Consider the following 288,358-nt stretch of genomic DNA (forward strand, 5'->3'; position numbering starts at 1 on the left):
TTAACAAAGGAAAGAATGGAGCTGCTATTTTGACAAGTGGAGAAATTGAGCCAAATCGTGGTAAATTTCGCGAGTGCGTAAATCGCGATTGCGGAAAAATATATATAGGGAGTAGGAAGTCGGTTCTAGGTTCGTTGGAAAGCCTAGAATCACAGCTTTAAAATGAAAGTTCCTAGCCCAAACGGTTCAAGAGATACGGACGATTTAATAAAGGTAGATTTTCGGATTTAAAGTAAAACTCAAAATGACAGGTGACAGTTTGCAGCTTTAGAATGACAGATCACAGCTCGCAGCTTTAGAATGACAGATGACAGGATTACTAGGAGGCAGTTCTACTTAGGTTAAAATAGTTTGGATTAGATTATTTTAACTAAGAGATTGGTTCTGCACAGTTCTGCTAGGTACTCACAATATAAATTTGAAATAGACCTCGTCACGGATCTGGTCAACACCTCCAGCGGCGGTTCTCTCTGCTCGGCAGGTCAATCAGGCACCAGTTCTGCTTACAGCGATCCGGATCTCTGGTTCTGCTCACAGCGGTCTGGGTCAGCTCTGCTCTGATGGTCTAGCCTCTCTGGATACAGCTGCCTCTGGTTCTGGATACTGCTCTGCTTTCCGGTCCGGATCAAGTGGATTCTGGATGTAACACTGCTTTCTGGGTACTGGCAAAGGTTCTTGGCAAAGAATTCAGACAGCTCGCCCGGCTGTGGAATAGTTTGCAAATGATTTTAAGGATGCTGAGGCCTGCTGAGAAGAGTTCTCAGTTTGTGGGTTTAGGCCCTTGCTTTAAGTTCTGAAGTAAAGTTCTGGTCTTTGGAGATTGATGGATGTGAAGTCTGGAGTCTCCTGGCAGAGCGTCCCGCAGAAAATGGAATTGAATCCCTACCTGTCCCAGCAGTCTCTTTTTATGTGTTTTGGAAGTGGGTGTGTGCGTGGCATAACTGAGCCTGCCCCTCTCTACTTGTCATTGGCCCAATTCTCCCCTCTCCCATGATTGGGGGAAGGAAATGGATTGTCGTCATGATGAGGTCTGTTTATGGGTCCGAGGATCCTCCCCTGGTCAATTTGCCCACAAATCTATATTTGATTCAAATACATATTTCCCAGATACACAATTTGTTGAAATTACATGTACACATTATATATTCCTTATGGTCCATGCTTGTCCGCCTCTGATCTTCCTGGGGGCTTGCATTAAAAAATGACAACATTTTGCGCTTTTTGACTGGTTTACCAATATCGGACATTTACCAGAAATTACACACATGTGCGCAAGGAGTATGGACATTAATTGATGAAGTGTCAGATTTTTAACATGCAGACATTTGGAATAAGACCCTATTTTCCGCTAGCAACCCCCCAGAATACACAACAGGGTCCTAACACCTCTTAAAACGTGCACAGAAAAATCACCAGAATAATGATATTATTTATATAATTCTGACAAGTCTGTACTATGAATTATCCATATTTTTTAAAATTATGCTCTGGCCCAGATGGGTGTGGTTTAGGTTCCAAAGCACATGGGGGAAGCTTCTGTCTGCCCCTGCCTCCAGCTCGGGTGGCTCCCAGAGGCACTTCTCCTCCCACTTCTCCCAAGAGGAAGCCACTTTACGGCCCCCCCAATATAACATTTGCCTGAGTCCAGGACAAGGCTGTGTTCATCCTCCTGCGGTGCCCCTCCCCTGATCTAATCAGAGAGGTGTCAACTCCTTTTGGTGGGGAAGCAGGATGCAGCTAGGCCGGGGAAGGGTGGCTGAGCAGGTTTCTCCTGTCGGGGGTAGTTGTCAGGCAGAATTCAGCTAAATGTCACTTTAGTTCCCAGTTTAAATCCAACTTACAATTTTTAAGTATACATTAAATAATTACTTCCTTCAAGTCATTTCAGAATATAGTTTTACATTGTATCCACCTCTTAGCAAGTCTTTCCTTGGTCTGGTTTGGGTTCCTCTGTTCAGATTTACACAAAAGTCTGGTGGTTTTAAAACGCCGGCTTTCTGATAGTGGTGAGTACCGGTATTGCAACCATTTTTGGGATTAAGAAAATGAATTCCCCGCAGTTCGGAGTTGCTTTTTGGCAATCAGCATTGCCATTCCCAATGGTTTCAGGCTACTGTGTGTGTAGCCCAATGGTGGTTTTAGGCAGTGCCCCCCTGTGCTCACAACATAGGCAAAAATGGGTGGCAGCCTATTCTTCATGTTTTCCCTGTGCACTCTCTGGGGAGTTCTGGCCATCATGATGTTTTCCATGCCAGTACTGCACAGTTTTATGGTAGGGCTTGGATGCATGGGTAAAAACATCCCACAGTTGGTAACTGTAGTCCTATGCACACACCATCAAAAGTAATGCCTCCAAGTGGGGCGAATATCATTCTTATTACATTTAATCATGCAGATTCATTAGGCACATACATATCCAAGTCAAGCTCCCCTACGTCTGACTTAAAGATTAAATCCCCCTACATCGAACTCGACGGCCAAAGAGGTCCTCTGGAATTTGAGAATGAACCTTGTGTTCAGGAATCTGAAACTGGCAATTTTGTAGCTGGGGGTTTGGACCCTTTCCCCCAGTTAGTCGACAGCAGTATGGATGATAATCACTCATTCCCTGTAATTACACGCATATTAAACCTGCTTCGTAAGGGACATGAGTGAACACACTGGGAGCAAAGGGTAATGAAGTTGACATTGGACGAGATTGTCGGTAAATGGAATAAGTTAGGGGGTCTACTATTCACCTGTGATGCAATTTCAGTACTTGCATCAGGTACTAAAAAGGATGGTGGCAGGGTTGAAAAATCTACTCAAACCACAGGTGTCCCACTTCTTCCTAATAACAATCTTAAGTCACACTTAGATGTACTATCTATAACCAATCCAAATAGGGATGTGCGCATTGGGACACTGGAGGAAATTCGATCCCAAGCAGTTGCCTTTAACCTGGAAAGAATTGAAAGGCTTACAAAGGCTGTAAAGGGACTGACTGAAGCCCAAAGGCCCCAACTCAAACAAACAAATGAGGGCCAGTTTTGCACGTCTTATAAGTCTGATGATATTGAAGGACCTAACAGTCCATCAGCACTGACGGATCTAATTGATCTAGACTCCAGAGTCAGGAATTGATGGTCCAACGGCTCTAAATGAAATTGAGGATCGGGATGCTGAACCTGATGAAACTCCCATGCTCGTGCTTACACGTAAAGAAAAAAATGCTTGGGCCCCAAGAGCACAAAAACGAAGAGCACCTCAAAAGAATACTGAGATAAGTTTTGGAAAAAAACATAAAAATCAATCTAGTGAAGATGTACTTAGAATCTTCAACAATTAGACGATGAGTCTAAATCTCTACTGGAGAGAAGGAAAGATGAACGAGGGCCGCGGAACAACAAAGGCTCCTCAAATATTACAACAAAAAACAAGGGCAACAATATATTCATTAATACCAAAACAACCGGAATATCCAAAAATAAACCCACAGAAGAAGCCAGTACTGTCGCCTTTGGGGTTGAGTTGGATAAAGATCTGGGTGCTGAATTGGTCGTAGACCAGTCAGGGCCTAAACTAGCTGCAAATACCCTAACTGAAGAAATGCATCACAAAGGCACAAAAGATAACAAAGGGTTAGGCAGTAAAGAAACGTACCAGCTATTTGCTAAAATTACACAAAATCACTTAGCCTCCCCAAACTCTTTACTGAAGGCCCTGGTAAAAAGAAAAAATCAGTTTTCTACCAAACAAAAGGAAACCCAATCTTTATTGGAAGGCCTACTGAAACAGACTGGGCTGTGCCAGGATCTTTCAGGTAATAACTCTGGAAATCAGCCTCAAAGTAGAGGTATACATACAATAGCTGAACGTATACAACTGTTAGAAGGGCCACAAAAGGACCAGCAAATAGGCCCAAACACATTTTTTGAGGTATTTCAAGAGCAGACAGGGACACGCACTTGTTATCTGTGAAACGTCGGGAGGAACTTAGTCAAGAACAAGATGCAAGACTTCATTTAAGTCAAAATGATAAATACGGGCGGGGGCTCAGACCAATACTAAATTCATCATAGACCACTCGTCACTGGAATCTATTATCAGACATACTATAGAACAAACATTAAGTCAACATTATATTGCTAAAGAGGTGCTAGCAACAGACCCAACAACCTCAAAAATCGAGGACTGCTCCAAAAAAATGTGGATACGGAGCTTGCACAGTCTGCTAGTACTGCTAATCGAAACATTCCGTTGCCTGGAACGATGGAGTCTCAAAAACTGGGGAAGGCGGTGGAAACCCCAAAATATATTAAAAATGTTTCACAAGAAGAGCGACCGGATCAGATAGTCTTCGGTGATCCCATGGGGAAACCGATTCATTAACCAATTCACAAAGACTTAAATAACATTCAGTGGCGAAAGCCAATCTCTCCGGACAGTCCAAGTATCTTTTTGTATTATCTGTTTGATTATGGGGGACCACCATCTCTATATAGAGGTTGGGTTTCATCACTATTTAATGAGATACTCAATTTGAGACTCTTGACTTCTGCTGATATAAAGATAGTAGACTTTATACACCCTGAACGTTAGGATTTTGTTCATATAGTTTTCCATTCCCGTACGGTTCATGATCTGGTTCTTAAAGACATTTCTGAGTTCAATAGACTAGGTTATGATGTTAAAGATTGTAACCTTACTGTAAAATCATACAACCAGGGAACTGTAATGTCTGAAAGCCAAAAAGTTGATTGGAATGTGCAAGGTGTAATGAATAGTCAGTCGAATCCCCCAAAACAAGATGATGTACAATCTTGGACATGGCTAGCTTGATCATTAAGTGAATCAATTGCCCAGCTGAAATTTTCTAAAGCCAGATCTTTAAAGACAAAAATGGCATATTGTTAGTTTCCTGGAATTCCAGGGGTCTCTCACATTTATCTTCTTTGAAGGAGTTGTATGTTAAACTAACAAAAAATAACATCATATGCATTCAGGAATCTTGGATGATAAAAGAATATCAGCTTGATGGTTATGATTCAAAATTTCAACTTGCAAAAAAAGTAAAGCGAGGCCACCCTTCTCGTGGCCTTATTATTGCTGTAAAGTCTGGAGAAGGGTTTAAAATTCTTGAATCTGTCTCCCTGGTAATTGGTGTGTTAGAATAAAAAAAATCGGGCAGGTAAATGCTTACATCTTAGTTGTAAATATTTACTGGAAACCGTTGTACGACCTATTGTGCACCACCAAAAAGATGAACACTCGTTCTTAGATATGATCACGAAATATAAAGGTCTTCACTTCATGGTAACCAGGGACCTCAATGCTGAGATTTCTATAGGAAACAACTTGAATAGTAAGATGGAATCTGACTTGGGTATCCTTACAATTTCAAAGCGCGAGGGGAAATGTAACATTGTATGGGGACCAAATTGCTCCACAAGGAAATGTCTTCAGGGGCATATTTGGTATACATTCTTCACGAATTGCGGCCTTTCTCCTATTGTAAAGCAGGAATTAGACCCTTAAACTTGGTTTAATGGGACAAAACGATAAACTATTGACCATATATTTATGTCCAGTAAATTATTGGAAGCATGTAACTCTTTGAAGTTGATTGAAACGAACCTCAGTGATCACAGACTATTAGAAGTGGTAATAGATATAAGGGGTGAAATCCTCTCTAGAGATTTTATCCATGGCAATTTGAATGTGAATGTCAATAAAAACAGAATAACATGGCATGAAGGAAACGTGGGAAAGTTGAATGCCGTATTCGTTGCCGATAGTCACAATCTGCAGCTGGAAGAGAGAAGCTCTATATTTACTTGTGGGCAATTCTTAGGTTATGTTGGAAAAATGATTTTGAGATCAATCAAAGTAAAGAGGGAGGGAAATCCCAGATCTAAGCATACTCATGTATTTGCCCCTTTAGTCAACGCTCATAAAAGTCATGTAACAAAGGAGAGAAGACTGAGAAATAGTTCCTCGGAGTGGGTGGAGAAATCATTAAGAATTTCCAAGTTAAAGCAGAAGTTGAAGAACTGGACTAGGTCCCATCGGATTGCTATGGTACAAGCAGATAACAAGGCTATGTTTTCTGCACTTAAGGATGGATCAGCACACCAATTTTGGAGGCTGATAAATGATATAGAGTCACCCAAATTGACGACTCAAACTAACTGCGTTTCAGAGGAAGTATGGGTGGGCCATTTTGGGAACTTATATGCACCCAAATATTCTCCTCCAGAAGCAATTCTTGGTTTATATACGCAGCCATGGAAATGCCTTTTCTCAGTTGCAAAGATAGTGAATCAAATCCAAAAATCGAATCCATCTCGAGCCTCAGGCCCAAATGGCTTAGCCAATGTCATTCTAAAGGCAAACCCAGAGATGTGGGCAAAGGCTCAGTTTCTGTTGTTCTCTGACATCATTGTAAATAAACATACCCGTAGTTCCTGGAGAATTTCATACATAATCCTAGTATATAAAAAAGGGGAGAGGAGTGACAAAAAATTATCGACCAATTGCGATAATGGATGCTGAGTCGAAGATTTTTGCGGGTATGGTTTTAAAGCATATGCATGATTAGTCGGAACAAAATACTAGATTTTCATATAAGCAATTTGGATTCAGAAAGTCTATGGTTACAGAAATAGGTGGTCTGCTGTTCTCTTTACTCCAAGAAAAGGCATGGAAAAAAGAGGCCTCTTCCATTTATGTGGCGCAATAGATTTGACGCAAGCATTTGACCGTGTAGACCAGGTCCTTTATTGTCAAAACTATTACTACTAGGGATGCCCCGTGATATCTTGTCAATTGTAATCCATCTACATGAAGGTTCTATGGTCCAAGTACGTTTGAACAATGAGGGTAAACTTTCAATTCCAATTAGAACTACGAATGGCCTACGCCAAGGGTGTATTTTTGGCCCCACCTTTTTTAATTTATACGTATCTGATGCAGGGAAATGTTTAGCTATTGCCTCTTTTATTACACCAAAAATTGAAGGGGCGAAACTCTACTAGTGCGCTTACGCAGACAACTTCTTATTGATAGATAACACACCAATAGGTCTGCAGCGACTAATAAATGTCTTTAAAAAATGTGTCGATTTAAATGGTCTTAGTATAAACGAGAAAAAGTCCACTGTTCTACGTTTAGGTAATCGGAAAAATTTGCCATTGTTTGGTTGGTATCTAAATAATTAAAACTGTCCAGCAGGAATTCATTTAAGTATCTGGGTTATCCTATCTTTACAACATTCAAAAATGTGCCTAACTGAATTGTTTGGAAGAACGTACGGGCCACATGATTACACTAATGAGAAGGGTCAATACAAAGTTTTGCAGATACTCAATGCAGCCGTCGATTCGGTTTTAGTGTGTCCGAGTGTCTGGTGTGGCCGTACAGACTGCTGAACTGTGCAAAATCCCAATTGCAGATTGAACTTGGTGAAAGAGGAGCCGGCGGAACTGCGAGGAGCCAGCTGCTACTTTTGTTACTTTCGCCAAACTACAAGGAGTCCGTCTGCACTTTCGCCGACACCACCGGAGAACACTCCTCCTCCCTACGCCCACCTGTTTTCATGAACCAGAAGCAAAGCGGAGCGTAGGGGAGTGTGTCTGAGTGTCTGGTGTCAGGCGGAGTGCGGATTGCCAGTCACTGCTGCGCTAACTGAGAACCCTGAGCCAAGAAGGTAAGAACAAACTGGAAATCAAACGTCAACTAGATCCTCAAATGTCGTATCAAAGGAATGGACTTCACCTGGACACAGGGGAGGAGGGAATAGAGGTAATAGATGGAAGTCCAGATATAACTTGCTCTACACCCTTGTGGGCAGCGGAGGCAGAGATACAGACGACTGTCCTGGAAACACAGGCCAATCAAAAAACGTGCCCCTTCAACATCCAAGTAAAAATAGGAGCAGGTACGTCACAATACATAGACAATTTACCAGAGGACCAGAATAATGGAACACCAATAACAACTACAGAGACTACAACGGACGATACAGCAATGGCGACAAACATTCCACAGTCAGGTGATCAGGAAACACCAATGCAGGCAACGCAAACGCCCGCTCAAAAAACAACTGTGGAATTGAAACGTAACCTGGCGAGTCTTCCGGATCCAACATCAAACAATTCTCAAACAAATGAATACCCGGGAAGGACAAAGGACCAAAGGTCGGACAGCAACGACAGCCCAGCCACAGAAATAAATACCGGAGACCAATCGAAGTCCACAATAAACAAGGAGGCTCAGAAACCGTCTTTCCTGAAAAGGAAAAACCTGAATAACATAGAAGAGGAAGAAGGGTTACAGTGGGGAGTATTAAAAACACAAGTACACGAAAGGGAAAACTCGGAGTTACTTGCAAGCCCCCCGGTCAGATACACAGTTAAAAGGACTAAATCCGTGAATAATGAAATAGAAGATACCGGGAGGAAGGTTACATGGAAACCCTTTACGACAGGACCAACGATGAAAAACCCAGACATTGTGCTGCCCACCACCCTAAAAACAACCCTAAAAACTGCACACAGTGGAAACCTATGGTCTGCATCAAATGCGCAGCTAACACCAACCTTTACATTTGATAACCGAAGACCGGCCAACCCAACTGGAACAAAAAGAACAACCAGAGTTAAAATACCTGACGCAGTACTGCTGGAGACGTCAATAGACATAGACAACACAATCAGAGGGAAGTTTACAACAACCTCACAACTTGATAAGCGGAGTGGGTCGACTTGTAACAGCGTTAAAAAAGACCAGACGACGCAGACAACAGAGAATAGGAATGGAACCATCATAACCTCAAACCAGCCCTTAGATTTAGTGGAAAATGAGTATATATCGAAATCAGGTTGCTCAGAGGAAGATAACTTCCTACTGGTAACGACACTGTCTGGAATTTTAGCCCCCTTTATGAAGTTGTATGAGGACATTGCGGTTACCCCAAGAGATCACTCCACAATACTCGCAATGGTTCATTCAAAAACAATATTCGTGGAAGGATTCATCTCAGCAATCCAAAACAACCCGGATAACAGTACAGCAAACGTTACTCAACTCCTGCATGATATAATAGAACCAATTTTGAAAGAGAGAAAATTAGGAAGAACGAATCAAAGAGGAAAGGAGTCCACAAGTAAAGAACACAATACGTCAAACACACTACCAGTTGCAATTGAAGTAGAAAATCTAAATGATGCAAAAGCAAAAGAGATAGAACGAAATGGTGGAGGGACCCCAGTAGTGATGGGAAAAACACATGATAACAATGAAATACAGAGTCAAACTTCAACGAGCAATTTGGTAGCCCCAAGCGAAGATACGGATGGGGAAAAACAGTGGGACGACAGAACCGCGGCTACAACAGAAGCAACCAGCAAGGGAGCAGTGAGAGAAGAAAAACAAATACAATCTAAAACCTTGAGTCAGAGTACAGAAAATGCCAAGCAACCAGAGAACCTGGAAAGACCGACAAACAGATCCGCCTGCAACTGCCAAATAAATTTGCTACGGACACAGGTGGTGTCTAATAATACGGAAACAACACGGACAGACGAACCCAAAAATTTGGACAAGCCCCCAGAGAAAGAAAAGAAGGGAGTGTCTGTTAAATCTTCAAAAAAAGAGATACAAATAATGGAGGAAAAAAACAGGATAGCCAAACAAAATTAAACCAAACAGCGAATGTAGAAAGAAAAACAGGAGGTGGCCAGAGGAAAGGAGTCACAATAAAAAAACAAAAAAAATCAAGCATTATCGAAGACTTCTACCAGCAATAAAACTCGGGCGTTCATCAAAAACCTGACAATACCTGAACAGCCGAGTGTAATGGAGCAGTTGATAAACAACAAGAAAAAGATGAGAGTAGAAGCAAACACTATAGAATGTGCAACACCTGAATTTGGAGACGATGAATGTTCCGAAGCTGATCTGCTGGACCTCTCGACATACACAATATCATATGTAGAAGAGAAACAGGGGGAAATCGAACATGAAAACATTAAGACGAAGACGAATTGACGAGAGAAGAGTGTATTGATGACACAGAGTGATATTTCAATAGTAACGGAAGCATCAGTTGAACAAGAAAAACAGCGGGAAAGTGGCAGAAGACAAAATACTCAAACGCAACAAGAGCAACCAGAAATGATAGCTAATAAAAAAGGGACAGCACAGAAGAACGACCAAGCACAAGGAAGGAACATTGGCCAATTAGGGAACTCAAAAATTGGAATCAGGTCGGATAGAGAAACGAGAAATAGTAATAACCAAATGGCGATAGAGGATAGAAGAGAACGGACGAACACATACGAGGCGGAAAAAGAATACCAACCTCGCCAAGCACACAAAGCCTATACGGTAGACCCCAAAAAGCAACCAGGTTTGGTCTTGGAAAGAATCCTCCATTACGACGACGGGTTAATCCTAAATAGAACCAACGTAATAAGACTTTTACGTCATATTACCGACACTAAGTCTAATCCACACAGATGACTTAGCAATTGTGGAGTTCGTCGGCGAGGCTCGCACCGATAAGGTGATCCTGCATACAAGGTCAAGCCTGGTGAGACAACTGCTCCTGGAAGAAGCTCCCCAATTAAGACCAATGGGTTTTGATTTGCAGGAAAGCGAGGAAATTCTCAAACCGCAGGAGAAAGTAGAGAAATAGCCACCAAGAAAGACCAACAAAATAGACAAAGATTTCGGCAGCCTTAAGACAAATAGGGAGACATCAGGAAAAAGTGTTAAACAAAGCATTCGAAGCCCAGATAATAGAAACAAAAGACAAGGAGAAGAAAATGAAGCGGCAAGATGGAGATGGTTGAAAAACTTCATTGACGACAAAATGAACACTCAATAACATAAAACAGTAAAAAGTGTAGGTTTGTGGAGCCTAGGAAGCTGGAACACAAGAGGCTCCACCACCTTTTTACTAATGGAGAGATACAAAAGGAGAATCTGAAAGTGTTGTGCTACAGGAAACTTGGTTGCGGCAAGAACCAGCACTGGAAGGATATGTGGTATTACTAAACCCAGCTGTAAAACGCCAAAGAGGCAGACCGATGTCAGACCTCCGTGTAGCCATTAAGAACGACTTGAACTGGACAGTGCTGGAGGCAGCGAATCCAACCCCATTCATCCAGATGATAGTGATACAGCTTGACAAAGACGCAGTGAGAGTATTGATACTGATCAATATTTACTGGAACCCAGCTAACATCGCGTGTGGAAGTTTACCTGAGGAAATAGCTGAACTAATAGACGAAAAGAGAGAGAAGTGGACAGATCCACTATACATACTGGTGGGGGACCTAAACTGTACCTGCGTGTACAAAGACAAACACACAGAGTATGTGGGAACAACCGCCACAGCGAAGGAAAAAAGAGGAACAAGGTGGAACAATATGCTGCAATCAAGAGACTGTGTTATTCTTAATGGACAAGTGAAAGGTGATGTACCAGCTAACCCCACATGGAAAGGGGCGCAATCAGCAGAAATCTTGGATTACATCTGCATTTCGAGTAATCTGTCAGAGAACATTCAGACCTTGGAAGTCATAACGACAGAAAGTGACCACAATCTGATGAAATTGACATGTTACAACATCAGTAACAAGATTTGGGTCTACAACCAGGATATAGTCACAGTCCAAGGAGGAAAGAAAATAAGGATCAGACCAGACAAAATCAAAGAGCTAAATAACAAATTAAAAGGCATGATCCAACTGCTCGAAACGGAACAAGAAATACAAAGGATTGACTACACACCACTCTTCAGAGTCTTTGCTATAGAAAGAAAACCGGGAAGTAATCATCCCACTAAGAACCATCAACATCTATATGACAGCCAGATAAGGAAAAAGAAAAAAGAACTAAGAAGAAACATCAGGAGATTAAAAATAAAAAAAAAATAAAACAGCTACTCGAGTAAGGAGATAAACAAGTTAAAACAGAGGTACCGCAACTGGCTTTATGTACATAAGAAAACCATGCTGAACCAGGATGCAGAAAGCATGTTAGATAAAATAAGAACAACAAATACTGCAGAAATATGGGCTACCATTAATGGAGCAGACCATCCCCAGGAGACAAGCTTATCAAACCCAGTAAGTGCCACCTTATGGTGTGACCACTACTCACAGCAACAAGAAGATACTTACACACCATCCAAGCGAAAACCGGTGCCAAGTAAGGAAAACGTGATAATAGACATTAGCACTGAGGCAATTGAAAAAATCTTAAAGAAACTAAAAGACTCAAGAGCTCCGGGACCTGATGGGCTGACGAGTACAATACTAAAGAGCAATACCAGTGAGTGGGCAAAGTTCCTACACATCCTGTTTGAATACATCCTACATAACGAGAACATTCCAGACTCCTGGAGGACAGCAGTAGTGGTACCGATTTTCAAAAAGGGCCTTCGAACATCGCCAGACAACTACAGACCGATCGCACTCCTGGACGTCAGGGGGGAAGGTCTTCGCATCAACCTTGCTGAAAGCTATGACCACCTGGGTACAGCAAAGTGGACGAAGAGACCCCTGGCAGTCTGGATTTGTGAGGGGGAGAGGTACTGGACTCAATATTTTTCTGATCAACCTGATGAAAGCAAGAACAATAAGGAACAAAAACCAAGAAATCTATGTTGCTTTTATCGATTTGTCAAAAGCTTTTGACACAATTAAAAGAGCCAAGTTGTGGGAGAAACTGGAATAAGATTCTGAGCTATTTGACTTTATTCCCAAACTGGTACTTTCGAACTCTCTTTTTAAGATTCAGACTGAACATCCTGCCAACGGGAGAAATATTACAAAGGAGGAAAGTCAAGAACAGAGACGCAAAATGCAGAGTGTGTGAGCTCGAAGGAGAAAAAGATACCCTGAAACATCTCACACTCCATTGCACGGGACTACGAGGAGCTTGTGAGCAATGTTTGGGCAATGCCCTGAGAAGCTTCGTCACAAGGAGCGCGGAAGACTGGTGGAAGATCCTCATAGAAGGAGAAATAATGAAAATCAATATATAGCTCTTGTAAGACTGGTGATTTTAATGCTTAAAAAATTGGAAGGGCTACGTAGTGACACAGACAAAGGGACAATTACCAAAGACGTGTGAGCTAAACAAAGGCGGTAGACAAATCACGGAAACTTGGTCTACAACAGATTAAAGGTTTAAAATAAGGAAAACCCTACAAATCTGTGAAATAAAAAAATTAAAAAGATAATAATTTAAAGATGATACCAAAGTTATGTTATGGTCTCGAATTATTTCCAGTAAACATACAACATGAGTATCGTCGGATTGAGTCTATAATCTGGAGGGATTTTCTATATTGTCTCCCTGAATGCATTCTGCTTGCAGCTCTCAGGTATGAGTTGGGACAGCAGTCCCTGACAAGTATAGTTGAATGGAGGAAAATAGGATTATTTAGAAAATTGACTCTGGCAACTGGTAACTATTTATACACAATTTTAGGGCTAAAACTAAGAGCTGGCAATTTGTAATCACAGTTATTATCTATGTATGAATGCTGTAGAAACGCAGACAAAATTGGAGCAGACTTTGAGCTTTTGGTTTCAAACCCAAAGAAAGTGAAATGCTTGCTCCAATGTTCTGATTGGGTGAAAACAATGCAGAAAGTAACTAATACATCATTGTACGGGCATTTGATATCAAACTGGAAGTCTCAGGGAACTTTGGAACCATACCTGAATAGATTCCCAGACAGAGAGTGGAGACACGCCATTGTGAGATTTCGTTTTAATGTGTTGCAAACAGGGGCAATTATTGAGATTAGAGATCGCACAGGGATGGGGCATGTGTCTTGTCGCTTTTGCAAGAGTAAAACAGTTAAGGAAACTATTAGACACTTGCTCATAGAATGTGAGTCCCTATCTGGAAAAAGACTTGAATACTTAAGTAAATTTGTGGCTAATACAGATGGAGTATATACAGAGGTAATTTGGTGGAATATGCTTCATGGAAAATCGGTATCTCTAAAAATGACATTTGTACGATTCTTGTCTACAGTAACCGGTTTAATAGACATTACCCCTGTAAAATCACATGAAACGTGATTGGGAATGTAGAGAAAAGAAGGGATGTTAAGGTACTCAAATGAAATGGAAAACGTTTTCTCTTTTAAAGATATGGAAGATTATGTACATATTTTAAAAATTCATATGGTATAAAATGTATTGTTTATTGTTTAGTAAAATGTCATTTTGTAAAGGTTTTTTGTAAGAAACCAAAATAAAATTAAAAAAATAAAGAAAATAATAGGCCTTGTGTCATTTAGATCGCATAAGTGCTGGGAAGGGGAGATGTGCCGGGTGGGTGGAGGAAAAGCCCAGTTCACTCACAAGTACAGGCAGCTGGTGGCTCATAAGTGCAGAGAGAAGGGACTGTAGGGTTGCACACAAGTGCTGGGAAGCCCGGAGGCAGTGCGAGTGCAACTGGACATGCAGGAGACTGGGCCTGAGCTCAGATGAGCAGGTGACCAGCGCAGTCAAGTGCATCAGGACCTTTGGACTCTAAAGACTGGTTATGTCACATTGAATCCATTTTTTTTGCACCAGAATATATCCTTTTTAAGAACACTATTGTGTGTGATTGATTTTCACTCCTGTTTCGTTACCAAGAGTGCTGCATCTTTCTATATTTGCATATTCTGTATTCTTTCCACAGGGGAGGGAGTGCTTATAATGTATTCTATTTAGTTATTTTTTGCATATGGTGCGTTTAATGGATAAATCATTGGACATTACTATATTTTGTTATACTTCACTGTTTGGGCTACAACTGGATCACATTCATAGCCTTCTTGAGACTACAGCCGTCCCTCGGCCCACGTTACCACAGAAGGCGTATGAGGTACATCTTAACTGTGCCGGTTTCATCTTTATGATTAGGGTCACTCATGGTATGTAGAAGACTGAGGGCCGAGTAGACGGCTTAGCCACTACTTCTCCTTGTGCTCACACAGGGCAGAAGTCATTTGGTCACAACCAATGTGGACACATTTAGTCTTGGTGGGGTTAAGGTAGGCAACATTCAGGTTTGGATGGTGACCAGGCATTCACAGAGGCGGGTGATGTCCTGGGAACCTTTGACCTTGCATTATAGCTGGGTGCCTTTAGTGTATTGAAGTATGGCTAGGGATTGGGTAGAGGATGGAAAGTTAGCGGACCACAGGTGATCTGGATAATTTTGGAAGTGAATGTGCCGATCTGTATGGATTTGTGTCTGCTGGATAGGTAGGAAGTTAACCATTTTAAGACTGTAGCCTTAAGCCTGAAGCCTGAGCTGTCAGTGAGGAGGCTGAGGAATGGACGAAAATACATAATAATTTAGCATTTATATAGCGCTACGCACCCTCAGGTATCTAAGTGCTGCTTATTATTATCCACGGTGTGTGGTGCTCATTTATCGATCTCGGAAGGATGAAAGGCTGAATTTGGCCCTGCCCGGATTCGAACCTGCGTTAGCAGCCTCTGCACAGATGTCAAAGTGAGCGCTCTACTCGCTTTGCTATCGGACCGGCTGATAGTGACCGAAGGTCAATAGTGTAGAATGCAGCCCTGGGGATTAGTTGCAATGCGTAGTCCACCACTTGGATGCTAACTGCATTTGAGGCGGAACCTGTACTGGTAAAAAGGCTGAGGAGACAAGAGTGGTTCTGTTTTAGCCAATAGTTGGGACACAGCCAATGTTCCCTAGGACCTCCCCAATGAGCATGAGGCACGTGATGGGTCTGTAGCTAGCAACGTCCTCTGGGCCAAGTGCTTGCTTAAGAGAGGTCGTACTAGACCCATCTTTAGTGTATCTGAGAATGAACCCTAGGCTGGTGAACTTTTGATTTGTGCGGCTGGGACTACATTGTCCATGTGAGTGGTGAGTTGAATCAAGAAGAGTATCTGAGAGATCCTTGGGTGTGTAAGGAAGGCATGGTATCAAATAAGACAGACAAGTGACCAGAGTTGAAGAGCGTTTAATGAACTTCATCAAGGGTGTGATAGACGCCTATCTAAACCTAAATCTAAGATGGAAGCAAGCTTCGACCATCAAATAATACTAATGCAGTCCTAATGGAGTCTCGTCAAAATAAAAAGGGCCTATAAAAAAAATATTGCCATTCTTACCACTAAGTTACAAGTGTTATAGTTATAGTGTGGGGTAATATTCATGGAAAAGAAAGAAGTGTTCACAAAATTATAAGTCAGGATGTTCAGGCTATTGGCCTCCCTTACTCACATTTTCAGCACGGGACAAGGCGGTTCACTCGAGCAGAACACGCTCTGGGGCTTCTTCGGCACGAGGACAGTTTCATTAAAAGCATCAGGGCCTTCGAGGTCCAAGTTTCTTGTTATCAAATATCTCTTGCTTCAGAGGGCCTGATGTATCAATCAAACAAAAAGTTCCTTTCCAAGCATTCACAAAAGGGCGATTCACTCTTCACCCTGGATCCCCCTTAGCCGGGCTCAGATCCCTTTTGCTTCCACAATCCCTTTTCAGGTGTCTCACAGTTCACTCCTGATCTCCCTCAGTCAGGCTCAGATCCCCTTTTCACAACTAGTCTCCCTCTTCCAGGCTCAGATCAAATACAGTTTGTATTAGCTATCGAAGACTTTCGAATGTACACAGGGTTTGGCTTGACCCGTTGCAGGACCTCTTCGATGTTACATTTCACAATTTGACACTCTCAGTTCGATTTCTAACAGAGACCTTCGAGTGAGCACCCACATGGTGCCGGACCACTCTGTATATGACATCTTAGGTTATTTCCCAAAGTTCAATTACTTCTTCATTTCCAATTATACTTGTATCGCTCATCGCCAATGCTTCACACTCGGTTTTCTTTATACAATGTTGAGGCTTGCAACCTTGGTTCTAACACAGACCGGTCTGCTATCAGTCTCCCTGACTCACCGGCTGGGCTGACTTTACTGGAGCAGCTTTGTTGTCGTAGCCAAGGACAGTACCACAGCGGCAATCGCTCCTCCCAGCCTCAGCTATCGATGCGGGAGAGCCCCGGGCAACTTTAACACACAATCCACCTTTCTTCAGCTTTTAATTCGCAGACTTATGTTTCTTACACTCGAGTGAAAGTAGCGGTTTTCCTCCGAAAATGTCACAGGCAACTTCCTCCTTGCAACTCTTTCTGGTCTTGCCGTCTTTCTCCTTGTATTAAGCTGTCATCTCGGAACTGATGCTTCTTCGTGTGTTTGCCTTGCTCAGAGTGCGCTTTCAGGCTCTGGCCTTTTATCAATGTGTGGAAGTGTGATGGAAGTCAGGTGAGTGTAATTATCAGCAATTGCCTGACTCTGCTTGACCCTTGTGTTAGAACATGTCTAGTATACGGCTTGAGTGTTAGTCATTTGTCGCTCACAGTGAACTGTCCGTGAGAAAGTGTTTGTGTCGGAAAGCAGGGGGTGGGGAGAGGGTTGAGCTCCTAGGTATCCTACCTGGTAGTATGGGGAAAAAGTGTCACAGGAAAGGGCTTACCCCGTCCCACCCATCAGTGTCCCACTTCCATTCCCCAAAGACCCCTACCTAGGTGATCCTGCCGCACTGGTTTACCCCCAGGAACTGGATCTAATAGCGATGGCCGTGTCCTGGCCACCTGGATGACAGATCCCTGGGGACTAGCGGGCAAGACACTTTCAGATTTCTCACAGAGGAACGGGATGTTAGTTAAGTTGGTCCAAAGGAGGTGGGTGGGGGGAGCAGGGGAGTGTACGGTAAGGGTTGGAAAACTGACCTTTGTCCAACTTGAAGGTATCGATGAGCGTTCTGATTTTGCCTGAGGGTCAGGTGCGGCCTTGGCACATTACTCAACTATTTCAAAGAAGGCTTTGCTCCTGTTTGAGGCTACATCAATGTTTGGACAGTTTTCTAAAGTCCACCTAAGTAAGACTTTATAGCACTATCCCTTGGGCAATACAGACTCTTAGTATAGGCCTGTACCACTCAATGATGGAGCAGCCAGGCTTATCTTAAGAGGGAGAGATGGCTGTCGGAAGGTACAAAAACGTGTAGAATAAATGTGGTTCAAAGAAACATCATACACAGATATAGTGTAAAAATAAGGGTTTATTTTATATATATATACACACAGGAAAATAGAATTATTTAGAAAGGTAAGTACTATTATACGTCAAACTATGTATAAACCAACACAATACTTATGGTGAGTAAACCAAAATATATAAGCACATTTAGAATAGCAGTATGCAATTCAACTTGAGTAAAACCCAGTGTTACGCATTTAGAATAGCAGTATGCAATTCAACTTGAGTAAAACCCAGTGTTACACATTTAGAATGGCAGTAGAGTTAGTCAGGAAGAGTAGCATGCCACCCAGGTGGTTTTCTGGTTGAGACTATGGGACCTTGAAGTCCCCTAGAAAGACTTAAAGATTGCAATAGTTAAAGAGGTTGGCAACGAAGACCTCACTCCACTGCGGCGGCAAGTAGATGAGGTAGAAGGTGACTGATATGACAAATGGCCAGTCGATCTAATGAACCATTTCCATCACACTGCCAGATTTTTCTGTGTGGTCAGTATTTTGACAGTAACCATGAGGTAAAAGGACTTTGAAGATCTGGGAGGTGGAGGGTGTGAACCAGGTGTCTGGGGAGGGAAAGAAAATAGGCATTGAGATAATTGAAGCATGAGGTTGGCAATGGAAAGCCTTCCCTGCGGTTTCTTGTGCCGCCATCAGCTTAATGTGTGGGTAGTTGTAGGCTTGCACAGGGTATGTTGACTAGGTTATTCGAGGTAGCTGTCCAGGGCTGCCTTGGGCACTTGTCTGTGTGGACCCTGGAGAGGATGGACATGGGCTGTGTCAGGAAGAGGCACATGGTGGCATCTACCTGGTGTGTGTAAAGGGCAGATTAACTGGCCCTTGGCCCGATCAGGCACAAACTGACATGGTCCTGGTCTTTGTTCTGTTGGGAAGAGGGCAGCCCTGTACCCCCTAGGTGCTATGAAGAAAGAAGAGATGCATTTGAGGTGCTGTGATGATCCAGGGGCGAGGGGTTCAGCAAACGAGACGCCTTCCCATCAAGTAGGGCACCATGCTAATATAACCAATTATAATGTAACCACATTTTGTGGCCCAAGGCACAGGCGGCATTGCTATTTTGCGTAATTTTATCTATCATAGGTAGAGGAAAAGGCTTGCGTATTACAGGCAGCATTGCATGCACTAGGCCCAAATGCATGAGGCAGAAATCTCCAGTCATGCCCGAGCTCCCATGAGGACAGTTCACACCCCCACCCGCCACACTGTTAGTTCATTGTTCTTAAAAAGTGTTGCGAAGATGTGTCTTTCACCCAAGAGGAATGTGCCACAAAAAGCCGTGGCTAGAGGCCGACTCCTGGTGTGCAACCCGGCCCATTCCCGAGTGGCCACAAGTTATAGCCTATATAACTGACTGAAACCTAAGATCCCAAAATGAAATGACACAAGGTGCTCTTTGACCACCAACCCCAAAGTAACAAATCCTGAAATGATCAAAGAGGATGGACAGAGTGTATCGTTGCAGCGACAATCATGTGATTTGTATTGCGAGATGCTGGGAGGGATAAACGAGGGCAGAGACCTTGGAGCCGGATGGCGTGGAGGGAGTGAGTGAAATTTGTGGGTGATGGTTAGAGTGCCCTGGAACCTCCTGTGTGTCTGTTTGGAAGCCTGCCAAAATCACTGTATGAGTGATAAACAAGCTGTATAGTAGGACTATAATTAATTTGTTGTCTGACCATCAACGTGAAAAGAAGATGAGCCCCGCAGCACCCACGTGATGGAAGATGGACGGACGGGACTGGGACCAATAAACTGCCATCCCATATGGATAAAGGCAAGCACCTATATAGGGACCAGCCAATCAGCCGCGCAGGTTGTCACTGTATGTATTGCGTCACTTATGAATATGTTTTGCTTTAAATGTTTCTGCTTGTACCTCTCTTTGGCAGAACGTTCATAGCAGCAGAGTTCTTTGGTTGCTCTCATCTGTGCATGAGATTAAAACTGGTTATCCTTATAAGATCGACTTGGGCCTTTCTCCCCTAGTGGGTTGTATTCTCTCTGGTGTGAGTGTTCAGGGGCTTGCTTTCAATTGGTGACCGCGACGTGATCCCAACGCCCCGGTACCTGCAAAAGATTCCAGGCCACTTCTACAGAAGGAGCCACGCCCACCTACAGCGACCGGCCCCAAATAAACATGTGTTTAGTAGGAGCCATTTTAAGAAAAATGCTCTATACTCTTGGAAGCGGGGCATGGCTCAGAGGAGCGTTGTGAGTAGACTCTTGCAAGAGATAACAAGTAGGGGACAGATGCATGGGGAAGTGAGAGAGGTGTGAGCACATGGAGAGTGAGGTCATTGATGTAACGTGGATGAGGGTAGGGTTATTGTTGATAGGTAAAGGTAAGGCAGGGATCCCCTCCCCGGAAGGGGAGGGAAGGTGGTACCACGAGGCCGAATAATATTTAAAGGAGGTCTATGGAAATACAAAGTAGTACTCTCATATGTAGTAGACCTGGAACAAGTGGTGGTTGTTAGGGTAGTGCGTTGGTTTAGTTTATGGTAGTTGTTTTTTGTGGGTGAAAAAGTAGGCCCTAGAAGAAGCAGTAATTGTGTGAGTCACGGTGTGGTCCCGCCCAATCTTTTGGAGTGGCGTGTGTGCATATGGAAGGGTCAGAGAAAAGGGTGGGGGTTGATTCTCTTGTTTTTTGTCACAAGCAAGCAGCAGCGTGCACAGCGTGTTGAGGGGGCTTTGCAGGGTTAGTAAGAGATAGACGTCACTGGCATGGGGGAGAATCACCAACAGAGCACATGTATAAGGCCCTGCCACTGTATCGTGAGAGGGTGGAGAAATATAAGCAGTGGATGGCAGAGAAAGGAGGATGAGGGGATGCCTTGCCCATGGTCAGGGCAAGCTTGCACAACAATAGCATTTTGGAACACATATCTACAGTTTTAGTAGCTAAGTATAAGAGGAAGTACCTACAGAAGAGAAAAGGGATTCTCGATCTTTGGCATATGTTTGAATATACAGAGGATCAAGGTAATGGAGCGGAGGCACAGAGAAAGAGAAGTGTGGAAAGGGAGAAGGTTGGGCTCCAGTGGGGGTATGGGATTATATCACTTAACGCCATATCCTGCAGAAGTATACGCTAATCTCAGTTATGTACCCACTGCAATAGGGACCCCTTCGGCTGCAGTAGGGTCCCCCACAGTGTCAGTAGTACCACAGGCTACCGCTCCACCACCCCATATACTCATCCACCTGAGGTACCGGCATCGACGGGTTACAGGTCTAGGGAGTTGGAGGGTAGGTTGACAGGTTTGCTAGCAGAACTACAGAGGTTACAGACTTCCCCAGAAACAGGGATGCAAGTACAGTGAGGGATGGTTCGAGAGAATGGAAATCAGGGGAAATATTGCACAAGATGGATACGGGAGGTATATAAGACGTGTAGGGGTTGTGAATGAGAGGAGCCAGGGTGGGTGAATTATTTTGGGAGAGGAGAATACAGTGTTGGGAGAAAATGTGGAGGAAGAGGGTGCTGGTACAACCCCCCCCCCTCCCCCCCAAGTAGAAGGTATATGGGCAGGGGACAGGGGTGGCAGGATGGCATTGGTAAAAATGTAGATGCCCCTCATCCATAAGGGGGAACGGGAGGACACAATATGTGCCCCAAATCTAACAATCTCCTTGGACTTAGACAATCTGGCTTCCGCCCTAGGCACGGAAGTGAGACTGCGCTCATCGACCTTAAGACACAAATTGAGGTCCTTATAATGGCAAACTATCCCTACTACTACTTCTTGATTTATCAGCAGCATTTGAATTGGTCAATCACCATATCCTCTGCCAGCACCTCAAAACTGCTGCTCTTTTCTCGGACAAAGCCACCACCTGGATCAGATCGTTCTTGAACAATAGGTCCATGAGGGTCTTCTCCCAAACCGCCTCGGCCGAACCTTCACCAGTCCTATGTGGGGTCCCCCAAGGATCTTGTGTTTCCCCCACACTCTATAATGTGTTCACCAAACCTCTTTTTGACATACTTGACTATCTGGGTGTCACATACACCAACTATGCTGACGACACCCAGATACTCCTTCCTATCACGGTGACCACACTATAGACAATAAGGCGTGAATGGAGTTTATCAAGTCATACAGGCCTGGATGGCCCAACATGAGCTCTGTCTCAATGATGACAAGACAGAGCTCCGCATCCTCGGCTCACAAAACCGGTTTAACAGACTGGACCCGGCTTTCAAAGCCTTCAACATTGATGGTAACACAATCCAGGTCTCCGATAACACCAAAACCCTCGGAATCTACCTTTATTCCACACTTTCGCTCAACAGACAAACTAACGCTGCGATCGCAGCCTCTACATACACCTGCAAACTGATTTCAGCCTGCCGCCCTTTCCTTACCACTTCTAATTGCACCATACTCGCCAGGACGTTGGTTATGTCTAAACTAGATTACTGCAATGCACTGTACCTAGGGACTAGTCAACGCAACTTAAACAAACTGTAGGTTAATGCCTTTAGGGCTGACCTTAACTTCCCTAGATCTTCACACATCTCGGACACTAGTCGAAGCCTTCATTGGCTATCGGTCACCCAAAGAATATCACTCAAAACGCTTGCTCTCACACAAATGTGTGAACAATCAGGCTCCCATTTACCTGGTAAACTGCTTTGTTCCTTACTCTCCTACACACCCTCTGAGATCTGCCCAAACTTACAGCCTCATCGTACCAAGATACAAACTCCAAAAAGCTTGCGGGGTGACTTTCCCTGTCCTTGCCGCTAAATTAGGACTCCCTGCCTAACCCCATCATGAATGAACCTTCTTTCCACTCCTTTAAGCACAAAGCCAAGATATGGCTGGTGACCCAAGATGTCTAAAGCCGGCACACACTACATTAATTCTTTAACTACATTGTAGATTTCTTATTATGGAGATTTCTTATTATGGACCTTCAGTCTGTTCTAATTTAAATTGCCTCTTCTTATCTCCCTTTTCTAGTTGCTTCCCCTATGTATAGACTCTTATGTTCTTGCCTACTGTTTACCTAGACTGCTTACCTTTCGCTCATGCTTGTATGTAAATATGTGTAACTGTACCTGGTTTTCCATATGTAACTGAAGATATGCGCCCAGATGCACTTGGGCCAGGTGCGCTCTACAAATAAAACAAATCCAAATCCAAATGGATAAGAACTATTTCATGAAGGCCCTCCCACAGCTCACAGCAGGGGCGAGGAATTGGATATACAAATTCAAAAAACAAATAGCAGGGGGGCCTCTGGCAATAGGGGATCTTAAGAGCCTGTTAGTTGCCGTAATTAGGATCAGGCTGGCGACGTATGGGTTAAGAGTGGATAACCAGGAGTAACCTTGGGGGACGATGCGCATGATGGGGCATCGTTTGAGTTAGAGCATTGGTATGGGGCGCATTACGTAGGGCCTTTCCGGATACTCCAGATTTACAGTCCTTGATGCAGTAAACCATGGGGGATGAGGATTCAGCTGGATTTATTCTTAAAATGCAAGAGAAGTGGAGAGCTGAGATAGGAGGGCCGTGGGATCAATTGATACCATTCTTTTATTTAATTGTAAAGAGGGGGTTGCTGAATTAAGTGCAAAAGGCACTGGATAAGATTGTGGATATTGAGGTGAAGGGTTTGTTTGTGTGTTTGTTTGTTTATTTATTTAGTATGGCGCACAAAACCCAGAGGTAACAGGGCGCAACAGAGAACAGGAAGGTAAGATTACATAAAAACTTGGTTACAGGATAAGGCACACATGAATAAGAGGCATAACATTGCATGGCGTGGACTGTACATATATACATATAGTTAATAAATTGCTTACATATTTACATATTTAATGCTGTACATAGAAGCAGTCAGGTTTGAGCAAGGGCATGAGCATGTGAGAGGGCTTAGTCGGGGGGATCATTGGACCGTAGCCAGGTGAGAGTGTTACGCCTGAAGCTATAGTAGGATTGGTCTGTCCTAATGTTGAGTGGGAGGGCGTTCCAGTGTTGGGCTGCCAAGACAGGGAAGCTACTACCGCCGGTTTTCTTTTGTCTGAATTTGGGTACCTGCAGCCAGTAGCAGTTAATCGATCGAGTGGGGCCGGTGGAGGTTTTTTTCTTTATTCTGGATGCGAGATGGGGGGGGCTGCGTTGTTTAAGCATTTGAAGGTGAGTGATTGTAACGCTCACCTGATTCCCGTAGAGGCGCCGGTTTTGACTGGGCGTATACCGTATCTTCAAAGGTGATGTGTAACACACGGCTGGCTCTTTGGGCTGGACCTCTGTACATTGTATGTCTGACTCGAAGGCTAAGGTGTCTGCAGATAGAAAATATGGGATTAATGAACTGGGTTATTGAATGTCTCTCTCTTCTTCCCTTTCTCTTCTCCTGTAGAACCCCAAAGGTTAACGCGCTCACCTTAGATAAGTGAACGCCGTGCTCTCCATCTGCTTCGGGGCAGGGTGCTGTAACCAGTTTCTTCACTGGATAAGGGGAGCAGGCCTCTTGACTTCAGAGGACTGCTGTCCGTCGTTTACTTCACGAACGGTAAGTTTCGAGTAATTCTAATGTCTTTAAAAGTCTTTAGTAATGATGTCTCTTGTTTTGCAGGGTTCCGGCGATGGCGGATGACGGGCTGAAGTGAGTTGAAGATGGAGCCCGTGTGATGAATAGAAGCGCCTGGAAGCACGTAAGTAAGCGCTTGTGCCTGCTTCACGATGCGCTCTAACTGTCTTTTTATTTTGCAGGTACAAGTTCGGAGCGGCTGCAGGGTGCCGGAATACCCACTGGGTTAGATGTGGAAAGGAGTAATGGCACGTGAGTATTAAAGTTCCCCAATGTCTTTAAACGCACCTTGCACCAGCGCTGGGACTGGGCATATTTATGAGCCTGGTGCCACTTACGCCAGGACTGGGTCCAAAAGGTCCCAATTGGGACTGGTTGGCACTCGGAACCTGGGTTATGGATCTGCTTCCAAGGGAGTTGGGAAAACCCTGACCTTTTGGAAGCAGAGATCATGACAGTACCCCCCCTCAAGGCCCCTCCCAAACCGGGCTTCTCCGGGGGTTTTGGCTTGTCAGGAAATGTTCGGTGAAATCTTTTGATTAGGCGAGGAGCGTGGACATATTCAGCAGGTTCCCAGGATCTCTCTTGGGGGCCGTAGCCTTTCCAGTCAATTAGGTAAAATAGTTTAGATTTGGAGATCTTGGAGTCCAGAATGCTTTTGACTTCAAACTCGAGTTCTCCATCAACTAGGATAGGTTTTGGAGATTTAGTTAGTCGGGTTTGAGGTTGCACAGGTTTTAATAGAGAGACGTGGAAGACCGGATGTATCTTCATGTGCGGGGGCAAGTCCAACTTGACCGCTACTGGGTTTACTATGGTAGTGATGGAATAGGGACCAAGGTATCTTGGGTTGAATGTGCGTGGCCCTTTTAGAGGTAGATATTTGGTGGATAACCAGACTTGATCCCCTACTTGATATTGAGGGGCTTCCTTCCGATGTTGATCTGCTCCTTTCTTGTATTGTTCTTTAGCCCTTTGAAGGTGAGAAACAGCTTCTTTAAAGGCTTGGGTGATTGTAGAATGCAGGTAGTCTACTGCTGGTGTTTCAAGATCTTGGAGGGGATCCAACTCCGAGGTTCGAGGTTGACTGCCGTATAAAAGAAAAAACTGGGTTTTCCCAGTTCCCGAATGGACAGAGTTATTGTAGGCATATTCGGCTATCCAAAGGATGTCTTTCCAAGTTTTTTCAGTTTGTTGCAGCATGCAGCGTAAATACTGTTCCAGAGTTTGATTGGTCCTCTCGGTTTGTCCGTCGGTCTGAGGGTGGCGACTGGTCGATAGTCTCACATCAATTTGAGCCGACCGACAGCAACTTCGCCAAAAATGAAAAATAAATTGACTACCTCGATCCGATATTAGAACCGAAGGAAAACCGTGCAGTCGGACGATGTTTTCGAGAAATTCTCGGGCCAGAGTTGCTGCTGTTGGCAAGCCTTTGAGCGGAATGAAATGCGCCATCTTGGAGAATAAGTCCACGATTACTAGAATCGTATTGTATCCGGAGCATGGAGGTAGATCGGTGATGAAGTCCATAGAAAGCGTATGCCAAGGGCGAGGTGGGATGTCAATAGGGCGTAAGAGGCCTGCTGGTCTTTCCTTTTGACTCTTGTTTTGGGCGCATACTCCACAGGACATTATAAAGTCTCTGATATCTTTTTTCCAAGACGGCCACCAGAAGTAGCGCTTGATCTTTTCTGAGGTCTTGGCTATACCGGGATGTCCTTCTATTAAAGAATCGTGATAACAAGAGATTACTTCTTTCTGTAAATCTGTGCTGGGCAGGTATAATCGTTCTTGGAAATACAATAAGTTGTCCTTTACTGCAAAGTCCTTTCCCTGCAGATGCCAATTCTGTATGTCTGCTGGAGTTACAAGTTGCCTGGCTTTATCCTTAACTTCCTCTATGGATTGTGTGGCGATTACACCCAGAATTCTTTGTTCGGGAATGATTGGTACAGGTTTAGGGTTGATCAAGTGTTCTTCCACTCCCATCCGAGAAAGGGCATCAGCTTTACCGTTTTTTGTACCAGGTCGATAGGTAATTATGAAGTCAAACTCGGCAAAGAATAATGCCCAACGGAGTTGTCTAGAGGATTGGGCTTTTGCGGTTTTCAAATATTGCAGGTTTCGGTGATCCGTAATCACAGTAACAGTGTGTCGGGCCCCCAGCAGATAATGCCGCCAAGCCTTAAAGGCAGACTTGATAGCCAGAAGTTCCTTGTCAGTAATCGTGTAATTGATTTCAGGAGGCGAGAATTTGCGGGACCAAAATGCCACGGGATGCAACTGATGGGTTACCGGGTCCTTTTGTGATAGAACTGCCCCCATGGCAAGGCTTGAAGCATCAGTTTCCACGATGTAGGGGAGTTCGGGGCGAGGGTGTTTTAAGATTGGTGCAGAGATAAATTTAGTCTTCAAATCCTGGAAAGCTTGTTCCGCCTCGGTAGACCATTCAAAACGTTTGTTTTTCTTTAACAAGGCAGTGATGGGCTGGACTATTCGAGAAAATTCGGGGATAAACCTGCGGTAAAAGTTAGCGAAGTCTAACATGCTTTGCACACCTTTTACGGAGGATGGTGATGGCCATTTGAGACCTGCATCGACCTTCTTTGAATCCATGCGCACTCCGCTAGGTGATAATATGAATCCCAAGAATTCAACTTCAGTCACGTTGAAAACACATTTTTCCAACTTAGCGAAAAGTTTGTGTTGACGCAATCTTTCGAGGACCATTTTCACGTGTTTCCGATGTTCAGATTCCGATGAAGAATAAACGAGGATGTCGTCAATGTAAACAACAACACACACATCTATGAGCTCTCTGAGGACATCGTTCATAATATATTGAAAGGCAGCCGGGGCATTGCAAAGTCCGAAGGGCATGACCTGATATTCAAATAGCCCATATTTGGTGCGGAAGGCCGTCTTCCATTCATCGCCCTCTTTTATTCGTACCAAGTGGTAGGCTCCTCTAAGATCCAGTTTTGTATATATGCATGCTTTTCTGACTTGGTCCAGGAGTTCAGGGATCAAAGGTAACGGATATCTATTCTTGACGGTGATCTGGTTCAGGGAGCGATAATCTATACAAGTTCTAAGGTCTCCTTCCTTTTTTGGAACGAAGAACAAAGCTGAAGAAGCAGGGGACTTGGAAGGACGAATAAACCCATTTGCCAGGTATTGATCCAGGTATTGTCGAAGGTGAAGGTTCTCAGGCTCGGGGAGGGCATAAATTCTACTACAAGGAGGAGTAGATCCAGGTATCAGGTCTATCTGGCAGTCATAAGACCTATGAGGAGGTAGAGAGTTAGCCTGATCCTTCCGGAAAACATCTTGGTATTCTAGGTATTCGGGAGGTAACTGGGGAGTCTCTGAAGAAATTGCTGCCAGTGCAACACCAGGTGGAGGGTGACAAGTAGAGACACATTCTGGAAACTGGACCGTTCTTGCTCGCCAATCGATCAGAGGATTGTGTTTCTCTAACCAAGGTACTCCTAGAATAATCTGAAACTGAGGGGCCTTGATCACATCGAACACGATCTTCTCATGGTGTCCATCTTGACTTACTAGCGTCACCTCTTGAGTGGTATGCGTTACTGGTCCGGAGGCTATCTCCGTCCCATCCACCGTAGTAATGACGTCCTTTACAGCCTTGGGACAAAGAGTTAGATTCATCCTCAAAACCATTTCATGATCCACATAATTGCCGATGGCACCGCTGTCGACGTAAGCTTCAATTGCATGTAATCGATCCGGATTATCAGGGCTAATGAGGACCATAGGTATCACGAAATGCGAGGTCACGGAACTGGTTTTCACGCTCGGCAAGAGGACCTCTATTCTTGTCGGGCGAGGTCGTTTCCCTGCTCAGAGTTTGTAACTTTGGTAACTGCAGCTCCTACTGCCTTCTTGGCAGGTTTCACCGGACAGTCTCGAAGAAAGTGCCCTGAGTTTACGCAATAGAGGCATAATTGCAACTGTTTTCTCCTTTCCCACTCCTTTTGTGTTAGAGGACCTTTCAGGCCCCCTATTTGCATGGGTTCCCCGGAGTCTACTCCTTTGGAAGGAGTTGGCGGTTTGGAAAATACTTGAGCATCAAACTTGGAACGATCGGCCTTCCTGTTCTGCAGTCTGTGATCTATTTGAACGACTAAGTCTATATAGTCCGAACAATCTTGTGGGGGATTCACTACTTGGGCTAACACATCTTTGAGCTCTCCACGTAGACCTCTATAAAACAGCGTAATCCTTTTGTCCTCAGGCCATTGAGTTTCCACTATCAGTCTGTTGAAAGACGCAATATAAGCCAAAAGGTCTTGATTACCTTGTCGCAACGAAAGAAGCTCATTGTCCAAGGCCTGCCGCTGTGAATGTCTTGCGAACAGTTTTTCCATACTGAGCTGAAAAGCTTGAAAATCATGGAGGACCGGATCATCTTGATTTACTAGAGGGATCGACCAGTCTGCCGCATTGCCACTAAGGTACGAAAGCACGAAAGCTACTTTAGCTTGATCAGTTGTAAAGGCTGCTGGCCGGCATAAGAAATGCAACCGGCACTGATTGATAAATACTGCAAACCTCTTTGGGTCACCAGAAAATCGTTCGGGCGGAGCCAGAGGTACATTCCCAGGTAGGTTGATCTGCACTGGATTCATAGAGGATGTAGAAGGAAGATTTCCCCCAGATGCGGGTAACGGGGTCTGTCCGGCTTGTGACTGTAGCAATTGTCTAGCGAGATCATCTGTTCGCTCCTTGGAAATAATCAGTTCCCTTCTTAGAGCGTTCGTTTCCTGACGCGCTGCATGCACTTCTGCCCTTAGTTCCCCAAGTAACTTGGCTAGCTGGTCGGTATCCGAGGTTTCCATAGCGCCTGGACGGGAGTTTTGCGGTAGGCTTTGCGTTCTGTAACGCTCACCTGATTCCCGTAGAGGCGCCGGTCTTGACTGGGCGTATACCGTATCTTCAAAGGTGATGTGTAACACACGGCTGGCTCTTTGGGCTGGACCTCTGTACACTGTATGTCTGACTCGAAGGGTAAGGTGTCTGCAGATAGAAAATATGGGATTAATGAACTGGGTTATTGAATGTCTCTCTCTTCTTCCCTTTCTCTTCTCCTGTAGAACCCCAAAGGTTAACGCGCTCACCTTAGGTAAGTGAACGCCGTGCTCTTCATCTGCTTCGGGGCAGGGTGCTGTAACCAGTTTCTTCACTGGATAAGGGGAGCAGGCCTCTTGACTTCAGAGGACTACTGTCCGTCGTTTACTACACGAACGGTAAGTTTCGAGTAATTCTAATGTCTTTAAAAGTCTTTAGTAATGATGTCTCTTGTTTTGCAGGGTTCCGGCGATGGCGGATGACGGGCTGAAGTGAGTTGAAGATGGAGCCCGTGTGATGAATAGAAGCGCCTGGAAGCACGTAAGTAAGCGCTTGTTGCCTGCTTCACGATGCGCTCTAACTGTCTTTTTATTTTGCAGGTACAAGTTCGGAGCGGCTGCAGGGTGCCGGAATACCCACTGGGTTAGATGTGGAAAGGAGTAATGGCACGTGAGTATTAAAGTTCCCCAATGTCTTTAAACGCACCTTGTTTTGTCTTTCAGATGCGGGATGCAGCACCGAAGGCCTCCGGAGCGTGCGAAGAGTTGGTAAGCTTTTGTCTTTCAGATGCCGGAATGCAGTGCGAAGACCTCCGGAGCGCACGAAGAGTAGGTAAGCCTTTGTCTTTCAGATGCCGGAATCCAGCGGGAGGCGTTGGTGACAGCCGATGGACCAGGTAAGTGAAGCGCTGTCACTGAAGACCGTAATGCTAACCTGTTCTTTCTTGTCTTTATAGGTGTTGCTGAAGACTGGATTCAGGATGGTAAGCCTTTTTCCTTAGGCCCAGGATCAGATGCAGAAGACACGATGAGCGTTCTGCTGCAGAGGATGCAGAATAACGCAAAGCAAGATTCATCCATCGGGTGTGGTTTAAATAGCCTCCTCTAGTGCTTCGGTGTCTCCTTCCACAGCCACGCCTAGGTAAGAAAAGAGTTCCTGCTTTCCAGAAGAGTTCCAGTGTTCTGAACCTAGGGAGTGGCTCCTGCCCCACCCAACAGGAAAAGTAGTTCCAAACAGAAGAGGATCAGAGGCTCAACTGGCAGGCAAGTAAGCAGCATGGTCTGCTGCAGGCAAGTCCACCCAAGCATTATGAGCCCGGCGCTTCCAGCGCTGGGACTGGGCATATTTATGAGCCTGGTGCCACTGGCGCCAGGACTGGGTCCAAAAGGTCCCAATTGGGACTGGTTGGCACTCGGAACCTGGGTTATGGATCTGCTTCCAAGGGAGTTGGGAAAACCCTGACCTTTTGGAAGCAGAGATCATGATAGTGATGCCGTTTTGAGAGCGATGCGGTCAGAGATTTTGAGCCATTTGTGTTCTCTCCTTTTGTTGGAAATGTGTTCTTTGGAGGGTAGGTTAAGGGCTGTTCTGAGGGCATTATTTTGAAGCGTCTGTAGTTTGTTGGTTATGTATTTGTTGGCTCCTAGGTACATGGCATTACAATAGTCGAGTCTGGATATCGCGATGATGATGCAGCTAGCTTGGGTGAGGAAGGCTCTGCTTGCCCCGATTAGCTTGCATGTGTAGGCGGTAGAGGATGCTAGTGAGTTGACTTGTTTTTTAGTGACATGGTTGCATCTAGGTTAAAGCCTAGCGTTTTCACTGTTTTGGCCACTGTGATGGTGTTGCCATCAATGTTGAAGGCCTTATAGTTGGAGCGGAGTTTTTTTTTATATTGGTGTTGGATCCGAGGAGCAGGATTTCGGTTTTCTCATCATTCAGGCATAAGCCGTGTGTGGCCATCCATGCCTGAATGATAAGATATATTTTGTTTACCAAGGCCGTATCTGAATCTAAGTTGCCCGAAAGGGGTATGAGGATCTGGGTGTCATCTGCACAATTCGTATATGAGACACCCAGTCTGTCCAACTTGTCAAATAGGGGCTTGGTAAAGATATTGTAGAGGGTGGGGGAGACGCAGGAGCCCTGGGGTACCCCGCATGTTATTTTGATGGGGTCTGCTGAGGCTAGAGTGGAGAAGACCCTCATAGTTCGATTGTCCGAAAATGATTGGATCCAGGCTATGGCCTCTTTCGAGAAGTGGGCAGCTGAGGCCAGGTGTTCGACCAGGACTTCGTGATCCACCAGGTCGAACGCTGCCGACAGGTCGAGGAGGAGTAGCATGGCAGTGTTCCCTTTGTCGTTAATCTCGTTGCTCTGGGTTTTAAGATCAATTAGGGCTGTCTCAGTACCGTGCTGTGGTCTGAAGCCCGATTGACGGGCGCCTAGTAGTGTGTGAGTTTCAAGATATTGCTGAATTTGCAGGTATGCTACTCTGTCTATTATCTTTAACAGGAACGGCACTGTGGTGATGGGCCTGTTATTGGTGGGATTAGTAGGGTCTAGGGTTTGCTTCTTGAGGAGAGGCAGGACCCAGGATTCTTTGAGGTTGCTTGGTATGGTGTTGGAGGAGAAGGATGCGTTGATCAGTTTGGTTGTAAAAGGGGCTAGGTCCCTGGCCGCATCCTTGATTATCTGGGGAGGGCAGTTGTCGCCTTTGCAGTTTGATGGTTTAAGTGAGGCTATAACTCTTTCTGTTTCTGGGATAAATATTTTGGTGAACCTGAAGAGATTCGGGCCTGGTGGGTTGGTTGCTTTAACATGGTTGCTGGGCGGTGCTTCGTTAGTGGTGAGGGAGTCTTTTTTTTTTGTGCAATTTTGGTTTGGAGAGTTTTGATTTTGTTAGTTAGGGCGTTTTGGACGCTGGTGCGCCATACTTAGTCCTTAATTATGTTGTCTGGTGGGGGTATGGGGGATTCTAGTTCCCTTAGTATAGCAAATAGTTCCCTGGTGTTGGAGCTAGATTTTTTTGATTCTTTCACTGAAGAGATTCTTTTTAGTGAGTGGGATTTCTTTTTTATATTTGATCGCAAAGAGTTTAAGTTGTTGGCCGGAAATACAGAGCACAATAGTGCACCATTGTAAAAGGATTAAGGCGCGGGAGAGGGAAACAGTGCAAAGGCATCAGGGGGATGAAGAAAAGTTGGTAGATTAGAAATTGGCAAAGGTGGCAGTTCAGGTGCCCGTGCCAATACAGGTGGAGGGAACAGAGAGCAGACAGCAAGGTGTGAGTGCCACTATTGCAGCACTCTAGGCGGAGGGACAAGGACAGTGGGGCTGGGGGCACAGTACTCCAGCCAACAGTGGCAGCAAGGAGGGCCACAGCGAGGAGCAAGACGAAGGGAGTTTGGACCCAGGGGAGGTGGGTATTGACAGTCACAATGGTGGAATTGTTTAAGGGGAGGACATTTCGCAAGGGAATGCTGGGGCAGGTCCAATTATTGTATTGTATATTTATCTAACACCTATACACAGGCAAGTGTTTCAAAGCGCTCAAGGAGGGTGGGAACATGGGGAAAAAAACAGTTGCTCAGAGCCCTTGAAAAACAGACGATAATAATCTGCACAGGCAGAAGTGCATACATGTAAGAGTATGGGGATAGCAAATCGGCCAGACAGCGATTCTGCAATTTTAACAATACAATTATGGGTGAAGACAGGGGAGAACAGACAGACTATCTTCTGGCGTGGTGCTTGTGGATCAAGCAAGTGCACAGAGTGACGAGGGGAGGGGCAAGTGCATCTGGTCAGTTGAGACTGGGGTAAGTGCAGAGAGTGCCACTCTCTAGGGATCATTTCTCAGTGCATTGAGTGTGGGTGAGGTGTAGGGCCCGGGGGCAAGTGCGAAAGAGGACTGGCAGGTGTGCCAGAGACCAGTGAGACTCTTAGGTACACCAGATAGCCAGTCAGCATGCTGTAAGGAGTAGGAGGGAGTGGGAGAAGGACAGAGAACTAGGGTAGAGGGAGAGAGAAGGAAGAGGAAGGTCTGGAGGAGTTTCCGGAATTTCAGGAGGTCCAGCTCAAGATGAATTATGGGCTGCAGCAGTTGGACCCCAAGGATTAGGGTACCAGCAACAGGGACAGGGGTACCAGAACCAGGAATATCCTGCGGGGCAGTATGAAACTCATAATCAGCAACCCCAAGTGCAAGATACACAAGCGCAGCTCCCAACGCAGCAACAGCAGGGCAGTGTTGCCCAGGTAATCAGAGCACCAGGTGGGGTGGTCGCTCCCTTTGGGGGAGCAGCAGTAGTAGGAGGTAGCCCCTTCTCGTTCCCTGGAAAAAGACCATATTCTGATTAGGACAGCCCACAGAGAGCACTTGCATGTCTGGTACCGTTGATGATTATCCACCCTGAAGAGGAACCGTTGGTGGGGGCGGAGATAGGAAATAAGCAATTGATATTTATGGTGGATTCTGGTGCAACTAAATAGTGCCTCATGGAAGGAAACTTCCCACTATCCGGAAAATATCTTTACGCGCAGGGGTTCTCTGGGGCTATTTCCGAGGTTCCATATACTGAGGAGCTGGATGTAAAGGTAGGAGGGAAGGTAGTACAGGCACCCCTACTATATTTTGAGAGTTCCCCAGTCAATCTACTGGGTAGGGACCTGCTCAGTAAGTTAAACATGACAGATCTTTCACAGATCATGGAGTAGTGTGTTCCACGCCTGGATGTGTGCTGTTAGGGCGATGTTCATTATCCACACAATGATAAGGGAGGTGGTAGTCCGCGGGATTCCTGTAGACCCAGAAATGTTGGTCTATGGTATTACAATACTTGTGAAGGCGGTGCCCCAGATTGCCAAGCAATGCTGACGAGTGCCCACAGATTTCATTTTTCACCCAGCTCCGTCGCCCGAGGTTGTGGCAGGAGCAATATTATTGCTGGATCTGTAAGGGTTATTTGTGTCAGACAGAAGGATTGTCCCATTAGGAATTAATAGGGGCGGGTGTGAGTGGCGCACAGTGCTCTGAGTAGACCCAACAGTGCAGCTAAAGGAGGTGACGGATGACAAACTGTTTAAGAACCACGACAAATTGGGGGAAACAATACTGGAGATTTGCATCCCTTGTGCCGTAATGATACACATGCAGTTTCCTTTATTGGCAGTCATAACTCCATCCCCATTTTTCGATGAAGATTTACAGGACGTGCCCTCACAGTTATGGACTACAAATCCACATGATGTAGGGTTGTTGAAAGCTGTAACACCTGTGTGTATAACCCTGATGCCAGGTGCAGTGCTGGCAAGGGTAAGACAATATCCGCTGTGAAGAGAGGCAGAGGAAGGCATTAGAAAAACAATACAGGCCCTACTGGACCAGGGTATTATTGTGTCATCTACATCCGTGTGTAATAGGGCAAGATATCCAGTTAAAAAAATAAAATCAACAGGGGGCAATTGGAGCATGATCCAGGACTTACGCCCCCTAAATGATGTGGTACAGAAAGAGATTCAGTAGTTCTGAATCCTGCAACAATGTTAAATAGCATCCCCAAAGGAACCACACATTTCACTGTAGTGGATCTGAAAAAGGCATTCTTTTCGATTCCACTTCATCCTGAGTCAAGGTACCTCACAGCATTCACACATGGCCAGATCGATCATACTAGGTCACCTCAGGCGTACTGCGAGAGCCTGAGTATATTTAACAGAATGCTGCATGCTGATCTTGGGAACATTTAGGTGCCTAGCACGATTATCCAGTACGTGGACGATCTACTAGTATGTAGTGACAGTGAACAGCATTGTCGAAGAGACTCTGTTATACTGCTACAATTACTGGCCTGTAAGGGGTACAAGGTTGACGAGGCTAAATTACAATGTTGCCAGCAGGAAGTAATCTATTTTGGGCAGTTCATATCAGCGATTGGGAAGCGGATACTACCCAATAGGGCAGCATCGGTATGCGCCACACCCAGACCAACCTCAGTTAAGGAGATGCAGAGGTTTCTGGTCCTGTCTAACTACTGCAGGGCCTGGTTCCTCGATTACGTGGCATACACGAGGCCACTTTATCAAGCCCTGAGAGAGGCACAGAAAACAAAGGATCACATGTTACTGTGGATGACTGAAATGATCAGACAGTTTGCCGATTTAAAGGAAGTCATTAGCTTGGCATCCGTACTGGCTACCTCGGACCACACAGGAATTGTATTTGTTTTCGTATTCTGATGGTCAGCTTATGACAGCGGTGTTGATGCAAAAAAGGACTATGGGCCACAAGCCATTGGCTTATTATAGTGGAACTCTGGATGCAGTAATGCAAGGGTGGTTCGCTTGCGAACAAGCATTAGCGGCATCTGCCTTTGCCATAGAGAATGGCACTATGTTCAGTAATGTATGTGGAACATTCTTTGGTATTTTGGAGAGGTAGAAGTGCACTCTGACTATGCAAAGGTCGTCTGCATATGAGATTATCTCTAAACCCAATATTCATGTGGTTAGGCTGGCAGACTTAAATTGCATTACCACGATCCTTGCCAATTCGCCTTGCACATGGTCAGACCACCACTGCATCACCTTTACCATACAGGACAGTGCTTGCCCTATCTCAAATGCCACCGTTGGCCCACAGGTCCCGTCTAGAGAAAATCGTAACATCACTGCAGACAACTTACTACCATTACTACATCCTATTACCGATCCATCCAAAAGCTTTGAAAACAAGCCATTACTACTTGTGGACCTGTACAACCATACCATACTTCAGGCACTAAATAAAATTGCCCCGTTAAAAATAAGAAAGGCTAAACCAATAGCCTACCTAAACAAGTGGTTCTCTGCAGACTTAAAAGTCCTTAGTTGCGCCAAAAGAACCACCGAATCCGCCTGGGAAAAAAAAACTGTTTTAAACAAGGAAAAGTTCACAACTGCTGCTACCGCCTACAAAATAGCCATTTTTAACACCAAAAGAGACCTATAACGTCAGAATACAAAATGCTAAATCAGGAAAAAAGAGTTATTCACCATCCTCAGGGATTTGGAGACGCTGGCCCACCCACAGAAGCCTGCATCAAAGATGCTTCTTGGTGTGCCAATATCCAAAAAGCCCTATCGGACAAAATAGCTCTGCTGCAATCCAAAATAGAGACAAAATCTAAGTCTGTCTTTGAGCACCAAACAAACCTCTTGACACACAGCCTACGCTGTGTCACCCATTTCAATTCTCTCCAGTCACCACTAAAGAGGTAGAAGACACCATAGCCAGCCTAAAACCCTCTAGATGTCAGGGGGATATCTGCCCAGCTACAGCTATTAAAGAAGGAGCAAAGGAACTTGCGCCGTTCATCACATCCTTGATTAATACATCCTTTGAAACCTGCTCAGTCCCAAATAATCTTAAAGCGGCTTGGGCCATGCCTCTCCTCAAAAAAATCAAACTTGGATCCAAACATACCCACCACCTACAGACCTATAACTACAGTTCTGTTCCTCCTAAAAATCCTCGATAGACCGGCATACCTCCAAATACAAAAGCACTTTGAGGATAACAACCTCCCAGGCTTGCGTCAATCTGGATTCAGACCAAGACATGGCACTGAAACAGCCCTCCTTGATCTAAAAATTAAAATGGACGAGTCAAAAGATAAAGGAAACATTGCCATCCTTTTGCTGCTGGACCTCTCAGCAGCTTTTGATCTAGTTGACCACCCGATCCTTAATAAACATCTGACTACAGCTGCCTCCTTTTCCTCTAATGCCGCTAGCTGGATTCAATCCTTTTTAGCTAACAGGACTATGAGGGTTTTTGTACCCACTTCATCTGCTGATCCAGTACCTGTCTCCTGCGAAGTTCCTCAGGGCTCATGCGTCTCTCCCACTTTATACAATATATTTACAAATCTCCTGTTCGACCACCTCGACGGCTTGGGTGTCGCCTACACTAACTATGCAGTTGACACCCAAGTCCTCATCACTCTCAGTGGCTGCTATGACAAAGGTACCAACATGCTAAATTAAATCAATTTTCATATCCAGGCATGGATGGCCACCCATAGCCTGTGCCTAAACGATGATAAAACAGAGCTACTTATCATAGGCTCTCAATCTCGGTTACTCCTGGGTATCTCAACATCATCAAAGTCTCCAGTGAGGTCAAAACTCTAGGCATCTATTTAGACTCCACTCTTTCCCTCACAAGGCAAGTCAATGCTACTGCCTTAGCTACAGCATACACTACCAAATTGATTCATTCATGCAAACCTTATTACTCTAGCCAGAGCATTCATTGTATCCAAGCTCGACTACTGTAACACCTTATAAATAGGTTCCAATTAACGAAAACAGAACAAATTACAAGTGCTACAGAATAACGCACTCAGACCAGCCTTAAATATTCCACAAACGAAGCACGTATCTGCAATAAGACAGGACACACTGGCTTCCAGTGCGAGATGGAATCTCACTGCTAACACGAGTAGTTACCCACAAATGCCTGTCTAACACGGCTCCCAAATACTTGGTTGACAAATTCTCCAGGAACCAATCTACCAGACCTTACTACTCACAGTGCCTCAACATTCCTAAGTACAAACAGCGGGCGGGTCCAGCTTCGCAGTGTTAGTAGCTAAGCTCTGGAACTCCTTACCCACAGCACTTCGAGCCGAATCATCCTTTTGGTCCTTCAGAAACAGAGTAAAAGAGTGGCTCGTCGCTCAGCAAAACTAAATCTTACAACTCGCCTCAGCTCTGCTTATCTGTACCAATGGAGATAATGCCTTGTTGTAACTTTGGATCGCTACTAGCTTTCTGTATTACCCTAACTGAATCATTTGTATATGTGGCCGCTGTCTGGCATGATCACGGTATTTAGGTCATCCTACCTGTAGCCCGAGTTCACATTGTATACGTTCCTCCTATTCACTTACTTATACTTTGTTTCATTTAATTAATTGTTGCCATCTAATTGCACTTAACATATTTATGTTTTAAATAAATTACCAACATTGGAAATTTTGAACTTCCAAAAATTCTTTGATCTCTTACTAAAAACAAATTGTGTAACAAAGTGACACTACATGTTAAATCTTTGACTGAAAAATTATTTTCAGTACAATAGGTGTGCAAGGGACGGGAGTGTCCATGCAATATGGGCACTTTTTGTTTTACGTTCCTTCTATGCCGGCATGTTGACTTGATATGTAACACAAGTCAACTGCTATCTGTTTTGTTTCATTAACTACTACTTAAGTATAAACGCCCAGATACCCCAGGGTTAGGTGCGCTCTACAAATAAACTAAACTAAGACAGTCAATCCTGTGACTTTTGTAACAGATATGCCAATGACAGAGGACTTGATGGCACACTACTGTACCACATATGGGGGTTGGGGGGATGACACTCCCAAAGCAAGGGACTGTGCCTCGACTGACAGTGAGGTACTTTTTGTTGACAGGTCTTCCACAATTGATTGGAGCACAAGTCGTTTGTCATGACAAGGTTGCCTACACACTATACCTAGGCGACAGAACTTGTTGCACTTATGGAAGCACAGAGCGTCACAAGGGCACCCGGTTACGATATATTCGACTCAGAATACATTATAACAACAGTACAGCTGATCTCTCCCATTGGAGGAGGAGGGGGTTCAGGAGGGCGGATGGATCCCCAGTGCAGCATGCTGAGCTGTTAGAGATGGTGACAGATGCATTGTCACAGCCACCTTTTGTGGCGGTCATCAGGTGCACAGCCGATACTTACAGGACAGGCAAAATCTCAAGGGTATGAGTCAAATGTAGCATCCACTGAGTATGTTGGGACTACCCCACAGACGGACGAGCATCCAGTGCTGTATACCGCATTGCCCATCTCCCAGAGTATTGTGCTACAAGGAAGGGCGCCTCAGTAGGAAAAGGAGTTGTGTTCACGGAGAGGATGTAAGCAGTCTCCGACAGATCTGTTATGAAGGTAGGAGAGCTCTGGGAAGAACGTGATGCCCCGGTAATTGCTTGCAGTAGCATTTAAACAGTTGCACTACCTGTCCCAAAGTTCAAAACACATAGCCACAGACATACAGGAGGACTGGTTCACACCAAATATTCAAGAGAGCATCACTGACATGGTCGTCCGTTGCACCACATGTCAATGTTTTAGCACAGGGATGACATCTACATATGTTACGGGGCACATTGCCCCGCCCTACTGGGCCGTTACGTGAGTTACATATAGATTGCGCCAACATGGGAGAGCGTTATAATGGGTCCAGGTACCTCATTGTGGTGGTCTGTCCCTTCTCAAGGTGGGTGGAAGCAGGGCTATGTGCGTACCCAGATGCCAAGTGTGCTGCAAGGTTTCTAGTGTGGGAGGTTTTCCCACGCTGGGGTGTGTGCGAGGTTTTGAGGTCAGATAATGGCACACATTTCTTTAATGAATTATTCCAACATGTTACAGCACTACTTGGTATCAAGCATCGGATGTGTTTGATTGATCACCCACAGGCAAACGGTGCTGTGGAGAGAATAAATGGCCTCCTGAAGATCAAGTTATCTAAATTGTGTACTACATTAAAGAAAATCTGGGTGTACTGTCTGCCCCAGGTCCGTTTTTAGTTTATGCACACAGCCAAGCAAAGACCATCACCTGTCACCTCATGAGTGGTTACTGGTCGGCGCATGCATACCCCTGTGAGAAGGGTTTCTGATGCGCACAGGACTGCAGTGGTATTCGGAGATGAATTCAGGAAATATTTGATGACACTAATTCAGGCCATTAAATGTGTCTCCCGATAGATGGCACCTCTCAGGACCGTGACTACAGACACGCCTGATGCTGCACAGACAACAGGGACAGATCCTGAGCATATAACAACTAGACCACTGCTGCCGGGGGATTTGGTCTATGTTCACAATTTTGTGCGCGGCTGGAACAATCCTCGGTTTCAAGGACCGTACGAGGTGGTGTTTTGTATCCCACTCACAGTAAAGGTTAAGTAATTGCACTACTGGGTTCACCTTTCGGACATTTATAGGGCACCTTCAGAAAGTAGAGTGGTGCATGAGTTGTCTTGAGAACAGGGGTAACGGTACCTGTACCCCGAGCACCTTACCAACCGGTCCAGAGGAGACAGGGGCATAGTGGCACATCCGACTGGCAGGCCGTGGCTCAACTGCTAGCTCCATACATTTCTTTTTCTGGGAGCACTTTTTTCTCCCTTTCCTTTCTATCTCAGCTTTCTCCATTTTTCCCCATTTTCATTTTTTCTTTTGTACTGTGTACGTCTTGTGAGTCTCTCCCTTTTTCATTGTCTGGTCGGTCTGTGCTTCTATTTCAGGAAAGAAGAAGATGGATGCAAATGTACATAGTTTGATGCAGGTTACATCTGTAAAGAAAGCAATAAATAGCATGGATACAGCAAATGGGTATTGTCTGACATTATGCAAAGATATAATGCTATTTCTGACGGTACTACTGAAGCAGTCGTGCTTCAAGATAAGTAGAGTAGAATAAAAAGGGAAATAAGACTAAAGTACGACACGTATCAAGGGTTGGGCTTTGATGTAATCAAGGATGTTGAACACCCTGAATTCTCCAATTCCTGGTACTCTGATATAAGTGGTGTGGGGAGAAATGTTATGAATGGGAGCTGTTATGTGTGTTCACTCATTCTGCATGCATCAGGGGTTCCCAAGGTCTTAGTGCCACAAGCAGTCCCAATTATAGAGGCACAAAGTCTGGTTCATTTTTCACTATGCAAAATAAAATGAACTTTCCAGGCACACTGGAATTGCAAATTGTGGGCCCAGATTTTGTAAAATGTTCCGATGAGAAGAGAATCATCAAGTGTGTGGCGTTACCCTATCTGAAGGTGAAGGGACGGACGTTTGTCAATAACTGGCAGGGCAGCACACTACCTTGTTTGGCAGAAGGACTGGTAACATAGCAAGCAAAGAATAGCACGAGTGGTCAACTTCTGTGCGCAAATCTGGACAGAGCATATCACAAAGCTGACGTGGATTGCAATGATGTAAAAACCAGTGCAAGTGCACAATAAAGAACAATATAGGCTCTGTGTAAAGATTAGTGCTGGTAGGTAAGAATGACAGTTCAATAACACGGGGGTTATGTATGTTTATTATCGCATGCTACGTAAGTCAGTAACATGGAAGAGAAACACTGGCAGCATCCCACCCGGCAGGCATACAGTCTCCAACTGCCGATCCTAGAACCCCTGCACATCATCCCTCAAGAAACTCTAAATTCCAGAAGACACACAAACATTCCAACACTTACAAGATCATAACACTCTGTTTCCGCAGCAAAGGTATAGTCTTTATCGATACAAGTGAACATTGTAATAAAACTCTTGATCGCAGGCATGAAGAAAGGAATGGCGGCACTGATAGATTACTACTGGATCTGTGGCTGACAAGCATACTTGCACCTCCTAGCATCATGGAGGAGCTGTTCGTGGGCCACAATGCATCCAGCGCCATTAGCCATCAAAGAAGAGCACCTGAAGGGGGGAGTGTTGCCTGCAGAGGGGCCAACGAGTTTCCCCACAGTGCAAACTAAGGATAAGATCTTGCTTTGTGCCCACGCAAGAAACTCACATCCGTCTAGGAAAAGTACAGCTCCAGAAACTGCATATAATGAAAAGATTGAATTACATTTCTAAAAACTCTTCCACCTTGCTTGCTGAAATACCAGAAGAATATTGGCTTTTTCAGCTCAGCATAATCCTTTTTCGCTTCTTTACTCTTGCCGGGGGTGCAGGCTGCAGCCAACGCCAAATGGCTGTAGAGGGTGAGGTAAGAACTGGACCAGCTCGCAAACGACACAGAATGGATTCAACGTGATCAAGGTTGAGTTGCGAGCACTAAGACTTATGGACAATGCAAAATAGATACATGCTTGATATGTTAACAGCAATGGAGGGCGGGGTTTGCAAAACATTTGGCGATTCCTGTTGCACGTTCGTACCTCCAGAAGACACAGAAATGCATCATTATCCCACCTCATTGCAGCCGTCCATGGCCTTGGTGTTCGAATTAATTTAACAATAAACCGACTGAAATCAAAGATCTTAGTCTTTAAACATCCAAGGAAGAAAATTATCGACAGCTGGTCCGTGAATGGGCAGATAAGATCTATGCTAGCCCGATTAACCAGGAGCCAAACATCCTCTCTAAAGCCCAGGTCCTGATACCCCACATGAAAAAGATAAAGGTGAAGTATTGTAAATTTACTATACTGCCAATGATAAAATACTATATAGCCAAAATAGTACCAGTCATCCTGTACGGTTTAGAAGCCAAAACATCACTCTGGAATCTAAACTGGGCTAAAATTGAAGGCAGAATTTGGAAGGACTCCCTTAATCTACCCCGGAGTACTCCAGGTTGGAACCTACAGTTTGAATTAGGTCTTATTTCATTCAAGTGTCGAGTGGAGTGGAAATTAGTTTCACTCTACAGAGAGATAATAAACCCTAGCCCCAACCGATTGTATGAAGACATCAGAGTACATCTAAAAAGCTCAAAATCACGCATCTTAATAGGGTTGGAAGGCAGGGCAAGATCTATCCTGGATAGGACAGTTTTAGATCTAGAGACCCTGATTACCAACCCTCTCAAGGTAAAATGCGATTTAGAAAGCTTGGATTGGATCGAAACCATAGCTATGGTGATAAGCTCCACCCCACGCAACGAGTTCTTGACAGCAGAAACAAATGTAGGCTCTCTCCCTCGCTACCTAGAAAAGTACCCTGACCCAAGAATAAGGTCTAACATTTTGCGGGTAAGACTGAATCTTCTCCCCACTGGTGAAATCCTGGCTATACGAAAACAGAGGGGAATGCAGTGAAACTTTGCAAAATCTGTGCCAACCCAAGACTACAGTCCCTCTGCCACATTTTCATGGAGTGCAAAGGGACCTGGGCTTTGAGGCTGGCTAAGTTAAGAAGATTCACTGATAGGGAGGAGGTGTGAAAAGAGAAAAATAATATGAGGCCGGGAAACCCAAAGGAAACACACCAAACACTGGTTACAAAGGAACATACAAAGTACTTTATTTTAAGGTCAAGCAATGACAAAGTCAATGACAGATCGGATAGCTATCGGCCCTCAGTACAGCACAACGAACTTCAACGGGGTTCGATGTATTCAGTGAGATAGTATACATTGGGACATTCAGGCTTATATACATTTCTCCAGCCTGTTGTCCAACCCCTTCGCGGGTTAACCATTCCATGAATGTATTACTGGTCTAGGGTCTATGCCAGGTCAACTTTAATATATTCATCAGTATGTGCATAGATCAGTTCCGTTGATGCAGGTAATACATTTACACACAGGTCAACAGAAGGACAAGGTCTCAGTTCACAACCCTAACAAGTGGCCTGTAGGCAAGTTGTACATTAGCTGTACGGAGGTCATGTCGACCAGATTCTGTTCGGAATGGCATCGTCCACCATTTTGATGTACAGGGTGACTTTTACACAGCAAGAGAACCTAAAATGGAGGTTTGATTCAAGATGGCGGCCTACATCAATTTCTAAGGTCAAGACCTTGCCGTAGAGAGTTATTCGCGTACAGTTTTAAGCAACGTGGCGTAGGTCAATATACATACAATCGTTACAATAGGAGGCATAATTTAATATCCAGTTTGACAGAGGGAATTGTATCAGAACACCTCTGGGAGAGAATGATCGCAGGACAAGAAGTTCAGCTAACTGCAATGGTAGTAGAAATATTGGAAAATGTGAATCTATTAGCTAGAGCTCAAGGGAAGTGGTCACTGTATGGGCAAGGATGTGTGAAGAATGTGTAGTTAAGCTATTTCCCTAGGAAAACAGGGCACCTGGGGTACCCCGGTATGAAGAAACCAAAGGGGATGCTTGGGGTCACTATCCCACAGTATTAAGGGAAATGTAGTATTGTCGCAGGCCGGTGGCGTGGTGGTGACCCCTACACAGTGGTTTCACGAACCAGGGCTATTGTTTTTATTGAAAGTTTTATGTGTTTTTATTGAAAGTTTTATGTGGAAAGATGTTATCAAGGTTTGTTTATTCTTCTTCCATTTTCCTTATACACATAGGTTTGGACGATTAAGCATTGTAAAGGTTCTAATGAAATTGTTTTGAACCATATACAATTTAAAGAGAAAATAATGTTTATGCCCATCGTGTTCATCCTGGTCATTTTTTGCATGTGACAGATGGTTCTTCGATGCTGTGCCACTGTGTCATCTGATAGCGCAAGGATGATGGTATCAATTGGGGGTTCAAAAGCACCTCGCGAAACAAAAAACGAAGTACAGACAGATGTCCCACTAGTTGGGCCGAAGTATGAAATGTTCCCCATCCTTTATGGAAATTAAGTTGATCCTCTATACCATACTATAATTTACCCACCGCCTGATCCAGAAAATTATAGAGGTTTGGGTGGACCTGGAAGGGCGGGGGATGCATTTACATGACCTGTTCACCTGAGGAGTACGCACGTTGCGATCAGAGTGCAGGGCGTGGTGCCAGTAAAAAAGAATAAGCCATATGTGGATGTAGAAACTGCGGAGTGGGAGCACAGAACCATTCCAGAATTTGTTCCTGTAGAAGTAACGAAAGGGGAGACCGTTGGGAAGAGGGCACCCTTGCCACCCCCACCTCCTCCCAGGCTCTTTAAAGTAAGATAAGATGCATTTGAGGGCGCTGTGATTAGCTAGGGGGGGTCGGGGGTCAGTGAAAGGGATGCCTTCCCGTCCAGTAGGACCCAATGCCAATATAATCAATTATAGTGTAACCATACGGTGTGGACCAAGGCACGGGCGGCATCGCTATTTTGCATAGACTAACAATCACAGGTAGAAGAAAAGGTTTGCGCGGTACAGGTGACATTGCATGCACTAGGCCCAAATCCATGAGGCAACAGAAATCTTCAGTCATGCCAGAGATCCCATGAGGACAGTTTGCACCCCCACCCGCCACACTGTTTAGTTCATTGTTCTTAAAAAGTGTTGCAAAGCATGACCCGGCCCATTCCCAAGTGACCACGAGTTATAGCTCATATAACTGACAGAACCCAAAGATCCCCGGATTCCATGACAGCAGGTGCCCTTTGACCACCAACCCCAAAGTAACAAGTCCTGAAATGTTCAAAGAGGACAGACGGGGTGTATCATTGCAGCAACAATCATGTGAATTGTATTGCGAGGTGCTGGGAGGGATAATGTCAGGCTTCAGATCTTCCTCCCCTGAATCTTCTGAGTTGAACTCCTTAGGAACAGCTTCCGTCTTCCTACGGTCCTTCTTCTTAGGAGTCTTGTCCTTGGGTGTTCGGACTTTCCGTTCGTGTAAATAGGGTCTGGCCCCTCCGGAGGCCACCTTGGCAGAGAAGAAACCCTGTTCGCGGGGACCCCCAGGGGGCCAGCCCTAATTCCAGGGAAAAAGCACAAAGGCGGAAAAAACCCTGGTTTCCAGATGGGTTAAATTGGGTGAAAGTCTGTTCCCAGCTCTGTATTTCCAATGGAGAATAAACTGGATTCCAAAGTACAAGGAATATGGGAAATCCCACACCGAGCAAGGTATCACGATGATGTCCTGAATGACTTGGGACCAGATAGGAAAAAGTAAGAAGGGAGAAAGAGGCAGAGCCAAAAGAGGTCAGTATAAGGATGGAAGGAGTAAGGAAACAAGGAAACACAACACCGGGTATATTAGAAAACAAAACGATAGAAAGAAAGGCAACAAGCTCACAGAGCAAGAGAATATTCTGCAAGCGTATGAGGCGGCAGGCGCTGAAGAGCAGAAAACTGAAAGGCGTCGTAGACTCTAAAAGCCACTCGTATCAGACAGAAAAAAAAAAAGACAGAAACCAGAGAGGAGCTAGCGAAGCTACACAGGGAAAATAACACGGAGAATGGTAAGTGAAGAAAGGTTGCAGAAACGTTACCCGACTGAACGATCAGTGTATCGCTAGTCCACGGGAAGGAGGCGGATGCCGTTAGTATGGTGATCAGCAAGCAAAGGAAGTAGCAATGTGTACGCTGGAGAAGCAGTACACGGGAGGCAGAGGAAAGTAGGACAAAGGAGGGCCAAAACGGTACAGGGAAGGCTGGAAGGGAAGTTGATACAGACTTAACACACAATCCGGAGCGCTGAAGCTAGCGAAAAATACAGATACAAGGCGTCGGGTAGTGGGAGGAGTCAGCATTTAAAGAAACATACGCCATGTTGGGTGAGGACTGGAATGCGCGCAAGGCAATTCAATGCCTCCAGCGATTCCAGATCTTCCATTCACAGTTCCTGACAGTATACCCCCTTCTTCTCCGGGGACCCCCGGGTTTACCCGGATGGAGCCGGTGAAATCTCTTCACTAGTCGTGGGGCATGTATATGGCTCACTGGTTCCCAGGACCTCTACTCCACCGGATAACCATTCCAATGGACCAGGTAGTACAACCTGCCCTTGTGGTATCTGGAATCAACTAGATAAGACACCTCATATTCTTCGGGAATCCAAGATACTTGAGTACGCCCTCTAAAGACAGGCCTCTTGAAAGGATCTTCCTTATGTTCTTTTAGAAGGGAGACATGGAAGACTGGATGCACCTTTTTGAGATACTCTGGGAGTTTCAGCCTGTAAGCCACAGGGTTGATCTGTTGTAGAGCTATCAACGCCATTGCCCCACTCAAACCTCGCAAATCCAAACCTACTACCCATTCCAACTCTTGGTTCACACCTGACCTCTCACTCCGCAACGAGAAAAAAGCCACACTCACACAGGGGCAAACATCCTACTCCGAAAAAGATAAGATGATCTTTAAAGCCCTTTCCACCAAATACAAAAAGGCAATCACCCAAGCCAAGGCCAAATCCTTTGAATCCAGAATCTCGGAAACCCAATCTAGCACTAAAGAAATATTCGCCATTTTCAGAGAGCTCGAGACACCCACTCCCGCCCCCCAGAATTTCACCAAAGACAAAGAATGGTGTGACGAAATACAAAAGGCCATGCAAACCAAACTAAGCCTCCTCAAAAACAAAATATTAGCCACTAAACAAGCCCTACCGAACAAGCACATCCCAGTCCCACCGCCTGCCCCAGATCCCCCCCCCCAACCCTTCTCCTTCAAACCCATTCAGGAAAAAGACATCAACATAATGAGGAACATCAAACCCTCTAACTGCAAAGGTGATGCATGCCCAGCCTCCATTATCAAAGACTGCACGGAAACGCTAGCTCCCTTCCTAACAGCCTTTGTAAATGCCTCCTTTACCACAGGGAAAGTCCCTGCCTCCCTCAAGGAAGCTTGGGTCCGCCCTCTTCTAAAAAAGCCAACGCTCAATCCCACCTCCCCCAACAACTACAGACCCATCACCACTGTCCCTTTCCTCCTCAAAATACTGGACAAAGCAGCCTACCTGCAGGTCCAACACTTCAAGAGAACAAACTCCTTGGACTTCGCCAATCCGGCTTCCGCCCCAGACACGGAAACGAAACAGCCCTACTTGGCCTGAAAAACCAGATGGACGATGCGAGAGACTTGGGTAAACCAGCACTTCTCCTACTCCTTGACCTCTCAGCGGCCTTCGACCTCCTGGATCATGGCGTCCTATGCCACCATCTCTCCACCACTGCCAAATTCTCCCCAGAAGCCACAGCGTGGATCACCTCCTTCTTACAAGACAGAACCATGCAAGTATTCTCTGACCTAGCCGCCGCATCACCAACCATTATACTCTGTGGGGTGCCCTAAGGTTCCTGCCTCTCCCCCACGCTATACAACATCTTTACACGCCCCCTCTTCCTCATCCTCGACGCCATGGGCATCTCCTACACCAATTACGCAGACGACACACAGTTCCTCCTCACTCTCACAGGTGACTACAACACTGACTCCCTGACACTCAACAACCTCTACAACACCATCCAAGCCTGGATGGCAGACATGGACTATGCCTCACTCTGACAAGACGGAACTCCTCCTGGTAGGTTCTCCCGACACCCTAAAAAATCTAGATGCCCAATTCAGCCACTTCACCATTGATTCCATCAAAATTCCAGTTTCCGACTGTCAAAACTCTGGGAGTTTATCTGGATTCCAGCCTATCCATGGACAGACAAATCAATGCAATAGCCTCTGCAGCTGCATATCATGCCAAACTTATCAATGCAGTCAGACCCTTTCTCTCCAAAGAGAACTGCACCAACATAGCCAGAGCCATCACCGGCTCTAGGCTAGACTACTGTAACGTACTCTTTCTAGGAACCTCCAATAAAAACGTAGAGAGATTACAAGTAATACAGAACAATGCGCTCCGGGCAGCCCAAGGCATTGCAAAAAGAGAACACATCTCCGAGGCCAGAAAACTAGCCCACTCGCTCCCAATAAAAGAAAGGATCTTATTCAAAGCCCTGACACTGACCCACAAGTGCATCCACCTCACTGCTCCTGCATACCTCTCACAAAGGATACACCCTATTTCCACTACCAGGCCAACTAGATCACCGTAAACCCAACATGCTCTCGGTGCCACTAGTAAAAAAAAGTAAAAGCAGGCGGATCCAGCTTCCCTCATCTCGCACCCTCTCACTGGAATGCTTTACCACCCACTATCAGCGGCGAGGCCTCCCTCACCACCTTCCGCAAAACGCTGAAGACTACCCTCTTCACATAAGGCCAGACACGCCAGCACGAATACTCTTCATGTATACTGTATTATATGACCAAATGCAATATCTGTAACTACAGTATGTTTTCCTGTAACATTCACAATGTGTCAACAACCATTATCATGCCTGTACCATGTAACTAAGTTATTGCAAGTAACAGCGCCTCAATGCCCCTGGGCTGCTTGCGCGCTGTATAAATTTAAATAAATAAAATAAATAGAATGGGGAATGGCCCAAGGAAACGAGAGAACTTACCCGTATGAACCCATCTTGGTAGGAATCTGGTTGATAACCAGACCAATTGCCCTGTCTTCCACCTTGGATTAGTACTACGGCCCTTGTCCGCTCATCTCTTTTGTGTTAGTTGACTAACTTGGTGGGCTTCCCTAGCGAGTTTGTGTACCTCATGTAGGTCCTGTAACACTCCGTCTAAGGACGGAATCTTGGTAGAAGGAGAACTGAGCCAGGGTAAATGTTGGGGATGGAATCCATAAGTACAATAGAAAGGACTCATCTGGATAGAAGTATGGAGGGCATTATTTTAGGCAAACTCAGCTTGTGGAAGGAAACAATACCATTCTTCTTGCTGTGGGCTGCAGAAGCATCTCAGATATTGTTCTAGGCTGGCATTTAATCTTTCAGTTTGTCCATTGCTCTGCGGATGATATCCCGAAGAAAGAGCCTTATGAATCCCCAGAACCTGGCAGAGAGAAGCCCAGAATTTGGATGTAAATTGGGGTCCCCGGTCAGACACTATAGTCCGGGGTAAACCATGCAGACGGACAATGTCCTGGAGAAACGTTGCAGTAGTTTCAGAAGCTGAAGGAATCTGCTTGAAAGCTGAAAAGTGGGCTAATTTACTGAAGGAGTCTTGAGTCACCATGATTACTGTCCTACCATAAGACGGAGGGAGGTCTACTATAAAATCTGTAGAGCTATGCTCCCAGGGACAGTCAGGTAAGGTATGTTGCTGCAGTAACCCTATAGGTTTTAACGGTCAGTGTTTGTTTGAAGCACAAACAGAACAAGCAGAAATATACTGGTATACGTCTCTTCTTAAATTAGGCCACCAAAAACCCCTCTGTAGTAGATCATATGTCTTTCTGATACCAGGATGTCCGGTTAAGGGAGTGTGATGACACCAGGAGAGTATCTGCTTCTGGAGCTTCCTGGTGGGAATGAAGAGAGCTCCTTCATGGTAATACAATCCGTCCTTATCCTGGTTGATGGTAGACGGTAGCTCTGTGCAAGTCTGATACAGTGGGATCAGGTCTGAAGGAATGAAACAGTAGATGCCAACACCGTGAGGTTCGGGAAAATTAAATTGTGTCCCTTGTAAGAATCAGAACCTTCTCCGAGACTTCTTGACAAGGCATCAGCCTTCTTATTTTCAGTATCAGGAATGTACGTGATAAGAAAATCAAACTGTAAGAAAAAATAAGCCCACCTGGCATGCCGTGCATTGGTACATGCCATCTGTTGTAAAACCCGAAGGTTACGGTGGTCCGTTCTGATTATAAATTGGTGAGTAGCTCCTTGTAAAAGATGTCGCCACTGTAAGCAGGCCAACTTGATAGCCAATAGTTCCTTTTCAAGAACAGAATAGTTACGTTTGCTACTGGTAAGTGTCTTGGAGTAGTAGGCCACAGGATGTTCATAGCCATCTTCTGACTTCTGAAGTAGAACTGCTCCCACCGCACCTATAGAAGCATCAGTCTCCAGCATGTAAGGTCTAGTTTGATCTGGCTGGACCAGAATGGGTGCTGTAGAAAAACATTCCTTTAGGGTATGGAATGCCCTTTGGGCCCCCTCTCCAAATACGAAGACTCCCTTATTCAATAGAGAAGTGAGAGGGAGGACCTTGTTGGAAAAGTTAGGGATGAACCTCCGATAAAAGTTGGCCAATCCTAGGAAGCTCTGTAGTTCCTTGATGTTAACAGGATTCCTCCATTCTCTGATCGCCTTTACCTTATTAGCATCCATCTCGATACCTTTCTTGAAGAAGATGAACCCCAAGTAGGACACGGATGTAGATTCAAACAGGCACTTTTCTGGCTTGACCAGCAGGTGATGGGACTGTAGGCGCTGCAAGACTTGTCTGACGAGTGACCTATGCTCAGACAATGTCTTGGAGAAGATTAGGATATCATCAAGATACACGACAACTGACAAGAATAACATATTAGCAAAGACCTTGTCCATGTATCTCTGAAATTTAGCCGGTGCATTTACAAGACCAAACGGCATCACTCGGTTTTCAAATAGTCCAAAAGGGGTGCGGCACGCCGTTTTCCATTCATCCCCTTGCCTTATTCTTAAGAGGTGATAAGCCCCTCTCAAATCAAGCTTGGTAAAGTAGACCGCCCCTTGTACTGCCTCCAAAATGTCCCATATCAAGAGCATGGGATATCTGTCCCGTATGGTAACCTTGTTGAGCCCCCTGTAATCTATACAAGGGCGTAGTTCTGCCGAGTCTTTTTTCGGAATGAAGAACAAGGAAGCCCCACAAGCAGATTGTAGATTAGCGTCGAGGTAATCTCTCAGGGCTTTCCTTTCGGCGAGAGACAAAGGGTACATCTGCCCAAAGGGAACCACCATCAGGTATCAAGTCTATACCGCAATCTTCTGCCCTATGTGGTGGTAGTTGTCTGGGAATAGTGTCCAGGAATACCTCTGAAAATTATTGATATTGGAGAGGAACAGAGGCCACTGTTATTGGTTCCAGAGTTCTGCTTACGGATGATTCCTGGATGTTGGAGGCAGAAGGCAGGTTCATGCAATGAGATTTTCAGAACAGCGAATCGAAGTTCACTGTTTGCAGTCCAGTCGATGTGAGGGTTGTGCCTTCTTAACCAAGGAATACCAAAAACCAAAGGGAAACGGGCTGCTCAGATCTGATCGAATACCAGATACTCCTCATGATGGCCTAATCTCATCCTCAAAGGAACCGTCTCCTTGGTTATGGGTCCGGAAGACAGGGGCCTCCCATACACCCCTTCTACTGGGATCGGAGTAGCCTTGGTTCTTGTGGACACGAGATGTTCTGTTGCCCAGTTGGAGTCTATGAAGTTACCCGCCGCTCCACAGTATATCATGGCATACACCTCTGTGGGACCGGCCTCGGTCAACCACAGGTGGACTCGGAACACCATCAAACTGTTTTCCTCTGGAGTGCTTACTGCTCTTGAGTAATTGCAAGGGTGTTTGACACTTCCCCTGAAACTTCCCTTGCTGCAGATCGGGGGCTGAAGTTTCCCTGCCGCCGAGGTGGTACTTCGGGACAGTCTCTCAATAAGTGCTTCGAGGAGCCACAGTACATACATAATCCGGCCTCTCTTCTTCTTTATTCTTGAGCAAGAGGTCCTCGGGCTGCCCCGATCTGCATAGGTTCATCAGTAGGAGGGGTAGTTCTAGTGGGTGGAGCAGGAGAGGGTAGACTGATTGCCTGAGGGGTACCTCTGATTCTTCTTCTTTCTGAACGTCTTTCCTGCAAACGAAACTATCTGGTGGGACAACGTCACTAATTCCTGGAAAGAAGCAGGTCGGGCTCCTCGCGCTAGCTCATCCTTAATCTCTTCATGAAGACCTCGTCTATAGATGGTCTGTTGAGCCGAATCCGGCCAATCTGCCTTGGCTGCTAGCCTCTGGAAACGGGATAGATACGTTTGGACATCTGTGTTTCCCTGTCTGACGTCCAAGATTGCTTCCAGAGAGGAGTAGAATACTTCGGGTCTGTCGAATCTTTCTTTAAACACCTCCGTAAAAGGTCAGTCATCCAATGCCGGGTCATTTCTGGTGACAAACGGTGTAGCCCAAGAAAGAGCATTTCCAATGAGATTAGTAATGATAAATCCGACCTTGGATCTAGCCGTCTCGTAGGCATGGGGCCGAAAGGCGAAATACACCTTGCAGGCATCAAGAAACTCCTTCAGCCCTCCCAGGTGGCCATCATACTTGCCAAAGGAGAGGGGCATTGTAGGCAGGTCTCCACGGTCGTCACGGTGCAACACTACCTGTTGTCGGAGGGCTATGGTCTCCGTTCTCAGGGCCTGGACCTCCACAGTAAAGTTCTGTATCGCTGCCACCAATTCTTGGTATTGCTCTAAAGATGCCATGGTGGGTATTGGGCGTTGTATGCCGTCAGGCTTCAGATCTTCCTCCCCATCCTCCTCACCTGAATCTTCTGAGTTGAACTCCTTAGGAACAGCTTCCGTCTTCCTACGGTCCTTCTTCTTCTTCTTAGGAGTCTTGTCCTTGGGTGTTCGGACTTTCCGTTCATGTAAACAGGGTCTGGCCCCTCCGAGGGCACCTTGGCAGAGAAGGAACCTTGTCCGCGGGGATCCCCAGGGGGCCAGCCCCAATTCCAAGGAAAAAGCACAAAGGCGGAAAAAACCCTGGATTCCAGATGTGTTAAATTGGGTGAAAGTCTGTTCCCAGCTCTGTATTTCCAATGGAGAATAAATTGGATACCAAAGTACAAGGAATATGGTAAATCCCACACCAAGCAAGGTATCACGATGATGTCCTGAATGACTTAGGACCAGATAGGAAAAACTAAGAAGGGAGAAAGAGGCAGAGCCAAAAGAGGTCAGTATAAGGATGGAAGGAGTAAGGAAACAAGGAAACACAACACCAAGTATATTAGAAAACAAAACGATAGAAAGAAAGGCAAACAAGCCCACAGAGCGAGAGAATATTCTGCAAGCGTATGAGGTGGCAGGCGCTGAAGAGCAGAAAACTGAAAGGCGCCGTAGACTCTAAAAGCCACAAGTATCAGACAGAAAAAAACGAAAGACAGAAACTAGAGAGGAGCTAGCGAAGCTACAGAGGGAAAATAACACAGAGAATGGTAAGTGAAGAAAGGTTGCAGAAACGTTACTCGGCTGAACGATCGGTGTATCGCTAGCCATGGGAAGGAGGTGGATGCTGTTAGTATGGTGATCAGCAAGCAAAGGAAGTAGTAACGTGTACGCTGGAGAAGCAGTACACGGGAGGAGGCAGAGGAAAGTAGGACAAAGAAGGGACCAAAGGAGGGCCAAAATGGTACAGGGAAGGCTGGAAGGGAAGTTGATACGGACGTAACACACAATTCAGAGCGCTGAAGCTGGCGAAAAATACAGATACAACGCGTCGGGTAGTGGGAGGAGTCAGCATTTAAAGAAACGTCCGCCATGTTGGGTGAGGACTGGAATGCGCGCAAGGTAATTCAATGCCTCCAGCGATTCTAGATCCTCCATTCACAGTTCCTGAAAGATAAATTATAGTTCAAAACAAGGGCAGAGACCTTGGAGCCGGAGGGCACAGAGGGACTGAGTAAATGTGCAGGTGAAGGTTAGACTGCCCTGGAAACGTCTGTCTGTTTTGAAGCATGCCAAGTGCACGGTATGAGTGATAAGCTGTATAGTAGGAGTATAATTAATTCGACGTGAAAAGAAAATGAGCCTCGCAGCACCCACATGATGGAAGATGGACAGACTGGGCTTGGTCCAATAAACTGGCAGAAATGAGATGGAGTAAGTGCACAACTTGTTTTAAATTGTTTTCTTCTATTATGTTGCCTTGTTCTCACATTGGTTTGCTGAAAATTAGTAGGGTGCAGCCCATTGTTTAGTGCCACTGTGCTGGGCACTGAAATTGACTGAAAGGAGAGACAAGACCTAGGCCAACTACCCTTCGGTGTGGGTCACACACCTGTAATACCCACTAAGGGTTAATTAACTTAACTAAGTCTCTATAGTCACTGTAAACAAACTATTGAGTATTTCAAATTTTTATTTGTACATAAATCTTTTTTACTTTGAAATAATTGGTTATTCATCACCAATCAGGCTGATGCTGAATTTGAAGCAAACAGTAACCCTCTGGCTAATGTATTTCGGAAAAATCCTTCGTCAGAGACAGGTTTTAAATACTGTATTTTTCTGTTACAGTATACCATTAGCACAATCATTATAGCATTATTCAATTTAAACAGGGTACCAACGGGTTAGAACAAACATAGACCATAAAAGAGAAAACACAATTAACACAGTTAGTATCACCTTCTCCAAAATTCAGCTTAGAAATGTAATGCTGTTCTAATGCTGCACATCTACTCAGTAACCTTACATCGAGCAACAGAGTGCTGGCTATTGCCCATAAAAAATATGTACACCTTCACTCAATTAGCTCTTAATTTCGAGTGTTTTCGGATATCTAGAATCATTTACTATTAACACACTAGATTATCAATATTTGAAGTTATTTTGCTTAACATCATTTTCTTGAGTGTTCGTTTGTTGCTTAATGTATGTGCTCAATATCGTGGTTAGGTTTACTATCTTATCACCCTCCTTCACCGTGTCAGTTGCACTGACCTGTCTGCAGGAATCATCCCTACTCGGGAATCATATTCGAAATGGATCCAACTCGTATTTTCATAGATCTAAAAAAGCGGGTGGAACGCGCTGTGTTACTCTCTACGTATAATGTTGTCCTGTATCTTTCATAATCAATCCGCTAGGCGAGCAGATCATGTGTGAGCTTTCATTTTACCTTTGTTTGCGTGTGTTCTTTATCAATAAATGGCGTTTTCATTGCTGCTGAAGTCGTCTTCGACTCAAAACGCTGTGGTCACCGGCCGGCACTGCAATTCTGTACATTGCCACAGCAACGTTTGTGTACCAATATGGCCGCTTGCTGAGATAGCGACGGCCATGTTGGTGTGGGCAATTAGCTCAATGTGTTTCTATGCACGTAGTAAAATTAGCATGTGTACATCATGTCTTTACTTGAAAAAATGGCGCGCGCACTCATGCGTGTATGGTCTTTATATGACTCATTCCATTCTAGCGTGGCAAGTGTGCTACTAGTCCCATGTTACTTAATGATCCTAATGAGTGTAGTTATGTGAATAAAGCTATACATGCACATTATTTCTTAACTCGAAAAAAATGGCGTGTGCGCTCATGCGCGTATGAACATCGTATGGCTCATCCAGTTCTAGCCAGGCACTTGTGCTACTAGCCCTGTGTCATTTAATGATTCTTAGGAGTATAGTTGTGTGGATAATGCTCCCTGGTATGTTTGTGTGTGTATGCTACACTATACATATGTGCCATGTGTGACTTATCCTATTCTTATAAAATGGAAGTGTGCCTCTTACACCGCGTTATACGCTGTTCCTGTCAGGTGCAGTTACGTAGACAATGCTACATGTCCTACTAGTTTGGAATGTTTGTCAATGGTACAGTCCCTTGTTAGTATATAAATACAAAACATTTCAGTACATCGTGCAAGGATAACTTCTTCAAGTTCAGTATAGATCAAAAACAACCAAATATGTTACATCATAATAAACAGTTTAGATCGAACCCTTCATTTATTCCTCGTGGTGATAGTGCTTTTAGTCGGTCGATCAAATAGGCTTCCCTTTGCTGTCTTCTCTTCATGTCAATGTGGGATCTGGAGGCCTCAATGGTTTCTAAGGTCTGAATTTTTGCTTGCGAGATGTTTCTTTTCATTAAAATATCTTGCGACTGCTGAATTAATTTTCTTGTTCCGTATGCAAGATTAATGCTCATTCATGTGAATTCGCAATTTACGGCCCGTCTCTCCCACATAGTATAGTCCACAAGGGCAACGTATGCAGTAGATGCAGTTCACTGTATTACAGGTAGCATAGTGTCTTATTGTGATTTTTTTCTCCAGTGTAGGGATGCAGAACAATTCCACCTTTTGTTATATTATTGCAGTTGCTGCAATTAAAATGGGGGTAGGTACCAAACTTCTTCACTTTGCCTTTTCTTGGTTTGTCATCTCTAGTGTTCACAAGTAGATCACTACCTCTGGTATGCAAACATCAGTGGATCAGTGAATAGACTTTTGGTTCTCTCATCATTAGTGAGTATTGGCCAGTGCTTATTGATGCATCTCTTAATCTGCATAATCTGTGTAGAGAACTTCGACACATACTAACAATGGTGTTTGTGGTTTGCTCTTTGGAGTGAGAGTACTTGCTCTTGTTTTTTGTGGCTACTTTGTCCATCGTCATTTTCAAATCTTCATCAGGGTACCCATGATCTTCTAGTTTTCTACTCAATTTACTGTCATCCCATATGGATAAAGGCAGCACCTCTATAGGGTCCATCCAATCAGCCGTGCGGGTGGTCACTGTTGGGGAGAATACTCATTTCTGTGCTAATTCCCTTAAACCTTAGAGACCCCCAAGCTCTTTTGCTGGACCTAGGACTCTTTAATTTTAACCACAGAGTTAAGGAGACCTTTTTCTCACTCTCATGTGTTTTTGGATTTTGTTTTCTGACTGTTTTTGGAGTCTGAATCTCCATAGGCATCGACTTTTTGTATGGTGACACACAGCACATTCAGTGCAGTGTTACAGAGAAATCCCTTTAGATTTCTCATAAGGTTGAACTATCTTTTCTTGTGTGAACTAGTTCCCAAGAATAGTAAAGTGAAATTGACTTTACTTACCTTTTCTCTTTGTAGGTCCAGCACACACCATCTTATGTGGGGTGCTGGGGGGTTACCTAGTAGCCCCTTATCCTACATTCTTTTTATGTTCCCCTCACTACTTTAAATGGCTGGTGGGAGTGGTTTAATTTTTTCTACCATTGTGCTTTTCTACCGCAGGCTGAACCCCCAGATGCAGTACAGCACCCATGGGGGACAATTTTGTCAAAATAGCCCCCCCCCCAATCTTCTCTTTTCACCATATTCTGTTTGCAAGGTCTTTTTTGGGTTTTACTCTGTGCGTTTGAGCCCTTTGTCTGTCTTGCCTTTGGCGGGCTTCAGCCCTGAAGCCTGCCTCTGGCTCCAGTGTGTCTGGAAGGACAGGATGTGAGGTAGGGTCCCAAAACTCCCCTGTCCATTGTCTCTAGGAATTCCCGAATGCAACCAGTCCTGATTGGCTGGCCCCTGCTGTGTGATTGACAGCCTAGACTGTGCATTAATGGAAGAAACCTGCCCAAAAGGCGTCACTTCTGGGATTAGAGGCAGAGTCGAGCACTGGGAGAAACGCCCAACAAAGAAACTGAACAAAGCTTGCTGCATCCTCCTGGAGCTTTGAATTGCCCAGTGAAACCCTGTGGCTGTGCTGAACTTTTCACCTCGACAGAGAAACTCCGGACGGAACAACTTCTCCCCTTGGGTTAGTGGGACCAACTAACCCCAAGACGAACTCCACTGGACCATCACCCCTGACTTGCTGTGCCTCTCTGTTGCTTCAGAAGCCCAATGCTAGAGGTTGAGTATCCGTAGTTGAGTGAAACGTCTGAAGTGTTAACAAATCTGGCTAGAAGCTCCAGGAGTCTCCTAAAGACTCTCCACAAGCAGGACAACCAGATCCTGAGTCCCCTCAACAAAGTGCAGGACCCAAGGATTAAGGGAAGCCCAACGGGTATCCGACATCGGCGACAGTACTGTTTGCTAAGCGCTGAAACCGCGAAGTGCCTCTGAACCAAAAAGAGCCTGTAGCTGCCGACAACCTCCCAAGTACCGCCCCAGGAGCCCTCCAGACATCCTCCCTCTTGTCGCCACGACTGAGACTCAGGAGTAAAGGTCTGCACCGCTGTAGCAAGACACAATCCAGGTAATGTTTTCAAACCAGAGGTAATGTTTAGGCTTGGGGGACCATAGGTGGTAGCTTGTTGTATAATGTTACAGCTGGGAAAGGCTTATCTAGATTTCATTGGAAGATTTAGTTGTCCTCACATACACTGAGAAACTGTCAACCTTTTTCCTTCCCTAACCTTTCCTTTCGGCAACCTCAGAATCTGTAAAGTATAACTAGTGTGACATATAAATGCCATGACTGTCCTTGTGATTGAAGTCACATCAGGGTGTAGGAATTGTATAAGAAGCATATCCAAAGATTATCCACCAACTTGTTTTGAATCTGAAAACTCATCTTAAAGTATATTTACCTTGCTACACGAATTGCCTTTTTAAAGAACGCGCATTTAAAAATTGATGTTAATTAAATAAATAACTTTATAACAGAAACCTTGAGTGTACGTGTTACCTGGCTACTTGTATTTACGGATTTCATTTGTATAGCTCTACAGCTCACATTTACTCCTCTTGAGATAGGCCTGCTCAGTCACCCTACCAACTTGTATAGTACAGACCTATACCAAAAGGTGGGTTGCCTAATACCAAGAAGGTAAGTGTTGTGTAGTCGCACACAGTGCGACTGCATCAATTCTTACCTAACAGTCACTGTATGTATTGCGTCACTTATGACGATGTTTTGCTTTATAAGATTATGCTTGTACTACTTTTTGCAGGACGTTCTTAGCAGCAGAGTTCTTTGCTGTCGCTCTCATCTGCGTGTGGAATTAAAACTTGTTATCCTTACAAGATCGACTCGGGCCTTTCTTCCCTAGTGGGTTGTAGTTTCTCTGGTGTGAGCTTTCAGGGGCTTGCTTTCAATTCTTTGCCAACGATACTAGCGATGTGGACGCCTAAGTGGAACTGACGAAATAAGTGGGTGGCAGGTCAGCTGAGTGGCAGGGTCGGTTCACGTGACCATAAGCCTCTTCACCACAGTCTGCCTGGAGCTGGGCTAGAGTCCTAATGTATAAGTGGTGGACAGGGTGTCACAACTGGCTTCCTGTTTGTCCATCTAGTTTCACTAGAACTAAATGGAAAAATCACACAAACAGAACTGGGAGATACTTGTATTCTTGGAGGAATTCAGTTTCCTAGATCTATACAATGTGGGCCTTGCTTTAGGAACCATTGGGATTTTGGAACTTGTGGTAAAGGTTAGCGATGGGTTGGTTACTTAGGGATGCTTTTGTGTAGGAGGGGGTGGGGTAGTTCTTGTTTCTTTAGTGAACAGCTCTCCCTAGTTTTCACACTAAGCATTAATTCGGAACAAGTAATACTCAAGTGTTTTATAAATTCATAGAACGTCTTAACATTCTACTAGTAATCTCTTATTGCAGCTAAATTTGGGCCTTACGATTTTCATTTCACTGTGTAGTCAATCTAATCCACGGGGGGATGATTGTGCAGCAACATCTTTGTGGGACAAAAGCACAAGACACTTTCTGCAGAATTGATGTAGAGATGCCATGTGCAACTATCAGTTTAAAGTGATGCAATGAAACCAGCCTCCGTGTTGCGGTTGCCAACAAGTTCTTCTCTTCAACTTTATTTCTCGCCTTTTATCCACAATTTCTGGAATCCAGCCAGAAAGGGGTCTTTACAAAGGCCAAGAACCACACCACCAGCTTTAAAAGTAAGCATCTTTAAAATCACACAGCATAATGGAGGAGGGAAAATCAAACATCAAGATTAAAATTCCTGATTAAAGGAGCATCAATTGAGTCACTGACCGACATGCAAATCACATGACAGGTTCATGGCCAAGGCCTACGTAAAAGGAAGGTACAAACAAGCGATAGCGGGAGAAAAAGGAAAAGGGAGGTGGGTCATCACAGGAGAAGCAGAGAAGAGCAGGTCAGTACTAGAAAAAGGGAGGGCCAATGATCTATGTAGTGGGAGATGGATCTTAGCCCAAGAGATGGCAGTTCTGAAAGGCTGCCCATGAAGCATCAGCAGAAAGGTGTAGTCCGCATCGGGAGAAGGCCAGCGGAGCACGTCCAGTGCTCAGGAGGCTTTTGTGCAGTAATTGCATAGTGGCATTCTTCACGGCAGTCTTGAGTTTAGCAGTGGTATATCCTTCACAGCGCACCAGGGGTATGGCACGCATATTCACATCCATTGCACGATCCACACAGTAGGGAAGAGTTGCACACTGGTCATGGGAGTGGGGGATTCCATCAGAGAATCACACAGATGCCCCCACTCTTGTCCCCTGTGGAAGCAGCAGGTGTTGCGGTGTCCCTAGGAAACCTGAACATGGGAAGAGGTAGGTGAGAAGATTGTGGTTTCCAGGACTGCAAATAAGTAACACAAGCTGGGGAAATTATTATGAAATCTGACAATTGGCAGAAGGCTGTGCAACTCTAGCTCACTTCGATAGACTACAGAGCGCTGGCATTTGATGTTGTTACCCCAAGTGGTCTACACTATCCCGACTGTCTGGAGCTAATTAGGAGTCGGGATAGTGTAGACCACTTGGGGTAACAACATCAAATGCCAGCGCTCTGTAGTCTATCACAGGCCCCCTTGCACGCTGCATGACATCCCTCTTAAAGGCCAGCAGAAACCGCTCCCCACCCCCCCCCCCACCCGGTCATGGCTGGTTGATGAACATAAGACCAAGATGGGTAGACATGTGACGAGGACCCTTAGGTTAAAAATTCCTGACTATGTAAGTGCTATCCAAGTGGAAAAATAAGAGTTCTGAATTTTTTTTTAAATTTTTTTTTTTAGAGAAAAAGTAATGTTAAAACACTTTATGAACCACCTGCATTAGCCGCATTCTGTAACCTTACAATATTTACACTCATTGAATGAGAAAGGGTAATTCAGGTCCCAATACACACTGAACAAGCCAGTTTCTTGGAACAAAAGGGCAGCAATCCAAACAGTGGGAAACTGATCAACAATTCTTACAGTTCATGCTACCCGTTTCATGGGGCTTGTTTGTCAATGTTAAGATCCAACAACATACACGTACCCAATGGTAACCACACACACCACAACAGGCTTATTTGCACGATGACTGGCACGAGCAACAAATACTGCTATGTGGGGTGGACAGGGCCGATGAAGGCCCACCAGCACAAGGGTAGCAAGGATCTCACAAGGGGCTCAGGGACATTACCGGCTCTCTCCGCCACACACAGCAGAGCTCATTACAATTCACATCTCATGGGTCTCTTCATGGTGCGAACCGGTTTTATTTTTTGTAAAGGAGAATTACAGCTGTGACGTTCGTGCACATGCTATATCCCTTAAAACAAAAACTACAAAGCAAGATGCAACAATGGAAAATAGTAAGACTACATCAGTTTTCTATTCCATGGAAGCCATCGCCAAGAACAGCTCCAGGGGACCGAGGGAATATGTGGGGAGGGTTTTGGTGGTGGGTGGTATGGAGGGGGGTGGGGGACTGGTACACCAATGGCCAAAATAGAAAATGGTATGCAGGTGGTAGGGGGACCACAGGCTGCTGTTGGATATCACCATTTTCATATCACCAATATTCTGCACCCCATTTTTGCCCTCTGGAGATTCTATCACCATACATGGGTCTTTGGAGTAGAGTCCCAGAGACAGTTCTCTGTAACTATGTTTCCAATAGCTCCCTGGGCCTCATCTACCCTACAGGGAATCTGAGCCGTCTCCTGCGCCACATTTACACTGTACCGCCTGCATCTTATCCTGCCTCACAGAAGACCATTGCTCATCACCTATTTCACATCATATCATAGGATCCATGCTCCCTGAGCAGCCACCTGCCCTGGAGTCCTTTACTCCCACCTCTCCAGACTGCCCAACACCCCCCCAATATCAGCAGTAGAGTCCTTTTGAAACCAACACCCTGATGCATTGTGGATGCTGCAGCTGCTCCATTACACCAGAGCTTTAAGTCATGTTCAACAGATACGATCTCCCCCTATCCCGTGACTTTCAACAGCCGAAGGCACACAGAAGACGTCACTCTTCCCAGAAGCTTCTTCATATTCCATGGTCTTCCATCACCGAACGCGCCCCCGGCTAGGCAAATGCTTCCCCAACCATGCCTTACCTGTGAGCTGCCTCCGACAGTTTTACTCTCTTGGGGGGTGTCTCCCCCTGTTCAGAGCCACATCGAGGCTGGCACAGTGCTGCCGGTTCCTGCAAGGCACGGTCACTCTACAGAAAGGAAATGAAGAGGCGGTTGACACCAACTCATGAAACACAAGCACAATACAAAAGAGATTCTGATCTCGGATCAGACTAATCCTTCCTCTCATAACGGGTCAAATCAACATTAAGAGATTGACAAGCGGGTTGAGATCAGAAGGATTGCTCCCACCCATCCGCCTGTACACCGTTGGGAAGGGGGAATGAACCGTTGTGGCTGGTTGCAGCCCCTGACCAAAGATCCACAACACATGGGTCTCTGGCACATTTCCTTTGAAGACGCAACTAGCTAAGAGATGTATTTCCCCACAAATCAACTTTGAAATGAACATGGTATTTCTAGTTGGGTTCTGCTTCATGTCGTGAGGGTCAAAGAGCAGTCTGGGATGCAGAAGAGCACTGATATACAAAGACTAGTGTTTGCTGCATGTTCACCAGCCAGTCGTCTTCAAACCTCTGAAGGAAAACTATTGATATTTTACAGCATGAAAACGTTCAGTGTTCACGGCCAACAGGCCAAACTGCAGTCAAGGGGAACCCTTAACATCAGCAGTGTTAGGAACGTTTTTCTCAAGTGCACCTAAGGGCTTAGTAAAACCGTTCAACAGAGGCCGTACAAGACTCTACTCTTAGTATAAGGCTGTACCACCTGTGTTCAGGGTAGCGTAGACAGAGCAGCCAAGCTCATCGCCGGAGGGCGAGAGGGCTGTAGAATCAGTACAAATTAAATTGTAATACAAATGGTCCAAAGAAACACTGAAATACTATGTATGTAAAAATAAAGGATTTATTTAAATACAAGTAGGCGCAGATAATTCTAGGGGTAAATAGGTACTATCACACATTATATGTAATCACAATTATAAAAACACAACACTACGCTTGAAGGTACACAGACCAAAGCATATAACCTAATTTGGAACCCCGAACAGGAGTTCTAGGGAAGTCAAAACCAATAGTTCCTTTTAGATTACTTTCAGTAATACCAGGGTAGTAGACCCTATCAGTTGTACCGTGACGCTCAGCGGGAAATCAAATAGTAATATCAACTGGACAATATACTTTTCTGATCTAGTGAAACACAGATACTAGGAACAGTTTACACCTACAACTCTGATTTGGTATAACAGTTATTCTAGGGGAGTAATGTTCAATTACAGATGCTTTTCAGTTCACAGACTAAGGGAAGCTATAACTAACTTATTTTGGGATAACACAGTTACAATTTTTACAGGAGCTATAAGCAACTTAAAGGCAGGTATACACCCATGGCTCTTTGTGTCGGTCCATGGAAAGCACAACCCATTGTTACACTTTATGGATGACCCAGAGTTATTCTAGGTGGGTAAAACCTAATGCAAACATATTCTGGAAAGGTTTGCAGCAAGTCAGTGGAAGCAAGACCCAGTTGAGGGGGGGGGGGGGACACTCATACAATTATCCTAACAGGAATAATAAAGTGAAACTAACAGCATTCATTTTGGGGAAGAGACGCAACCAATTTACAGGTGAGTAACTTAACCTGACATATACTTTTAAGAATAGTACAACACACATTCAAGATGAATAACAACTTTTGTAACTGTTCACTCACAGAGTTACAGTTACCAACCTACTTCATTTACAAGTAACTCGCTTTTAAACACTTATTCTCTTTGAGGCAAAAGGCCCAATCCCTTAAGAGTCGTCCCCTTATTCAAGGAGCATAAGTGTCCTCAGTGGCAGTACAGGGGGGGTGGGCACTTGTGTCTAGTGTCCAGGATAGGTCCTTATGCAGCAAAAGTCATAGTTCCTCATGAAGACTGTTCAAACAGGTGAGTATTTTACTTTAGAGGTAGTTGAGGGTCCAGGGGCTTCACAGAAGATATGATCTGGCATTTATAACGCGCCTGTACACAAGTGTTTCTAGGCGCGAAGGCACACTAGGAGGATTCCAGCAGGGGCCTGGATGTAATGGACGAGAGGCCTCCCAATCACAGTAAACACCCCAGAACTACACAGGAATCACAATAGATTTAAGGTACGTAAATACCCAAGCCAGCACAGTACCTCAGCACAGAAGAAGATTTTGAAGCAGGACTACTTCCGGATCTGCAGCCAAAAACCCGGTCGGTGGATTCCTTTGTCATGGTGATGGAAAACAGGACCTTGGAAGGGACTTCTGCAGCAAGGATCACAGGGAAGGCTCTAGGCAAGGTTTTACTTGCGGCTGGATGCTGCTGAGTGGATTTGGTGCCTTTTCAGGAGCACAGAAGAAGAGTATCGCTGGTCGGATTCTCATCCTTACAAAGGTCAAGCTCTCTGAAGAGGGGACTTATCAGACTTGATTCGTGTCTCTGGAGATCCAGCAGGACGCCCACAAAGTTTCAGCAAGATTTGGAAGACCGGGCACCGCACAATGACTCTAGGTCCCAGGGTATTGGGGTATTGCAGCCCGCAAGGTTGTAGCACGGCGTGGGATGGCTTAAAATGCAGGTCTCCTTGAGTCTAGTGGGTCTCACCAGGCTCTGGGTCGTCCGTTTCAGGATCCCCAGGTCAATAGGAAGGAAGGGCTACAGCAGGCTCCAGTTACATTGCAGGCTCTCCGGTCGCTGGAAATCGTCTCAGTTGCCTTTTTCTTAATCAGCCTCTTCGGTTTTGGTTCAGCTTCCAGGATCTGACTCTTATGCTGGAACCCAGCTAATCAAGCATCCTTTTAACATTCAAACTTGGGAGGTAGTCAATCCTTTCAGGACAGCCAGCCTTCCAGTTTGAGCTGGAATCTCTCATTCAGGCTGAAAGTCAAAGGGCTGCATAGTTTTGGACTCCTCCCTCGCTTCCTGCCTTCACAGACACTCTGGAGCCTGGGCGTGGGAGTCCACAGGACTCCCGCCGAAGATGAAAATCACACAAAGGAATTTCTCATCCTGGATGTCAAGGGAAGGAACATGAAAGGACAAGGAACATTAAAATGGCGAAAAAACAAGACTGGGGACATTTTGGTAAAATGAGCACCAATGGGTACCTTTTACAGGGGCTGTGCAAACAGCCTGCTGTGAAGGTGCACCAAATTAATAAAAGTTATCACTGCCACCAGCCATTAAAGGTAAGCGTGTCCCTGTAACAGAATTGTTAGCTTTAGCGTTAAAGGGGATACATTGTATCTCCCCAGCACTCCACATAAGGTGGGGTGTGCTGGTTTCACCAAATATGTAAAAGGGATCCAAAGATCCTTTCTACTCTTGGGAACTGTAGTTCTCAAGGATAGCCAGAGAAAGTTAAAAGGGGAGCCCCTAGGGCAACCCAGCAACACCACGTTCAAAGAGGGTAACTTAAAACACACTATAGAGAGTCTTAGAAATTACCCCCATAAAAAGAGTAAAGGTTTCTGTGAGTGTGGAAAAAGGTTCCCACTCAGTGAGGAATAAGGACAAATAGTCCACCAGTAAAATCAAAAAGGTTCTGGGGTAGACACATGTCAGAATATTTATCATTACAATGAAAATCTTACCTAAGAAGCAGCATTGCCGGTCCATCAGCGAGCGGTTAGCTAAAATATTTGAAGACACAACAGAGCATGACAACTGCACGGTCAGATGAGCCAATGGTCTGCCAGGGATATTTGGTCTCACTCTTTGGTGCTAAATGTAGTATTGCATTATGCCTTGGCATGTATTTGGACTGCGAGTCTGCAGTACATGCCTGTTCCCACCTGGTGCTTCTGGGCTCTCCATACTGTATGAAAAGCCTGCTCTTCTTACAACGGAATTAAATACCATGTCACTGAAACACAAAGATACCTTGTGCTTACATAGCATAGGTTGTCTAGTAGCAGAATAGGTTTTCTGCAGGGTAGGGTTAGCAACTGTACTGAACTGGCGATGGGGAGCGACTCCCCACAGCAGTGACTGCGCATCTCCAGATGGGAGGAAGAGTTTTGGAAAGCAGTCCACACTGAGAATGCACACGCTCTGGACTAGATTAGTTCAGGAAGGCGAGTATTAAACAGTGATGCATAATACTCTCATCCAGTATTGCCTCTATACAGCACAGTGGATTCCTTCACATCAAGACTACTGAAGAACATGCAATCTCACCCCGAATGGGTGTACACACCAGCCCTTCCCCCACCACCCCCAGGCCCTGCTCCCAGGTCTCACCATGTTCCTTTTTCTTTCTGGATTGGGGGCCCTCGTCTCCTTGGATGTCGAGGCACCGGTTGCATGTCTCTGTTCACTTGCCAAGTTTTCTTTGCGATGAACAATCGTGCGGCGCGCACAGAGTTGTCTGCAAGAAATACGGAATCTTTTGCTGAGTATCACACAGCATCTCCACACCAGGATTCATATTTGGCTTCAATAGGCTGGGATAGTGAACCTGATTCTACACTGTGCTGCTCCCTGGGCATAAAAGGCCCTTAACAGCATGCCACAGTGTGCTCTACACAATAAGGTCCTCAAAAGCATGCCGCAGTGTGCTGTACACAATAAGGTCCTCGACAGCATGCCGCAGTGTGCTCTACACAATAAGGTCCTCGACAGCATGTCGCAGTGTGCTCTACACAATAAGACCCTTGACAGCATGTTGCAGTGTGCTCTACACAATAAGGTCCTCGACAGCATGCTACAATGTGCTTTACACAATAAGACCCTTAACAGCATGCCGCAGTGTGCTCTACACAGTAAGGTCCTCGACAGCATGCCGCAGTGTGCTCTACACAATAAGGTCCTCGATAGCATGCCGCAGTGTGCTCTACACAATAAGGTCCTCGACAGCATGCCGCAGTGTGCTCTACACAATAAGGTCCTCGACAGCATGCCGCAGTGTGCTCTACACAATAAGACCCTCGACAGCATGTCGCAGTGTGCTCTACACAATAAGACCCTTGACAGCATGTTGCAGTGTGCTCTACACAATAAGACCCTTGCCGCATTGTCCTGTACACAATAAGGGCGATAGCATGTCGCAGTGTGCACACATATCCACAATCCCATCGTGAATTCAGATACTCAGGCAACCACCATCCTCCCACCTTCAGATCCTAGTGAAGTCTAGAAGTTAAAACTCTCCCCAGGAAATTGCACTTACCCGATGGCACTCGACAGGCATCTAAACCAGTCGTTGATATCCTCCTGATCGCTCGACATCAGCAGTAGCTTCTCTTGTTCAAAGGAGAGCTAGAACGACAAGACAACCTAAAAGAGTTCCGTGGAGACCTGGTAGGGGAGATTCTCACTAAGAACAAGAACAGGTTTTAACTGAGAGCTTACTATCAGTCTTCTTAAGTGGTAGCGCCATGAACCATATAACCAGTCAATCGTACTGAAAAAGTCGTCAGAAGTCTGTGAGGCCATCTCCTTCCTGAGCCCTTCTTATGACAGTGTGTAATGCTGTTCCCTCAGCAGTTGCTTATTTGTGCAACTACCAAGTTGTTACCCTGAATGACTCCGGACCAGTTCAGAATCTACCTCTGGGTTAATGATTCAAGTGTAACGAAGACCTTTGCGCAACTTAATGTGTTAAAAGTCCGTCAAAATATTTCCAAATCCCTAGATATATCTCCCACAAGACCCTTCATCACCATGTGCCTCATTCGCATAGTCTTCATTCTTAGTTTGCCTTTGAAGTTACCAGCTACAAAAACCTTACAATCCTTCAACCCCTGCTCGTCAGGAGAGGGTATCTGCACGGCCAAGGGGCAAACTTGGGCCTTCCACTTATTAAGTCTACGTCTCCCACTCCTCATCAACAGGGAAAGAGAAGCCCAGTCCTCTCATGTATCACTTTGACCACCACATTCAGAGAAGGCCGTCAAAAGTGAACGCGTTATTGTTATGTTATCCACTATTTTAGTTGCATTTATTATTCGAAGGGCCCCTTATAAATGGAAGAAAATGATACAGCACTTACAATGGAGTTTTCCAATGAGTGCACGGGCTCAATGATCAACAAGACCTTTTACGAGTACAGAGTGCACTCCTGTGTTAAATTATCGGGTCCTCAGATCCCCAAAATCACCTCAGGGCCAATAACTTCACCCAACAAATAGACTTCCCTACACACATCAAAGGCTGAATCCTCGATTGGCTCCTCACAGCCAATGCCACAGTAGACATCACGGCCACCAATGAAATCCCTTGGTCTGATCATTTCTTGATCCTCTTCAAACTAGCTACCACAGCTTCCATCAATGCCCAGACTCCCCAAGTGGAGTCCCCCGTTTGTCAGACATACCAGTTAACTAACGCATGAGGCTTTGAAGCCCACACCGACTACTTCCCTGAAGACCTGAACCCTGATGACATAACCAACCACTATCGTGACCGTCTGTGCATCACCATTGACAAGCACGCCCCTATCCGTGCAAAAACTCAAACCTCTAAGGCAAATAATAACTGGTTTAACGAAGACTTTGCTCCCTGCGCAGGAATAAAAGAACCTTTGAACACTTATGCAAAAAGATGCCCTCTCCTAAGAATTGCAACTCCCTCACCATTGCCTCACACATATAAAAGTCTGCAGTAGTCTCCCGCAAAGAGAATTCTTACAATGACTGCATCAACAATGAAGGTTCTAATACCAAAAAGCTCTTCTCTAGCCTGAGAGTTTTAGACTACCATTCACATCACACCTTCCAAACTTGCAGACAAAACCTGGTGTACCACCATACAAGACTCCCTCGCACACAGAAACATCTCCATTCAGGTGAAAACGTGTGCCAAGAAAGCTAGTCTTGCCACTAAAAGCACCCACACCCACCCTACACATCCTCCCCAATATCGCCCTCCCCACCGACACTGCTCCGTTCAGTTTAACCAAGTCAAACAAGAGGAAGTGCTTGCCACCATCCTCTCATTAAAACCATCAAACTGCAAAGGTGACTCCGGTCCGGCTCATATAGTGAAACTCTGTGCTCCCACTCTATCACCCATCACAGACTTTGTCAATGCATCTTTCCTAACCAACGAGGTCCCCTCCAACATCAAATCAGAATGATCACCCCACTCCCAAAAGAAAACCATCCCTCGACCCATCAATTCCCACCAAGTACCGTCCCATCACCAGAGTCCCCTTTCTTCTCAAGATACTAGACCAAGTTGCCTATAGCCAAGGTCAGCAATTTCTGAAGCTCAACCATCTGCTTGGAATGAGGCAATTAGGTTTCCGCCCTAAACATAGTGAAGAAACAGCCCTCTTGGATGCAAAAAAAACAAATGGATACGATCAGGGACTTCAGCAACTTAGGCATCATTCTTCTGTGAGACCTCTCTGCCGCCTTCGACCACAGCACCCTCTGCCAACACTTTAGCCAGCATTTCCACTTCCCACCGGACACCACCTCGTGGAAGCACTCATTCTTCAGTGACCGGACCACTAGCGTCTTCATTGGGAGGCTGCCGCTGATCCTATCCCCGCCCCACTAGGAGTACCACAGGGAATTTGCCCTTCACCCACGTTGGATAATACTTATACCTAATCTCTCTTCGACCTTCTTGACTCTTTGGGTTTCATCTTCACTAATTTTGCAGAGGATACCCAAATACTCCTCCCCATGACAGGCAATTTTACCAGGACACTAACACAATACATTCAGTATACAGCACAGCACCATACAAAATCGGATGGCCACACAAAACTTGCGGTTGAACGACAAAAGAAAACAAGCTCCTCATTATAGGCTCCCCCTTCCAGCTAAAAAATCTTGACTCCTCCTTCACCCTCACTCTGCATCGACGGCACCTCCATCACTGTCCTGATGTAGGTCAAAACCCTAGGGATCCATCTAGAAGCGGAATCAACTATGACCAAACACATAAACGCTCTGTCTTCTGCCATGGCCTACACTTCCCTGCTCATATCTCTGACCAGACAATTCCTGGCCCCCTAACAACTGCCTCACGATTGCACAAGCTCTTATCCTCTCCGACCTAGATTATTGTAACATACTTCTCATGGGCACCTCAGCCTCTAACCTAGCCAAACTTCAGTTACTGCAGAACAAAGCCCTGCGAGCAGCACTAGGGCTAAATCGTTCCAACCACATCTCGGCCATCTGACGCGAGGCTCACTGGCTGCCAATCAAACCACAAATCGGATTTAAAACCCTATCTACAAAGAGACACTTACCTACCACAACGACACACTCTCCCAGAAACTTCCAGGATGAGTACTTCCATCTTGTTCCAGTATCTCACTGGACACCCCCGGCTAGAAGAGCAAAAGGGCTGGAGGCTCTAGTTTTGGGGTCACTGCACGGTCCCATTGGAACCCTCTCCCCGCAAATATCAGAGAAAAACAATCCTATAATGCATTAAAAACACATAGTAAAACCTGGCTCTTAGATAAGTATGATTATTGTATTACACTATGTAACCTCTCTGCTATCTTCTTTGTAACAAACGCTGTGATACTCGAAGGGTTTGGCCGTTTTAAAAATGTCATAAAAGGATCAATCAATAAGCAAGATGAAGGGAGGTTTGTCGTCTTGCAAACACATTTCCTAGAAGTGAAAAAGAGTACCTAAATCAGGAAAATGGCAAAAGCTCATGGTCAGCCTGTGATCTTCCCTAATGACTAGCTGCTGGAGAATTTGGCCAAATAATTCTCAACTATTTTTGAACAAAGGCGATCTAGACTACAGACTAGTCTCTTTAAATATTGTTCATTTGTGAAGCTAGAACATAGATGGTACTGACAGACTTTAAGGAGATGTGTCGCATGGAATGGCAGTAGGCATAAAACTATAAGCGCTCAACTTACACTGATGAGGCCGCCTTGGCTCTTCGTGTGCCCAAACACCTTCTCCACATTGCACTCCTCCAGTGGGTACATGGACTGGCAGCAGAATTTGTCAGAGTTCATGAGGTGCAGTGGGTGGCAGGGCCTTGTCATTAGTAGGACATCCGAGAAGAGAAAAAACATCTTCTGTTTCACCTCCTCTCCCTTCTGGGGTACAGCAGTGAGCCATCCCTCTCGGATATACACGCGACCTGCAAAGAGAGGAGTACACAAATTATAGGACCTGAGGCGCACCACCCTTTTCCGGAACTGAAGAGAGGTGATCAAGGAGCCGTACCTATCGGATCTATGCTCAGTAAATATATACAGCCGCTCGGATGAATCCCTCTCATGTATACACATGCTCTATAAAAAGAAGTACAGACATTTTAGGATCTGCAGAGGTTAGGTGTGTGCCACCCCTTTCCACTATACAAGTGTCTGGCAAAGAGATGAAATCGTGAGTCACCGCTATCCGATATACACACAGGACCTGGTCACAAGTTGGGCAGTATCCGGTCTGGGACACCACCCAACTTTATTTGCGTTAGCCGCCACCCGTCTGGCGGTATTACACCCGGTTCACGGGTTCGGCACTAAATGTTAGTCCCCATTCAATGCTAAATTTTTAGCGCAATTACTGTGTGGTAATATCGCCAACAGTAATTGTGCCAAAAAATTGCATTTTTCCTGGCATGTTTACCCCCAGCTCCACGCACCGGAAAGTTTAACAAAAAGGGGAGGGAGACAAATGGCACAACTGTGCTAGGATTTAGAAAGGAATTTTAATATTGCTTGGCTACGTGTAGTTTCTGCTTTGTGGCAATATAGTCAGCAGTGTTTATGGAAGGAAGGAGGAGTAGCTAACATGTCTTTTAGACGATTTCAATATCACTAGATTTTTATATACCGCTTCATGCTGGTTTCCTCCCACAACCTGCTGTTATATATGTGGAATTGGCAAATTAAAAGATGACATGCATTAGTCACCATAATAGCATTTCTGATGGTTGTATCTGCTTAGATTCACATGCTGTGCATATAGCCCGACATCTAGTGGAAATCACGGAGTATTGCATCTTTCTTTCGAAGATCGAAAGGGGACGTCGAAATGGGCGTGTCTCTAACACTATCCCCAACGTGACGTCATGCGTCAAGCTCCCTCTGGTTGTGATTTTTCTGCCATGAGGGAGCCTTGTAGTCAGCGTGAGCGAGTACAGAAGAAAGAAGGTGTAAGAGGTCTATGCCCCTACTGCACGAGGGGTGGGGGTGGGAGGGGAAGGAAGGTTGGGCACATGTGAATCTAAGCAGATACAATCATCAGAAATGCTATTCCGGTGAGTAATTAATGTCTTCTGATGCTTGTGAATCTGTGTTAGGCAAGAATTGATGTAGTAACCCTGTGGGAGACTACACAACACTTGTCCTCTTGGTATTGGGTAACCCACCTTTTGGTATAGGCCTGTACTACACAAGTTGGTAGTGTGACTGAGCGGCCAGGCTCATCTAAAGAGGGGTAAATGTGAGCTGTAGAAATGAAATCCACAAATACAAGTAGCCAAGTAACACTTGCACTCAAGGTTTGCAGTGATTATTTATTTAACAGCAGTTTTTAACTAAGCATTCTTTAAAAAGGGCAAAAAGGGTAATGTATGTAACAATCAAATATACTTTAAAATACTTTTTCCAGAATCAACACCAAGCTAGTAGATACTCTTTAGAGATACCTCTTACATACTTCCTACACCCTGAGGTGACTTCACTGACAGAACAGTAATGTCATTTATATATCACTAGTACACTTGGTAGATTCTGAGGTTGGTAGAAAGGAAAGGTTAAGGGAAGGAAAAAGGTTAAACAGGTTCTCAGAGCATGTGAGGACTTCAATCTTCCAATGAAGTCTAGACATAAACCTTTCCCAGAAATAATAGTTAAAAAACAAGTTATCTCTGAGGGACAGTAAATATCAAAGTCAAATGGACTCGAATAGTCTGCAGGGAGCCAGGACAGCCAAGGTCAATTGGAGCAAAGTCTATGGAGCGGAGGCCTTCTTAGATTGCAAAGTCTTGCACAAAGTTAGAGAGTTTGTTGAAGAAAAATCACTGTAGGGTCACAAGCTGTTACACTTGTGAAGGGTAGAGCTGAAATCAACTCTAGCAAGCTAGCTACTGCAAGTCTCAACTGAGAAGAGCAAAGCTAAAGACACTGAGGTAAGTACCCCAAGTAGGGACAGTACCTTTGGTTAGAAGAAGAGTGGTCCAGCTGGCCTCGGTCTGGTTGCAGTGATGCAGATCCTGGGTTCCTGGGCCTCAGTCACGAGGACAAGAGGGAGTACAACTGGAGAACTCCTGCGGCAGCAGTTCAGAGGTCGGCGCTAGCTATGGGCTCTTTTCAGATCAACAGCACTTCGTGGTTTCAGCGCTCGGTAAACACCACTGTGGATTTGGGACACCGGTTGGGCTTCCTTCACTCCTTGAGTGCTGCACTCTGGTGAGTGGACTCAAGCTCTGGTCGTCCTGCTTCTAGGGGGTTCTGAGGCAACTCCTGGAGCTTCTCGCTGGATTGCAGACATTGCACTCTACTTTGGATTTCTCGACCCCGGGCAGCAGCAAAGAAGTACAGCCAGTCGGGGAAGGTGGCCCAGTGGAGTTTGTCTCTGGGTTAGTTGGTCCCACTAACCCAAGGGAAGAAGTCATCCCTTCCGGAGCTTCTCTTGGCGATCAGAAAAAGGAGTTTCAGCGCAGCAGCAGGGCTTCACCGGGCGATTCAAAGGTCCAGGAGGATGCAGCAAGCTTTGTTCACTGTTTCTTCGTCGGGTTGTTCTTCCCAGTGGTCGACTCCATCTTCAGTTCCAAAACCCTTGCCTTTTAAGCAGGTTTCTCCCATTCATGCACAACCTATCTGTCACTCAAACAGCAGGGTGGCTGTTCTGAAAGGACAGCCAGCCAGCAAATCGGGACTGGGTGCATACAAGCATTCCTAATGAAAAAGACAAGGGAGTTTCGGGAACCTCCCTCACTTCCAGCCCTTCCAGACACACTGGTGCCAGAGGTGGGTTTCAGAGCTGAAGCCCACCAAAGGCAAAACGAACAAAGGGCTCAAACCGGACTTGGCGCGCAGAGTAAAACCCAAGAAAGGCCTCACAACCAGAAAATGACGAAAAAACACCAGGGCCATTTTGACAAAATGGTCACCCATGGGTGGTATACTGCAGCAGTGGAGGATTCAGCCTGCGGTAGAAAACACAACGGTAGGAAACAAATCACTGCCACCAACCATTTAAAGAAGTGAGGGTACCATAATTAATATTACATGATAAAGTAGGATAAGGGGCTACTAGGTAACCCCCCCAGCACTCCACATAAGTAAAGTGAATGTGTTATGGATAAGATGGTGTGTGCTGGACCCACAAAGAGAAAGGGTAAGTACAGTCAATTTCACTTTACTATTCTTGGGAACAGTAGTTCACCCAAGAAAAGGTATTTAAACCTTATTAGAAATCTAAAGGATTTCCCTGTGGCACTGCACTGTAGGTGATATGTGGAGTTTGTCAGACTCCAAAAACAAAGGAAACGCATAATCCAAATCAGATCAAAATACATGAGTGAGAAAAAGGGCTCACTCACTTCAGGGCTTAAAATTAAAAAGTCCTAAAGTCCAGCAATAGAGCTGGGGGGCTCTAAGGTTGACGGGAATTAGCACAGAAATGAGAATTCTCCCCAACAATCTGCTTAGAATCATATGCTGTATATAGACTAGCGAGCAGTGCCCAGAGATGGTGGTGGGTGAAAGAACAGTAGCAAAGAGATGTCTTAGCAATGCTTGTCCCACCTGAGAGTCAGACTTGAGTATCTAAGCAGTACTGTTGTGTAAAGGTGTGTCCAGAGCTCCAGGTTGTTGCTTTACAAATGGACACAAGAGGAACATTTGCAATTAATGCTATGGTAGCCCCTGTGCCCAGAGTAGTGTGTGCTTTAGGCGTGAAGGGTAGATCTCTACTGGCTAGAGTGTAACAGTGTGATGCAGTTAACAATCCACTTAGAAATAGCTGATTTAAAGAAAGGGTCCCCTTCTCTACCAGCTGTCACTGAGACGAAGAACTTTTCTTAATGGCTTTGTTTTTTTCAGATAGTAGATAACCGCTCTCCTTGCATCCAGTGTGTGGAGGCTTCTTTCCGCCATGTTAGTGGGGTTCTGGAAAAAGGTGGGTAATTCTATTGACTGGTTTACATGGAACTTTAAGATAAATGTGGGCACAAAGTGAGGGCGTGTGCGCAAAACCACCTTGTCTTTGTGAATCGTGACGAATGGGTCCTGAACTGAAAGGGCCTGCAGTTCACTAAACTCTCCTTATAGAGGTGATTGCCACCGGGACGGCAGTCTTAAGGCTAGCTTTGTGCATTGGTTCAAAGGGAGGCCCCATTAGTCTGGTAAGAAGAACATTCAGGTCCCACCCGGGAGCTGGGTTGGAGATAGGGGGATGAAGTTTCGTTACCCTTTCTATAAAGGCTTTAATTACAGTAATTTTCCACCATGAAACCAAGGCTCTGGGATGTGGTGTATGCCAAAAGCGCGGCTAAGTGGACTTTAAGAGAATCGAAAACCAGTCCTGAATCTAACAGGTGAGTTAAGTAAAGGACGATATCTTTAGGTGAGCATTCAATAGGATTGATGCCCCTGACATTACAGCAGATAAAGCGCTTCCATTTGCTGAAGTAGGAATGTCTGGTGGTAGGTTTCCGTGCCTCTGAGTATGTCCATGGATCATTGAGGAAGCTGGCGGTGCCCGAACTCTATGCCCTCAGGAGCCAGGCTAAGTTGAGAGTTTGAGGGCATGGATGTAGGATCTCTCCGTGGTCTTGAGATAGCATGTTGTACGGGCATGGCAGTTTCCTGGGAGGGGAGAATGACATTGTTATGAGATGGAAGAACCAAGGCTGCCGTGCCCACATAGGGGCCACCAGAATCATCCCGACTGGTTCTTGGTGCATCTTGTGCACTATTCTGTTGAACAGGGGGATCTGGGGGGCTGAGGGGTGGCGGAGCGTAGACAAATGTCCCAGACCATGTTGTCCAAAGACCGTTCCCCTTGGAGCGGCTCCGAGGGCACCTGGAGGCGTAATCTGGGCTTTGGGCGTTCTCCAGAGTAGCGGATAAGTCTATCTCTGGGAAGCCCCATTCTGTGTGTGAAGACGTTGAGTACACTGTCCTCCTATAGCAGCCACTCGTGCTCTATGCGTAGGGGGAGGGCGGAGTCTCTTCTGAGTACGTCCACCAGAAGATCGAGTTCCCCTGGAACGTTTTGTGACAGGAGGAACATCTTGTATTTGAGAGCCCATTTCCATATGTGCTGGGACAGTTTGGACAGCCCTAGAGAGCGAGTGCCCCCTTGTTTCTTTAAGTAATACATGGCCATAGTAATGTCTGTGAGGACTAGAACTGTCCTCCCCTGTAGGTGTGTCTGGAAGGCCTTCAGGGCCTTGAACATTGCAAGCAGTTCCAACAGGTTGCTGTGATTGGATGCTACGGTTCCATGTGATAATATCCCCGCACAAATATCGCCACATTTTTCCAGCGATATTACCCCATGGAACCTGCGGGGAACACCCCCACAACCCCCATATATTTTTAAAGGGAGCGGGGGACACCCCCACAACCCCCCCACCCATTTACCCTATAAATTATCCCCACCAAAAATACCGCCTATGGCCGTTCCCGACGACCATATGTACGGCGATATTTTTGGTCGGGATATTACCTGATACCGATGCTACTGCTGGGGACCACACAGTATGCGCCATCTGTTGAAGGAGGTGAAGCCCCCCCTCCCACCCCGTCAGAGATGCGTCTGTGGTGAGAGTGGCTTCTACTGCGGGGGTGGTGAAGGGTTTCCTCTGCAGAAGGTTTTCCCTTGACCACCACTGCAGAGACTGAACGAGGGCTGCCGAGACAACCACGAGATCGTCCCAATGGCCACTGGCCTGATATCATTGGCTCGAGAGTCACTCTTGTATCGGGCGCATGCGCCGACGAGCGTGAGGAACTAGGTTGACGCAGGAAGCCATCATCCGCAACAGTCGCATGGCTTTGCGTACGGTCACCTGGTGACTGGCTACATAGTGAGGGATCGGCCCAGTTAGGGTTGAAACACGTGTTGGCGTTTTGGAGGCTTTTGTTTAAGGAATATATGACAAATTAAAAATACTTTTGTTTCAAAAACCTTGCCTTAAAAATTATCAAATGGCTCAAGCACTGTAAAAGTATAATTGGGAATAGCCTTGTGTTACCTTATATGCCTTACGTGGCAACCCTTAAGAGGTCTAAATGAGAAGCACTAGTTGTAACCACTAGTGGTTTAGTAATACCCGCTCGATTATGACATAGGGAGGAAGCGCAGACAGTGAGGCCTTGGCGTCTTTCTGGCCTTCGTGAATATCCGTGGTGCTGAGGCAATGCCGAAGGGGAGAACACTGAACTGATATGGGGTGTCCTCTATAATGAACCTGGGGTACTTTGTGTGCTGGCAACATTGAAAAATGAAAGTATGCATCTTTCATGACAGCAGTAGGGCAGTTACACAGAGATTCACAGTGACAACTGTTCAAATAAACACTGATAGTCAAGGTTTCTTGATAAAACAATTATTAAGTTATCAGTCAGTTAACCAAGCCTTCTTCAGAAGGGAGCAATATAATAGCAACAAGTAAATACACTTCAAAATACACTTCAAAATACACACCTTTGGACTCCTCAGAATCAGCAAATACCCCTTGGGGATCGCACACAGACACTTCCTACAGCCTGAGGTGACAAATAGCTAGGACACTGTGGACATTAATATATTACTGTTGTATTCAGAGTATGGCTCAGGAGATTGTCAATGAAAAGGGTTATCAGAACAAACAAGAGATCACAAATAGTCTTAAGCAGGAAGTTACATTTGGACCCCCAATGCAGAGTAAGTTAACACCTTCCTGGAAGCAACACAACGTCAGAGGAGAGAAGAGTCATTCAGTGAACCAGGCTAAGCCAATGGGCAAACGTCTATGTGGCTGAAGTCCTTCTTGCAAGTGAGTGAAAGTCTTTGCACACTGTTTTAGAAGTCTTTGGTGAAAAAGATGAATCAATGTAGGGCCACAAGCTGCTAGGCCTGTGGAGAGTAGAAACAAATCTACACAGAGAGGGAAGTTATCTTAAACTGTACAGTACCTTTAGTTAGAAGAAAAATGCAGAAGATGACTTCTGTTCCTGTGCAGCTCTGCAGATCCTGGTGTTCCTGGGCCTCAGTTGTGGGGACAAGAAAAGGACTTCTGGCAAATCCTGCACTGCAATGGGACAGTCACCGACAGCAACCAGCAATCTTCAAACAAGTGGCACTTCAGTGTTTAAGCTCCTCACGTCTACCGCAAATAGCACCACTGCGGTTCCTGGCTGTCAAGATGGCCTTTCCTTGCATCTGGGGTCCAGCACTCTGGAGGTGGCTCAGGCTTGGTCAGTCCTGCTTCCTGGGAGTCCGGAGGATCTTCCAGGAGCTCTTGGCCAGCTTAAAAGCAATGCACACAAACTGGTGTTCCTCTCACTGACTATTCGGTTCCAGCAGCGACTCCAGTGGAAATTCAACCAGCTCCGAGAGGATGTCCAGGTGGCTTACTTTGGAGTTGATTGGTCCCACCAACTCAAGAGAAGTCGTCCTTGCAGGGCTTCTCTAGTCAAGGCGAATTCAGAGTTTCAGCACAGCAGCATGGCTTCACTGGGCAAACCAAGGGTCCAGGAGTTGCAGCAGGTGTCTCTTCCAATTTCTTCTTCGGATTCCTTCGTCCAGTGGTCGACTCTGCCTTCGAAGCAAAAAAGCCTCGCCTTTTATGCAGGTTTCTCCCATTCATTCCAGGCCAGCTGTCAGAGACCCAGAAGGGTGGATGTCCTTGCCGGACAGCCAGCCGGCCAATCACCTAAGAGTGCATTCCTGTCTCCTAGGAGACTAAGCACAGGGAGTTTCGGGCACCTCCCTCCCTCACTTCCTGCCAACACCAGACATCCTGGAGCCAGAGGCGGGTTTCACTTGTGAAGCCCCCCAAAGACAAAACGAACAAAGGTTTGGTGCGCAAAGTAAATCTCAAGGACCTAAACAACAAGAAATGCCGAAAAAAGACTGGGCCATTTTGACAAAAATGGCACCCCTGGGTGCTTTACTGTAGCTGCGAACGCAGCCAGCGGTAAAACCCCATAATGGTAGTAAAAAGTAAAAGAGTAAACCACTGCCACCAGCCATTAATTCTGAAAAGGGTAACATAAAAATGTTACATGAGAAGCTAGACAAAGGGGATACGAAATAACCCCTCCAGCACCCTATTTTTAGATGGTGTGTGCTGGGTCTAGAAAGTTACAAATGTAAGTCAAGTCAATTTCACTTTACTGCTCTTGGAAACAGTTTATCCAAGAGAAGGTATTTAAACCTTTGGGAAATCTGGAAGACTTCCCTGTGTCACTGCACTGAAGGTGCTGTGTGACGCCAACCAAAAAGATGCCTATGGAGTTTGTCAGAATCCAAAAACAAGAGGAAATGCAGAGTTCAAATCACAGAAAAATACATGAGAGTGGAAAAAAGGTTTCATTCTCTCCAGGTTGAAAATTAAAAAAGTCCTAGAGGCCAGCAAAAGTGCTGGGGGTCTCTTAGGTAGAGAAGAATTGACACATTTCTGAGCATTCTCCCTAACAGGTCACAAGCCGTTACACTTGTGGAGGGTAGAGCTGAACTCAACTCTAGCAAAGTAGCTACTGCAATTTAGATGTCGGCGGCAGCTACAGGCTCTTTTCGGATCAGCGGCACTTCGCGTTTTCAGTGCGTGGTAAACAGCACCACCGCAGGTCTTTGATACCAGTTGGGCTTCCTTCACTCCTTGAGTCCTGCACTCTGGTGAGGAGACTCGAGCTCTGGTCTCCTGCTGCTGGAGGGTCCTTAGGAGACTCCTGGAGCTTCTGATTGATTGATTTATAGATCGCTTTACACCAAGGCGCTGTACAGTGGAACAACATAATACAAGATAACAACAACAAAATAACAGTGGGAGCAATTACGTCATGAATCATTCGACAAAACAGTGCAAAGAGCAATTAAGTGAAGGGGGGAAGGGGCGTGGGATTGGGTGAGGGGGAGGGGGTGGATTGGACGAGGGAAAATGGAAGGGATAGAGGGGAGGAGCAGGAGAGGGGGGAGAAATCAGAAGAAGGGGGGAAGAAGAGAGGGCAGGGGGGGTTTCAAGGAGGAGAATGGAGGAGGAGGGATTTAAGGGAAGTGTGAAATGAGGTTAAGGTTGTGGTAGAGCGGATTGTGAGAGGGGAGTGAATTCCAGTGCAGAGGTGCAAGGAGTTGGAAGGAGCGGAAATGGGAGGAAGCGCAGGGGGATGCAGGTACAGTGAGAATGGTCAGCAGAACAAAGGGAACAGGAGGGGGAGTAGGAGAGGAGGGAGGAGAGGTACGGAGGAGCAAGACCATGGAGGGATTTGAAGACAAGGCCAAGAAAGTGAAATTTTAGCTGTAAGTGGAATGGTAGCCAGACCAGGTAAGAGAGCGAGGAAGAGATGGAGTCACTGGAGGTAAGGAGACAAAGGGTACGAACAGCAGAGTGGTATATGGATTTAAGAGAGGCAAGATGAGATGTGGGAAGTCCAGAGAGTAGAGAAGAGCAGTAGAAGAGGCGAGAAAGATGAGAGAGGAAATGAGAAGTTTTGTGGCATGGAATGTGAGGGAGGGACAGATTTTGCGAATATTGTAGAGGTGGTATCGGTAGGAGCGAGAGGGGAGTGAAATGTGTTGTGAGAAGGTGAGAGAGGAGTCAAAGAGAACGCCTAAATTACGGGCATGGGGAGAGATGGGGAGATTGGAGGGAGGAACGTTAATGAAAGGGGGAAGAGAGGGAGGGGGAAGGGAATTAGAGGGGAAGAAAAGGACTTTGGTTTTATCGGTATTAAGAGAGAAAGCGGGAGGACATCCAGTTCTTGATAGCAGTGAGACAGTAGGAGAGCTTAAGGTGAAGGTCAGTTGAGAAGGAGGAGAAAGAGAGGAAGAGTTGAGTATCATCACCATAGAAATGGTGGAAGATGCCAAACAAGGAGATAACTGGGGCAATGAGGAAGGTGTAAAGAGAGAAGAGGAAAGAACCAAGTACAGAACCTTGAGGTACAGCGTAGATAAGAGGGAAGGAGGAAGAGGTCTGGCCTCCCCATTTTGACCGGATTGCACCGGACCGGATCTGACTGGATTGCAGACGTTGCACTCGACTACAGATTTCTTGTCCCTTTACACTCGGTTCCTGCAGCAGCAAAGAAGTACAGCCAGTCGGGGGAAGATGGTCCAGTGGAGTTTGTCTCGGGGTTAGTTGATCCCACTAACCCAAGGGAAGAAGTTATCCCTTCCGGAGCTTCTCTTGTTGAGCAGAAAAAGGAGTCTCAGCACAGCATTCATGCTCAGCCTAGGCTGTCACTCAAACAGCAGGATGGCTGTCCTCAAAGGACAGCCAGCTAGCCAATCAGGACTGGGTGCATTCAGGCATTCCTATTCTAGAGACAAAGGACAGGGGAGTTTCAGGAACCTCCCTCACTTCCTGCCCTTCCAGACACACTAAAGCCAGAGACGGGTTTCAGTAGTGAAGCCCCCAAAAAGGCAAAACTAAGGGTTCAAATCGTGCTTGGTGCACAGAGTAAAACCCAAGGAAGACCTCACAAACAGAAAATGGTGAAAAAAGAAGACTGGGGCCATTTTGACAAAATGGTCACCCATGGGTGCTATACTGCAGCTGATGATTCAGCCTGCGGTAGAAAAGCACAATAGTAGGAAAATTAAACCACCGCCACCAGCGATTTACAGTAGTAATGGTAACAAAAAATGTTACACGAGTAGGTAGAATAAGGGGCTACAAGGTAACCCCCCCCAGCACTCCACATAAAATGGTGTGTGCTGGACCCAAAGAGAAGAGGTAAGTAAAGTCAATTTCACTTTGCTATCCCTGGGAACAGTAGTTCACACAAGGAAAGGTGTTTAAACCTTATGAGAAATCTAAAGGATTTCACCGTGCCACTGCACTAAAAGGTGCTGTGTGTCACCATACAAAAAGTAGATGCCTATGGAGTTTGTCAGACTCCAAAAACAAAGGAAATATAATCCAAATCAGACCAAAACACATAAGAGTGAGAAAAAGGTCTCATTCACTCCAAGGTTAAAATTACGAAGTCCTAAAGTCCAGCAAAAGAGCTCGGGGTCTTGAGGTTGTGCAGGAAAATGGTGTATGCAAAAGAAAATGGTGTTAAAAAATAATATATCAGGATGACTTCCCCACGTTTTCATCACGGGACAATGTGGACCACCCAGGCTTCGGAACACTGCCTCGCTTCTTCAGCAAAAGGATGCAATTCTGGATACAAGTCAGGGCCTTCTGCGACAACGTCTCTTTTCCTATCAAAGTCTCTTATTCGCAGAATGCCTTGGACACATACAAAACAAAGTTCCTTTTCTTCAGCAGTTCAAAGTTCACAAGTTTGCACGTTCACCGATTCTCATGGGTCTCCATCAGCCGGGCTGAGACCCCTCGAGCACAATTTCCTTCCAGCTTGGTTAAATCGAAGACTTTCGACTGTGTGATGGATTTTACAAAGACCTTCGCGGGACCACTTTGATTCACTTGAATTTCCTTTACTTCATACAGTTCTCTTTCACACTTAGTTTCTCTTGCTTCCACTGCTTTCTGGTGCTCGTGGTTCTCTCCCCTCTTTCAGCATTCATAGGCTTCAATGTTCATAGGCTTCCCTCAGCCAGGCCCAAGCCTTTTCAACATTCCGTTCAGCTTGCTTATAAAATTCATACATTTACCAAAGGACTTCGACAGAGCGGTTCACTTTTCTCAATAAACAAAGTGCATTTTGGTTCTGTATTCCACAATGTTAACCACTGACTTTGTTATAGTTTCCCTTTTAAAACATAGTTCAATTCAGCTAGCTGTGACAGAGGCATTCGAAAATACGTCTTTTCCTCTTACGCAGGACCACTCCGTTACTTTGTAACACTGAACAATGGTATTTCACAGTTCCTCAAATTAGCAAGCGCCTGCCGTCCGACGCGCAAATGTTCACTCGCTACTTTTGCTTTACACATGCCAGCTTCCTTCCCTTTCAACTCGCCGCTGATCAATGGTTGTCTGCTTCTTTGACCGCTTACTGCAATTTTCAATGTCCGTGGCCAGGGCTCTCCGAGTCAGCCTCCGGACTTTCTTGAGGCCACTGCCTGCCTGGGAATGGAGTACCTTCAAGCACATAAAGGGGAAAACCATTTCCAGCAACGAGGTGTTGCCTTACGATAGCCTCCAGGCCCACCCTTCCCTGCTGTGAGAACTCTGCAGACAGAAGCTTCCGATTCAATGCCACTCACGAGATTGGACCTTAATCTTACAGGATCCCTGTTCTCGGTGCCTTCTGCCACCCTCAGTGTTCGCCTGCAGCTACCTCGACGCCGGCCTCCAAAACATGTCCACTCTTCCCCTTGTGATTCTTGGCCACTCCTTTTATATTTTGAATAATGGGTTTCAGGGGTGTGTAATTGTGAATGAATGCCTGACCCTCCCTGGACTCATTAGTGGGACAGGGCCGTTGCATTGAATGGGTGGTAATCTTTCCAGCCTCAGTCCTCCTCTTCCTCTTCCTCTTCCTCTTCTCAGTGGTTGGACTTCTGGAGTGAAGGTATGGGTTATGGGAGTTGTAGTCTTGCAGAGGGATTTTAGAAAAACCGTGTAGGTTATTGTCAAGATGAAGGGGGTGGTTGGGATTTTGGTGACAATATCCCAAACAAGACAGAGGGGATGTCGGGTAGGGGCGAATCTGAAAAGGGGTGGGGGGAATACCATGTCTCACCCGAGGACGTTCCTCCCACAGTCCCCAAGGACCCCTTTCCCAGGTGATCCTTCCTCGCTTGTACACCCCAAGGGTTAGGATCCAAGAGCAATGGCCCTCCCCTAACCATCTGAGTCGAGGATCCCCGTGAATAACATGGGAGAAACACCTCAGGTTTCTCCCACAACCCACCACATCACACACAGATCTTAACAGCAAGCACTTCACTATCTTAGCTCTTTTACCAGCTTCTACTGTGACCATTCTTTTGTATTGCACAGACAATGGCTTTTTATCCAACGCAGAGTTGACAGTTGCATGTCATTTTATTTATTTAGACATTTGTAGAGCGCACCTAGCACCAAGGCATCTGGGTGCTGGGTTTTTGAAAGTCCAGCAAAGAAGTACATACATACACACGTAGAAAAGTATAGGTTAACAGTTCTCTTCAGGGTAATGCATACGGTTAAACGTTGCTTGGAAGGTGTGGATATTTCAGGTGGAATTGTGAGAGGATTACTTTAGCCGCTCGTGTGTAAAAAGCAAAGTTTTCAAGCTTTTACGGAAGGACCCGAAGGAAGATCCAGATGTTAATGAAGATGGTAGAGCGTTCCAGTGTTTGGCAGCTGCCACTGGGAAGCTGCTGCCTTATGCCAATACCAGCTATCTTCACTATCAAAGAAGGTCGACATTGCAGAGCTGCACAGAGCAGGCATCGGCTGGCCCACCAGAGTCTGGATGAATTACCCCTTAGATGTGAATTGCCTCCAGGTTGTAACTAGCAGGCGCTGGGTATGGGTTAGGGGTGGGAGGAGAACCCCGAAATAATGCCGCAGCATGCCGAGTTGTGTTTGGGAGAGGTGCTCCATGCGGGACCCTCCATACCAGTGTTATGCATTGGAGGCCTGCATGGTGGCATGGGATGTATAGTTGTAACTGTGCTTGAAACTGGGCGTTTTACAGGAGCGTCAATGCACAGGGTTATGTGCTGCATAACTGCTGCGTGTGCTGTTGGGAGTCAGACCACATAGGGCAAGAGTCTGAAACCTGTGGCTCTCCAGATGTTTTGTAATACAACTTCCATGATTACTTACTATAGAATATGTTGGCTCAGGCTGATGGGAGTTGTAGTCCAAAACATCTGCACAGCCAAAGGCTGCAGAACCCCAACAAAGGGGCTGAAGGTTCTGCAGGAGTAACTAGGCAGCTCATGCAGGTCTTATCTTACTGCAGTGTGTACACACACACACAAACACACCTTTAAAAATGACACACAAACCTAAATTGTTGGGGGAGGAGGAGATGTTAAGCAGTTTAGCATAGGCCTTCTACTCTTAGAATGATAAAAGGCAGCATCGACACTCCAATACTAGGCATAATGAGAACATGCCCTACCTCAGCAACAGCTTTCAACAAGGTTCATGCTGGGCGTCCAGTTTTTAAACACTTTACAGAAAGTTTGCAATTTTACTCAGTTGTCCCATACAAAACAATTGATGTTGTGGTAGAACTATAGACGGTACAATATTTTCGTAGTTCAACAAAGAAACAATTCCCAAAGAGGGAGGCTCCCTCTCCTAGTCACCCAGGGGGACCGGAGACCGGATGCCCTAGGCTCAGGTTGTGACACTGAAATCAGGCCCAGGTAGCAGCAGGGTGGGATTTTACAACTGTTGGAATGTACAAGGCATGACAGGGCATCCAAACGGGCATGGACAAGGCCCCACGACCCTCTCTTCCACCCCACATGATCAAGTAAATCATCATCATACAAGTCAGGTCAGTTCAGGGCAACTACTCTTGCCGTCGGGCCAGGGGTGAAGTGTTCTTCGGACAATAGCTTTGACAGCGCTGTCCAGGGGATCCAGTTGGTCAAGAACGCAGGAAGTCTTTTCTGGACGTGGACGGTGCAGGAATGACTGCGAGAGGACTCCCAGGGTTCAAAACTGCTGGGAGCTTTTTAGCTCCTGCGTCTACCCTAGGAGAGCCTGGCTAGCTTGAAACTAACAGCTAAGTTTGCCGCCCCAGGCCAACTTGTTCCTTACATAGATATGTGACATTCAATTTGCATGTTTTAGACTGTAAATAAAGAAAAATTAGGACACATTTAAATATGTCCTATTGGACGAAAGGTTAATGTGAATTTCATGTTGAAGTTAGACTTGCAGTGCACCAAGTATGTGCTCCTGGTTACCCAGCGGTAGCTCCCGTCTACTGGGTGATGCCCGACACCCACAGGCTGGTTTTAGCGCCAGCTCATCGAATCTTCATTTCAAATCCTGGACTTACACTATGTTGGTAGCCCCTGGACACCTGGTCTGCAATTAGGACCTTTGGCTCGATCGTGGGTCCACATTTCAGCAGAGGGAAGCCACTCTATAATGAGGATAAACTGCATGGCTCCGGGCTGCCATCTATCCCTGTGACAGGAGAAGCCCCACTTTGGAGGATGTGCTCAAGGCACCACACCACGACTCCTCCAAGAGCATGAAAGAGGTGATGAAGGACTCATAACGGTTTCGGTGCTTTCCAGTAGTTTGCCAACACATAATGTGTTGTTAGGAGGGTCACAGGGGACCCGCCTACCAGTGTGGGGACTATTAAAGGCGGACCACCGACTACCAGTGCAGACTCAATGGAACTGGAAGATAGCTCAGTGAGTTTAGCACTCACAGCAGACAGTGTCAGCCTTTAGTCTGCAAGTTTGAGCCGGAAATATGGCCCACTCAGACAATCTTTCCGAGGTTGATACATGGATTACGATTAAAGTGGGTAATGAACCCCTGCCGGATGATTTATCAAAGGACTCTAATGAGGGTTGGGTGATGTGGGCGAATTTGCAAAGTACAATGGCTCCCGCTGCAAACACATATCGCATTCAAATCCTGCAGCATCATCTACAAGGCCATCACCCTTAAGTCCCCAAACTATTTAGCTAAGAAGTTCAGCGTCTCCAGAGGCCTACACTCCACCAGAAGGAAAGACATGTGGAGACTTAAACTCCACCAGTGCAGGAAGAACCAGAAGACAGGCCTTCTCTGTCTGTGCTCCCAGACTCTGGAACCTCCTCCTCCCTGTTAAAACCTGACTCACCCCCTCGCTTTTACATTTCGGGAAGGACCTCTCAATAGCTGGGCCCACACCCGCACCACGCCCTGCTTAACCTCAGATTGGGTGATCTGTTTCCCCCCCCCCTCCCGGTTGTTTATAGATCCCTTGCTGCCAAATTGCTTGCACTCGGCCTCCCCCGCCGTTAGCCCCATTGTACTTCCCCTTGTGACATGTAAAGCTTGCTGTTGCTTCCCAAAATCTAGGTCAGCATTCAGTAAATACAATGATATAATAGCACCTATTGTTACTGTGCTCAGAAGCAGAAGGAATCCAGCATGACGCACTGCATGAAAATGTGTGACTTTATCATGGTGCGTCAAGTGTTCTTACTTGCACGGTCAGTCTCTCGTCTTCAAAGCATCCCTGGGAAGAGGGAGAAGGCAGCAGCCAAGAAAACAGTTTTTTCTGCATTAGTCATCCGCTCTTGAGATCACATATAACAGTTACTATTTCAAGAACATGTGTAGACGCCCATGTCGCTGCCTCCCACATTAACTCTCAATGCACATGGCATTGGAACAACTTCGAGGTCACCTATCACTGAACAGCGAGTTTGCATGCCTGTCTGAGGTACATGACCGCTGACAAACATAGCGTTCGGCAAAGCATGAAAACCCAGCAAGGCTTGTCCAGGAAAGGATCCCACATAAGTCATTGTTTAGAGGAATTTCCAGAATCTGCTCTGGTTAGGTAATACGAGAAGCCAGCTTAAAGATTCAACTAGATTACGCCGAAGTCCTTGAGTAAATTAGAAGGCCCACAAAGAGCCCACATGGCCAGGACAACCATTTTAGGCCTACCTCGGCATTGATCAAACAAAACAAAAAGAAATACTCAGTGGTGAAGCCAAATGTAAGGTACAGCTGCCACCAACCTACTCCCTAAAACAAATGTTGGGTGCCCCAAATCACCCTCTGGGGAAATGTGCGTGCCTGTCACCAGAAGTACTGGGCTTCGGGAGGGAGTTGGAGGGGGGGGGGGGGGTCCCGATAACATGCATATCTTAGGTAAGGCAGGAGGATTTCAGGAGAGCTCAGCCCGTCTACCAAAAATAAGCTTGTGACCCAAAAAATAGAGGGGAAAGGCAAAAAGGGGCCCTGTAACCACAAAATAGGAATTCATTTTAAACAGACGGCCAAGTTAGTGAGGACGGTTATAGGCCCTCAGTCCAACCCATCTCACAAGGTAACCTAGGCAGAGAGGTTGGGCAGATCTCGGGAGGCCAGGGCGTGTTGTGCAAGTACAGTTAACACAAACGTAATGAAGCAGCACAGGAGGTATAAAGATGACAATGCATTACTTACCGTAAAAGCATTTCTGATGGTTGTATCTGCTTAGATTCACATGCTGTGCATAGGTCCGACATCCAGTGGTCACTGCGGAGTATTGCATTTTGTTTTTCGTGGTAGAAAAGGGGACGTCGACAAGGCGTGTCTGTAACACTATCCCTATAGTGACGTGCGTTGTACCCACAATCCCTCACGCGTCGAGGTCCCTCTGTTTGTATTTTTTGTGCCCCGAGGGAGCCTTCTAGACGTGAGTGAGTACAGAAAAGAGAGATATAAAAAAGATGTCTATGTTCCTTCGAGCGGGGAGGAAGGGTGGGCGCATGTGAATCTAAGCAGATACAACCATCAGAAATGCTTTTACGGTAAGTAATGCATTGTCTTCTGATGTTTGTTAATCTGCTTAGAATCACATACTGTGCACAGACTAGCGAGCAGTACCCGGAGTTGGCGGTGGGTTATGAGAAGGAACAGTAGAGAAAAGATGTCTTAATACTGCTTGTCCCACCTGGGAGTAAAATCTAGAGTGTGCATCTAGACAGTAGTGTTTTGTAAAGGTGTGCACAGAACTCCAGGTAGCCGCTTTGCAGATGCACTCAAGGGGAACATTTGCAATGAACGCTATGGAAGCCCCAGTGCCTCGAGTGGAATGTGCTCTTGGCTTGAAGGGTAGTTCTCTCTTAGCAAGAGTGTAACAGAGAGTGATGCATTGAACAATCCATCTAGATATAGTGGACTTTGAAACTGCATCTCCTTCTCTTCCTGCTGCCACCGAGACAAAGAACTGATTAGTCTTTCTCAGTGGTCTGGTTCTTTCCATGTAGAACATGACAGCTCTGCGTACATCTAGTGTATGCAGACTTTTTTCTCCCAAGCTGGAAGGGTTTTGAAAGAACGTTGGTAGTTCTATTGACTGGTTTACATGGAATTTCGAGATGAATTTTGGTGCAAACCTTGGGTGTGTGCGTAGAACCACCTTATCCTTGTGAACTGTTACAAAGGGGTCTAGAACAGAAAGAGCCTGTAGTTCACTTACTCTCCTAATGGAGGTGATAGCTATTAGGAAAGCAGTCTTAAGAGTGAGGTCTTTAAGAGTTGCCTTGTGCATGGGTTCAAAAGCAGGGCCCATGAGTCTAGAAAGTACCACATTTAAGTCCCATCCGGGAGCTGGCTTAGCTATCGGAGGGTGTATTCTCTTTACCCCTTCCATGAAGGCCTTGATAACTGGTATCTTCCACCACGACACTTTAAGTTGGGAAGTGGTGTATGCAGAAAGTGCCGCTAGGTGGACTTTAATGGAATTGAACACTAGACCTGAATCCAGTAAATGGGTCAAGTACAGAACAATGTTAGTGGGAGAGCAGTCAACCGGGTTGATGCTCTTACCTCTACACCAGATGACAAATCTTTTCCACTTGCTAGAATAGCAGTGGCGAGTATTAGGTTTTCTGGCTTCCCTGAGGTTGTCCATACATCTCTGCGGGAGTTGTAGATGTCCAAATTATATGATCTCAGGAGCCAGGCTGCTAAGTTCATGGTCTGAGGGCATGGATGCAGTGTCCTGCCCTTGTCCTGTGACAGCATGTTGTATGGGCAGGGAAGTTTCACTGGGGGAGTTGGGGACATCTCCATCAAGTGAGCGAACCATGGCTGCCAGGCCCACATTGGGGCCACTAGTATCACGGTAACCTGCTCCTGGTGCATCTTGTGCACCACTTTGTTGAGAAGGGGAGTCGGGGGAAAGGCGTAAACAAATTTCCCTGACCATTGAATCGACAGACCGTTCCCCTTGGACTGGTTCTGGGGGTACCTGGAGGCGTAACTTTGGCATTGTGAGTTCTCCAGAGTTGCGAAAAGGTCTATTTCCGGGAATCCCCATTGCGTGAAGACGTCTAAGACGATGTCTTAGTGCAATTGCCATTCGTACTCTTCGGGCAGGGGGGAAGTCTCTGCTGAGTTCGTCTGCTAGCAGATTGAGTTCCCCTGGTACGTGTTGTGACAGTAGGAACATGTTGTGTTTGAGAGCCCACTTCCATATATTCTGGGACAGCTTGGACAGTCCTGGAGAGTGTGTGCCCCGCTGCTTGTTGATGTAGTACATGGCTGTGGTGCTGTCTGTAAGGACCATCACTGTCTTCCCTTGTAGGTGTTCCTGGAAGGCTTTTAGTGCTTTGAACACCGCCAGTAGCTCCAGTAGGTTTATGTGCTTGGATGCTACGTTCGGAGTCCACACTCCGTGAGCAGTCCGATGGGATAGGTGAGCCCCCCATCCTGTGAGGGATTCGTCCGTGGTTAGAGTGGCCTCCACCGCGGGTGTGGCAAAGGGTTTCCCTATTATCAGGTTTTCCTTTGTCCACCACTGTAGCGAGAGAACCAAGGCTTGCGAGACCACCACTAGATCGTCCCATTGTCCGGTGGCCTGACACCACTGGCTGTTGAGCCACTCTTGCATTGGGCGCAGGCGCGCGTGAGGTACCAAATAAATACACAACGCCATCATTCCTAGCAATCGCATCGCTTTGCGCACCGTTACCTCTTGACCTGCCACATATTGGGGGATCTGAAACAGCATGTTTTGGACCCTCTTGTTGGAGGGGAAGACTAGGCCGTCCTTTGTTCGAATTAGAGCCCCTAGGAATTGTTTGACTTGGCTGGGGTCTAAGCTGGACTTCTTCTCGTTGATGGAGAAGCCCAGTTGGAACAAACGGTCTACAGTCTTTTGGGTGTTTGAGAAGCATGTCTCGTAAGAATCCCCTGTTATGAGCCAGTCGTCGAGGTAAGGGTATACTGGGATGGATAACCTGCGCAGGTGGGCCGCTGCCACTGCCAGTACTTTCGTGAATACCCTTGGTGCAGATGCTATGCCGAAGGGTAGCACTCTGAACTGGTAGTGTTTGCCCTCAATCATGAACCTGAGGTATTTTCTGTGCGCTGGCAACATTAAAATATGAAAGTATGCATCTTTCATGTCCAGTGTTGTCATGTAATCTCCCTGTGATAGCAGTGGGATTACTTCCTGTAAGGTCACCATACGAAACTTTTGGGGTTTGACAAACTTGTTCGCTGGGCACAGATCTAATAGAGGGCGCATGGTTAGATCCTTTTTGGGTACAAGGAAGTACACTGAATAAATACCTTCCATTACCTGAGATAGAGGCACGACCTCTATGGCTCCTTTTTCCAGCAGTTGGTCCACTTCTTGGAGAAGGATGGCGAGGTGTTCTGGTGTCATGCGGCGTCCCCTCGGGGGTCTGTATGTTGGGGAACTGTTGAACTCTATACAGTAGCCACGGGCTACGGTGGAAAGTACCCAGCGGTCTGATGTTATTCCCTCCCATGCTGGAAGAAAGGATGTTAACCGGCCCCCGACCGGCGTTGCATGGGAGGGGACGCGAATCTTCGCGTCACTTGGTGGTGTTGTTGGCTTGGGAGCCTCTGGGGGTGGAACCCCGGCCTCTTCCCTTGCCACGACGTTGACCCCTCTGATTGTACTGGCCGCTATTACTCTGGTAGTTGCTGGAAGAGTACTGTTGTTGGTTTTGTTGCTGGCGTTGTCCACGAAAAAAGCGCTTATTACCAAATCCCCGCCTGTTAGGGGGTTTTGAAATTTGGTCTAAGGTCTTTATTGTATCAAATTCTTTCTTCTCGTTCTCCAGCGCGTCATCCACTGCTCTCCCAAAGAGGTTGGACTCCTCTATGGGTTTATTAATAAGGGACGCTTGTGTTTCCGCCTTAAATCCGGAATTGCGAAGCCAGACGTGACGCTTCAGTAAAATTCCTTGTACCAAAGTGCGGCCAGCCGTCTCTGCTGCATCGAGGGTATTCTTGACGATGCTTTGATTGATTAGAGAGCCCTCGTTAACTGTAGCCAGTAAACGAGTCTTTAGGGGTTAGGGAGCTTCTTCGATGTCCTGTTTGAGCTTAGCCCATTGGGCATCGGCATAGCTTGCCAATAGGGTATTATTATTGGCGATTCTGGTAGAGAATGCTGCAGAGGTGGTGATTCTCTTGGCTAGGGCATACAGCTTCTTCCCCTCTTTAACTGGGGGTGCCTCGCTAGTAGATAGTGGGACTCCTGCTCTTTTCCTGGCGTTGGTCACAACCAGGGAGTCCGGGATTGAGTGACCCTTAATATATAATGGGTCTGATTGAGAGGGAGAAAACAGTTTCTCAATCCTCGGATTGACCCCTCTCACCAATGCAGGAGTGGAAAGAGAAGGTGTAATACGTCTCTTAACTGAGGCGAGGATGGGTATAATTTGGCTAGTGGGGGGGTTTTCTTTGATAATCCTCTCCACAAAATCGGTGTCTGGGGTGACCTCCCCAGTTTCGATCTCGAAATGTGCTGCTGCCTTCTTCAGCAGTGCATTGAAGGTGGGTTGATCATCGACAGGCGAAGGGTTCCTGACTGGTGTAGTTTCAGTAGACCTGATGACTATACTGCTACTGCCTGTGTCAGTCGACCTAGCCGGTGACTGCCAGGGATTTGGGTCGCCCTCGACTGTGTCTTCCTGGAATCCTTCCTCACATAGGTTAGTTTCCTCGTGAAAACCTTCCTCTTCTTGTTGGTCCTCAACATAGGTGAACTAATCTTCCTCTTGGAAGAAGGTGTCTTCCTCAGTGGGATTGTAAGAGTTTATGTCCTCCTGTATGGGGTTATAAAACTTCTGGTATTTAGCCCTTGGACTCTCCAGGGGTGCCTCCCTTGGTCTCTTGGGTGCCCTGTCTTCTGGGATGGACATGAACCTATCTAGTTTGTCCATACAGGTCTGGAACCTTTCAAAGGTCCACTGAGGTCGGCCAGGACGGTCTGGGAAAGAAAAGGGGGTTTCTTCCTCCTGTAATTGTCTGGTTGTGTCCCATAACGTCGAAGAAAGAGAGCCTTCGCCTTCTGAGTACCCTTCTTGCTGGCTAGGGCCTTCTGTCGGCGTCGGGAACTGGCCTGATCTGTTTTCTGGCGCCTTCGGCGTATCTTTGGCCTTGTGCGCGGTTTTCGGCGTTTCACTCGCCATACGTCTTTGGCCGTCCTTAGATGCTATGCGCGCGAGGCTTTCGGCGAGCATTCTCTCTTCCGAGGGATCGTTCGCCGTCGCGCTATGAAACGTCGAGCCTTTGCTCGTCGAGTCTTTGCTCGTCGAGTCCTTGGTCGTCGAGTCCTTGGTCGTCGAGTCCTTGGTCGTCGAGTCCTTGGTCGTCGAGTCCTTGGTCGTCGAGTCCTTGTTGGCAACGTGAGCGCTCTTGCAATGCGCGTCGCCAGAAATTTTGGTGTTAGCGCCCTTATTTTTTGAGTGCCCAGTCGCCTGTCGCGGGAGCGGGGAGGGCTGACGACCCTTACGGTCGGCGGAAGACATCGATGTGCCCGGCATCCCCGTCGGCGCTATGGCTGCCTTCGTCTTCGACGAAAGTGTGCCTGGGGGGGTATGTCCTTTGGTGTTTTTCTGTGTGGGTCCGTGTCGCCGGGGTGTTCATCCCCATAAGCTGGGCGTGAGCCGGGCTTGCCGGGGACGGACGACGAGGAGCGTGAACGCTCCTTTGAGAGGTCTACAGCCTCCGTTACGGGGGCTGTGTAGTCACTGTCCTCGTCACACTCTGCGGCAGCGGGCGTGGAGTCAGGCGTAGACATGGCGTAGGCCGCCCACCTTTTGACCCTGCGGTCTTTTAGAGTTTTGGGCTTTAGTAATTTACAGGCCGCACAGCTGTCCTCCTGGTGATCGAGGGGTAAGCAACGGTTGCACCGTTTGTGCTTATCCTTCCAGGTATATTTACCCTTGCAAAGCGGGCAAAACCTAAATGCCGTCCTCTCCATAGCTGAGGGTAATAAGTGTGACTACGACCTCGAAAGAGGGAGGGGAAAGGGAAAGGCATTCTTAAAGAAAAGAAAGAAAGACCACAAAACCCCACTCTCCCTACTGTGTATGGCCGGCGAGGCCAGGCCACGTGTTCGGCAGCGCCGAAGGATCCCCTCCGCTCGTCCTTCCGTCGAAGATCTTGCTCGGCGGAGAAACGGCTCTGCGTCGAGGGAGGGATCTACGTTATTGATATTAATAACAAACGACCAAAGGCCGAAGAAACTATTTTGCAATGTCTCTCGAGGAGCTCCGCATAAAGGCGACCAGTAGCTGGGCGGAAAAAAACAATCTGAGGGACCTCGACGCGTGAGGGATTGTGGGTACAACGCACGTCACTATAGGGATAGTGTTACAGACACGCCTTGTCGACGTCCCCTTTTCGACTACGAAAAACAAAATGCAATACTCCGCAGTGACCACTGGATGTCGGACCTATGCACAGCATGTGATTCTAAGCAGATTAACAAACATCAGAAATAATGTTAGGTCTTTAAATTCACACAACACACATTCAGTTAACAATCTCTAAGAGACTACACGACTCTTTCCCTATAACACTGTCAAAGTAATAATTGTAATCAGCAAAGTGAAGAAAGTCTAATTAAAAGAACCACAATGCCGCCTACTTTATAATTAACATAGGAATGGAAATAATGATTTCATTAGCAGGAGCTAAAAGCAGCTCCTGAGTATCTGGCATCATCCGGTGAGCAGGAACTAAAAGCAGCTCCTGAGTATCCGGCATCATCCGGTGAGCAGGAACTAAAAGCAGCTCCTGAGTATCCGGCATCATCCGGTGAGCAGGAACTAAAAGCAGCTCCTGAGTATCCGGCATCATCCGGTGAGCAGGAACTAAAAGCAGCTCCTGAGTATCCGCATCATCCGGTGAGCAGGAACTAAAAGCAGCTCCTGGGTATCCAGCATCATCCGGTGACCAGGAACTAAAAGCAGTTCCTGGGTATCCGGCATCATCCGGTGAGCAGGAACTAAAAGCAGGTCCTGAGTATCCGGCATCATCCGGTGAGCAGAACTAAAAGCAGCTCCTGGGTATCCAGCATCATCTGGTGAGCAGGAACAAAAAGCAGCTCCTGGGTATCCAGCATCATCTGGTGAGCAGGAACAAAAGCAGCTCCTGAGTATCCGGCATCATCCGGTGGGCAGAACTAAAAGCAGCTCCTGGGTATCCAGCATCATCCGGTGAGCAGGAACTAAAAGCACCTCCTGGGTATCCAGCATCATCCGGTGAGCAGGAACTAAAAGCCGCTCCTAGGTATCCGGCATCATCCGTTAAGCAGGAGCTAAAACCAGCTCATGGGTTTCCAGCATCATCCACTAAGCAGGAGCTGGCTCTGGGAAACCAGAAGAGGTTATACAGACTGACACCAAATTAACTTCCATCGGAGATGCCAGCTATACCTGTTTGTACATTGTACATGACCCATTCTGCTTCAAATGTCTTAGTGGTTTCCTAATGGTTGCCTAAATGTACCATTTCACTGTACCATTTGTCCCAAGCAAGTCACCTGTAACAGCGCCATGATGCCAGAGGGCCGTTTGCGCGCTTTATAAATTTAAATAAATAAAATATATTTATGCGCATTCCCAAAAACAGAGTTGTCACATAGGCATATTTGTATGGCACCAGTTGGCCTGGAGAACCGAAGGCAGCTCATGGTAGCTGTTGCTGTCAAGTCAACCAGTCTCCCGTAGCTAAATAGCTCCCAGCAATTTCGAACCCGGTTAGCGTATGTAGCCCTTTCTTAGCAGGTAAGTACACTATAGAATTTCTCAAGAGAGTCAATGTTCATTTAAGTGCCTGGTTAGAGGTGAGGGTAGAATTTCCTGTACAGGTGTTGCCAAAGCCCACAGTTAGTAAAACGTGCGATTAATAAAGCCCTACTTGAAGAAAACAGGTAACCACTCAAAGTTAGGGATACACACCCAAGTCCCCCACACCAGGTGTTACGGGAAGTGGGAGGGGGATTCTCTTGGCTTAAACTACACTGATCAAAGCCAGGCTAGGGAGTAGAATTTGTGCCCATGCAAGCAATCCCTATTGGGCAAAGGGGGCAGACGTAGTGGTGGGCCCACACATCAAAATGTCAGATTTTCTAGATGATCACCCCTCAGTCGTTGGTTCCAATCAATGGGGGCCTATGGGCCACTGGTGCAGTGGCTGAAGATGGTGTCAAAATTGGGTCTGGCTCAGCGTTGTTCTGATATTCTGTTCTGGGACGGCTCGGTTAGGTAAGATATTCATATTAGTGATACATCTTCCTGCCCTGTGTCAACACCAGAACTTTTTTGCTTGGACTTGGTGATTATTTGTCCTTGTCCCTAGGTGAGCATGATTCCCCTCTCACCTAGTCTTTTAACCTATGGGTGACTTTTTTTGTCTCTCCAAAGTGTGCAATTAGAGGACATGCATTACTCACCGTAATAACATTTCTGATGGTTGTAGCTGCTTAGATTTCACATGCTGTGCATATAGTCTGAAATCTAGTGGAAATCGAAGAGTATTGCATCTATCTTTAGAAGATTGACAGGGTCGTCAACATGGGCGTGACTAACACTATACCTAACGTAACATGTAACATACAAAAAAAAAATCCATCACGGGTCGAGGTCCCACCAGTTGTTTTTTCTTGCCATGAGGGGCCTTATAGAGTGCATAAGCGAGTACAGAAGAGAGACCGTGTAGGAAGCCTATGTTCCTTCAACTCCACGAGGGGAGGAATGCGATGCTGGAAATGCATCGGAGGGACAGGGCCTCCGTATCCTTGTCCTGTACTGCTTTTTATCGTGTGTTCTGTCGTGTTTTCCATGTGGGACTCCTGGCGGTGCAGCTCTCTTTCTTTTGGTTTGGTGAACGGACCCGTGGGATACCCTTATGGCACCCATGGGTGAGGAGGTACAACCCTGTGCCCCTAGTGTATGTTTTTGGGCACCTGTGGGTGGCCCACAGAGCAGGTTATGGGCTGGTGGCAGCTCCATGCTGAATTTGACAGGTGCGCGGAGTATCCTCCATTTTGGGATACCCCGGCCCTGCCATTGGGATCAGTTTATTCCTGATGGAAAACAAGATGGCCCCGGTGGCCTCTTGCTTTCTATTACCCATTACCTTGTTTTCCCAAAGTCCTGGGAAGCCCCGACTCTGTCCCTTCCCCCTGACTGGCTGTTGGATGGAAGTGCCATATATGGTGTTGTTGTGAAGGCCCAGTCAGACTAGCTGGAGCCTTCCCGGTGATGTATGTTGTGGGTAACTCCTGTGGGTGGGACCTGGGTGAATAGAGTGCGTGACGAATATGCATTCTGTGTTGTGGGTGTCTAGTATCTAGTGGCTGACACAATGACTGAGACAACTCTGCCCGAAACCGGTATGAATGCAGCTTGGAGTGTTGAATGGCTCGGTACTTGTCCCAATACACATAACTTGTTGCGAGTGTCTGGAGAGAAGTGAATGGCCTGAATACCTCGTGTGCCCGATTGGCTGCCTGCCTGCATGACTGCCCGTAGTCGTGATTGGATGCTGGAGTGTGACCCAGCGGAATGAATGGGAGATCAACAGTATATCTGGGGACCTCTCACTGCTAGGAATCGTGTACAGAAGCTGAAGTCCACTACGACGAGTAACTGGATTAACTGACGCTTGACCTTGAAGCCCTGCTAGACGAGAAGAATTGCTGTTGCTCTCCTTCACAATCTGAAAGCTGCTGTGCCTCCAAGGACTGACACAGAGAGGACCTGGTAAGGCACCCTCTTCCCGAGCTACGAGGGACCATCGTGCACCTCAGATCTTTGCCAACGCTCCCTGGTAGACAGACCTACGACAGGCTGCCGACCCGATACGGGGACTGCTGCGGAACTCCAAGGAGAAGCACTGTGCTCCCGTTTGCCTAAGAACTTCCATTGATCATCGGACGCTCTCGTCTGCATCGTCACCCGCTTGTCTCCCACTGGAGAAGGCCCGACCGGCGACGCGCCGAGGAGTATCCACCGGTGGGTTTCCCGCCACCTACAGACCGCATAGACGCCGACGACTCGACGCCCTTGCTGGGCCACAGTTCATCATCATCTCTTTGCGGTCCAGAACTATTGTCATCGAGGTGCCCCGCACGCCTCTTCCTTGCAGGACGCCAACGCTCTGTCGTCGACGAGCACCGCTAGGAACGAAGCGGCCACTTCCCTGCCATAGTTCACCCTGTTCACCGTCATTTGCTGGAGTAGCAATGTCTGGTGGGAGGTTTCCGTGCCTCCGAGTATGTCCATGCATCTCTGGGGGAGCTGAAGGTGCCCGAACTCTATGACCTCAGGAGCCAGGCTGCTAAATTGAGAGTTTGAGGGCATGTTGTACACCCACTTCCTTGGAGGGGAGACTGACATTGCCATGAGATGGGAGAACCAAGGTGGGCGAGCCCAAACAGAGGCCACCAGGACTATCGTGACTGGTTCTTGGTGCATCTTGTGCACTATTCTGTTGAGCAGGTGAATCAGGAGGTGGGGGGTAAGCGTAGACAAATCTCCCAGACCATGTTATCCAAAGACCGTTCCCCATGGAGCGGTTCTGTGGACACCTCAAGGTGTAATCTGTGCATTGGGCATTCTCCAGAGTGGCGAATAAGTCCATCTCTGGGATGCCCCATTCTGTGAAGACGCTGAGTAAAATGTCCTCCTGTAGCCAACTTCTGAGTACGTCTGCCAGATGATCGAGTTCCCCTGGAACATGTGAAAGAAGGAACTTCTTGTATTTGAGTGCCCACTTCCAAATGTTCTGGGACAGTTTGGACAGTCCTAGAGAGCGAGTACCCCCCCTGTCTGTTTAAGTAATACATGGCTGTAGTACTGTCCGTGAGGACTAGAACTTTTTCCCCCCTGGAGGTGTGTTTAGAAAACCTACAGGGCCTTGAACACGGCTAGTAGTTCCAACATGTTATTGGATTCTACTGCTGTAGACCACACGCTGTGCGTCGTCTGTTGGAGGCGAACTCCCCACCCCATCAGAGAGGAGTCTGTGGTGAAAGTGGCTTCTACTGCGGGGGGTGGTGAAGGGTTTCCTCTGCAGAATGTTTTCCCGTGACCACCATTGCAGAGACTGAACGAGGGCTGCCAAGACAACCACTAGATCGTCCCACTGGCCGCTGGCCAGACACCATTGGCTCGAGAACCACTCTTGCATGGGACGCATACGCAGAAGAGCGCGAGGAACTAGGAAGATGCAGGAAGCCATCATCTCCATCAGTTGCATGGCTTTGTGTGCGGTCACTTGGTGACTGGCTACATAGTGAGAGTTCTGGAACAACATGTTTTGGACCCTCTCGGAGGGGTGGAAGACGAGCCAGTCTTCTGTCCAAATTAGAGCCCCCAGAAACTGTTTGACTTGGCTGGGGGTTAGACTGGATTTTTTATCGTTGATAGAGAATCCTAGGTTGAAAAGGAGACCTACTGTCCTGTGGGTATTTGTCTGAGATGTTCCATACAAATCCAGTTAAGAGCCAGTCGTCGAGGTAGGGACAGACTAGGATGGAGCTACTAGTACCTTAGTGAACACCCTTGGGGCTGAGGCAATGCCAGAGGGGAGAACATTGAACCCATAGTGGGTGTCCTCTAGCATGACCCTGAGGTACTTTCTGTGCGCTGGCAACATTGAAATATGAAAGTATGCAGAGGGGGTCTGAGGGCGATGGGCGAAATCATTTCTCCACCCGGGGGTTTAACTGCCCGTGTGAGACGCGGGCGTTATGGTGAATTCTCATTTCTGTACCTTCAACCTTAGAGACCCACAGCTCTATTGCTGGACTCTAGGACTTTTTGATTTGAACCCTGGAGTGAGTGACCTTTTTCTCACTCATGTGTTTTGACCCGATTTGGATCATGCATTTACTCTATTTTTGGAGTCTGACAAACTCGCATTTACTGTTGTTTCTGAAATGTGGTAAACTAGGGTTTTTTCTCCCCTCGCAGGATTCTCAAATTTAGGTGGCCTCTCCACTGTGTACCTAATACGCATTTACTGTTGTTTCTGAAATGTGGTAAACTAGGGTTTTTTCTCCCCTCGCAGGATTCTCAAATTTAGTTGGCCTCTCCAGTGTGTACCTAATACGCATTTACTGTTTCTGAAATGTGGTAAACTTGGGCTTGCCGCTCACTTCCTGTCTGCGTGCTCTCGTATCGTCTGTCTCCCCACCCCCACTCCCTCCTACTCCATGGTGCTCACTATCTCGCCTATCTTCTCCAACTGCTTCTCTATTGACTATCCTGCTCTCCTCACTAAATCCGGTAGGAAAATGTTTAAAAAGGACATCCTGGTCTCCAACCCAGGCCTCCCTATCGCCGACACCTACACTACTGCCTGCTCCAAGGAAACTCTCACTGACATCCTCTTTTTCGTGCCTTCGCCTGACCTATGAACCCTTCATATGGTCTCTGTGCTCTCTCCTTTCTCCTCTTCTCCCATTAATGGTGGCACCCGTTGGGATGTCCTCTTGGCCCCCTTCCGCTCCTCTAAGGCCATCATTAATGTCTACGCTAATGGGACCGTCTTGGTCCAAGGCCCTCAGGCCAACCTTCACCTCTTTGATAGACGCTTCCCACGCCTCATCAACTTCCTTTCCTCTCCTGCTGTCCCCTCTCCTCTGTCCTCGGCTACCTTGCCTCTACCCTCCCTCCCTGCCCCTTCTCATGCTCATTCTTCACCTCCCTCTTCTACACCTCCGCAGGGCGTACCTCTGATCTGTACCCCTCCCCGGACGTCCTTCAAGGATGGCAACCTTCTCCACATTGCCACTCTTAACTCTCGCTCTGCCATCAAGCATTCCTCTGATATCTATCGCCTTCTTGAGGAACTAGACCTTGACGTCCTCGGTCTCACTAAGACATGGTTCACGGCCAGCTCTGTCACCAGCTTTGACACACTCCTACCTGATGGTTACAAGATCCTCTCCGTGCCCAGGCCCAACCGTGCAGGGGGGGCGTTGCCCTTATCTTCCCTGAGTAGATTCCTGCCACTGTCACTCCTACACAGACCTATTCCTCTTTTGAATGCCTCGTCTGCAGGCTCTCTCTCTCCCCCCTAGCCATTCCCTTACCGTGGCTACTATCTATCGGCCACCTGGTCAAATTTCCTCCTTCCTCTCTGAGTGGGCTGATCTCTCCTCCTCACTCCTGTCCTCAACCACTCAACTCCTCTTTCTTGGCGATTTCAACATCCACCTGGATGCCTCCTGTCCCACGACTGGACTCTTTCGTGACCTATGCAACTCTCTCTCACTCTCTATTCTCCCGTCTGGGCCTACTCATTCTGCAGGGCACACTCTTGATCTCTTCTGACCTTCCCCTCTCCGTCCCTCTCTCCACTCCTCTCTCCTGGAGTGATCACTTTCTCCTATCCTCCCACCTCACCCTCCCTACCCCACAGGCAAAGCCACCCTCATCACTGCCACCCACCTTCTCGGTCATCCGACCCATGAAGCGCGTGTCAGTTGAGGCTTTTGCTGCAACCTTCTCGCCCCCACCCTCCCCCTTCGGCTGATTCCCACCCTGACACAGCCCTCTCCATGCTCCACTCTGCTATATCTGACACTCTTGATATCCTTGCCCCCGTCATGAGAATCCGCCTGAAGCCCAAAGCCAAATGTAACTCCTGGTATGACTCGGATCTCGTCACCCCAAAACGCAAGTGCAGGGTGGCAGAGAGGAAATGGCGTGCTTCATGTTCATCCTCTGACAAACTGGCCTGCCGCCTGCTCCAAAGGCAATACCGTCTCTCCGTTCTCACTAAGAAGAGAGCCCTTATCCAAGCCCGCATCTCTGCGGCATCTTACAACTCGGCCGAACTCTTTAAAATCTGCAAGGAGTTTGCCAACACTGCTGCAGTCTCTACCTCTCCTGTCCCCTCCCAGGCCCTCTGCTCTGCACTGGCCTCTCGCTTCATCTCTAAAACTCAGGACATCCTGTCCTCACTCTCCTCCTATCACCTCTCTTCCTCTCTTCCCGGCTCTTCCCCTGGCCCTTCTGCAGCCACCCCTCCTCCCTCCTTCTCTGCCTTTCCCCTTTTTTTCTGCTGACGAGGTTTCCAGACAAGTCCGATCTATGAAAGTCTCGTCTAAACAGGTTCACCCCTGTTCCTCCAAAACTATCAAGGACCACATTGACTCCCTGGCTCCTGCCCTAGCTGACTTTTGCAAACACTCCTTCGCCTCTGGAGTCTTCCCTTCCCCCCTCAAGCACTCCCTTGTGCACCCTCTTCTTAAGAAACCCTCTTCCGACCCCTCCTGCCCGGCTAACTATCGCCCAATCTCCATCACTCCCTTCCTGGGCAAGGTCCTGGAGATACTGGCCATCTCCCAGCTTAACCTCCATGCTGAATCTGTTGGTAGTCTTCATGACCATCAATCTGGCTTCAGAGCTGCCAGAAGCACGGAAACTGCTCTCCTGAACATCCGTGAGGACCTGCTCTTGAACCTCGACTCCAACACTCCGTGTGTTCTCATTCTGCTCGATCTCTCTTCGGCTTTTGACACTGTCAACCATGCCATCCTGCTCAATCGTCTCTGTGATAACCTGGGTATCACTGGTCAGGCTCTGGCGTGGCTGACCTCTTTCCTTTCCAATCGACCCTCCCAGGTTCAACTGGGGTCCTTCCTCTCTGACATCTTTTTCTCCACCTGTGGTGTCCCCCAGGGATCTAATCTCTCTCCCTGGCTGTTCAACCAGTATCTGGCACTCCTTGCCCACCGCATCGCCGCTCTCTGCCCCAACTTTCAGTGCTATGCGGACGATACCCAGCTCATTTTCAGGCTACCCTCTACCTCCTCCTCTCCTTCCCTCATCTCTGACTGTCTGTCCGCTATCCAGCAATGGTGTGCCGCCAATGACCTCTGCCTTAATGCCAGTAAGACTGAGATTCTACTCATCGGCACACCCACTCACTCCTTCCCTGCAGCCCTCTGGCCAGCCTCTCTTGGCCCTCTTCCTGCTCCTACCTGCAAGGTAAAAAACCTCGGGGTCATCTTCGACTCCACACTCTCCTTCTCTCCTCATATATCTGACGTCTCTAAGAAGTCACACTACCAGCTGCACCCCCTCAGAGGTATTCTTCCCTTCCTCTCCTTCCCCCAGAAGCTCACTGTCTCCCGAGCCCTGGATCTCTCAAAGCTGGACTACTGTAACAGCCTCTAACTTAATCTGCCTGCCTCCACTCTCCGCCCTCTGCAACTCATCCAGAACAGAACTGCGAGACTTGTCCTTGGCCTCAAGCCCAGGGACCGTATCTCTCCAGGACTGAAATCTCTACACTGGCTCCCAGTGGCTGCGAGGATTAAGTTCAAAACCCTCTGCATTGTCCACAAGGCCTTCTGGGGCCTGGGGCCTAAATACCTTCAACTCTCTCTTCCTAAATATCTTCCTTCCCGAGCCCTTCGCTCATCCGTCTCCAACTCCCTCAGGGTCAGCCGCTTCTCGAAGCAACGAGCTGAGGGTAGATCTCTCTCCGCGCTCTGGAACAGCCTTCCCGCCTCCCTGAAACTTGAGGAGAACCATCTCCGGTTCCGGAAGCACCTCAAAACCTTCCTCTTTGCTTCTGCTTTCCCTCTCCCTCTCCCTCTCTCCTGCTAAATTCTTCACTGAAACTGCACTGAATCTGCAACTGGGCCACTCTCACCGACCTCGGTCCTGGGCCCAGCCACTCTCCACTTGCACTGCCTCCCTGGCAACCCCTGCACTGCGGGACTGTCTCTGTATCCCTACAGCCCCCCCTTCCCAGCACTTGTGTGCACTTACCTTGCACTTGCCACCAGCTGGCCCTATTTATTTATTTTTATTCTACTTACTTTGTACTGCACTTCCCCCCCTCCCCCTCCCCTTGCACTTTCTCCCTTCCTCCTACCCCTGCACGATCTGAATGACACCTGGCCTAGTAGGATCGTTGTCTGTCTTCCCCTTGTTCCCCCCTCCCTGCCTCGTCGCGCCTTGAAACACTTGTGTATAGGCGCGTTACAAATGCCATATCATATCATAACTCCATAGGCATCCTCCTTTTGTATGGTGACGCACAGCACCTTCAGTGCAGTGTCACTGAGAAATCCTTTAGATTTCTCCTAAGGTTTAAATACCTTTCCTTGTATGAACTACTGTTCCCAAGAATAGTAAGGTGAAATTGACTTTACTTACCTTTTTTCTTTGTGGGTCCAGCACACACCATCTTATGTGGAGTACTGGGGGGTTACCTAGTAGCCCCTTCTCCTACATTCTCATGTAACATTTCTTATGTTACCCTCACTACTTTAAATCAGCTGCAGTATAGCACCCATGGGTGACCATTTTTGTCAAAATGGCTTAGTCTATTTTTTTCACCATTTTATATTTGTGAGGTCTTTCTTGGGTTTTGCGCCGAAGCCGAGTTGAGCCCTTTGTTCGTTTTGCCCTTGGGGGGCTTCAGCCCTGAAGCCCGTCTCTGGCTCCAGTGAGTCTGGAAATGCAGGATGTGAGGGAGGTTCCTGAAATTCCCCTGTCCTTTGTCGCTAGAAATGCCCGAATGCAACCAGTCCTGATTGACTGGCTGGTTGTCCTTTCAGCCACCCTGCTGTGTGATTGACAGCCTAGGCTGTGCATGAATGGGAGAAACCTGCTTAAAAAGGCGAGGGTTTTGGGACCAGAGGTGAGTCGACCACTCAAAGACCTGGCAAAGAACCCGTGAATGAATATTGCTGCATAATCCTGGACCTTTGCCCGGTGAAGCCCTGCTGCTGTGCTAAACTCCTTTTCTGACCGACAAGAGAAGCTTTGGAAGGGACGACTTCTTCCCTGCCACGGGTCGAGAAATCCGTAGTCGAGTGCAACATCTGCAATCTGGTCAGAAGCTCCAGGAGTCTCCTAAGGACCCTCCAGAAGCAGGACGACCAGAGCTCGCGTCCCCTCACCAGAGTGCAGGACCCAACGAGTGAAGGAAGCCCAACCGGTATGCGAGATCCGAGATGGTGCGGTTTGCCGACCGCTGAAACTGCGAAGTGCCGCTAATCCGAAAAGAGCCCGTAGCTGCCGACGATCGCCAAATTGCTGCCGCAGGAGCCCTCCAGATGTCCTCCCTCTTGTCCCCACGACTGAGGCTCAGGAACCCAGGGTCTGCATCGCTGCAACAGGACAGAATCCAGCAGGACCACTCTTCTTCAAACCAGAGGTACTGTTTAGACTTGGGGTACTTACCTCAGTGTCGTCTTGAGCTGTGATCTTCTCAGTTGAGACTTGCAGTGACTTACCTTAGAGTTGATTCCAACTTAACAGCTTGCGACCCAACAAGTGATTTCTACAAAACTTAACTTTGTGCAAGACTTGTATTATCTAATAAGTGCCTCAGCTCCAGCTGTCCTGGCTCCCTGCAGACTCCTCTAGTCTACTGACTGATATTTCAGTCCCTCGTAGCTGGTGACCTGTTTTAGACTGTTCTTGCTGGGAAAGGCTCATCTAGACTTCATTGGAAGACTTATTTGTCCTAACATATAACGAGAGCATGTTTAACCTTTGTTTCCTTACTTGAACCTTTCCTTTCTGCAACCTCAGCATCTGTACAGTATAACTAGTGATCTATAAATGCAATTACGGTCCTTGTGAACGAAGTCCCCTCCGGGTGTAGTAAGTGTGTAAAAAGCACATCCACTAAGTTGTGCTGATTCTGGAAAAGTATGTTAAAGTATATTTGATCGTTACATATCTGGCGCTTTTTAAAGAACGCTTGTTTAATAATTTATATTAAATAAATAACTATTTATTAACTGAAACCTTGAGTGTAAGTGTTACTTGGTTACTAGGATTTGCGAATTTCATTGCGACAGCTCACGTTTACCAACTTGTGTAGTACAGACCTATAACAAAAGGTGGGTTACCTAATACCATGCAGAGAAGTGTTCTGTAGTCTCACACAGTGTTACTAGACCAATTCCTACCTAACAACACTTGGCAGGAGAGTGAACCAAGCGGATACAACACAACAGTGCGAGTCTGGGACACGCACCCATATAAGAATAAGCAAAGAGTGAACCAAGCGGATACAACACAACAGTGCGAGTCTGGGAGCTGCACCCATATGAGAATAAGCAAAGAGTGAACCAAGCGGATACAACACAACAGTGCGAGTCTGGGACACGCACCCATATGAGAATAAACAAAGAGTGAACCAAGCGGATACAACACAACAGTGCGAGTCTGGGAGCTGCACCCATATGAGAATAAGCAAAGAGTGAACCAAGCGGATACAACACAACAGTGCGAGTCTGGGACACGCACCCATATGAGAATAAGCAAAGAGTGAACCAAGCGGATACAACACAACAGTGCGAGTCTGGGACGCGCACCCTTATGAGAATAAGCAAAGAGTGAACCAAGCAGATACAACACAACAGTGCGAGTCTGGGACACGCACCCATATGAGAATAAGCAAAGAGTGAACCAAGCGGATACAACACAACAGTGCGAGTCTGGGAGCTGCACCCATATGAGAATAAGCAAAGAGTGAACCAAGCGGATACAACACAACAGTGCGAGTCTGGGAGCTGCACCCATATGAGAATAAGCAAAGAGTGAACCAAGCGGATACAACACAACAGTGCGAGTCTGGGACAAGCACCCATATGAGAATAAGCAAAGAGTGAACCAAGCGGATACAACACAACAGTGCGAGTCTGGGACACGCACCCATATGAGAATAAGCAAAGAGTGAACCAAGCGGATACAACACAACAGTGCGAGTCTGGGAGCTGCACCCACATGAGAATAAGCAAAGAGTGAACCAAGCGGATACAACACAACAGTGCGAGTCTGGGAGCTGCACCCATATGAGAATAAGCAAAGAGTGAACCAAGCGGATACAACACAACAGTGCGAGTCTGGGACACGCACCCATATGTGAATAAGCAAAGAGTGAACCAAGCGGATACAACACAACAGTGCGAGTCTGGGACACGCACCCATATGAGAATAAACAAAGAGTGAACCAAGCGGATACAACACAACAGTGCGAGTCTGGGACACGCACCCATATGAGAATAAGCAAAGAGTGAACCAAGCGGATACAACACAACAGTGCGAGTCTGGGACACGCACCCATATGAGAATAAGCAAAGAGTGAACCAAGCGGATACAACACAACAGTGCGAGTCTGGGAGCTGCACCCATATGAGAATAAGCAAAGAGTGAACCAAGCGGATACAACACAACAGTGCGAGTCTGGGACACGCACCCATATGAGAATAAGCAAAGAGTGAACCAAGCGGATACAACACAACAGTGCGAGTCTGGGGCACGCACCCATATGAGAATAAGCAAAGAGTGAACCAAGCGGATACAACACAACCGTGCGAGTCTGGGACACGCACCCATATGAGAATAAGCAAAGAGTGAACCAAGCGGATACAACACAACAGTGCGAGTCTGGGACACGCACCCATATGAGAATAAGCAAAGAGTGAACCAAGCGGATACAACACAACCGTGCGAGTCTGGGACACGCACCCATATGAGAATAAGCAAAGAGTGAACCAAGCGGATACAACACAACAGTGCGAGTCTGGGACACGCACCCATATGAGAATAAGCAAAGAGTGAACCAAGCGGATACAACACAACAGTGCGAGTCTGGGACACGCACCCATATGAGAATAAGCAAAGAGTGAACCAAGCGGATACAACACAACAGTGCGAGTCTGGGACACGCACCCATATGAGAATAAGCAAAGAGTGAACCAAGCGGATACAACACAACAGTGCGAGTCTGGGACACGCACCCATATGAGAATAAGCAAAGAGTGAACCAAGCGGATACAACACAACAGTGCGAGTCTGGGACACACACCCATATGAGAATAAGCAAAGAGGGTCTGGGACCCTATGAGGGAAACAGACAGCCCAGGAGAAAACACACAGGAGAGTGAACCAAGTGTTGCGAGCGTGGAATAAGAGGGTCAAGAACTCTGGCACTGACAAAAGGAATCCTTTGCTTGGTAGCAGACTGTGCCAAGCTGGCAGGATGCAAGAACTGTGAAGCCAAGGAACAGTTCAGGGTGAATTATCCAGCGATGTGAGATAAGAAATAGTCTCGGGGAAAGGCGGACTCCCCTAACCTTGGAATCCTGTATTTTGGAACAGTATTTGCCATCACTTTATTACCAGCGTAACTGGAAACGTTTCTGTTGGTTGAAAACACAAAGAACACTTTTTCTTTGAGAAGAGATCATCCTTGTACAGTTACTTTAGATTGTTAGTGTTAGGGACAAAAGGTAGGTTTTGGGACACGACAGTGACAGACCTTTTAGTTTCTGACAATTCACTAGTCTTCTTTGAGGTAGGGAAACCCCTTTTAGCGGACTTAATTAATAAAAGCCTCTATGCAAGAACATGCCACCGTTGTGCCCGAGCCTTACTTCTGCACCTTTACACATTGCAAACACATAGCACCATTGTGCCCGAGCCTTACTTCTGCACCTTTACACATTGCAAACACATAGCACCATTGTGCCCGAGCCTTACTTCTGCACCTTTACACACTGCAAACACATAGCACCATTGTGCCCGAGCCTTACTTCTGCACCTTTACACACTGCAAACACATAGCACCATTGTGCCCGAGCCGTACTTCTGCACCTTTAGACACTGCAAACACATAGCACCATTTGAGCCCATCAAAGGCTTTCTCGACAGAGGGATAGAATAGCATCTTCTGGCGGCTCTGATAGGCCAATTATGATAGTCAGAAGTCACTGCATAGTATCCGGGAAACGCCTGACTATTATACATGCAATTTGGCCGTGATGCACCAATTTCAGGAATAGCCACCCGAGGCGACCCACTACGCATTATGCCAGGATTTCTACATCTGAATTAATAAGGGGAATTGGCCCATAAGAGCTGCATTGTGTTGGGTCTCGACCACAATGTTGGCTTCAGTCACAGACAAGGGGATATAACCCAGCACACAGGCCTCGGAGAACAACACTTTCAGTCTCGGAGCAAAGGAATCCAGTAATAGTTTATAAACATTGATTGGAAGGCCGTCCGGCCCCACCACATTCCCACCAGTGAGCCTGGCTATAGCCCTACTTATCTCCACCTCTGTGAGTTGATTATTTAACCCTTGAAAGTCCTCTTCAGAGATTATGGGTAAAATCGATACACGTAGAAAGTCTTACATTTGATTAGCTTGGGGAGGGGTTGGGAAGACCGAGTGAATACCCCCTTCATTAAGAGACTGAGCGGAACCACTCAAGGGAACGACTGGAACCTGCCCCACATTGTCTAACTAGTAATGGATAATCCTACTTCAATTCTGTGGTGATTAATCTCTGACATCTTTGTAGCACAGTCTACTACACATCTGTCACCAGGGAATGCTATACGCCCATCTCTCATCCGTACATTTACCCGCTCCATTCCCCCTTCTTGGGGCCTTCGGGCCTCGCACAGCCATCAAGTGCTTGCTTGTGGGGGTCTACAGGCTTGTCGCCCTCTGTGGCCGAGCGACTGCCTCTCATAACCTCCCCTCAGTGAGTTGACAGCAGCCACCCATTCAAGTGATGGCAGTGACACCAGCAACTTTGGATTTGATTATTCCCAGTCCCCTCTACACTTCTCACTCCAACACCCAAGATGCATTTTGCCCAATTCATCCCGCTCAATCCTCCCCGAATAATGGCTTGATCACTGCAGGATCATCCCCTCTATTCTTTCTCTATTTGTCATTTCACTTCCCACCATCGATCTCTCCTGCCCCCCCGATCTCCCACCACCCTGTGATGATGGGTTGTCCACCATACCCCAGCTGACTTTACAACCAAAACAAAGCCCGTTCTTTGCTGGCCTCCAATAATGGTCCTCCCTCAGACCACTAAAGAGGGTCAATGGCAATGCTCACCCTCCACAAATGATGGCTTCATCTACCCAGACTCACCTGGCACCAACACTTTAGTCTTTCGCCCCTTCAAAAGCTTCTGCACCCTCACAACCTGCAGGTAGTTTTCGTGGCTTCGTGCATTGTCCTGGATATACTGCGCGACCTCCGACAGGGCCTTCACTGCCCCTGTGTAAACAGAATCGTGAGAATCTTAGCTTGCGTAAACTCAGGACACACAACATACAAAGTCCACAAGGCATTGACATGCACCCTTGCATAGATCATCAGGGAAAGTGGAACACTGAGACCTCCCGACCTGAAGCCAGCACATGAAGGTATTTGTTAGTTAAGATTTTCATATCTATGACAAATCTTCCTGACCTGTCACAATCCCAGAACATTTTCCTGGACTAGTGGATTATTTTTCATTATACCTCAGTGAGTGGGAACTTTTTTTTCCCACACTCATAGAAGGTTTTTACGCTTTTTATGGGTGTCATTGTTAAGACTCCCCATAGTTTCCTGTTAATTGTATCCTCTTTGACACCTTTTTGGTAGTATAACCTTTTTATTGTTACAGGGTTGGCCTTTGGTCTCCCTTTTTAGCTCCCTCTGGCTAACCTTGTGAGAACTATAGTTCCCAAGGGAAGAAAGGATAGTTTTACCCCTTCTACATTTTGTTAGGTGAAAACCAGCACCCCTCAACTTATTTGAAGTGCTGGGGAGATACAATGTATCCCCCTTCTGACTAGCATTGTAACATTTCTGTTGCAGAGGCAAGCTAAACTTAAATGGCTAGTGGCAGTGAACCATTTACCTAATTTTTACCGCAGGCTACTTCCATAGGTGCGTTAAAGGCAAGCAAGGGTGCCTATTTTAGCAAAATGGCCCCTGTCTTCTTTATTCGCCATTTTAGTGTTTCTTGTCCTTTCTCGATCCTTCCCCTGGCCTCAAGGGCAGGAACGTCATTTGTGTTAATTTTATCTTCAGCAGGAATCCCTTGGATTCCCACTCCCAGGCTCCAGAGTGTCTGGAAAGGCAGGAAGTGAGGGAGGAGTCTAAAACTCAGCCGCCCTTTGTCTTCCACCTTGCCTGAAAGGAACCAACTCCCAGTGGGAGGCCGGCTGTCAAGATTGGACAACCAGACCACCACTTGTTGTACAATGCAGGGAGATAATGCAGACGTTGTGTTGTTGTTCCTAATAAAAACTCAGATCCTGGAAGCTGAAGAGTTAGTCGACCACTGGACTTGAATCCGAAGAGGAAGATGAAGAAACTGCAGCTGAGATTTCCAGCAACCGGAGAGCCTGCGGTTACACTTCTTTCCAAGCGACCTGGGCACTCCGAAAACAATGACTCCGAACCAGATCCTGATGAGATCCACTAGACTCGAGAAGACCTGCATTTTTATCCCATCCACGTTGTGCTGCGATCTTGCGTGGCTGCAATACCCTAATACTATGGGACCTTAAGCCAAGTCCGAATCGAGCTGAAACTTTGGTGGCATCCCGCTGGACCTCCAGAGACGTGATAGCACTCCTTGAAGTCCCCTCACCAGAGTGCTGGACCAGAATAGCGACGCAAATCCAATCAGCGATATTCAGTCTTTTTCTGGCTTCTAAAAAAGTGCCAAAACCACAGAGCAACCCTTGCCTAAAGCCTTCCCCATAGATCCCTGCTGCAGAATCCCTTTCAGTGTCCTGTCTATTAGGGGAGTTTTCCTAAAGTCCCACTTAAACTGGACAAGCAGCAGATTACGAAAGGTTCCTGTGGATATCTTCGAGTCTCTAGTCTTTACAATGTAGCAAGTAAACAACCAACGTTGGAGATCCTGTTAAGGACTTGCTAAAGGGACACCAGCAGCGGCGTGAGTCAGAGGTAAGAGGGGGATACCCTGGACACCTCCAGGTGCACTCCAACGCTCTGGAGCGTCTTCACGGATCAAGGTAAGCAATAACATTTTCCCCACAGTACCCTAGGTTTGAAGAAAAGATTGTGGCTGTATTCTCCTCGATTTGGCGGTACTGCACTCAACCTCCATATTACTTGGTGTGGTGATGAAAGGCAGGACAATGTACGGAATCTCTCAGCAGCAGTCTCGAGGTCGGACCTCTGGCACGGCTTTCATCAGCTTCTAGGTTAACTCTGGATTTGTCGTCTTTTCTGCAGCACTAACGAAGGACACAATTAGCCCGGCCAATCTTCTTCACTTCTCAGTCGCACACTCTGCTGCGGGTGCCATGGGGAGTTGGATCGGATCTCTGGAGTGTCCTTGAAGGGTCAGCAAAGATTTGGACCAGTTTGGCGTTAGGCAAGATTGTATGCAGTACCCTGTGGGAGACTGCACCAGCCTTGACCTCCTGGCAATAGGTAACCCAACCTTTGGTATAAGTCTGTACTACACAAGTTGGTAGAGTGACTGAGCAGCCAGGCTTATCTCAAGAGGGGTCAATGTGAGCTGTAGGATTGCAACAAAGTTTCACAGTGACAAGTATGCAAATAACACTTACACTGAAGGTTTCTTGATTAAATACTTATTTATTTAATAAGCCTTCTTTAGACGGAGAAAATATGTAACACTTAAATATACTTCAAAAATACACACTCAGTTTCAATAAATCAGTAGATACCCATTTGGGATGGCACAGACACTTCCTACACCCTCAGTTGACTTCAATAGTTAGGACACTGTGGGCATTGACATATCACTGGTACATTTAAAGCAATACTGAGTTTGGTTTCAGAAGGAAAAGGTTTAGGGAAGGAAAAAATGGTTAACAAGTTTCTCAAACTGCTAAGTACTTTTAAACCCCCCCAATGCAATATAAGTTAACCCTTTCCCAGCTATGCAAGTAAAGAATGTATGACTTTTTGGAGCGACAGATCAAAGCACAAAGTCAGTTAGAAGAGTCTTCAGGGAGCCACGACAGCCAATGTTACTTGAGCCAAGACTATGGGAGCTGAGGCACTTCTTGAAGGTAAGTAAAAAGTCTTACCCAATGTTATAGAGAGTTTTGTAGAAGAAAACACTGTTGGGCTACAAGCTGGGAGGCTTGTGAGGGGCAAAGCTGCAAGCAACTCTGCAAAGGGCAGCAAATGCAGGTCTCAACTGAGAGCAAGCGAGCTACACAGTTGAGAGGTAAGTGCCCCTTAGTTTACAGTACCTTAGGTCTGAAGAAATTGGTTCCAGCTGGCTTTTGTTCCCGTTGTAGGTCTTGCAGGTCCTTTGTTCCTGGGCCTCAGTCGTAGGGACAAGAGGGAGGACGTCTGGGGACTCCTGCACTACGATTCTCACAACTGCGGCAGCAATGGGCAAAGTTCAGATAAGCGTCACTTTGCGGTTTCAGCGACTCAGCAAAAGCACCACCGCGGTTCTCGGACACGAGATGGACTTTCCTTACTTCTGGAGTCCAGCACTATGTTGAGGTGGCTCAGGTTTGGTCAGTCCTGCTTCGAGGGAGTCTGGAAGATCTTCCTGGAGCTTGTGTCCTGCTTAAAAACGATGCACCCGATTCTAGTGTTCCTCTCCCTGGCACTCGGTTCCTGCAGCAGCAAATGGAAGTACAGCCAGCAACGAGAGGATTTCCAGATGAGTTTGTCTTGGGGTCAATTGGTCCCACCAACTCAAGGGGAGAAATCGTTCTTTACAGGGATTCTCTATTCGAGGCGAATTCAGAGCTTCAACACTGCTGGAGGGCTTCACTGAGTAAACCAACAGTCTGCGAGTTGCAGCAGACGTCTCTTCCAGGTTTTTCTTCAGATTCCTCCGTCCAGTGGTCAACTCTGCCTTCCAAGCCAAAAAGCCTTGCCTTTTATGCAGGTTTCTCCCTTTCATTCGTAGCCTAGCTGTCATTCACACAGCAGGGTGGCTGGCCAATCACCTTTGGGTGCATTCTTGTAGCCACAGAGACTAAGCACAGGAAGCTTCGGGAGCCTCCCTTGCTTCCCTGCCAGACCACCCGGATCCAGAGTCGGGCTTCACTAGTGAATCCCACCAAAGACTAAATGAACAAAAGGGGCAAACCCGGTTTGGCGCGCAGAGTAAATCTCAAGAAGGACCTATCCAACAAGAAATGGCGAAAAAAGACCGGGGCCTTTTTGACAAAAAGGGCACCCACGGGTGCAATACTGCAGCTGCAAACCCAGCCCGCGCTAAAAACACACAATGGTAGTAAAAAGAAAACCACTGCCACCAGACATTAATTGTAGAAAGGGTAACACATATGTTACATGAGAAACTAGACAAAGGGAATACTAAGTAACCCCTCCAGCACCCTATTGTAAGATAGTGTGTGCTGGGTCTAGAAAGTTACAAATGTAAGTTAAGTCAATTTCGCTTCACAGCTGTTAGAAACAGTAGTCTAACCAAGAGAAGTTATGTAAACCTTTGGGAAATACAAGAGACTTCCCTGTGCCACTGCACTGAAGGTGCTGTGTGTCACAAGGTAAAAAGATGATGCCTATGGAGTTTGTGAGACTCCACAACTAAAAGAAACAGTGTTCAAATCATGACAAAAACACATGAGTGAGAAAAAGGTCTTACTCTCTTCCAGGATAAAAATTAAACGTACTAAAGTCCAGCAAAAGAGCTGGGGGACTAAGGTAAAAGGGAATTAGCACATTTATGAGAATTCACGCTAACACTTGGTCTTTCCATGACAATGTACTCTGAATGGGCAGCAGGTCTCCTGGTATTGGGGGTTCTCAGCTCTGGAAACTCACTGGACCTCGAGAGATGGCTCAAAACAGAGTTTGTCTTGGGACTGGTTGTTCCCACCAGTCAAAGGCAAGGAGTCCTATTCGGAGTTTCTATGCCATGTAGAAAATTGGGTCAGGACAGTAGTGGTCGTTTTACGATGTTGCAAAGAGTCTACAGGCATCTCTGGTCGTCATCTTCGAGTGGTCTACTTGTTTTACACTCCAAGAGCCTCACCTCTTATACAGTTATAGCACTCGCTCCTCCGCAACCTTCCTCAGCAGTTTACAGAAAGGAGCGTTCGGCTGTCGTTCGTGCCCTCTAGCAGACAGAGGACAGGGGGTGGACAACTCCTCCCCCACTTTCTGCCTGCCCAGACATTCTGAAGTCTAGGCAGGGACACTCACGGGTTCCTGCCAAAGGCAAAACACACACAACACACATCCCCGCCCCCCCCAGAATGGTAGAACAACCACGCTAGTAATGGCGAATCAAGAAGAAAGCCCCCCGAGTTAGGACTCTGGTGCCCTTATTGTGCTTAACTGGGGCTATGGACATAGACTATGGTAGCAGAATCACACAACAGTTGGTAGAACACGGCCACTACTGCCAGCCATAACTAGGAGATTGCCTGTGACTTTTTAGTCACAGGAGCAGAGAGAAGGGGGATCTAAGTATCCCTCTGGCACTCCACTAAAGGTGGTATGTGCCAATATCTCAGACTATAAAGCTTTAAGAGAGATACCAAGTATCTCTCTATCCTTAAGAACAGTAGTTACTCGAGAATAAAGAAGAATCTCAAAGAAGGGCCCTTAGGGTCCCGAGCAGCACTGCCGATAAGGAGCCTTCTGCTGCAACAGTAAAATACAGATGCCTTTACGAGGTATGGAGGAAAAACACTCCATAGGGCAGATAAAATACAAAGAACAGAGTTCCAAAAGACAGAGCCCATAAGAATTAATGAGTGGGAAAAGGCTCCACTCATTCAGGATTAAAGAAAAAGGTCCAGAAGTCCAAGACGTGATGTAGTAACCCTGCGGGAGATCATTTGTCCTCTTGGTATTAGTTAAAGTAACCCACCTATTGGAATAGGTCTGTACTACACAAGTTGGTAGTACTGACAGAGCAGCCAGGCTGATCTCAAGAGGGGTAAATGTGAGCTGTAGCATTGAAATTCACCAATACAAGTATCCAAATAACACAAATGTTTTCTAGTAAAATAATTATTTATTTAACGGTCAGTTTTAAATAAGCCTTCTTTAAAAAGGGCAACGTGCAAGAATAAAACGACACTTCAAAAATACGTTCTCAGAATCGAGGCAGAGCTAGTAGATGCTCTTTAGAGATGCTTCATACACACCTCCTCCTACACCCCGAGGGCACTACACTAACTAGGACAGTCCTGGCGTTTATAGATCACTTTTGCACTTGGTAAATTCTGAGGTTGTGGAAAGGAAAGGTTAAAAGGAAGTAAAAGGTTTAAACAGGTTCGCAGAGCATATGAGCACTTAATAAAAACCTTTCCCAGCAACATTAGTTAAAAACCAATGCATCACCTATGAGGGACACTAATAATCAAAGTCAATGGAATAGAAGAGTCTGCAGGGAGCCATGACAACCAAAGTCAATAAGAACAAAGTCAATGGAATAGAAGAGTCTGCAGGGAGCCAGGACAGCCAAAGTCAATAAGAACAAAGTCAATGGAATAGAAGAGTCTGCAGGGAGCCAGGACAGCCAAAGTCAATAAGAACAAAGTCAATGGAATAGAAGAGTCTGCAGGGAGCCAGGACAGCCAAAGTCAATGGAATAGAAGAGTCTGCAGGGAGCCAGGACAGCCAAAGTCAATGGAATAGAAGAGTCTGCAGGGAGCCAGGACAGCCAAAGTCAATGGAATAGAAGAGTCTGCAGGGAGCCAGGACAGCCAAAGTCAATGGAATAGAAGAGTCTGCAGGGAGCCAGGACAACCAAAGTCAATAAGAACAAAGTCTATGGAATAGAAGAGTCTGCAGGGAGCCAGGACAGCCAAAGTCAATGGAATAGAAGAGTCTGCAGGGAGCCAGGACAGCCAAAGTCAATGGAATAGAAGAGTCTGCAGGGAGCCAGGACAACCAAAGTCAATAAGAACAAAGTCTATGGAATAGAAGAGTCTGCAGGGAGCCAGGACAGCCAAAGTCAATAAGAACAAAGTCTATGGAATAGAAAAGTCTGCAGGGAGCCAGGACAGCCAAAGTCAATAAGAACAAAGTCAATGGAATAGAAGAGTCTGCAGGGAGCCAGGACAGCCAAAGTCAATGGAATAGAAGAGTCTGCAGGGAGCCAGGACAGTCAAAGTCAATGGAATAGAAGAGTCTGCAGGGAGCCAGGACAACCAAAGTCAATAAGAACAAAGTCTATGGAATAGAAGAGTCTGCAGGGAGCCAGGACAGCCAAAGTCAATAAGAACAAAGTCTATGGAATAGAAAAGTCTGCAGGGAGCCAGGACAGCCAAAGTCAATAAGAACAAAGTCTATGGAATAGAAGAGTCTGCAGGGAGCCAGGATAGCCAAAGTCAATAACAACAAAGTCTATGGACCTGAGCCACTTCTTATTTATATAGCGCACTTTCCCATTTGTAGGGCCTCAATGCGCTTTTGCGGTTGATACGCCCTTGGTGACCGTAGTCAATGTGCTGGAGGTTCTAAGAGTTTCAGATTAGGAAATGCATGTGTGCATTTTTGCCGGTCTAGGACTTAGGTGGCTGGCTAGGCTTGAGTAAGCAGCCCAAAAAGGTCAGGCATGTGGGTGGGCACTGTTGGTGGTTTGCGATAGAGTGCTATTGTTGAAAAGAAACGATGTGTGGCCAGCTGTACCAAATTTCTTTCATTGGTAGTCGCTGTATGCTAGTGGCAGAGATGTTGAGGTACGTTTGGTGTTTCAGTGTGGATGTCTATATGCACTGCCAGACCGGATGAGCATAGCCATAGCTGCATTCTATGGTGCATAGATGTTTGGCCGTGCCTGCGGCTTGTGTCCACAGACGTGGTGTAAGGTGTATGTACTGTAGGATTTGCTGGAGAACAATAGTTACAGATAAGTAACTTGCTCCTTCTCCAGCATGGGGTCTGGCATGGATTCACATGCTCATGAATAAAGAATACATAGCAGTACACACATGCACAACCACAGAAGGTGGCAAGGCTCAACAGAAGCAATTTCTCTTACCTTCTCACCAGGATCAACTTCAAGCGAATAGGTTGAGCCGCACTGCTTGGCCGACTCTGGACACCTCCCTGGAATCCCTGTCGACGCAGTATAATCTCATGAAGGTGTGCGTCGACCTCCACATAGCAGCACTGCAGATGTCCAGCAGGGGCACACCAGACAAGACCGCTGTCGTGGCAGCGGTCGCTCTGGTAGAATGGGCTCTCGGACGGCCAGGCAACGGTTGATTCGCCAACCAGTGATAATGGGTGATGCGGCCGGAGAGCCACCTGGAAATGGAAGCCTTGGACAGGGCCTTCCCATGGTTCACAGGACCAAAGTTCACAAACAGCTGAGACGTTTTACGGAAACTCTTTGTGCGGTCCACATAAAACTTCAGCGCTCTAGCCACATACAGCGAGTGCAAAGTTCTTTCATCCGGCGACAAAGGGGTAGGAAAAAACCACAGGTAACACCAAGGGCTTGTTTAGATGAAAGTCCAACGGCACCTTGGGCATGAAGGAGGGGTGCGTACGCAGCACCACCCTCGTCTCGTGGAAAGTTAAGTAAGGTAGCTTACAGGACACTTGCGTGGAACAGAATGCATAGGCTCAAAAAGGAGACCCCATGAGTCTAGAGAGTACCATATTGAGTTCCCACGCCGGGCCTTCACCGGCGGGAACGAACAGAACAGTCCCTTGATTAATTCCTTAATCAGACGGTGCAACCACAACGAAGACCATCCCGGAGATCTGGTGTAGCGGGAGATAGCCGCCAGATGAACGATGGACGCATGAGCCAGCCCCGCTTTGGCCAACAGCAGCAAATATGGCAGTACTTGAGGAGCTGTGACTCAGAGGGCCGATCTTCTGTGAACAGCACCAAATAGCCAATCTTTTCCATTTGTGTCCATAGCATTTTAAAAGTAGACGATGCCCTAGTACCTCCTTGCAGTCTGCTGGGAGATCGCAACCCCCAAACTCTAATAGTGCAGCAGCTAGGCCTTCAGATATAGTGATCCTGGTTCATGGTGCAGTATGGCTCCTTCCCTGGCGAGAAGATCCGCAACCACCAGAAGCTTGACTGGAGGGGACGCTTACATGCTGAGAAGGTACGGGTACGAGATCTGCCTCAGCCATGCTGGTGCGACGAGGATCATCCTGCACCGGGACTGTCTGAGTTGACTGATGATTTGAAGCAACGCCAACAGAGGAAGCTCATACAGAAACAGGCCGTCCCAGGGAAATGAGAATGCGTCCCCCATACTCCCCGGCTGGGAAAACCTGCCGGCAAACCGCAGGCACTTGGTGTTCATCGCCGTCGCAAAGAGATCGATGTGGGGATTCCATCTGAAGAATAAGTCACCCACGTGGTCCTGCCGAAGCCCCCACTCGTGGCAAGAGCGGAGTGCCCTGCTGAGGGAATTGGCAACGGTGTTCTGTGTGCCTGCCAGGGGGAACAGGATGGGGAATATTCCCTGGCCGACGACCCAGTGCCACAGCTCCTGGGCTTCCTTGGCGTGCGCCCGGGATCGGATGCCTCCCTGCTTCCGTATGTAGAACATCGTGGTGGCATTGTCCTTGAAGACCCTTACCACCTTGCCTTTGAGCGATGGCAGAAAAGACTTGAGGCCCCAGAACACTGGCCATAGTTCCAGCACGTTTATGTGCAGATCCTTCTCTTCTGGTAGCCACAGGCCTCTGGCGTGAAGACGTCTGTTGTGGACCCCCCCCCAACCTTCCAGAGACACATCAGTCGTGACCGTCTCCTGGAACGGGGGGTTCTGGAAATCCATGCCTCCAGCGATATTTGAGCGTACGCCGCACCATCTGATCACCCGTCTGAACTCTTCGTCGAGATTGATCCTGTCCTGGAAGCCTCCAGACACTTGGACCCACCAGGCATCGAGGAACTCCTGCAGGGGCCGCATCCGCAACCTGCAAGGCCAAACCAGGTATATGCATGACGACATCATGCCGAGCAACAACTTGATGGTCCTCATAGTGGCAATCTTCAGTGTCAACAGCCGTTGCACCAAGCCCAAGATGGCCAATATCCTGTCCTCCGACAGTGACGCCAGGCATGACACCGTTGAGCCTGGATCCCAGTAAAAGCGCATCCTGTGATGGAGCCAAGCAGGATTTGGCATAGTTCACAGAGAACCCCAGGTCCTTCAGCAGCTGGACAGTCCATGTCGTTTGATTGACGGCAATGTCTCTCGACCTGGCCTAGATGAGCCAGTCGTCCAGATAGGTGTTAACATGGATCCCTTGCAGGTGCACCACCACTGGCACCAAGCACTTGGTGAAGACCCTGGGCAACGACTTCAGTCTGAAGGGAAGCGCCTTGAATTGGTAATGTCTTCCTAGAACGACCAAGAGTAGAAACTTCAGTGTCCCTTGTGAATGGGGACGTAGAAGTACGCATCCTCCAGATCCAACGATGACAAAGTCCTCCTCCTCCAGTTGGCCTAGCACGTGCTGTAGTATGACCATCCAGAACTTCTGGGACTTTATGCAGCCGTCGCAGGTTAGAGGATGGGCCTCCAGTCCTCGGTCTTATTTCTGATGAGGAAGTACCTTGAGTATATGCCGGAAGCCCTGGAGCAGTTGTGGAACAAGCTCCATCACCCCTTTTTGTAACATAGCCCGAACTTGCCGCAGCAGCTGAGGTATGTGGTTATCCTGTCGGGCCACTGGAGGCATTCCTGAGCACTTGACAAAATTCCACAGTATGTCCATGGCCGAGAGCGTCCAGCACCCATCTGTCGGTGGAGATGGTCTCCCATGCGCCATCAAAGCCCGCCAGCCAGCCTCCCACCGGGGTGCATGGTGGGCCCCCCCCCCCCCCCCCCCGACGTCCTGGCCTGTTCAGTCCTGCTTGGAAGTCGACAGGCCACTTTGCGAACCCTGCCAACGGTGACGTCTGCCTCCGAAAGCCTTGGATTGACCCCGGTTGGCCTCCTGGGTTGAGGAACGGGAGGGTTGGTGGTAAAGAGGATGAGCCCCGCCGAAACCCTTCGATGATCTGAAGGACTTCACTCCGGAGGAACGAAAGGAGGACCGTCGTCGTTGCAGGGTGACTAGGGCACACGCCGTCTCCGTGTCCAACTGGATGTCCCGGAGAGACTCATCCAAGGCCTTCCTAAACAGGTTGTCCCCGTCAAAGGGCATGTCCAAAACCCTTACCTGGACCACCTGCCTAAAATTGGTGGCCTTGAGCCAACCACGACGTCGGAGACAAGACTCCATTCCCCATCTGGCAGAATCCTGTGTTCGCCTTGTCCAGCGCCACTGAGATGGCGTGGTCCGATGCCACCTCACCTTCTTGAAGAATCTACAAAGCTTCTGCCAGCTTATCCTCTGGGAGAAAGTCCAGGAGCGGAGCCAGCTTAAACCACAACTCTCGGTCGTGCCTGGCCACAATTGCAAGGGCGTTGGCAGCCTTGATCGTCGTAGAGTAGATCTCCTTCCTCAACCATCGAATCCAACTTCTTTCCCTCAGTGTCCGGAAGGGTGGAGGAAGAAGAGGCAAAAGAAGACGCCGAGCCCGATGACTTCTTCCTGGCGGCTGCAGGAATCAGAGTCCGGCGAAGGTTGACCCAGCAAGCACTTGGGTGCAGAGTGTGTGAGTGTGTGAGAGTGAGTGTGAAAGTGAGTATGTGTGTGACACACCTTGGGTAGTACAGGCCTATATTAGGCATGGGGCCCTGTGCAGGGGATTCCAGGAGGCAGTGCAGGTATGCAGCTGGGTGGGCAGGGACCTGGGCCCAAATTCAGAGAGTAGCCAGGTGCACAGTTGGAGAGAGGGTTGTAGGAAGGTACAAACAAATGGTAGTATACCTATGGTCCAAAGAAACGCTATGTATTGTAAACAAACAAAAAATTGGTTTATTTTAATAAAATTAGGCCAAGGAAAATCTTGGGGCAGTTAAGTACTATCACAGATCATATAAACATATTATAAAACACAACACTATGCTTTGAAGTACACAGAATAAAGTTTAGACCCTGTTCAGAAAACTAACAGCATTTCTAGGGAAGTCAGTCCTTGTCAAGCACATTTAGTATAGGGCCCACCTATTCCTGTAGAGTAAAACCATCAGTTATTTTAGATTACTTTACAGTACGTCAAGGTTAGTAGACCCTGCCAGTCAAGCAGCGACACTCCGTTAAGGAATCATTTATTAAACAAACCAACCCCGTTTCCAGGTGTTGGGGAGAAGTTGCTGTGCTAATTCCCTTTAACCCGAGACCCCCAGGACTTTTGCTGGAATCTGGACTTTTTTTATTTAAATCTCCTGAGTGAGTGGCACTTTTTACCACTCACTATTCTTTTTCTGTGACTGGGATTTTTATTTGTGCTGTTTTATGGAGTATGGTAAACGCCATAGGCATCTGTTTTTTGCTTGGCGACACAGCACCCTCTGCACAGAGTCACTGAGGAGTCCCTTGGACTTCACTTTATGTTTAAATACATTTTCTTGTGTGAACTGCAGTTCAAGGATAGTAAGATAACATATTACTTACTGTTACAACAGTTTTTCTCAAGTCCAAATAAGGGCTTCGTAAAACATACAACTGAGGCAGTACAAGACTCAACTCTTAGTATAAGGCTGTACCACCAGAGTTCAGGGTAGCCTAGACAGAGCAGCGAGGCTCAATTTAGGAGGGAGAGAGGGCTGTAGGAAGGTACAAATAAGTTGTAGCATACCAAGGGTTCAACAGAAACACTTACGAGACCTGTAGCACTTCGTAATAAAGTAATAAAGGTGATGTGTGCTAAAGTAAAACAGCCAAAGAATATTGCAAAGGGGACAGGTTCCATTGCACATGAAAGTAAGCAAGTTAACTAGAAAAACCTTTACTTGCCACCAAAAATCAGGCCAGGGTTCAAGCCATAGTAAATCTTTGGGGGTTCTATTGAAGTCAATGGTGGGGGCGGTGCCTCAGCGCCCTGCATAATCCACTTGCTATCCTTCACCTCCACTGCTCTCGGCACACAACACATGCCTAACTCCCCCCCCCCCCCCAGTCCTCACAACACCATATCATCCACACACACACTCATTCAAGATCTCAGACTCGCACACCAGTCACTCACAACAGCCATCTTTCACCCCTCCCACTTTGCTCAATGCACCCACCGGTGCCCCTCTTACCCGTCAGCTGCTGGAACTCTGATGTATCCGGGCTGGTATTTTCCGTCAAGTCACGGAGAAGATGCTTGTACCTGGAAGAAAAGGATTACACGGGATGCAATGTATTTTAAAGAAAAGGGACATACTTCAAACAAGCGTCACGTAATATTTATAAAACCGTTTATCAACATTGTGTGTTCCAATGTGCTAGAGAGATTTATCATTTTTATGCTTGATCTCAACCACTAGTGAGACTCCCAGCACTTTTTTTGCTGGACTCCTGGGCATTTTTCTGAAATCCTGAATGAGTGGAGCCTTTTTTCCCCGCATTCATTCATTTGGGCTCCGTCTTTAGGAACTCTATTCTTTGTATTCTACCTGTACTGTGGAGTCTGTCTGATCCATAGCTCTTATAGGCACCTGTGTTTTACTACTGCAGCACACAGCTCCCCATGGGCAGTGTTGCTGGGGTCCCCTGGGGTCCCCTAGGGTCCTCCCGTGAGAGTCTTTTGTATATCCTCACACATAACTACAGTTCCTAAGGATGAATATCTTTCCTAAAACGTTATAGTCAGAGATTGGCACACACCACCTTCGGTGGAGTGCCAAAGGGATACTTGATACCCCCTTCTGTCTGCTCCTGTGACTTTTTAGTCAGACAATCTCCTAGTTATGTAGTTATGGCTGGCAGCAGTGGGCATGTTCTACCAACTATTGTGTGGTTTTTCTACTGCATAGCCCCGTTTAAGCACAATAGGGGCACCAGAGTCCTAACTCAGTGGCTTACTTCTTGATTCGCCATTACTAGCGTGTCTGTTCTTTGTCATGGGGGGGGGGGAAAGAGGCGGAGTTTTCCACCCCCTGTCCTTTGTCTGCCAGAGGACTCGAATGGGACCAGCTCCCACTGGGGGTCCGGCTGTCCTAAATGGAAAGTCAAATGCCCCTTTCTGTAAACTGCAGAGGAGCAAGTGCTAGAACTGTATAAAAGGTGAGGCTTCTGGAGTGTAAAACAAGTCCACCACTGGAAGCTGAAGCAATCGAAGATGATAACCAGAGACGCCTACAGACCCTTTGCAACCTTGTAAAACGACCACTACTGTTCTGACCCAGATTTCTACACAACAGAGGAACTCAGAATAGGACTCCTTCCCCTTCACTGGTGGAAACAACCAGTCCCAAGACCAACTCTGTTTTGAGCCATCTCCTGAGGTCCTATGAGTTTCCAGAGCAGAGAACCGCCAACACCAGGAGACCTGCAGCCCATTACGAGTGCATCGTCATGGAAAGGGCAAACTTGTGCAAATCTTTGCTGAGCCCTCAAGGACACTCCAGAGATCGGATCCAACTCCCCCTGGCCCCTGCAGCAGAGTCTGGAACTGAGAAGTGAAGAGGATTGACCCTGCGAATCGTGTCCTTCGTTGGTGCTGCAGAAAAGGCGCCAAATCCAGAAAGTGAACAAAGAAGTTGATGAAAGTTGTGCCAGAGGTCCGCCCTCGAGACTGCTGCCGAGAGATCCCAACCATTGTCCTGCCTTTCATCACCAGACCAAGGAATCCGGAGGTCGAGTGCAGCACCCCCAAATCGAGGAGAATCCAGCCACAATCTGTTCTTCAAAACTTGGTTACTGCTGGGAAAATGGTATTGCTTACCTTGATCCGTGAAGTCGCTCCAGAGCGTTGGAGTGCACCTAGAGGTGTCCAGGGTATCCCCCTCTTACGTCTGACTCACGCCGCCGCTAGTGTCCCTTTAGCAAGTCCTTAACAGGATCTCCAACGTTGGTTGTTTACTTGCTACATTTTAAAGACTAGAGACTCGACGATATCCACAGGAACTTTTCATAATCTGCTGCTTGTCAAGACTTTAAGCCTTCTCCGAACTGCCTTTAACTAGGGATACGTTTTTGGATTTAAAAGACTTGCTTGGTATTAGGTAACCCACCTTTTGGTATAGGCCTGTACTACAGAAGTTGGTAGGGTGACTGAGCAGCCAGGCTTATCTAAAGAGGGGTAAATGTGACTGTAGCAATGAAATCCACAAATACAAGTAACCAATTAACATTTACACTCAAGGTTTTAGTTATAAATAATTATTTAACAATAGTTTTTAAATAAGCATTCTTTAAAAAGGGCAATATATGTAACAATCAAATATACTTTAAAATACTTTTCCAGAAATCAACACAAAACTAGTAAATACTCTTTAGAGATGCTTCCTACACCCTGAGGTGACTTCACTAACTAGGACAGTAATGGCATTTATATCACTAGTACACTTAGTAGATTCTGAGGTTTGTAGAAAGGAAAGGTTAAGGGAACGAAAAAGGTTAAACAGGTTCTCGGAGCAAGCGAGCACTTAAATCTCCCAATGAAGTCTAGACATAAACCTGCCCCAGCAATAATAGTTAAAAACCAAGTTATCACCTTTGAGGGACAGTAAATAGCATAGTCAAATGGGCTAGAAGAGTCTGCAGGGAGCCAGGACAGCCAAAGGCAATTGGAGCACAGTCTATAGAGCTGAGGCACGGTTAGGGAGAATTCTCCTTCTAGGGCTAATTTCCCTCACCTACTGAGTCCCCCCCAGCAGCTTTGCTGGATTTCTGGAGTTTATTTTTTCCACCTGGTAAGAGTGTAAATCCTTTTTCCACTTTTACATGTGTTTTGGTCTATGTGTTTTTACTCATTGTGTGATCTTGGGCACTGGAGCACACCACTCCAGGTGCCCCTGTTCTTGTATGGGTTACACAGCACCTTTAGTGCAGTAACCCAGGGTTGTCTTTAAGACTTCCCTCTGACTCCATTTTGCTGGGGCCGACTACTGTCCCCCAGAGAAAGGTAAAGTTGCCATTTACTTTACATAGTCATTTTTTACCACAGTGTAATGACATTGTCAGAATACCTGTAAGTGTGCAGAATAACGTACCTGGGAGGATCCTGTTGGGTAATGACCTTAAATCTCTTGGAGTTGTGTCTAGTACCCCCAGTCCCCCAAGTAGAAGGAAGCAGGAGCTCACAAGGTCTGCAAGGGAGAGAACCTTAAGAGGCTCTCCTGGGGACATGATAGAGGAAGCTATCACCCCAAGTCCACAGGACGGACTTACTGCCATTGCAGGGCAAGAAAAGACAAAAGGGAAACCTAAGTCTGCCAGCAAGAAACCAGCAAGCACTCCTGTGTCCAGGAGGACATCTCCAAGACTGTCCAAAGTCACACCTGTTTGGACAAACTAGATACTGAGGAATCAGATCTAGAAGAGGATCCTACCTTGGTAGGAGCTCTTGACCCTGTTGACCATCCTGAGCTGCAGTCTTTACTGGCAGAACCCAAAAGGGAGGATTTCAGCAAGGGACAAAGAGAGTGTCCTACCTTGGAAGGTCTTCACCAACAGGCCACTTCTCAGCTCAGTGGGACTGAGCCTGGGCAGCATAGGTTGCACTGGTAGGACGGCCTCCTCTACAGTGAACCAACTGAGTCAACCCCTGGAGACTACAAAAGACTGGTAGTACCTCTAGTGAACCGACTCCAGATGGGTACAGAAGTAGACAAATTCTGCAGAAGCTGCCACACTTGCCAAACCTCTGGCAATAGTGGGTCCAAGAATGTGGCACCCTTAGTGCCTCTCCCAGTGGTGAGAGTTCCTTTTGAGAGGGTGGGGATTGACATTGTTGGTCCTCTTGACCCTCCCACATCTTCAGGCAACAGGTTTATCCTGGTTGTAATGGACCATGCCACTAGATTTCCTGAGGCCATACCTATGAGGACTGTTACGGCTCCAGCTGTGGCTAAGGCCCTACTTGGTATTTTTACCAGAGTAGGTTTTCCTAAGGAGGTGATATCTGACAGGGGATCAACTTATGTCCCACTACATGCAAACCATGTGGAAAACCTGTGGAGTTACCTACAAGTTCTCAACTGCCTACCACCCCCAAACCAATGGGCTGGTAGAGAGGTTTAACAGAACTATGAAGAGCATGATAGGTGCTTTAGATGAACCCCTTAGAAAAAAGTAGGACCTTCTACTGCCATGCCTTCTCTTTGCTTGTAGAGAAGTCCCTCAGGAAGGAGTGTGATTTAGTCCCTTCGAACTTCTCTATAGCCATCCAGTCCCTGATTAAGGAGGGGTTGGAGAGTGCTCCTTCCCCCAAGCCTGTCAGAGTGACTGACTATGTGATAGGTCTCCGGAGAAGAATGTCACGCATGATGGTAGAGGCAAGTGATAACTTGAGGGCTGGTCAAGCTCTGGGCAAGCATTGGCATGACCCGAAGGCTAACATGGTTGAGTTTACTTAAGATGAGCTTGTTCTTGTTATGCTCCCCACAAGGCAGAGGGCCTTGCAGGACAAATGGATAGGACCCTTCAAGGTTGTGGGTAAACTTGGAGAGGTGAACTATCTGGTGGGCTTAGGCAAACCTAAGGAGGCTCCCAGAGTCTTTCACACCAACCGTTTAAAGGCTTATGTCTCTAGATCTGACATAGGAGCTCTGCTTCTAGCTTCAGCTCAGGAGGAGAGTGAACCTCTGCCTGACCTCCTCAGAGGCCTACCTTTAGATGAGCAAGTGGAAGGAGTTAATCTCTCTTCCAGTCTCACATCTGACCAGCAGGATGAGTGCAAGTTACTGTTAAATCAGTTTGCCTCCCTGTTCTCACTTTCACCAGGCTTGACCCCTTGGGGCCAGCATGACATACACAATGGTGACTGTTTACCTGTCAAAAGCAGAGGGTACAGATTGTCAGACAATATCAGATCCCACATAAGGAATGAGGTCAACAAGATGCTTGAACTTGGGGTTATAGAGCCCTCTACTAGCCCATGGTCTAGCCCAGTTGTACTTGTACCAAAGGCAGGATCCAAGGAGTTGAGATTATGCAGGGACTATAGAGCTCTAAATGCAGTCACCACGACTGATGCCCATCCTTTGCCTAGGACAGATGAGCTGGTGGACAAACTTAGTGCAGCCAAGTACCTCAGCACATTTGACCTAATTGGCAAGTAGCCCTGACAGACCATGCCAAGGAGAAAACTGCATTCTCTACTCCAGCTGGCCTCTACCAATTCAAGGTGATGCCTTTTGGATTAAAGAATGCACCTGCTACATTTCAGAGGATGGTCAATCAAGTTCTGAATGGGATGGAGGACTTCTGCATGACATACTTGGATGACATTGCAGTGTTCAGCCCTACATGGAAAGAACATATTGAACCCCTAGGTTATGTATTGCAGGCTCTGGAACAGGCCCATCTGACCATAAAGGCAAGCAAATGTCAAATTGGTCAGAGTTCAGTAGTCTACCTTGGGCATGAGGTAGGAGGAGGTGAGATAAGGCCATTGCCTAGCAAAGTACAAGCTGTACAAAACTGGGCCACCACTACTACTCAAACCCAAGTAAGAGCCTTCCTAGGTTTTACGGGGTACTATAGGAACTTCATAGAGAACTATGGGACCATAGCTTCTCCCTTGAATGTCATCTCCTCTCCCAAAGTTCCTAGAAAGGTCAGGTGGAATGAGGAGTGCAATCAAGCCTATGAAGGTCTAAAGAAAGCCCTTTGTCAAGCTCCAGTCCTAAGAGCTCCCGACTACCACCAACTCTTCATTGTACAAACTGATGCTTCTAATGTAGGTATAGGTGCAGTCCTTAGTCAACTGGATGACAAAGGTAGGGAACACCCCATTTGTTTCACCAGCCGGAAGTTAAAGTATCCTGAAACAAGGTGGGCAACAATAGAAAGAGAATGCTTTGCTATTGTGTGGTCACTGAAGAGGTTTAGATCATACTTGTATGGATCTACCTTCATCATTCAGACTGACCACCAACCCTTGAGATGGCTGATGCAAACGAAAGGGGAAAACCCAAAATTACTCAGATGGTCAATCTGCCTGCAAGGATTTGATTTTCTATTGAGCACAGAGCAGGAAGTCACCACCAAAATGCTGATGGTCTCTCTAGGATGTTTGTAACCGACTAGAGGTATGAGATCCATCCAGGAGTGGATTAAATCCTCCTGTCCCTTAGTCTGGGGGCGAGTGTTAGGGAGAATTCTAGGGCTAATTTCCCTCACCTAGGGAGTCCCCCAGCAGCTTTGTTGGATTTCTGGAGTTTATTTTTTCCACCTGGTAAGAGTGTACATCCATTTTCCACTCTTACATGTGTTTTGGCCTATGTGTTCTACTCATTGTGTGATCTTGGGCACTGGAGCACACCACTCCAGGTGCCCCTGTTCTTGTATGGGTTACACAGCACCTTTAGTGCAGTAACCCAGGGTTGTCTTTTAGACTTCCCTCTGACTCCATTTCGCTGGGGCTGACTACTGTCCCCCAGAGAATGGTAAAGTTGCCATTTACTTTACATAGTCATTTTTTACCACAGACCCAGTACACCCCATCTTACATGGAGTACTGGAAAGGGCTAATCTGTACCCTTTTCTGTCTGTACCTCCCTGAGCATTGTTTCGCTCTTAACATTTAGACTTGGCTGGTGGCAGTGGTATCTACCCTAACTTTTCTACCGCGATTATATTAGATAAACGCAATACTTTTCTTGGCTATTATATTAGCCTCGAACATAAACCCGCTTGACCAAATCGTCTTTCTTTTGGCTCCGGTTGGGTTTATTAGCCATTTCGTTTGTTAAAGTCCTTCTTGTGTTTTACTTTGCGCAGCAAACTAGGTTCGCCTTCTTTGTTCACCGTCTTTTGACGGGCTTCTGCAGAGAAGCCCTCCTCCAGGCGTCTGGGTGTCTAGGTGGGCTGAATGTGAGGGAGAGGTGTAGTCACCCCCTGCACAGGGTATCCTAGGAAACCCAAGTCGCACCTTGCCATGATTGGCTGAGGTGGTTGTCCCGGCTGGACAATCCCCCTGCTGCGTGATTGACAGCCAGGCTGTGTGAATGGGGGTTTTGCGCATAAAAGGCAGGTCTCTTGGGCTAGAAGTCAGAGTCGCCTCTGGAACTACAAGGAACCGAAGAGAAGCGGAGAAAACGAAGGCTGCTACAACCAACACGTCCCGGTGAAGCCCTGCTGCAGTCCTGAGCTATCTACCCTTCGACGACTAAGAGGAGATCCAGTCCGGAGTCTTCTTCCCTTGAGCCTGGTGGGGATAACCAGCTCATCATCTTCAGCCAGAGATCTCCGCCGTGGTCGAAATCGCTGCACACTGCTGTAGTGGTCCGGATAGCCACCTGCTGAGCCTCTCCTGTTTTTAAGGAGCGCACCTTTTTTTTGTTGTCGCTGCTGCCGGCTTCATCCCTGTGTGGTGCAGACCCCTTCAGACGTCCTCCTTCACAACGAAGCTCCAGGAATCATGGGTCTGTGGGAAACCAACAGGAACAACTGCCAGGGCAGCAGCTGCATCGTTGGAATAAGGTACTGTGCTCTACTCGAAGAAACTGGGTGAATCAATTTTTCTTCATCCTCAAGGCTCGCCCTTGTCTTCCCTCCTTCTTATAACGTTTGCTTCCGAACATTGACAATATCAAAGTACTCTTGGCTACACTGAATCGTGAACTGTCTAACGGTGTGATCTTCGGCAACAGGTCTCTGGTGTCACTTAACCCTGGCTCCGACCCTTTGACTTTTGAACTCCTGTTTCTGAGTGTTTCTCGATACTGTCTGACTAAACTAAATATTGCCTGTGATTTTTGCTTCCAACTCCCTCTGGGTATCTCAGGCGCCAAGTGTGTCTTTGCCCCGGTAGCATTTCATGTCATGGATATGCGTTTATTGAGTAGACCGAGCTGTCAAAAAGTGATCGCAACCGTATCCGCGGTATCGTGTTTTGTTCGTAACACTGGTTCATTCAAACACAGGGTACTTACCTCGAGACATACTGTACAAAGTGAATTGGTTAGTTGTAGTATATTTAAAGTGTGGTTTTGTTTAAAGTTTAATAGAGGTGTTGTGTTTATAACTGATGGTTTAAAAGTAAACGTACTTCTATTTTTTACCTGAAATCTTGAGTCAGTGTTTGCTTGAGTCACAGTAATTGTGGTCCCTTTGTATAATCTCTGCTACTGCTCATATACTCTTGAGATAAGCCTGGTTGCTCTGCTACTGCTACCACTATAACTTAGTAGTACGGGCTTGTACCAAATGTAAAACTTGTATTGCCACCTGTGGTCTTAATTGTGTGTAGTGGTCCCTAAGGGCACTGAACAGGATTCTGCCTAACAGGCACTTCTTAGATAACCAAGTCTTGCACAAAGTTAGAGAGCTGGATGAAGAAAAGTCATGGTAGGATCATAAGCTGTTACACTTGTGAAGGGTAGAGCTCAGATCAACTCTAGCAAAGTAGCTACTGCAAATCTCCACAGAGAAGAGCAAAGCTAAAGACACTGAGGTAAGTACCCCAAGGCAGAACAGTACCTTTGGTTAGAAGAGTGGTCCAGTTAGCTTCGGTCTGGTTGCAGTGATGTAGAACCTGGGTTCCTGGGACTCGGTTGTGGGGACAAGCGAGAGGACGTCTGGAGGACTCCTGCGCAGCAATTCAGAGGTCGGCGGCTGCAACGGGCTATTTTCAGATCAGCAGCAATTGCAGGTTTCAGCGCTCGGTAAACAGCACCACCACGAATCTTGGACAGCGGTTGGGCTTCCTTCACTCCTTGAGTCCTGCACTCTGGTAGTTCTGCTTCTGGAGGGTCCTGGGGCGACTCCTGGAGCTTCTGGCCGGTTTGCAGACATTGCACTCGACTACGGATTGCTCGACCCAGGGCACTCGGTGCCTGCAGCAGCAAAGAAGTAAAGCCAGTCGGGGAAGATGGTCCAGTGGTTTTAGTCTTGGGGTTAGTTGGGCCCACTAACCCAAGGAAAGAAGTTGTCACTTCTGGAGCTTCTCTCGATCAGAAAAAAGGAGTTTCAGCACAGACGCAGTGATTCACTGGGCAATTCAAAAAGGTCCAGGAGGATGCAGCTAGCTTTGTTCACGGTTTCTTCGTTGGGTTGTTCTTCCCCGTGGTCGACTGTCTTCAGTCCCAAAACCCTCTCGATTTAAGCAGGTTTCTCCCATTCATGCACAGCCTAGGCTGTCACTCAAACAGCAGGGTGGCTGTCCGCGAGTCAGCCCATCAGGACTGGGTGCATTCAGGCATTCCTAAAAACAAAGGACAGGGGAGTTTCGGAAACCTCTCTCACTTCCTGCCCTTCCAAACACAATGGAGCCAGAGGCGGGTTTCAGTACTGAAGCCTGCCAAAGGTAAAACGAACAAAGGGCTCAAACCTGGCTTGGTGTGAAGAGTAAACCCCAAGAAAGACCTCAGAAAAAGAAAATGGTGAAAAAGGACGACGGGGGACATTTTGTCAAAATGGTCACCAATCGGTGCTATACTGCAGCTGAGGATTCAGCCTGTGGGAGAAAAGCACAATGGTAGGAGCATTAAACCACTGCCACCAGCCATTTAAAATAGTGAGGGAAACATAAAAAATGTTACATGAGAATTTAGGATAAGGGGCTTCTAGGTAACACCGCAGCACTCCACAGTAGATGGGGTGTGCTGGACCTGCAAAGAGAAAAGGTAAGTCAATTTCACTTCACTATTCTTGCAAAAAGTAGTTCACACAAAGAAAGGTATTTAAACCTTAAACGTGCTGTGTGTCACCATACAAAAGGTGGAGGCCTATGGAGTTTGTCAGACTCCAAAAACAAAGGAAACACATTATCCAAATCAGATCGAAATACATGAGAGTGAGAAATAGGGCTCACTCTGCGCAGGGTTAAAATTAAAACATCCTAAAGTCCAGCAAAAGAGCTGGGGGTCTCTAAGGTTGAAGGGAATTGGCACAGAAATGAACATTCTTCCCAACAGTCCCCCACCTCAGTTGTAGGTCCAGCTGTCTCAAACGGGTTTGCCCGGACAGTTTGACAAAGGGGTTGCCTGCCTCCCCGTAGATGCAATTACCTGTTCTGCCACCCTAATCTGCTCATCTAATTGTATGACTTTTTGTAAGTAGGAATCCATATTCCCTACCCACCCCCCCCCTTCGGACCCTGTGACACCCTGTGTGTCCCCTCTAGTGATGCCACCATATTCACTAATGGGTATTTTTCCTTGTCCCTTGTTTTCATTAATTTTTTTGGGACCCTGGGTAGGCAAGAGGCAAGTGGTAGCTTTCCGTTTGACCATGCTTAGCATCCTAATAGGCCCCAGCCACACAGTAGATCTACTTATCACTCCTGAGGTCACCATAATTTAACACCAGGTGAGGGCGGAGGGATGGGGTGGGACTAATAATCAGTTCAGATGTTGGTCTGGAAAACACCTATTAATAATTCATATATTTGAGTAAAAATGTTAAGGCAGTAAATCACAATGAATTACAATTGATGATGGATAAAAAATAGTGTTAAGATCAGCTAGTAATAAGTAAATTGATAACAAATAATTACAAGGCAAATAGAGATGGTCAGCCAATGGATTCATCAGATAGATTGGAAAGCTACTCCAATAAATAGCCAACCTGAGTTAACAGTAACTGTTCAGGTTCTTCAGTGTTAACTTCCTCTATAGAAATGGAGGGAGCAGTACGGCAAGAGGCCCAATCTCAAATTTTAGGTTCGCAAAATATGGCCCCAGATCACAATCCCTGATTAGCCACCAGGTACCCACACTGAGGTAGAGCACACTCGCAGGCCTCAGGAGCCTCCCCAGTGGCTAATCAGAGTGTCAATATAACTGTTAAGGTCAGCAAAATAACAAGACTCTGGACTCCTAAATAAGGACACTACGCTACACCTCTCCCCTATCCTAAAAATCTTCTAAAACAGATATCCATAAAAATGAATCAAAGGATGACCACGACTAACACGCAATCTGCAAAAAAGTTCATCAAAAAGGAGGGAAAAAAAAAAGAAGAATCATTAGTTGGGATTTCCGAGACAATAGATGCCTTGGAGGAACGCCTGATTGACTCATGGGGCTGCCATAACCCGACTCCCTGCCCTGCAGCAATTATTACACCTGGAGCGTGTCCCTGACTTGAAGGCACTATCAAACCCCCAAAGAATGTCATGCTGGGAGCATGAAAATTCCACTGCTTTCCATTTGCCACTTGTCTCAGTTGCACGTACTGCAATCCACAGTCACAGTCCACAGTCCCAGGGCCCCACAGGAGAGCACCACTCACAGCTCAGGGTTTTACCAGGAATAATTCAGTCTAATCCTCAAGGGGGGATATATTGTGTTGCCTAGTCCTTTCAAGGTAAGAGTTCTTTACAACTGAACGTGAGGAGGCAGGCAGACCTCGGGAAAATAGCAGGAGACAACGCTCGCAGCCGGATAGTAATTATTATCAATTAGCGATTGTGCGAAAATCCTGCCGTAACACTGTCAGAAGCGGGAGAGAGTAACGGTAAAGCGAAGGCGGAACTGAGAGCACTGGCATCACTTGCAGCAGCGTGGAGGAAAGAAGTAAAACAGACAAACCAACAGCACGCCATCGCTCTGCAAACCAGGAGGACAAGATGTTATTCAGCTGATAAGTTACTGGATTACTTCCCTGGCTCCATTGCCGTCCTTCGCCGCAGCTTTGCTGTGAGGGCGATTTCGAAGTGAAAGAAGACGCAATGCAGGCGTGTAAACTCAGCCCCTCCTCTTCCTCCTCACAGCGCTCCCAAGGACTGCAGGGACTGTCCTTTGCCGCCGGAATAAATTACCAAGTGTTACAAAAGTTATTACTTACCTTCAAGTTGCTGGTTGCTCCTTTAAAAAGTATCGAAATTGCGTTACTTACTTTGAATTGTGTTTCACATCCTAAAAAGTAATACATGTTGTTACTGTTTTATCATTTCTTAACTAAATGAGTGAAAAAGCGTACAAACAGGGTTTACCTACCGTGGCATTCTTAAAGTGTCCCAAATGGTTTTGCTTTCCTTGATCTGCTTATACAGAGCTAAAACAGTTTAGAAGTTAATACTTGCCTTGGAGTTGCTTGAAGCCCCTCTTAAAAGTATATGGTTCCTTACTTACCATGAATAGCTGTTGCTCTTCTAAACTTGTAATCCTGGGTTGTGCCTCCCCTGAAACTTTTGGGAGCATTTCCAAATCAGTCATAGGTTCCATTACTTACCTTGAAAGACCTTGCCTCTTTGGGGTTTGCTTTCCTTGAATTGCTTAGTGAATTCAGAAAGAGTTATTGAGTGTTCATACTTACCATTGAGTAGCTTAAGGCCCCTCCAGAAAGTGAGTTGAGATACTAGCTCTGAACTAAGCTCTAAAATGTAATGTTGCAAGGAGTACACTGGTAACAGGGTTGGTTTATTATGTGATTTCATAACTGAGTGTCACTGCATGGCTGACCGGGTCAACTACCCTTGAAATGCTGCTTGTATTATAAAGATATATCTAACCTGGTCTCATTCCCCAAGAACAGTAGATTACTATCCTGAATGTATAACCTTAGATTTGACTCACCTTGACTTGCTTCTTGCTCCTCTAAATAAGGTTGTACCCTGGTGTGCATACCAGAGGTATGGAATTGGTTTTTATTATTGCGGTTATATGATAGTACTTACTTAACCCAGATCTAACTGGGCCTACTTTTATTTAAAGAAAACCTTTATTTTTACAATACATAGTGTTTCAGTGGACCATGTGTATGCTACAATTTCTTTGTACCAAGGTACAGCACCCTCTCCCTCCCCAGATAAGCCTGGCTGCTCCGTCTACACTACCTCATTCCCAGGTGGTACAGCCTTATACTAAGAGTGGATTAGGTACTTTCTCAGATGTATGGTATTCTGAAGCCCTTAGTTGGACTTTACAATAAGTGTCCTAACAGCAAGCATTGGCTTGTGTATAAGTATAAGGCATTGTTATTAGATGCCCTGGTACTCACACCATTGTGCACCGGCTACCAACAATGGCCAGTTAATACCACTATTGAAATGCCTTTCCCATGCCTACATAAAAGCCCAAACTGTTGGCATTGCAATGCTTGTTTTTATGTCTTTAGGGAAAGCAGGCCCACGTGACCATTGCAGTCCCTTTTTCCTTTTGGAAAACCATGTGAGGGGGTGTGGGCAGTTAGGCTCCAGGGTACCGCTAGCCGTCACCCCTGTGTTCCAGCATGGACAGGACCATTAATGGCCGTGAACTCCCCTCCCCCCTCGCTAGGGCCTACCTCTAGGTTACCAGCCCTGTTTGCCGCCAAATGCGGGGCGGTGATAGCTACAGATGTGGGTTTAATCAGAAGAAAGGTACGTTTGGTGCTTCTGATGGCCAATCCAGCTGTCAGGTGAGCCACTACAATTCTACGGTCCTGCATACCCAAAAAAGCATATACCTGGCCGCAACACATTAGCCATTCTAGCCGTATTATAGTATGCCTTTTATTTTATAAACCTGTTTATTTGACCTTAACTAGACATTCCTCATTTCTTCCCTGTATTAGCATTGTGATGACTTTCTTCATTCCAGTGATGTGGACTGCGCCCCCCCCCCTCTTTTTGGTAATCGCAAAGGTGGCAGGCTGTAGCCGATTTCTACTTCAAGTACAGGGGCTTCACACAATACTTTTCCCCCTCCAGTGTTCTGTAATCACAAGCAGCCTCTGCTGCAAAGACTTGAAGGAAAACAGCCATACTCACTGGAGGACCCTCTGCAGGGGTAGTGGGAGCAGCTCCTCCAGCTTCAGGCCCTGGAACTCCAGCCGGCCCTCCTGCAGCCTCTTGAAGCGAGCAAAGGACTTATTCTTCTTCACCTGAATCTGATCAAAGAAGCAAGGAAAGGAATGAGACCGCAAGACAAGGAGGACCTCCTAACACGCCAGGGCACATCCCTCACTGATCCTGTAAAGCCCATAAACAAGTCCCGTCTGAGCCTTGTAGCTTATTCTTTTCACTGTGCTTCATTCACAAACCTTAAATAGCTTCTGCCACACAATAGTGCAAAACACCAGGCAACCAACAGCACGCCCTCAGATGAGCTGCGAGGCTTGAAAGTCCTCCTGGCCCACTGGGCAATGCAGGAACCACCATCCTCTGAACTCTTTTGCATGGGCAGACGTGCACAGATTTGCAACAGTCCTAGACCATCCAACATGTAACCAAACTACTAACTACTTCATAGACCGTTTGAGAGAATGGCGTAGGCACCGACATGGGCAACATACAAGCATACCCAGGCCTCTTTCTGCTGCATGGATGGGAGCAGAGTGGGACGGGTATGCCCAGATGTGGGTCCCAATCTTTCCATGCATAGAGATCCAAGCTACACTTCACTCAGTCTGAAACATGTCTGGGCGTGCTTGTCGTCCCGTACAGAATGGATGCCACCAACTAGTTTTGGGATGGGACCAAGCCTGATTTGAGTACGGTATTTCTCCTTTCTGTAATGGCTTGGCAGGCTGAAGTATGCTAGAGGTTTAGATGAATTTAAAACTCTTCAGAAAATCACTATTTGTTTTGCCCAAGACATCTAGAGTGGTACAGGCATGCCCAGATGTCGGTCATGGGCCGGCTGGTCCCAGAGAAAAGCTACACCTCACTGATGACGCTCAATGAGGCTGAACATTCCAGGCGTTGCCTGCGGTCTCATGAACAAGAGATGTGACCTAGCAGGTCGGGCTGGACTACCGTTCTGGTTGGGACCAAGACTGACCTGCATATGGTGTTTTCCCCTTTCTATAATGGCTTACCAGGGAGACAACAGATTGTCTGGTGGCAGAGATTAGAATGTATTCAAAACTTTCCAGCCATCCCTTTAATTCCAGACCCCTCTCGCCCGTGATCACCAGCAATGCTTGTATCACGAACATCCCAGTCACATGCAACATGCCCTACGATGATCTAAGCAAGGTACATTTATAGCGTGCATCGCCACGTACACAAAAGCAACAGCGGTCTAAAAGTAGGTATAAAACTAAAGAACCAGCAAAACAACTCTGTAATCCCACCAATCAGAGGGGAGAGGGCCCTGGACTGAAAGCCAAAAATCCTCCTTTCCACTTAGAACTTGCTTTAGGACCAACCATCAGACGTTAACTCCCTGATGAGACTGATTCGGGTGGGGGCAGGTGGGCTGATTCGATCACATAGCTTGGCGGTTTCGGATGAGGCATTCTTTTTAAAACTTGCTCCCTGGCTACCAGACATGCCAAGCTTTAAGGCTTCCAGTGTTACAGGTATCCTGGCCACCCATTTTAAAATCGATTGTAGCAGCACCTCCAAACTTAATTAAAGAGAGTAGTGCGGGACACCTTCTTCCCCCCATCTTAATGGATTTTGGGTATTCATCCCATAGTAAAATAGAGACCGGTCGCAGTGAAACCCTAATTTCTTCACTTTTTGGGTGCACTAATTTTTTACTGCATGCCCGCCTCTTGTGTAACAGCACAGAAAATGGATGCCCTATTGTTTAAGACCCGACTGTGTGCTTCACCGTTCATTTGGCCACCTTTCTCCCTGGCAGGTGCTGCGTGTGGCATATATGAACATCCTCTTGGCAGAGCCCTGAACATTGCCTTTTCTACGCTAAAGTCTGCCTTAGGCTGGGTAGGGACTGCAGACAGTCCCAAGGCAAATCTTAAACACTCTAAGGTCATGGCTGTACCTGAGCTGTTTGTTCATGATTGGGCAGCTGACCCGAGTTGGACTTTGGTAAGTCCACTGATAGGTGGGATAGTAGTGCCCACTCCCCCCACACACCCACCCACCCAAGCCTAAGATTTTGTTCACCTGGACGGATCTAATCCATTCTTCACCTGACTACTACAGCCAGCAATCAGCACAAGAGCAGCAGAGGGACGCTGGAAGTCTACTGCTGGGACCATCATTGCCCAAGCCATCTACTGCCAGGTGAAGCTCTGATCTAAGTCCCACAAGGAAGATGAGCTATGAGACCCCTCTTCGCATGGTGGATGTTAGCCACAGGCACACCACTCTGCCCCCAATGCATGATCCTAGGGGGCCAAATCAGGGTAGTCTCCTGAAACACAGAAGTCGCCCATGCAGGGATCTGCAGAGTGGTGTGCCTGTGGCCAACATCCACCACGCGAAGAGGGGTCTCATAGCGCATCTTCCTTGTGGGACTTTGACACTGCTGCTCTGCATGAAGAAGATTAGAGGAGTCCTGCTTAAGCCTGACTCAAGAGTCGCAATGCTTGCAAACCCTGTACAAGGTCACTCGGAATGCTCATCGCATTCTGAGCAATCTCCATCATCATGGAATCATCAGCAGAAGCTCAGCATCTTCGTCCCGAGTTCAGTCTGCTGATCTTAAGAATCCTTAGGTCGCCAGTGGAGACTTGAACTGCTGATATATGGGACCACCCTGCCAAAGTTGGCATTCATACAACCCACTGCACTGACGACCCATGGACCTCCAATGCTGGAACCTATGTTGGGAGCACCTGTCCCAAACTGGCCCAACTTGCCTTCCCATTCTTGTTCTTTCTGATCGGGGAATAATGAGCTGGCTTTGGGGGAGCAGATTTGTTTTCAATGGTCCACTCTTGTGACACGATGAGTTTAATAAATTAAAGTATGGAATAAGTTACTTACCTGTAACTGTTGTTCTCCAGCATGGGTCTGGCATGGATTCACATGCTCATGAATATTCCCCGTCGTCAGGCTGGGAATCCTCGGTAAAAGAAAAAACGGTTTCATTTTCATTCATAAACTGTCTTTCTCCTATAAACCAATCACTGCGCTCTGGGTCATACTGCCCCCAGCCAATGACTGCCCTCTCCCTAAGCCCCTCACCTGCCAGCCATCTTCACATTTGGTAGCACGTAAAGTGGCAGTATGACCAAGAAGAGCCGCAGAGGGGCAGGAGGGAGGGTTTGCATGTGAATCCATGCCAGACCCATGAGAACAGTTACAGGTAAGTAACGTGTTTCTTCTTCCGCACATGCTCATGAATAAGGAATATACAGCAGTACATAAATACAAAACACAGGACGTGGCAAGGCTCAACAGAAGCAATTACTCTTACCTACTCACCAGGCTCACCTTCAAGCGAACAGGTTGTGTAGCACTGCTTGGCCAACCCTGAACTCCTCTCTGGAATCCCTGTCGACGCAGTAAAATTTCGTGAAGGTGTGCATGGACTTCCACGTAGCAACCCTGCAGATGTCCAGCAGGGGCACACCAAACAGGTACGCTGTCATTGCGATTGCTCTGGTAGAAAGGGCTCTCGGACAGCCAGGAAACTGTCGGTTTGCCACAATGAGTGATGCAGCCAGAGAGCCACCTGGAGATGGAAGCCTTGGGCAAGGCCTTCCCATGGTTTACAGGACGCAAGTTCAAAAAAGCTGTGAAGTGTTCCGGATACTCTTTGTGCGGGCCACATAAAACGTCAGCGCTCGAGCTACATCCAACAAGTGCAAAGTTCTTTCGGCCAGCGACGAAGGCATCGGAAAAAACACAGGTAACACCAAAGGTTTGTTGAGATGAAATTCTGACAGAACCTTGGGCATGAAGGAGGGGTGGGTCTGCAGCACCACCCTCGTCTCAAAGAAAGTCAAGTAAGTCTGCTTGCAGGACAGAGCCTGGATCTCACCTACTCTCCTGGCAGGTGAAGGCCACGAGGAAAGCTGTCTTCCAAGACAGGAACTTAAGCGGAGCTTGATGCATCGGCTGGAATGGGGCCCCCATGAGCCTAGTCAGCACCATGTTGAGTTCCCACGCCAGGGCAAGCGCCTTCAACGGCGGAAACAAACTGAACAGTCCTTTGATGAATTCCTTCACCAGACGGTGCCACCAAAGTGAAGACCGTCCCGGAGACTGGGAGATAGCTGTCAGATGCACCTTGATGGAGTCATGCTCCAGCCCAGACTTAGCCAACAACAAGTATGGAAGGACTTGGGGGGCCGTGACCCTCAAGGGGTTAATCTTCTGCGACCTGCACCAAGTCGCAAAACGCTTCCATTTGTGTCCATAACATTTCAGAATCGACAAAGCCCTGGCCCTGGCGAGGACCTCCCTGCAGTCAGCCAGAAGTGCTGCAGGAAGGTTCAGGGATCCTGGCTCGTGGTGCAGGATTGCGCCTCCTTCCCTGGCAAGAAGATCCCCGACGACTGGAATCTTGACTGGAGGCGGCGCGGACAAGCTGAGAAGGTCCGGGTACCAGATTTGCCTTGGCCACGCTGGCGCAACGAGAATCATCCTGCGCTGGTACCGTCTGAGTTGACTGATAACTCATGGTAGCAGCAGCAGAGGGAATGCGTACAGGAACAAGCCTTCCCAAGGGAAGGATAATGCGTCCCCCATGCTCCCCGGTTGGGGGAACCTGCTGGTCGAACCTCTGCTACTTGGTGTTTGTCGCTGTCGCAAATAGTTCGATCAAGAAACTGCCCCACTAGAGGAAGAGGTTGTCAACTTGAAACTGCCAGAGCTCCGACTCGTGGCAAGAGCGCAGCTCCCTGCTGAGGGAGTCAGTGACAGTGTTTTTGACTCCCGCCAGGCGAAAAGGAATGAGGAACATCCCCTGCGTGATGGCCCAGTGCCACAACTCCTGTGCCTCTCTGGAGAGCACCAGGGATCTGATGCCCTCCTGCTTCCGGATGTAAAACATCATGGTGGAATTGTCCGTGAAGACCCTCATCACCTTGTCCGCGAGAGATGGAAGAAATTACTTGAGGGCCAGTCCGTAGTTCCAGGACGTTGATGTGTAGCGCCTTCTCCAGCAGCCACAGGCCTCTGGTGTGGAGACGACCAGTGTGTGCTCTCCACCCCTCCAGGGAAGCGTCCGTTGTGACTGTCTCCTGGTGTGGGGGGGCTCTGGAAGTGCACGCCCCCGGTGATGTTGGAGCGCATGCACCACCACCTTATGGCTCGACGGAACTCCTCGTCGAGCACGATCCTGTCCTTGAAGCTTCCGGATATTTGCACCAAACAGGCATCCAGGAATTCCTGGAGCGATCGCATCCGCATCCTGCAGAGCGGGATCAGGTAGATGCACGAAGACATCATGCCGAGCAGCTACTTGATGGTCCTCACCGTGGCGATCTTCAGTGCCAACAGCCGTTGCAATTTCCCCAAAATGGCCGCTATGCTCTCCTCTGACAGAGACCCTAGACAAGACACCGTACTGAGCCTGGACCCCAGGAACAGGGCGTTCTGCGATGGAGTCAAGCAGGATTTTGCATAGTTCACCGAGAACCCCAGCTCCGTCAGCAGGCGGGCAGTCCTTTCCGTGTGGTCGACGGCGATGTCCTTCGACTTGGCACGGATGAGTCAGTCATCGAGTTATGGGTAGACATGGATTCCCTGTAGTCGCAGATGTGCTGCCACCGGAGCCAGGCACTTCTAAAAGACTGCATCGACTTCAGTCCGAAGGGGAGAGCCTTGAACTGGTAGTGCTTCCCTTGTCCCTTTACGTGAATGGGGACGTGAAACTACGCGTCCTCCAGATCCAACGACAGAGTCTCCCTCCTCCAGTTTGCCGAGAACATGCTGCAACGTAACCATCCTGAATTTCTGGGACTTGAAGAACATGTTGAGATGTTGTACATCGAGTATGGGCATCCAGCCCCTAGTCTTATTTCTTACCAGATAGTATCTTGAGTAAACTCTGGAGCACCAGAATCGTTTCGGAACCAGCTTTATTGCCCGTTTCCTAACATGGCCAGAACCTCCAGCAGCAGCTGAGGGATGTGCTGTTCCTGCCACGCCACTGGTGGTATTCGCCAGCACTTTGCTGAAACTCCAAAGTGTGTCTGTGGGGGCGGGAGCATCCAGCACCCATCGATTGATGGAGATATTTTCCCACACGCTGACTAAGATTACCAGCCGGCCTCACACCCGGGTGCAGGCCTGACGTCCTGGCCGGTTCAGTCCTGCTTGGAGGCTGGCGCGCTACACTGGGGGTCTTGATGACGACCACCTCCGAAGGCCTTGGAACGACTTCTGTAGACTTGCTGAGTCCTGGAATTGGCGGGCTGGCGGTAGGAGGACGATCCACTGCCGAAACTCTTCAAAGATCTCCCCAACTATCCTCCAGAGGGACGAACGGATGGACGGTGCTGTTGCAGCGTGCCCAGGGCATGGCCGGTCTCTATTAAGGTCTTGATGGCCTGAAGAGATTCATCGTCGGCCTTTCCAAAAAGGTTGTCTCCGTCAAACGGCATGTCCAGGAAGTTAGTGGCCTTCAGCCAGTCACGACAGAGGCAAACAATGTTTCCAATCTGGCAGAACCTTGTGTCCGCAGTGTCCAGGGCCAGTGATGGTGTGGTCCGATGCCACCTCGCCTTCCTGAAGGATCTCCATCGTCTCTACCAGTTTGTCCTCGGGGAGGAAATCAAGGATCTGAATCATCTTGTACCATAGCTCCCAGTCGTACCTGGCCAGGATCTCTAAGGCATTGGCAGCCTTGACCGTCACTGCCACCGAGTAAAGGACCTTCTGTCCCATGGCGTCCAATTTCTTCCCCTTGCCGTTTGGGGGACAGAGACTGATGACGACGGGTTGGATGACTTCTTCCTAGCCACGGCCGAGACCACCAAGTCTGGCGATGGTTGTGACCGAAGACATTTGGGAATAGATTACGGCACCCGGGACTTCTTTTCTAGCTGGTGCCTCTTCGCTGGGGCTGAGGCGAGGTTCTTCAGCAGCGGCAGTCCCTGATCCCAAATGTCGCCCAGGAGTGGAACCAACAGAATGGTCTTCCTTTTCGCGACCCGGCGCTGATACTGGAAGCCCTCTTTTCTTCTTCTCTTCTGGGGTGAGCCAGAAGATTTCCGACGCACAGGCGATCATGGAGTGGAAGAATCCCACGGACATTCCGTTTTCATCAGTGTCCGTTGTCGCTGTGTCCGTCCCAGTGTCTGTCGTTGGCGTGTCAATCCCGGTGTCCCTATGGGGGTGGAGGGAGGGTTTGGGGGGTCAGTGACGGCAGGAGTGGAGGCGTAGGGTGTCTACTCCTTTTCTTTGGCTGTGGTGGCCCTGGTGTCAACGGGGTTGTCGCTGGTGGTGCCGTCAGCAGCCTCTTCTGAATTTCAGACACCAGCGTGTGGAGGGTCGAGAGAATATCCTGCGACAGATATCTGGGTAGTGCCAGGGGAACAGGGCCGCTGGGCCCAGCGCCTATATCGTTATCCCTGCCGACGTAGTAGTCTTCGTAGCCGCCTCCGCCAGTAGGTGCCTCCTCCAGCAGGTGCCTCCTCCAGCAGGTGCCTCCTCCAGCAGGTGCCTCCTCAACATACCCATCGTAACCACCTTGTTCTGGGATGGTGTGGACCGAAACTAGGTCTTCAGTTCTTCCACGCAAACACCACCCCCCCTTTGGTTACTGAGGGGGTCGGCATCGGGCTGAGATTTGGCACCCTCTTTTCCGGAGTCTTCTCCAATGGCTTGGCCGAAGCCGCCCACCTGGGAGGAAGAGCCACCCTGACCGCCACTGGGGTACCCTGGACCGGATCGGCCCCTTTTGCCTTTCAGAGGGCATCAGCAACCGGTTCAATAGAAGATGGACGATTTGGTCTGGCTCACCTGGGCCTTAACTGGCAGGTTGGATGCCTTGTCCTGCTTGGCTTTCTCCGGCTTCTCGCTCAACTTCCCTGGGATAGCCGACTTTCCCTTTGACGAAGAGCTGGAGAGATGGCTGGAGATGGAGACTGATAGTGACGCTGAACACGCCCCGAGCGACGCAGGACCCGCTTGTGCAGTGACCCCAACGGAAGCAGACTTGCGGTGCTTGGTCTCACCTTGGGCCCCCACAGATGGCGCGCCCTCTAAGGACTTAAAAGCCCGCTCTGCTGGATGGGTCCGGATGAGGCACGCCCCTGTGAATCACATGGAGTAGAGGCCCTGGGCTTGAGCCGCGTCGCCAGCCGGACGTGCCGATCATTCATCGTGTGCTTGGAGAATCCACGGCAGATCTCGCAATGCTCCTCCTCATGCGTCGGGTGAAGATAATTCAGACACTGGGAATGATGGTCGTTCGTGAAAACATTCTGCAGGCCGCAGCTGATGCAGAGCTTTAAGAGGGCAGCCCCGTCCTTCTCCTCCGACATGATCCGGCACGATGTAGGCCGGATGGTCTTCTGTAAACCTCCAAGAAGAAAACACTCACGATTGTGCCCTTAAGGGGCGATGAAAGATGCCAAAAAACAGGTCTCTGTTAAAATCGGAAGAACAAACGATGGAGCACGCAGGCTTGAACAAAAAATAATAGGCTTTTCCTATCCAAAAAAAGCAGGAAAAATGCAAAAAGCTCGAAGAGTGAAACACGAGGACTCCCAACACTTAAACGTGCAGTAAAAATCTGAGGATGGCTGCCAGGGGAGGGGCTTAGGGAGAGGGCAGTCATTGGCTGGGGGCAGTATGACCCAGATATCAGTGATTGGTTACTACTAAGAAAGACAGATCAGAAACAAAACGGATACTGCTTTTTTTCTTTACAGAGGATTCCCGGCCTGACTGGGAATATTCATGAGCATGTGAATCCATGCCAGACCCATGCTGGAGAAGTGTGCCTTACTGCACAGACTATGCTACCTTTACAGCTTTTGGTAAGAGTTTAAAAAGCCATTACTCATCAACTACGTTGTCCCATTAGACATCCTATAGGGCGTGTTCTCTAAATCCCTCCTAACACCATCCACCCACACACACAACCAATGCATCCAAGATCGCAGCATCCACAACAGAGGGTTTCGAGAGGATCAGGTGAGATCTCTGTCAAAGGATGAAGAGGGAGAAGAGGGACAAAGGAGGTAGAAAGAAGTGATGAGAGGACAAAGTAAAACTCCAGAAGAAGCTCCAGAGTGACCCGACAGGATGTGGTTGGGGTCACCTGTAAGACTTTAGCAGCCTGCTCCATGCCGTCTGTGTAGCGGGTGTACAGATCCAGGTGCAGACAGAACTCTTCAAAGCCATCTCCGAATCTCCCTCCTTCCAAGGACTGCAGCAAGGCCCTGTGTGACGGATCAGATGGAGGGGGTAAGAATGACATGAGCGGGCACAGACTCACGACACTCATCCACATTTCTGCTGTGCCCTTTGCGGGTGCTCTGCAAATGCATGAACACTCAAACGCAGTTTGGCCATTCCTTATCCGGCACCAAAACCACAGACAATACTTTGACTTCTACTTTAACCGTCTGGTCCCACTTTATTTGCCCACTTGCTTTACTACCGGACGGGCTAGGCTTGTGTTGGTGCCATTCCTGCCGAGAGGAAGATGCCTCCATTCATTGCAGCTTCCCTAAGGGGGGTGCCTTCAAGATACTGTGACAAATCCCAGGGAATCGTCACTGCTTCCATGGCAGGAGCCCCTTCCCATGAAGCCAGGGCGGTGAGGCCGCTAACCGATAGGGGCAGGGGTGATGGTACTCAGCGGGTGGATCTCATGGGGAGGGAAACTCTCCATGGGACCAGTGACTACTATCCAGGCCTTCAGTGCAAGGGCGCGCACTACTTATAACTCATGTGGGTGAAGGCACAGTGGTTTCAAACATGTTTATTGCACCAATAACAACTGCAAGTACGCCATTAACTCTTTGCAGACTGCTTAGAAAGAACACTGCAGGCCAATGTTTGATATCCCCGTTTGATATGGCTAGCTCAGCGAAATCCCAGGGAGATGTGTTTTGGCCGTAGAGGAGCCGATCGTATGCGGGAATGGCTATAGGGATTAGCATAGCCAGGGGCAGTCAATGAGTGGGTAAATATCAAACAACACCCATTAGCTTTGTAGCCCACCCATCTCCATTCTTGCTGTACGCCAGCTAGCGCCACCCAATAACAAAATCTAGAAAAAGAACCAGGACTGTGGGAGGAAACCTGTGAGAGGTTGCGATCAGAGTGTTGGAAGAAAGAGACCCTGCATACAATGGACTACTAACCCATTTATTTCTGTTATAAATCGGGGTTCGCGTTCTGAGGTTATCGGGACGCGAGGTGGTGAACAAGATGTTTCTGCATCTTCATTTAATTATATTTATTGAGTGCCAGACACCCGAAGCCCTTACAGCGTTTATGTAACCGCCATGAAGTGAACCACGTTTGCAGGTGGTGTCTATGTCACTCACATCGAATAAATGCAGCCCCCAACCCACCCCAAGCAGCTTTCCTGCTGGGCGTGCCACCATAGTACTTATGGGGCGGGTGGTGCTGCCTGTCTGGATTTAGTATGCACGGACTGTATGAGAGATTTGTCCGGTTAACAGACAATAAACCCAGATTTTCTCGGTGTCCTTGGTCGGATTCTGAGTTTGAAGAGAGAAGCCTGTGCAAGCGGTCGGGGTTTCAAACTTAATGGCTGGGCTTCCTGCAGTGTTCCCTCCAACTGGGCTTTATCGCTCTGTTGGCAGATAAGGGGCGTCCAGCAAGCACCAATTCATGTCAAATGAGCCATGGGGGATGTTCACCTTAAGTGGTCTTTTCATGAGCAAAGCTCCAACTCCTTCATGCAAACCGGTAACGAAGGCCCATATGTAATTTAAAGGCAAGCCGAGACAACAGGTCTCCCAGCTAATTTTGATAAAGAAAAGGTTTACTTTAATATATACAAAGCTGCTTGCTTGTTTGGAAACATAACAACTGTTTTACCAGAACTGCACATTTTATGTACAGATGTGCAAGACAATCTGCTGGACGCCCATTTTCAATAATGCAGAAAGCAAGCGCTGTTGATTAATGTACACCTCTGCTTCGCAACCACCACACAGAGTAAGGAGGACGTGGAGGGAAGGACGCCGACAAGTGGCCAGTGATTGCTGTGTGATAAGCCATTGCCGCAAGTCCCAGAATGCAAGCCGCTGTTGAATGAACAGCCAGTGCTTGATGAGGCGTCAGCCATGCTATGGGGCCACTCCTCAATGCTTTAGGCTTTCTTGGAATGTAGTCCCCCTCTAGCTAATCAATTTCAAGTGAGAGGTACACCATTATATTCACAGTTTCTTAGCCGCTATCTAGGAAATGGGCTATTTATATAGCGCTTTGGCTTCACACAGAAGATATTTACATATACTATCACTCAACTGAAGATGCTTCTCATTTATCGACCTCTGAAGCATGAAAGGCTGAGTTTGCCTTGCGAGATTTCGAAACTGCGGACTGCAAATCACAGCAGCGAGCACTCAACCTGCTGAGCTGTCTTACCGACATTCATGGATCTATACCCGGATCAACCTTCAAGCCTGTTACTTGAGTATCTGCATTTCATTGGGAGACTTCACTGCTGTGTAAGGGAGCAAGGAGTCTTCAACATTACTCCGATTTGCCCATCAACAAAGATAAAATAGGGATATTTAATAACAGGCTAGTTTCTGCAAAAGACTAGGAGAGATGGAAAAAGAATCCGTCCCAAGTTAGTGTTACCAGGTATGCCTCCATTCTGTTATTGGTGTGCGCTTTATAAAGCGGTCAGAGAATCACTCTCACCCTTAAGCCATGTGATTTTATTTTGGAATGTTTGCTGGGTGGGTTAATGTACCTGCTGCAGTGATTATGTGAAATCTGCAGCTAGGTCTGTGCTGCAGGTTCTTAACTCACTGAGCTATTTCAAGGATTCACTAGCATTCAAAGCTTCAAATAAAGCTTTGTGGAAGGTTTTTAAAACTAATAACATTTTGAGAAATTAAGTGATCAGTGTAATTTATTCATCGGGTAAGATTTGCCAAGTGGGTTGATTCACACGTTGTTAAAATCTGAACAGCTGGGCAGTCACTGGATTCCATTTTGTCAGAATCAGGTCAGTTTTTCATTGTTCCGTGGTCAGAAAACGTAGGTTATATAATTTAGTGAAATGTCATTTTGAGCCTTGCTTCATTATTTTTTATTTGTATACTGCAGATTGCTTTTTTTTTTTTAACGATTATAGTACATTAAAAAAAAATACAAGCATGTTTTCTCTCCCCTTGCTATTGTACTATAGATTTCAAACACATAAAAGGGGCGTGGCTTCCAACATTGTGGGTGGGGCTTCAAGTCCTGTTTTTGCTTCAAACAAAGTTGACAACCAAAGGTGACATACACCCTGGTAAAGCCAACGCCCCATACCTCTCAACCTTTTAGGCCCCCAGGGCGAGTAACAGCTGATGATTTTGCTTTAGGTGGGTGAGAGCCCATTGAATTATATGGGTGGGTAAAGAGCTTGGCGGGCAATTGATCCATTATGCCTGACATCTGCCAAAAACGTGCGATTTGAGAGTTGTGTACCCCTTTACCTGAATCCCCCATGCTCTCTGTTTTTGCCATACTCTCCCCATTCTGCAGTGAAATTTGCCACTGTGAACCAGCAGACGTGGGATGGGGGATACCCTCGCCAACACATTTCCAGCACCAACACCCACCCTGCCATCAGTACTCCTACAGGACCCCACCACCCAGGCTTAAACCAACAGCAGCTCCATACTGATGTCCTACAAACCTGCACCATGCAGGACCCTCCACTAGGATGACCCCTCAGCACTCGGACCCGCGTGAGGCCACGCACAATGCTGACCACTGCACCCTTGCCCACACTCACTCATTGGCTTGATAGATGGATTTGACTGGACCGAAGATGGACTCTCGTATATCCTGACGCAGGGTTCCCTTTGCCTTCAAAATCTCGACAAAATACTGTATCAAGAAAAGAAAGACAGTGAAGGGTTAATGCCTCGTGTTTACCAAATACCTTTACCAAATTTTGCAGCAGTAAGAGGTGAAAGTCTGTCCTTTAAACATACCCAATAACATGTAAGCATCAGCAAAGCCAACAGTGTTTGTGTAGGTCCAGTGTTGGGTAAGATGTTCATATCTATGATAAATCTTCCTGACCTGTGTCAACCCCAGAACGGTTTGCTTTGACTAGGTAACTATTTTACCTTGTCCCTAGGTGAGTGGGAATCGTGTTCCCGTCTCAACCAGTCTTTTACACTTGTTGTCAGTGACCTGTGTCTGTCTCTCCATAGTGTATGGTTGAAGTTATAGTTTTCCTACACCTTTTGGCCTTAGGCTGGGTGGCCCCTTTGGGCTCCCCTTTTAAATTTCTCTTTCAGGTACTTGGGTGAACTACTGTTCCCAAGTAGTAAAGAGGGATTTTCATCTCCTTTACATTCGGTATGAGTGAGCCAGCTGGAGTGCTGGTGGGGGAGGGATACAATGTATCCCCTTTCTTACTTACCTGGTAACATTGTGTTACAGTTTCAGTTTCCCTGAATGGCTGTTGTCAGTGTAACTACTTTCAGTCTTCGTTAATGACAGGAGGGCTCCTCCTTGTTCACCATTTCTTGTGTGGTTGTTGTTTCAGGTCTTCCCCTGCCATTCTAGGTGGAAACCACCTCAGTGGATGTTTTGTCTTCGGTGGGAATCCTGTGTATTCCCCACCCAGGCTCCAGAGTATCTGGAAAGGCAGGAAGCGAGAGAGGAGTCCGAAACTCTGCAGCCCTTTGCCTTCCACCTTGCCTAAAATGAAACGACTCCCGGTGGGGAGCAAGGACCTGGCGCACTTGCGATTAGAGTGGGAAACAGAGATGGGAGTCCCGATAGAAGATGGGGCGTGGGAACGTGCTCTGGGATATCATAAGAAGGTGTCGAGAAATGCCAGGTTCAAACAAATACAGCTATATATAACGCACAGGGCATACATGACCCCTCTCAGAATATCGAAGTTCCGAAATGTTGGGCGCCAGGCGTGCCCTAAGTGTGACGAGGAGAATGTTGGCATGATACATATGTTCTGGGCGTGCCCGGTTATTGAATGCTACTGGGGTGAAGTGGCACAAAAACTGGCAGGGAAGGGAGTCACGCTCGTAATAGACTCGGCCTGGGCCTGCTTGCTGGGAGGATACCCTAGAGCGCGTAAACTTAAACATGTAGCGAAAATGAAGGATTTGGCATATGTGCTCGCAAAACGACGGATTGCCATGGGGTGGAAGGAGGGCCATAAGCCTCGAGTGGAGGTCTGGTGGAAGGACCTACAAAAATGGACGGAGGCTGAAACAGAGGTGTGGCAAGAGGCCAGTAACACGAGTGGGGATGAGGAAATGGGCTCCCTCATGGCATGGAAATCATTGATAGCGGAAATGTTTGGGGCGAGATTGGCTCCAGTTGAATCTGAGGGCAGTGATACCCTGACACACGAGGAGGATACTGAATGTGAAGAACAGACAGGCTCATAAGGGGAGGGGGGGAAGGGGAGTGCAGTGTTTAAGTTGTAAAAATGTGTTGATTATGTTTTGTTGTATGGTTTGAATAAAATAATAAACATTTTTTTTGAAAACTCCCAGTGGGGAGCTGGCTGTCTTGATTGGACAGCCAGACCGCCCCTTGCTGTAAAGTGCAGAGTGAGAATGCAGAAGTTGTGCTGTAGTTCCTGATAAAAACTCTGAACCTGGAAGCTGCTGTCAAGTCGACCACTGGAGCAGAAACTGAAGAGGAAGATGAAGAAAAGATGGCTCGGACGATTTGCAGAGACCGGAGAGCCTGCTGAGTTACCAGAGCCTTCCGTCGCCCTTCCTTCAAAGGGACCTGGGGACTCCAAAACGACGATCTCGACCCAGAGCCTAGTATGTTCCACTAGACTCAAGAAGACCTGCACTTTGAGCCATCTCACGATATGCTGCGACCTTGCAGGGCTACATTACCCCAATACCCTGGGACCTCGAGCCATTGTCTTCCAAATTCTGAATTGAGCTTAAACTTTGGCGGCATCCGGCATCCTGCTGGACCTGAATCGAGTCTGAAAAGTCCCCTCGCCAAAGTGCTGGACCTTACAAACGACGAGAATCCGACCAGCGATATTCAGTCTTCTTCTGGCTCCTGAAAAGGATGCCAAAACCACAGAGCTGCATCCAAACGCAAAGAAACTCTTGCTGGGAGTTTTTCCCCCATTGATCCTCGCTGCAAAATCCCTTCAAATGGTCTGTCTTCAGTCTTCATGACAAGGAATTCCTCAACCAAGTTTTTGGCTGCAGATCCTGAAGTCCTCCTGCTGCAAACTGTTCTTCTGTGCTGAAGTACTGTGTTGGCTGGGGTATTTACTCACCTTAAGTCTTTTGTGATTCCTGTGTAGCGTTGGGGAGTTCCTTGTGATTGGGAGTCCTCTCATCCAGTTCACCAAGGCCCCCTGTAGGAATCCTCCTAGGGTGTCTTCTCAGAAGACCCTGGACCTTTTCAAATATTCTAAAGTGAAATACTTACTTGTTTGAACAGTCTTCCTGAGGAACCCTGACTTTCGTGCCCATCTTGACCGGCCTGTTGGACACTAGAGATCCCCCCCTTCTGTCACTGAGAACACTCGTGCTCAAAGAGGAGGGAAAGACTAAGATTTGGGCCTTTTGCCTAGTTTAAAAGTTTACTTACTTGTGAAAGAGTTGTTGGTAGCTGTCACTCTTGAGAGTGAGCAGTCACAACGTTCTTACTTACCTCGAAAGTGTTTTGCCATTCCTAAAGAGTATATAGAAGGTTATTTCACTCACCTGTGAATTGGTTATGCCTCTTTCCCAAAAATAATGCTGTTGGCTTCACTTTACTATTTCTTTCAGAGAATAAGTGTATACGTTTCCCAACTGGGTCTGTCTTACCCTAACTTGCTGTCTAGCCTGTTTAGAGTAAGTCTGCATTAGGTGTTTACCTGCCTAGAATATCTGTGTGCCATTCTGAATAAGTGTACTGTGGGGTTAGCTGAACTTGGTCTGCCTGGTGCAATCCTAAATTAGTGTAAAAGGTCTTGCTTACCTTAGTTTCTGTTAATAATATACAAAAAATGGTACCAGGAGGTGAGGAAAACACTTAGGAAGAGGGTAAATGGATGCATAAATCAATTTATCATTTTTTGTATATTATTATATGTTTCTACCTCAAGGTACCAGTGATTGTTGAGGTTCCCACCCCTTTTGGGTTGGTTTACCTTAGTTTCTGTTCCACAGATCTGAAAAGCACCTGTAATTGTATATTACTCCAAAAGGTCTTACTCACTTAATATAACTGTTACCCTGAACGTAGTTCTAGGTTTATGCTGTTCCTTGAATCTGTGTTCCACTAATCAGAAACGTATCCTGGTAACAGGATTAGTTTACTAAGCGAGTCCTTAACTGAGTGTCACTGCATGACTGACAGGGTCTAGTACCCTTGACTTACTGTAAAGTAATCTAAAAGTAATTGATGGTTTTACTCCCCATGAATAGGTGCATCCTACACTAAATATGTTTGTCAAGGTCTGACTTTCCTAGAAATACTGTTAGTTTTGTGAATTGGGACTATGCTTTGGTCTGTGTTGTGTTTAATATTGTGTTTATATGATTTGTGATAGTATTTATTTCCCCCTAGATTTATCTGGGCCTACTTGTATTTAAATAAACCAGTTAGGTTTACAATACATATTGTTTCAGTGTTTCTTTGGACCAAGCTACAGCCCTCTCTCCCTCCTAAAAATACACCTGGCTGCTCTGTCTATGCTAGCACATACTCAGGGTACGATGTTCATCCATCCCCCGTTTTTTTTCTCTGCTGCACTTTCTGCAGAAATTCTTTTGCTGAAACAACATCGAAAAACTATGGGGGGGGGGGGGGGGTATAAAAAGGGTGGGGTGGTGTATAGGGATAAATAGGGGAGGGGGAATTGCCCCCCACCAAATAAAAAATAGATTTGATGATTATTTTCGGCAAAAAGTGCAGCAAAAAAAAAAAAAAAGAAACTGTCGAGGAATAAATGTAGAACCATACTCGGGTGGTACAGCCTTATAAGAGTAGAGTCTTGTACTGCCTCAGTTGTATGGTTTTACCAAGCCCTTAGTTGGGACTTCATAAAAACTGTCTTACTACAGGGGATAGTCATGTGCCAGGTCCTGCCATAAAGGCACTGCGTAGCCTTCTTATCTGGATCTCTGACACCAATGTGTGTAACGTTGATAGAATATCCAAGGAAATGTCCCTCGACTGAGAATGCAGAACAGCAAAACTAGGCCCGGCGCACTCGTCGTCGTCGTCATCATCATCATCATGAACCGTATGCAAGGACTCATGATCTTAGTCATCTTTGATGAGACCTGCATAGTTTGGGTGATGACCTGGGAGGTATGTTTCCGGGCCTCCTCGCCTCCCCCTATTTTCCTCCACGAGGGTTATGATCCGGGACTTGGGCCAGTTTCACCCCTTCTAGCTTGCCTGCAGACTTTGCCAAAGTCTCTGCAGTGGTGATGTGCCTTGGGGGCAGGGACACTTTCTGCACCGTGGGAGCTACCCTGGTAGAATCAGTGCCCATAGCTGCCATGGTAGTAGTAGCCATCGACTGAACGCCAACGAGGTCTTTGTGCCGGTTGAGCCTGCTTGGGCTGCACAGCCTTCTTCGTCTCTGTCCGCGGCTTCTCAGATTTCTCCCATAGCTTAGGTTAGAGGACTTCCTCTTTGAAGAGAAGCTTGATGCTAGGCTGGCAATGGAGGCGGAAGGTGAGGCGGAACGCGCCCTTTCCACTTGGGACCCACTTCAGCGCCGAACCCGGTGGACTCGAAGATCTTGGCCTTCTCTTGAGTCCCCACAGATGAAGCGCCCTTAAAAGGACTTGGAAGACAGCTTCTTGGACCGGCCGGTCGAGGAATGACCCAGGTCGGAGCACTTTCAGAGGCATTTTTCGTGTTAAGCCATACTGCCAGCCTACTATGCATGTCCTTCGTTTTCTTAGAGAAACCAAATCTTATCTCACTCTACTGCCTTATGGTCCGGGTGCAGGCAGTAGAGGCATTGTAGGTGCTTGTCCTCCACACACATTCCGTAGCCTGCATTTGGTGCAGGGCCTGAAGAGGGAACTTCCCTCTTCTCCATCATGGTCGGAGGGCGCGAAGTAGGCCCAAGATGGCCTTCTAGAATGTTTGATGGATCTTCGCCCTTAAGAGGCGCAGAACTTCACCGAAAACATGTCCACGCAGTCGGGAGATGAAGAAAATAGCACACAGGCTGTCGGAAACAAAAATGTTACCTTTTCTGTCGAATAGTGTACAAAGAGCCCAGCGAGCAACTCGAGGACTCCCAACACTGAAGCGTGGAGTAAAAATCTGAAGTTTAGCTGCCAGAGGAGGGCCTTAGGGAGAGGACTGTCAATGGTAGGGGGCAGTATGACAGAGGACAGCAATTGGTTTAGAGGAGAAATACAGTTTTAAAGTGAAAGTTAAAACTTTTCCTTTTATGAGGATTCCCAGCTTGACGACGGGGAATATTCATGAGTATGTCAATCCATGCCGGAGAACAAATGTTCCTTGTAAATGCTGTGCTAGGAGAGAACGCCTGTTTTACCCGCTCAGGCAGTAGGTCTACTACCCATCACATACCTTATGATGCCAACATCCCATCAGAAAACAAATACCCCAAGAACTGCTATCAACCGCTGGGGAGTCCACTATCACGGTAACATGCATGAGACTGTGTGGGGTGACCATCAGGACTTTGTCCACAAACCTCCTCCCACCTCAAACTTCAATGACCGCCAAATGGCACCCAACTCCCATACTCTATTTCCTCACTGGTGTATTAAGAACCACACACAGAAGAAAGGTTAGAGCTCACATTTAAAAGGACAATTCAGAGTTAAAGTGCCTTTCCTGTATTCATGTATTCTAAAATACAACGGAGCTTTGATTTGCTCCTCACTACTTCAACCTGCCAGCATATTTGTGCTCACATTCATGATGCCGCCATTACCTTCCTTGTGGTAAAAACCACGCCAAGATGGCCGCTCTACCGAAGTGAGTTGCCTGCAGATCACCAGAAACACCACCGTGACGTCGCCGCCGACCGCTGCATCCGGATTGGATGAGCAGCACTATATGTTTACCCTGCTGGAGCCGTTAGGCGTGAGCCGTCCCACTACTAAGGACCACGAATAAGGACGTATCCCTGTCCTGTGCCTGTCCAGTGTCTTCCAGGGGCCGGGGCAAGAACCTCTTCCCGCTCGCTGCGCACCTGTACTGAGCTGTATGCTAGTACCCTTTTGAACACCTGCTAATCCTGTAAGTACTGCACTCGAGCGCTCTCGGAAATTGTGACTATTCTCCCGACCAGAGGCGCCGGATGATTGGTTACTCCACCCTAACTCTGCACCGATCAGGCACCAGAAGGCACTAGCCGGCCCTTTCAGGAAAGGCCCTGAGGGCAAGGCCAACAACTGTCCAGAGACTGTCCTGAGCTGACCAGAGCCCAGGGCCACGCCCCCTGCTTGTTTTGAAGCTGTGAGTTATATTTGCCTTAGGCCATACTACCTGTCCCCTTGCACCCTATCCGATTAAACTGCTCTCCTCAGTGCTCTGCTAGCACCTGCCTTGCGCTGTAGTCACTGCACTGAACGCTAAGGGCGCTTAAATTTCCACAACAGTGCGCCACCCTAGTCAGCCCTATGCTTTCCACACACTGTTGAGCATTCCTACTGTGCTTACTATGCCCTCTCACCCTTTGGCAAAACTACATTGCTGTGTTCTCTGCTCATACATTTTGCGCTTGTGTTCCTTTACATCTTAAATCAGTGCCTTTTTGGCTGCCTTATGGTCGCATACAGACCCCATTAATTGCTGTGTTGTGCCTCATGGTCGCATACAGACCACATTGATTGTCATGTTGTGCCTTATGGTCGCCTACAGACCACATTGATTATTATGTTGTGGCTTATGGTCGCCCACAGACCCCATTGATTATTATGTTGTGGCTTATGGTCGCCCACAGACCCCATTAGTTACTGCCTTATTGTGCCTTATTGTGCCTTATTGTGTGCCTTATTGTGTGCCTTATTGTGTGCCTTATGGTCGCCTACAGACCACATTGATTATTATGTTGTGGCTTATGGTCGCCTACAGACCACATTGATTATTATGTTGTGGCTTATGGTCGCCTACAGACCACATTGATTATTATGTTGTGGCTTATGGTCGTCTACAGACCCCATTAATTGCTGTGTTGTGCCTTATGGTCGCCTACAGACCACATTGATTATTATGTTGTGGCTTATGGTCGCCTACAGACCACATTGATTATTATGTTGTGCCTCATGGTCACCCTTTGACCACATTGAATTGATCAGTGTTGTGCTTCTGTTCGCTAACAGACCGCATCTGCTACCTTGTGCACTAGCGACGCCACCCACATCATGTATTGTTACCTATCGACTCTCATCCACCTACTGCATACCTACAGTAGACACTGGTCTAGTCAACACAACCCACACTTTAATCAAGACACATCCACTAGTTCATCGTTGCCCAGCACCATGACACCCGCAAATCCATACCTGGATGATCCTGCACTCTGGATACGCCACTTTGCTACTAGACCAACACCTAACCAACCTTGCTCCATTGCCACCAGAAACACTAGACTGAACTCTAGAACTAGACTACCTACTTATCCATGCTCTCACCACCCCAGTCTTTTGAATAGAAACGCTAGATTGAATTCTAGAACTGGCCCACCCACTTCCCCTTACTCTCACCACCCTAGCATCTTATCCAGAAACTCTAGACTAAGATCCCGTAGCATGAAACACTTGCATACTGACCATAACCTTGGCAATTCCTCCATTGACTCAGACAATCTAGCTCACAGCCTTCGGCATAGTCGAACGATACCATCTGAAAAATCTCCCAAAAAAAAATATTAATTAAAGCAGCTTTGGTGAATGCTAGGTCTCTTCCTGCCCATGCTCTCGACATCGCTGACTTTATAACTTATGAAAATCTTGATCTCCTTGCAGTCACAGAAACTTGGCTCAATGCTGCATCCGGCCCATCTCTGGCCCTCGCCATACCTAAGGATTATGCTATCATTAGATCTGATAGAAACACCACTCAAACGAAGGGAGGCGGACTCGCCCTCATATTCAGAAATACCTTCGACATTAAAGTCATCCAAGACGCCCAAATCCCTTCTGCTGAATCCCTATCAATTAAACTACCTCTTTCACCCAACCACACGGCAACTGTGCACCTTATTTACCGCCCCCCAGGACCCATCTCCTCTTTTATAGAGGACATTGCATCACTTATAACCATAAATACCAAACCTAATTCCCAAACCATCTTACTTGGGGACTTTAATCTAGGTTTCAACAACCCTAAGGACTCTAACGCCCATGACCTAGCCAACACCTTATCTGAACTGGGCCACACACACATTATCCATGAACCTACTCATATCAAAGGCAGAACACTAGACGGGCTCTCCCACCTCAACTGCCCCATTGACCTCCTATCCAATGACCCTTGCATCTGGTCGGATCATCATAAATTAACCTTTACTATCAAAGCCAACACACCCCTCCCGATGCCCAACATCGCCCCTGCCACTTGCACGAGAAACAAGAAAGATATCACTCCGGACAATCTCATACCTATACTACTCCCTATCTTGAATAATATTGACTCAGACGCCGACCCCACAGTCTTAGTGGATACCTACAACCAGGCTATTCTCAAAGCACTGAACACCATCGCCCCTCTAAAATTGCGGAAACCTAAACCACAGCGACACCTTAACACCTGGTTCACACCACAGTTAAGAGAATTACGCAAAACTAAAAGAACCGCTGAGGCTCATTGGAAGAAACACCCCACAACATCTAATAAAACTGAGCTAACCCTAGCCTCCTCTAGCTACAAAGAAGCCATACTTCTTGCCAAAAAAGATACCTATAATAAAAGGATTACACAAGCGGTTTCCAACACAAAGGAACTCTTTAAGATTCTGAAAGAACTAGAATCCCCCATCGCCCCCACAGACAAATGTGTTACTGACACACTATGGTGTAGCAATATTCAGAAAGCATTATTAGATAAAATAGCTCGCCTTCAAACCAAAATCAACGCTAAAAAATCCTTACTACTAGCTGACCCGGACTATAAACAACTACCGAACAAACCATCTACCTTCAAATCAACCTGCAAACCTTTTAGCTTTTCACCCCTCTCAATCTGTGAAGTAGAAAACATCATCAGGAAACTTAAACCCTCAAACTGCCAAGGTGATGCCTGCCCTGCCCCGATCATCAAAGCGGCAGCTCACGACCTGGCACCATTCATTACCAACTTCATCAATGCCTCCTTCAAATCTGGAATAGTACCTGACAATCTTAAAGACGCCTGGGTCATTCCACTTATCAAAAAACCTACTCTTGACCCAACCAACCCGTCTAACTATAGACCGATAACTACTGTACCGTTCTTATTGAAAATACTAGACAGAGCAGCCTATTTACAAATACAGGCCTACTTAGAATCAAACAACCTCCTAGGACTCAGGCAATCAGGCTTCCGACCAAGACACGGTACGAAACTGCATTAATAGACCTTACTACCCAGATCCAAATCCTGAAAGACAATGGCAAACTCGCACTCCTCTTACTGCTTGACCTGTCAGCTGCTTTCGATCTGGTTAATCACCAAACACTCTGTCACCACTTGAAATCTGCAGCACACTTTTCAGACGCAGCCACGGCTTGGATTAGTTCCTTCCTGACGAACAGAACCATGAGGGTTTTCTCCCCAACGGATTCTGCCGAACCTTCACCTGTACCCTGTGGAGTCCCGCAAGGCTCTTGCGGGTCCCCGACACTTTATAACGTATTCACAAAACCCCTGTTCGATATCCTTGACTATCTGGTTGTCACGTATACCAATTACGCTGATGACACCCAGATACTCATTCCCATCACGGGTGATTACGAAACTGACAGCACCACCCTTAATGAAATCTACTCTGTAATACAAGCATGGATGGCACTCCATGGACTGTGTCTCAATGACGAAAAAACCGAGTTGATCATCCTGGGCACTCATGCTAAACTCAAAAATCTTAACCCTTCATTCAAAGCCTTTACCATTGATGGCAATCTTATCCCAGTGTCAAATAACACTAAAACCCTTGGTATCTACATCAATGCCACCTTATCCTTCTCCAAACAAACCACTGCAGTAGCATCATCAGCTGCATACACCTGCAAGCTGATCACTGCATGTAGACCCTTCATCTCCGCACCCAACTGCATTACTCTTGCCCGAGCATTAGTCCTATCCAAAATAGACTACTGTAACGCTCTTTACTTGGGCACTAGTCACAAAAATATCAACAAATTGCAAGTTGTCCAAAACAATGCCATCAGGGCTGCCCTCAACATTCCCAAAAAGGCACATATATCTGAGACCAGACGTAAACTACGCTGGCTCCCTGTCGAACACAGAATATCCCTTAAAACGCTGGCCCTTATTCACAAAGCCAGGGCCAACCTTGCGCCAACATACCTTACGAACCAACTTACACCCCACACCTCCTTAAGACCACTCAGAGCGGCACAAACTAACACCATGACCATACCAAGATTCAAACTTCATAACTCGGGTGGACCTAGCTTCCCTGTACAAGCCTCCAAAGGATGGAACACTATCCCTGCATCCTTGCGAGCAGAATCCTCATTCAACCTGTTTAAACACAACACTAAGTCCTGGCTTCATAATTTAGACTCTATTATAGCCTAACCTCGCACTTGCAATACTATGCTAGCACCTATCTGTAACTGTAACGTTTGTTGACTGTTTAATTGTAACTGTAACCAGTTCTAATTTACGCGCCCGTATGCCCCTGGGCCTGGCTGCGCTTTATAAATAAATAAAATACAAAATACAGAACTTATACATCTCAAAGATCACATGAACATGCACCATATTGTGCATCCTACTCACTATCCCTCCCCTTCGTCAACCTCTCTTGTGGATACCCATTAGTGCGCCCAGTGATCCTTCTGGACACCAGACGATAAAGGAGCACACTCAGGTCTTTCCCACCCACCTATTTCCAATCTCCGTCCTGTCTACTGGCATCTCCCCAGACTACTACAAAAGACTCAGTCATAACCATCTTTAAAAATAAAAAATTTTAAAAACTTTTTCTGACCCGAAGAATCTCCCTTTCTATCGACCTGTCTCTTCTGCCCCTTCATGCCAAAATCCTCAAGGTGGTTATGTGGCAAAGTGACCGCCCAGTGATCGTCACAAGGTCCTGGCAGTGAGATCACTAGGTTCTAGGCCACAATGGACTGTTATGAATGTATCCAAAGGACCAGTTCCCCAGACCATTTTGAAAAAGAGCAAACACATTAGGACATCTCCCAGAGTCCCCTTCTCACCGGGGGCAAGCTGGGGGCAGATCCACCAAACTCCACTGCAGATAATGGAGGGTAAGAGGAAGCGTAATCATCCTACTGAAGTAGCACTTTCCCCACCCCAAAGGGAACGGTTATGCAAGGCCCACGCCCCTCTCCCATTTAGCCCCTAGTGCGACACGGAGAAACTCAGCTGTTCCCCGTTTAACAGACACACGAGGACGCCACTTATTTCCCACACTAAAATGAGATCTTCGGAAAGGCCAGCTTAGGTTTTCCGCGCAGCTGCAACCCCCTTTTGCAATCAATGGCAGAAACACCCACACAACATAAAATATAGAAGAAACGTTTTTCGAAACCCTTTCTAATAACAGGACTTTATAACAATAGACCTGTTGAGGACTGTGGACAGAGTAGACTCCATGAAGGGGGAAGTCCTGCACCAAGAGGGACAGAGGTCTACAGCAATACCATCGAACATCTCATAGCACCACACAGGAACAAAATCCCAAATTGTCACTACCCTATTTAAAGGCTTCTATACCACACCTCGCCATACATTGCACATCAGCCACCGAGCCCCAACTCAGGAATACAATGCACATCGGCCACCGAGCCCCGACTCAGCAATACAATGCACATCGGCCACCGAGCCCCGACTCAGCAATACAATGCACATCGGCCACCGAGCCCCGACTCAGCAATACAATGCACATCGGCCACCGAGCCCCGACTCAGCAACACAATGCACATCAGCCACCGAGCCCCGACTCAGCAATACAATGCACATCAGCCACCGAGCCCCGACTCAGCAATACAATGCACATCGGCCACCGAGCCCTGACTCAGCAATACAATGCACATCAGCCACCGAGCCCCGACTCAGCAATACAATGCACATCGGCCACCGAGCCCCGACTCAGCAATACAATGCACATCAGCCACCGAGCCCCGACTCAGCAATACAATGCACATCAGCCACCGAGCCCCGACTCAGCAATACAATGCACATCAGCCACCGAGCCCCGACTCAGCAATACAATGCACATCAGCCACCGAGCCCCGACCCAGCAATACAATGCACATCAGCCCCCGAGCCCCGACTCAGCAATACAATGCACATCAGCCCCAGAGCCCCGACTCAGCAATACAATGCACATCAGCCACCGAGCCCCGACTCAGCAATACAATGCACATCAGCCACCGAGCCCCGACTCAGGAATACAATGCATCCAAGCCATCGAGCCTTCAGGAATACAATGCATATCAGCCACTGAGCATTCTCAGATAGAACAAAAGAACTGTCAGTCACTCAGAGAGAAGCTATTCAATCAAAGCCTTGATTAAAGGCCAGTGCTACAGTAGTGAAGCAAGAGTTTTGGGGGGCTGAGCTGGGGAGTTAGAATACTGGATACCTACTGGGTGATTACGCTGGGGCTGTGGACAAAAGGGAAGAGGCAAGCCAGAGGAATGGCCTGGGCACTAAGTTTGGAAAAACACAAGAACTTTATCAGGACCAACACTGTGTGAACTATCCAGACAAACACCTATGAACAGTTTAAACCTTAGTGTTGTATGCTTCACTTGTAATGCCTTGCAACAGTGTCCAGGCCTCTGCGGAAGACTTATTAGCTCACCATCTAGGATCCAGATTCTGCAGCTAACAGTCCACAGAAACAGCACTCACCCATTCCTCCAGCTTTCTTCCCAATAGCCACCTCTCTTCTACCCTCACACCATACGATGTGCCCGTCACTTTTCACATCACGGACCACTCCTTCTTCATCTAACTCTTTCCCACTATGCTTCAATGACGCTGTGCTTGATTGAGTGACCTCTCTGGCTGCTCCTGCAATACAGAAACCTCCTATACCACCCCCACCCACCCTACCTCCCCCCTCGAGACCTGGGCCCACTCCTCTTCATCCTCTACTTCTCCTTCCTATGCAAACTCGTGTTGTCAGGTTCTTCCAACATCCCTTCCCTGCCAAAACACCCAAATCCCTTCCTGTGCTTCCCTCCCTCACTCCAGATATCACGGTACATATCAACATTGCCTCCGCGTCAGCCACCATTAGATGGCCCTACACTGCCCAATGCTCACCTTCGCCTCGAAGACCAACCCTACTCACTCCTCCCCCATCATTTCCTTGAGACTTCCTAGCACCATCACCCAAGGCCTGCCCCCTTGTGGTCATCATTAGGAAAAATCAAATACATTCTTTTTACAACTGCAGCCAGTATTAACCTTTTAAACAACAGGAAATCCATGTGCACCTCAACCACTCAGCCAAGACCTAATCTCTACACGCATTCTTAGCAAAGTCAACTAATGCTGTACCTTTATCTACTGCCGGTACTCGTCCGCAAATCCTTTGCACCCCTTAAAGTACTTTGCTACACAACCATTCACAATCTGCCTACATCCCCTCCCGCCTCGAGGTGTCACCACGCGGCTGGACTACTTTCAATACAAAAATCACTCGCTATTCATGTTTCTGCATCTGGTCTTCAAATGCATTCTGGGACTGGACCCTCGGTACCTTGCTGAATGTACTCCATACTCTCCAGTGTAAGCTGTACACTGTGTGGCGTGCTGGAGGAAGGAGCCAGAACAAAGGTGTGGCACGTTAACTTGTACTTTATTCAAATAAAGACATTTCCTGCCTCTCCCGATCTCTAAAGGGTTTTCCCGACCTAAAGATAATTGGCATGTTCGTTCTCAGTGTGGATGTCCAACTCAATAGGCCTGTCCTCTGTCCAAGCTAGCCTACTCTAGCCCCACCACTCAGCAAACAACTATAACAGCACCAGGAGAATGACTCCCTTCTCCTGGTTCAGTGGGTCCTGCGGTTCACTTTATGAAAACGTTTTTATAAGCCCTTGCAACTCGTTCCAAGCTTCTCCCAGGGCTTGTCTGAATATTGCACAATCCTTCCAAACGAAACTACTTCCAACTTGTTCTTAGTTCTTTTCAACACTTGAGTAAGGGAGATGCTTTTCCTGGCATTCTCACAGTTCAAGGTCTCTTTGGTGGCACCCGAGATCTTGTTTATCTTTAGTCTATTTGGCCCAATAACTGAGACGAGGAAGAGCGCTCTTGATGTGGCCTTCCCACTTCACACTCTTGGAACTCTTGATACAGTTACTGAGTAGAGGGAAATTACTCCTGAGGCCTTGTTCACTCTTTTTGCTCTGGATACAATTACTGAGACGAGGGAATCACTCTCCGAAGTAATCTTTACCTCTCACCCCCAGCCCCCCCCCCCCAAAACACCCTACCGGGTCTCCCGTAGCTCCCGATACCCATGTGTTGGTCAAGCCACGTCACCAGTTCTTCCTGGGGTCTTGGTGTTCCCAATGAATGCTTTATTGGCTTCCCGCTCTGCTCGCCGTTACTCCGCTTTGGCTCTGCAGATCTCACGGCAAGGTGGTTCCGGTACAGTTAAGGGACCACACAGTCCACATCCTTGAGGTTACGCCACCATCTTCTAGTTTCCAGCTTCCACTTAGGCCTTCCCTGCGTCGGGCTGCGGAAGACTCGCGCGTTTGGCTGACTGCAAGTCTACTCACCCCGTTTGAACTTCCCGGGTGTGCCAGGTTTCACAACTGCTTCCTCTCACTTCTTCAAGTTCTTCTTCCCTTTTTAAGTCGTATAGCTGGGTCCTCCTCAGCGGAGTGCCATAGTCCTTTGTTTGGGTTGATTGTGCACTCTTCATGCCAACAGTACTTGTTAGACTTGGCAATGGAGTGGTTTGTATAACTCCTCTAATCTTCTACTTCTCAGTACTTTGATAGAAGGTTTTGGAATCAGCCTGGATGTTTTTTGTGCTTCCTCTTTTTCATGGTATCAAATATTACAGGAGGAAAGGAAGGAGTATTAGAATAACATGCAATAGTGCCGTCAGACTGATTCTTTACAGATCTTATAGGTTTCATGATGTCAAGGGCAAGAGGGTTAGGAAGTTCCATTATGGAACGGGAGTCCTTGTCCCCATGAGGGGAGTCTCTGTCTGGGAGATCCAGCTTTACACCACCCCCAAGAGGAATATTGTGTAGTGGGGTCCCTAGACTCACAGGGAAGGGCTCCCCGCTGAGAAGAAGTGACGTGATCCCAGGAATCATCACAGCTGCTAAACTCCAAACCCACCTCTCCCTGGCTTCCTGTGTGCCCCCTCTCACTTCCAATCGTCATCACTACTAGGCCTGCCCTTCAATCATTGGAAACCCCTGGCCATCCTAGGAATTGAATCCACTAAACTAGTCAATAGCTGCCAGAATACCCACTTGCTAACCTGTGCAGGAGCATCCATAATCCCACTTAAATTCCCAGTGCCATCTGACTGGACCAAAGCCAGGCAAGGCAGATGGGGCTAATGTACATAGCACCTGTGTTGATAATGGCAAAGCGTGCACCTACTGGATGCATGTTCCCTTGCAGCAAAGTTTCTTCTTTCTATGGACCATTGCACCACCAATCCACTAAAATGACATAACCCAACTAGATCATCATCGTATCTTGTGGTGTGTGGCATTTTTGGTAGAAATGGCCTCCAGGTCAACATCACAACGCACCTACCTACTCCCTCTACATCGAGTGAGGCGTGAAGTCCCCCTCAAAGTGTCAGGTATATGTTGTCTGGGGTATCAGAGGCCTGCCATTGGCTGGTTCACCAAAAAAAGCCTCTGTGCAAAGCTGCCTGCACTTACTGACCGAGGCATGAAATGCAACGTTCCACTCAGAGTGTGACACACATGCCCATCCTCACTATCACCAGAGTCTGCAACGGCTCACTGTTGAAGCACCTAACGAACAACCCCCAGCCTCCCACCTACCAGGAAGAAGAATACCCCAATGTGCAATATATTTGCCCAGTCCTGCTCTCACCGTTGTGACCAGGTCCAGTTGCTCCACGTATTGGCGCTCTGTCTCTACAAGCTCCTTGGCAGTGCGCACTCGCTTGCGCTCCCAGCGCGCTCGCTGCTCTTCCACAGTACAGCTCATTGTTGCCTGCTTCAAGTGTGTGCTCATAGGTGTGTTGGGCGGGGCAGCACCACGGACCACTGCAAGAGAACCAGGTGAAAAGGCCATTGTTTGTAACATCATAATCAATACTCCCAAATCACACACAGTTAATCCTAAGGGACGGTCCATTCACATCAAATACAGAGCCACACTGCAGGGCCGGCGCTTAACCTGTATGGTTACATCACATGTCCCCCATAGGTGAAGGTCAGGGTCAGCATCATCACCATCATAGGGTCAGGCTAACTCCCTCTCGCTCACAGCCACCTGTTCAGTATCCCACCATGTCAACGCTCCAGGTCAGTGCATCACTACCACATCCCAGGCTCTGGTTGTCACCTCTTCCAGTCCTACAGCCCCACAGCACTTACCAAGGCTCTGCGTGGGGTGTCCTTGACTCCGGGTGCAGGGCATTGCAGCAGCTTATATTCCTGAATTAAGACAAAGTGAAACATAAGGGGTTAAGATATTTTAAGCGCATCCAACTGAGAAACTCTGGTTATGAGAAGTATGAAGAAGTGGGAAGTTCTTGGAGAAAAGCCGGCATCTAATGTTTATAAATAACAATGCAGATTTAGTGATTATGGAGGTCCAGAGCAGCGCAGCATCTACAGCAGAAGCTCATCAGCCAGTAAGGGTGTGCTTGGAAAAAGGGCACACCGATAGTTAAACCAGATGCAGGAGGGAGAACTTGAAGGAAGAATAGTGGTTTGCCCATTTCTTTCTTTGAATTTCTTTATTGGTTTTACAATAAGAACAGCAATTTAACTACATACAGTGGTCATTTAAAACAATCTTCACCTTCCCCCAATCTCCTATTAGGTCTCCCATAGCTCCCATTGCCCATGCGTTGGTCGAGGCACGTCACTGGTTTCTAATGGGGTCTTGGCGTTCACAGTGAATGCCTTCTTGGCTTCTCGCTCCTTTCTCTGTTACTCCACTTTAGCTCTGCGGATCTACCGGCGAAGCGATTCCGGCACAGTTATGGGACGACATGGTCCACCTCCTTGAGGTCACGTAACTGTCTCTGTGGTTCCAGCTTTCATGTAGGCCTTCCGTGCGTCGGCATGAGAGTACTTCACATTTTGCTGACAGCATCCTACAAACTGCAAGACTGCTTCCTCTGCGTGCAGTCTTCTCCCCGGCAGAAAGCCTAAGTGGAAGCTGGAAATTAGGAGACGGTGGAAGGGCATCAAGGAGGTGAACCGTGCAGTCCCTTAATTGCGCCGGAACCGCCTCACCGGAAGATCCGCAGAGCCAAAGCTGAGAAATGAAGGGCAGAGTGAGAAGCAAAGAAAGTGTTCACTGATAACACCAAGACCCAAGCAAGAACCGGTGATGTGTCCCGACCAATGCATGGGAAAGGAGACCTGGTAGAGGGAAGGTGAAGATTATGTCGGGAGTAATCTCCCACGTCTAAGTAATAGTATCAACAGCCCCAAAGGTGAACAAGGCCTCGGATAAATGCACTTATACTCTTGGAAAGGAAGAAAGATACAGTAAGCCTGTAAGATTTGTGGATGATCAGGTAATATGATATGGCATTTATAACGCGCCATACACAAGTGTTTCAAGGCGCGACGAGGCAAGGGTGGGGAACAGAGGGAGGACAGACAATGATCCTACGAGGCCAGGTGTCCTTCAGATCGCGCAAGTGCATGGGAAGGGACAGTGCAGTACATGGGGTAATAGAATAAATAAGGAAATAAAGTACGGCTAGCAGGTGGCAAGTGCAAGGGTAGTGCAGACATCAGGTGTCAAGTGCTGATGGTGGGACTGTAAGGATACAGAAAAACAGTCCCCAAGTGTGGGGGTTGCCAGGAAGGCAGCACAGGTGTTAGACTGGTGAGGGAGGGGACCTGGGACCGAGATCAGAGGGTGGCCAGGTAACCAGTGCAGATTCAGTTTCAGCCTGAAGGTTAGGAGGAAAGAGGAGGAGAGAAAGCAGAAGCAAAGAGAAAGGTTTTGAAGTGCTTCCGGAACCGGAGAGGATTCTCCTCAAGTTTCAGGTAGGGAGGGAGGCTGTTCCAGAGGGAGGCCCAAGCCGAAGAAAGATCTACCACCAACTTGTTGCTTGGAGAAGCCACTGACCCTGAAGTAGTTGGAGACGGATGAGCTAAGAGCTTGAGAAGGAATATATTTCAGAAGAGAGAGTTGAAGGTATTGAGGCCCCAGACCCCAGAAGGCCTTGTGGACAATGCAGAGGGTTTTGAACTTTAACCTCACAGCCACTGGGAGACAATGCAGAGATTTCAGTCCTGGAGAGATACAATCCCTGGGCTTGAGGCCAAGGACAAGTCTTGCAGTCCTGTTCTGGATGAGTTGCAGAGGGCAGAGAGTAGAGGCGGGCAGATTTAGAAAGAGGCTGTTGCAATAGTCTAGCCTAGAGAGAACCAGAGCTCTGGAGACTGAGCTTCTCGGGGAAGGAGAGGTAAGGAAGAATACCTCAGAGGAGGTGCAAACTGAACACACTAGTCTGTGATGGACAAACATGAAAGTAATTGTGGTAAAAAGGAAGCAAGGGATACATCCATGATTTTGGACCGAATTAAATGTCATACAGAATAAAGATGTGGCACGGGATTACAGAATAATGACTGACATACATTGTGCATTTCGAAACATTTGAATATGTGAATAATTAAATGACGATTGAATCTGTAGGATTGGTGTCACACTATTAAGAATTGTTACCCCTGGGGAATGTCCAGCATTGTAAAGCGGGTTGAGGGACAGAAACATGTAGGGATTTAGATACAGAATTGCATAATTGTATACATCTGTATATGTTCCAGGAAAGGGAAGACTTAGTCTCTGTGCTGGGACATATGGTTTTTAGCATGTAATCATTTTGTGGAACATGTAAGGGCAAGATTCGTTATTAAGTCCACTGAAAATGTAATTGCATATTCGATGTGGAAATTAATTTCTATATTGTGAACCTTGGGGTCGTTTTTTATATTAATGGTGTATATATTTTACTATTTTTAGATACTATTTTTGAAAGAAAGATATATTTTTAATATTGCTATTCAATCTCCATTAATAACAAAACATTTCTTTTATAATAATAGATCTGTTAATAGGGGTGTATAATGTTGGGTTTGTATGCCAAAATATTGATGGTCTCTTTCCAGGATGTGTTTAGATTTGTGTTATTCCAGATGGCAGGAAAGAGTTCTGACCCCCACCAAAATGGTTCTGGAGCCCTTATGTTTTAGGACCTCAATACTGCACAATGTGTTTCTCTTTCACAGGTGCCGTCTAGCAGTTGAGAATGGAACATTAATCCGCTATGTTACAGATACGTTTAAAAATGAAGCGCATGGGGGGCGTTGTTGAGCAGCCTGCAAAATGGTTACCTAGCATTGAACCTCTGTGTGTTACTGACGAACATCCGACAACAACGGTGGAATCCCTAATGGCTGAGCCCTGAATGTGCTGGCAGACATTGCCTTGGGTGCAAGGGATATTCATCTCCGGTCTCGAGAAAAACCAAAGCCCCAAGACCGAGATACAGCTGGTGGCGTCTGCAGACAGCTGATCCAGTGTTGGCCTGCCCGCGCGGGCTGCGTGGTTCCCAGCCCTACGCCAGCCCCTGGTGAGATCTCCCGATGTGTGCGGATCGGATCCCAAAAAACCCCGCCTCCCCTTCCCCCTGATGCGGGCGCACGTCATCTGAGGTGTCTGGGGCTGTGCCTTTTGCGGCGCTCAGGAGCCTGGAGCCGGTGTGGAACACGTGGCAGGAGCACCCTTGCCTGAGCGGTCCGTTGTGAGCGGCGCTGGCCACGGTGTGGCATGTCCTGGAGGTGGGCCTGCGTTGGCTGGCCCGCGTCCCCGTGAGCAGCAACCAGTTAACCAGTACCCAAGTAAGCGGGCTAAGGGGGGCAGGGGAGAGACACCACTGCAGGGTGCCGTGGCTGGCCGGCCCCGGGCTCTTCCCCGGAACACGAGACGTACGGGAGCCCCCACCATGGCAGGGGCTAGCGGGGGGACCACCGCCACTCACCTGCTGCTAGCGGGCCGTGGCTCCTGCTCCTCCCTCTCTGCCTGGCCCGGATAAAGACCTTGCCCAAGCCGCGGGCTGTGGCTGCTGTCTGGGCTGATCCCACGCTGCGTGCACCTGCACCTCACTGGATGGAGCCGGTTGCGGGTGTACCCGCCAAGATCAGAGAACACTTCATTTGTAGCTGACCGCGGCACCAGCAGCTCCATCGCATCATGTTCCCGCCGTGTCGCCTGGACGAACACTGAGCTGCAGACCACCCTGCTCCTCCTTAAGCCATAGCAACGCTCAACAACCCAGGCCTTCGACCAGCACCTGGGCCCCATCCACGCATTTCAGCCCGGCCAGTTGTCACCTTTGTTGCCCTACAAGAATACCCGCTAAGTCGCTACTTGGGTGGACACTACTACTCGGATACTAGGCTGGCCCCCCGTGGGCGCTGGTCCGCACAGCTGCTCCTTACCTGCCGCCCTACTTCATGTGAAAACACAACCATATCTTTGGTATCCTTTCCGCCAGCCATTCATAACTGTTTTGCGTATCTTGCCTCACATCGCTGGTCAGCCCAAACGCTGCCCCACCGACCCTGCTTGCCTCCCACTCACCTGCATTGGCGCCCTATCCTTCATATACGGCCCCCGTAGCCTCCTACTTATACCCGATCAGCAGATCATACTCTGAGACGTGGCTCCGAGAACCAGCACTCAAAGCACCACGTGCTACGAGTCCCGCTGGAGACCTATGTGCCTACTGCACAGCCCCCACGAGCAGGATCACAGCCGCGCCGCGACTAGGTCCCAGCCAAGGCACAGATTGTTGATTCTCCCTAATTGTTGTGACTGCTTACTATGAACTCCCTCCGGACTTTGTCAATGCCCTCAACTTACCCTGTAAACACGATTAGCAGCACTTACTTAAATAGCTCTGAGAACGCACCTAATGCTTCCTCCCATTGATTGCTTACATGCATGCTACTGCTGTATTTGACTTGCAAACGTGCCTAGTGCCGCCTTTGTTGCCTATCTACTTACAAATGCCTCAAATCATGGAAAGTACCTCCTATTGATTGCCTGCACGCTACTGCCACACTTGATCCTCAAACGTGGCTAGCACCTTTACTGTCTGTGTACCTGCTCATTTTGCTGCTCAGAAGGTGGCTAGTGCCTCCCTTGACTGCCTGCATGCTATTGCCGTATTTGATTTGCAAATGTGCCTAGTGCCTTTGTTGACCGTCTACTTACAAATGCCTCTAAACGTGGATAATGCTTCCTATTGATTGCCTGCATGCCATTACCCCACCTGATCTGCAAAACGTGGCTAGCACCTCTGCTGACTGTCTACCTGCTCAACTGGCTGCTCAGAACGGGGCTAGTGCCTTTATTGACCCCGATCTAGGACTAGCTGCTGACGTATGCCTTCACATTGTGGACCTATTCTAACTTTTAAACACACCATCTGACACCCTAACACCGCACTTCTATTCCAGACATGACTTACCTCTATTACAAATTCATTAGAAAGTGCATCGCCACCTTATACTAGCATGCACTACCCTGCCACCAGCCAGACTGCCTACATCTTAGCCCTTATATATAGCTTCACGCTCTACACCATGTCTTTCCACTTACCCTCCCCGACGCCCAACACTCACCTGAACAATACTTCTACGAGTCTATTTATAGACACAAAAGACCCTAAAAATCCTGCCTTACCAAGCAATCCCTGCCCAACCGCGGCTAGGAACCTACGCCTCAGAGCTAGGTTAGCCAAAATATACGAGCCGCCTATCAGCTCTATCCCTACCATAACAGGAATAAGGACTCTGCCAACTCTGCCTAGCCGAACCAATGCTAGTTCAAAGCTAGTTCGCAATCCCAGCCCTAGGTCAAACAGCATATCCAAGCATGGCAAACCCAAACTTCGCAAGCCCCCAACTGACAACTACAACTGCCATGAGCCCTCAGATCACCGGAGCTCTAATTAACTCCAGATCTCTAGTAGCACATGCTACAGAAATCGCTGACATGATCCTAAGTGAAGACTTAGATTTCCTTGCCATCATTGAGACATGGCTACACCCCGCTGCAGGTCCTACGCTCACGTTAGCAGTCCCGGACGGCTACTCTATACTGAGACAAGAGACTAAAATCTAGAGGAGGCATCGCTATCATTCACAAATGCAACCTCTCCATGAGTACCTCTCAATAATGACCAAACCCTTAATATACACTTGATTTATCGCCCCCCTGGCCCTCCCGGGACATTAGACAGGATGGTGGTAGGATCGTCCTCAAACAACCTCAAAAGCTCCACACAAGTATTTGTACTAGGAGACCTCAATATGGGTTTTAACGACCCATCAGACCAGCTTGCCCTATCCACAGCCAACGTATTCTCCGAACTTGGTCTCACCCAAAGAAGTAAAACACCTACTCATAACAAAGGTAGAATACTTGACTGGGTGGCTGACCATAACTGTCGAGCCAATATCCTCGCCATCTCACCCCTAGCTTGGAATGACCACCACCTCGTGTCATTCATGCTTCCTACTAATAGACTCCCACCTCCACCCGTCACCAGGGCTCCACCCACACTAACCAGAAATAAAAAGAGCACTACTGCAGATAGGCTTATCCCGGCCTTACTTCCTACTCTCAACCAGCTCCCAGACAATACAGACCCGGAGAGCCTGGTGAGGAATACAACAAAATCATGACCACCTCCCTGGATCAGCTCAAACTAAGACCTAGCAAGCCTAAAACCCACTTGAACAAATGGTTTACCCCTTCCTAAAAAACCTAAGGCAACAAAAAAGAAACTGTGAGGCCGCCTGGAAAAAACTACCATCAGTAGCCAACAAACTCAAACTTACTAAACTATCCTCCCTGTACAAAAAAGAAATATGCCTAGCCAAACGAATATCCTTCGACACACGCATACCCCAAGCCAAGTCTAATATGAAGGAACTCTTCACTATTCTCAAAGAAATAGAAACCCCCATAGCATCACCGGACACATGCAATAAAGATAGAAAATGGTGCTCAGAGATTCAACACGCTCTAGCGAATAAAATATCCACCTTACAAAACAAAATCTCCAGTAAAATAGCTTCCCTAAATGTCATTCCCCCATCCAAGATAACTGGGAATATCAATGTTAATGAATCCAGCCGATTCAATTTTACTAAAGTTTCTATTCCTGAAGTGGAAAGAATAATTCTGTCCCTTAAACCCTCCAATTGTCAGGGTGATCTCTGCCCCGTGCAGCTCATTAAGGATGCAGCCCGAGACCTATGAATGCGTCCTTTTCTACTGGTACCATCTCTTCTAACCTTAAACAATTCTGGGTACTCCCACTCCTAAAAAAAAAATAAAAAATAAAAATAAAAAATGACTTGACCCATCCACACCGACTAATTATAGGCCTATAACGACAGTGCCCTTCCTCTTAAAAATTCTGGATAAGGTCGCCTATGTACAAATACAAAAGCACCTGGAACTACACCACTTACTTGGTGCCAGACAATCAGGCTTCCGTCCTCAACACGGAACTGAGTCAGCCCTCATCGATCTTAAGACTCAAGCTGATGAGCTTAGGGACAACAGCAAATTAGCCCTACTTCTCCTACTAGATCACTCTGCTGCGTTCGACCTGGTCGATCACACTATTCTATGCAACCATCTTAACACGGCAGCACACTTCTCCGACCATGCTATCACCTGGATTAGAACCTTCTTAATGGTAGAACTATGAGGGTCTTCTCGCCCATAACAGCAGCCGACCCTATACCCATTACCTGTGGCGTGCCTCAGAGCTCTTGTGTCTCGCTCACATTGTACAACATTTTTACCAAGCCCCTTTTTTTCGATGATCTGGATCATCTCGATATCACCTACACAACTATGCAGATGATACCCAGATCCTCCTCACGCTTTCTGGAGATTATGAAAAGGATTTGGCCTTGGTGAATAAAGTGTACATCATCATCCAGGCATGGATGGCCACGCACGGACTATACCTGAATGATAAAACCGAACTCATCATCTTAGGCACCCCCTCCAATCTAAAAAGTCTAGGACATAACTATTCCTCATTCACAATTGATGGCAATAGTATAAAAGTAGAACAAGAGGTAAAAGCACTAGGTTTTTATCTTGACTCAAATTTGACATTTGCCAAACAGGTCAATTCCTTAGCGTCCTCCACGGCTTACACGTGCAAACTCATCCGCACATGCAAGCCATTTCTCTCTGACACCAGCTGCACCACCCTGGCCAGAGCCCTCATCCGGTCTCGCCTTGATTATTGTAATGCCCTCTATCTAGGATCAACTAAAGCCACTATCAGAAAAATCCAAATATTACAAAACAATGTCATCCGAGCAGCATTAGGCATCTGTAGAAGAGACCACATCTCTGAGAGCAGCTGACAGAACAACTGGCTCCCAACAAACAACAAAATCCTTCTAAAAACTGTTGCTAACCCACAAATCTCTCAACAATGCTGCCCCCAATGCTGCCCCCATTGAAAGATTCCACAAACGGATCTCCTTGAGAACACCTAGAACAGCTTATAGAGATCGCCTTTCCATTCCTAGCTTCAAATGATCCACAATTGGAGGCAATAGCTTCCCTGTGAAAGCAGCTAAATTGTGGAATTCCCTTCCTCCTACACTGAGAATTGAACAATCCTACCAAAACTTCAGATCCAACATCATTATGTGGCTGATACCTAACTGATCACTAAATGATAACTCCTGCTTAGCAAATAGCAAGTACCCACTACCGACACACCCTTGCTTTGGAGTATATCCTCCCCGCTCCCCTAACCTAACACATCGCGGCAACTACAACTGCCCACCTATTACCTGTATACTCTACTAACATCCGAATTTAAACTTGGCACCCATTGTTGATGTAATATGTCTGCTTCATCTGTATATACCTCTTCTAGTCCTGCACCTTCTGTATATACCCTTATGTAATTAATAATGTAATATGTCTATTTCATCTTTATATACCTTTCCTAGTCCTACAACCTGTAAATTTGCACCTTCTGTATATACCCTCATGTAACTAATAACTGTATGTTGATTTTATACCCTTTGTTGTAACTAAGCTTCGCATATACTTGTAACCGCTGCGCCCTGTTACCCTCGGGTATGTTGCGCATTATAAATAATAAAACAAACAACACGCAGGCCCACACACCCATTGCACTGCGGCCCCGACAGCGAACACTGCCCCTATATGAATCTGCTGCAGCGACCTACCTGGTCATACCCGGTTCCCCTAGACTCCCAGTAGGGGCTCAGTCGAGGCGACTGGGTCCTTCTAACGATCAGCGTTGCGCGAAGAGCTCTCCAGACCCTCCTGAAGGACTTGTGGATGTACAACATGCACCCACCACTGAAGCTTTTACCACATCACCTCCTCATCTGACTCTACACTGCGCAAGTTGTAGCGCTGAGAACTCGGTGGGCGCACACGCTGAGCCTGATCACCCTAAAGTGCGCACTGGCCGACTCCACGATGTCTAACAGATCACGGGGTGCAAATAAATCTGGCACTATGGACAAGTTTACCAAGGCGGTCCCCAGGGCGGAGCAGGGGGCCCCTTCTACAGGACAAGACGATATGGATGTACCATCGGATCCCCCTCATCCCAATCTGACAGCTATGATGGAATCAATGGCCAAGAACTTTGCGTCATTCCACGAAAAACTGGATGATATAAACGTGAATGTGGCGTTACTAAGAACCAAGCTTGACCAACATGGAGCCAGGACCACTGAAGCGGAAACCAGAATTGGTGCCAATGAGGATGGGGTTTAGATGCTGCAGAATACCGTCACAGAGCTTACTCGCGACATGAAATTTGCCAAATCCAAGTGTGACGACTTGGAGTCCAGGTCACACAGGAATGACATTTGCATAGTGGGTGTTCCCGAATCTGCACTCAAGGGGCGCATGGAGATTGCAACTGAAAAATTACTCAGGGACCTGCTCAACAATCCAGAGCTCTCCCCGCTTTTGGCGGTGGAGCGTGCGCATAGCGCACAACTCCCCGCCTCATACCGGGCGACTTCCGCAGGCCCATAATTGCGAAGATCCTGAGCTACAGAGACAGGGATCAAATACTCCGATTGGCCCGCAAAAAGGGAGAGCTCAGGCTAGAATCACAGATCATCAGGATCTTCCCGGATTTCTCCACGGGGGTGCAAATGGAGCGACGGCAATTCAACGGAGTGAAAAAGATGCTGAGAGACAGGAACATCGAATATGCAATGCTCTTGCCCGCTTAAAATTCACCCATCGCAATAAACTCTATTTCTTCGCAGTGCCAGATGAAGCGGTGAAGTACATAGAGGCGCATATCCCGCTCAACGATCCAGTTGACGATCTTCACTCATAACTCAGGCCGAATGTCATCCCGAACTCTGCAAGATGTTGTTGCATTTGCGGGAGTGGTGCCACTCCAACTAATATATGCGGGGGCTTTGAAGTTCATCTCTTATACGATATGTCGTCTCGTCATGCATGCTAAAATTAATGTTGTAACCCATAGCAGCATTTGCCGTTGAAAGATACGTTTGTTTTGCTTCCCACACCGAGTCACAAGTAATGTTGGTCACATGGCAGCGGCAACCCCCACTGCGGCTGCAATGTGTGCTTTGTTTAAACCTTTGAGAATGTGCCCCAGTTGGACCTGCGGACTGGTGGTGCCGAGTTGGGGATGGCACGCTCAAGCCAGCCTTACGGGGGGGGGGTTGAGACATTACACTGCTGGTTGGGGTTGGGCAGTGAGGGGGGGGAATACAGTTGACGCACAGTGCTAAGCGGGGACGGATCCTTCTGATGGAATGTTCCATGATTACACGCCGTGAACATTAAACTCATGACGTGGAATGTTCAGGGGTTGAGCAACTTTACAAAGGCCTGTAGAATCACTGCATACATCCAGAGACACGGTATCAAAATACTCCTCCTCCAGGGGAGACACGCCCTGGGGCACCTTGCATCTTACCTAGCGCCAACATGGGGACGGAATAGGTTCTACACAAAATACTCCACCCAGTCCAGAGGTGGGGTGACTCTTGTTCATAAATCAGTGGAATTCACACTGAAGGCGAGACATATCGACACGGGGGGGGCAGGTATATCATACTCCACTGTATCTTAGCAAGCGAAGAATGTAGACGCCCCTGAATTCTTCGATGAAGTGGCCACCCTACTCATGAGATACAATGGTGCCCATATCATCTGGGGGGGATATGAACCTCATACTAGACAACGACCTTGATAGAACGGGGGTGACCCACAGAGTTACGTCCCGCGCAGCCCACTGATTGCATACACACGAGATCGCTGTCCATACTTGATACTTGGAGGGCACTTCACCCACACGCCAGAGAATACACCTATTACTCATCAGTGCACAACAGCTCGTCTAGGATAGATCTCTTCCTACTATCGAGCGGGATCATGAGAAGGGTTATAGACATCCAGATGCTGGCGTGAACACTCTCGGACCACTCCCCGGTTATATTGAAAATGAGGCTTGGGGTGGACACACCCGTCCACACTGCCTGGCGCTTCAAAATCAGATGCACTGCGTGACAGTGTTCAAAGCCGAGATACTATCTGATATCAACAGCTTCTTTCGAGTGCAACAAACAACACAACAGAGTGAACTCGCTGGGAGGCATTTATGGTCTACATCAGAGGCATATGTATCTCCAAAGAAGCTGGGACACTTAAGCTCATAAAACGCGACCTACATCGCTCTGAAACTAGACTCAAGCAGCTAGAGAGCGAATGCGCCACATCGTCTACCCCAGCTAAACTGGCACTGATCAGATCCGAGTTGGAAACCTTCAAAGCGTATGCCATGAGGGAAATACAGTACTACACACGTCCGCTAGCGGCACGGAAGTACGGGGAGGGTGACTGACCAGGGAGAACACCCGCTAGACTGGTGTGGGCAAAAGGGGGTAGGTCCTGCATAGATAGCATCACCAATGCGAAAGGCACACAACACTGGTCAGACCAGCGAATTCTAGACACCTTCTTGGAATTCTACGCTACCCTATAGGCGCCCCAACAGGATCAACTAGACCAAATCCCCATGACCCATATATCCCAAACCACTAGAGAACAGCTCAACACCCCTATTACCCTCGAGGAGATCGTTAAAGCCATCTAAGATCTCCCGAAAGGTAAAGCCCCAGGACCGGACGGGCTCACCCCTGAATTCTACCAAGAACACGTGGTCATCCTAGCGCCAAAGTTACTAGAAGTTTGGGTTGAATCACTTTCCCAATCCACCCTGCCCCAATCCCTACGTGAGGCACTCATAACTGTCCTCCCCAAAACCGGGTAAACCGTGTGATGAGTGTGGATCCTACAGGCCCTTGTCACTCAAACACAGACACAAAAATATCTGTTAAGGGGATAGCGAGCAGATTCCTCCCTATTATGCCGTACCTCATGCACGAAGACCAAAGCGGATTCGTCCCTGGTTGCTCAACTGCCCTTAACATCCAACAGCTCTTCAATGTAATGTCCAGAATTGATCCAAAAGCGGACGCAGTCGCGGTCACACTGGATGCCCAGAAGGCATTCGACATGGTGTCCTGGAACTACATGTGGGCGGTCCTCGAGAAAATGGGAGTGGGCCAGAGTATGATGCCCTATATTAAACTATTATACACAGGTCCTGTTGCTAGAGTCCTAGTCAACTCCCTGACGTCTTCACCCTTCAGACTATACAGTGGTAGTCAACAGGACTGCCCCTTCTCCCCCATCGTATTCGCACTAGCCATTGAACCTATGGCCGATAATGTCAGAGCTCGCCACACCCGCAAGTGCATACACCTGCAGGGTACGCCAGAAGTAATCGCATTGTATTCGGATTATGTATTGCTATAAATTAGAGACCCGACCACGCATCTAGACTCTATTATCCGCGACATCAAAAAAATAGGCACATTCTCGGGCTTTACCATTAACTACTCTAAATCAGAGATATTCCCACTCACTGCAGCCACCCAGCAACCAGCATGCAAATTCCCTCTTTGGTGGTCCACAGGCGGCATCAAATATCTTGGGGTCCAAGTGTCATTACCTAGCTCCTTCCTATTGGAGGACAACTATACTGCTATGGCACAGCTCATAGAATCCAAAATAGCACGATGGCGCAATCTCCCACTCTCTCTAGCAGGCAAACTCTCAATGATAAAAATGTTATTGGTTCCTATACTCCTCTACATCTTTGCTAATGTCCCGATTTGGCCAGGGAAGCACTATTTTGAAATGCTGCACTCCACATGCGCCCAATTTCTCTGGCACTCTGGCGCAGTTCGAAAGAAGTGGCAAAATATGACCCTCCCCTACGAGAGAGGGGGCTTTAGGGCACCCGACCTCACTCGATACTGGATTGCCGCACAAGCCCAGCATGCCACACACTGGTACAGGCTTCCAACTGCACCTCCCCATGTGAAACTCGAAAAACTAGCGGTCGAGGAAATTAATGTCATGTCCCTCATACTCCTTCGTACATACCGTGCAGATGGCCCGGCTGACCCTGTGGCTACCACAATTAATGCATGGAATCGATTGTTGCACTCCCAGCCCGAGCATCGGCCATACTACAAGTGGCTACCCATACGGCAATTCCCGGGTCTCACCCCCACACATGACAAACTACTTGCCCGTCACTGGGAGGGTCTGGGACACCAGGCACCAACAGACCTATACCCCGAAGGCAAATTCATTACCCCTCAGACATGGCGCCTGGGCCACACGGGATCTGCACTAGAGTTACTGCAATACTTCAGGCTTAGAGCTGCAGTCTGCGACATGTGGCCCTCTTACCTGGAAGAGCCTCCAGACTCTCCCGAGATCCACTACATCGCTAACTCAGCTGACGGCAGAGGCATTGTATCTCATCTATACAAAATACTATTGGAAAAATCCGAAGATGCAACTCCCGGCCCGTGGGCGGAGGAGCTAGGCTTGGAAATTACAGATGGCATGTGGAGGAAAATGTGCTTACACACACGCAAGGTCTCCCTCAACTTTACATTCCGCTGCATACAATATAAACTAATCAATCGCAAAATTCATACTACAATGTTGGAAACGCCGTTCCCCCCCACGTTTGAGATGTGGTTAAGAACACTTACATGTACACATGCGAGGAGGAATATATCAACTCCCTCCCAGCACATTCCCGTCCGAAAAATGTGTGGACGTACTTCTGCAGTTATCTCAACAACAGGGAGGGTGCAAGGTCCGACTCTCCTCCACCGCCAGGTATACAGGGCTAGCATTGTTTCTGCGCTCTGGGTAAGAAACTGGGTGAATAGCTCTCCCCATTGAACAGCTCCCTAATGCATTGTAAGAGCAAATAATGTGATTGTAGCTGTTTGTGAACTGTGTTGTGTACCTACCACTACTTCTTGCCAATAAAGAAAAGTTTTAAAAAATAAATAAATGAAGCACATGTCTGTTCAGCCAATTTGGGAAAAGTTTTAACTGTGCGAAGAAGATTTGGAACCTCCTGAGGAAGAGGTGTATCCTACACATAGTGCCCCAAAAAAAGATCATTGGCTGAAGGGCGTCATTTGATCCAACAATACGGAAGAGAGACTATTCTCAGTGTCCCCACTACCTGACCGACCCAGCGATATATTTGGCCCGACTAGGACATACCTATTCACGATCGCCCCAGCGACCGAATGTTTCCCCGCACAAGAGAAAGTTGACGATACTTACTCATATGTCATACATACCCACCCTATAGTATTCATTTATTACTGCCAAAGCTGAAATGGATTCCATGCGTTTTTAACAAATAAACAAATTTAAAACGAAACAAATATAACGAAAAAACATCCCCCCCTCCTCTTTTTGGGGTCCGCAAACCAGTTTCCCCTTGCTAACTACCCATCGCCAGCCCCTCCCCACAAGATTTAACCCTTTACCCCACCCCCACACAGTTTCTTTAAAAAATAAAAAAATGTATTGATGTTTTGTTACAAATTCTTTAGTTCGTTTTTTCCGTTATTAACCCTGTATGCCACTGAAATGCCATCTGTACTATGCATAGGTCAGCTACTAAAAATCATGCTGTACCACTTGCTGCCAAGCAAAGGAATAAAAGTATATTAAAAATACATTTTAAAAATAATCACGAAACAATGTTAGGCTATAGCATGGCTTACATTAACTTTCAAAAACATGGAAGGTCCAATAAGTCCCGGTTTCAAGAGTGTTGCCCGCATTATTTAGCTCACTCTCTCTTTGACAGAGGAGAAAGATCCCAAACATATCAGTCTTTGGCACTACACTGAAATGCCAGGCAATTCTCCTCTGTGCCGACAGCAACCCCAGACACGTGTTTCAGTGTGGTTGGACCTCATCAGTGAGATAGAGCTGTGCCTCTCTAAGAGCAGTTTGCCTGTTTATTTATTCATATAGCGCGCCACGCCTGGAGTTATCTGGGAACGTTTATAGGTTATTTGTAGTTTACAATTTGCATGGAGGATCAAGTATAATCTATAACAAGTTACAGGATAAGGGTAAAGTGAGCAAGGGTCCACGTCTGGATTAGAGTAAGACCCAAAATGACTTTAATTATGCAAAAACATGGGGGCGGGGGAAGGGGTTCTCTGTGAAAGAGATAGTGAGCTAAAGAATTTGGGTAAGCCTCTCGAAACCGGGACTTATTGGCCGGCAGAGGAACTCCCAGGGACCTCCTTGTTTTCTCATTAAGTTCCAATCATTTCCTGTACACTTTGAAAGCAAAACGATTATGCATCCTAACTCTTAAAACCCAATGAGAATTACTCTTGGACGGAAGTGCTTGAATTACTGTAGAAAAAAGGAAAATAAATGCAAGAGTTTGGCGCACACATCGTTTCGGTACTTACAGATATGGGAAAAACACCAGTGTGGCAGTCCCTTTTCTAAGTTTCTCAACGAAGTACTTAAAGTGTATAGAAATACTGTCTAATCACAAATTCTGCAAGAGGTGGGAACAACAGGAAACTGGCCCTTTCCTGCCATGCACCCGGTCTCTAGGCCAAGTTACCAATGCAGGTCAGACAGGCCCTCCTCTCATCCTACACTTCAGGAAAGATCTGGAGTCCCTACTATTTAAAGCACCACCACTCAACCCTTCCTCCCCCCTCTGAAATCCCCCCTACATCTCCCATCTCCTCTGTACCCTACTTGTAATTCGCCTTGTATAGCGCTCTGTTGCTTCACAGCTTGGTTGGCGCTTTACAAGGATGTGCGGCACAGACAGTCTTGGAGGCAAAAGGGGTGTTCTCCGTTCAACTGCACTTCAATGTATAGGGCCAATAGTGTGCACTTGGGGAGGGGTGAAAGAAAACAAAGCTACATATCATATTGGATGATGATAGAGGAAACGTCAGAGGCGGAAACGAATGGCTGGATGTCCCAGAACATAGACAGCTTGCAAATTACTGCGCCAATCAGGATATTTCATTGTTTCATTAGGTAGGTTTGCCACATAGGATATTAACATACAGAGGAAAATATATTTTTCTACTGTATGGTTGTACTGTAGAAAGTATGTGAAGTTTCAAGAGATTGTTAAGTTTACATCATTACAACTGCGAGTCATCATGGGGTCGGGGGAGGGCTGGAGGTGACCAGCCAACAGGGACAGGTGACCAGATGAGTATTGCAGGGTGACCTCGAAAGGATATGATAGATTATTGCACTTAATACCCAGAGCTTTCTTAGCGCGGACCCAGGGATCGAGCCTGTGTTGCTCCGCGTTGTCTTGCTTCCAAAGAGAGCACATTGCCCCTAAGCTATCCTCCCGAGACAATGACGCACAGGCTAGTAATCAGCAAACAAGGAATGGTGATCAGATGAACAATGAAGGAGACTCCTAATAAATGATGCAGGGTGACCAGCCAACAGGGACAGGTGACCAGAAGAGTAATGCAGGGTGACCTTGATGATGGATGCACAGGCTAGTAACCAGCAAACAAGGAATGGTGACCATATGAGTAATACAGGCGACTCCCGATAAATGATGCAGGGTGAGCAGCCAACAGGGACAGGTGACCAGAAGAGTAATGCAGGGTGACCTCGATGCTGGATGTACAGGCTAGTAACCAACAAACAAGGAATGGTGATCAGATGAGCAATGAAGGAGACTCCTAATAAATGATGCAGGGTGACCAGCCAACAGGGACAAGTGACCGGAAGAGTAATGCAGGGTGACCTCGATGATGGATGCACAGGCTAGTAACCAACAAACAAGGAATGGTGATCAGATGAGCAATGAAGGAGACTCCTAATAAATGATGCAGGGTGAGCAGCCAACAGGGACAGGTGACCAGAAGAGTAATGCAGGGTGACCTTGATGATGGATGCACAGGCTAGTAACCAGCAAACAAGGAATGGTGACCATATGAGTAATACAGGCGACTCCCGATAAATGATGCAGGGTGAGCAGCCAACAGGGACAGGTGACCAGAAGAGTAATGCAGGGTGACCTCGATGCTGGATGTACAGGCTAGTAACCAACAAGGAATGGTGATCAGATGAGCAATGAAGGAGACTCCTAATAAATGATGCAGGGTGACCAGCCAACAGGGACAGGTGACCAGAAGAGTAATGCAGGGTGACTTTGATGATGGATGCACAGGCTAGTAACCAGCAAACAAGGACTGGTGAGAAGAGGAGTAATACAGACGACTCCCGATAAATGATGCAGGGTGAGCAGCCAACAGGGACAGGTGACCCGTATTACAAGTGCAGGGTGACCAGTGAAGAAGGTAGGATGATCCCCAATGAGTGATGGGGCGGTATGATCACCAATGAATGATCCGGGGGACCGCAAAGTAGGGCGACCAGATATTTCAGATTATAGTAAAGAAAAAACCTGTTTTTTAAAGTCATCTCATAATGCACGCAGCAACGTGTTCCATATTAAGACTGTCACGCGAGGAAGATGTGGAAAGCTGCACATTGTATGCATACTTCGGGGGGTATGGGTTGACGGTGTCAGCCTTCTCCAGGGAGAGGGGGTGTGTGTGGGGGGGGGAGGGGTGGGGGGTGAGGCTTGTAACTCAGGAATCTACATTTTCTACATGGCTCTACTTCGGGGAAGGCAGGCGAACCACAACGCCTAGCTCCCTGAAGGCCAGGAAGGGGCAGCCAGGGCTCTCTGATCTTACATGAAACCCCAGTACTCGACCGTATAATCCGACCCCCCCCCCCTCATCCCTCTCCGTCTGCGGTTTATCAAGGAAGCTGGCCATTGGATCTGATAATCCTGTCCAGCCATATTATAGGATAGAAGTCATTCTGCACAGCACTTCCTGCCAGTGGAACTTTCTATTAACAGGTTTTACTCTTTCCCATTTCAATGTTCCCTCTTTCGTTGATCTAGAAAAGGTGAAAGGCAGAGTTAGCATGCTGAGATGCGAGTTTCTGACCATCAAGTTGCGCAGAGAGTTCTTCAGCAAGTGCATTAACACACTGAGCTTTGTTTACAGCTACACCACAGAGCTTCCGTGCAGTAGGTTAAAGAGCGAAACATGAATTTCATTGCCTACCCTAAACAGGTAGGCGGGTACAAGATGGTCGCCGGCCATTTCTAAGGTCACTTGATTTACTCACTTCTGAAAGGCAGATAGGCAGTCTCCTGCCAGCAGTCTGGCAAGCGGCTGGTCCTGCCCCAGCCCAGCCGGCCGCTTCAGGAATGCTCCCGCTCTCACAATAGCCCAGTCATGCAGAGCTGGCGAAAAGAGGAGCCAGCATCTCTCTAAGCACCCTGAAGCGAGGATGTTCCAGCTCCAAGGTGCCTCCTGGCAGTGTAAATAGGAAGGCGTGAGGTGGTGCGATGACCCAGCCTGCCCCGAGCTCCAGGACACGAGTATGATGTACCATCATCACACAGCAAAGGATAGGAAAACCTAGGAGAGGTGGGGGTTCTGTGCAGGGCCGGCACTAATTAATATTCAAGAGGATCAGTGTTAGCAAAATTGCATGCAGTACCCTCTGGGACCACCACATACAATTAGGACTGCAGGTGTTAGCCAAACCAACCTTTGGTATAAGTCTGTACCACACCGTTTTTGGTAGCGAGCTGAGCAGCCAGGCTTATCTCAAGAGTGAATGTGAGCAGTACAAGAAGTTACACAGAGGTCTTTCAATTCCAGTGGTTCAAGTAGACACTTATACTCAAGGTTTCTTGGTAAAAACACTTATTAAATTATTACACAATCATTTAGAAAACATTTCACTAGAAGGAGGCAACTTAATATTATAAACCAATAAATACACTTCAATACAAAAAGATTTTGAAACAGTTTGAGCTCCCCTGAAGTAGGAGCAAAATAGCAGTTCAGTTACTTAGGAGTGGGCAAAAAGGACAAGGTAAGTAGAATAGATCACATATACTTGTTGTTTCAGTTCACCTGAAGAGTTCAATTCAAGTCAATAGGCCAGGCCAAAGTCAATGGGCTAGTGTTCTGGACAGGAAAGAACCGTTCTGGTATCAAATGGTAAAGTCTTTGCTAAGGTTCTTAGAAGTAGTTTAGATGAAAAAGGATCATATGGTGGGTCACAAGATAATTAGGCCTACAAGTTGGGAAAGTCACAAACTTTCACCACGAGAGTGGCGTTCTCTCAATCCGGTTGGCACAGTACCTTAGTGTGAAGAAACAAATGCAGCTGAAGTTGTTGGTTGCTGGAAGTTCCTGCCGATCTCACTGTTCCTGAGCCTCAGTCGTAGGGACAAGAGGGAGGACGTCGGGGGACTCTTGCACTGCACAAGATCGTAGAAAAAAAAAGCAAAGAAGATGGACACTGTAGCTTCAAGCACACAAGCTGGTGTCCCTCTCCCTGGTTAATCCTAACCAGCCTTGAGAATGATATCCAGGTGGTTTACAAGTTGATTGGTCCCACCAACTCAAGTCGTCCTTGAAGAGGCTTCTCTGTCGAGATGAACTTGGCAATTCTGACCTGCAGCAGGGCTTCACCGGGCAAACCAACGGTCCAGGAGATGCAGCAGCTGTCATCTTCCAGCTCTTTTTCAGTTCTTACGTTCCAGTGGCCGACTGCTTTCCAGTCCAAGATATTCGCCTTTTAAACCATTCTCTCCCTTTAATTCCAGCCTAGCTGTCACTCACCCAGCAGGGTGGCTGTCCTTACCGGACAGTCAGCCAGCCAATCACGCCAGAGTGCATTTGAGTCTCCTAGAAGACTAAGCACAGGGAGTTTCGGGCACCACCCTCACTTCCTGCCCACCCCAGACACTCAGACGCCAGAGGCGGTCTTGACTCCTGAAGCCCGCCAAAGGGGCGTGAACAAAGGGACCAAACCTGGTTTGGCGCGCAGAGACAAACACTAGAAGGACCTTTCCAAACAGAAACGGCAAAAAAAGAAGACCGGGACCAGTTTAAACAAAAGGGCTGAAGGTGCCATCTTGAAAAACATGAATCCCGTGATTTTTAGCTACTGGTGTTCGCGGTCGGGAAAAATCACGGTAGTTTGGCTGGTGTAAAACCACTGCCACCAGCCTTTTCAATAGGAAAGGGTAGCATTTGACTGCTACATGAGTATTTAGACACAGGGGATACTATGTAACCCCTCCAGCACTCCATTGTAAAATGGTGTGTGCTGGGTCTATGAATTTGGAAAGACTAGTAAAGTCCATTTCACTTGATATTCTCTGGGAAACAGTAGTTCATCCCAGAAAAGGTATTTAAACCTTTGGGAAGTCTAAAAGACATCCCTGTGTCACTGCACTGAGGGTGCTGTGTAACACATATGAAACGATGATGCCTATGGAGTTATCTAAAATTCCATAATCAAAGAACACAAGTGTAAAACACACATCAAAACTAGGGTTGTAACGGTACACCGGTATACCGGTGTAAATATCGTGCGCTTCCTCATTTAACTGTCAAAACCGTCACTTTGTTAAAACCGGTTTACCGTATTGCTCCAAGCTCCTGTTGTCAACTTGTGTGCTTTTCAATTTGTATGGGGCTGCAGAGAGTAAGAGCAGCATGGCTTGCTCTCACACCCTGGGAGGGCTGTGGGGGAGCGTATGCTTGGGCTGCCTCGCTTGGCAGAGGTGTGTGAAGCCACTGTTCAAAGCAGTTTCTAACGTTGTCGAGTCCCTCCACCTCACACGTGGATAAAGATCAGTCTGCTTTGCCCGAATCGTGCTCGCGCTGCTGCCGCTGCTACATTATTAGTGCCCTACCTAGAACAACAAACAGAGCAAAGCTGGCGACCTGCTGGTGGAGGGGGCTCTGCATGAATGCACGAGACACCAGTACAGGGAAGGCCCGCGCCAAACTGGACTTGTATGGCAAATCTACCAGCAAGGTATTTTGATTTTAACTCCTTCATTTGAAAGCATAAACACTTTTGTTTGTAATCTTCCAGACACTTAATCTGATCGTCTATTCAGCCCGTTTTATAATATGCATTTGTCAAGGCCTTGTCTGTCACGAGGAGGAGGAGAGGGGGTTAGGGGGATTGGAGCTCACACTTATTCATGGCAGGCCGTTGTAAAACATTTTATTTTTTTTCACCCTTTTGTTTGCATGAAGTGTAGAAAAGAGTTGCGAGAGACAGAGGTCTGGAGCCAGCCAGCCTGTTGCTAACAATCTCCAATTAGCAGGCGCCTAAATGTATCGATTTTGCCCGGGAACACTAGACATGCTAGTAGTACACAAAATTAAAGGTCCTGCAGCACTGGGCACAGAGCGCACTTTACAAGAGCTCTCCTCGAGTGACACGTGCAGGGCTGAGGTGCTAGGAAAAGTGGCCAGTGGAGTCTCCCGAAGGGTTCTCTCCAAGGCATGCCTGTCGGTAGTAAGTAAATCGCCCCCTGCCATGCTCTGCGTGAGGATTTGCAGAGTGCAACTAGGGTCCTCTCCGTGGTAAACCGAAGAGGAGTTGTGCTTTCCATCCGCCCTTATCCTCACCTCAGCACACAGCACTTGACTCCTGTCAATTGGACAGGACAAAGGCTGGACTCACTAGCTATCCTGGATGGGGTGAGAGGGCTTTGCTCTGTGCTATTGTAATTTGTGTGGCACCTCCAAGTCCATTGGCACAAGCTCAAATCTCATAGTAGAAACACTTCCACTTTACTTTAGATTAAAGACAAAAAGTTATTTTGGCTTTTAATCTGTGTTTGGTAGACTGGAAATTCTTTTATTTCTTACTTGGCTCTAAATGCACATTGAATGTTCTTTTATTTTCACCTCTCACTCTCATACTCTCCTCGGCTGCATTATGAGCAGCAATTCTCTATTCAACCACGGGGTTGACTGCCGTGTTCGTTTCTTTTGGGGTTTCCATTGAGGTGACTTTGCTATAGCTTATGCATTGGTAGAAATATTTCCTCTTGTTAATCGGTCGGGTTTGTGAAGAGTTGTAGTTTGTGTTAAAATTATCTTTTTTGATCAGCTCATGTAAGAATTCATCTGATATTGCTGGGCTAAGGCTTGAACTCGTGTTGTCATTTCACATGTTGGGGAGTGCATATTTATGAAAGGAGCGTATGGTTCTAATTCAATAAAACTGCTTCACAATCACTGATGGAGCACCGCACAAAGTGACAACCCGTACAAGGTCATTAACACAGAATGGATGATGCGTGAATTCATGCAACTTGTGAGTGTTCCTTTCATAAGTGTATCTAGTACGTTCACCAGCCTTGGTAGTGTTAGGGCGGTGCTGTGGGTCAAACAGTGTGAGGCCATCACATCCAGGCTGCTAGATGGGTTGCCAGCCCAAGAAACCAACTCACAAAAGTGCCAAGTCTGAGGGGCGTGTATATTTATTGGCAAATTATAGATGCTTCTTGGCATGAAGGGCAAAAGTTGGATGTTCGAATATGTTTAGGTAAAGTGCTTAAAATAAATAGCATACATTTGCTTAATGGGTTTTATTTGGTGTAATGCAAACGTGCGTTTCACACGTCGATTATTTACTTATTTATTTCCAGGCACATTTGAATCTGTTTTTGCTCGGGTCGATGCACCCATACCAAACTGGCAGTCACTGCTAAATCTTTGATGCCAATTACCTACCTTTTAATTCAACAATAGATTCTGTATACAGCATTGAATACGTGCTTATTGCCTGCATGCTGAGTGTCTCGTTTGTCAAGTGATCTTATCAAAAATGCTTAGCATGTATTTAAGGTTTTACGTCATTGAACTTATATATTGCTTGCTGATTTCTATTTTAAACCATCATATTTTTACATTTAATGTTACCCTCGACCTTAGAATTTCAGTTTTTAGTTTAAAAAAACACAAGCATATTTCTGCTAAGGATTTCTCTAAAGAGCTTGCTTCTGCAGACAGTTCCAGACATTAAGGCACGTGACACGCTGTTAGTGACATACATCTGATGAGAGGCAGCAATACTAAAACGAAAGCCTTTCTAAATCGTACAAGTGGGGGTGTAGGGCAAGCAGCTTCTGTTCTGGTGTCCCAAGACCCCATCCTTTTCAAAACCAGCCCAGGATGAAAATGATTTGGACTGCACAAGCGCACAGCGCTGCTCCTGTTCACACTCATAAGCCCCTCTTCAACTCGAGATAAGGCAGTGTTAACCTGCAAAGATCAGTCCATTGTAAAAAGTGCCCTTGGTTACAGCTGCAAAACCTTACTCCATAAGCATATGCGAACAGCGAAAATGCACTGATGTGGTGGTGTAGTTTTAAGGTTTTCAAATGCAAAAGACCAGTGGAAATATAGTATTTTATGTGGTACAAGTTGTTTCATTTAAAATAGTTTTGTATCCCGGTTCTCCGAGCCATACATGTGATCACGCAATCCATTGTAAGGAATGAGACACGAGTTCAGTGCAACATAGGAAAAGCCTCCTGTTAGGGAAGGCTGCTGTGTAGTTTGTAGATAACGGAACATGTTTCCTAATGCATACGGTAATGGGATATTTCCCTGGTTGAGCATTATATGTGCTTAATATGAGCCACATTGTGTATGAATGCCACTAATCTCTGTGTGTTGTTCAGTGTCCCCACCACACCAAATGGTAGAATATGTGCATATTTATTCACCATCAACCTCCTTCAATCTGTAGCTTGCAGATCATCAAGGCAGGAACATGTTTTTGTACCACCACCAGGCCCCATACATGTGTCACAGTTTTTCAGTTTAAAGTGTTTTGAAATGCCCTGTGTGCTGGGGCAGCTTGACCACAGGGTCCTTGATACGGCAAATAAAACATGCTTTTTGACCAAATCCACTATTACAGGGGCTAACTGAAGTCGGACTTCAACTTTCATAACTACTTTTATTTTTTACAGTTATTATATTTGGCCAAACTAACAGTATGCTGTTCATTCAAAAGCTACAGATGAGGCTTATTTTGACAGTGAAAAGAAATTAATCTGAAAGCAATACTTGTATCATCTTTGAAATATACAGTAAGCTGCATACCTAAACAATTTCTGCTGCTGTGACCGCAGGCTCCAAGGATGTGTCAGGGCGTCGATTGGGCCTGGGGTAGACAAGGTAAGTGCCTCTACTGCAGGACTGCCATACAGAGCAATCAAAGCAAAGGGGCTCTTTACAAGGGAGGTCTTGAGGCAGTGAGAGTAATGAAACAGATCTTCAAAGTTTAACTAAAGCAGCAGAACACTAGTAAAAAAAACAAAAAAAACAACAAAAAAACCAAACGTGTGGTGTAGAGACTGGCATTTCGGTGCTGGGCTGCCCCTGTGGGCGGGACAAAGCCTGATATGCAAATGAATATTCCACCTTGTTAAAATTACAGTGAGCTAAAAGCTATGGCTGCGAACTCTCAGGGAAAAAAACCAAAGAACACTTTATCATGCCATGTTCTTTCTAGAGAGGGGCGCCTGCTACTGTAGAGACTGAGCCTCGTCGGATATGCAACCTCTAGTGATAATCGAGGCAGCAGAGTGACGCCGGTGAGGTCAGAGAGCGGAGAATACCACAGCCCCGGCGATCCTCCTAAAGGGACCAACCTTCACCCTCCTTATTGTTCCCTTGCCCAATTGGGACCAGAAGCCCCCCATTACATTGCAATGTACCCCACAGTGATGTAACTGCGCAACAAGTGCACTTTATTGTCAGAATAAAGCCATCATTCCAAACTAAGGGATCTGTGTGTTGACTGTGGGCCATAACATGTGGGCACATTACCTCCACGTCCACTCTTCCTCGTCCGAACACTTATCAATGAGGTGTCCCAGCTCCACACAGGAACCCTCTTTCTACTTTTAATTTCCTCAGACTCCGTCCCCGCCACCTACCACCTCCGGGCATAACAGCCAGAGTTCATTTTTTTTCCTGCCTTTGGGCAGGGACTGTTTTCTTCTGCCGCCCCCCCCTTGGCATAGCCTAGGGACAGGCTCGGTTTGGCGGGAATTATCTGGGGGGCAAGGGGGTCTCGGCTGAGCAGGGTGCCCAGTTGAGTACCGGCGGGGTGTCCAGTCCCTTCTACCGCCACAGTCTGGGGTGCTGGTAAAGGTCGCCCGCCCATGTCGGGGGGCGGGGTCTGTGGGTTTTCACGGAGCAGCTCGTCCCACAGGTCTGGCCTCCCGGGCTGGATTTGTGGTTGACTAGCAACCTGTCTTTTTCCCAAAGTTCGACTGATTCACAGGCAAGTACCTGAACAAGGAGGCCACGGCGGATGTTGTTCTTCAAAAATTCCCTTTGAAAGACGGATGCTCCAATGTGCGTGTGCTCCTCACCTAGCAGAGTTCTGAATCTGAATCCCCGGTGTGCACACTTCCAGGGTGAGTGCTCCTCACCCAGAGGAGTGTACTGAATCAGCAGCTCCAGTGTGCTCACCTCCAGGGTGCGTGTACATCACACCTAAAAGAGAGTTCTGAATCTGCAGCCCCAGTGTGCACATCTCCAGGGTGAGTGCTCCGCACCTAGCAGAGTTCTCAATCGGAATCCCTGGGGTGCACACTTCCAGGGTGCGTGTGCTCCTCATCCAGAAGAGAGTTCTGAATCTGCAGCCCCAGTGGGGTCACCTTCAGGGTGCGTGTACTCCTCACCTAGAAGAGAGTTCTGAAGCTGCAGCCCCGGTGTGCACATCTCCAGGGTGCGTGTGCTCCTCACCCAGAAGAGTGTGCTGAATCTGCAGCCCCAGTGTGCACATCTCCAGGGTGAGTGCTCCGCACCTAGCAGAGAGTTCTGAATCTGAATCCCCGGTGTGCACATCTCCAGGGTGCGTGCACTCCTCACCTAGAAGAGTGGTCTGAATCTGCAGCCCTGGTGTGCTCATCTCCAGGGTGGGTGTGCTCCTCACCCAGAAGAGTGTGCTCAATCTGCAGCCATAGTGTGCACATCTCCAGGGTGAGTGCTCTGCACCTAGCAGAGAGTTCTGAATCTGAATCCCCGGTGTGCACATCTCCAGGGTGCGTGCACTCCTCACCTAGAAGAGTGGTCTGAATCTGCAGCCTCGGTGTGCTCACCTCCAGGGTGCGTGAGCTCCTCACCTATAAGAGTTCTGAATCTGCACCCCAGTGTGCTCACCTCCAGGGTGAGTGAGTGTTCTGCATCTGCAGCCCCAGTGTGCTCACCTCCAGGGTGAGTGCTAATCACCTAGAAGAGTGTTCTGTATCTGCAGCTCCAGTGTGCTCACCTCCAGGGTGAGTGCTCCTCACCTAGAAGAGTGGTCTGAATCTGCAGCCCGGGTGTGCTCACCTCCAGGGTGTGTGTGCGCGCCTCACCTAGAAGAGAGTACTGAATCTGCAACCCCAGTGTGCTCACCTCCAGGGTGTGTGTGCTCCTCACCTAGAAGAGAGTTCTGAATCTGCAGCCCTGGTGTGCTCACCTCCAGGGTGCGTGTACTCCACACCTAAAAGAGAGTTCTGAATCTGCAGCCCCGTTGTGCTCACCTTCAGGGTGTGTGTGCTCCTCACCTAGAAGAGAGTTCTGAATCTGCAGCCCCGGTGTGCTCACCTCCAGGGTGTGTGTGCTCCTCACCTAGAAGAGAGTTCAGAATCTGCAGCCCCAGTGTGCTCACCTTCAGGGTGTGTGTGCGCTCCTCACCTAGAAGAGAGTACTGAATCTGCAGCCCCAGGGTGCATGTGCTCCTCACCTAGAAGAGAGTTCTGAATCTGCAGCCCTGGTTTGCTCACCTCCAGGGTGTGTGTGCTCCTCACCTAGAAGAGTCTTGAATCTGCAGTACCAGGGTGTGTGCGCTCCTCACCTAGAAGAGTTCTGAATCTGCAGCCCCGGTGTGCTCACCTCCAGGGTGCGTGTGCTCTTCACCTAGAAGAGAGTTCTGAATATGCAGCCCCGGTGTGCACATCTCCAGGGTGAGTGCTCCGCACCTAGCAGAGTTCTGAATCAGAATCCCCGGGGTGCACACTTTCAGGGTGTGTGTGCTCTTCATCCAGTAGAGAGTTCTGAATCTGCAGCCCCAGTGTGCTCATCTTCAGGGTGCGTGTACTCCTCACCTAGAAGCGAGCACTGAATCTGCAGCCCCAGGGTGTGTGTGCTCCTCACCTAAAAGAGTTCTGAATATGCAGCCCCAGTGTGCTCACCTCCAGGGTGAGTGCTCCTCACCTAGAAGAGTGGTCTGAATCTGCAGCCCCGGTGTGCTCACCTCCAAGGCGAGTGCTCCTCACCTAGAGGAGTGGTCTGAATCGGCAGCACCGGTGTGCTCACCTCCAGGGTGTGTGTGCTCCTCACCTAGAAGAGAGTTCTGAATATGCAGCCCCGGTGTGCTCACCTCCAAGGAGAGTGCTCCTCACCTAGAGGAGTGGTCTGAATATGCAGCCCCAGTGTGCACATCTCCAAGGTGAGTGCTCTGCACCTAGCAGAGTTCTGAATCGGAATCCCTGGGGGGCACACTTCCAGGGTGCGTGTGCTCCTCATCCGGAAGAGAGTTCTGAATCTGCAGCCCCAGTGTGCTCACCTCCAGGGTGAGTGCTTCTCACCTAGAAGGGTGGTCTGAATCTGCAGACGGTGTGCTCACCTTCAGGGTGTGTGCCCTCCTCCCCTAGAAGAGATTTCTGCATCTGCAGCCCCAGTGTGCACATGCTCCTCACCTAGAAGAGAGTTCTGAATCTGCAGCCCCGGTGTGCACATCCCCAAGGTGTCTGTGCTCCTCACCCAGAAGAGAGTTCTGAATCTGCAGCCCCAGTGTGCTCACCTCCAGGGTGAGTGCTCCTCACCTAGAAGAGTGGTCTGAATCTGCAGCCCTGTTGTGCTCACCTTCAGGGAGCGTGTACTCCACACCTAAAAGAGAGTTCTGAATCTACAGCCCCAGTGTGCTCACCTCCAGGGTGAGTGCTCCTCACCTAGAAGAGGAGTCTGAATCTGCAGCCCCAGTGTGCTCACCTTCAGAGTGCGTGTGCTCCTCACCTAGAAGAGAGTTCTGAATCTGTAGCCCCGGTGTCCACATCTCCAGGGTGTGTGTGCTCCTCACCTAGAAGAGAGTTCTGAATCTGCAGCCCCAGGGTGTGTGTGCTCCTCACCTAGAAGAGAGTTCTGAATCTGCAGCCCCAGGGTGCATGTGCTCCTCACCTAGAAGAGAGTTCTGAATATGCAGCTCCAGTGTGCTCACCTCCAGGGTGCGTGTGCTCCTCACCTAGAAGAGTCCTGAATCTGCAGTACCAGGGTGTGTGCGCTCCTCACCTAGAAGAGAGTTCTGAATCTGCAGCCCTGGTGTGTTCACCTCCAGGGTGCGTGTGCTCCTCACCTAGAAGAGAGTTCTGAATATGCAGCTCCAGTGTGCTCACCTCCAGGGTGCGTGTGCTCCTCACCTAGAAGAGTCCTGAATCTGCAGTACCAGGGTGTGTGCGCTCCTCACCTAGAAGAGTTCTGAATCTGCAGCCCCGGTGTGCTCACCTCCAGGGTGTGTGTGCTCCTCACCTAGAAGAGAGTTCTGAATATGCACCCCCGGTGTGCTCACCTCCAAGGTGAGTGCTCCTCACCTAGAGGAGTGGTCTGAATCTGCAGCCCCAGTGTGCTCACCTCCAGGGTGCATGTACTCCACACCTAAAAGAGAGTTCTGAATATGCAGCCCCAGTGTGCACATCTCCAAGGTGAGTGCTCCTCCCCTAGAAGAGATTTCTGCATTTGCAGCCCCAGTGTGCACATCTCCAGGGTGCGTGTGCTCCTCACCCAGAAGAGAGTCCTGAATCTGCAGTCCCGGTGTGCACATCTCCAGGGTGAGTGCTCTGCACCTAGCAGAGAGTTCTGAATCTGAATCCCCGGTGTGCACACTTCCAGGGTGCGTGTGCTCCTCATCCAGAAGCGAGTTCTGAATCTGCAGCCCCGGTGTGCACATCTCCAGGGTGCGTGTGCTCCTCTGTCACGTCTGGACAAGGCTGGCGGGTGTGGAACCGCTGGCATTTCCGCCTGCCATAGCATTCCCGTCACGCCTCCTCACTTCTTTCTTTATCGCTCTAGTGTTGCGCGCGTACACAGCCGGAAGTATATATTGCATTACTTCTGGGTTGTGAGCGCGTTGCAACGCTTCCGTTTTTCCTACTGTGGTTGCCGTCGCTCCCTGCTCATTCGTTTTCCTCCCGGACCTTGGCTTTTTCTCCTCTGTTTGTTATTTGCCCTTCCTTCCTCTCGTTTATTTTTTTTTCCTCTAGGACCTCTTTCCTTTCTTCCTTCGTTCATCCAGTAGCCCTCTTGCTCACCCTTTTCCCCCCTCCCTCTCCTTATTTTTCCCTTCTTCCTTGTGATACCTTTGTTCCTTTTCCCCTTTCTGATGTGAAGTGGGAGAATGGAAGACCAGGCTCCCGTCCTTCACCTCTCGCGCTTGGCCTAGAGGATCACGGCCCAGACACCCGCCGCGAGAAGAGTTTGTCCATTTACCAGACGACCAGGTACCCTGGTATAGGAACATACGGATGTGTCCATCTGCCTGCCCAACAGCCCGCACTGGCCATGCCGACACCTGCGGTTCGGATCAGCTAGACTAAAATCCACACGTCGTTAGAGATGCCATGACGACCTAGACAACGGGAAGCACTTCTGTACAAATATACACACTGAACATTTCCACACCAATCTACACGAAGAACATACTCAGTGCTCTGACGTAGGCGACAGGCATATTCACGGACGTGCATCTTTATTATTTTTACATAGGCTTTCAGAATGCAGAAACGCAAGACGCATCATGAGCTCATTTATAACGCTTGCTCACGCTTCTCTTGAAACCCATTACCACCATAGAGGTATAATGGAAACACGATACTGGTCATGGGAATATATGCTATTATAACCTAAAAGCACCTATGCACCAAACGGACTAATTATGCACCAGGCCCAAGTAGGCCTCAACCAAGAGCTCCTGTGGACATTAACAAAACACGAGTCAGGTTGCTGATCCTGCAGAAAGAACCCAGTGGAGCAACCAGCCAAGGTCGTAATGTTGCAAACTCACATTCCAAGAACAAATCATCAAAGGCACGATGTTGCAACCTCGCACTCCGCGCACTAACGTTACAGTCACGCCGGCAAATTAAACCAGACGCGCAGTAGAAAAAGCAATATTAATTGTGCAGAATTCTGCCTCTTTCACGGTCCCTCCCCACGTGACCAAGCCGAACCTGACGAGATGCCAAAGCCCAGGAGAAAAAGGCGTCTGGGTCCCTCGCTACGAGACACAGGCCAATACACTTGAAAGGCTCAATGGACATCTGCTACAGTGGGAGCGGTCAGCCTTCCACCTATGAATAAATCCTCACATTGTCTGCACGTACCCATATTGAAACATTGTTGCAATCACAGGTACACCGAGAGCTGGGAACAACGGTGGTCCCAGGCTGGGAAGCTCACGGGTGCACCAATCAGAACATGGGGCCCTTATCTCAGACGTCAGTAACATTAGCCAATCCTCAGGAGTCTTCATGTAACAATTCTTATGTATCTAATCGTAGGGACAACCCAGATATACCACCTGACTACACCTTGTCCACTAATATCATTCTCTATATGTGTACTATACTAACCCTACCACTCGAGCAACCAATTAAGAGTGGCGATAGGTTTTTTGTTAACTTTTTGAAGTGACGCAAGTAGCGCGTCATAATGCAGTAAAAAGGGCCTGCGAGCCCCACGATTGTGTGTGTGTCAGGACGAACGCGTACGCTCCTTGACCCATCCCTGCCGTTTTGTATAAATAAACAGCAGAGTCACCTTGCTCCTTGTGTGTGTCTCATACTCTATCTCATCTGGGATATACGGGAGGAGTTGGGGCCTCCCTGCCCGGAGGTCTGCGGACGGCCCGGCCGACCCCGGCAGAATTTCCCCCCGACAAGTTGGAGGCACTGCTGAGATCTGTTTAAGATCGACTTTTATTTTTAATTTTTCCAGGCACTCCCGTTGCGAGGAGGCCCGGCGGCGCGGCCCCCTCTGCCGTTGCCCCCTTCTGAGGACTACAGGACCATCGCGGAGCTGCGAGAGGACCGGACAGCGCAATCCGGATATTGGCCCTCGGGAGCCGGTTGAGAAGTATCCCGCCCGCGGTCGGCGAGTGTCCAGACGTGGTCCAGACGAGGGGAGGTGGCGAGCCGCTTGGAGGGGTGCACGCAGTCGAGCGGCCCTGCATCGAGAGAACTTGGTGAGCATGACACGCACAACAAGCAATGCGAAATTGTGAGGGAGGGGGAGGAAGTAAATAAGGGAGGAGGGAGGTGTTGTACAGATGCGCGGCGAAGGTTTAACCAACTTAGTGTTGCTAATGGAATGAATGGTAGCGAAACGAGTGCGAGAGCAATCGGCTACGTCACGAGAAAGAGGGGGGCGGAGCACGAAAACATCACATGCGACCGCTCGTAAGACACTGATTGGCCTAAGTCGCGACTACGTGTGAGGGTGGGTGTGTGTGGTTTCCTGCGATTTGACATTTATTGATCAATGAGTAGATGAGGTTCCCTATTGTCCGAGCAAGAAACTCGATAGGTAGATGACGTTTCCCTGTGGGCGGTAGCTAGTTACGTAGTTGCCCAAAACGGAAGATAATTGGCTGGTTAAGCCCTCCTGTTGAGGGGCGTATCACACGCGAGGCGACGCAGCGTGCGCAGTCCGGTTATATTATTGATGAGATTACCTTGTTCCAGGAGAGACAGGAAGACAGCTGTAGGTTTAGCGGGGTAGATTGCAAGTGTATTTTGAACTTAAAGAACATAACAAGAATGTACCAGTAGCTCGAAGAAATCGGTGACGTCACCAGTAGGGATTTAATAGGATATCGCGAGCACAAGGAATTTTGGGTTTGAGAGTGGTGGGGAAGAGAAGCATGATAAAGGAGCTGATACGGAGATAAACTATAAACCAGTGGATCGAAAGAAGAAGGGGAAAGGGGCGTGGCTGCGCACGGAGAACGCCGGCCACGGCAAGTGTAAAAGGGGGAGGAGAACGGAGAAACAGGACGACTGTATAAAATCATCGTAAGGGGTACGCAGCCGCAGGGGGCTGCGTGCGCTTCGGCCGCAGGGGGCCGTAGGGGAAGGAATATAATATAACATCATATTTATTATTATTGCATAATTTGTCAAAGGATTGTCGTAAGTCCCCACACTTGCGGGGCGAGGTAAGCAATACAAGGTTGTATATTGTAAACTGTTAGTAAGGGGAAGGGTAACAAGGGGAGTGCAACTATGTCATACGGGAGAGGGTCGGGAGGGTGGGGGAACACCCTCACTACCCCACTACAGCACATATGTACCACACTGCCACCACATAGGGAGAAGTTAATTAAGTACAGCATAGAGTGGACCCAGGGGACAGACAACAAAATGTTAACACCATGGCCGCCTAATGGTAGTTTCGATCCATATGCCCAACATTCACTACTAAACCATCTGCACAATACATACAAGGGGAAGAAGTTGGCAAACCATGTGGAGGTGTTTAACTTATGGAGGATGTTCCAGGGGTCTCGACCAGGACCAAATGGAATGTTCACTATGGGGGAAACACCGGAAGAAAAGGAGATTAAGAAAGAAGGAACGGATGGGGAAAAGGAGTGCGAAAGCACAAAGAATACGGGGAACGAAAGACAGGGAGGAGAAAAGATTGATAAATCAGACGACATAAAAAAGGAACCGAGCAATGAGATACCCATAACACCGGGAGTGAAAACAGAGGGAGGAGGGTTGTACCCTTTAAGAGAATTAGGAGAAATAGAAGGACAGTTAAGGGCGGCTGAAGGATACTCAAACCCGGCATACAGCCCTCCACCATATGTGGCTCATGGGAAGATACCAATGGGGGACGGGAGGATTAGAGAAGAGCAGACTGTAGAGATAGGAAACGATGAGTGGGTAGCTGCACAGATATTGTTGAAATTACGAGGCTCACTAACTGGAGAAGAAAGGGAGGCGGTAAAGAGAACAAACGAGGATAGTGCAAGAGAGAGTGAAATGAGGGGAGAGGAGCTACTACGGCAGAAGGAAGAGATTTTGGAGGAAAGATTAGCTAAACTAAGGGATGAGCAGAATGAACTGATCAAACAACTTGAGAGGGAGGAAAGAGAGAGAGTGAGGAAAAGGAAAGAAGGTAAGGACGAATTGGAAAAATTAAGGGAACGAAGTGAGGAGCAAAAGAGAGAAGCTGAAAGGGTAAAAGCAGCAGCAGATAGGGTATCAAGAGTAGTGCTGAGAGAGAAGAAGAAGGAAGAAGAAGAAAAGGAAAAAGAAATGGAAATATGGAGGAGGAGGATAATATCCGAGACAGCTAAAAAATATGAAGAGGGGAAGGTAATAGAGAGTATAGTAGAAAGAGAAAGGGTGAAATGGGAAAGGAAGAGAGAGGATGAAAGGATATTGGAACAGATGAGCAACGAAGTAATGGAGGAACTGAAAAGGAAAAGGGAGGAAAATAGTAGGGAAATGGAGGAGAGAAGTGAAGAAGGAAGAGAAGGGAGGGGTAGGGAGAGTGAAAGATGGGGAGATGTATATAAAAGTAGAGAGGTAGCAACAACATCAGCACTAAGGGGAACAGTTGGTAACAACGGAAAGGGAGAAAGAGACCTAATAGACTTAAAAACAGTAACAATAAAAGGAAAAAGGGGAGAGTGGGGGGTGCCATTTATGAATGATTTTTGCAGTGAGGAGGAAGGAGGAGTGGAGAAGGATGGAAGGAAGAGTGAAAGGGAAAACTTAGATAAACTATACCTCACTAGAACAAACATAGATTCGCCCTGGATGAGTAGAAGATGGGAGGAGCTGGAGAGAAGTAAGGAGGAAGTGAAAAGAATAGGGGAAACACAAACCAATGAAACCACGCCACCCACATCCCCATCACGCCCTCCCACGTCACACCCTACATGTTCAACTACCGCACGCTCTCTGCACAGAATAAAGCTTGCGCCCTTCATGAACGAACTTACACCTTATGCATGTCGGCTTAGGGACCTCCCTAGTCGCAGGCAAGACAGACAAATAAACATACCCATATTGAACACAGGAAATGATGAAAAAAGGGGAAAGGAAGAAGAGGGAGGTAGGAGCAGAGGTAGTAAGGAAGAATTTGAAGTAGTAAAGGAAACGGGGGAAGAGGAGGGGTGTGAAGACTCAATATCATGGAGCGTAAAGGGTGACACAAGACAGAATTTAATGCCACTGTTGGAGAGAGGAGGGGTTAGACCACAGTATGTACCTTGGAAACATACGGATAAGGAAAATATAACATGTAGGCTCCCATCACTAAGTGGAGGTGCGGGTAAGTGGATATATGAAATGGAAAAACACACCGCAGGACAGAAACTAGCAGTAGGAGATGTGAAGGGCCTGTTAATATCAATATTAGGGGATAGAGCGGATGACATTTGGAAAAGAGCGGGATTCCATGGGGTAACAATAACAAACACATCGCATGATGGGGCACCATTTGCAAACTGCAGACATGCGCTATGGCAGGCACTGAGAGTGCAGTACCCAGACACATCAGACATAGGAGCCATTACTTCCCGTAAGATGGGTGAAAATGAGGATCCTGTTGATTATATCCAGGATATTCAAGAGAAGTGGCGCATGGAAACTAGAGAACAATGGGACAAAACACCAGCCATATTTTATCATATACTAGTACAAGGGCTCCCAGAAGGAGTTCAGAAACAACTAAAGAAAGTAGTGGGGATGGAAGCAAAACCATGGCCAGAAATACAACTGACTATAGTACATCACTGCAGGACATGGCAAGGAAAAATGAAACAAAAGGAGGAGGACAGGAAAACAGAAGAGGCCAAATTAGTACAGAAAAAACTTACTAAATACACAATGGAAGGGGCTCTAATAACTACGCCCACACCAATGGCCCAAAGCCCAACGCAAGTAGTGGCTGCACAAGATCCCGCTCAAATAGCGCCTCCACAAGGTGTAATACAGCAAGTGCCGCCTCTGCAATTACACGCACCAAACATGGGAGGAGGGTACCCAATGCAAGGAACTGGGTATTATAGTTATAACAGAGGGAGAGGAGGGTTTATGAGAGGGAGAGGATATGGATATAATACCCAACAACAGGCTGGGGGACTTAGAAATTACTACCCCACAGGGCAACCCGTATACCAGGACAACACAGGGAGCTTCCCATGGCAAAACAGGGAACCACCCGTGTGTTGGAGCTGCGGACTATTAGGACACATGTCACGTACATGTAGGGTCAGGCCAGGAACACCAGCATGGAATGAACAAGCACAACCTAGGACCTCACAAGAACAGCAGGGCATACAACAACAGCAGATGTCACAACAAGGGAGTGACCAACAACAACAAACACAACAGCCACAAACCTATTCACTGCCACAACAACAAATAACACAGCAACTGACGCCGCCACAACAACAAGTGGCGCTAATACAACCACCACCCCAAACTCAACGAACACAATTGGGTGGGGTGACGGTGTTGGGACACAACCCTTACACAGGGAATGGCCAATCATTGTACCCCCAATAGGTCAGCCCACAGACGGCCTTGGTGTGTCCCATCCTGTCAGTAACACCTAATAGTGCGGAGGAGCCACGCATAGAGGTAACGATAGGTGACAAAAAATTATCATTCCTTGTTGACACCGGGGCAACCCGGTCTTGCATAAGGGAAGGTAAATTTAAGATGTCAGGCGAAGCCATGAACACCCAAGGATTTTCTGGGGCTAAAGGGTTGGTTCCATTTACTGATAACGTTCCCTTATCTATTGGAGATTACGATCTGTCAGTACCACTTTTGTATTATAGTCCCTCACCAGTAAATATACTGGGGAGAGACATAATGAACAGGTTGAATATGACGATCTCCTTTACAGAGGATGGCATAATTTGCTCTAATCCAGGGATTAACATGCTCGCAGCACGACAGATTTTGCAAGCATACTGTGGACAGATAGCGATTAGGGCGGAGCCAGTAGATGGCGAGCTAGCCATGGCATTTGCATGGATGCCAGGGATAGGAGGGAAAATATGGAGGAGGCCAGCAGCCTATCTGTTCCGACCAGAAACACCAGTTAATGAACTGGAAGGGAAGGTGTTTGTAATGGACATTGAGAGCATTATTGCAACAGCTGATTATGTTGCTGTGCACGCCCAAGATAAAGAAGGGAGAGCATGGAGGGCAGTGATAGCACTAGCAGAAGGATGTAGGCTGACCCAGGTGTCAGATGAAGAGCTGTTTTCAGAAGAAAAGGAGGAAGATGAAATGGTGTTCATGATGAGTGTAGAAATATGGCTAAGAGTGGCTCACAAACAAGTAGCACAGAAAATTGCAATGGCACTTGAGGCACCCGCAGGCACCCCAGTCCCATTTTTTAAGGAAGATATGTCAAAGGTGCCCAAATCATTATGGACTATTAGCCCTTATGACGTGGGATGCATAAAAAGCATAGGGGGTGTAAGGATATAATTGAAAAAGGGTGCCATACTACCAAGAGTGAAACAGTACCCATTGTCAAAAGAGGCAGATGAGGGCATATATGAAACCATAACGGCCCTTATAAACAATGGCATATTGGTCCCCTCAGAATCACCATGTAACACAGCTGTGTACCCGGTGCGCAAGGCTAAAGGGGGGTCTTGGCGCTTCATACAGGACCTCAGACCCTTGAACAACATAGTAGAAGCAGAGTATCCAGTAACAGCAAACCCGGCCACAATATTGTGTGGCATTCCAGCAGAAGCATCACGATTTACAGTGATTGACCTTAAAAATGCTTTTTTCTCAATACCATTACACCCAGACTCACAAGATTTGACAAGCTTCACTTACCGAAATACAAAGTGGAAACATACCAGATTACCACAGGGGTATTGTGAATCACCCTCAATTTTCAATAGAGTAATACAGATGGATTTGGGTAACGTTGAGGTGGAAAGCACAGTGTTACAGTATGTGGATGACATAATAATTTGCAGTACAAACGAAAGTAAATGTAGAGAGGACTCCTTAAAAATGTTGACAATATTGGCTGAAAAGGGGTACAAGGTAGACATGGAAAAGATACAATACTGTCAGGAACAGGTACTTTACATTGGCCAAGTGATATCCCAACATGGAAGAAGGATTGCACCACAGAGAGCACAGGCCATCTCAAGCACTCCCGTGCCACAGACTGTGAGAGAACTGCAGCAATTTCTGGGGCTGTGCAACTACTGTAGAGCATGGGTATTTGATTACAGCTCATACATAGGACCCCTGCTTGAGGGTTTGAAGGAAGCAAATAAAGGGGAGAAAAAGTTGGGGTGGACTATGGAAATGAGGGAGGCATTTGACGAATTAAAAGACGCGATATCAACTGCTCCAGTACTGGCATCCCCAGACTATGAGCGGCGCTTTTTTATATTTTCACATTGCGACTCAGCAGTGATGAAAGCAGTGTTGGCCCAAAAAACTAGCATGGGCTATAAACCAGTAGCATTTTACAGCGGTCACTTAGACCCTATAATGTTAGGCCACTTCTCTTGTGAACAAGGTCTTGCTGCAGCTGCTTTTGCAGTAGAAAAAGCATCAGCAATAACTATGGGGTGTCCAACTACACTATTTGTGGAACATGCACTATTTGCGATATTGAATAAACCTAAGTCCACACTAACGACACAGAGGGCATCAGGTTATGAGATTATTTTGTCTAAAGCTGAACTAGCAATTGTTAGATGTAGCACGGTTAACCCTGCAAGGTTCCTAGCAGAAGTAATTGAAGAAGGAGATTACGCCCACGACTGCACCCAAGTAACTGAAATGTACTCATGTACTAGGAAAGTTGAAGAAAACACACTAGAGGGAGGTGAGCTTTTGTTTATTGATGGGTCATCAACTATTGATCAAGGAGATGGGATACGAAGGACTGGGGCAGCAGTAGTAAAAATGATGGAGGCGCCGGTGTGTGTGGCTATGAAGTGTGTACAATTACCACAGCATTACTCTGCTCAAGCCGCGGAACTGGTTGCACTAATATTGGCATTAAAGGAAAGTTTTAATAAAAGAGTAACTATATATTCCGACAGTGCATATGTTACATCAACTGTCCACTCAGGGCTATCAAAATGGAGAAGAAGAGGGTTTAGGAGAGCTGATGGCACTCCAGTACAACATGCCCTCTTGTTGGCTGAACTAATTGAAGTAATAAACGACCCCCAAGAACTAGCCCTAGTCAAATGCACCGCACACACCAATGGGGAAGACTACGTCTCAAAAGGAAATGCAGCAGCAGACGCACATGCGAAATATGCTGCATATTTTGGTGAGATATGGAACCCCACAGACTCACAGAGAGGGAGAGGGAGGGGAATAGCTAGGGAAATGTTAATAAGAGAAGGGTACACCCATCTCCCAGCCACACAGATTATGGAGCTACAAGCGGCTGCACCAATGGCCGAAAAAGAAGTATGGGTGAAAAGAGGATGCACAATGTCACCAACCGACGCACTATGGCGCCAGGGTGGCACTGGGAAAGTTGTAATACCGTTGGCACTGTTAAATACCGCCCTGAGCCAATTACATCACCCTGCCCATACAGGCAAGGAAATAATTGCAGCACGAATTAGAGAAGATTGGTTTTGTCCCGAGTTAACCTCACATGTGTCAAATTTTATCAGCAATTGCCTCACATGTCAACAGTTTACGGCCGGTCATACTTTAAAAGTGATAAGAGGTACCATACCCCGGCCAGAAGGACCTTTTCGGCACCTTCACATTGACTATGTTGATATGATCAACACATGTCAAGGTAATAGGTATATGATTGTAGTAGTATGCCCATTTTCTAGGTGGATTGAAGCAGGGCCCTGTTCACACCCTGATGCGTTTAGAGCAGCCAAATTCATAGTAAGGGAGGTCTTCCCCAGGTGGGGAGTGTGCGAGGTGTTAAGATCAGACAACGGCCCCCATTTCGCAAATGAAATGTTCCAGCATATCACATCCCTGCTGAACATTAAACACAAATTTGCATGTGCATACCACCCACAGGCTAATGGTGTATGTGAACGCCTGAATGGCTTATTGAAGGAGGCAATTGCTAAAATACAACAAACAACAAAGAAAAGTTGGTTGTATTGCCTTCCGTTAGCATTGTTTGAACTTAGAAACAGGCCAGGGTCCGACCACCACCTCACCCCTCACGAAGTGGTTACTGGACGTCAAATGCGCCTTCCCCTAACACCAACGTCAAGGGCATTCACCGACCACGAAAGTTCAGCGAATGTGTTAGGTGATGAAATGTATCAATATGTGTCTTCTTTGATTACTAGTGTCGTGTTTGTGTCTCAACAGCTCGAGCGCACACGGGGCGGGTCTACCAGCAATCAAGAAAAAGACGAAAGTACAGAATTGGGAAAGGAGAACTCGTGCAAACTTGCCAAAGGTGACCACGTACTACTTCGCAATTTCAATAGAAAGTGGAACGAGAAGAGGTTCACTGGCCCCCATCTGGTGGAGGACGTATCAACAAGAGCAGTAAAACTAAAGGATAAGCGTGCCTGGAACCACCTACATGACGTAAAGATCTACAAACTGCAGACCCGCCCCAGCGCCAACGACAGGTCCATTGGAAGGACAGTAACAACATCCCCGACAGCGGAAGAAAGTTCCATCACAGACAACGACCCAATTGTTGCCTCGGAGACGATAACTGACGAAGAAAGGGGTGATCCCCATACTGCCCACCCTATGGTCACACGCTCAAAGAGTAAAAATACTTCCGCCATCTGAGCAAAAACCCCCCCCCATTGACTGCTAAGTACAGTTGTAACTAAAACTGAAGGACATTGCTTGCACCAATACACATGTAAACACGTGAATGTTTTCTTTTTTCTCTCCCACATACAGGAACTGCGTAATATTGTATTGTTAAGAAAAGCTAATTAACAAATTAAGTGTGCAGGCGTAGATGGTGCTGCCAGACGATAACTACCCAGAAGAATTGTCACACCAATTTGTATACGAAATAAAAAGGCCAACATACTTAAAAAGGAGAAGGGTACGTGTCTACTACACAGCCTTCCTCCTGGCCATAGAAAATGACATGCCCCACCTCCGCCCATACTTGCCGGTCCTAAGAGACCGATCACTTAGAGTAGCGTGGGAGCAGCTCTTCACCTGGGCACTGAATGACTACTTGATAGGGAGAGCTTAAAGAAACAAAACTAACATTTAATAACTAGCACTTTTGAGAATTTTTAGACGGGCAACTTTAACGTCACAAGAATACGCTGCCAGGACTGCAGCAAGGTAAGAGCAAAATGCCGGTGAGATTAGCATATGTAATAAAAATAATAGGGATTTTTATGATCACCGGGTTCTTGGCTGCCTCTGTCTGGCAGTACAGCTATGCTATCAGTTTTATTGCTGCACCCAAACCTAATATACCCCCGTTCCCTGCTGCAACAGGTGTTACGTCAGGTGGTAATAGTAACATTGCACCCAAGCAAAATAGAGTTAAACGCAGCACATACTCAGACAATAAAGGTATTGATAATTATGTACAAGATTCAGCACACGTCACAAACAACATATGGTACCAGCACATGACCCGCATTGGTAAGCAGACAACTGAGGACAGCTGTTACGTTTGCTCATTAATACCATACGCCATGAGCGCTTCACGAACATTTGTTGCCACTGAAATAGATGAAAAGACAGCACAGTGCATAATATATTTGGCCCTGTTCCAAACGAAAGGAAGATTTCAAGGAACAGTAGTGCACATGACATGGAAAACACGAGACTCATACCCATATGAAAACAACTTCCTCAAGACCTATCTGAGTTATCACAAGACCAGTTTACATGCTGAAGCATTCAAATACATAACAAGTGGCCCTGCAAAAGGAGAAACAAAGAAGGTAACACTGCAGTATCTACCATGTGATTGGTACGCCACTGAAGTTCCGGGCAAACAAGGATGCTGGGAGAGGCTGCTACTGACGATAACAGGAAAGGTGTATCTGGACAACAGCTGGGAGATAGGAGTAATTGGCAGCAACATGGTAACAAAAGAAACTATCTCAACCATCGAGACACACAATCATCGATGTTGGACGACGTGGATCAAGTACGTACCAATGCTCACGTGGGTAGAAGAAGATGAAGACCCAATAACAATACTACCATTGACTGCGCCCAAAGTATGCTACCAGCATAAAGGAGAGGTGGACGTAGGATATAACACCAATTGTGCAAGCGTGATGGAGTTACCTGAGGGGGGAGCGGGAACAGCAGTAATAATGGACCATTATTGGGCCTGTGGAGAAAAGGCATATCATACATTGCCTCCCCTGTGGAATGGTGTGTGCACAATGGTACACGTCAATGTACCATCACTAGTGGTACCTAAGAAGCATGTCAATGTGGCGAAATTTCCTAAAATGGATGAAGGGGATAAGAGAAGAAAGAGATCTGCACCACTTCAGAAGGAGCAAGAGAACAAGACCAACAGCGAGGATACTGTCCTAAATAGGAGAAAACGACAAGGAGAGCCACTGACAGGAAATTACCTGTGGGGAAGGTCGGAAACGGAACTAACGTCAATACCGCCAGAACACAGACTATTCAGCAGAGCAGCAATGTTTTTCTCCTCAATAATACATCCGGGACTGCAGGCATACGCAAACGCAAAATGGCTCCAAATAACCAGATGGGAACTAATGATGACCATCAATTCAACAGTAAATGGGTTCAACGCAATTAAAGAGGAGCTGCGAGCTGTAAGGATGGTAGCACTCCAGAACAGATATGTATTGGACCTTCTCACAGCAATGGAAGGAGGAGTTTGTGCAAAGATAGGACAATCTTGCTGCACGTTCATACCTGCCAACGATGCTGACAATGGTACACTGACAGAAGCAGTATCACAATTGGCCCAGATGCACTCCAAAATGATGGATGAAAGTAACGGTGTAGACAAGGATAAGAGCTGGTTTTCACTATTATGGTCATGGATGCCATCTTGGCTGTCAGATGGACTGAAAATAATAGTGGGGTGTACTATTTTGGCTGGAGCTACTCTGATCATAATTAGATTTTGGAAGGCCCGGAAGGCACGCACGACTGACGAGTTGCTGGAAATGGTGGGAATGCACCCCTTGATGCCAGCAGATGATGGCCAGCATACAGGGGTGATAATACAAGAGAGGGAGAAGTTGCGCACCCAAATCATCACCAACCATCTAGACCCACCATCAGTGAAGATCGAGAACCCAAGGAACCCCAGGAGCTACATAGGAAGATGGGTATACTGTACTCCTGGAGGAACATGTGAATATATGTATTGGTCATTTGAAGATCATGTAAACCATTATGGACATCTCGGAGGGATAACTAAGATATGGAGGGTAAGAGGAGATAACGAGAAGGATATGTTTGTGGTCGACAAGTCGACCAGAGGGGGGACTGAAGTGGGAGAATGGAAGACCAGGCTCCCGTCCTTCACCTCTCGCGCTTGGCCTAGAGGATCACGGCCCAGACACCCGCCGCGAGAAGAGTTTGTCCATTTACCAGACGACCAGGTACCCTGGTATAGGAACATACGGATGTGTCCATCTGCCTGCCCAACAGCCCGCACTGGCCATGCCGACACCTGCGGTTCGGATCAGCTAGACTAAAATCCACACGTCGTTAGAGATGCCATGACGACCTAGACAACGGGAAGCACTTCTGTACAAATATACACACTGAACATTTCCACACCAATCTACACGAAGAACATACTCAGTGCTCTGACGTAGGCGACAGGCATATTCACGGACGTGCATCTTTATTATTTTTACATAGGCTTTCAGAATGCAGAAACGCAAGACGCATCATGAGCTCATTTATAACGCTTGCTCACGCTTCTCTTGAAACCCATTACCACCATAGAGGTATAATGGAAACACGATACTGGTCATGGGAATATATGCTATTATAACCTAAAAGCACCTATGCACCAAACGGACTAATTATGCACCAGGCCCAAGTAGGCCTCAACCAAGAGCTCCTGTGGACATTAACAAAACACGAGTCAGGTTGCTGATCCTGCAGAAAGAACCCAGTGGAGCAACCATCCAAGGTCGTAATGTTGCAAACTCACATTCCAAGAACAAATCATCAAAGGCACGATGTTGCAACCTCGCACTCCGCGCACCAACGTTACAGTCACGCCGGCAAATTAAACCAGACGCGCAGTAGAAAAAGCAATATTAATTGTGCAGAATTCTGCCTCTTTCACGGTCCCTCCCCACGTGACCAAGCCGAACCAGACGAGATGCCAAAGCCCAGGAGAAAAAGGCGTCTGGGTCCCTCGCTACGAGACACAGGCCAATACACTTGAAAGGCTCAATGGACATCTGCTACAGTGGGAGCGGTCAGCCTTCCACCTATGAATAAATCCTCACATTGTCTGCACGTACCCATATTGAAACATTGTTGCAATCACAGGTACACCGAGAGCTGGGAACAACGGTGGTCCCAGGCTGGGAAGCTCACGGGTGCACCAATCAGAACATGGGGCCCTTATCTCAGACGTCAGTAACATTAGCCAATCCTCAGGAGTCTTCATGTAACAATTCTTATGTATCTAATCGTAGGGACAACCCAGATATACCACCTGACTACACCTTGTCCACTAATATCATTCTCTATATGTGTACTATACTAACCCTACCACTCGAGCAACCAATTAAGACTGGCGATAGGTTTTTTGTTAACTTTTTGAAGTGACGCAAGTAGCGCGTCATAATGCAGTAAAAAGGGCCTGCGAGCCCCACGATTGTGTGTGTGTCAGGACGAACGCGTACGCTCCTTGACCCATCCCTGCCGTTTTGTATAAATAAACAGCAGAGTCACCTTGCTCCTTGTGTGTGTCTCATACTCTATCTCATCTGGGATATACGGGAGGAGTTGGGGCCTCCCTGCCCGGAGGTCTGCGGACGGCCCGGCCGACCCCGGCAGAATTTCCCCCCGACAGATGTCTTCCCTAATTCCTCTAGTGGTACGTTATCCTCGGTCCTGTCTTCAGTCTTCCGCCCTTGGTGTACCAGGATTCGGCCTGTTTCAAGGACTGCCTTCGTCTCGCCCTTCTTACCTATTGATCCGCTGTGTACTGAAATTCTGCCCGTTCACTGGACTGCCTCTGCCTTGCCCTTGGTGTCGGACTACCCCCCGCTGGTTACCTGTTCTCAGCCTGCAGCACGAGCTGATTCGGCCACCCAGCCATCCTCGTAGCAGATTCACCTTCCTTGTGCAAATCCTCTTCGCCTCGACCTCCGGCTGCTGCAAGTACCTCCCACTCAAGCCAGATCCTCATTCCTTTGGAACTATCTCAGGGTTTTTTGTTCCTCCAGCTTTCTCCCCGCAAATAGCGTCTCCGGAAGGGCTGCCCCCGTCGGGCCTTTGATGGTGACATGGTGGCATCCTTTCAGGGGTGTCCATTCCTTCATAAAAAAAAGGAGAAACATTCACTCTACCAGAAAGGAAGATTCAAGAAGAAGACGGAAGGTGAGGAGTCGGGCGAACCTGAATTGTCCAGTGAAGGAGGATTTTGCTAACGTTCGTGAAATCCTCACCCAGAAGAGAGTTCTGAATCTGCAGCCCCAGTGTGCTCAACTCCGGGGTGAGGTCTCCTCACCTAGAAGAGAGTTCTGAATCTGCAGCCCCGGTGTGCACATTCCCAAGGTGTCTGTGCTCCTCACCCAGAAGAGTTCTGAATCTGCAGCCCCAGTGTGCTCACCTCCAGAGTGAGTGCTCCTCACCTAGAAGAGTGGTCTGAATCTGCAGCCCTGTTGTGCTCACCTTCAGGGAGCGTGTACTCCACACCTAAAAGAGAGTTCTGAATCTGCAGCCCCAGTGTGCTCACCTCCAGGGTGAGTGCTCCTCACCTAGAAGAGGAGTCTGAATCTGCAGCCCCAGTGTGCTCACCTTCAGGGTGCGTGTGCTCCTCACCTAGAAGAGAGTTCTGAATCTGTAGCCCCGGTGTCCACATCTCCAGGGTGTGTGTGCTCCTCACCTAGAAGAGAGTTCTGAATCTGCAGCCCCGGAGTGCACATCTCCAGGGTGTGTGCGCTCCTCACCTAGAAGAGAGTTCTGCACCTGCAGCCCCAGGGTGCATGTGCTCCTCACCTAGAAGAGAGTTCTGAATCTGCAGCCCTGGTGTGTTCACCTCCAGGGTGCGTGTGCTCTTCACCTAGAAGAGAGTTCTGAATCTGCAGCCCCGGTGTGCACACCTCCAGGGTGCGTGTGCTCCTCACCAAGAAGATAGTTCTGAATCTGCAGCCCCAGTGTGCTCACCTCCAGGGTGCATGTGCTCCTCACCTAGAAGAGAGTTCTGAATCGGCAGCCCTGGTGTTTTCACCTCCATGGTGCGTGTGCTCCTCACCTAGAAGAGTTCTGAATCTGTAGCCCCAGGGTGCGTGTGCTCCTCACCCAGAAGAGAGTTCTGAATCTGCAGCCCTGGTCTGTTCACCTCCATGGTGCGTGTGCTCCTCACCTAGAAGAGTTCTGAATCTGTAGCCCCGGCGTGCACATCTCCAGGATGTGTGTGCTCCTCACCTAGAAGAGAGTTCTGAATCTGCAGCCCTGGGGTGTGTGTGCTCCTCACCTAGAAGTGAGTTCTGAATCTGCAGCCCCGGTGTGCACATTGCTAGGGTGCATGTGCTCAATAGGAGTACCGAGCAGGGCAAGCTGCACCCCTGCCCCCAGGCTCTTTTGAGAGCCTGACCGGGACTTTTGTCACTGGTATACTTCTCCCATTTGGCATCTCAATGAGAGTGCCCAAAGGTAAAGCTGTCCCACTGGGAGGACAATGTCCCAAGGAGCTGGATGAGCTAATGGGAGAAATTGGGCACTGATGGGAGGGTGGGGGTACTATTAGCAGGGTCTTTTCTCCCTTTAGAAATGTGCATGGGAGGGAGTGATCAGCCGTGAGATGGGTGCATAATGCTGCAGGCTTTATGAAACAATGACTATGGCTTTACCCAAGGGGGATTTGTTAGGCTCACATTAATCTGCATGATGCTCTTGTGACTTTGCATGCAGGATTGTAAGGATAATGTTACAGTAATGCATGCACACAAAGTTCTGTAACTATAACAACATCTTCGTGTATGGTTCCAGAATGTTGATGAGACCATACACGAAGATGTTACTGAAAGAAGTTGGCCTCCTGGGGGCTTCTCCTATTAAACTGAAGATTTTATTCAACATATAATATAAGCGTGATGTGTATTTGTATCACAAGAATACCCAATAATTGGCGACGAGGAGTTAATTGCATGGAGAGAGCCCCCGGGCACAGCATGAGCGATTGAAGTAAACGCTCTGAAAATTGTTGCCGTTCGTTACGAGGAGCTGCGATTGAAGCGCTAAAATGCGATGAGAGAAATATATGCGCCGTCAAGGAAACTGGTGAGCGGCGCAATAAATGAAAAAGAACAAAAACTTTAAAGAAATATACTTACAGGGATCGGCATCATACGGACGTTATGCGCGAGCGGGCCAACCGCCTAGTGCACTAGAGGAAAGGACCTTAGTGCGTGCTGTGCGTGCCGCCATTTTTGATGAAACACAAACAGTGAATGATACGTGCGGCAAAGCAGCAATTAGCATTGTATACACTTTGTGTGTAGGAGAGGCGCAGTTAACCACGGAAGTTCAAACGAAGAGAGAGAGTGTGATATGGACGTGCTAATATAAATAAAAAAAAACAAAAAAATATATTTTTTTTTGGTAATTGGACACGTTTAAAATTCACATGCAGGAGTTGATGGATAAACAATACGAATAAAGAGAGAAGTAAAAGCAGTGAAGTGTAATACAGAAGAGAAAAACAAGATAAGGAAATCATATAAAAAAAATAAGGATTTCATTGCATACTAGTGTATCATGCAGACCATAGCTGCCCCAGTAAAGTTTTTGCCATTGCCTGGGAATCCAACATGCCCCTGGGAACAATGGCAAGATAATTTCCAAGTATATCTGAGGGCAATAGGAGGCTCAAGGTACAGTGATGATCAGAAAGAGGCTACACTTTTAAATTGCATTGGTGCAGAGGCACTAAGGATTTTCAGGACATTACCTGAATTGGAACATGATGAAGTGAGCTGGGAAGAATCTTCGAGTGGAGCTAGAAAATATGACACAGCGATTGCCAAACTTAATAAACATTTTGGAAATAAAACTAACATTGTATTGGAAAGATATAGATTGTTCATGAGAAAACAAGGTAAAGAAGAAAGCATAGACTCATCATTAGCTGCACTAAGGGGATTGATGGCCACTTGTGCTTTCACAGGAGTAGCAGATGAATACTTAAGGGATCAGATGGTGTTGCGTGTGGCAGATCCTCGCATTCAACAACGTTTGTGGCAGGCGAAGAACCCCACTTTGGAGAAGACAATTGAGATAGCCAGGTCAATCGAACTGGGTGAAAAATGTATGAAGGAGGTCCAAAACAAATTGGAGAATGTAGAAATCAAATCAGTTCAGGATATGGAGGATGGGCAGCATAACAGTCAGGAAGACGAATTGATTGCCATGGTTAAGAGATTGGTCAGGTCAGACACAAATAATGGCTTCAGACAAGAAAGAGCAGGCACGTTCAGACAAAATAACAGATGTTTAAATTGTGGATGGTATAGATTGTGGATGGTATAAACATGCCAATGCAGAAAGATTGTCCAGCTGTGTCAGCAGAATGTTACAGATGTGGACATCTAGGACATTTTGGAAAAATGTGTCGCAACAGTAGAGGAAGAGGCAGATTTAACAGCCGGTTTGGAAGAAATACTGGCCGATACAATAGAGGCAGAGGTGCAGCAATGACGAGTATAAAGGCATTGGAAGAAATGGGTGGTCCAAGCAACTTGTTGGCAATCGCGGATCGGCTTGAAGACAAGGTTTAAATACTAGCTGTCACACCAAGTGAAAAAGGTGTGGGACCGTGGGTTGCCATGGAGATAAATGGCATAACTTTACAAGTGATGGTGGACACTGGTTCTCCTTATACGATGGTTGATGTGGAGACATATGTTAATGTATTAAATAAAAAGATGGAAGAGCTACAGATGACAAAAATCAATGCAACTGGGTATGGAAAAACACCCATCAACATTATAGGGTTTGTCTGGGTACATCTGAAATTTGAAGGGAGAAAGACATACTGCAGACTGTATGTGGCTGAGAATGGGTTTTCGATAGTAGGATGGTGGGAGCAAGCATCCTTGAAAATCAGAATTCATCCAGGTGAAAATGTGCCCATTTTATGCATTACCAAGAACAGTTGTGATACCGCAGAGAATTTGGCAAAGGCTTTTCCCAAAGTATTTAATGAAAAAGTAGGATTACTCAAAGGATTTGAACATAGTATTATACTCAAAAGAGGTGCAAAGCCAGTGGTACACAAAGTGAGGAATATACCCATTGGTACCAGAGAAGCATTGAAGGTTGAATTAGAAAGGTTATGCATGCAGGACATCATCGAACCCATTGAAAGCTCAGAGTGGTTATCCCCGATTGTAATTGTAAAAAAAACGGATGGATCCATCAGAATGTGCGTGGACTTAAGAGACTTGAATGCCAACATATGGATAGATTGCCATCCTTTGCCGAACATTGGGGAAATGTTGACCACCATGAAGCCAGCAAAGTATTTCACGACATTAGATCTATCGTCAGCATATCACCAAGTCGTGCTAGAGGAAGAGTCTAGACATTTAACATCTTTTGTAACACCATTGGGAGCTTTTCGGTACAAGAGAATGCTTTTGGGTTGGCTTCAGCAGCCGCTGTGTTCCAAAGATTAATGCATCATTTATTTGAAGGTTTACAAGGAGTACATTATTTCCAAGATGATATCTTGGTGTCAGGGATGTCTCAGGAAGAACATGATGCAAAGTTATTAGGTGTACTACAGGTTCTACAACAGAAAGGAATGACACTAAAAAGTGAAAAGTGCAAAATCAAGAAAAGTGAGGTAACATACTTGGGTCATCGAATAAATGCTGATGGTATAATGCCAAAGGAATCATTGGTAGACACCATTCTAAAAATGTCTGATCCTAAGAACAAGGACCAACTCAGGAGTTTCATGGGTTTAACAGAATACTACTCGAAATTCATTGACCATTATTCTGACAGAACTGAGAAAATGAGAAGTTTAATGTGCAAAGGTGTGAAGTTTAATTGGACTGAAGATTGTAAGGGAGAATTTGAGCAAATCAAAACATTGATCAATAAAGCACCGGCCTTGAAGTTGTTTGATTCAAGTGCCAAGACAAGAATATCAGTAGATGCAAGTAATATAGGACTGGGAGGCGTACTAGAACAAGTTCAAGCAGGTGAAATTGTTCCCATTGCTTTTGCCTCAAGGACATTAAGGAGGTGCTGAAAGACACTATTCGACGATAGAGAAAGAAGCTCTTGGTGTTAAGTGGATATTAGAACATTTCAAAAGTCTCATTTGGGGCATTCCAGTGGACATTAAAACAGATCATAAACCACTTGTACATGTTTTAAACTCAAAAAATCCTCACATGACATCTCCACGCATAAGATTGACACTGATCATCATGCAATTTAATGTGACCATAAAATACACTCCAGGAAAAAACAATGTGGTAGCGGATTGTTTTTCTCGCCTACCGTGTGAGGGTGTCGCGGGTGATTTTGAGGACAAAGAAGAATGTATGGAAGAACAAAACATGGATTGCATCATAGCTCAAGTACATCCGAGTTTCTCAAAGGAGGAATGGATAAGAGCCAGAGAATGTGACGCTGAACAGGAAATGTTGAGAAGAGCCATTGAGAGTGGTTGGAAAGATACTGATGACAATGTAAAATACTGGGAAAAATTGAAAGACGAGCTGTCTAGTGATAAGGTATGTGTATATCGAGGAGAACGTATAATACCTCCGACAAACTTGAGGAAGAGGATTATGGACATTGCCCATGAAGGCCACGTGGGGAGAATGTTGACAAAGAGAAGAGTAAGGACAGCTTATTGGTGGCCTAACATGTGGGGTGAAATGAAATCTCTAGTCAGAGATTGTACTGCATGTGCAGTGAGTGACAAGAGTAAATCGATAAAGACAACCCCGTTGCAGCCGGTGAATATTCCGAGTACGGTATGGACAAAATTAGCTATTGATATAGCTGGGCCATATGAAACATTGGGATCACAAAAAGTCTTCCTCATAGTGTTGGTGGATTATATGTCCAAGTGGGTGGAATGTGGTATTGTCGAGGACTCTGTATCGGCTATCAAAGTCATTACATTTTTGGAAGAAATCTTTAACAGAGAAGGAGAACCGCAAGAGCTGGTGTCGGATAATGGAGCTCAATTCATGTCTGTGGAAATTCAAAAGTTTCTGAAGGATAGAGCCATTAGACACAGCACTACGGCCTTATACCATCCAATGGGGAACGGTTTGGTGGAGAGGATGAACCGTTTCATAAAAGGCATTATTCAATTAGCCATTATAAATGGTTTACCATGGAAAGAGACGCTCAAAGAAGCTCTCAACACATACAAAGTTACACCACATTCAGTAACTGAAGAAGTTCCATTCACATTGATGAGAGGAAGGATATCTACAAATAGACCTAGGCCTGCTTGGATGATGAACAAAAAGAACAAAGAGATACATTTGGAAGACATTGTCAACAAAGTAAGAAAAAAACAAGAAGAGTATAAAAGATACTATGATAAGCAAAAACATGTTCAAGAAAGTCAAATTGAGAAAGGTGATTGGGTAAGAGTGAGAGAACCAAAGCGTGTAATGAAAGGTGAATCAAGATTTCGTCCTCCCCAAAGAGTGATAGAATGCTCAAAGAAATCTGTGATTTTAGAGGATGGCAGGAAATGGTCATGTGATGATGTAGTTTTGGCAAAGGAGGAGGAAGTAATGAGAAATGAAAGGGAACAAGGCTGGTATGGAGAGACATTTCAAGACAAGACATTCAAGGATAAAATTGATGAAACAAGTATGATGTGCAAAGGAAGTACACAAGAAGAGAAAACACAGGAAAAGCCACATGAAGGAAGGAACGACAATGATCAGACAATACCAAGACACAGGAAAAGAATGTGGAACCGTAAACAAGAATATGTGTATTATTGAGGACTTGAAAACTGAGGATTTGGACCCAGCCAATATGTTACACTCTTGGTAACATGAATATATATTGTATCCTTTATATTTTGCAGAAATTTAAAGTTAAAATTTAGTTATATATATATATATATATATATATATATGCACAGCATAGCAGAAATGTTATGTCAAGATTTTCGAAATTTCTTAAATTAAATTTAAATTTATTTAGAAAGGGAGATGTAAGGATAATGTTACAGTAATGCATGCACACAAAGTTCTGTAACTATAACAACATCTTCGTGTATGGTTCCAGATTGTTGATGAGACCATACACGAAGATGTCACTGAAAGAAGTTGGCCTCCTGGGGGCTTCTCCTATTAAACTGAAGATTTCATTCAACATATAATATAAGCGTGATGTGTATTTGTATCACAAGAATACACAACAAGGATGGGGAGAATAAAACTAAAGCCATTCTCTTATTGCTCAATGTATTTCTAGAATGATGTATATAGTGTAAAGTTATTTATGAAAGGGTTGTTTCTTATGTAATGTGCTTTGCTTCCACAGCATTGCTTTAAATGAAGTAGTATCCCCTGCGTGCCACCTGTAACACCTTTCCATGCAGGCCCCCATCCCACGGCCGTGCCTCACCTGCAGAGTGTTCTCAGCTAGATTATGGCAGGGGTCCACGCCCCCCGGGCTCTGTGCTGTGCCTGCAGGGGGCGCTGCAAGCATCCGGGGCGTTACTGTCCTCTAGTTGCCTCTGATCCTCCCCACATTGGATTCAAAGTTGGAGCCCGGAAGCGAGGAACCGGAAACGCCTTCGGATGACGCTTGAGGCAGTGGGCGGGGCATAGGTAGGTAACGCCTCCAGATGACGCGAGGGGGGGCAGTGGGCGGGGTAGAGGAAGGTAACGCCTCCGGATGACGCGAGGGGGCAGTGGGCAGGGCATAGGAAGGTAACGCCTCCGGATGACGCGAGGGGGGCAGTGGGCGGGGCAGAGGAAGGTAACGCTCCAGATGACGCGAGACGTCAGTAGGCAGTGGGCGGGGCAGAGGGAGGAGGTGCTCTACCTCTGCAGTTCCTTTCGGTCCCCCATACCCGGGCTCCCCCCTCGCCGGAAGTGCCGCTGCCGTCCCCCTCTCCGGAAGTGCCTTGGCAGACGGGCGGGAAGACCCCCTTGCTGAAGCCCGGCCTGGGGTTGCCATTGCTGTGGACCGCGTGGTTTCCCCCGAGCACCCTCACAGTGATCACATGACACGCTGCCTGCCCGGAACACACGCGAGCGGCACGTGTGTCACTGAGGGGCGTGTTCATTCTCATACGTGACAGGCACAGTGCTCCTCATCCCGTGTCATGACTCACGTTCCGATTCCTACCCGGCAATCTGTATTACTCATAGTCCCGCTCTTCCTCGACGCAGTACTTACCTCACGAATCCCTATAACTCCTCCCACATAGCCACGTCACTCAGTCCATAAGTTCATATTTTTTATTTTTAAATGTTTATTGGTTTAAAACAAAATCCGCAAACCATCATTCGGCTTTACTAATTAAGTTATTACATGTATATATATTATTATGTAAGTTATATTACATCTCATCTCTTCACATCGTCAAGTAACACATAAAAACATTTCTTATTCTATTGCCTCGGTGTCAATCAAGTCTCTAGTATTTAAACTTTGTAGGATTGCTTCAATACATTTAAGCATTTGAAAGACTGGTGCTTTCTCCCATCAACATCCATTCCCACCAAGATTCGTCAAAATCAATAGAAACCAACAATTGAGGTTTGTTTAGAGGGATTGAACGGAGGGTGATCAGCTCTGGGCAATGAAGCACCCAGCGTGGCAATGTTCAATGTGTCTGACATGTGTTTCCTTTCCAGAGCTGTCATTGGTGGGAAGAATATAAAGCCTTACTCATAGGAGTAAGTCTCGATAAATAGAGGATGGAAACCTTTTTAAATATGTGGGCAAGTTGTTCAAACCGTTCTTATCTGTTTCTCGCGATGGTCTTCTTAGAAATTGATTTCTCAACCTTAGAGTTTCAATCCAGTCTTGTTTCATGAGATTTTATTTTTATTTTCATGGGATTGAAGAGTAAATCATCTTCACTTAGGTCTCGTTGCCTCATTATTAATGCAATCTTAGCCCACCAATTTAACATAAGAGTATCATTACATCTTTCTGGGAAACAGAACATTTCTAAAGGAGAATTTATTTCAGCAAATTTAGTCTTTCTGAATAAAGATATTGACTTCCATCATACCATACTCTCTAATGACTGGAGTTTAAGCTCTTGGCGAATTACAGCCATCTTGAGGGCATTGGGCAGGTGTAGACATTTTCGCCAAAAGAGTCCTTCTAAAAGTGGCCAAATTTTCCAAGGTAGATGAAGCATCCCTTCAGTACCATATGTCAATATGGCAGCAACTTTTTGACGATTGAATGTCACAAGGGGTATCAAAGAGAACCTTCCATATCTTTGGAGGATTTTAGAACCTTGAGCCGCTAGACATTTCGTTTTTAATCGCAGAGCATGATAATGTGCATTGTCATTGTTGTTTTTATTGATCAACACACCAAGGTAGAGGATGGTGTCTACAATTTCCAATTTAGCACCATTACACCACCAATTTAGTTTTCTGGGGTTTGGAAGAAGCGCAGATGACATTTGTATAATCTTTGATTTGGAAACATTAAGTACCATATCGTTTGATTCCAGATATTTTTGAAAGCAGTTGAGTCGTCTTTGTAGGCCCACAGGGGTGATATAAATGAACACTATATCATCAGCATATAGTATCCAGGCAATAGCTTTGCCGTTTATTTTTGGAAGGAATGCTCGAGCTTCATATTAGAATTGCCATAGCATTTTGTGCTGGACTGCCCATGTGGGCGGGACAAAGACTGATATGCAAATGGTTATTTCCCAACTGTGAAAGGTATAGTGAACAAAAAGCAATGGCAGCAAACTCTCATCTCAGAGTGGGAAGAAAACACAGAACAGGTTATCATGCCATGTTCTTTCTGGAGAGGCGAGCCTGCTATCTTTTTTTAAATAAGTTCATTTTACCAAGCCGGAGCATTGAACCTTCCCCGCAGCGAGGGAGAGGCGCGTCATCAGTACTGTAACGAGGAAGAGTAGGAGTAATGAAGATTGCAGGTAAGTAATCAGAGCATTACCTCCCCTTCCTCGTCCCAGTACTTACCACATGAGGCATACCAGAGCAGCAACACAGATTAAGGTCCCAATGAGACACAGAGGCAAAAACAGAGCAGAAAAACACACACCTTTTAATAACTCTAAATTCACATCCCCACTGACAAAACCCCAACCCCAAAGGAACCAACCCCGAGTGGGAGACATTCAACCTATAGTGGTTGATGAAAGTGCTTTGATCTGCCCAGGTGGCATCCCTACAACTCTCCTGCAGAGAAACCCCCCTTGCATCGGCCCAGAAGGAAGCCAAACCCCTGGTGGACCGCCCATGAGGGTGCGCAGGCACAGGGAGGCCAGAAACCACAACACAGATCCACCGGCTAATGGAAACCACTGAGGCCTTGCGACCTGCACCAGTAGGGCCAAAAGTAATCAGTAGACTATCAGATTGTCAGAAAGGGGCAGTCCGAGCCAGATACTCCCACACCACCCGGCGTACATCAATGGTATGCCAGGCCACCTCCTCTGGCGTTTGCGGACCTGAAAAAAGGCTGGGAGAACCAGATCTTGAGAGGTGTGAAACTGAGACACATCTTTAGGAAGGAACTTCGGGTCACACCTCAATACCATCAAGTCTGGCAGCACCCTTCGGAAAGGGGGGTGACACAATAGAGCCCCAATCTCCCCAGCCTATGGGCAGAAGTGATAGCAATAAGAAAGGCAGTTTTCAGCGTAAGATGTTTGATGTCAATCTCAGAAATGGGCTCAAAAGGAGGCCCCTGAAGGAATCGTAAAACAAGAGGGAGGTCCCAAGGGGGAAGACCTTTATAAGCACAGGGACGGGAAGACGAAAAACCCTGAAACAACTTCCCCACCAACACCTCCCCATCCAGGTGGCCATCAGAGTCCCCCAAGAGGAATTTAATGGAAGCACATTGAGAACGGAGCGTGGAGACCACCAGGCCTTTGTCAAACCCGTCCTGGAGGAATTGGAGGATAACAGGGAGACCAGAAGCAGGGGAGGGATCCCAGACCGCCCACACCACTCCCGGAAATTGACCCAATGCCTGGAGTAGAAGGTCTACGAGCATTCATGATAGACTCAACCACAGGACCTGAAAACCCCTGAAACATCAACCTAGACCGAGCAATAGCCATACTGCCCATTTAATCCGTCAGACTCCCAACCTCAGACCCCCCTGAAGGGGACACGGCCACTTCGGAAACAGCCAAGGTTCCCGGGACTGAGGCTCCAACAGAGAGGGGAACCTACTCCGGCGGGGCCAGAACAGAGCTACCAACAACACAGTCGCCCTGGACACTCTGATGCGCTGAACCACCCAGAGCAGAAGGGGAAGAGATGGAAAAGCATAACGTCGACCCGAGGCCACTGCACCGAGAGGGCGTCCAACTCCCAAACCCCCTCGGCTTGAAACCCAGAGGCGCAAACAGATCTAGAACGGGGGTCACGAATCTGACACAAAGACCCTAACTCCACAAAGACCCAGTCCTAAAGAACCAGTTCCGCAGAGGAGGCAAACCGGCGGCTGAGAAGATCTGCCCGGATATTGTCCACCCCTCTGACATGTGAGGCCACCAGGGACACCAGATGCGATTCCCCCCAAGAACCTATCCGAGCAGCCACAGCATTCAAGGAGCATCCAGAACCCCTTTGGCGGTTGACATATGCCAAGGCCGTCGTATTGTCCGTCCGGACCAAAACCACCCGGCACTCCAGAAACACCTTGAAGTACACTAGAGCCCGGAGAATGGCACACAACTCTCTCAAATTGGATGACGACAGCTGTCCTCCGGATCCCACAACCCTTGAGCCGAGAGGAACCCAATCTTGCCCCCCAACCTCTCCCGCTGGCGTCGGTAGTAAGAGTGGTCACAGGAGGAAGGACCAGGCACACCCCTACCCAGAGATTCGGAACCCCCAACACCACAGCAGGAAGCCCCTCAGCACTGGGGACACCGGAATCAAAGCCTCATAAGCTTGAGAAGTCGTGACCCAGTGGGAGAGAAGATAAGACACCAGAGGACGTAAATGAAGACGGGCCCAAGGAACTGGAAAAACGCAAGATGCCATGTGCCCCTGCAACTTGAGCAAAGGCGAGCCGAGACATACTGCCTCCTGAGAACCCTGCCCAGAACAGTCTGCAAGCAATGGACCCTTTCCCGGGACAGGAACACCCTCCCCATCCTGGTGCAGATTGGCGCCCCGATGAAAACTAGATCCTCAGATGACTTCAGCTGAGACTTCTGCCAGTTCACCAGGAAACCCAGTCCTGCAATGCCTTGCAGGCCAATTGGAGATGAGTCAGGACTGTCTGCCGGCGGGACACCTTGATCAACCAATCGTCCAGGTAGGGAAAAATCTGAATGCCCCTCAGGGGAGCCACCAGCTTGGTGAACACTCTGGGGGTTGATCGCAACCTGAACAGGAGCACCCGGAACTGAATATGCTAGGATCCTACTGCAAAACGGAAGTACTTTATGTGACAGGGGCAGAGAGACACGTGGTAATATGCATCCTGGAGATCCAGAGATGCCATCCAATCCCCCCTCTACAACATTGGGAGAATGTTCTGCAAAGTTTCCATCTTGAAGGGTTCCTTCCTGACGAAGCAGTTGTTGGCGAGAGGTGGTCTTTCACACCCCCCCTCAACGTTCCAGCGCAAAAGGGATTCTATAATTGCTGAAGCAGGAGACGTCCCCATGTTTGTCTGTTTGTATAATTTGAACCAAACACTAAACAATGAGCAAAAACAAAAGACAAAGCCTCTGCACCAATGCTCCATTTTGTGCTACCTTTAACGCCATCTTTACTAGGCCCAGAAATGATCTCTAAAAGCCTCTCTCTCTCCCTCTGCCCAGCGCCTCACACAGTCAACCCGTGCTCCTCCCTCCACCTTCTGTCAGCTCCGCGCAAACCCAGTTCTCACAGAAACCTAGCCATGAATTGTTGCAAATCTTTAGTATCTTACCCGCGTCCGCTGAGATCATTGCCCTGTGCGTGACCGGAGCCGGCCCAGGCCTGCTTGCCCATTTGTCTCCACACACCTGCCGATGCTCCCCCTAGCCCCTACCCAGCCAGGTCACAGCTCACCCAACCAATGCCCCCATACCCTTTGATGCAGATACACATCTGATCCTCTTGAAATGACCAAGTCAGAACACCCACCATAGCCTTAATCCCATGCCCACATTCTCAGACTCAAAAATAACATATGTCCATCTAAATTATGAGGTATCAGGTAGATCAAATGCCCCCAAGACTGGCATTTAGGTCTGGGGCTCTGTGTTTTATAGACCCCTGGGTGTAAGGGGTATCATGATCATATATCTGTCGGTGAACTCAGAAGCACCCCTCATTCATGTTCATTGTTTATTATTATAGTTTCTTTCATGTTCCCATCTCCTGGGATTACAATTAGATAGTCAGATAGCCATGTAGCCATGTGCAATCCCGACCTTCACCCCGCAGAGATGAACCCAGCTGACCACGTGCATCATGACTGAAGGAGAAGACGACAACCAATGGAGCCCAGGCATCCCATATGGAGCTAGGTTCAATATATCTGCTTAGCCAATCCACTCTCCTGATGTGTTACCTATATGTGATGTCATTCATGATGCTTGGTGCCTTCTTAATGTGCTGCCAGTGTATTGTTGGGCAGAACGCTCTCGGGCAGCAGAGTTCTCTGTGTGCGCAATTTACATGATATAAACTTTGTTTGACTTGCAATCTATCTCCTGGTCTCATTCCCTAGTGGGGTGTGTCCATTATTCAGAGTTTTGGATATTATGTCAGGGAATGGGCCCTTCATTTGGTGACCTGTCCGACGTGATATTTCTTGATGTCCCCGTACTGCGGCGAGATCCAGGGCTTCCCCAGAAGGACCACCGCCACCTACAGCTGACCGGAATTCAAAAACACGTACGCCCCTGAGCAGGATCTGTGGGTCCCGGCTTTGCGAATACCCAACTGCTCGCCAGAGCCGGGCACAGTCAAATCAGGGAGGCCCCCACTTGTGGATAGACCGCAACCTGAGGCTCTCGGAATACCACAGGCATGTTAGTATTGATTGCAAGTAGAATTAAAGTCGGGAAAGTGGAAGATATGGAGCAGATTAATTAGAGGGGAAATGGAAGGGATGGGTTGGAAATGTATGAATAGAGTGATTGTTTAAAACAAAGCGCTTTTTCTTTCCATGAGCATTAAGTTTTTTTTATACTTGTGAATAAGATGATGAAATAAGAGGAGATACAGGAACCTAGCTAACACGCGTAACACAGTCCCGACCAGTACAGGACATAAGAGGAGAAAAGGAAAAAAAGTAGGAGACTCATATATTTAGTAGGCTCAGTAAAATAGTAGTGTTCATTCTCTTTTAGTACTCTATGGGGGTCATTCCGAGTTGGGCGGTAGGGGTTTAACGGCACCGGTAAGGATGCCGGTGCCGTTAAACCCCTACCGCCACAGACCAGACGTCCTCAGCGGATCCCGCTAAGGGATCAGGGCGCTAATAATGGGCCTGCTATTTGCGGGCCCGTAATTAGCGCCTTCCCCATTCCCATTGAGCCCTATGGGGGCTCAAATGGGAATGGGGAATGGTTTTCGGAATGGGGACTTACCGGGTCCTCCAAGGTTGGAATGACCCGGAAAGTCCCCATTCCGCCTACCCGGACCTGGGTTTGGAGGCAGCCATGGTGCTAGTAGCACCATGGCTGCCTCCAAACTCGGAATGACCTCCTATAACTTTTTGGAGGCAGGCCCAGGAGGGGCAGAGGTTATGTGAATGGGAAATGCGAAAATAGGGTAGAAAAATGGATTGGATGGGAAAGGCTCCAGGGAGATAGGGATTAATGTACGTTTTGTGTTATTCGTTTGACGTTGTTAGTCTATTGTTGGTATGTCATGTTAAAATGTTTTTATGGTCAGTGTTCTATGTACATGTAATGACAAATGCATAAGTAGTATTGTGAAGTGTAAGAACCGAAAGTTACATTGCATATATAAAAGGTTGATATTTAAAGGTGATAGCAGAACCAAACAGCAAAAAGGAGCACAGTGGTAAGATAGGGGTGGGCACGCCACTCTCACATATTTGCAAGCACCTCCCTCTGTACAGTGACAAAATAACGAAATATCATGGGCAGTGGGTAACAGAGATAAAGGGGGAGGGGTCACCTCAGGCCTGGCCGGAAGAGGGGTCTTTTGATAAAGTAGTACTAGATAATGTAGCTACTAATTTAGTGGCAAAATACAAAGGCACACAATTGCACAACAGGAGAGAAGTATTTGATTTGTGGAGGATGTTTGAGCAAACGCCCCCTACAAATAGAAGAGAGAAAGACCCAGAGCACCCTATAGTTCCAAGCAATAATACGGGAGAAAAGAGTAAAGAAGGTGAGGAACCAAAAAAGTTATACCCGCTGCTTACCAGGCCTGCAGAGGGATACTGTAACCCAATATACTTGCCAGGGGCGAGTGCACCAGCCACGCCAGTCACTGCACCGCCCACTCCTTATGTTCCATCAAATACAAATGCTTCCCCCACGATTACACATGTTTCAGCAAACATAACCCCTACCCCCACAGGGCCAACCACTTGAGATTTAGGAATATTACTAACAAATACTCAAGCATAATTGTCCCGATTATGCACATTGTGTGAAACAACGGTGACTTTGCCAGGAGGAGGACATCCCCCGTTACCGCCCATCCTGAGATGTCCCTGTGTTACCAGAATATGAGGGGAAATCCGGAGATTTCCTTTTCCGAATAGACAGCATCCCAATAAAAAACGCCTGTGTAGAACGAGAAGGGGAGGTAGTGAGTATAGGATATGATTCCGTGGCCTCAGGCATAGAGAAGGAGTGTTGGAGTGACTTTGACAAGTCAGACGAAGGGGCAACGGGAGAGACACCTCGGGTCCAATGGAAAACTCCACAAGTAACAGAAGGGGAAGAAGAAGGATGAGAGGGTAGGCTCCAAAATAGGTTGGGAAGGATAGCATTGGCAAAAAAGCAAGGGATGAAGAGAAGTACGGGGAAGGCGAGGTCTACATTTCAAATGCCCCTCATCCATAAAGGAGCAGGATGATCCCATTACGTGCCATGGGCACTGATGGACAAGAACAACCTATTGAAAACAACCCCTTTCTGGGGGTGCGGGAAAATGGATATACACATTTGAAAAGAACACAGCGGGGGCCCCTAGCCATAGGAGACATTAAAAGTCTCTCAATATCAGCATTGGGCGATCAAGCAGACTCAGTGTGGACGAAGGCAGGTTTCCCAGCAGTAACCATGGGCAATGATAGACATGATGGGGCATCATTTAACAATCTGAGAAAACAATTGTGGGTTGCGCTGCAGAGAACCTTCCCCGACACCCCAGATTTACACTCTATGATGCAATGCACCATGGGGGATAGGAAGATGCTGTGCCGTTCATTCTCTGGGCGCAGGAGATGTGGCGGGCAGAGACTGGCACTGCTTGGGACCAATCTACCTCCCCTATTTACTTTATCATCAAATGAGGCCTCCTTAATGAGGTACAGAAGGCCCTTGATAAAATTGCTGGGATAGAAGCCACGGGATGGCCAGAAATACAAAGCATCATAGTACACCATTGCAGGAGGATCAAAGAAAGGGAAAAAGAAATAGCACAGAAGAGATTAGCAGACGAAGCAAAGCTGGTGCAGAGTAAGTTGGTGAAGGTCGCGGCAGTAACAGCGGTGCTGACCACAGAACGGCAGGGAGAAGAGGGGGAGGGATCGGTAGCCCTCCATGCTCGGATGGCAGCTGCATGGGCAGACAAGGGGCAAGAGTATTGGAATGGAGAGGAACCTCACATGGGACCCAAGTGGCAAGGAAGACCCGTAAGAGGGAGAGGTGGGTACCAAGAACAATCACACGGGGGAAGAGGGTATGGGGAGCAAGATCAAGGGGGGGAGGACCAGGACCCTGTTGGTCATGCGGGAGGTGGGGCCACTTTGCCAGGGAATGTCGCACTCCACCCATGGCTAATCCGGATAATGAAAGATACAGCAATGATCAGCAATATGACCACCCACACCCAGGAAGCCCATATGGTTTACCTATGGGTGGCCATGAGCGGAATGCCCCACCCGAAAACAGGCCAGCACCAGGATATAATCCACCTGGCAACCTGCAACCCTGCCCTACCCGTAAAGATCAAGTGACACACACACACTAACCCCTTTGGCACCACTGCAAATGGTGCACCAGAACCTTACCGTGGAGCATGTGTGCTCCAAGACAGTGCTTTCTCATGCCTTGGGACAAGCAGCCATCCAGATTAGGACAGCCCACAGAGAGCCCTTGCGTGTCCAGTCCTATTGACTACCTTGCGCCCACATGAGAAACTACTGGTAGGGGCAGAGATAGGAAACCAACAATTCATCTTTATGGTGGATTCAGGGGCAGAGAAATCATGTCTATGAGAAGGCAATTTTCCGCTTTCTGGCGAAAATCTTGAGATGCAGGGATTCTCTGGGGCTGTGGTCACGGGTTCCTTACACAAAAGATTTGGATGTGAAAATAGGGGGGGGAGGACAGTGCAAGCATCCCTTTTCTACTATAAAGTTTTGCCTGTAAATGTTCTAGGCCAGGACGTACTGAGTAAGCTTAACATGACAATAGCATTCACTGACCCCAGGGATGTGCACTCTTCGAGCAAAGTTGCTGATACATACTGTGGTAAATGAAGTGACAGTGCAAGGAATACCCACCAATGCTGATATGTTCATAAATGGCATATAAGTGTTGGCAACGGTAGTGCCAGAGATAACACGAAAAGGTTGGAGAGTTCCGTCTGATTTTATTTTTCGCCCAGTAGCCACCCCTGAAATATTGCCTGGGACCGTCCTTTCATTAGATTTGCAAGGTGTACAGGTGTCGGCAAAGTGCATTGTGGCGATTGGGCTGGACACGCATGGGTGCGAGTGGAGGACTGTACTATGTATAGACCCAAACATAGCTCTGCACGATTTAACAGATGAAGAGTTGTTCACTGACGATGACACTGATGGGGAAATAATAATGGAAATATGTATGCCATGTGACATCATGATACAAAACAGAAGAGTGACAGACCCCCTCATGGCCATTGTCGGCGCACAGCCCTCATTCTGCTATGATGATTTGCAACAGGTACCACGAAACCTACGGATCACAAACCCTCACGATGTTGTTAGATTAAGGGAAGTGACCCCAGTGAAAATAAAACTCAAAACCGGAGCGGTTTTACCCCGGGTTAGACAGTACCCCCTGTCATGGGAGGCAGTGGAAGGAATAAAGGACACCATACACGCATTACTGCACCAAGGCATTATAGTGCCCTCCAGTTCCCCATGCAATACAGCAATTTATCCGATCAAAAAAGCAAAAGGGGGTCTTGGCGTATGGTGCAAGACATTCGCCCACTTAATGATATTGTCCAAAAAGAGTTCCCCCTTGTTCCGAAACCCGGCATCCATCTTGTGCAGCATTCCAAAGCAGGCCCCCCATTTCACTGTGGTGGACCTGGAAAATGCCTTCTTCTCAGTGCCCCTTGATCCAGATTCCCAATACCTCACTGCATTCCCTATAGGGGGAAAAGATATAAACATTGTTGATTGCCCCAAGGGTACTGTGAGAGTCCAAGCATATTTAACAGAGTATTGCATGAAGACCTTGGCAATATCGATGTTCAAAGTACCATAATTCAGTACGTTGATGACCTTCTGGTATGCAATGAGGGGGGAAGAGGTATGCAGGAGAGACTCTGTAATATTGCTCAAATTGCTGGCCCACAAAGGGTACAAGGTAGACAAGAACAAACTTCAATATTGTCTTACGGAGGTATTGCACCTGGGACAATTGATATCCAAAGATGGGAAAAGAATAATACGTGACAGAGCAGCCACAGTGCAGGCTGCAGCAAGGCCCCACACAGTGAAAGATATGCAGACATTCCTTGGCATATGTAATTACTGCAGGGCATGGATACTAGATTATGCAGCTTACACAAAGCCATTATTGCAAGCATTGAAAGAAGCTCAGAAAGACAACATCGCACTCACATGGACACCTGAAATGCACACTGCATTCACCACACTGAAAGATTTAATATCCACAGCACCCGTCCTATCCGCACGTGACTATGAACGGGAACTTTTCCTGTTCTCACATTCTAATGGAACATTGATGACAGCAGTACTGACACAAAAACATCTTTAGGTCACAAGCGATTAGCCTACTACAGCGGTACTCTTGATTCAGTAATGCAAGACCATTTCGCTTGCGAACAGGCTCTTGCAGCTGCTGCCTTCGCAATTGAAAAAAGTGCCACGATTGTGATGGGATGATCTGTCACATTGTTTGTTGAGCACTCACTGGTTGCCATCCTGGAACGATCAAAATCGACCTTAACAACACAATGAGCCACTGCTTATGAGATAATTATCTCAAGCCCAAATGTTCACATAGTACGCTGCAAAACGGTAAACCCAGCCACGTTCCTAAAAGAGCCATGCACAGTAGAAGACATGCAAACTCATGATTGTGCCACATACGAGGGTGAAGGAGACGACATTCCCAAAGCAAGTGAAAATGCTTTGAGTGAAGGGGAAGTGTATTTTGTAGACGGGTCAGCGTCCATTCGTCCAGAAACAGGAGAGAAACACGTGGGGGCAGCAGTAGTGAGGATGGAAGAAGGAGAGTATGAGGTCATAGTACAAAAATGATTGCCAATGCATTATTTAGCGCAAGAAGCAGAATTAGTGGCACTCATTGAAGCATTACATGCAGCAAAAGGGTGCGCAGTGACCATATATTCTGATTCAGCATATGTAACCACTACGGTACATGCTGGATAATCTCGTTGGAGGAGGAGGGGCTTCAGGAGAGCAGATGGGTCCCCTGCACAACATGCCAAATTGTTAAATGAGCTGATAGCTGCCCTTGCAAAACCCACAAAAGTAGCACTGGTGAAATGCCAAGCCCACACAACAAGCAATGATGAAATACCTTTGGGGAACGCAGCGGCGGAGGCCGCTGCTGTCAAGTCTAACAAGGGATGAAGGGTTTCAACCCCCTCTCCCGAACCACAGAAGCCGAATAGATTGACCCTCCCACCATGGTTGGCACGGGCGTCTGAATTGAAATACACAGATAACCACGTGGCAGCCAATGGGGGGGGACGGAGTTAGGGAAAGGGTGTGGAATGACAAAGGAAAGATAGGAACAAACAACATGCATCGCAATACAATGACTTAATCCTAACCAAGAAATAACCTATACTTTCCTACTTGATAATCCTTGTCTTACTTGTCTCCTGAGCGGAGTTTTTTAGAGTTCTTAATTACCCTATACCATATCCACACTTATGCCCGTGTTAGTGTAACATGTAGCAAACACATAGCAGATGAGAGCGATACAAAATGCATGACACGTACAAGGGAAGCCCCCTTCATGAAGTCAACATACACATGGCCCCATGGGCTGACATAGAACATGAGCGAACAAAAGCAACATAACCCAAGATATCCTTTTAGGATCGAAATGACAGTCTTGCCTTTTATTTCTTAGTAAAAGGGTCTCTGCGATAAGTATTGCCTCATACTTCCCATAGAGATTAAACTAACCCCAACCTGGGGACTGGCTAGTAACTCATTCAAGTTTTTAACATATCAAGTAAAACATAATTCTTGTCAACATTAATGAAACATGTATCCGTGTACTTATCTTCGAGTCCGGGTGCCTCACAAGTACACCCGGACGTTCTGGTATGTCGCCGTGAGATGCCGCTGCCCCGTGGAGCAGCTGCCGCGTATGGAAGTGAAGGCAGCGGTCTGGAAGGGAGGAGTATTCACCACTGCGGCCCGGGAGCTATGGGGAGGACTACGTGAAGTTCGCGCTGCCTCCCGAGCTTAACATCAAGGCTACACCTGCTCAGCCAGATACTCTCCCTCACTGCCGTGGTTTACAGAAGCCTCCGTCCGCCTTCATCGACATAATTCACTCGCTCGCCATCCTGCATTCCTCACACACGCCGTCGTGGCCGCCCGTGCTGCACAACATTAATTATCAGCACCTGTGCACGGGCGGTCAACGGCTAAATATTCCATTAATGAACTCCAGCTGTCTCCTGGTGCGAATACATGAACTACCATTGCACCTCTAAGCATGCTGGGAATCGTAGTTTTTGTCTTATTTCTTACAATATTGTCGCCTAGGCTTGCCCCAGACCCTATTCCTGACAGCTGCAAAGCCAGCAGCATTTTTCCAAAAGGAACAACACACAGAATGTGTGCTTAAAAATAAACAAGAGGAAAACAAGGAAGACGCGTACAATGCATTACCAATAGCACAGATAACAGAACTCCAGAAAATAGCATCACCCATAGAGCATGAGTTATGGACTAAGAGAGGATGCACTCAGTCACCTACAGATCTCCTGTGAAGACAGGACATGACAGGAAAGGTAGTAATGCCTCTAGAACTGTTACAAATAGCATTTCAACAATTGCATCTCCCAGCTCACACGGCGAAACACCACAAAGCTGCAGACATCCAGGAGGACTGGTTCATCCCAAACCTACAGGAACATCTCACCAAAATGTCAGTTGAATGTGTCACATGCCAAACATTTAATTCAGGAATGACCCTAAGAACATTGAGAGGAACGTTGCCCCGCTCCATCGGACCTTTCTGTGAATTGCATATAAAAAATGCGGGCATGGGAGTAAGGTGCAATGGAGCAAGATATTTAATAGTGGTGTCTGTCCCTTTTTGCGGTGGGTGGAAGCAGGGCCCTCTGCCGACCCGGACGCAAAATGTGCTGCAGAATTTTCAGTCAGAGAAGTATTTCCACGGTGGGGAATATGTGACTTCATAAAGTCTGACAAACAGCACCCATTTTGTTAATGATCTCTTCAAGACAGTAACATCCCTACTTGGAATAAAATGTGTTCAATATACCACCCGCAGGCGAATGGAAAGGTCGAAAAGATCAACGGCCTCCCTAAAAGCAAATTATCCAAACTATGTCATAGCCTCAAGAAAAATTGGGTATATTGTTTACCCCTGGCTTTATTCCAGCTGCGCACGCAGCCCAGTAAGGCCCACCACTTGTCCCCCCACGAAATAGTGACAGGAAGGAGAATGCAAACACCCCTGTCACCGGTAAGAAGAATGTCCGATGCACACAGAACTGCAACATTATTAGGGGAAGAGTTCAAAGAGTATTTAACACAAATGACACGCACAGTAAGAAGTATTGCAAAACAGACTGGCCCCCCATTCACAAGAGAGAATGAAACAGACACCTCCACAGCTGCAGTAGACAGTCCAGCAAAACCTCTGATGCCAGGAGAATTAGTATATGTCCGTAGCTTTGTGAGAAGATGGAACTCACCAAGTTTCCATAGCCCATATTAAGTGGCATATTGCACACCACAAGCAGTGATGGTGAAGGGATTGAAGTATTGGGTGCATCTGACAGATGTCAGAAAAGCCCATGACAGTGTGACTCCGGACAACATACAGGAAAATAAACTAGAAACAGAAGTTCCGTAAGAAGAGTGTATACAAATGAGGGGATGAACAAGTACAAACGAGAAAAATCAACACATGCAGCATTAAATAAGAGAAAGAGAATAAATGCAAATGTATATATATATATATACACACGTTTTAAAGTGAATGATTTTTGAAAAATGTATTTATTTGTCACCTGTGCACTATATCTTCATGCTTTACCCCATCCTTTTGCTGATCTTGTTTCTCTTTCAACCTCGCATTGTCTATAACCCCCTTATGCCCCTCTCTATAGGTGCAATGATGGTTGAGAGACTGCCACTCCCCACGTTTAGTGATCAGTTAGATAGAAATAGGAATGTAATAAGTTCCACGCGCTTGTATAGCTACGAGTGTAGTTTGAATACCGTTGCTACATTTTTCACTACTGTCATGTTAATACTTGGAGTATACTGGGGAGCTGCTTTTATCTGGGAAAGCAATATAAAAGAGGAGGTAGGGTTAAATGGATAAGAAACAACAATGCATCATGCAATTTGACATCTCTGCATAAAAATCTGACCAAACCAATGGCTGTATTTACACTTCCTACCTCAGAGAAAGCATTTATGCCTAATAAGTCAACTGTAAATGTCTCCATTGTGCTTGATGAATTACCAAAAGTCCACATATCACTACCACCCCCCACCAGCCTAATGGTGAGCAGTGATGTAACTGTACGACCTAATGTGGACCCTACCTCACCACTATCTACCTCTACAGTTCTACCTCAGCTTACTGATACTTCCTCTTACACAGGTACGCCCCCCAAAGACGATGAGCAGTATTTCAGAGGAAATGATCGCAATTTTATATGTACCACTACTAATGGCAGTATTTGTACAAGTAAGGTCATTACTCTATTACCAGATAACCTGCATACGATATTATGTGACAGAGAGAGATGGTGCAAACTGAGGGCAGAAATGAATGCACCACTCCCACGTAGCAAGAGGGGAAGAAGGGACGTACGCCCACATAAGTATGATGCATACCGTGGGTTGGGGTTCGATAAAGTGGAAGATATTAATCCTCCCGGGCAGTCCAACAGTTGGTATTTTGACAAGAGAGCCACAGGTTGGGAAGTCGCTAATGGGAACTGCTATGTTTTCTCCCTGATCCCCCATTCCTCAGGGACGCCCAAGGTGTTTGTCCTCCAAGAAGTACCTTTGTTAGAAACTAAGTGTCTAGCTCATCTAGGACTTTTCAGGATAAGGAGCACCTTCTAGGCACACACAGTAAAAATAACACTTTTGCCGCCAGACGAAAAAGTTCACAGAAAAGGAACCACAGGACCAAAATGTTTTAAGGAGCCCTTCTAGGCAATTGAGGGTACAGGCTTCGCAGACAGGAAGTGACAGGAGTCTACCTTCATGTGCAAGGCTGAAGGGTGGTGGGGCCTCTCGGATGATAAGAAACTGGACTTTGCGGAAAAACACTGTGCACAAACATGGAGCGAGCATGTCACCAAGCTAACGTGGATCTCCTCTCTCGAAAAGCTGATCAAGGTACAGGAAGAAACATATGGACTTTGTTTCTACAGTGAGGGCCGAACTGCAGTGGGGTCAAATACATGCTGCAATCGAACAATCATTATTCCAGACCTCAGAAAAGGGACAGCTGCCATCATGGACTATATTTGGGTATGTGGCAAACAGGCATACATGCAGCTTCCACCCTCATGGAGGGACTACTGTGTGCTTGTGACCCTGCATTCCGCACTGCAGGTGAGACCTGAAGAACATTTAAAAGGGGGGCCATTGCTGCCGATGAACCATTCTCAATGCAACAAGTGCAGCCAGCCAAACCCACAGCAACGTAACCTGAAGAGCCCCCTTTCCTCCGCATCCTGCCTGAGCAAGAGCAACATGATCGTCTGTTCCGCAAAAGGTGCTCCAAGTACATCTCACAAGACTCCTCCGACCTCCTTGCACAAATACCGGACCAATACAAATTATTCAATTCTGCAGAGAAATGTTTTGCATCACTGATTCCCAGTGTTCAAACAAGGACAAATGCAAAATGGTTGCAGATTGTGCACTGGGAGCTGATTCAACTGGCCAAAGACACTGAAGAAGGGTTCAATGTTATCAAGGTGGAACTACGGGCCCTGCGATTGATGACGTAGAAAAATCATTATGGGTTTATAGTCATAATGTCGAAAAAAAAATGTCGACAAACAAAAATGTCGAAAAATGTTTTTCGAAAACAATAATGTCGACATCCTATACTTATAATGTAAAAAGTCATTTTTTAGAAAAAAAAATGTCGACAAAAAAATGTCACTTAGAACTATCAACACCTCACCCAACACCCCCCTGCCACCCCCCACACCCCCCACCACCACCCTCCCACCCCTCATACTCAACACATTCTAATTATATATTTATTTATTTATTTTTTCAATAAATAAATAACCAAAAAGAGTATCATTTACTAACCCCCCCTCACTCAACACCCCCCTGCCACCCCCCCACACCCCCCCAAGCACCCTCTCACCCCTCATACTCAACACATTCTAATTATATATTTATTTATTTTTTCAATAAATAAATAACCAAAAAGAGTATCATTTACTATTGGGGTCCCCCCAACCCCCTCTCACCCAAGACCCCCTGCCACCCCCCACACCCCCCACCCCTCATACTCAACACATCTTAGTTATATATATTTATTTATTTATTCATACAATAAATACAAAATTTCGAAAAAATATCGAAAAAATGTCGACATTATTTTTTTCGACATTTATTTTTCGAAATTTTGACTGTCGACATTTTGACTGTCGACATTATGACTGCCCACCTCATTATGTCCTCGACCTCCTCACTGCAATGGAGGGCGTGGTTTGCTGAAAAATCGGGAGTGCATGTTGCACTTTCGTACCTTCTTCGGATGCTAATAACGGGACACTTTCACACGTGATCGCAGCAGTGCATGAACTGGGTGTATGCATGAAGAAGGAAGGTGGTGTGCAGCCCTGGCCCTGCATTCGACTGGGTGCCATCGTGGCTTGCAACGGCAATGAAGATGCTGGTTCCAATCATCGTGTTCTTTTTGCTCATTTTTTGTGTATGCCAGGTAGGGCTACGATGCTGCACTGATGCAGTTCCCCATGGTGCGAGGTTGAGGGTAACTATCAGTACGAAACATGATAATGACAAAAAGGGACTCTCTGGTACCAAGGATGCACAGATACAAACTGGGGAGAGTGATGAACCCAAATATCATATGGTAGCACTATACAACACAGGGGATGAGGTTGACAATCTTTATCACACCACACTCAAACAGCCCCTAGATTTGGAAAACGATAAGGAAGTGTGGGTTGACCTGGCTGGGGATGGGGGCTGTATTTATATGACATGTACTCCTGAAGAATACGCAAGGAGGGGAGAAAGTCTGAGAAGTGTGTGCTGTGCTTGGATGCCCATCAAGGGTAGTCCTTCATGGGATGAGGTGATACAAATGGCTGAGGATTGTAGAAGTACCATGCAGGGGTATTTGTTACTTTAGGAGTAATGAAAGGGGAGAATGTTGGGGAGAGGTGGTCTTTCACAACCCCCTCAACGTCTGGCACAAAACAGATTCTATAATTGCTGAAGCGGGAGTCTCTCCCTCTGCCTAGCACCTTGCAAAGCCAACCCGTGCTCCCCCCACCTCCTGTCAGCTCTGCGCAAACCCAGTTCTCACAGAAACTTAGCCATGTATTGTTGCAAATGTTTAGTATCTTTCCTGCGTCCGCTGAGATCATTGCCCTTTGTGTGACCGGAGCCGCCAAAGGCCCGCTTTCCCATTTGTCTCCACAAACCTGCCGATGCTCCCTCTCTCTCCCACCCGGCCAGGTCACAGCTCCCCCAGCCAATGCCCCCCCATACCCTTTGAAGCAGATGCACATCTGATCATCTGATGTTGAAGTGACCAAGTCGGGAACACCCACCATAGCCTTAATCTCATGCCAACATTCTCAGACTCAAAAATAACATATGTTCATCTAAATCACGAGGTATGAGGTAGAGCAAATGCCCCCAAGAATGGCATTTAGGTCTGGGGCTCTGTGTTTTATAGACCACTGGATGTAAGAGGTATCATGATCATATATCTGTCGTTGAACTCTAAAGCACCCCTCATTCATGTTCATTGTTTATGATTATTGTTTCTTTTATGTTCCCGTCTCCTAGGATTCCAGTTAGATAGTCAGTTAGCCATGTAGCCATGTGCAAGCCTGATCTTCACCCCGCGGAGATGAACCCAGCTGACCACGTGCATCATGACTGAAGGAGAAGACGACAACCAATGGAGCCCAGGCATCGCATATGGAGCTAGGTTCAATATATGTACTTAGCCAATCCACTCTCATGATGTGTTACCTATATGTGATGTCATTCATGATTCTTGGTGCCTTCTTAATGTGCTGCCAGTGTATTGTTGGGCAGAGCGCTCTCTGCGTGCACAATTTACATGATATAAACTTTGTTTGACTTGCAATCTATCTCCTGGTCTCATTCCCTAGTGGGGTGTGTCCATTATTCAGAGTTTTGGATATGTCAGGGAATGGGTCCCTTCACAGTTCAGGGCCTTGATATCCAGAATTAGGCAAAACTTCCCTAAAGGCTTGGGGACCAGGAACACATGTGAGTAGAAACCCTGACCTCGAACAGGGAAAGGAACGGGCATGATGGCTGCCTTCAACAACAATTCGGAGAGAGCTGCTTCCATGGCCAACCTCTTGGTCCGAGATCCGGGAACCACAGTCCGAACCATGCAACCCTGGGCAGGTGGAGACAGGAAAAACAATTGATAACCCCTCCAAATGGTGTCCAGAACCCAGGAATCCGAGCACCAGTGGGCCCATACTGGAAAAAGCTGCCGGAGCCGCCCGCCTACTGGCCTGTCCAAACCATCAGGACTTCTGTACTGGACCAGGACGTGACGAGCGTGGAGGACCCCGACCCCACCTTGAGCTCCGAAAATATTGAGATGAGGAGCCAGGGAAAGACCGCCAGGGAAAGACCTGCCGGTCATCATACCAGCAGAAGACTTCTTGGCCGTTGAAGCTGGCTTGCATCGCAATTTGTCAGCATGTTTGTCAGCCCTAAACCCTTTATGCACTTTATCCTCAAGTGAATCCCCAAAAAGTTTGGACCCATCAAATGGAAGTTTCAGGGCAGCCGCCTTTTGAGAACCTTCTGTTTCCCATTCCCGCAGATGCACATGTCTCCGGGCAGACACACCAGCCCCCATGGCCATGGCAGAGCCACGCACCCCATCAAAAACCACATCGGATAAAAGTTCACTCTGCATCTCTGAAAGCAAAGGGGCACAATCAGAACCCCCATCAACAGCCTTTTTCAATTTTCTGAACACACTTAGCACAGTTTCTGCTGTGTAGGAACCATAGATACTCACCCTGAGGGCAAGATGTGTCCCCGCATGAACCTTCTTAAGGCTGGAATTAACCCTGCAGTCCACTGGGTCCCGGACAGCTGCCTCCTCGGCCAACATAGAGGAACGACCCACCAGGCTGGCGAGGATATTGTCAACCTCAACCGGATCTGATAGCAAAGTTTCACCCCCTTTCAATGGCTAGAGTTTGGTCTTAAAGCGGGGCACCTCCTCCACTCCTTCCCTGTCCAGATATTTCCCTTCAGCATCAGCCGATGAGGAAGAGGCCGAGGACTCAGTGCCCGAAGATGAGGATGAAGAGGAAGACAGACGCCGGTGCTTGTGTCCATGCACATGGCCGTGACTCTCTCCATGACGCTTTAGCAGCTTCATCAAGTTCTTTCTGGTCAAGGAAAAAGTTTTGCCTTCTTCTTTCTTCTCCTGCGCAACTCAGGTGAAGAGGTAGAAGAGGAAGAGGAGGAAGAGAAGAGGACAAGATGCCTGCGTTTCGTAGAATGTTCACCCATGGCGAGCAGCAGACAACAAACAGAACACTAACTTGCCGCCCATACATTTAAAGCTAGGCCAGAAAGCTTCAACCAACAGGGAAACCCAAACAATCAATTTCCTTGGCAACGCTGCTCCTCCACCATCAGAGGCGGGCCCACCCGCCTACGGAGCAAAGTCTGGATAATATTTACAAAAGGAGCTGTTAAGTCACGTGGTAACACTCAGCTCCACTGGCAGGAGAACCAAGGGCATAACATTCACAAAGCTCCCAACTCCTTACCGCACCACAGGCCCAGCAGGACCCGTGCTGTAATGCCCTCACGCCGGCCTATCGCCCCACAGAGAACGGTGCGTGGCAATCCTGCTCAACCGGGACTCCGAGCCCTGCAGGGGTCCAGGGAGGTGAGCACCGCCGCACATGAAGGAGCCGAAGGCCCTACCACACAGCCCCACCAGGCGCCACGAACCGGGAAAAAAGTTCAACCTGGAGGCAGGAACAATTAGACTGGGTGACGTGGATATGGGGGAGGAGTTATAGGGATTCGAATAAGTAAAAGAAGGTCCTGTGTAGGAGGCAGGGGCCTCATGAGGTAAATACTGGGACGAGGAAGAGTGGACGTGAAGGTAATGACCGATATGAATGCACCGTAAACCCAGTGATCCACGTAGACCTGCTGATAGCAGAAAGGAAATACAATTACAAATCCATTCTTTGCGCCTAATTCTTTCACCCACTAATGCATAGACTTTCTTTTGGTTCCTGTTATGGGGGGGGCGGCTCCTGTACTTTTCAGAACGTGTACATTACAAATTTCTATGAAATAAAGAATCCGGAATAAAGTTGATTATACTTTTCATCTCTCGCACAAAAGTTCTGACCAACTGTGGAATGATTATGATCTAACCCAGACTCTCAAGCTTCCTGTGGTCCTGAAGGTCTGATTTTCCTTGGAATGCTGGAACTTGTAGTTTCCTAAATCAAAAACGTAAAGTTCCAGAATCCAAAGGAAAAAACACAGGACTGGATGGCTTTATCACTCAATGCCATGGTGAACTTGACATCTTTACATACCTAAGCCCCCACGAAGGCTGTCCGTACGTTGTAAACAAGCTGGCCTACAAAAGGATTGCACAGCATAGCATTAGAGACCCAGTAATTCCTCATGCATACAGTGCAAACTCTATTCTGCTTGCACCTTTCTACTATGGCACGATCTCCTGTACCCCGGTATATCTCTACTTTCTATACTCTCTCCACGCTAGAACCTCCACCATCTGTCTATTTGCCCATTCTACTTCTGTTCATTGACTTGTTTCCCTCTAGCAACTTCACAGGCTGAAGCACTGAACACTGCTGTGTGGAGCTGAAGTGAGACTCACCCGCTATTAAACTCTATCGTGCCCTGAGCTCGAGCCTCGTAGCAGCTTACAGGATGCCTCAGCTCAGCCGTGTTTCTTGGGCCGAGCGGAGCAGGCGACAGCCCAGGGCGCAGTGCTAAATAGCTCAGGAGGTGGGTTCAGTAAGGCCCCCCCCCCAGAAAGCTGCATCTGAGCTTGCCGGTGAGCAGATAAAGTAGCCTGCTGTGCCGGTGAGCACCCCTTGCAATGTGCAGCTGCTGCTCTCTGCCGACTTGTGGATGACTGCGATACTTCAAAATATGCAAAGGAATGCATATTCCAAGCGCAGCATGTGAGATGGTGATCCTCATTCTTTGTGCTGACAGCCTTTCAAGTGGGACAATTTATAAGTGATGTCTCACTTAACAAGCATTGTTTTTCCACAGTATGTGCTTAACATTTGTGTTAAGAAATGAACATGGGGCATTTTTTATTCAAAAGGCCAGCACAAGTATCAGTTGTCTGACCACACGTAGGCATTCTTCAAAGAGAATTAACGCGCCACCCAGAAAGGTTTTAAACTATTTTCTTTATTTTTATGTTTCTTTGACACACCAAAACATTTTTTTATATATATTGCTTTTTAGTTACATATGGCACATCCCAGGGAAGGTTAACTCTAATTTTCTTGCTTAATTATTCTAGTGGCTGCTTTGGGACATGGACAAAATGCATCCGCTCAGCATCAAAGTTTGTTTAATTGTCTAAACAAGCGAGCCACTGCCTAGTGCTCACACCAGATGGCAAATCAATGTCACCTGGCACCTGGATTAGGAAAGTAGACCAGGCAGACAGTAGTCCATGGCAAATCAATGCAGTGATATGTTTGCAGAACTGATTTGTGCGCTACACAAGTCACCACCCTGTTGGTTAATGGCATCTATGTGGTGCTCCCTTATTTAACAGAACATATACCTGTTTTTGTCTGATGTGCCCAATGGTCATACAAGAGCACACTGGAATGTTTTGTGTGTGGCTCTGACGAGCATGCCATACTGTGCCCAAACTTAAATCAAAGCGGTTGCCTCAAATTGTAAATCCATGAGGCAAAACACCCTTTCTACACTGCCGCACCATGATTTTCACTAGCTTCAGGCCAGCACTAATAAGAGTTGCAAATGCCAGCTCTGTTAGATAAAGCATGGGCCTGCTCTTGTTTTGCCGAAATAACCTCTGAGGCCTGCATAATAGTGAGGAGGTAGTGGCTGAGGAACTGTGGACCCTCTACCATGCATCAGAGGCCAGTTTTGTTTAAAACGTTTCATCAGCTTATTACTGGTCAGGCTAAAGTTTGAAAGAAGTACAATCCTTTCTGTGTAGCCTTTCTGTGCATTGTTTATTTGGTCTCTCTTGTGCGGTATCCTGCCCTGTATGTAGATATAGTTCCCTAAAGATATTTCTGTATTGGGGTTGGGCATGCCCACACTGAGACACATCCCTTGCTCCTCTACAATTCTTCAGAAACAAGAAGCAAAAGAGCCCCTGTACCCCATTTGAGCAGCTGATGTTGCAGCCATTTTATACTCACATCCAAAAACGTAAACTGTCAAAATGAGCATGTATGGTTCATGGTTACAAATATTTTAATGTTAGGGTGAGTATTGTGAACTGTGATGTGAGCACCAAGCCACGCATCAGTTATGAATTTAAAATTCTGCTCCTGAGTACCTAGTAGGGACTATTGCGAGGTGTGTGGTGAGTGAGGCTGCGCGCTTGCTACATACTCTATTGGAACGGAACCCTCTGCTCCATCTCCTATTGTTTGTAATCAGGTAGCCAAACCATGTGGGAGTGGCTATCAAACAGTGTTGTGATGTGAATTTGGTGGGCAGATGTGAAGCTTTGATACAGTCGATTTGCCTCCCGACTAGCGGTACGACTCATGCTGTATTCCAACTACCGAACTTGGAGTGTGGGTCTTGGGTACTAGACCCTGATATGGGGCTGGGAGATAAAATATTAAGTAAACTGCCATTTAACCACTACACGTCATTATTGGCTGGTGTGGGCCATCTACTGGAACCTTTGCATGTACCGATTACTCAACCTCCCCTTGATCCTTAGCCAAGATGAGCTGACTCACAACGGCATCAATCCTATAGTATTTTACAGCATGCAAGAGGGAACGACGCCTCATGGGATAAGCCCAACTGTCAGATAAGGGGGTCGATGACTGATTCTACGGTGAGCAAAAGGGGGCTCCAACTTAAAATCTTGAGTGCTCTTAGCCCTAATATCCCGGTCTGTTTAAACCGAACAAATATCCTACAAATCTTTGCTGAAATTCCGGCTTTGGGTCTACTCTGTTCATCAGATACTGATTGCGTGGCCTTTCCTGACAGGGACCATCTTGGTATCAGTATTGTTTACTTTAACTCCCCTTTGGTGAAGGAGCTCGTCCTTTCACAAAGATCTGGCGCACAGGTCTTGGGCCTTGAGATATTCCCTTTTGCATTGGAGGAGGGTGCCCCCTTTGGTTCTCGGGGAGGGTTACGCATCGTGGTTTGCCCAAACTGTGAGGATGCTAGGAGAGTGGGTAAGGTTGATGACCAGGCAGGTGGGGTGAACATCGACTGGGTAGCGGTTACGTCAACACTCTGGAGAAAACCAGTCCCTTAACCCAGTGAAAGTATTGGGTACGGGGAGGAGAGAGGTATCCCTTTGCCTTAAATCTTCAAACACGCATGGGAGTCGACATCTTTTCACTAACCCCATTGCTATGACAATTCTTAAAGAGACAAATTGCATATTGCTACAGGAGACCTGGCTGACCAGAGCTCCAGTGTTGGACGGATATCAAGGTTTTACTCAAATAGCAAAGGCCAGTAAGGGTGGGAGAGCCTCTGGAGGATTATTCATGGCAGTGGTTTCAGCTCTGGGTATGTCCGCTGTTCCCATGGCAGATCTTCCGTTTGGTGTTTTGGGGGTGGCCCTTTGTTCTGCAGACACAGCAGTAATATGTTAGTAAATATAGACTGGCGCAGGGGAATTGCGGAGTTAACTTGATTTGTGAAGACCATTTCTGATTGTATCTTTGAGTCGTCATCTAGACACCCTCGGGGAAGAGTTATTGTTGCGGGAGATCTTAATGACAACTGACTCTTCAACGAAGTGGATTGGGATATCTGTGAACAGTCATCGGACATGAGTCAGCAGAATCATAAATGCCAAGCTGGTAAAATCTGGTGCCTTGCTTTTGGGGCGCTTGGGCTACAGCGCTTAAAGGGTAAGCCATCTAGTAAATTTAATGAGGCAGAAATATATACTTGGCATAGGGGGTGGAACTCTTCCATGCTGGATTATATCTTTGTTGATGAATGCTTGCTAAACTTTTGTTCTTCATACTCAGTTTTTAGGAATGATTGGAGTGACCATGCAATTCTTAGGGGGGACTTTACTACTGTGCTAATTAGCAGACAGTACATTAAACGGCTGCATTTGAGACCTACCTACCCAGGTAATGCAATCCGATGGTCGGACCCTAATATTGGTATCTTAAACCAAAATCTCCAGTCATTTATAAAGTCCACAAATTTGGAGTGGAAAATGCTTAATCTTAATGTGAATGGAACTCAGAGCCTCATTACTGACCTGGTCATGAGGGTACAATATCATCCCATTTCAAGCCATTTAGACCATTTAGGCCAGCACGTTGTTATAAGGAGGAACTTGCTGTAGCTAAGTCCATCACGAGGAGGGACATCACGACACTCAGAGAGGTCAGTGGTAATGTTATGATAAGATCTAGACTTGTAAAGAAGATTAAGCAGAAATATAAACATTTCTGCAAATCGATTAAGGGAATGCCACTGCAGCGTGATGCCGAGAACATGCTTGGTCTGTTGATAAACACCTTTGTAGGGGCATTCTGTTCATTCATTAATGTCCAGGACCCACATTTTGTTATATCCCAAATAAATTCTGTTTCTGAGTCGGAATGGGTCTGTTTTTCTGAAAATCTGTTTTGATCACCACCTGGTAATTCTGCTGACGACCTAGGGTCTAGTGCTATCACTTTCGATCTTATTTAGTAGCCGGACCTTGACATCAATACTATCCATCTTCTTCTAAAAAAATGCAAAACATCTCGGGCCCCGGGTCCGAATGGTTTAACTAATAACATGCTTAAGGCTAACCAAACTGATTGGGCTAATCTGCTCTTTCTGCAATTTGGCAGCATTGGCCACACAGGAGTTTTACCAGCCTCATGGAGCACGGCACACATAGTACCTATTTTTAAATGTGGTAGTAGGTGTTAGGCAGAATCACATGCAGTGCACTTGGGGAACACTACATGCAATTAAGAGTACAAGTGTCAGAACAATTTCACCTTTGGTACAAGTCTGTGCTACACAGTAAAGTGGTAGCGATGGCTGAGCAGCCAGACTTACATCAAGAGTTTAAGAGAGAAGTAGAACAAGTTACACAAAGGACCAAAAAATACTGTGGTTCAAACAAACACTTACTCAAGGTTTCTTTACAAAAGAATATACATTTATTTACACAGTCAGTTTGAAAACATTACACTAGCAAGAGCAGCTCAATATCAGATGCTAATATACTACAAATACACAGCCAATAAGTTACTGAACAAGTTAAGCTCCCCTGAAGTGGGAGCAAAATGGCACTTCAGTTACTTTAAAAAGAAGTAAAAAGACAAGGTTATAAGAATCAATAGCACAAATATTTTCACAGGCAGGGTAAAGGGTTTCAGTTAACTACAACCAGAAATTCAGTTCATAGGATAGCACAGTTCTGGTAGTAAACGGTTAAGTCTTTGCCACGGATCTTAGAAGAATTTGGTCAGACGAAAAGGTAGACGAATGTTTAGGTAAGGACAAGCCTTCAAGTCGGGAAAGTTTCACAAACTTTCACCGTGGCCGAAAAGATTTCCGGGCTGCGTTTGCACAGTACCTTTAAAGTGAAGAAGAGCTGTAGCTGAGGCTGTTGTTCCTGGCAGTTCGAGCAGATCTCGCTGTTCCTGAGCTTCAGTCGTGGGGACAAGAAGGAGGACATCAGGAGGTCAGGAGGTTCCTGCACTGCCCAGGGAAGAGGCCACAAGCTTTGGTAAAACGTTGGTTTAAGGTGGGAGTGCCTTAAAGTCCACAGGCTGGTTTCCTTCCCCCTGGCTATCCGGTTTTCAACAGCACTCTGAAGAAAATTCGACCAGGATGGGGACGGTGTCCAGGTGGCTTGCAAATTGGTTGTTCCCACCAAACTCAAGGGAAGAAGTTAACCTTGAAGGGCTTCTCTGTTGATGGAGTTTCAGGCAATTTGGACCTGCAGGAGGGCTTCACCGGTCATCCAGGAGTTTCAGCAGTCCTCTTCCTTCAGCTCGTCTTCGGTTCTTTCGTTCCAGTGATCGACTCTGCTTTCCAAGTCCCAGAGACCTGCTTTTAAACAGTTTTCCCCCATTTCATTCCAGCCTGGCTGTCACTCACACAGCAGGGTGGCTGTCCTTGCCGGACAGCCAGCCGGCCAATCACGCCAGAGTGCATTCAGGTCTCCTAGGAGACTAAGCACAGGGAGTTTCGTGCACCTCCCTCACATCCTGTCCAACCCAGACATTCAAGCGCCAGAGGAGGGCTTCAGCACTGAAGCCTGCCAAAGGCCAACGAACAAAGGGATCAAACCTGGTTTGGCGCGCAGAGACAAACACAAGATGGATCTTTCCTAAAAGAAATGGTGAAAAAAGTTGACCAGAGTCTGTTTTTACAGATAGGTCTTGGGCGCCATGTTGAAAAACATGGCTGACCCGATTTTTAGCTACCGTTGTTCGCGGTTGGGAAAAATCATGTTAGTTTGATCTAAACCACTGCCACCAGCCATTTAAAGTAGGAAAGGGTAACATTTGACTGTTACATGAGTGTTTCGACTCAGGGGATGCTAGGCAACCCCTCAAGCACTCTATAGTAAGATAGTGTGTGCTGGGTCTGTACATTTAAAGAGACTAGTAAAGTCAATTTAACTTTAAATGCTCTGGGAGACAGTAGTCAGACCCAGAGAAAGTATTTAACCTTGGGAAGTCTGAAAGACATCCCTGTGTCTCTGCACTGAAGGTGCTGTGTGACACACATAAAAAGATGATGCCTATGGAGTTGTGTTAAAACAACATAACCAAAGAACCCAGAAGTAAAAGACACATCAAAATACATGGAAAAGTGGGAAAAAAGGCTCACACTCTTCCCAGGTAAAACAATAAAATCCTAGAAATCCAGCAAAGTTGCTGGGGGTCTCAAAAGGTAAGGGAAATAGCACATTTTGAGAATTCTTCCTAACAGTAGGTCTGAACATAAAAATTACCGGCCGATTTCCCTTATCGATGCGGACTGAAAAATCTTTTCTGCCTTCTTCCTGATCCATCTGGAGCAATGGGCTTCCTCTATCCATGGCTTAAATAAATTACAGATGGGTTTCCGCAAGGGCCCTTCAACCGACATAAATGGCCTAGTAGTAAAGTGCATTCAGGAATCTGCATGGATGTCGACTGAGGGCTGTAATTATATGGCCTCAGTCATTTTATCCGCCGCATTCGACTGGGTGGACCGTAATCGGTAATGGTCAGAATTGGCCGGTTGGGGCATGCCTGCGGGACCTCTGCGGGTGGATAAAGGTGTATATGAAAACTGTGGAATCCATGTCCGGTTAAACCAACCGGGTGATCTCTCAAGGAGAATACGCTCGTATCAGGGCCTCAGACAGGGTTGTGTGTTTGCCCCTTGGCTCTTTAATCTATACATGTCTGATGTTGTTGACTGCTGGGGTTAAGGGGGTCTTATTTCTCCAAGGGTTGGCCAGTTTAAGATCTCATCGCTGGCATACGCCGATGACTTCTTGATATTTGATAAAGCTAGGGTCGGCCTTCAAAGACTCTTGAAGTTATTTGCAAATGATGCCAAGGAGAATGGGCTTATAATTAACCCTAGAAAGACTAAACTTCTGGCCTTCTCAAGAAGAAGAAAGAATAGTAGCAACGCCTCCTGGTTTCTTGAAGGGGTAAAAATTAAAAACAGCCCTAGCATTGTTTATCTGAGGTTTCACTTTGGGGTCAATGCAGGCATGAGAAACATTACAGACATTCTCCTGTAAAAGGCAACCCAGCTCTAAAGCCAGATCACTAAAATCGATCAGAAATTTGGCAGATTCTCTCTTAGACCGGCCCTCATGTTTTACAAAGGGAAACTTGTCCTAAAACATGTTTATGGCCTTGAACTATACAGTAATGCCATATTTAAAATATTGGACAGAATTAAGGGAAAGATGTGGCAAAGGATCTTGGGTATTCCTTATGCAATAGCTCTAGCAGCCATTAGGATTGACCTTGAGGAGATATCCTTAAGCATTCGTGTTGAGTGGTGGCTCTTGATACTATACTCAAAATTAGCTTCACCTTTTGCAGATTCCTTGTATGAGATCTTAGGTGATTCCATTAAATGTAAACATGCGTCTCAGTTGAACTCTAATTATTTTATTCAGCTGGGGATGAGATGTAAAGCAATTGTTATCAAAATTGTTCAGGATGTTGAGACCCTAATTAATAATCCGATGATTGGCCATTCCAGCTGATGTATTCCATTCTTTTCCATCCATGGGACATCTATCCCACGAGCATAAACGTTGTGGAGCTTTATCTACACAGCTTTATCAATTCCCAATTCGACATCATAAGGGCATTCTTCTTAGGCTACGTTGGATCTATTCCCCACTAAGGAGATCTAGCTCAGGAGAAGCTTAGTCATGGAGTGTGAGAGTGTATGTAGATTTAGTAATGTTGGTCTGGAATCAATAAAGCATCTGGTTCTCGATTGTCCTGCATTGATTCTGTGCAGGACAAAATATATTGGGCCTCTCTTGAAGTATTGATTAGGATGTATCGATGAAAATCTATTCAAACGTTGCCTAAATATCCAAAAGGTTTAGCTCTATCAGGCTTTATCAAAACCCTTAATCTTTCGTAGCATCAGTGTGTGGATATTATTGGTTATTAAGTTGTTTCTCCGTTGATTCTTATTTGGCCACTGACATTTGAAAGGATTTGAAAAGATTTGAAAAGAAATGTCCTTTTTTAACTTTCAAACTTTTTGCAGCAATGGATTGGTATCTTGCAAATTATGTAAATTATGTAAATGCGTTTCTCATTTGTAACAGTAATAGAGTTGTTTGTAAATTGACCTTGTGTATTTTTATGTGTGATATTTGTTTTGTAAAGGTTTAATTTAAACCAGATACAATAAAAAAAAGAAAAATTGGGTTCATAGTAAAACGTATTAATTGCTCACCTCCACTGGTTATTAAACCTAGTGCCCTGGCCAATGTGGAGGAGAGCCCTCTGCAAGCGGTCTGCCCTTTGCACCGAGAGCCCCATGGCTAACAGAAGACAAATGAGACTCAGGTTCCTCTCTGGGCTCCACGCGTGCTCTGGCAAGCACACGTGACACGCCCATTTATTGAAACCCACACGCGACAGAGTTATATCCCTTTGCCGCGTGTGCTTGTTAAAGGGACACCACACACCTCCTTGTTCATAACAATAACAACATCACAAAACCACCACCCACACAAAATACGTGGCAAATCAAATCACACTCTCTAACTAAAACAGGTGAACCAGTCTCCAGCAACTCCCGCTGCTTGATTCAGGGGTCCAGTACATAGTTATTCAGGCGGGCAGACAGGCCCCTCTGAGCTCACTGGGGATACTATCTGCCCCCTTCCCAGCTCGGCCTCTTCTCACCTGCGTCCCCTCGGTCCAGGGGAGTCTAAGAGCCGTCAGCCCCACCACCTTCCGCCGGTTCCTCTGCACAATATCTGCGTGGGGATGCCCCCAGCCGAGTGCCATCTCCCAGCCTCTTGAAGAAACTGACATTCCTGGTAATGGTGGCGGTTCCATCCGAGACTGTCACCATGGACCCCTTCACTGCAACCATGCCCATGGGGCTCAGTTCATATGTCAACGACAGTTTCCCTTGGGGGTGCCTGTTTCTTACTATCGCCTCATCTCCCACTGCATACTGGTGCTGTCAAAGCCCCCTTCTCATGTTCTCGCCCTCATTTCGGTATCTCCTCTCCTCTCCCACTTGGGCGTCATCAATCACAGCCGGTTCCCAGTCGCCCGCATCCGGCAAGATGCCCCTTGGGCATCTCCTAAACATTGCTTCCGTTTGGGCTACTCCGGTCGAGCAATGGGGATTTGCCCGATATTCCCTGAGGAACTGAAATAAGGCCCTGTAAAGGCACTGACCCTGCCCATGGGCGTTCCTAAACACCTTGTTGAGGGTCCTCATGAACTGTTCCGCTTCGACGTTGGCCCGTTGCCAAACCAGAGCGATCTTCCTATGGTGTGTGCTGTACTCCTTCAGAAACTAGCTGCAGCTTTCCCCTTGGAAGAGCGGTCCATTCTCTGAGCGCAGACCATGGGTTGCGAAGATCTTTTCCACCGACACATCAGCGAATGACACAGAGTCTAAAAACTCAACCTCCGGGTACCTTGACCACTGGAGCACCACCACCAGGAAGTGGACGGCTCTCCCTGTGGACCCGAAATCCACGTGTACCGCCTCCCATGGCCGTGTTCCTCGAGGCATGGACTTAATCAGGGTGTCCCTCTGCACCGGGGATGCCGCCTGGCACCACACACAGGCTGGCACAAACTCCTCTACTCTCTTTTCTAAATCTGGGAATCATACCTTCAGGCACAGTCGGGCTTTGGTCTTGGCCATTCCTCGGTGGCCTTGATGCGCTGTATCAGTCACGTGCTGTATCTTGTGAGCAGGCATGACCACCCTGTCTCACCGCAGCAGTTTCCTTGAGTCTGTGAATGTCACCTTATCTTTGACCCTCCACAGCTGTTCCAGAGTCACTCAAGCTTCCTGAGTTCTCTTACTCAGGCTCTGCAGGACGGAATTCCATTCCCCTCTCTGCAGTGCGTCTCTGAGGATCCGGAAGTATTCGTCACTTTCTGATGCCATTTCCATCTCCTGGATGGGCATTGAGTTCGGGGTAGCCGACTCCACGATGAGTTGCACATGATCATCTCCCTCCTCGATGCTGGATGCGTCCTCTCCATCCCCTCCATCCTGGAGGTGGCGTGACAAGTAGTCAGCGGCGTTGTTTGCCCCTTGGCGGTGAACTAGCAATACGCCATACTCCAGCAGCGCCAGCATCCACTTCTCAATTTGAGCAGACGGCTTCGATGACAAGCGTGCCATGATGGGCAGAAAAGGCTTGTGATCATACACCACCATCACTGGCCTCCCCAGCACATATAGCGGAAAATGTCTGCACCCCCACAGCACCGCAAGAGCCTCGCGTTCAATCTGGGAGTACCTCTGTTCAGTCTCCGACAAAGCAAACCATGTGTATTTGTATCTGCTTAGGGCACTCTGAAACAGCCTACCACAATAACTGATCTCAACTAGTAGTAAACTGTACTCACCCAAGTGTACCTTTGAACTAGCCTATCACAGAAACTGCATGTATGTACCTAACAAGCCTGCCACGACAATTGACCTTACCTAGCAGTGAACTGTACTCACCCCAGTGTACCTTTGAACCAGCCTATCATTGAAACTGTATGTATGTATCTACCAGCCTAACACAACAACTGCTCTTAGCCAGTAGTGAACTGCATTCTACCTAGTACTTTTAAACCAGCCCATCACAGCAATTGTAAGTGCTAGCACTGCATCGTAATCACCCTAGCGCACCTTGAACTAGCCTACCACAACAACCGCACTGTACCTACCCAAACTGTCCTCACAATTTGCCATACTTGCCTGCTAAGTCTGCCCAGCCCCTCCTGCACTACCCACGTATCCTGGAACTACTTGCCAACCATCTCCTCCCCTGCTGGTGCTGTCCGCATACCATCCTAACTCTACTGCACTATGTATGTGCCAGGCATTTACACAGTCCTACTAAGGACCATCCTTGACCTGATCTATACGCATCTCACTAGCCCCTGACATAGTATCACCACTACCCAAAAATATGACTCTTGCTCACTTATCTATGCCCAACGCCCACAGCCAGAACCCACCTAACACTGTCAGTAACTCCACCTCCAGAAACCTTAGACTTTGCGCTAGGTTACCCAAACTGTTCGAACCCCTCGCCAGGGCCACGTTCCCAGGAAACATCAGGAATCCATGCCTACAAGCCAAACCTACCAACTCTCCCCCCTACACCGCCCACCTCTCCCACCCACTATTACCTAAGAACCTTCAACAGAACAAAAGCCAATGCTCCTCCTAAGCACAATCTCAATAACCAAGAACCACTAAAAACACCTACTGAGACTAACAAGCCAAACATCACAGGTGCCCAAATAAATGCCCGCTCCATAGTAGCAAAGGCTACAGAAATAGCTGACCTCCTACAGCAAGAAATAGTGGACTTCCGAGCCATCACTGAATCTTGGCTCCACACAGCAGCAAGTCCTGCCCTCATGCTAGCAATCCCAGAGGACTACACGCTACTTAGAGTGGATAGAACTAAGACCCGAGGCGGAGGCCTCGCCATAATTGCCAAAACTAGTCTAGCCATGAGACTCGCCCCGTCACACAATTCTGAATCCTGTGAATCCCTCACAGCCAAATTACCCATCAGTGATACACAAACTCTTACTATCCATCTTCTTTACAGACCCCCAGGGCCCCTGGGGTCATTTGAAGAGGACCTAACTACCATCCTCTCCAATAATTTAAAAAACATATCCCAATGCCTTCTTCTAAGCGATCTAAACCTGAGGTTCAATGACCCCAAAGACCAGCACACCGCACTAATCGCTGACTCCCTGGCAGAACTAGGTTTCAATCAAAAAGTGACTCTACCTACCCATAACAAAGGGAGAACACTCGATTGGGTGGCTGACTATAACTGCTATGCCTCCATTACCTCCATCTCTCCTCAATCATGGTCTGATCATTACCTCATAACCTTCTCTCTTGAGGCTATCTCACCCACTCCTCCGAAAAACTCTCTAGCCCCCGCCATTCCCACCAGGAACAAAAGAAACATTACGGCTGAAAAACGTATCCCTCTTATTCTACTGACCCTGAACTCACTATGAGAATCCACGGATCCCCTCACCCTTGTCGATGAATATAACAAAATAATGACCTCAGCTCTAGACTCTATTGCCCCACTCAAACTTATTGCCCCACTCAAACATAGAACGAGCAAACCTAAAAGGCATTTGAACACCTGGTTCTCACCGTACCTGAAATCAGGTAGACTTGAAAAACGAAAAAGTGAACAGATATGGAGACAATCACCTTCAGATGACAACAAAGCCAACCTTGGTAAGTTAACCTCCCTTTACAAGAAAGAAATTCTACTAGCTAAGCAAGACTTTTACAATCAGAGAATCTCTCAAGCGAACTCAAGTATAAAAGAACTGGTCACAATCCTTAAAGAATTGGAAACTCCCATCCCAGTCCGAGACACCTGCGTGAAGGAAAACATTTGGTACACCAGCATCCAAAATGCCCTCTCCAATAAAGTAGCTGCCCTCCAAGTCAAGATTGCCAACAAAAAAGAAATCCTTCACCACTCTACCCCTGTAGCCAGGACATCCCCGCCCACACTAAAACCTTCACAAAAACCCTCAAACCGCTTTGCCTTCTCTAAAGTAACCATTCTAGAGGTCGAAAGGTCACACTCACCCTCAAACCCTCAAACTGCTAAGATGATCCATGCCCAGCCCAAATCATAAAGGGCGCAGCCAGAGACCTATCACCATTTATCTCGAAGCTATTAGCTCCTCCTTGTCCACTGGCACCATCCCCAGCAGCCTCAAAGAGTCTTGCGTTCTCCCACCCCTCAAAAAGCAATCACTGGACCCATCCATACCCACTAATTACAGACCCATCACCACAGTCCCCTTCCTACTCAAAATTCTAGACAAGGTAGCATACCTCTAAATACAACAATACTTAGAACAAAATAACCTCCTAGGAGTCCGCTAGTCCGGTTTCAAACCCCAACACGGGACTGAGACAGCGCTATTCGACCTTAAAGGCATGGTCTAGTAAAAATTTTTATTTCAAAAATAGATAGGCCACATTAAAAAAAAATACTAGCATCCTCCGTTTTAAAACTTCCTATGTAAAATTTTGAGATATTCAAGCTCAAAAGCAAGCACAAGGGCGCCACCATTTTGTGAAATGGAGGCCCTCCTGTGCTGGATTTTGCGGCACTAATGAAGGAAAAGCCAGCCAGCTGTAGTAAACAAAGTCTACCGCTGGGTGGCTTTCCCTTCATTAGTGCCGGGACTCGGAGGACGCGGACCGGAGACCAGAGCAGGAAAGCTGCAGCTGAATCTCGGTAAGTGCTATTTATTTTTTTTACAATAAATAAGCACTAGCTGCGTTTTTTTTCTAAGTTTTCCAGGCTGGAGGAGCCCGGAAAACTTAGAAATAAAACCGCAACTTTAAAAACGTATTTATGTTTGCGATCGCTTTTGAAGCGACCGCAAACATAAATACAACGTTATTGTGTTGGAAAACGCTGCGGTTTTAAAACCGCAGCGTTTTCCAACACAACCGTGTTGTGTCTGCCTGAATCTGCTTTACCATTTGGGGCTCTCGGGCTCCCCACGGGGAGCCCGAGAGCCCCAAATGGAAAAGCAGATTCAGGCAGACACAACGCGGCGTTGCGGAAAACAACCGCGTTGTGTCTGCCTGAATCTGCTTTTCCATTTGGGGTTCTCGGGCTCCCCACGGGGAGCCCGAGAGCCCCAAATGGAAAAGCAGATTCAGGCAGACAACGTAGCATTTCCCATTTGGGGCTCTCGGGCTCCCCGTGGGGAGCCCGAGAGCCCCAAATGGAAAAGCAGATTCAGGCAGACACAAATGGGAAATCAGCTGCAGGTAGAAACACTATGCGGCATGTAAACACAACCGCGTGTGTTTCTGCCTGCTGTGGCTATCACTTTGGGTCTCCGGTGCTCCGAGCACCGGAGACCCAAAGTGAAAGCCACAGCAGGCAGAAACACACGCGGTTGTGTTGGAAAACACTGTGGTTTTTCTTTCCAAGTTAGTTTCTCAGGCTCCTCCGAGCCGGAGGAGCCTGAGAAACTTGGAACGAAAAACCGCAGCGTTTTCCAACACAATAACGTTGTATTTATGTTTGCGGTCGCTTCAAAAGCGACCGCAAACATAAATACGTTTTTAAAGCTGCGGTTTTATTTCTAAGTTTTCCGGGCTCCTCCAGCCCGGAAAACGTAGAAAAAAAACCGCAGCTAGTGCTTATTTTTTTGTAAAAAAAATAAATAGCACTTACCGAGATTCAGCTACAGCTTTCCTGCTCTGGTCTCCGGTCCGCGTCCTCCGAGTCCCGGCACTAATGAAGGGAAAGCCACCCAGCGGTAGACTTTGTTTACTACAGCTGGCTGGCTTTTCCTTCATTAGTGCCGCAAAAGCAAAAGCCAGCATAGGAGGGCCTCCATTTCACAAAATGGCGGCGCCCCTGTGCTTGCTTTTTCGAATTTTGAGCTTGAATAGCTCAAAATTTTACATAGGAAGTTTTAAAACGGAGGATGCTAGTATTTTATTTTTAATGTGGCCTATCTATTTTTGAAATAAAAATGTTTACTAGACCATCCCTTTAAGGCACAAATTGACACACTTAGAGACAATGGTAAAGCCGCACTACTACTAATCCTCGACCTATCAGCGGCGTTTGATTTAGTAGACCACAAAATCCTCTGTAGCCACTTGGACTCAGCCGTTCACTTCTCGCAAGAAGCGATAGGTTGGGTACTGTAAGCGACTTCAATTCAACACTACAGCTAAGTCAATGCCTAGTCTGGGATACTGAGGGAAACCCTTATTGAAATATTTTTATGTCCAGTTTGTTTACTCTGGATGACAACCCTTATATAACACCCCTCTCTTAGAATCCCCCTGATCCCACTGAGCCAAGAAGTAGGTTTGTTTTGCAAATTAAAAGGTTTATTTGAAATTTAAACAAGATATATCTATCACACTTTTATAGTAAATTAATATTTGATAGCAAACTTGTGAGGATGATAGTGATCAACAATGTTAATGTTACAGTGGTACACTCTTTCTGATGGCTTAGAAGTGATACAGAGAGGATAAAGTAGCTGAGAATGCTTTTATGGCTTCAAGGACAATGCAATGATGAATGAAAATGCAGTACAGAAAATAAACTTGATATGACTTCAACAAAAGACAATGTAATCACTTTTCTTTGACAATTCACCCCCCCCCCCTTTATGCAAGGTAAAGAGATGGAAGGAAAGCACCCAGTTCTCAGGAATGTAATCAAATATAATTCAGTTCCCCCCTAGCAAGCTTAGAGGAAAACAGGTAGGAGTTTTAAACACAGGCAATATACTTTGATGTGGTATGCAATGAAGTGAGAAATGTGCTAAAATTACTTTTAATTCCCTATAGGAGGTTCAAGGTGAGTGAGAGATACTTTAAATTAATTCAGGATCACTTTAGCAATGCTCTATGAATGATTGTCAGGTTGCAAACAAATTTCAGCAAGGAAAGCAAGGACAAATCTTTTTACACGTGGCTGAAATTAAGCAAAATGTCAAATCACTGCAAATTTAGTCACGTGCGTCGAGCGCAATTACGGAGGCACTATAAGGGGTAGCAAGTCGGTTTTAGGTTCGTTGGAAAGCTTAGAATCTTAGCTTTAAGATGACACAAACGGTTCCGGAGATACGGCCGATTTAGTAAAAGTAGTTTTTCGGATTTGAAATTTTAAAGCTCAGAATGATAGATGACAGTTTTCAGTTTTAAAGATGGCAGAATGACACGATTCTAGGAGGCAGTTCTAATAGGCTAAAATTGTTTGCATTAGATTATTTTAACTAAGAGATTGGTTTTGCACAGTGCTAGCTGGGTACTCACACTATAAACATAGACAGGAATGCGGCTTCGTCACCGATTGGGTCAGGATTGGCTGGACTTCTGCTAGCGGTTCTTCACAGCGATCTGGGTCAGCTCTGCTAGCGGCACTGCTGTCAGAACACTCTGGTCCTAGGCGCAGGAGCGACGCAGTACCAACCACCCCCACTATGGTCGTGGAGCCTGCAAGTCGAAGCTTACGCAGGCTACCCGGACCAGAGCAGGGAAGGAGGGTTAGGGTCTCGTTGATTGGATAGGTTGGGGGGTTTTAGGGAAACCGGATTGAGGATTGGGTAGCGGTTGTGGATAGGACGGGGAATTGAAGGGTTGATTGTTGCACACTTTAGATCGTACTTGGTACCAAGTAGCTATTTGCACACCACCTCCACATAGTCAGACTTAGGCCCCCTCACTGATAAATCTAACGTACAAGTCTAAGCCATGCACCTAATTCTGTCCACAACTAATTAGCATTTTTTCAGCATGCAAACTTAGCTCTGGGTTTCAGTGTCCTGTCCATGATGAAGCCGTCAAGTCTTGTGGCAGGTCCGTAATGTTCAGTGCTGGTCCAAGAAGCTAAAAGAAATAACACAAGTTAGGGTGTTGCCTCTGCATTCCCATAACCTTCTCATTCATTCCTCACACACACAAACACACAACATTCCTTGCTGCCACCCGGGCTCAAATCACGGGCTTTTGAGTGTGCCAAAGTTCGCCACTCTTCGAGGCTTTTCCACTTGTTCCTGATGTGGAAAAAATGCCAGTGTTAACTCCCACAGGGGTCTTCCTTCAGACCGCCGCGGTAACTTTTGCCCATGTGTTTTCGCCTCCCGTGCGCCGAGTTTTCCCTGGTTCCAGGAGGTGGGAACACACGTACTAGTGTTTCGTACGGTTCACTTCCCCACTACAAATGCAAGCGCGGATTAGCGACGCGCCTAGGACACGCCCACTTATCTTTCCTGTAGGCGCAGGGGCTAGGAATGGGCGGGCTAAAGCCCCCTGCGCTTCTCCCCCGATCCCTCTGATCCCCAAGATGGGTTTAAGGACTTATCTTGCGGGAGCGAGGGGCCGAACTGCTTCTCCGGCGGGGCGGGGCCCCTCGCGAATGATTCTGGAGGAGCTGGGCTCTGCACGTCCTCTCCTTCCGAAGTCTCAAGCGCAAGCCCCGTGCCTCGGGGCTTGCGCATGCGCGTTGATGTGCCACACCCTGCTGGACTCCTGATTGGCCCGTGGCGCCCCCGAGCATGCTGGGAGTTGTAGGCAGGAGACTGCTTCTGCTGGGAGCTGTAGTTTTTGAAGGCTGCTTTTCTGCAAAAGGGGCACAGCAGCCTTTTAAATGGATACAACTTTCTGGACCCAACTCGTACGCTCATCACAGCCCCCACCATGCCCCTCTGCACCCCTTGTCTTGGTTTGGTCTTGGCTTTGGCCCTGACAACACTCCCCCTCCCACGGAAGGTAGGCCCTCCGGGTTTATCTGGATAATTCTTGTGGAAAGTGCGCAACAATCTCGGAGCATGAACGTGATGTGAGGGCTCCCACGAGCGCTCTTCAGGTCCATACCCCACCCAGTCCACTAAATAATACAATTGGCCGTTAGTGCTCTTTTTGGAGTTCAAAATTGCACGTACTTCATATTCAGGTTCTCCGTGAACAATTATCGGGGGGGGTTTTTTAACGGGAGTTCCATGCGGGGCAGGTTTTAGCAGGGACGTGTGGAACGTGGGATGAATTTTCATTTGGGAGGGTAATTCCAATCGAATTGCAACTGGATTCACGATTCGTACAATTGGGAATGGGCCTAAGTAACGGGGCTGTAATTTCCTGGGACCATCCAATCGAATATTGCGGGTGGAAAGCCACACCTTGTCACCCACACGATAGGGAGGACTGTCACGCGATTTTTGTCTGCATAATACTTATAAGAGTTTTTTGCTCTAACGAGATTACCTTGTACCTCCTTCCAAACTTGCTCAATTTCAATTCGCTGTCCCGCTAGTGTGGGCAATTCCACTCCTAAGGACGGGACAGCTACGGGAAGAATACGTGGATGTCGTCCATAAAGACAGTAAAAGGGAGTCTTTTTGGTGGACGTGTGTAAGGCATTATTGTAGGCCAGTTCAGCTAACCAAGTATGCTGGACCCAAGTGGTTTCCCTGCTTGCAGCAAAGCAACGCAAGTATTGCTCGAGCCCTTGATTCACACGCTCGGTTTGGCCGTCAGTCTCGGGATGATACCCGGATGACAAATGGACTTCCATCCCAATGATCCTACAAAATTCACGCCAAAATCGTGAAATGAATTGTGGGCCTCTGTCGGTGATAACATGGTGTGGAAGCCCGTGTAGGCGAATGACGTTTTGCAGGAAGAGTTCCGCAATTGCACTAGCGGTTGGGACTCCCTTGCAAGGAATAAAATGGGCCATTTTTGAAAAGGTATCTACTACAACCAATATTGAAGTGTAACCCTGTATAGGCGGGAGATCCACAATGAGGTCCATGGTTACAGTATGCCATGGTACGTCCGGAGTTGGTAAAGGACGCAGAAGGCCTGCTGGTCTTTGGTGACTGGCCTTATTGCGGGCACAGGTGTCACACTTTAATATGTGTTGCTGAACATCTTGTCGCCACTTTGGCCACCAGAAGTATCTAGCCACCAGCTCTTGTGTTTTTGATCTTCCCGGATGACCTACAAGGGATGAATCATGACACCACGACATGGCCTTTTCCCGGAGTGCCGCAGTAGGCAAATACAGAGCATGAGCGTGGTAGGGAAGCCCTACAAGAACTACGTTCCGAGGGTCCTGTTTGCACCAATGGTGCAGTTCTTGCATAGAGATTTCTTTCTGAATTCCTTCAAAGAAGTCAGAGGTCGCTCCAATAATATGAGCGGGAGGGATTATTGATTGGGGCGTGGGGTTCGCCTCTCGAATTGTCGGCTCGGGATAGCGTGACAAGATGTCAGCTTTCTGGTTGCTGTTTCCGGGCCTATATGTGATGATAAAGTCGAACTCCGTGAAATACATGGCCCAACGCAACTGACGCGGGCACAGGGTCTTGGCGGTTTTGATAAATTGTAGGTTTCGATGGTCTGTGATTACTGTTATCGTATGACGTGCTCCCATCAGATAGTGCCGCCATTCACTAAATGCTGCCTTTATTGCCAGCAGTTCTCGATCTGCGATGATATAATTCACCTCGGCTGGCAGCAGCTTCCTTGAATAATAGGCCACCGGATGTAATAAACCCGTCATGGGATCCCTTTGGGACAGAACGGCCCCCAAAGCATAACTGGAGGCGTCCGTTTCAACCACAAATGGTCTGGACAAGTCTGGGTGTTTTAGTACCGGAGCGTCGGTGAAGGCCTTTTTGAGCTGATTTAAACCCTGTTCGGCTGAGACATCCCAAACAAACGGGCAACCCTTACGAAGAAGCTTCGTGATTGGAGTAACCAATGCTGAAAAATTCTTAACAAAGCGTCTGTAAAAGTTTGCAAACCCTAGAAAGGATTGTATATCCTTCACATTAGCAGGAGGTGCCCAATCTAAAATTGCCTGCACCTTTTTGGTATCCATTTGTACGCCGGTTGGGGTTAGGAAATAACCTAAGAATTCCACAGTGGTACGATGAAACTCGCACTTTTCTAGCTTTGCGTAGAGATGATGTTCTCGCAATTTTTGCAACACCGCACGAACATGTTGGACATGTTCCTGGAGACTACTGGAATAGATGAGGATGTCGTCAATGTACACAACGGCACATACATCTAAATATTCTCGAAGTACCTCATCCAGGAAATGTTGAAAGGCGGCGGGGGCGTTACAGAGGCCGAATGGCATGACCTGATATTCATACAATCTGAACTTGGTTCGGAAGGCGGTCTTCCACTCGTCTCCTTCACGTACCCGTACCAAGTGGTATGCGCCTCGAAGGTCCAACTTGGTATAGATGACCGCATCCCTAACTTGGTCAAGAAGTACTGCGATTAGAGGGAGCGGATAACGGTTTTTAATGGTTATCTGGTTCACTCCGCGGTAATCAATACAAGTCCGGAGCTACCCAGACTTCTTCGGTACGAAGAACAGAGGTGACGAAACCGGAGAATTGGAGTGCCGAATAAAACCACTCTTGAGGTTTGATGCTATGTATTCCCGGAGGTGGTCATTTTCAGCCTCGGTCAAACGTAGATGCGGCTGCATGGCAATACCGCTCCTGGCTCCAGGTCTATCCGGCAATCAAAGGGCCGGTGTGGAGGTAAAGACTCAGCAGCCTGTTTATTAAACACATCCACAAAGTCGGCATACTCTTGGGGCAGATCTTCAGGACGTACCTCTGGTTGACTGTTAGCAATGCAGATGGAGCGTATGTCCGGCAAAGCCTTTTTTAAGCAATGTTCTTTGCAATATGGAGAATTCAGGTCTATCGACCCTGAGGTCCATTGAATGTGAGGGTCATGCTTCTTTAACCATGGCAATCCCAGGATAAGCCCAAATTGCGGGGAGGCAATAATGTCAAAGGCAATCTTTTCTGTATGCCCATCTCCACACCGAAGGATCATAACACAGGTACTATGGGTAACGGGACCTGAACTAAGGGGGGTACCGTCTACTGCATGTACCATTTCTGACGTAGGTTTACATTGCACCGGAATTCCTAAAGTACCCACGAACTGGGCATCGATGAAAATGCCAGTCGCACCCGAGTCGATTAGCAGTGTAACCTGTTTCCTCTTTGTCAAGAACTCCAAGCAACCCTTCTGAGTGATATAGGGGCCATGATTCGAATAGCCTGCAATTGGGGCCCTGCTGACTAGGCTCGGCCGGGTGACCCCCACTACCGACAAGCCGAGGCGTTTCCCTGGGTTTTTGGTTTGGCGGGGCATTCGCGAACGAAATGCCCAGCCTTACCGCAATACATACAGACCCCGTCTTTTCTTCTCTGCTCTTTCTCTTCTTTTGTTAGGGGGCCCCGGATGGAGCCGATTTGCATCGGCTCATCCCCCTCAGATTTGTCCACCGTCCCACGAGATCCTTTAAACTGGTCTAACCGTGGTACAGGACGAGATTCTCCTCTTCTCTTGTCGCCTCGCCTTTCCGCCAAGCGGTGGTCAAGACGCAAGGCTAAGTTTATCATATCCGAACACTCTCTTGGCTGTGGATCAACCTGAGCTATAAGATCTTTTAACTCATCTTTTAGCCCCTGATAAAATAGGGACATCCTCTTTTCTCTGGGCCATTCGGCTTCTGCTACTAGCCGGTTGAACTGCGTGACATAAGTCACCAGTTCCCTATTGCCTTGCCTTAAACTCAGCAATTCCCGATCCTTACAGAGGGTAGCTGCCTGTCGATTAAAGATTTTCTCAAATTCCCCTAGGAACTCATCCCAGTCATACAGGACGGCATCGTCCTTTTGAACCAAAGGATTCGCCCAAGAGGCGGCGTCCCCTGTAAGGTACGATATCACGAAGGCAGTACGTGCTTGAGCAGACCGAAAGGCTGACGCCTTGGTGAGAAAGTGGAGACGACATTGGGTCAAAAACGTAGAGAATTTTTGCGGATCCCCTGCATATCGCTCTGGAGGTGCAAGGGGAACTATGGCTTCCGGGGTTACATGTACCTGTACCGGGGTAGACGGTTGACCAGGTAAGGGCGATGCTTGGGCAGCTAGACTCCGTACTTGCGCAGACAAAGTTGCATATTCTTGCCTGGATGCGGCTAACTCCCCTTGCAAATCCTGCAAGGCTTTAGCAATTTCTTCCATGACTTGTTGTGAGGGTTGGCTGTGCCGCTCAGGCGCCTGGAAAATACGTGGGCTTGCGCTTCTGTCAGAACACTCTGGTCTAGGCGCAGGAGCGACGCAGTACCAACCACCCCCACTATGGTCGTGGAGCCTGCAAGTCGAAGCTTACGCAGGCTACCCGGACCAGAGCAGGGAAGGAGGGTTAGGGTCTCGTTGATTGGATAGGTTGGGGGGTTTTAGGGAAACCGGATTGAGGATTGGGTAGCGGTTGTGGATAGGACGGGGAATTGAAGGGTTGATTGTTGCACACTTTAGATTGTACTTGGTACCAAGTAGCTATTTGCACACCACCTCCACATAGTCAGACTTAGGCCCCCTCACTGATCAATCTAACGTACAAGTCTAAGCCATGCACCTAATTCTGTCCACAACTAATTAGCATTTTTTCAGCATGCAAATTTAGCTCTGGGTTTCAGTGTCCTGTCCATGATGAAGCCGTCAAGTCTTGTGGCAGGTCCGTAATGTTCAGTGCTGGTCCAAGAAGCTAAAAGAAATAACACAAGTTAGGGTGTTGCCTCTGCATTCCCATAACCTTCTCATTCATTCCTCACACACACAAACACACAACATTCCTTGCTGCCACCCGGGCTCAAATCACAGGCTTTTGAGTGTGCCAAAGTTCGCCACTCTTCGAGGCTTTTCCACTTGTTCCTGATGTGGAAAAAATGCCAGTGTTAACTCCCACAGGGGTCTTCCTTCAGACCGCCGTGGTAACTTTTGCCCATGTGTTTTCGCCTCCCGTGCGCCGAGTTTTCCCTGGTTCCAGGAGGCGGGAACACACGTACTAGTGTTTCGTACGGTTCACTTCCCCACTACAAATGCAAGCGCAGATTAGCGACGCGCCTAGGACACGCCCACTTATCTTTCCTGTAGGCGCAGGGGCTAGGAATGGGCGGGCTAAAGCCCCCTGCGCTTCTCCCCCGATCCCTCTGATCCCCAAGATGGGTTTAAAGACTTATCTTGCGGGAGCAAGGGGCCGAACTGCTTCTCCGGCGGGGCGGGGCCCCTCGCGAATGATTCTGGAGGAGCTGGGCTCTGCATGTCCTCTCCTTCCGAAGTCTCAAGCGCAAGCCCCGTGCCTCGGGGCTTGCGCATGCGCGTTGATGTGCCTCACCCTGCTGGACTCCTGATTGGCCCGTGGCGCCCCCGAGCATTCTGGGAGTTGTAGGCAGGAGACTGCTTCTGCTGGGAGCTGTAGTTTTTGAAGGCTGCTTTTCTGCAAAAGGGGCACAGCAGCCTTTTAAATGGATACAACTTTCTGGACCCAACTCGTACGCTCATCACAGCCCCCACCATGCCCCTCTGCACCCCTTGTCTTGGTTTGGTCTTGGCTTTGGCCCTGACAACTGCACAGCGGTCTGGTCTCTGGTTCTGCTCTCAGCACTGCACAGTTCTGGTCTCTCTGGATCTCTGGTCTCTCTGGGTCTCTGGTCTCTCTGGATCTCTGGTCTCTGGAGATTGATGGATTTGAAGTCCCGGCAAAGCGTCCCGCATGAAAGTGGAAAGTGAATCCCTCTACCTGGGTTTCAATGTTCCTTTTATGTGTTTTGAAAATGGGTGTGTGCCTGGGCCTAGCTAAGCCTGCCCCTCTCACTTATCATTGGCCAAGCTTTCCTCTCTACCATGATTGGGGGAAAGAAATGGAGTGTCAGAGTGATGCTGTAGGTTTTATGGACAGAGGAACCTCCCCTTGTCAAATTGCACACAAATCTATTTCTGACCCAAATACATATTTATCTATGTACCATTTTTCTAATGTTATAGGTCCAGTTAACATATTTTCTGTAGCACCAAACCATCCGATCCCTGTCTTTGTACGATGTCGTGTCCACCTATGACAGAATTCTCCCATTTTCATCCAGATAACGACCTCTAAACCTTTCCAGATTTTACACAAATGTGCACCAGGGATATGGGTTTCAGATGATAAAGTGTCAGATTTTTAACATGCATACATTTGGAATAACAACCCTTTTTTCCGCTACTATACCCAAGAACATACCACAGGGTCCTAACACCTCTTAAAATGTGCACAGAAAAATCACAAGAATGATGATGTTGTTTATATCATTTTTACAAGTCCGCACTATGAATTATCCATCTTTTTAAAATCATGCTCTGGCCCCAAAGGGGTGTGGTTTTCCAAAGCACATGATGGAATTTCTGGTTTATCCACTTCCCCCAAGCTCAGCTTGCTCTCACAGGCACTGCCCCTCCCAGTTTCTCCCAAGAGGAAGCCATTTACGCCCCCCCCAATATAACATTTGCCTGAGCCAGGGACAGTGCTTTGTTTAGTTTCCTGTAGTCCCCAGGTGACATCCACAGCTCAGCCAGTTTTGTTATAAACATTGTTTTGGGCTCTTCATCTTTCCAGATTTTGTATGCACACAAGAATACATTCTGCCAAATGTCTGCTGGTGTTCATTGAGATTTTTGAATATCTTGTGATGTTTAAAATAGGCATTTTGTAGCTTGCATTCAGGGAAACAAAGGTGATTTTAAAGCGCTTTTTTTTTAGCCAACCGGCACTGCTGTTTTTTCCTTTGGCACACATTCCACTCATGGCACCCCTGGCCCATCATGCTTGCACTGGTGGGTGGCAGGTCAGGGGACTGCACGGTTCTCTAGGATTCTGGTGCAAAATGTGGGCTTTTCCGCGCTCTTGGATTTCCTAAGCCCACAGCACCAAATGTTGCAGCATAATAGTCCAAACGTGGGTCAGGACACCCAACAGTACAATCATTCCTAAACAACAGGACCATGCGCGCCTTCTTGACCTCAGCGTTTGCTGACCCCATCCCCATTAGCTGCGGAGTGCCCCAGGGATCATGTGTCTCCGCCACCCTGTACAACATATTCACAAAGCCCCTTTATGTTGATCTCGATGGTCTTGGTATCACCCACACTAACTATGCCGATGATACCCAGATCCTCATACCGCTGATGGGAGATTATGACAAGGATTTGGCTGAGGTGGACAGGGTGTATCTCATCATCCAGGCATGGATGGCCTCTCACGGTCTATGCCTGAATGATGACAAGACGGAGCTTATAATCCTCGGCACCTCCTCTAACATCAACAAACTTGCCCAAAACTACACTAACTTTATCATAGATGGCAACACCATCAAAGTAGCCAAAGAAGTCAAAACCTTAGGCTTTTACCTAGACGCCACCCTCTCCTTCAACAGAAAGGTCAACTCCATGGCCTCCTCTACTGCCTACAGATGCAAATTAATCAGAGCAGCCAAGCCCTTCCTCTCCACCAACAGCCGCACCACCTTGGCAAGAGCCTTAATTTTGTGAAAACTGGATTATTGTAACAAATATATCACCAACAAAATCCTGATTCTACAAAATAATGCTCTCAGAGTTGCATTGAGTATCCCCCAAAAGCACATATCTCTGACATAAGGAGATCGAACAACTGGCTCACCACAATGGACACAATCTCACTAAAAGTAGAGTAGTATCTGACGTGGTTGGTGTGCACCAATCCAAGGAGGAGAATGTAGCTGAGCGGCCTGGCATCCTACACTACACCAGGGCTCCAGGAGTGTCAGCTGAGACAGACAGGATGGAAGAGATACTGGAGAAGATCCAGGGCTCCAGGAGTGTCAGCTGAGACAGACAGGAATTGGAGAGATACTGGAGAAGATCCAGGGCTCCAGGAGTGTCAGCTGAGACAGACCGGATGGGAGAGATACTGGAGAAGATGTATATACCTTGAGCTACGATCCCTCTTCATTGCTTACCCTGTAACTACAATAAAGCTACTTTTCCTATCTATAATAACTTGCCTCCTGCGTCATCTCTGGTCACCAGAACCCAGGATACTTCAAGTAGCCTCACTCACACACAAATGCCTTAATAACGTTGCCCCACAATACCTCATAGACAGATTCAAGAGACAGTTCTCCGACCGCCCTACTAGAATTGACAGTCCTCCAACCTCCTGACGGTGCCTAGATTCAAACGCGACAAAACTGGAGGGAGTAGCTTCCCGGTAAAAGCCACCCAACACTGGAACTCCCTTCCTCCCGCCTTAAGGGTAGATCAATCATACCCACACTTTAGGCACAACCTCATCCACTGGATCAAGGAAAACGACTGCTAACATATTGACTGCCCCATACTGACGCCACTATTCCTTGTCTGTTCCCTTTCTGCTTGTATTCTGTTTGTACATAATCTGTATATATATATATAACTGCACAGCAATTTAACCGTAGCTGAACATTTCGTTGTTGCTTTTTGCGCATTGATACCATCAGGTCTGGCGCGCATTATAAATGGTAAAACAAACAAACAAAGCACGACTGGCATGAGCAATGGGCCTTACTTCTCCCTTGGTGTCCATCTGCATTAGAACCTCTCCAAGACCAAAAGTACTGGCGTCCACAACCACCTCAGATGGAAGAGCAGTGTCAAAGAACGCCATCGTCTTTTCAGCAGTGAGGGCCCTTTTCACATCCTCAAACACTTCTTGCTCAAGAGGGCCCCATTGCCAGGTGGCATCCTTCCTTGTGAGGCTCTTCAAGGGTTCCGACCGCATGGCAAGGTTCCTTATGAACCGCCCACAGTGAGTCACCATGCCCAGGAAGCTATGAACGTCTGTCACATTCTCTGGGAGCCTTGCTTCCATTATGTCCTTGACCTCACGGGGATCAGAGAACAACTCTCCTTCTTTAAACACAAAGCCAAAGAACTCAATGCTTGTCTGCAGGAATTCACAATTCTCCCGATGCAGCATTAAGCCCAGTGCCTGTATGCGCTCCAGGGTCCTCACCAGTCGTGCCATGTGCTCTACCTCCGACTTGGCAAACATTAGAATGTCATCATTGATGTTCAAGACCCCTTCCAAGTCCGCCAGAGCCCCTCATATCAAGTCCTGGAACACTTCAGCAGCTGACGACACACCGAAGCTAAGGCGTTTGTTTTGGTACATTCCCTGGTGTGTTGTGGATGTCGTGATGTACCTGAACTCTTAGTGTAACACGACCTGGTGGAACCCAGCCCTCAGGTCCAGCTTGGAGAAAAACCTCACACCCTGCAGCTCTGCAATGATGTCATCAATCGTCGCGGTAAGGTATCTCTCCCGCTTGATCGCCTTGTTGGGCAATCGCATGCCCACACAGATCTGACAAATTCAGGCTGCTTTGGTTTTCGAGCACTCAGAATAGGCGACGCCCAGGGCGTCAGGCGTTCCACCTTTTCAATTATGTCCATGTTCACAAGGTTCTCCAGCTCCTTGTCCATTAGCTCCCATAAGTGAAAAGTGACTCTTCAGTGCTTCAGGGCCACTGGTTGGATGGACTCATCAATGTGCAATCTCACTGGCTCACCGACCATCTGGGCGGTCCCCACGAATAGCTCCTCAAACCTTCAAAGGACCGCCTGCACATCTTCCACATATGCACTATATGCGAAGCTGATGATGCCCAATGCTTCCGCCACAGCACAGCTCAGGCGAGTGTTGGTACTCACATCCATCAAAAAGAAACGTGCCTTAATTGAACTGCCGCCATGCCCCACCTTCGACACGAACGCCCCCACCAACGGGATGGGCTGATCTCCCTCGAAAGTGAAAATGCGTGCCTTTGGACGCTGCAAGGTCAGGGGTTCTCTCATGGCTTTGTAATGTACCCTGGCCATGACACTGACTGAGGAGCCTGTGTCCACCAACATTGACACTGGCGACCCATCCACCTACACCAAGCATCTCGGCTCCCTCCTGGCCATTCGATCTCAGGACGCTCACACTCGATATAAAGTAGAGGTTCTCGTCATCCTCTTTTCCTCCAGATCCTGGGTGGCTTCTTACTCCTCCTGATACACGAGGGCCTCATTTGGTGGGCTCTGCTGTCTCAAGAACCCAGCCTGGATGGGACTGCTCTGGAACACCACTGGTACTGGAGCCCTGCACATGAGAGCATAATGGTCCATCATCCCGCACCTTCTGCAGGCTTTTCCTTTTGCCGGACACACTGCAGGGTGTGGCAGATCATACCCACACTTCAGACATGACTCGGGCTACCGATTCCTCCTGTCCCTCTGCGGTGCAGTGGGCCGACAGGCCCCCTCTTGCCCCTTGGCACACAGCTCCTCCGACTTGTCGGGCAAATCGCTGTGTCCATCCTGGACGCACATGTCTCTGCCACCTCATGCGACCGTCCAAGTTCCAGGATACGTGCAGCATGAGGCCTGGCTTAGGTATTACTTGACACCGGAGTGGAGTTTACTAGACACACATCCTTGGATGAGCTGATTGCGAATCATGGCCTGCTCGTTGTCCCAGGCACACGATATTGCCATGCGCCGGAGGAGGCCATGAAAGCCATCCAATGACTCATCATCCTTCTGCCTCACACTACACATAATAAACCTCTCATAGTCTACATTTGCGAAAGGCATGACGTGTACACGCAGCGCATTCTTCACCTCGGCATAGGACGCATACACTGGTTGCAACAACTGGAAAATGTGATGCACCGCTGGGCCAGCCGAGTGCAACAGTTTTGCCACCTTACTTTCCTCATCAGTCTCTCCAGTGACCATGAAATATATGTCCATACGGTTGATCCACGACTTCCATCGCAGATGCAGGTTCAATGGCACCCCTGAGATATCAAACTCAGGCATTGGGGTTAGCGCACCCTGTCGGCGCAGAATTCGGGCACCCCACGGTGCAGCTCCACCAGGTGCTCCTCCTGCAATTTAGTCATCCGCCATGTGGGTGAGTGCACAAGCTCCCGTCTTTTTAGGGGCTGCAACCCACACTGGAACCAGAGTAGAAAACCCAACAGGGTGACTTGCACCACAAGGTACTGTGTAATCCCCCATTGTGTCTTACTCCTCCACACCATGCAGAGGAGCCGTAGTAAAATTGAGCAAGCTGATAGTCACTAGAGACTCAGCACAAGAACAAAGTCACTGGCGAAAACTCCCCCCACCAGAGAGGAAAACAAAAAGGAAAAACAAGGAAAAGAGAGAGAAATGAACTCTCCCCCCATCTCCTGCTGATGTACAGATTCCCCTCACCTTCCTTATACTGGATAAGGGATCCAAACTCCCAACTTGCAGAAATATACTCAGATGCACACAAGCACTCCTCTATGGAGCTGCAACCTCTCCCACCAGTATGGCAGAAAATGGTGGCCGAAAACGCTGCACGCTCCGGCTCTGCAGTTTGATAGAAAATTCTTTCATCGAGCTGCAGCTCTTATCTCACCGCCGCCTTAGCCAAGCAGGTCTGTGCTAGCATGGACGACCACCTCGTCGCCAATGTGGAAGGGGGCACACTACTAGGAGGCCCACCCATTTCACTGTGAGCCCGCCGGCCAACAGAAGACACCAACAGAAGACACATGAGGCTATGCTTCCCGTCTGGGCTCCATGCATGCTCTGGTGAGCACAGGTGACGCGCCCCATTTACTGAAACCCACACGCAGTGGAGTTACGTCACTCCGCCACGTGTGCTTGTTAAAGGGACACCACAGCCGATTATGTGCTTTTACACACACATACAAGAAATTAAAATGGACACCAATTGTTATAAAAATAAAATGCAATACAATTTTAACAAATGCTTTTGGTTCTAACATATTATATTTGTGTTCTCTCTATGTATATTTGTGTTATTGTTATTTGTCTTACATTTGAGACCTATCCACAGTGTTTTAGAGATGCACTTGTTTTTTCTGCTTCTTTGGTTGGAGTCAGCTTGTTTTGAAGGTTCATTCAGATTATTTTTTTCCTTCTGACCTGGCAACACTGACAGTAATACAACTGAACAAACTCTCAGGATGAGAGCGCATTTTAATTTGTGACCTTCTGTTTCCCTCTGTGAAGGCTCTGGCACTAGATTTATAATGACTACTGATATCTCTGTTAAAAATGCAATAAAACCCTCTGGAGGATTCCAAGGAGGCCGCTGAAAAGAAAGGACAGGCTGGTGATGGCTCCATCCGAACGGAAGCAGCCAAGACGGGACACAGTGACTAAGGTGGCCCCGGGATAAGGTCTGCAGCATCCCCTCACCCCAGCATTGATGCCTGACGGCAGTGCAGCAAATGCGAGCCCCGCCCTATCCACCTCGGCAACCAGATGGCCTCTGGGGAAAAGAACCGCCAGCCGGGACCGTCGCAGGCCTGGGGCAAGCCACTTAAAACACGTGGGAAGTCGCTGAGGTGAGGGCCTGGACGGGATAGGGACAATCACATGTAGCAGGGAGGCGGCGTCACCGCAACTCTGCTGCCCGCTGCAATCTTCAGGGTGCAAGGACTACAAAGTTAGAAACATCCTGCCCAGATGCAGATACAAATCTACCGGCCTTAAATTGCAGAGCGCGCTGTGCGTTCCTATTCGCCTGTCAGACAAAAGGACACTCCAAAACACTACAGCACTCGAATCGGCTAATAAACGTAAGGGGCGGGGCAGGCAGGGAGCCGAGGGAGAAGCAGGCCTCATAAAGGCACGGGTTTTCCAGATACAAACACATTCTCCCTCGGTTTCCTGCCCCCACCGGATCGTGGATTTTGTTTGTGGATTTTGTTTGTTTCCTCTATCCCTAGGTCACTGCCCCTGCCGGAGGACCCATTTTGTTTTCCTGTGGGGTCAGAGGGCCGCCCTCATTCTCCGCGGACTCCCACTATTGTTGCCGCTTCCTGTTTGTTGCAGTTGTGGTTGAAGTTGCAGTTCCAGTTACGGTTCTGTGCGGGTGGTTCCTGGCGAGAAGTTCGCGTGTTGGGGTCAGAGTTACGGTTACGGCGGTTTCGGTTCACAGCAAGAAAACAAACCAAAGGCACAGGTGAGTGGGAAAGAGTCACGTGCATTAGGTCGGGTTTCTTGGGTAAAGCATGGTACCTGTGGGAGTAGGTTTGGGGGGGCAGAGTAGCACTTCAGGAATGCAGGGTAGGATGGGGTTGGTATGTTCCAGCACTTGGGCGTAAGCTCTAAAGGAATGGAACAGGAACGATGCCTGGGGAGGTAGGGCCAGCGGCCCCAGGCCGCAGTGCTTGTTCAGCTAGGGCGCAGTGGGTTTGCTGCATGATGAATGGCAAACGCTTGAGGTTCCAGATGGAAAGTCGGTGTTGTGTGGAGGGATGGGTAAGGTAGGGGAGGGCGCGCAGGTTATTATGGGCATTAAGGATGTGGCGGGGGCAGGGCACATGGAAGGTGGCTAAGAGGCCTCGTAGCGCAGGGGAAGGAGTTCATGTCGTGCGACATGCCGTTTTATAAGCTATGGTGTCAGACGGTTAGGGGGGGATGGAAGATTTTACACAGGCGGAGGTAGTTGCCCGGGTTGCCCCGTTTGCCCCAGGTACAGCTTGGGGGAGGAAATGGTGCTGTAAAGCGCATATACACAAGGGTTGGCAATTTTTGGATGGTTTTGCTGCAATGTTTAGTATGGTGATCGCACGTTTTTTGAAATGTGTGGGTAAGTTGCATCGTGGAAAAGAGGGGCTGCGCAGGTAATGGGGTACAACGCTCAATTGGAAGACACAAAGTTCGTAGACAATAGAAGGCAACCATTGAATATTGTGAACAGCGTGCAGGGGGGCCGCCTTGCATTGCCTAGATGGGGAGCATGGGGGAGAGGGGTTTGAAGTATCACTAAGCGCCACAGAGGTATGGCATTGGTGGTAGGGGAGTTGCGTCATGCCATGCTGCATGCCATGCGGCAAATCAAAGTATGTGCAACAAAGGGGCTGCGAAGCAAATGGGCGAGAGGCGGTATTGGGAGCGGCCAGAATTACCTACATCTAAGGGGGAGCGTCAGGCGGTCTCGGGTCCCGGGGGGGGGGGAGACAATGCACTGACCTTGCATTGATGCCCCTGGAAAGGGGTATCGCGGGCATGGGGGAGTTACCGCATGGCACCCGGCAGTAGTAAGGTAAGGTAATAGACATAATTGGGGCAATGAAGCAGTGAATGTGAAGGGGCATTCATGGCGGGTTGGTGTCATGGGCAATCTGCAATTTGTGTTTTAACAAGGTTACCACTTTACAATGGGGTTTCTGGAACCGCCCTGCTCAAGTGGCATGTTTAAGGGCATGGATGCTTAACTGCGGTGCGGCCCATTAACCAGCTCAGTGGACAACGGGGGTTTCGATGGTTCGACCACGTTGCGGGGAGGGGGAGGTGTCCTTTGTTGGTGAGAGGAGGGACGTCTGCGAACGAGGAGCAATGCAAGCTTTTCAGGTGGCGCGCCTCCTGGCGAACAGTAAGGAGGGCTCCGGTTACGGTTGGGGGCAGGGTGCTGATAACATGTGGGACATGGGGGTGGCTGGGAGAGGGAGTCCCGAGCAAGGTAGGCGTCTGGTGCAACGCCGATGGAGGCCTTCCAGGTCGTTATACAAATGTTTGGTCTACACATGGACAGGGGCTCCTTTCCGGGTCATGAGGCAGCACAATATGTTTCAGTAGCTGGGGAACGGCACGCAAAGATGGTTTTTATGTCTAGGAACGGGGGTGGCGTGGTTCACCCACGATACCAGTCAGACTACATGTACAAATTGCAAGGTATGGCTGGCCAATGCACGCACAGCTGAGAAGGACGGAATAGGGCACAATGCTAGCAGGCAGGGAGACGGGAGGCGGCTGTTTTGGTGTCAACGGAATGGAGTGCATCCATTTGAAGTTAACAATGTTCCAATTGTATACATGTAATTGGTTTGGTGACGGGCTATAGTAGCGATGGCGTGACGTACATGGATGCGCGTGACTACTTATGTATTGTCTTTACATTAAGGTAAAGTGAGGGCATGTTCCGGAGCAGGGCTTGGGAGTTAGGATGGTTACCAGCCTGCACAGGAGGAAAGTAGGCCATTCTATGCTAGATATTAAGCCAGTGTTGGGTCAAAGGAGTGGGAACATTATAGGGGCGAAGCACGGTTCTGGTAAGCATTTGATTAAGAAGGTGTTCTTACGTGCCTGCACTGCTACCCGGTCTGCGCACTATGGCTCTAAAACGAGTAGGTCACCATTATGCGCACAAGAAAGAGGCCAAGCCTCATATGGGCAGCGTATTGTCAGGCACAGTTATAAAGATGTGGCACTCGGCATGCAGGGGGAAGGTTGGGCTGATTTGAAGTGTATGCTGTTTCCATACCGCTTTGGGTTTTCCCAATGCATGGGCTTTGCCGCGTGGATTACATGTTTAGTGGTTACAGGGAGGGAATTGGGAGACTGCTTCGTCGGTGTGTGATGGAAGGCATTTGTGGCCATGCTTTAAATACAAATGGTTTGTAATTATAGTTCAATGTGCGGGATGGCCTCGTCTTTTACAATTCTGAAATGCCATTGGTGGGGCCTTTGGAATTTGGGCCCACGCTGGGGCGAGAGGCGGTTGCAGGGTTGAATGACGGAATGTTCCATTTATGGTAGTGAATGTGGTAGTGGAGTAACTTTGCTGAAAATGTTGGGGGGATCAGGACATCGGAAAGAGAGGTGCCTCAGCCAAATGAAGGGGGACAAAATGGTGCCAAGAAAGTTGGGGGGGTCAAACATCCCTGCCCCCCCCCCCCCCTAAAATTACGCCCAATATGGTTTGGGGCTTGCCACACAAACCTGGCAGTCGTGTTGCTTGAAGTAGGGGGGAAGACCCATGTGGAACACTGTGAGGGAGTGGTTCGAGTATGGGGCAACACCCTGGGAGATTGGATGGGATAAGAAGTTGTGCAGACATCCATACCAGGGTGACAAGAGGCATTTATTTTGCAAGGCAATGGGTTCTAGTAACACCACATGTGTCTTATGCAATAGGGAATTTATAACGCGCATATACACAAGTAGCAGTATGTTTATGGTGGAAGCCGATGGTTTGGTATTTCGTGGCCAGGAACGCTTAATGTTAGCAACAAACCCGTGGGAAGGAACGAGGTGGTATGATGCTAACGGAATGGCGCGCGCTGTTACACCACGGCTGGCAGACGCTTTGCCCCTGTTGGAAGCAAGACCACACGCTTCGAGCCCCCTCACCCTGAGCAGAGTCTCTGGGGAGTGGGGTGCTCGGGGTGCCGCACCGGGGGTACAGGCCGCCGTGGGCGGGGGGGGGGCGAAAGCCAGCCCACCAGGGATGGAGGGCTAAGGGACGGGCAGGGTATAGGAGGGTAGGAAAATGTTATGTCATGGGGGAAGACGAGGGTAAGAGGTGGGGGGCCAAAGAGCTTGCAATGCCTTGTGGGTAAGTGTTAAGATTGAATTAAGTTGACCTCCAACCAAAGGAAATGTACAAAATAATATTTTAAAACAGCGCAATTTCTTTATATATGAATTCAACTTTAAACCACTTCCATGGCACTGATGACGAGTTACTTCACTGTGCGGCTAATAGTTTTGACCAGTGTTGGGAGCAAGACCACACGGAGAACCACACATTCGCGTCGAGCCCCCTCACCCCATGCAGAGAGTGGCTGGGGATTGGGGTGCTCGGTCCGGTGAAACAGGGAGTAAGGGGGCACAGTATGAAGGGGTACAGAACCAGACACCGGGAATTGGGGGGGCAAGGGTGAGAGAACAAATACCACATTCAAGCATGATCTGTAGGGCAAGACAGTTCAATTAAACCAACCAGTTAAGCATCACAAAGTAACGTGCCGCAGGAGCTAAGTGCGGATTAACGGAGAGGCATCTCCTGAAGGGGGCAGTAGAGAATCCACTCGAATTCACTGGAGCGAAGTTCAAATGCACTATAAGTACACATGGTAAGGAAGCCAATCAAGGTGTAAACAAACTACATGTAAGGACATTGCATATTTAAGTTAGGGTTGCCCCAAGACGTAGTTTCAAAATCGAGCATTATATAATAAAAAATACAGGGCTCTTTAACCTTTCTCTGCATGAATGAAATTAGGTATTTGCCTACCCCCTCACATTTACGAACCAACCTGACCTAGGTCTAGGTCCTCAACCCGGCAATGGCAACAAATTGAGTATCCTCAGCCCAACTCGTACACCCCTACACCCCCCGGGGCATTTACTTCACTGCTGTCTGGGGTAGGGTGCGCAGGCTGGCAGGGGAGGGTGCTTCGGCTGGGGTAAACAAGGAGGGGCTAAGGGCGGTTCAAGGAAAAAGTTGGAAGGCACGGGGAGGAATGCGGCAGGAAGCGTGGACTTCCTAGTAGGACCTGGAACGGGCAAGGCCTTGGAAGGAGGGGGGTGGGGGGGACAAGGAGGTCATACACCAACCAAGGAGCAACGGAGCGAGGGGAGCAAGCGGAAGGGTCGGCTATGGAGCGACCTGTGCAGGCTGGGGGAACTCTCTGCCGCCGGCAACCAGCAGAGAGTCTTGGAGGAGTCACAGGTCGATCCCTGTAGCGAAGTACTGGCAGGCCCATAGGGGAATGCTCAGCCAACAGCTTAGATCTTACGGCGCCCCAAGAGTACTAGGCTCAGGGGGGGCCCTGGGAAAAAGGGGAGGGACATAGGGGACTTGGGAGCCAATTCCAAGCCCAAAATTGCGGGGGGGGGGGATCAACATAAACTCACAATCAAGGCCATCAAGGGAAGTCGGTCGGGGGGGAGCAAGAGGAGACTCAGGTAACGGTGACAAAATGAGCAAGGGGAAGTCTTCACGGAAGGAGGGGGGCATGAGGGGGAGGGAGGTGGAGGATCCAAGATAGGGCGGCTAGGCGAATAGAGGGAACAGGGGGGAGGAAGCCTGCCCCAAGGAATAAGGGGGGGGGGCAAGGACCAAAAGCTGGGGGACAGGAGACGGGGTACGGAAGAACAATGCTGGGAAGTCTGCCTCTGGGGGGAAATGGAGCTAGGATATAGAGGGGCAGAAACGGCAGGGAGGGGGGGTTTGGCGGGACCCTAAAAACTGGGGACCTGGTGAGTGGAGGAGCAAGCGAGAGAAAGGAAGGAAGGAGAAGGGATAGGGTACACCGAAGAGATATTACGCTAGCAGGGGCGGGGCACTGGGCCAGACTCCACAGGGAGGCCTGGGGGAGAGGGAACTGGGAGGATTTAGGGGCTCGGCAAGACGGAAGGAGACATCGGGGGCAGCATAGATGGGATAGGGCTTCCGGTACAAGCAGCACTTGGGGGATGGAGGGGGGGACAGAGTAGAGTAGAAAGGACTCAAAATAGACGGGCATCGCAAAGCGATGACCATATAGGCAGGCAGAAAGGTGTGGGCCGGCACCGGAGGGCTGTGTCGGCTTAACGTACTGATGTGGGATATGTGTAGCATTGGGGCACTTGTGGTGGTGCCAGTATAGGAACCTGATCACTAGCGAGGCACAGCGGGGCTGCCGGTTTTACCTAGACCCAAACACAGGACACAGTGAAATGTCGGGGGAGGGGAGGGGGCAGGGGATTCCCAACAAAGACCTAGAGAAAAAGGGGGTGCCTATGACAAAAGTCGCTCATGGGAAATCTACAAACGGCCAGGGGTAGAGAGAGGTTAATAGCAAGGGCCGGGCTTAACCTGAGGCGTCCACCGGACGAGGATGGTAAGGGAGAGGGGGGGAGGGCAAGGGATACCTAGGTAGCCGCACACAGAGTAGTATACCTGTGGTGGTGAATTACGGATCGCCTGTAAGATAACTCCAAGACTTTATGCAAAATAAAGCTGCTGAGGCATTTTTCTCTTCCAACTTTACAAGGTGTCTGAGTTGTTTTTTCAACATCTGATGTATGACATATGCCGGGTGGTATGAGAGGAGATGGGGGGGGGAGTGAGGGGCCAGGTCATGGAGGAGGGGGGGAGGACAAGGCACTGGGGTGCCCACGCTATGGCGGGCGAACGCGCCAGCGAAGGTGGCATGGCGGGCGCCGCCCCTTAGTGGGGGCTGCCCAGCCGGCCTCCTCCCCCCCACTACTCAAGCAGGTCAGGGGGGCGGGGATGGGGGAGGAACGCGTAGCCCGCCCCGGAAGTGGACGGGAGCGCGCGAAACGTAAGGGGCGGGGCAGGGAGCCGAGGGAGAAGCAGGCCTCATAAAGTCACGGATTTTCCAGATACAAACACATTCTCCCTCGGTTTCCTGCCCGCACCGGACCGTGGATTTTGTTTCCCACCCACCCTCCCAAGAAACAAAATGTTTGTAATGATTTGTCTTTTGTTTTGCAGGTCGTCCAGCGGAGTTACATTGCGATCCCTGTAGCGAAGTACTGGCAGGCCCATAGGGGAATGCTCAGCCAACAGCTTAGATCTTACGGCGCCCCAAGAGTACTAGGCTCAGGGGAGGCCCTGGGAAAAAGGGGAGGGACGTAGGGGACTTGGGAGCCAATTCCAAGCCCGAAATTGCGGGGGGGGGGAGGAATCAACATAAACTCACAATCAAGGCCATCAAGGGAAGTCAGTCGGGGGGGAGCAAGAGGAGACTACGGGGGGCTCAGGTAACGGTGACAAAATCAGCAAGGGGAAGTCTTCACGGAAGGAGGGGGGCATGAGGGAGAGGGAGGTGGAGGATCCAAGATAGGGCGGCTAGGCGAATAGAGGGAACAGGGCGGAGGAAGCCTGCCCCAAGGAATAAGGGGGGGGACAAGGACCAAAAGCTGGGGGACAGGAGACGGGGTACGGAAGAACAGGGCTGGGAAGTCTGCCACTGGGGGGAAATGGAGCTAGGATATGGAGGGGCAGAAACGGCAGGGAGGGGGGGTTTGGCGGGACCCTAAATACTGGGGACCTGGTGAGTGGAGGAGCAAGCGAGGGAAAGGAAGGAAGGAGAAGGGATAGGGTATACCGAAGAGATATTACGCTAGCAGGGGGAGCACTGGGCCAGACTCCACAGGGAGGCCTGGGGGAGAGGGAACTGGGAGGATTTAGGGGCTCGGCAAGACGGAAGGGAGACATGGGGGGCAGCATTGATAGGATAGGGCTTCCGGTACAAGCGGCACTTGGGGGACGGAGGGGGGGACAGAGTAGAGTAGAAAGGACTCAAAATAGACGGGCATCGCAAAGCGATGACCATATAGGCAGGCAGAAAGGTGTGGGCCGGCACCGGAGGGCGGTGTCGGCCTTAACGTACGGATGTGGGATATGTGTAGCGTTGGGGCACTTGTGGTGGTGCCGGTATAGGAACCTGATCACTAGCGAGGCACCGCGTGGCTGCCGGTTTTACCTAGACCCAAACACAATACACGGTGAAATGTCGGGGGATGGGGGTGCAGGGGATTCCCAACAAAGACCTAGAGAAAAAGGGGGGCCTATGTCAAAAGTCGCTCATGGGAAATCTACAAATGGCCAGGGGTAGAGAGAGGTTAATAGCAAGGGCCGGGCTCAACCTGAGGCGTCCACCGGACGAGGAGGGTAAGGGAGAGGGGGGAGGGCAAGGGATACCTAGGTAGCCGCACACAGAGTAGTATACCTGTGGTGGTGAATTACGGATCGCCTGTAAAATAACTCCAAGACTTTATGCAAAATAAAGCTGCTGAGGCATTTTTCTCTTCCAACTTTACAAGGTGTCTGAGTTGTTTTTTCAACATGTGATGTATGACATATGCCGGGTGGTATGAGGGGAGGAGGGGGGGGGGGGTGAGGGGCCAGGTCATGGAGGAGGGGGGGATGACAAGGCACTGGGGTGCCCACGCTAAGCAATACACGGCTGTAAAAGTATTCTCGGAATTCAATTCAAATTCCTGGAGGGTCTGTAATAAGGGCGTCAGAACTTGTTCCTGGGGACACGTTAAATATACAGCGAAATAAAGGGTGGCTTGCTCCTTAGAAAGCAAATCGTATACAGCCAATAATAAAAGACCTATGTCTGGCACTAGGAAGAAGCTCATTCAACTGGGACAAATGAACTCGTAGCAGAAACAGCCCAAATCCTTGGAAGTTAAAGCCGGACAGGGGACCTGACCAAACCAAAACTGCAAGAGTTGCCGGAAATACATCTGGGAATATCAGACATGGGGGAATCCAAGGATGACTTCCTTAAAATCTTCCAGGAATTGCAAGATAAATGTTCCTCCTCCTTCCAGTTCTACTTCTCTACATTCACCACTGAAATTAGAGGGTCACTTGCAGACTTCCGCAAAGAAATATCTCCTCTGGCAGAAAGCGAGCTATTCAGGGATTCACAGAAGGGAGTAAGTAATCTGACATCGCTCTCGAAGAATTGTATAGAATGACACACAACCTGGAATTGCAATATGAAGATCTTGAGATTTGCTCACAGCGTTCCAATATTCGAATGAAGAACCTTCCAGAATCCGTGTTGGACACAGAATTGAAAGAAACAGTCACTCGTATATTTTCAGACCTCATAATGTAAAATGTACCCACTAACATTCTCCTGGATAGGGTTCATTGAACGGGACCCAAGCAGTCAGAGCCAGGCACCCTCCCCCGAGACGTGCTGGCAGCCTGTGCACTCTAACCACAAAACAAACAAACATTAAGGAAGGCTAGAACTGCAGCTACAATAATGTATCACGGGACAGAGCTCCAGTTCTACCAGGATCTGTCAAGGTTGACCCTTCTAAAACGCCGGAATATGTATGCAGTGGTGAAGACTCTTCAGGCATGTGGAATTAGGTACACATGGACCTTTCCCTTTGGTTTAGTATTCAATTTGGATGGCAGGCAACAAAGGATTACATCTAGGGAATCAGGCATGGCACTAGTACATACCGAGGAGGACACCCAGATGGGGGGGTCAGGCTACTTCAGAGCAACAGGTGGCGCTTTTCAAGGCAGGGGAATGGACAAAAGAGGAATCGCAGGGCCCCACAAAAAGAAGACTGGAGAGCTCGACTTAGAGGCCCAACCCACAAATCAGGCACTTTATAGGTCACCGAGGTCACTGTTTTAACTACTATCTTTGTGAAACACAGACTTGGTCAAAGAGAGCACGACAAGCAGATCGGACAGATTGAGACATATTGGACTCTCTGTTCAGGTAATAGACAGGTAACAGATGGGGGAGCTAGGATCACAGTTCAAGGGTGTTTATTGAACTTTATAATAGGTGAGAAAAAAGCCTAATTTAAAGCTAAAATGGGAGCAAGCTACAACCATCACATAATATTAAGTCAGTCCTAGTAGCGTCTTGTCAAATAAAAAGGGCCTACGCTAAAAAAAATAACTATTGCCAATCCTTACCTCTACGTTATAAAAAGAGTGTGGGAAAATGTTCACCAGAAAAGAAAGAAGTGTTCTCAAAATGATAAGTCAGTATGGTAGGGCTGGGTCTACCTTCCCGACGTTTTAAGCATGGGACAAGGCGGAACTCCTGAGCACAGCACACTCCTTGGCCTCTCCAGCACGAGGTTCGCAATTCCAGAACCTTCAACGGCCAAGTCTCGTTCCTCAAAGTCTCTTGCCTTAAAAGGCCTGCTGGACCAAAGCAACAAACAAACAAAGATTCTTACAGCAGCCTTGCACTTTGGGCGATTGCTCTTCGCACCCAGTATCTCCCTCTGCCGCCCTCGGGTCCTCCTTGCAACCGGCCCCCCTCCGTATAGTTCACTGCAGCCTTTATTTAACACAGTTCATGTATTTCTAACACAGTTCATGTTTTGCTCATTTTCATCAGAAAACAGGGATTTCCTTCTCCTAGCTTTCTTGCGGCATCCCTCTGTCGGGTTCACACTTGCCTTATTTCATAGTTCACAATCTTCTCAGAAAGAGGGGCTCCCTTCTCCTAGCTTTCTCTCTCAACCGTGAGTCAGAGACTTTCGAATGTACAAAGGATTTGACATAACCTTTTTAGGACCACTGTGACATCTCACGTTGCCCTGTCCTGGTACTTGCAGTTTTCAACACAAAAGGGGCCAGGGAGAGTCCTTCGACTGAGCACTCCTATGGTGCTTGACCACTCTGCAGCTGGCCCTTCTCTGGGCTTTCACAAAAGTTCAGATATACACAAGTTCTTTGTTTCAGGTTCTTGCATTCATCAAATGTTGCCGCTTGCAACCTTGTGCTCAACACACGTCGGTTTGCTGTCTGTTTCCTCCGACTCACCGGCTGTGTTGCACCCGTTGGCTGGTTTTGCACCTGGAGTCAAGCACAGTACCACAGTAGCCAGCACGCCTCCCCGTCTGTGCTATCAACGCAGGATGCCCACATGCACTGTTGACATCTGCTCCACCACATGCCAGCTGTAACTCACAGGCTTATGATTTCCCTCTCGGAGGCTTCACGGGTCTTAGTTGAAAAGGGCAAGGGTAGTTCCCCCTTTGTCATCCTTCCAGGTCTCACCACCTTTCTCCTCCATTTGACCTGCCGGTTTGGTGTAGCTGTCTCCTTGTGCATTCAACCTTGCTTGAAGGGTGCTTTCATGCTCTGCCTTTTATCCCTGTGGGGAAGGTAAAGGGCCATCAGGTGTGCGTGATTATTTTCAATTGCCTAACTCTGCCTGACCCGTGTGTTGGGACATGCCAGGTAAACAGCTCTGGTGTTAGTCTGTTGTCTGTTACTGTGTAAGAAAGTGTTTGTGTCGGAAAAGGGGGTGGGGAGCTTCTAAATATCCGACACGGTAGGATGGGGAAGAGATGTTACAGGGAATGGGGTACCGCGTCTCGCGTGTCGGTGTCCCACTTCCACTCCCCAAAATCCCTCGCCCAGGTGATCCTCACCCACTGGTCCACCCCCAGGGACTGGATCCAATAGCGAAGGCCTTGTCCTGGCGACCTGGACGACAGATCTCCGGGGTCTAGTGGGTGAGACACCTTCAGGTTTCTCACAGGGGGGTTTCCAGTTATGCAGAAAAATTATTATGATGCTGTGACAGAAATGTGCCAGAAACTATCAACTTCAAGGCATAGAGAAAATACAGAGTATAATTCAAATGCTTACCTTGGTATGTAAGGAAGTTTAATACCCCACAGAAACAAAGGAAAGTTGAGTCTTTCTTGAGGCGTCATCAACCTGGCACTCCAAGAAACTCATATCCGGAAAGCAGATAAAGGTAAACTTCGTCTATGTCAATAACCAACTATTTTACAGGCGACTCCGGAAGGCAAGGTTGCAGGTGTGCTGATAGAGATAAAGCAAGGGTGGGGGTTCCAGGTTGTCCGTAGCAAGATTCATAAGGATGGCAGGTATGTATTTGCGATTCTAACACTTATTGCTGTTAAATTAACGGTAGCCTCAATATATGCTCAAAATACGGGCCGGAACAGCGTTTTGAAACACACTATGGGGTAACTGGAATCTTTCATGGATCCGGATCGAGACCGCAGAAGGATGACACAATATGTTGCACCCTCCTCAAAGGTTGCTCTGCAACAGAAATTCGTAGATCTATCTATAGAGGATTCTTGGCTTACCTTGAAGGAAGAAGAAAAGTGCTACACTTATTACTCACACTTACACCAATCATTCTCCCGGATAGATTATGCATGGATTCTTAATCGTGCAAATTATGACCCACACATCACCCTTTCAGATCATGCCCCAATCAAGGTAGAGCTCAACATTGCAAAAGAGAAAAATAAAATCTGGTTTTAGAGATTTCCACTAGCGTTATTACAAGATCCAGTGGTGAAGGAGGAAACTGCTGAGCAAATAAGGGAATACTTTGAGCTAATTCAGGAGGGTGAGATTTCCATGAATACCATCTGGGGTGACACTGAGAGGTTTCCTCATAGCAGCGGAGGCTAACAGACACCAGCAGAGTATAGCTTTAGAATTAGAACTAGAAACTGATCTAGCCCAAATTTTAAAGATGATGGAAACTAATTTGGAACCATTGATTCAAAAAGAATTTAGGGCTGCGGCAGGAAAATTAAATCTCTATACAGCTAAGAAAGCTGAAAAAGCCCTCCTCTTTTTTAAACAAAAAATACTATATTAAGGCAAACAAAATGCACCATCTGTTAGCATTTAAGCTTGGTCAGAGAGCAGCATCAAGGATTATACAACAGATTAAACTGCCCTCTGGGGAGCTGACGCCTGAAACCATGAGTATTCGTACACAATACCACTCCTTCTGATCTGTATAAATCTGAAGGTCCAGTTTAACTCTCCCAAAAAGAATATCTGGAGTTGATTACGCCAACAGATAGTCAGACGCTTGAAGCAGCCATAACTCAGGATGAAGTGCTTCGAGTTATCCGGGATCTTCCCTTAAATAAGTCACCAGAACAGGCCACCAGGGGGCGCACAGGCAATGGCTGCCTGAGTGCGGAGCTCCCGCTGTGGCCGGGCTTTGGCAAGGGATTGAGCCCCCCCCCCGGCGGGCACACTTCAACAACTCCGCGGGGCGCCCCCCCCCGAACACCCCCTGGGCAAAGGAGCGGCCTTCGAGGCCCCGGGAGACGGAGGATCCGGGCTCGGGACTCTTGGAAGGCCGCGGAGCAGCAGGAGAGGCGGACCCTTCCCGTGGCCTGGCAGGCCCATAGCCTGGCCCGCCCCCCCCCTCGACTACCCTCCCCGCTGAACAGAGGCGGGGAACGGGTCGGCGTCGGCCCGGGGACGCCGCCATGGTCGGGGATCGCCCCCCCGCCACGCCGCGCACTTCTCCCCGGCCCGGCTGGTCATGTCCGGGAGGCCCGCTCCCGAGGAGAAGACGGCGTGGCTCGCACGGAGCTCGGGGGCCTGAGGCGGGCTCTGGGGACCGGCACCCCCCTCCCCCTGCCCGCGAGGAGTGATCGTGGAAGACGGCATGGGCTGGGGGTGGAGGGCCCTCCCTCCCCCCTGATTCTTTGGACGCAACACAACAGCAGAGGTGAGGCGGCGGAGCCGGGGGAGGCCCGAGGACTGCTCCCCGCGGGCATGCGGACCCCCGGAGCGCGCCGGAGGCACGCCCCCCCAATATAACATCATTGACGGACAGGGGGTCACTTGGGTGTGAGGCCCCCGCTGGTCGCAGGCGGGGCGTGTGCCCGCCCGGGGGTGACCCCCCACCCCCAGGAGGGGGAATCAAAAGGGAAGAGGGTTAAGGGGGGGAAGAAAAAGAAAAGGGGAAAAAGAAGAGGAAAAAAGAGGGGAAGGTGAAAAGAAGGGAAAAGAAAGGGGGGAGGGGAAAAAAAAAATACGGACAAACAGCTAGGCCACCATTGGTCCTGGAACGCCCTTCCCCCCCTGCTGACTCAGAGATATCCACGACATGAGCCCCACGGGCTACGGGGACCCCGAAGTCTTTCCAAGGGGTATCCATCAAAGGCCCCGACCCCCCACGAGGAGTTTGGACGGGGCGGGTCTGCCCCGGTGGGCGATCCCTTGGTCCCGGGGTCCCCCCCCCGCGGACTCCCCCGGGAGAACGGCCTCACCGCCCCGCCAGGGGCATTGAGGCCCAGACAGTGGACTACGGGAAGACACCCGATGAGCTGGCGGGAGTCCCTGCAGGTATATCGCTTCCAGGAGGGCAAAAAAGGCGACGAAGGCACAAGTCGGAAAAGAACCATGGCCCAGTCGGAAGACTCAGCCCCCTCCTCCTCAGCCATGGAAAGGGGCTTCGCCTCAATCTTACAAGAAATCAGAGACATGCGCACAGACATTGCACAGAAGTTTGAAAAAATTGATGAAAGGGTGGAAAATATCGAAGACCGATTGCACCAGGTCGAGATGCAGCAAACAACCTCTGCACCCCAAGAGATTCAACTCAACATGAGGCTAGAAGCCCTCGAAAAGAGGGACGAGGAGAGAGCCCGCCAGATGGACGATTTCGAAAATAGGGAGAGGAGGAACAACCTCAGGATTTTTGGGGTGCCCGAAATGGAGGGGGAAACGGAGAGGGACGTCACCAGAGCGCTGCGGGACATCATCACTCTCCTGTTTGCGGAGGAGATGACTACAGAGCCAACGTTCGACAGAGTGCACAGAGCGGGGGGCCCCCGTTCGATTTTGGCCCGGTTCCACTACTACTCCGAAAAGACTAAAGTGCTGGAGGAGGCCAGGAAGGCCCGAGAAATCACCTATAATAACGCCCAGATTTCCATATACCAGGACCTCTCCGCATACACATTGGCTAAGCGGAGAATGTGCCGCCCTCTCACGCAGCTGCTAAAGGACAAAGGGATACGCTACAGATGGGGCTATCCCTTCTCCCTGACATTCGAATACATGGGCCAAAGATCGACCCTGATTACAGAAGACGACATCCGTGGTGCGATCCAGGAATATGTGGTGGACACGAACCTCCGGAGGGGCCCATCGGGTCCGGGGGGGGCGGACTCGGTGACCCTGGCCCGTCGAGGGACAGGAGAAAGAGAACCGGGACACGCAAATTCAGGAAAATGAACACCCCATCGCCAGCAAAAGAAGGCGGGCGGAACGATCCCGAGGACTGAGAACGGTCTTGATCTGTTATGATCCTAAATGGTACTCAGAGGAGTTGGAGGTTCACTCTTTAACTGCATCCCCACGAACAGCAAGTATATGGGTCTCATAAAAAGGAATGCAGCCGTGGGAGGGTTTGGGGGGGCTCAAGAGGAACAGCTTCATGGGCGATTAGCCTGGCCGCAGGGGGCAGGCTGGTGGTTCGGCCAAAAGCCAGTGCTGGCAGATCTATTTGGCTGGACGCCGGGGAGGGGGAGGGGGGTACACGAAAGTTGAGGGGGTTCAGTTTTGTGTTGGGGTTGGGGGGCAGTTGGGGTTTCGTTTCATGCCCGCTGGGGCGGGAAGGGTGGGGGGAAGAGGGGAGTTTGGAGCACAATTCAAGGAGCATTCGGGAATGAGCATCACTGAGTCGTTGATCATGAGGGAAGATTTCTTAAATTATGGCTGAGGGTCTGCCCGCCCTGGGCGTGGGCTCCCTCAATGTTCGGGGCTTAAATTCTCCCACAAAAAGATCCCTGGTCAGTAGGGAGTTCCGAAGAGCCAAGCTCGACATCCTCTTCTTGCAGGAGACCCACTGGCCTCTGGGGAAGGAACCCAAATTGAGGGGTGGTGGGATCGGGGAGGTCTTTAGCGCTTCCCACAAGGGTAAGAAACGCGGAGTGGCTATACTACTAGCTAGAGGAGTCAACTTCGAAAAAGAAACCATACTGAAAGACCCGGGGGGCCGATACCTGCTAGTCCGAGGAACCCTGCAGGGGGCCCCACTCACCCTGGGGGCCATCTATGGTCCAAACGAAGGCCAAGCTCAGTTCTGGGAGGAGATGAGGGATAAACTAAAGCTGTTTGTTCACGGCACGGTGGTGGTGGGTGGGGATTTTAATATGGTCCTTGACCCAATCCGGGACAGGAAAAGAACAGGCCCCCAGATCCCTAGAGCAGCAGATGATATCATGGCCCGAACCTTCCAGAGGGTCAATTCGGAAATAGGCTTGGTAGACACGATCCCAACCCCCAGATCCGAGACCCCCTCCTTCACGTACTATTCAGCAATCCACACATCGTTCTCCAGAATAGATTACATCTTGGTGGACGAATCCCTGTTCTCATCTATATCTGGCTACAGGGTTGAGCCGGTCCCCTGGTCTGACCACAACCTAGTCAGGATTACGATAGCGAGGGAAGGGCTGAGCGACCGCGGGGGGAGATGGAAGTGCAATGACTTTCTACTAAAAGATGAGGTACTAGCGCAGGAGATACTAGAGGCCATCACTGAATTCTTTGAGTTTAACGACAATGGGGGGGTGGGACTACACACCCAATTTCAACCAGGAGGCTCCCCCGCGGAGCCCTTGGATGGCGACAGGATGGCCGCCCTGGCCGACTACAGACTCCAGTTGAAGGAACTCCTCCTCCAAAAAACCGAAAGAAGTCTCCAGCTGGTCAGACAGAGGTACTATGAGAAGGGGGACAAGGCGGACAGGATCTTAGCCTGGAAGCTGCGAGAGGTCCAGAGGAGTAAAATGGTGAGAGCAGTCAAAAATGAGGAGGGGAAATTAGGCCACGACGCATCCCACATAGGAGAGGCATTCCGCAGATATTATGAAAAACTATACTCATCTGAATATAACGGGGATGAGGAGGAAATCAAGGGCTTCCTAGATTCAATACAGATCCCAGCCCTTTCCAGCGAAATGGCGGAGGGGTTGGAGGGCCTGGTGACCGAGGATGAGGTGGAGCGAGTGATTAGCGGCATGAAGAGGGGTACCTCTCCGGGGGAGGATGGCTACTCAGTAGCCTTCTACAAAAGGTTCCGTTCGACCCTGGCCCCGTATCTGGTAAAGGTGTTCAACGCAGTGCTGGAGGGAGGCTTTCTCCCAGACTCCATGATGGAGGCGATCATAGTGGTGCTCCCCAAGGACGGTAGGGACCCCTCAGAGTGTACCTCCTACCGCCCCATTTCTCTGTTGAATACTGACGTGAAGATCCTGGCCAAGGTGATTAGGAGGCGGATAGAGGGGGCCCTGCCGAAACTAGTCCACGGAGACCAAGTGGGTTTCATAGGGGGTCGTCAGGGCTCAGACAACATTCGGAAAACTATAGATCTGATCCACCATGCACAGAGGGCGGACCTTAACGCG

General features: G+C 47.6%; 1 protein-coding gene across 1 annotated transcript; it reads right to left on the reverse strand.

The window, feature by feature from the left end:
- Positions 1-60,323: 60,323 nt before the first annotated feature.
- On the reverse strand, positions 60,324-219,124 carry ARHGEF39 (Rho guanine nucleotide exchange factor 39). The gene is made up of 13 exons (XM_069626671.1): positions 218,958-219,124; positions 167,110-167,169; positions 166,601-166,776; positions 150,126-150,220; positions 146,448-146,568; positions 137,300-137,418; positions 123,753-123,823; positions 110,773-110,901; positions 71,702-71,931; positions 68,030-68,118; positions 67,102-67,228; positions 62,865-62,971; positions 60,324-61,060 (listed from the first exon to the last, which is right to left on the reverse strand). Exons 2-13 carry the CDS (start codon positions 167,150-167,152, stop codon positions 60,988-60,990), a joined length of 1,380 nt encoding a protein of 459 aa, XP_069482772.1. The 5' UTR covers positions 167,153-167,169; positions 218,958-219,124; the 3' UTR covers positions 60,324-60,987.
- Between the last annotated feature and the right edge of the window lie 69,234 nt (positions 219,125-288,358).

This window comes from Ambystoma mexicanum, chromosome 6p, assembly GCF_040938575.1.
Source record: "Ambystoma mexicanum isolate Mex_15411 chromosome 6p, UKY_AmexF1_1, whole genome shotgun sequence".
Lineage (NCBI taxonomy): Eukaryota > Metazoa > Chordata > Amphibia > Caudata > Ambystomatidae > Ambystoma > Ambystoma mexicanum.

Bases quoted from the DNA above. Each gene is read 5' to 3' on its own strand.
- ARHGEF39 (XM_069626671.1), bottom strand. From the start codon at position 167,152: ATGCCCTGCACCCGGAGTCAAGGACACCCCACGCAGAGCCTTG. The intron at 150,221-166,600 runs GTGAGAGCAGGA...TTCTTGATACAG, and splicing joins AACTGGACCTGGTCACAACG to TATTTTGTCGAGATTTTGAA. The intron at 67,229-68,029 runs GTAAGTGCAATT...TATTTCTTGCAG, and splicing joins TGCCTGTCGAGTGCCATCGG to ACAACTCTGTGCGCGCCGCA.